Source organism: Carassius auratus, chromosome 23, assembly GCF_003368295.1.
Source record: "Carassius auratus strain Wakin chromosome 23, ASM336829v1, whole genome shotgun sequence".
Classification (NCBI taxonomy): Eukaryota; Metazoa; Chordata; class Actinopteri; order Cypriniformes; family Cyprinidae; genus Carassius; species Carassius auratus.
Genome location: NC_039265.1, coordinates 16,091,073 through 16,379,430, shown reverse-complemented (window position 1 = coordinate 16,379,430; position 288,358 = coordinate 16,091,073). Strand labels below are relative to the sequence as shown.

Genomic DNA, 288,358 nt, shown 5'->3' with positions numbered 1-288,358 from the left:
TATTCACAGCTTTATGTTACTCATTAGCTCCTGCCAGCAGTCAAGGGTAACCACTCGCCGCTATATAAAACCCTGCCTCTCCCAATCTTGGCATGACTACAACAAACAAACAATGGGAAAAAGTGGCTACATCCATAAATTAAAACAACAACAATACTAAATGCCTAGTGGAATGTAAAGAAGTGATTGGCATTTATGTTGCACTGGAGATGTCCATTCACAGAGCACCAAACAGTTGCACACTGAAGTTAATTAATTACAAATCTGCAATTTTTCCCATGGCACTACAGTAATAAACCACCCTATTTAATAGCTTGAAAATATGTTGCTATTTAGAGTCAGAGCTGGAATAAGACATCTCAAATATAGGATATGCATGACATTCCTTTTGCATGGTTAATATTGCTGTATTGTGTATTCCTTAATATCCACACCTGAAAATGTAACTTTATCTATCTATCTATCTATCTATCTATCTATCTATCTATCTATCTATCTATCTATCTATCTATCTATCTATCTATCTATCTATCTATTCTTCTGTACATTCATTCAAACAATCTTCTTTCCATCCTTTCTTCAATCCATACATCCACCCATCTATTCTTCTTTAGATCCATTATTCCATTTATCTATCCATCCATACATCCACTCATCTTTCCAGCTATTTACAATATATACTGTATGGACAAAATGCACTTCCAAAACTGTGGGAACAAAGATGGGAAACATAATTCATTTATTTAAAAATTGTATTTTGGAAGTAAAATGGCTGCACCAATATGTTCAAGTCATTGGTGTTTGGTGATGAGTTACTACAAGTCACAGAAGAGGTGTTCAGCTAATCTATTAATCTATTCCAACATCCATCGATTCATCCATTCTTCTATCTGTCCTTCCCTCCATCTATCTATCCTTTTATCAGTCTTTCTATACATCCTTCCATTCATCTATCCAACTTTTCCTGCATGCATCCATCCATCCATCCATCCATCCTTCCATTCATGCATCCATCTATCCTTCTATAGATCCATCCATTCATTCATTCATCCTTCTATAGATCCATCCATTCATCTATACATATATTCCTGCATGCATGCATCCATCCTTCTATAGATCATCCATTCATTCATCCTTCTATAGATCCATCCATTCATTTATAAATCTATTCCTGAATGCATGCATCCATCCATCCTTCTATAGATCCATCCATCTTTACATCCATTCCTGCATGCATGCATTCATCCATCCATCAAACTATTCATCCATCTATCTATTGCTGCATGCATGCATCCATCCTTCCTTCCTTTTTTCATCCTTTCTTTCTTTCATCCGTTCATCCATCCATCTACTCCTGAATCCATCCAACAAAAACATTTGGTCAATGTTTTGACAACATCAGTGGGTTTCTTCCCAGGATTTTCATTTTAAAAGAGTTTGGTATAAGTGTCTTTAGCTATCAAAAATCTCAATTTAACATATTTTACCTCATCAATAGAATCCCACATCTTTTCTTTCAGAATCAATGCATAAGATGTGTGAAAGTCTGGAGATTCTGAATGGCTGTACTGATGCAGTCACTCTTCATCACGCACCTAAGGTCATATTTTTCAGTCTCCAAAAGGAAGTGTGTGTTTTATGCAAATAACATATTATAAAAGAGAACAAAACATTTGCATTTTCAATGCTATGAAAATGCATAGTGTCTTTTATGCTGGAAAAGAATTCTGTGCTCTGAAAAACCCACAGGGGCTGCATTTACCCAACCCCACTCTTCAACGCTGTGACCTCTCTCACTATTGTCTGTGAGAACAAACAAAAGGCCCGAAGTCCCCTGCACACACTACCCATAAATCACTGAAACATTGAACTCAGACAGAGACCCAGACAGAGCCAAAGAACTACGGATACAAGACTGCCATCTATTGTTAAAGAGGAGAACATTGGCTGAAACTAGGTATGAAGGTTACTTTTCAGTTGCGAAGATAGGAAATGTGCATGAGTTGGCACTTCTACAGTATTTCGGCCTTTATTCTCCAGCTCCACTGAAGCCAGAGAAATTTCTGTGAATTTTGTCAGAGGAAAGCACAGCCAAAACTCACAGAAGAACCGGTTACTTTAATTTAATAGAGCGGAGGTTTGTGAAAGTACGAGAGTGCTGCATTTAACACTGTCACACACTAAACACACACTTACAAACACTAGAACGATTGTGTGCAGAGCTTTGTAAGGTTTTGGCCTTTTACAACTTACATGTGGGGGAAAATACAGAGTGGTAGCACAGCAGCACAATATTTCACAGCATTTGTCTGCAAACACTGCACACTTACTTCAGTCATTTATTTCAATGTAAATTACTTTAAAAACAGAAGATTAATAGCAATTTTTCCCATCCCATCAATGTTTTTGTCATATCCCCCCCAAAAAATAAAATAAAATAAAATAGGGGGAAATGTAGACCATTAAGACTTTTGCACTGTAATATTATTTTAATGGCAATTATGCATATTTATCCCCAAAATTCTCATCACAGTAATTAATAATATTATGTAAAACCTTCCTTAATATTAATACAAATAATAAATAACTAATAATTAAAGTACCGGTGTATTAATATAAAATTATATACTCTCTCACACACACACACACACACACACATATATATTAGTGTACTCAATTTAAGACTAAATCATCACTAATTAATGGAAGCAACAAGCATGATTTATAAATACTGTACTTTAAACTATTTTTTTACATGAAATTTATACATTTGTGTATAAATTTATACAAATAAAAATTTATACATGATCACATTACAATACTGAAAACTTTGAGAAGAAATGTTAATAATTGTCCTTTTTTTCACTCTCATTCTTTATTTTGTGGTGAAATAAGAAACAAAAAACGTTTTGACAGGTTTCAAAGTTGATGATCTGTTAAATGCTACACACACATACTATAAAGCTTGAGCTCGGGTAGCAAACAACTTCCTTTGCGTACATTAGTTTTCTTGTTAAAAAATGAAAAAGAGAGATAGAGAGAGGAAAAGATACCAAAATAAGGACGCAGAATTGAGTAAGATGCATTGTTGCTCAAATCTGGAAGGGCTGGGCCACGCTGGGAAGTTGAACAAAGATTATTGTTTTTATGTAAATATTTCCCATTCGTAAGAGAGCTCTAATTCAAGTTGTTCAGAGCATGACATAATAACACAAAACAAACCATGAATTATTTGTGACTGTGCGCCTGTGTGGGCGAAAAATAGAAATGATGTAACAAACAATGAAGCTCCTGAAAGCTTTTATTTGGGAGGGATGAATCCCTGTCAGCTGTGACAGTACGGAGGAGTGAATCTGTCATTCACCTCAATGACAGCGTTCCCCACACAGCGGCTTTCATCCGTGACGGCATCGCGGCTCAAACTTCCTTCAGGTCTGCTGCACTACACCAGTAAACAGAGCACAAGACCGGGCCATAAGGAGTGATCTAGAAAACCAGGTTACGTGTACGTTTACCTGTAAGAAAGTAAGTCAAGGAAGTTTAGGCGAGCAAATGAGGGACTATCTCTTTAAGCCAATAAACATGGTTTTCTGGGTGCTTCCACAAGAGTCTGTGCATGAGCTCATTGTAAGGAACAGATGCAAGACGTCTTTGATAGGGGCCTGAATCACTGGCCCCCCCACTGGCTGTACAGGAAGTGGCATGATAAAAATAATGAGTCTGGAAGCTGCTAGCGGGGATAATTACGTGGCAAAGAAAGGGAGATGACAATGCAGCTCGCCGCATTAAAGCCGCGATAAGAGGACGGCCTAATCCACAGGACTATGGAGGGATTAAGGTTGTGAGCTCCTCGTCTGGTCTCGAGATGAGAAGGTTAACCGGCCTGTCCTTTCCACAGTTCTCTCTCTTCTCTGTCTCAATGTTCTCCAGCTCTGTAATTCCATTAGAAGGAGGGCAATCTCTTTATCCCGGGGAGCAATGAAGATGGGGAATGCCTCTCGGCTCCTGAAGAGTATCAACGGACGCCGCTTTTGCTGAGTAATGTGATGAAGGAGGTGATAAAACACATTTGAACGGCTGATCGATTTCTCCCAGTGCACCCTGGCTAATGCATGGCAGCAATGGCAGTCCATGTATACAAATTAGATATTAATTCCATTAATTACATATTCAAGAAGACAGAAAACCTGATTCTAGTACACATGATTTAGATGCTTGAAATCGGATAGGAGATTCAACACCTGACGCAGAGGATGACGTGCATTGAAACAAACGGGTTACCGACTGCATTGCAGTTGTTCAACTTGTCAACAAATAAATCTCCAAGCAAACCAACTGCAGTGGATAAATGATGCGATGCTACGCCAGCATTCGTTTTTTTGCCTCTGCACACATTTTCAAAGCAGTTTCTATCATCTTCTGACTACTTATAGTTACCTTTTTAATAACACGTTTACTTAAAGATGAAGGTTTATCATTAACTGTGAGGGTTACCATGTTTGCATGAAGTCATACATATAAATAACTTCATATACTAAAAATCACCGGGTGGTAATGAAATACATTTGAGAATGGCTTAGAAAAGTATTTAAATGTATCTAATTCAATGGCCTTTATTTTTAAATGTAATTGATTCCTGTGATGCTAAGGTAAATTTTCAGTTTCATTACTCCAGTCTTCTGAAATCATTCGAAGATGCTGGTTTTATTTTGTATTATCTCATTCTTATTATGTTGAAAACTGCTTAATATTTTCGTTGAAACCATGATATAGTTTTTCAGGATTCGTTGATGCCATTCAAAAGAACAGCATTTATTTAAAATATATAAATGTCTTCTTCGTCACATTTGATCAATTTAATGATTCCTTGCCGAATAAAAGTATTCATTTCTTTTAAATAATAATAAATCTTACTGACCTGGATAATGTATTCATATATGCCATGTTATGCATGTTATCTATCAAACTGTTTACAGTTGTTCTACATTGCTCATCCAATTTTATTTCTGAAATCTGAGACATGTTTGAGCACATCTTGTTTCAATGTTTAGACATAGACAAGCAAACTCAACAGCCTTTCCCTTCCACTTGAAACACATTCGATATTGAAATCTAATACACATGGACACAATCCCTTGTCTCCTATGACTGAAACAGCTCTCCATATGAAATCCTCGGTGCAATGTTTTCCATTAACTAATTTAATAAGGTCCCTTTAGAGTGTAAAGTACTCTCAATGAAACACATGCTTCCTAGTACAGCTAAAAAGTGTTTTAATAGTCAGAGTGATATTTTTTGGAAATACTAGGGATACATAATCAGGGGGTACATTTCGAAAAACAAATTTTTTTGACAATAAAAGATACAAATTTGCACAGGTCTAAAAAATCCCCATCTGCTACACAGCTATAATGAGAAAGTTCAAGTTTTAGTTCACCTAAAAAAAAATCAAATTTACTCATCCTTAGGCCATACAGATGTAGATAAGTTTGTTTCTTCATTGGAGTAGATGAAGTGGATCCTTTGCAGGAATGGGTGCCGTCAAAATGAGAGTCCAAAAAGCTGCTAAAAACATCACAATAATCCACAAGTAATCCACACGACTCCAGTCCATCAATGAATGTCTTGTGAAGTGAAAATCTGCATGTTTGTAAGAAACAAAATCAATCAGTAAGATCTTTTTCAATTTAAACCATGGCTTCTGCCTAAAATATGAGGCCTGCATCAATAATATCTCTTTCTCCAGTGAAACAGTCAGCTTGATTCAGAAATGTCCACAAATCATGATGATGGATTTTTTTTTCTTGCTAACACGCTGCTTTTCACTTCACAAGATGTTAACTGATGGACTGGAGTCAAGTTGATAACTTGTGGATTTTTGTTTTGCTTTTATCAGTTGTTTGGACTCCCATTTGGCACCCATTCACTGCAGGGGGTTCAATTGGTTAGTGATAAGTGATCTGTTTATATGAAGAAACACTGATTTACATTTTGGATGGCCTTAGAGTGAGATAATCTTTAAGCAAATTGTCCTTTTCGGGTGGACTATTTCTCTAAGCTCCAAAAAGAAAAAGCACCATAAAAGTACTACACATGTATTTTCATGATTTTCTTTTTGTTGGTTTGTTTTTTTGGAGAAAAAAATAATAGTAGAAAACACAAAAATCATACAGATTTGTAATGATATGGGATGAGTAAACTATGTTGACAAGAGTCTGCAATATTCCTTAAGGGTCTCAAATGTATAAGACTGTGGTACTTTATCATGGGGCAGCTTCATAGTTTGGATGACAGCCTTTTAATTTGCACCGCCTGTAATAATAACTGGCTTGAGTTTATCCTAAAGTAATGACCTACACGATGGCCTTGATAGATAATGCGATTCATTCATTCTCTGTTTCCCTCCTCTACTACAGATTAACACAGAGAACAGGCTCAGAGGAGATGAGTATGATGAATAGATGAGATCAGAAAGACAGAATTTGATGGGGTTCTCAGTCCACCGAGAATAGGTGTTACTGGGCATGCGCGTAGCCAGGACTCAGGCAGTGGGCCTGACACACACACACACACACATAAATGACAGAGGTACTTCACATGAGAGCCCACTGCTGTTGAAGTACCAGGTGAAGCATGTGTAACTGAGCTGTACGCCAGAACAGGGAAACAGACTAAAAAAAGAAATCAAGAGAAAGGATGAAGGATATGAAATATCATGGACTGAACAAATCAGCAGAGGAGAATGTGTGTAAACAATGTTACTTTCTTAACATTAGACTGCCTTCTTGTCTGGGTATTTTTCTAACTTCCTTTTCCTTGTAGACAGCTGGAAAATCCATCTTAAGATAGAATATAAAATTTATATTTGATATAAAGTATTTTAATAAAAGTATTTCAAGACAATTTTATTTAAAGTGTCTCACACTGCACATTTAAACTACAGTATTATGTACTAATTTCTGCATGCATCAAATTTATCAAAAGTGACAGTAAAGACATTTACAGCGATACAGAAGAATTCTGTTTCAAATCTCCATATTAGCATGATTTCTGAAGGATCATGTGAAACAGAAGACTGCTGTATATTCAGATCTACATTACTGGAATAAGGTACATTTGAACAAATATTAAAACAGAAAACAATTGTAATATCCAATATTACAGCTTTGCAATCATAGAAATAAATAAAATGCAAAAATAAAAATTGTATTATTAATATATTTCACAAGATCACCGTTTTACTGCATTTTTCATCAAATAAATGTGGCACATCGCGGTTGCACACCTCGTTTTAAAATGTACAGGTATTTAGCTACAATTAACTTAATTATTGCATAAATTACAGAAAAAGATAAATATCTGCGGTTTCCAAACAAGTCACATTTCCTGAATTTGTAAGCATTGCATAAGTCTGTGTGTGCATGTTCCTGAAATCAAATTTCCATATTATGAGAAGTACTTAACCAATCTAATAGCAGCTGTCTGAAAACTGATCTGCCCTTACGTATCTCCTCACTGACCTGCTCACAGCAACAAGCGACCTGTCAGAACATTGCTATTCATTATGCTCCATTTAACCAGAATATCTGGCCCTGAACTAACGGTCCACAGTCCTTTGATTGTGAGCACAATGTCATTAAGAAATGCACAGGAAATGGAAATCACTGAGCCATACATATTGAATCAATAGGTCAAATGTTGTCACAAGAGAAGTGTTTCAGTCTCTTGTGAAATGGCCATGTTTAATTCATTATACATTCAAAACATAAGACAATGAGGTGACTTGCTTGCGATCTGACACATGAGTTGTGGAACTCGTGTGTATGTTACAAGTTTGAGTCTGGCTCGCAACATATTCTATTCTTCAGCTTCAGCAATAAGAAATGCTTTAGAGCAACAAATCAGAATAAGTTGGATTTCTGAAGGATCATGTCGAGTCACTAAAGACTGGAGTAATGATGCTGAAAATTCAGCGTTGCATCATAGAAATAAATTACATTTTAATATACATTAAAAACAGAAAACGGTTATTTTGAATTGTAACATTGCAAATGCCATTCTACTTTGGTCTTACATGACTTCAGAAGGCAACAACACTTTTCTGTCTGCCTTCTGGAATAACATTTCTATGAAGCTGTCTAGGTAGGCAGCTCCTAGGTTTCGGAAAACGTCTGAGTATCTTCCAAAAGCTCTGATTATCTACCCTAGGGAAGAAATTTATTGACTAGAGTTTTCAAAGATATCAAACGAGGGCTGCCACAGGTTCAACATTTCCGTGCATTCGTTACTCAAGCTATCTTTTAAAAGGGCCTTTGAAGTAAACTACATCTGTGGAATGGCATGTTGATGCTGGTTGTCTAGATATCTAGCCTCAAGGCCTTTAGAAAAACCCTAAAGGCGATTTTCTGTCTCTGCACAGCAAGAAGACTCTGACAGATGTTTTCACTCATGTGAAGAGTTAGCAGGAGGTGCCGGGTCATTTTCCAGCGACTCTTGAGTGTTTGAAATGAGCTTTACCAGTGTATAGATACACAGTCTCAAGCTGTTATAATACCAGTGCAAGGAACGCTGGATTTCTAGTTGTCCTGCAGTGAGTTTCCAGATACATCCAGCCTCACTTGCACTCTTGGGTCTGTGTTGATCAGAACAAACCAAGCTGTGCTAATATCTCTCCCTGAATATAACAAGTGTGCGCTTATTCACCTTCGATCCACCAGAATGCAAAAACAAATTTGTCATCGACAAAAGATAATAACAGTAATAAAAAAATCACAAAAATCAAATAACATCTAAGAACAAGCTTCCAACATGTCTAATTAAAGTTTTGATGGTTTCTTCAGAGCTTTGACAGCTTTATTAACAAGGTCTGTGTTCCTCACTCACTCTCTGTCTTTGTGGCAAACCATATTTTTTCTGTGAAAAAGGCTTTAGAAATTCTTCTATTATTTACGATAGATAGCTAGATCGAATTTTTTGTTTAATATCTATTTTAAAATATAAAACACATGCATTTTGGTAATATCCCTGGACTGGACATTTGGCCACCGCCTGAAAACAGGCTTAGATATTTGATATGGTCTGGCAGTAATCATCACATTGTTTATGCAGTGGGGTTTGTGCCTGACCAAACCAACTAAGGTGGCTTTGTGGGTGGGTATTGAGCTGTAGCCCATCTGTCAGACCATTTTGTGAAGTACTTGTAAGGGCTTCGGCAGAGGTTTGGTAATGGTCTAGCTGGCTTCCCTCCCACTCTTTTCATTTAGGATAAGATGTTTGTTTTGTCCAGTTTGATTACAAACTGAGTTTCCAAATCCAGCTGCTTGTTTTGCTCGTGAAATACGGCCTGACAAAATGAATACATACTGCGGGATGGAAATTCAATCTTTTTTCCCCATTTATCAATGATTATTTTACTGCATTTGATTTAGAGAAATGCAAAAGGATAACAAGAATTGTTAGAAAACCAGTGCAGGTTTCAAAAATTTCACAGCATCCAATGCAATCTGACCACCACTCTAAAGCACAAATATTGAATTTAAAGGTCCCCTTCTTCGTGATCCCATGTTTAAAATTTTAATTAGTGTGTAATGTTGTTGTTAGAGTATAAATAATATCTGTAAAATTCTAAAGCTCAAAGCTCAATGTCAAGCGAGATATTTTATTTTTATTTAACAGAATTCCCCTACAAAAAAACGACCCGTTTGGACTACATCCCTCTAGTTCCTGCAGTAATGACGTCACTAAAACAATTTTTTGACTAAGCTCCGCCCACATGAATTCACAAAAAGGGGGCATGGTTTTGTTGCGCTCCGACGGAGAAGAAGGAAGAGCTGCGTTTGTGTTTGTCGCCATGTCGTCGAAACGCTGTTATTTTCATCTCGGAGTCCAATCATCTTTGTTTGGGCTTCCCAGGGACGCTGTACTTGGAGAATAATGGTTACAATTTCTGTTTAACTCGGTTCCCGAAAATTATAATCCACATGTAAAACTATGTGCAGCACATTTTACTGAGGACAGCTTGCCGAGGACAACTTCCTCAATCTCAATCAGATTCGCACTAAGATTATTCCTGAAAGATGGAGCAGTTCCCTCTTTGTCTGGAGAAGGCATTGTTTATGTGTATTTAAGTGTATTTTATTATTTAAGTTGGTGCGTTTAACAGTTTTCTAGCCCAATCACATTACCAGGAGGGCAGCCTGTGCTCAGCTGGTGTCGAATCACAACACAGGAACCGCCGGCACAATCAGAACTCATTATGGATTTTTGAAGGAGGGACTTTATAGAACAAGGAAGTCATCAGCCCGTTTTTTATGACAGTGAAAACAGCGGTATACAGATAGGTGAATTGTGTGAAAAATACTGTTTTATTTTTACACGCGAAACATGAAGACATGTTATATTGCACACTGTTAACACAATCAAAGCTTCAGGACCTTTAAGATTAAACTAATTATGCAAGAGCAAAAAAAAGCATCCGAAAGACCCACCAGGTCGCAATTGCTTCCTGTGATCAAAGGTCTTCCATGAAGCCTTCACGGTTCCACTTGAAATTAGTGAAGTAAGGTGGGTGTGAATGGCACAGGAAGGGAGGCCCGGTTTAATCGGGACACCGTCGAGAAGAATGGGCTCTGTCAGCCCCCAGCATGCTTTAATTAGGGCCTATTGTCGGCTGTGTTCCCCTGGTGAAGAGACTCTGGAACGAAACAAGCAGAAAATGGGTTCGGGCAGTTGAAAGAGGCTGAGTAAAAGAGGAGCTGACTGTGGTGCTCAAACGCATCTCCCCAACGTGCAAGGCCTAAGTACACATTTCAGACAGAATCAAGCACCTCCCTGAGATTTCATGGGTTGTTTCCGTCAGGTCGAAACGTGCACGGCATAGGCATTTGACGTGCGGCCAGAGTTTGCAAAAGCATCAAAGATGTTCTGTAGAGCACTGCTAGAAACAAGTGCATCCATCGGGACAAGACAGTCAACATAAAGTGTAAAAGACTGCAGTGAAACCTCAAGAGAGCTTATGGTATAGGCTATCTTCCACCTTCACTCAGAAGAAAAGACAATATTGATTCCTCACAAGCTTATAAATATAGGCTACCAAATCAGCCATGAAACATGAAAAACTAACCCTCAAAGTGTTGAACTTGGATAAGGAATCAGATCTGGAGGGAGTATTGATCATTTCCCTGACGATGAAAGATAAATACGTTGTATAATTAAAGATTACGCATAGATTTCTCAGTATTGCACGCTGTCAATCACAGCACCGCTTCCGAAATTCCAAGCGAATGCGGCGGCGCTGCGTTTCGTCGCTGAGGTAAACACGAGAAGAGTACGGAAAGGTGGCGAGGAAGCGGGGTGGGGGGCAGGTATTCATTAAATCCACTTCCTGAGATGTCTGAGGAGAAGTGCGACAGCCTGTGGTCGTTTGAGAAGCGCTCTTGTGCTGAATAGCAAACGCCTGTACGACAGCACGCGCTGTAATTGGGTATGACACGGGATCAATGCGGACACGTCAGGATGCAAAGATGTCATTTTCTAACCTGATGCCTTCAAGCTCGCCTCCGCTGTTACTCAGGTGCCAGTTGCTGTGGAAACCCAGTTCTTCTTCTCTGTTTTTTTTTCATATATTTATTAAGATGCAGCAGAGAGCACTGGAGTTTTCTCCCTCACAGCACAGCGGCGGCGGTTTCCTATTAAAAGATACAAGACGTGCAGTCACGCTAATTGAAACCTGCCTGTCAAACATCCTATTACACCTGGTGCCATAGGATGTCAACGTGGGACTGAATTCATAGCTTTTATGAAGTTCAGACTTAAAGTTTCTTTAAGGTGAAACTATCTAAAAGCTGTACAAACCCTATCCACCTTATTTTTTTATAATCTTACATTAAATGTAGCAACTTAACATATATTGATCTTCCACACATTCGTTATGGCAAATTTTGTATAGCCTATGGCCATGACGAACAGTCGCGTTTTGATATTATATCCATATTTTGCCATGATTTCTTCTAACGACAAGCGGTTTTGATGACGCACTCGTGGGATACTAAAAAAGCTGATTGCCTTGAAAGCTTTCAGTATCTCACGAGATTGCAGTGAAACCTCAAGTTCATGATATGATGTTGTTGTGGTCTTTTGAACTCTTTTTGGGGTTTTAGAGCTAATTTCCGTGGCACTCCATTAGGAGTGGAAGCTTTGTTTCATTTAGCCTTGAGAAGATCCTGGTATGGAAAGCTTACTTTTCTCAATCCAACAAACTCCAGATAGAATAAAAACTCCCTTCATTTTTCACCTCAAATAAGCCGTTTCCCTCAGAAATGTCATATTACTGGCATAAAACTGGTTGCGAATGCTATTGTGGATGACTGGTTATGTTCCTGGTCATGATGATGATAATTAAATGACTTCCTGGTTTGAACCCACAACCTTTCAGCTGCCAATGCACTTGGCTCTTCTAAATTATTACAAGCCACCACGATGTATGACCACTGACTCACCTCAGCTCTTCCCAGGAGTCTACAGCACATGGTGAACGATCCTCTGCACCCAAGCTCTGGAGAACCTTCAGTGGTCACAGCAGTTAATAATCAATTCTGCTGCCTTTAAAAGACCATGTGGAAGTTTAGCAGAGCAAATAAAGCCACTGTAGCATGGTGATAAAGGCAATAAGAGGAGCAAAAGCCCACTTAACAGGCCAGTCTGACAGGACTGCGCTGATATCATTGGAACAGGCAGGCACTGAAACTATTAACCCGTGACTTATTGCTCTGGGAACTAAAATGAGGCTCTAAGAGATGTAATCCAAACATATGAGTGTCTCGAATGCTAAGTTAATTTAGAACGAGAGCTGCAGTTGTCAGCGATGCTTTATGGGGTGTTAGTCAATGTGCTGACAACAGTTAATGCCTTTATGGTGAAATAACAACAACTGATCTTGATATACAGTACAACAGTAACACACACACACATATATACACACACATATATATATATATATATATATATATATATATATATATATATATATATATAATTTTTATATTCATTTTATATAACTTTCATTTCAGTGTACAGACTTAATAACTTCATTATTTATAATTTTTCATTCATTTTTGTCATAATTCTTTAAATCCTAAACATTTCTCCATATTTTTAGGTTTAAATTATATTTTGAATCCCACTTTCAATATGGTCTCAGACTTCTGCACCCTGCTGTAGGTTTTATGAGGAAATCCAGCAGCAAAAGTCCAAATGTCTCTTTTTTTTTAGTTCTAAAAAGTGTCATGGCAAAAGTTGCCCTCCACTTGGGTTGAAAATCTAAAAGCCTGGCAATTGTAACCGGTTCACAGTGTGAGACGCATCCCCTCTCTTCCAGTCCCAGCAGTGCTCCTGTGGGGACATTATGGCATCCAATGCCACGAGATCTCTTACTCTCGTAGAAAGGAGACGAGTGAAAAGCAATAAAAAGGGATGGAAGAGAGCGGGGGCTGTTCCTCTCTAATTACTCTCATCTTTGCACAGTGAGGGGATGTAATAAAAGAGGAAGAGTGTCATGGTATTTGAAGATAAATGTCAGCTGTGAGCGCGTGTGCAAACGTGAGAGACAGACGGTGTGTATGGTAATGTGATGTCAGCTAGGTGTGTTTATATAGTTCTTTAAATCAGTGTTGTGTTGTGGCTCTAGTGCAGGGAGCCCATGTGCGTCTGTGCAGGTCGGGCCCTGGAGGAGGGAGAGTGGCGCGGCGACGGTGTGCACAACATGATGGTAATAACAGCGCACTCCACCTCCTCCGCCAGACTCTGTTTGCCCAGTGGGGCCGGCCGTTAGCACAATCCAAATGTCAGGGGCACATGCTCGGGAAGGACAGAGATTGAGCTGGCAGGCTGAGAGAGCGGATCAACAGAGATCAGATGGACACTGAGAGAATCTCAGGACAGAAATGCTATTCTTTTCGCTAGGATTGACAAAGGTAGCATGTTCACTTCTGTGGTTGATTAAACCGGCTCAGTTCTCTTGTGTTTTGTAATGCAGATTCGGTTTTGTGTGATTTCAGAACAGCTTAATTGCCGCAAAGGCCATTTTCAAAGTGCTATTTATCTCAAAAAAAGTATTTAATGCATAGAGATGGTGTAAATATACTTATAAAAATGGCTTGAATACAGAGTCTCATTCACACACAAGAATTTAATGAAATAAAATAAAACTATCATTGTTGCAAAAATAAATAGAAAATGTTATAAAAAAAATAAGACATTTACACTTTAGAAATAATTACCATTATTATTGATGCTCAAAAAGCACACAATATCCACTACAAAAAAATAAATAAATAAAAAAGCCAACATAAACTAAAATAATAACCATTATTACTGACTCAAAGAGAACACAATATTACCTAAAAACTAAAATGTCATTACAGTTGTAGCTTAAATAAACTTGCGTAACCCCTACAAGCAAAAAAAATGTAATTAAAATCTCATGATAACTGCTGCACAAAAGGAATGTTAAAAATAATTAAATAAAATAAAAAAGTAAATAGATACAATATAATTTTAATTATCATTCAAGTGCAAAAGGAATACAATATTTTCTACCTGCAAAAAAAAAGTGAAAAAAAAAGATCAATGACGCTAAAAAGAAAACAATATCCACTAAAAACAAAAATAGCATTTAAAAAAAAAAAAATCTAATTATCAGTGAAGCTCAAAACAAGCAAATAAAAATACTTATCATTGTCAGTGATAAAAGTACAATGTCCCCTACAAGCAAGTAACAGTATTTGAGATCAGAAAGCCAGTGTTAGAGGTGCACAGAAGTAAGCGCAGCTGCTGAGCTGTCACACCTCATTGCTGTATGATAGAGGACTTCTTGTGTTAACCTTTGCCCTTTCCCTCGCTCCTGCTATCGCCTGCCATCTTGTCCTCAGCACACAGCGCAGGGCACTTCTGTGTGACCGCCATCTGAACAACCTGTGCTAGCAGTTTTCACACATTCGAATGCTTTAGCACCCCATCTTATTATATGTGGTTTATTTTTCTAAAGCATTACGGCATGTCGAAGTGTTTCTGTTTATCTCAGTGCTAAAGATAAATGGTGGTGCATTAACCGGCTGTGGGAAGCAACGATGGGCCAGTTGTCGTAAGCAATTTATTTAGAGATTTAAAGCATAAATAAAGCTCCAACACCTTCCTCTAACGGTTAAGAAGAGATGAGTTTGGATTTCAGGTCAACTCTTTAGACTATTGCACAGATTAAAACATGAGTTGCCCCCAAACACCATGTCCTCGTTTGCCCTCCACACCAGCAAAGGCAACCCGCCTCGGCTCGGCTGTATTCTTAACAAGGTAATTCCCAAGTCAATCCTGCTAGCATGGATTGAGAACCTTATTAGTCTTGACAGAGAGGTGTGTATTCTGACATGGAGTGTGTGTGCGCATCTGCCGCGAGTGTGGAGATGCAGTGTGTGTCAGCTGGATAATTGAGGGTTGTTTGTGTGATGCCATCTCACCATAATTGCCTGAGCTCACATGGGAGACCCGACCATGTCAAAAGCAACAAATTGAGCTAGTACGTCTGTGTGTGTGTATGACACCGAAACCGTGTCACTACTCACGGATCAATCACGTCTTCATCCCTCTTCCTGCTACGAATCATTTCATCCTATTTCAAAAATAGGTTACATTCATTCACACCACACTTTGTCAACGTTGGATAAAATTTGATTTCATTAAAGGCATAGTTCATCCATATATGAAGATTTATAATTTTTTTATAATAAAGTGTAATAATATAATATATAATAGTTTTAATATCACATAAAATTAAACTGCATTTAAAATAGAATTACGACATGTATAGTAATACTTATGATTAATAATTATGTTAATATTACATTCATTATATTAAAAATATGAATCATATTACAAACAACAACAATTATTATTATTATTTATTGACAATTATTTATTGCTGATGTCCCCAGTTCTTTCAAGGCTTTCCTCCATTAAAAATGTAACCGCAACAACAAAAATAATAATGATAACAATTATTATTATTATTATCAATGTTATGGTATGATTTAATAATATGATATAATATACTACAATATAATAGCTTTTAGTGGTCGACCGATGTTTTTTTTTTTTTTACAGTCGATGTCGATACTGATATCTTGGAAAACGGGGGGGGGGGCAATAGCCGATAATTTTTTTTTGTATTCATATTTAAGAAATTTGAAATCATTTGACAATGGATTAAAAAAATAATTGTGAAATAAACATACTTATACTTTAGATGACAAAGTATTTTTCACAAATAAATATAATTAAAAAGGAAGTAAACACTATATAAATAATATATATATATATATATATATATATATATATATATATATATATATACAATATATTTTATTGACTATGACTATTGACTCTCTAGTTGTTTCAAGGTTATCCTGTCTTTGCATAACTGTTCCTATTTCCTTGATTAAAAATGTATCAACTACAACAACAACATTACTAATTATAATAATAATAATTGCTTTTATTATTATTATAATCAGTGTTATGGTTCTTTTTTTTTACTTTTTAAAAGCTTTACAACTGTTTTTGTAAAGACAAGAACTGCAAAAGTGACTTTTAATTCTCCTTCTGTTTCCCATAATAATAATAAAAGTACATGGGTTTGAAACAAAACAAGTATGAATACAAATTTAAGAAAGATATTTTTTGCTGAACTATGCCTTTAACTGGCAACATCAGAAAGGTAATGTATAACACACCATGATTTTCTTTACTAACAGACTGATTCAGTTTCAGACACTGTCAGAATGGATCTCAAATATCTGAAAAAGGAAAACAAAAGACACGACCAGCTTTGGGCATTTATCCATTTATGTAGATATGATTTTGCCAAAATACAATGCATAAATAAAATCCTGACAAAATAAAAGTATCAGGATTTCCTGAGTGTACTCTCATAGAAATCAAGCCTTGCATGTCTATGATCCCATTGTCAGCACTGTTACAGATAATGAAATACTCATAGTGGCCTGTAATATGAAGCTTGCTCAGAACACTGGAGAGTGACTCAGAGTCCTGGGATCAGATGTAATTGGATGGAGAGGCTAAAGATGAAGCGGCCCATGAAACCCAACACACAGATGAGCGGCTCTCTATCCGTGATTCACCAACAGATTCTGTTCAGAAAGGATGAGAGTGACAAAAAAGGGAGAGACAAAGAAATGTTAGAATCAAATGTACATTAATAATATCATAATAATATCATACTTTAAAAATGATAATGCACTGTTATAAAATTATGCACATATTTAGAAAGAAAATTACAAATAAATTCATTAATTGTAATTACTGAAGTCCTATATACATTTATTTTTTATTTCTGATGCAGACATGACAGAAATATAATATACACCTGATTATTAAAGGAGTAAACCAAATTCAATTTTATATGTTTTTGAACTGAAATGTTTCTTAGCATTGTGTGTATACAACCACCTGATAACACCGGCGGTGCCAGGGGGGGGTCTTGGGGGGTCTCAAGACCCTGCCAAAAAATGCCTTGACCCCCCATTTGACCCCCCACCCTCTTCCTAATTAAAAAATATATATATTCAGGATAAAGATCCAAAAATGTTTCTTTTCAAACTACACAGAACAATAATAAATAATAATTATTTCAACATTTATTCGTACACTGAACCCGAGAACCATTTCTGTCGGACGCGTCCGAATCGAGAACCGAGGAGCTGATGAGTGCACGTGTGATTCAGTGTGAAGCAGACGACACACAGCTCGTCTGAACCGAACTGATTCTTGTGTTGATTGATTCTGAACTGATTCTGTGCTAATGTTATAAGCGCGGGTAAAACAAAGGCTTGAATGAAGGGCAATCATCGCCAATGACGGCATTACATCGAGCGCAAAACAACCGGTGAACAATTTTTTTTTTCAACTGGTTTATTTGATCGAATTGTCCGAAAGAACCGGTTCACTTGAGCACCTGCTCCTTTGCCCCTTACGTGCCCTTTTGTCAAAGCAAACTTTCCTCTAATTTTTTTTGTAATAATAAACTTTTGTGAATGCCTGCCCACGTCCATTCATAATATTAGTACAATTTATTAATAATAATTTAGCCGTAAATAAAATTACCAACATGATGACCTTTCACCTGACAACGACCTCATCCAACCGTGAAGATTCCTCACGCTGCACGCGCATTTTTAAATTGCTAGAGGATATTTTCAACATCGTGGCAGCTGGTAAGTGGTGTTTCATTCTCAGCGAAGTGATTTTGATGTTTATTTGCTTATTTTTATTTTACAAGAACGATGTGATGTGAGAACATGCAGATATGTTTTTTATACTGCTGTGTGTAGCCTGTAGTGTAGAAGTAACACTAGCGTGCTGTTTGAGGGAGAAAAGTTGCCTGGTCTTTTTTATGTTATTTGACTAAACTTTTATTATATTACAGTACTTATTTATTTTTAACACGTAAAAATTATTATCTCAACACTGGTAAGGCTTATTCAGATTTTCTCATTCTCTGAATTATCATTATAAAAATAAAAACAATTCAGAAATGAATTAAAATATAATTATATTTGAAATGTGATGCAAATATTTTTTCTACAATAGCAACAGTGTTTACAACAGCAAGACCACTTTAGCCTGTAAACTCAATAATATCTATCTGGAAATAAATGTAAAAATATCAATGTCAATAAAAATGCATAATATACCTGACATGAAAGTGCAGTGTGAAGGATATGAATAACAAATGTAGCCTGTCATTTGTTTACATTGCAAAGGTGTTTTTATTGTTTAGTAGCAGTAATATGCAGTTATTAGCCATGTCCACTGTATTTTTTGTTGGTTTTCATGAGACCCCCCTTGAAAAGACCAGGACCCCCCATTGCCCCCCCCCCAAATCAAAATTGTCTGGAACCACCACTGCCTGATAATGGTTAAAACCCACCCAGGTTTTTTTAATTTTTTTAATCCCCATAAATCATAAGCAGTGTCTCAGATCAGGCTGCTCTCAGATTCTGGACAGGGTGATGTAGTTTTAGTATGCCCCTCCCTCAAATATAGAAAGACACTGGCAATTTATCACAGACCTGCTCCGAGTAGGCTGTCATCAGTCCACCATTGTTTTATGGCCGGAGCAGATGTAGACAAGGATGTCTCATATGTCTCAAGCGATTAAGGATTTTTTGTTGCTGGATGTAATAATGAACATAGCAGGTGTCATTTACTCCCAGTATGGATGGTGGTGGAGTATGTTTGTTTTTGAAGGGAATGCGGCCCCTGATCTACTCTCGTCACTCCACGGAGAGAGAGGGGAGGGGATAGCAGAGCTCATTAGCATTTAAAGCGACATTCACCGAAACGGCTTGTAAACAGAGCTGTTTTTGACATTGTAAAAAGGGCGTTTTTTTTTTTAAACTACCATTGAGAAATTTGAACCAAAGTATGTTATAGACTATTCATTAAGACCCTAAAGAATCATATCAACTTGTGAAAAATGGGCATCTGTTGACCCCTTTGAGGTTTGTCAAATTAATAACTTAATTTACTTTTATTTATCTTTTATTTAGCAATTACAATATGACAAGTTTTACTACAATTCTTACTGAATGACACGGCACACATTCAGGAAATAACAGTAATTAAAAATAAATCATTGTAATTACCACCATCCTATAAACATATTTTTAAGTTTGTATGTATTTAAGCATGAGATGTAAAAAGCCATAAAGATTTATACTTGAAAAATGTGAAGAAAATGTGCTTTTAATATATATATATATATATATATATACAGGGTTCGTACAGATACTGTACTTTTCAAGCACTATTTTGGGGATTTTAAAGGACTTATCACTTATCAAACATATACTTTATTTACTTTAAATTCTAAAAAAGGAAAATAGATGAATAAAATTAAACAAGATGGTACAAATAAGGTACAGCACATTAAAGTATTCAATGACTGTGGCAACTCTAAGTATGAGAACATGAAAGTCACGGTACTCTGTGCATTAAAGAGCGCATCCAAAGAGGACATAAACTTCTTATTCAGTGCTATAACAGAAGTAAAGATAAACTTTCTCCAAATTAAACAGGAGTAATTTTACAGAAGTATTCAACAGGGTTTTGTCTTTCAGAACAAATTACATAAAATAATTAACTGTATTTCTCTTTGGCTTGTGTAGAAGCCCTGTCAAAGTGGTCTAGGTTGTGGCAGATTTAACAAATCTGCTTAAGTTCATAATTTATTCAATAGATTGAACTAGGTCTAGGACAACGCGTCGAGGTCATCGATGACGTCGACGCAAAAAATACGTTGACGCAAAATATGAGCATCGATTCGTCGACCTGTTTTTATTTCTCTAAAAAACGTTTTCAAAACGTTTACCTTATGTGCGCTGAATATACGCGATGGCCGGATCAACATTCTGTCCAACGTTATATAACCAATCCAGGGGTGATGCCCGACAGGGCGCGTACGAGAGAGAGCCCCGGCTGCGCGCAGTGTTGCCAACTTAGCGACTTTGTCGCTAGATTTAGCGACTTTTCAGACCCCCATAGCGACTTTTTTCCAAAAAAGCGACTAGCGACAAATCTAGCGACTTTTTTGACAGACCTTATTTAGTCTCGGAGACTCTCCGGTACTGCCGCACGAGCTTTCTCTCGCTTTCTCTCTCTCTCTCTCTCCCAGCGTGCGCACAAGCCTCTCTCTCTCTCTGCATCTGCTATGTTCAACAAGCAGAGATGAGCAGCATTTTCACTTAAAAAATATATTCTGTTGCTTCTAACTCTATTTTACATACAAGTATAGCCGAAATCACAGTACAATCATTATCTTAATCTTATGTGTATGTGATTTCATTAGACAATGTCGTGAATAGGATTTTAGTGCAGAGATTAACATCTTTGAGAGCTGGTTATGTAGTCTTAATAGACGCGTGTCAGTCATTATAATATTTCGTTGTCGGACAACAGAAACATTCAAATATAATAAAAAACTTTTATTGCGAATTTTGACTGCCTTAAAATGCAGTATATGAGCACAGAAAGGGCAAGATAATATGACGCACTTACGTCATGAATATGCTAATTAGCATATGACGTCATCTATCGACATTTAGCGACTTTTCAGGCTGGGTTTAGCTACTTTCCATTGAAAGAAGTTGGCAACACTGGCTGCGCGCGCACACTCAGAGTCTTCAAACAACACGATCGCTTCTTGCTCTTGCTCTCCCTTGTGCATATTAATCAAAATCATTAAACACGATAGAAAAAGGGCGAAACACCAAAGTTTCACAAGCGCTCGCGCACTCACAGCCTTCAAACTACACGAGCGCTGTCTTGCTCTCTCTCTCTCTCTCCCTCGTGCATATTAAACAAAATCATTAGACACGATGGAAAAAGGGCGGAACGCCAAAGTTTCACGTGGAGCATTCGGAGATTTTTTTTTACAAAGCAATTTTGAAGTGTAAATATTGCCTTTAAATAATTCAAGCACTTTTCAATTACCTCGTCATTAATATGACTGTTTTCAAGGGTTTTCCAGGACTTAAATTTCAAAAAGTCAAATTCAAGTACTTCAAGCACTTTAAGCACCTTGTACGAACCCTGTATATATATATATATATATATATATATATATATATATATATATATATATATATATATATATATATATATATATATATATATATATAAAACCACAATGTAGCCTCCACATAGCAAAAGCACAAGGTGATGCAAACTTGGCCAAAAACAATATTTTAGAGAGTTTACATTTAAAATATCAGTAGTCATTGCCATCACTGCCTGTGGGACCATGGCCCACATGAGCGAAGGGGTGGACCACATTGCATGGGTAATCATCACCCACTAAAGGTCAGGTCCTTAATTCCAGTCATTCTGAAGTGCTCCATACATTACAGTGGGTGTGTGCCAGAGAGGAAGGCAGGAGGAGATGGAGGGAGGACAGGGCATGAGAAGAGAAGGGAGATGAAAAGGGAAACAAAGAGAATCAGGCAAAAGGGAGGACGTTGCAATGACATCACTCAGATTCAAAGCAACCCACATAACTATTATTTCTGAATGCTGGCCTTGACCTCCGAAGCTCCTCGCACATACATGTAGACAAAGCAAAGATGCTGCAATCGAAGAGGGTGGAAGTTAATTAACACAACCTGTCAGCAACACCAAGGACCAGTTTAACCTCTGTGGATTTATGTTTTTCAGCCCAGAGGTACAAATGAGCCTGGGTCAGAAAATCTGCAGCATTGATACCAATTACTGTGCATGGTCCTCGAAGAGATTCAAATAAATGTAAAATTGCCTTTCTGGGCAGGTTAAGAAGAGATCATAAAAAAGATGTAGCCTACACAGATGAATGGGTGTTTCTTCAGCTATTGACACTTTTGGCCCTGGATTTGGAAGTTAAGAAAATAAACTCACTTTCACCACAATCAAGTTTAACTTGTCCACTGAAAAGTCCAACAATACACAAACAATACATAATCAAAAGCTCCAAAATATCAAATCTACAAATTATGCATATGAAATTTCAAATATTTTTTAAAATAAAATAGTAATAAAAATATATTAATGTATATTAATCATGGCTTGAAAACTGAAAAAAAAAAAAAAAAATTCAATCGGTTCACTCCGAGCAGAATTGATATGTTAACATTTCTGTTCTGCATTCCTCTAATATTATTACCGTTCCGAAACCGGTTCGGGTGGAAAAAATATTGGTTAATAACGTTATTTTTTAAAAACAATATTCTTTGCCTATAATTTGTCTAATAATAATAATAATAATAATAATAATAATAATATAATAATAAAAAAGTCTAATGACTCCGTCGAGCGGAGCTTCTCAAAGCTGAGAATAATCAAAGGAGAGCTGCAGTCCTCAGTTGGACAGGAAAGTCTAAGCATTCTGGCGCTTGAGTGTCGAATGCACATGCACCAATGGCAAGAGAAAATAGGCCTAAATGGTGCATTACCATTGCGACTTACCTATGATGAGTTCACAGCTGAGCGGACATTTCACTCGTTGGCTTCAGCGTCACATTTGCATATGCCGTACTGCTGGAATTCGTGATTGGTTGACAGCAAATTTCAAATATTAAATGGAATGATAAAATAACCGGTTAATGTCCATTTCAAATTTTCGATTCGGTTTCGGAACTATAAAATTTGATTTTGTTTGTGTTTCTTGTTCTGTTCTGTTCGTTTTCATTTCCTGAACCAGTTCAGAGCCCTAATATAAATACAGTATATATTTATATTTATTATATATTTATTTTATACGTATACAAGTAAAAAAAAAAAAATTAACAATATTTAGGATAAAATAATAAAGTATACACACTTAAGCACATGAAATGTAGGGGGAAAAATTAAGGCATGGTGAAACATTTCCAAGATTTTTTTATATGACCTTCATGTAAAAAAAAAATAAGTTTGGGGGGGGGGGGGGGGGGTCACATCAACCCTCCAAACATAAAAACCCCTCAAATACAGGCTCCATAAAGGAAGAGAGATACTTTAAATTCACTAGAGCACACTCTCTATAAGTAACACAACCTACATAACTGAGTATCACAAAGAAGCTGCACAGCTGTCACCTTACACAGCTTTTGCACAAGGCCACTGTCAGCTCAGCAGGTTGTATAGGTTTCACTCCCTTATCGATTGGACTGTTTTTCCCTGTGGTCAAAAGCAGCCAAAGCCAGTGTTTGTGCAGAGAATCAAATTCTGATAACCCTTCTAAGGACCCTCCTTGAACAAAACAGGGAACTAACTGGTGGTGGAGGGGAGGCTGAACTAAGATTGTGGGATATAGAGATAATATTAATAGGCCCAACACTGAGACCTGAGGAACACCAACTGCACGTGTGCTGTATTAACTTTTGGTTGATGGCAGTGTGGTAAGGAGTGGGTGTCATAAAAAAGGTTGATAGCTGAGAAACGTATAACACAAATAAGACAGCTGATAGATCAATATCACAGCTGTGACAGATTCCTCACAATGTACAATGCATGAAGGACGAATCCTGGCAAGAAAGAAAGAGTCTGAGAGAGTGTATATAAGACAAGAGTGAGACTGATTTTAATTCTGCGTAATAAAAAACTGCAGTATGAGGCCAGAAAGGAAGACTCTCTAATGCGAGTCAAAAAATGTAAGAACAAATCTACAATAGAATGTGTGTGTGTGTGCTCTTGTTTTTATATATATATATATATATATATATATATATATATATATATATATATATAGCAAAATGAAAGCATATTATTATAATTATAAAGCATAAAAGTACAGTACTGAAAATATATGAAAGTATATAATGTTAAGGCATAAACTAAAGCATATGAAATTATAAATGAATTATATATTAATTATACATTGAATTTAAAGCATAATAAAAATATATATTTATATGAAAATATAATAAAAATCACAGATACATTTTTTTAAAGCATAATTAAAAAAAAGTATAATTTAAACCTTTGATTACAGTATGAATGTAGCTCAAGGGTCAACAAACGTGATCCAGCAACACCCAAATGTGAAAGTAGTTGGTGTTTGTTGGGGCATTGTGTACCTTTATAAACCTAAATAGTAAATTGGATGTCCACCAAAGAAAGTGATGTAACCTACAGAAAGAGTCGGGCTGATGTGAGCTGCTGCCAGTGTATAGCTCTCCTCTCTGAGGTGTTGTCTAAACTCCCCTTTTCCCATTAAGGGCAGAGAGAGACAGCTGCTGTCGCTACGATGGCAAACAAGAGAGAAGCAGATGTAGAAGAACGATCAAACAAGACAAACAAACAAGGCCGAGAGGGAGCTCGACTCTGAACTCTGCAATGAGCAGAGCACATGAGGGGGAAAAAAGGGAAAGAAATCGCCAGCAGCGACAGTGAGTTCAATCTAGGAGCAGGTTCTGCTGATTTTAACTTCAACTTCGGATGTGCCGCTCTCTGATCTGCCTGCTCCTTTCATTGTCAGATAAATCACACAGACACGGGCAATCAAATATGCAAGAAGAAGTACTCCACAACACATCTTGCACAAAGCATGTCCTGAATAAGGAATTTAATGAGCCTGATAAGAGCTGATCTACCTCTTTCTCACTTTTCATTAGGCAGGAAGTTCAATTGGAGGTATGTAAATTTTTTTCACACAAAAAAGAGCCAACCTGGAAAAAATACTTTAAAGGCCTATTCAAATCGAATGTGAAACTAAAATTCAAAATGAATAGCCAACAAAAAGGTCTATTCACACCAAAAGAATAACGAATGTTCATCAGGCTACATTAGAAGTAGGTTTAATTAACTCTCGTAAAAAATAGGTGGTGCTAATCAACAAAGAAATGGATCAGTTTCCACAAAAATATTAAGCCGCACAACTGTTTTCTGCATGGATCATAAGAAATGTTTCTTGAACAGCAAATCAATAAATCAGAATGATTTTTGAAGAATAATGTGACACTGATGCCTGAAGTAATAGTCCTGAAAATTCAGCTTTGCGTCACAGGAGTAAATTACACTTTAAATATATTATTATATATTATCATATATTAAAATAGTAAACACATACTGTAAAGTGTAATATTGTTTCACAATAGTACTGCTTCAACTGTATTTTTTATTAGATCTATGCAGTCTTGGAAATTATAAGACTTGTTTAAAAAAAAAGACTTGTTTCTGTTCTAAATCTTGTTCACAACAAACATTTGTTCTGTGCTTAGTGTGAATAGGCCTTAATGGCTGTTCGTACAACTGAAGCTGGCACTGAAGCAGATTGCACTCTCCAGAGCATCAGAACATGTGGAAGCCAGAAACAGACTCACACTTTATCTTTCAAACACAAGCACAATGTCAGTTACTTTCTTTCGCTAAGGTCAGGTGGGTTTCATGACCCCAAGCTCCCCGACCACTACATCATGTCTGGTGTGACAGGACATTGTGAGGAAGAATGAATATATGCATGACCTCTGCCCTTTTCATCTCTGGACATAAAGCTAGAAATGCACTTTGATCTAATGACATCATCATCATCATCAAAAAAAAAAACATCTAAACAGAACAAAACACTTTCAAAATCTTTACAACATAACTATGAGGTACAAGAGGAAACTCAATATTACATTTCCAGCCTGCAGCGCGTATCCAATATCAATTCACTCAGTAAACAAGATGTATGGCACAAGGACTATATGAGTATATATAAAATAATTATTTTTAGATAAGTCAAATCCTTTATTAAATAACAAAGATCCATATTTAGGTGTTTCTTCAACTAGAGCACATATGGACCTGTGAACTTTTAGAAAGTAAACTCTCTGGAAATAGACTTTTTACACATCTACTTTCATTACCAATAATTTCACAGAGGACATATCAATCTAATGGGAATTATTTTATTACCTTTTCAAAACCATTTTCAGCGATCTGAAATTTCCATCACATCTCAAATGATGTATTGTTTCTAAAAACTTTCTGTTGTGCAAATTACACTTTAAACATGTCTGAAATTAAATGAACAACAACTATGTTTTGCTAAGTCTAATGAACATGTGTATCCTAAACTGAGTTGGGGGTAACGTTAAGGATAACGATTGGGGGTATCCCCAACTTACTTATCTGAAAAATTAACTCAGATATTTATTTGTAAATTTATGCGTAAAGAATTTGTAAAGTAATGCGTTACTTTTTTATGGTGTAATGCAATATTGGAATGTAGTGCAGGAAAGTTACTTTTAAAAGTAATGTATTACAATATTGTGCTACTCCCTAAAAAAAGTAACTATTTGCATTACTTATGTTACTTATGTTTTAGTTACTTTTTATGGAAAGTAATGCTTTACATTACTTTTGCTTTACATTTTAAATCTGGGCAGGGCTTGCCTGTATGTTTTTAATATAAAAAAAGCTCTTCTTTTACAAATGTAAAAGCCCTTCCACCCCAAGAGTGAAATGAACACACCTGAGGCTGAAGGGAATGTAAATTCACGCCTGTACTATAGAGGGCGCACCTCATACAAATTGCATGAAGAATATAGTCTCAGCCTCAGACATCACGCCAATGGACTGCTGGCTGAATGTCTTATTTCAAATGTATGAAAAAATGTTAAGTTCGCACAGAACTTAAAGAATCTTTAAAATATGTCAGAGTTTTACACACCAGTCTGTTACTGTGGCAACATTTCCGTGCCCCTAAACATGACGAGATTTCGTCCACATTTTCTGCTTCGCTGAAATCATAGCACTGCATGTGTCAAGAAAAGAACTGGGCTGACCGGGTACTCGGTACCACCGTTACTTAAAGAAACCTGGTACCGTGACATTTTAATTATTTTTGTATTTTTGTACCGACTTGGTACCGAAGTACCGGGTCTTCTCACAACACTATTTACATGTGATATTTAACTTGATTTTTCCCAGGCCTGCTCTTCACTGACACATTTGAAAATAAGCAAAAACCAATTATGAAGGCACGTTAAAAAGGTTTTAATGTGACCATGTAACAAAAAAGTGATATATGTTAGATAAGAAAAACAAAATTATGACAAAATTGCCCATAAATTAAGAAACACCTTTTTTTACGGTTTATGCAGAGGTTGCAAGATAAAATATATATTTTAAAAAAATGTTTTGATTATATGTGCTATTATAATAAAATGAATAAAAAATATGTAAAGAAGTAATTAAGTAAACAAACAAATAAAAAATGCATTATGGGAAAACAATAGTTAAATTTGTATAGTATAGATTTCAGCTCCCCCCCTCTGCATTAGGTCTTTCTAAATCGGAGATCCATCATTTCAGTCACTTGACAGGCACTCAAAGAACAAACTTCTTACCACTGGTTGTAGTAAGTAAGGGGTGAAACAAGATAGAATACCAAAAACAAAATACCCCTGTATTACTTGGATGATGGGAGCATTCACTTTTCACAAAATGCTTTTTCAAACGAGAAGCCATTTCTTCCATACGAATAGTCTGGAACACAATAAGCTTATTCTGAAAACAAAAAAGCAAACAAACCCCTATTTGTTGTAGGTAAAGAAACCCACAATTTAGTTGCTCTCCTTATGATGTCTGATGACAACTGTGAAAAAACAGATGTCTTTGAAGCCAGTCCGTGGAGGTACTTCAAACCTGCCTTTGTGGATGGAGTGATGGCCGGTCCAAACAGTATTTTCCATTCCTCCTGACAGCTTCAATAGAATAAAACAGAGGAAAGAGCTTTTGGAGACCAGACAGACAAAGTGAACCGCCTTGTTCCCCTGCCAAATGGGAAACAGCACACGGATGCTTTTGGGGTAACAAAGCAAGAAAGCCATTTCTAATGCACTTTTATCAAACCTGGAGAGTGTTGAAAAAGAGAGTCGACTGCAGTGTTACTCAGTGAAATCCACACACACAAAAAAGAAGAGATTTTATAGTTCAAGTCTTGAAGCTGCTTTTTAGCAGAACAATGTCTGTCCAGTCGGTGGACTCAGGGTTATCAGAAGGAAGGCACAGTGGTGCAACTGCGGCTCTGCTGCAGAAAGGTCACATGAACCATTGTGTTTCAGGTTCTTGGCCCCAGGTCCCCTGCTGACTGCAGCTTCAGGGCTTTGTGAGGATGTTCATAGGCCATGTGGCACGCCTGAGCCAAAATGAAGCCTTCAGAATAGGTTTGATATGCCGTTTGATAACACAAAGTGCAGACAATAGCGATAGAACGATTGGAGGGGGAAGCACAGAAGCAAGACACAAGAGAAGAAGTACAGATTGAAAGATGAATGGAGAATTACGGCTACAAAGACGGTTGAGCCAAGCATGTAGTCAGCCTTTCTTGATTTGATCTTTTTGTATTACAAGCACCGTGTATTGTCACATTTGGTTCCAATACCCTTCTACAGCAAAAAAAACTGTAGGTGCAAATTGAATCTATTTTCGCAACAATGGCCTAACAACACACAAACTGCTGAAAAGATCTATCTCTAAGATATAAACCCTATCAAAGATTTGGATTTATGCAATTACACTGAATGAGGTCTAAAGCTTTCAAACTTCAAAAAAGACACATAAGTACCGAAAAATATAATAAAAGTGGTCCATACAACTTGCAAGCTACATTCCAAAGTCTTCTAAAGTCATACAATAGCTTTGTGTGGGAACAGACTGAAATTTAGGTTGTCGCCTACTGAAAATCAACTCTTAACTCATTCATAAAAAATAAAAAAAAACCTATGCCATCATTTATTTTAAATACATTTATTTCATACTAAGCATGCTTCTAATCCATTAACATTTATTGACATATCTCTTAAGATTTACTGATATAAAACCATTTCCTTACTGCACAGTGCACATTAATATTATGCCTACAATGTGTTTTAATATCACTGTTAATAAGGATTGTATGATATCTGTGTAATATCAATCTTTAAATGCAAGCTCTTTAAAGTGAACCTGCAATATACTAGTTCCACTTTAGCACAATCAGCTATACTTCAGTTTATCTTAAGTTGGACTTCAGCGCTACTTTCGTACAATTAAAGTGCATTAAGCACAAAAATAGTTATTCCAATTTAGCAAATTTTGTTATACCAGTTTAGTACACCAAAAGTACAGATTCAGGAAATTTATTATTAAGCACATAGATATGTTAATGTATTGTAGTATACGAAGCACAATATAAATGCATTTCAAATACATTTTAGTTTTTTGTGTTTCACTAGGGCAGAATCATGATTCACTTGATCCAGTTAACAAAGTAATCTGAATGATTAGTTCAGACTGAATCAGATTAGACTCAATCAGTTCTTAAATTAAACTCAAACATTTAGTCACAGTGGTTAACAGCTCACAGGATGGTATAATCAGTAAAAACAAACAACAACAACAAAAAAATAATTAAAAAAAAATTTCTAATTTAAAATCTATGATTTTTTTTTGTCCATTTTGAAGTTTCAATGGATAGCTTGGCCAAAAGTGAAAATTTGGCCATGAATCACCCCACTTGATTCATATGGATTTCTTTGAAATGAAATCCAGGAACTGAATAAATGTGTGTAAACAGTTTTCATTTTTAGGTGAATTTGAACTTTATGAAAGTGAACATGGTCAATTTTAAGGGTCATGTTAAAATAAACACAAAGAACATCCACACCTCAGGTTCTACGACAGAAAGAAATGGCAAAACAGACGTTAGATACACCTTTGTGCTTTTGTGAATCCTTGATCATCATGCGTAAGAAGAAGTAATGTAGTCGTAATCCCTTTAGCCAACAGACAGCAGCCAGTAAAGCACGGCAGCTTCTTAAACCCATTTGAGTGTTTCTTCAGCCTAGATCCACATGTTCAGCTAATCAACAACACAGCCACTTATCTTAGTTAGTTTATCCAAAGACGAAAGATTACAATGAATTTTAATGTACTCCTTTCTACAGCTTTGATAAAAGCAGAATGCCTTAAATGAAGGAGAGCTGTTACTCCACGCATATATGTTGCATTTCCAGGGCCGAATACATTAACACGTATAATTGGGTCCCCGTAGCAGTGCACCTTTTTGATGTAAAGGCTTTCAGAAATGGCAAGTCAATGGTCTCTGTCGTATATATTACAACACGGCGCAAATCACAGTTTTCTAGTTCACCAACCCCCACACACACACACACGTTTCTGTAGACGCACAATAAAAATTAAATAAAGAAAAAGCCCCTCCATCCATTTCCCTCAAGGTCTTTCTCAATGTGGCCACGTGAAGCTTTTCGAGCCATTACCGCAAACAAGATAATCCTCGCCATCTATTATATTGTGTAAATGTGCTGCTGGAACAATAAGTTTGTTCTGAACTCAAACCACTTTAGCCTGGCACTTTCGGAAAACTTTTCAAATCTGTGCCGCCAACAAACTCGCCATTATACTTGATGTTGTTTGCCAATGCGAGCTCTATTATTTCAGGACACAAAAGGAGGAGAGAAAGGGAAGCGGCTGCAAAAAAGAAAGATAATGGTGTTCGCTTTGATTGGTTCCTTCTTACACAGGCAGACCGAGGATCAATTCACTTTTTGAAAAGAGGGGAAGGTTGTTTACAACGAAGGACCTGCAGCAATATGAAAATGAAATCAATAATCCCACTGTGAAGAATGGATGGATGCAGGCTCGAGGCGTCTGGTCTTACATGAGAAAGGGCCAAAAAAAATGAAAGGCAGAGATTGGGAATGATAAGCCTTGTGCCTGCCGTCGAGCACCGAGGTATACATTTTTAGCAGGACTGTAAAAGCTGACGTATGTGATTAGTTAAACAGGTTTTATTTTTTATAAAATTTTATTTTGTGATTTCCCCGATTAGAAATTAATTCAAAAATTGTTATATTTTTATGTGCAGCTGTTGTGTAACATGCACAAAAGGAGAAACTCCCAGTCATAGTCGAAGACGGTCACATCTGAGCTACCTGCCTTTAGCTTGAGGGATTTGAATAAGGATATGAGGAGCTCTTCGTGCCATCGGTCGTGCTTTAATAAGCCGCAGCAGAGTTATGGGTGATTAACAGGTTGCTGTGCATGGATTTTCACATTCTGTAACAAGGGCTTTGGATGACGCGACGGTCATAGGGACAACGCCTCACTGCGGACCTTGCAGATTTAACAACAATCAGACTTCATTAAACAACACCAAAATTCATGCTACTTGCTTTCTCGATAAATGTTCACGGTCTCATCATTGGTGCAAGTAATTCCCCCCCAAAAATCTTTACTAAACCCATCATTTATTCATCCTCACATCCTTCAAAATAGGTGAGTTTCCTTCTTCAGTTGGATTATTTCTATGGTACTTTAGGAACTTTTTGGTCCACTTTTTTAGTCCATTACCTTGTCAATTACTGCTCAAACCAGAATCAATCATTGCACTCTAAACACACTGGAAAAGTTGCTCTGCCAATCAAATTCAAGTACTGGAACTGAGTCTGTTGTATAATTAAGGCCCGTTCACACCAAGCACGATAACTATAAAGATAACGATAAAGATATAGTTCTAAAAATCATTCTCAATATTAAAGAATAGCGGCGTCCACACCACAACTATAACGATAAAGGCAAAGAGAAACGATATCGTTGGAATCACTTTCAGAACGATTTTTTTTTTGCTGATGAACGATAAAAACATTGCCAACCAATCAGACTCAATCCTGCTGTAATGAGCTCTAGAATTTAAAGCAGCAGACGCGCAGAGGCGTCTTAGAACACACAGACATCGTTCGCTGGTGTGGACGCTAATATTGTTATCTTTATAGTTATCTTTATAGTTATCATTCTTGGTGTGAACGGGCCTTTACAGTTTTAATCACGACATTCAGAATGTTCAATGTTTTTTGCAGTTAACATTGTAGTTATAAACAGAACAAAAATTCAGTATTTGTTTTTTTAGTACTCAACAAGGGTCAGTGACATTGGACTGTTCAATGATTCGGTACAGAAAACAATACAACTACATTGTCCTAACAAAAAACTATCCTCATCTAAGGTGAAAAATGTTTAGAGCGGCTAACCCTTGACCCAGTCTGTCTCTAGCTCTCAGCTTTTCATTTATCTAGTTCTGTTTTCATGTTTGTTGCATTGAAAAAGCTAAGCAGACAATGTATTGGTCTGGACAGATCACACGCACAATAGAAAGATTAATTTTATTTGAAATGTCTGCTACAGAGTAATTTAATGCTCTATTTATTTGAACACCCTCTTAGGTGATGCTCGATTGATGATTTGTTTATGGACCCTGGAGTCAACGGCAGTCGCTGCATTTGGGTCTTGCTCAACATCCAAATAAATAAACTGCCATGCAATATTCCAGCAGCACTTGATCTGAGAACTCGCATTAACACACACAGCTCTGAATTGGCACAGCTGGGGTCATGGGAAGGCCTCAAAGCACCTGGCAGAAGTTGCTTTCAGCCAATCGAATAAAAGAGGTTCCATCTCTGGGCCTCACTGGAGAAATGCAGCAATACACTCTGTGATCTGACTCAAGTGTGTGGTGATGGACGGCAGAGACAGGATGTGGCGCGGGTTTGATAGGGGCTGAAACTGTATTTATGCATATTTCTAACACAGCTATACCTTTGGGGAAAATCTGCTTAAAAATGCTCCCTGATGTTAGCCAAGCGTCTGACTTTGAGAAAAAAAAAAATCATAAATAAAGCAAGAAGCTACAAGATGTGCTAATCAATGTGCATTACATTGATTTTACCACAATTAAGAGTGTTGTTAGGTACAACACAAAGCAGCCTTGAGTAGCATATTGCTTTAATATAACAGAAGCATATTGCTTTAATATAACAGAAGCAAAAACAATCTAGTAAAACAAACCAATGTTAAAATAATTAAATGCAATAATAATAGCAATAATAATAATAATAATTTAAAATTAAATAATTTACAATTAACTTATTGAACATAGGTTTTTGTGTTTTATCAAAGTATTATAATATTATTAATATTAAATCTAACAAATTACATACATACACATACATATATACAGTACAGACCAAAGGTTTGGACACACCTTCTCATTCAAAGAGTTTTCTTTATTTTCATGACTATGCCAATTGTAGATTCACACTGAAGGCATCAAAACTATGAATTAACACATGTGGAATTATATACATAAAAAAAAAAGTGTGAAACAACTGAAAATATGTCATATTGTAGGTTCTTCAAAGTAGCCACCTTCTGCTTTGATTACTGCTTTGCACACTCTTGGCTTTCTCTTGATGAGCTTCAAGAGGTAGTCACCTGAAATGGTCTTCCAACAGTCTTGAAGGAGTTCCCCGAGAGATGCTTAGCACTCGTTGGCCCTTTTGTCTTCTGTCTGCGGTCCAGCTCACCACTAAACCATCTCGATTGGGTTCAGGTCCGGTGACTGTGGAGGCCAGGTCATCTGGCGCAGCACCCCATCACTCTCCTTCTTGGTCAAATAGCCCTTGATGCCTTCAGTGTGAATCTACAATTTTCATAGTCATGGAAATAAAGAAAACTCTTTGAATGAGAAGGTGTGTCCAAACTTTTGGTATGTATATATATATATATATATATATATATATATATATATATATATATATATATATATATATATATATATATGTTTAGACTTGTTTAGCATCGGTTGAGATGCTAAACAAGTGGCGATAGGAGGGGTAGGAGTTTGTATGAATGTATGTCTGAGGGGAACTTACACTTTAGAAGAGATTAGATGGTATTTTTATTTTCATCTTGCCTCTGTATAATGCATAGTTCATAAGTGCAGTATTGCTTTGTTTACAGCGGAAACCAAGGAAACCCTTTAACCCTCGAGTCAACAAACGGCATTTTCTACTGATAACACCGAAAATACCTTAAATTACACTTTCAGTTTTGATCATACAGATAAAAGCAATACATCAATGGAATCTGTAAAGGGTCTACTTTCATTTGTATATGCACACAATAACAACAAATCTTCGAACAAAACTGCATTTACAAAATAAATGAACAAATCTTCATGATCTTCATTTAGAAACACATGATTAAAATTAACTGTGACTCAGCAAATACTAAAAGAAAAATGAGATATATCTATAGAAAGCTTGACATGTCTACATTTAAACTCAGCAAGTTATTTTCTAAGAAAGTTAATTTCTTATCGAAATCAAATATTCTGTGATAAAGTAATCCATATGAAAACAACGCGATGTCCAGTCTTTCACATCTCCCTTCATTATGTCTAATGCGACCATGTCTCGCACTGAGCGAGCTATTTATAAGACATTAAGCTCGCGGCGTGTAAACACCCACATGACAGCAAACAAAGCAGCGAGATGTTTCAAGTTTTTTTTATTTTACTGTTTGCTTCGCGCTGAGAGGAATAAGACATAATTCACCACAAGACGACACACTGAGAGGAATAAGCTTTGGATTACCTCGGAAAAAAGAATGAAGTGAGTCTTTTTTTATCAACTTGTATATATATTGCATAGGCTTACATACAAAGCATGCTTGTGTAACAAAGCTTCTGCTCATGAATATCTGCTCTGATGTATTTATTGGTGTTTGTGATCGTCTGAGGTATAAATGTATCAGTAACACTTTAGTATAGGGTCCAATTCTCACTTATAACTAGTTGCTTATTAGCATGCCTATTATTAACATATTGGCTGTTAGTGCTTATAAGAGCTTATAAAGTGCGTATAATGCATGGCATCCATAATCCTAACCCAATATCCTAAACTTAACAACTACCTTATAAAATATTAATAAGCAGCAAATTAGAAGTTAATTGAGGCAAAAATCATAGTTAATGGTTTGTTAATAGTGAGAATTGGACCTTAAAATAAAGTGTGACCAATGTATCAAGTAAGCTGTCAGTATCACTGATAAAAAAATATGCTATGTGGTAATTGTGTTCTTTTTTTCTATAAATTACTACTAGTATCAGTGACAATCACAATAATGTTAATAATGTAGTTTAATTTTGTAAACAGCATGCTCACTTTTTTTTTTTCAGATGTGACGGTAACATTGCAAAAGAAACCAGTGCAAATAAGCAGCCCACTCAGGAACCTGGAACACAGCTAAGACCAAGTGAGGCACACACTCCCATGAGACTCTTAAAAAAAAAGTATGTCCTTTAGAGCACATAGACAATATACAATTTGGAAATGCTAGGTATGTGATGTTCATTTGTGTATTTCAACATGACACAATACCAGTCAAAAGCTTCTGAACAGTAGGATTTTTCATGTTTTTGTAAAGAATTGAACTTCTGCTCACCAAACCTACAACTGCACTCGCAAGTGAATCACAAGTTATTTTGTGGGATAATTAAATATATTCTAAATAAACTACAAATATAAAAATATAGACATTTATTTTGTCCTCACATTTCTTCTTGAAACTCTTCCCTCTCAGTCACACACCTGACTGAAAGGCTCATTATGCAGCTCATTATGCGGTTCTTTGTCTTCTCAGGTGTAAATCACAATAATATTCATGGTCAATCGCGCCTACTCACATATGCCCTTTTGAAAGAAAAAGTGTCTTAGAAAATTTAAATCAATGTATTGTTTTCTGTGAGCGGGTAAACAAGATGATTTCACAACATTTTGAAGCAAAAATTCTAGGCTCCAAGCTCCAGGTTTGACAATCTTGTGAACCAATGTCTTTCATGACCTTATTTCAGTGACTTCAAAATTGTAGTTCCCTATCTGTCGGTCACTACGAGTTATGTCGACCGACAAATGGGGTCTCACTTGGGAGGCCAATCATCTCTGATTTTAAGAGAAAACGCCAATGAAATTGGCAAGTGGATTAACACACCTGAGCCACTCCCCGTGTCAGCGGGTATAAATAGGGCGACAGGTGCATCCACTCATTAGATTTTTGCTTCGGAGCCGAGTAGTCGATGAAGAAGATCACTACAAAGCCATTCATCTTTGTTTTTGGTAGAGCTGTTCCTGGTCGGTGTGACAGTGGTGTCCCTGCGAGACGGCGATTCCCCTGGGCGCTTCGGCTAAAAGAGACAGTTCTCTAAAAGAGCAAATCACGGACGATTCGCGTCTTTTTCAAGATGCCGTTTCGTCCGTGTCCTTCTGGATGCGGTCGTTTCCTGTCTTCGGTTGACGGTCACGAGCGTTGTCTGCAGTGTCTGGGCGTCCAACACGCTGAGGCTGCGCTCGTGGATGATTCATGCGTCTACTGTGGGCGTATGAACATGGCAGCGCTGCGATCGCGTCTCTCACTCCTCAAGGGGAGTGCAGCAGACCCCTCTGTCGCCACCCGTCCCGGTCTCTCTGGCTCGAGCAGAGGGCCGCCGGCTGGCGCTCTGGGAGATCTGAGGATCACAGTGAGAGCTTCTCCGCCGGGCCACGCCCCACGGACCTCTCACTCCTCACGCAGCGACTGTCCCGTGCAGCTGCCGATTGATTCTGCTGGGCCGTCTCACAGCGGTCCCAGCGTGTCTTTCGGTGCGCCGCCCGAAGACCAGATGTCGATTGCTGCATCGGGGGATGGGTTATCGACCTCTGAGGATGAAGGTTCGGCGGGGCTGCCCCCCTCGGGTGTTGTCGCTACTGCCGAATCGGACTTGGAGTTGTCGGCCATGCTTGCCCGGGCAGCCGTGAGTATCGGACTGGAGGTGACTACACCGCCCAGTCCCGAGCCCTCACGGCTGGATGATTGGTTTCTCGGCGCGGGACGCGGCTCACAACCTCGTTCTGCTCCGGTGCCTTTCTTCCCGGAGGTGCATGAAGAGGTGACGAAGTCGTGGACGGCCCCTTTCACGGCCAGAAGCCGCTCTTCTCCCTCTTCCATCCTCACCACCCTCGATGGCGGGGCAGCCAGGGGGTACGTAGAGGTTCCCCAGGTGGAGAGGGCGGTTGCGGTGCACTTGTGCCCACAAAACGCCGCCACTTGGAGGAATCGTCCGCGCCTCCCGTCCAAGGCCTGTAAGCTGACGGCCGCACTCGCTGCCAAGGCTTACAGTGCTGCGGGCCAAGCTGCCTCTGCCCTGCATGCCATGGCTATCCTGCAGGTACACCAAGCCAAGGCACTCAAAGCCATGCACGAGGGTGGTACCGACCCGGGGTTGATGCAGGAGCTGCGCACGGCAACTGACTTCGCCTTACGGGCAACGAAGGTCACGGCGCGGTCCCTCGGGAAGGCGATGTCCACGCTGGTGGTCCAGGAGCGGCATCTCTGGCTGAACCTGGCTGAGATGAGGGACATGGACAAAGCGCGCTTTCTCGACGCCCCCATCTCCCAGGCAGGCCTGTTCGGCGACACTGTCGAGGACTTTGCCCAGCAGTTCTCGGCGGTACAGAAGCAGACTGAGGCCATCCAGCACATCCTGCCCCGACGTGTCTCTCCGGCTGCCACCGTTCCGTCGCGGGTAGCGCCTCAGCCTGCTCGTCGCCGTGGGCGCCCCCCTGCGTCCTCTACGCCAGCTCCGCCCCGTGCTGAGAGTTCTTCGAGGCCGGCGCGTCGAGCCCCGCGCAGGAGAGCGGCGCCCCCCGTGTCACTCCCGGCTGCGAAGTCCTCCAGGAAGTCGACCAAGCGGCCCTGACACGGGCAACTCGGAGATGCGGAGAACTGCTCTTCAGGAGATGGCGAAGACAGCGCCACTCCTTCCCCCGGAGGAGGGCCGGGCGGAGAATCTTCAGTTTCTGTTTTGTTCTGTTCCGCCACTGGCCGGACCCACATTTTCAATAAAAGAGCAAATTCTCCTTCCTCCGAGTTGCAAGGCTCGTGGCTTGACAATGAGCGACGCACAGCTTCCTCACTCTCACCCACAACGCCCCCTTTCGCCAGCGGCCAGCAGGTCGCGGTTCGGAGACGCAACGCCTCTCCACGCGTCTCTGGCCAGTTCCTCCGGGAACACGAGGAGTGTGGTTGCGATGACCCAGGACGCAGTGCCTTCTGGGCCTTCCGGCACGACTCCCCATCGCTGCACCACTGCGGGTATGTCGACTGTCCCTTTGGTGCCACTTGTACGGTATCTGGGAGCGTGGCTTGCGCTGCCCAACCCGTCACGCTGGCTCATCCGGACGGTTCGACTCGGCTATGCGATTCAATTCGCCTGGCGACCCCCAAAGTTCAATGGCGTGCTCGAGACTTCGGTGGCAGTCCAGGACGCCCCTGTCTTGCGCGAGGAGATTGCTGTCCTCCTGGCGAAGGATGCAATCGAGCCGGTCCCTCCAGCCGAGATGAGGACGGGGTTTTACAGCCCTTACTTCATCGTGCCCAAGAAGAGCGGTGGCCTTCGACCTATCCTGGATCTGCGAGTCTTGAATCGGGCCCTACACAAGCTCCCGTTCAGGATGTTGACGCAGAAACGCATTATCAAATGCGTTCAGCCCCAGGACTGGTTTGCAGCGATCGACCTGAAAGACGCGTACTTTCATGTCTCTATCCTCCCTCGTCACAGACCGTTCCTGCGCTTTGCTTTCGAGGGTCAGGCATGGCAGTACAAGGTCCTCCCCTTCGGGCTCTCCCTGTCCCCCCGTGTCTTCACGAAGGTCGCGGAGGGCGCCCTTGCCCCACTTTGGGAAGTGGGCATCAGGATCCTCAACTATCTCGACGACTGGCTCATTATGGCCCGGTCCCGAGAAGAGTTGTGCGATCACAGGGACTTCGTGCTTCGGCACCTCAGTCAGTTGGGGCTTCAGGTCAACCGAGAGAAGAGCAAGCTCTCCCCTGTGCAGAGAATCTCTTATCTCGGTATGGAGTTAGACTCGGTGAGTATGACGGCACGTCTCACCAGCGAGCGTGCCCACTCAGTGCTGAACTGCCTGAGTTCCTTCAGAGGCAGGACAGTGGTACCGCTGAAACACTTTCAGAGGCTCCTGGGGCATATGGCATCCGCAGCCGCAGTCACGCCGCTCGGGTTGCTTCATATGAGACCACTTCAGCACTGGTTACACTCCCGAGTCCCGAGATGGGCATGGCGCCGCGGTACACATCGTGTCACCATCACACTGATGTGTCGCCGCCTATTCAGTCCTTGGTCGGACCTTGCCTTTCTACGGGCCGGTGTGCCCTTAGAACAAGTGTCCCGGCACGTTGTTGTCACAACAGATGCCTCCAACTCGGGCTGGGGCGCGACATGCAACGGGCAGGCAGCCTCAGGGTCCTGGACAGGACCTCGACTGCTTTGGCACATCAACTGCCTGGAGTTGCTGGCAGTGCATCTAGCTTTGCGACGGTTTCGTCCGCTAGTGCTGGACAAGCACGTGTTGGTCCGCACGGACAACACTGCGGCTGTTTCGTACATCAACCGACAAGGCGGGTTACGATCACGCCGCATGTCTCAACTCGCCCGTCATCTCCTCCTCTGGAGTCAGACATGGCTCAAGTCGCTGCGCGCTGTCCACATCCCGGGGGAGCTCAATCGTGCAGCCGACGCGCTCTCACGACAGCTCACTTTCCCCGGGGAATGGCGACTCCATCCCCAGACGGTCCAGCTGATTTGGAGTCGATTCGGGGAAGCCCAGGTAGACCTGTTTGCTTCCCACGAGTCCTCCCACTGCCAGCTGTACTATTCCCTGTCCCAGGCCCCCCTGGGCACAGATGCACTGGCACACAGCTGGCCTCGGGCTTTACGCAAGTATGCGTTTCCCCCAGTGAGCCTGCTCGCACAGACACTGTGCAAGGTCAGGGAGGACGAGGAACAGGTCCTGTTGGTTGCGCCTTACTGGCCCACCCGGACCTGGTTTTCGGAACTCATGCTCCTCGTGACAGCCCCTCCCTGGCGCATCCCCCTGAGGAGAGACCTTCTCTCTCAGGGGCTTGGCACCATTTGGCACCCGCGTCCAGATCTCTGGAACCTCCACGTGTGGCTTCTAGACGGGACGCGGCAGACCTCAGTGATCTGCCCCCAGCGGGGGTAGACACTATCACTCAGGCTAGAGCCCCTTCTACGAGGCAGGCCTATGCTCTGAAGTGGAGTCTGTTCACGAATTGGTGTTCTTCTCACCGAGAAGACCCCCGGAGATGCCCGATCAGAGTCATGCTTTCTTTCCTGCAAGGTAGGCTGGAGCGTGGGCTGTCACCCTCCACCCTGAAGGTGTATGTGGCTGCCATTGCAGCACATCACGATGCAGTGGACGGCCGGTCCCTGGGGAGGCATGACCTGATCGTTAGGTTCCTGAGGGGTGCCAGAAGGTTACATCCTTCTAGGACACCCCTGATTCCCTCCTGGGACCTCTCTATTGTCCTGGCGGGACTTCAGAGGGGTCCCTTTGAGCCGCTGGATTCGGTTGAGCTGAAGTTCCTGTCTCTCAAGACAGCGCTCCTGATCGCGCTCACTTCCATCAAGAGGGTCGGGGACCTCCAAGCATTTTCGGTAAGTGAAGAGTGCCTTGTGTTCGGGCCGGCCTACTCTCACGTTGTCCTGAGACCCCGGCCTGGATACGTGCCCAAGGTTCCCACCACTCCCTTCCGAGACCAGGTGGTGAACCTGCAAGCGCTGCCCCTGGAGGAGGCAGATCCAGCCTTGTCGTTGCTGTGTCCCGTAAGAGCGCTTCGCATATACGTGGACCGCACCCAGAGCTTCAGAAGCTCTGAGCAGCTCCTGGTCTGCTTTGGAGGTCAGCAGAAGGGGAAGGCTGTCTCTAAGCAGAGGTTGGCCCACTGGATAGTGGACGCCATCGCCTTGGCTTACCATTCCCAAGGCGAGCCGTGCCCCCTGGGGGTGAGGGCCCACTCCACACGGAGTGTGGCCTCCTCCTATGCGTTGGCGCACGGCGCCTCTCTGGCAGACGTTTGTCGAGCTGCGGGCTGGGCGACACCTAACACCTTTGCGAGGTTTTACAACCTCCGTGTAGAGCCAGTTTCCTCCCGTGTGTTGGGTAACAGGTAATTGGCGGGAAGGGCTGGCTGGGTGTCTCGCTTGCTCCGCCATTCCCCCTAACACGGGGATGTGAGCGCCTTCTTCTCCCAGTAGAGTTCCCCGGTTGGCGTACCCTGGTCGAGCATCCTCCAGCACCCTCGGCGTCAGACTTGGCGGAGCAGTCTGTCGCCAGGCCCAGTACTGGCGTTAGCATGCCCGGAGCCGGTCAGCCCCTGTACTGGGCTAGGTGTCCATATGGCTGGGTTCCCTACGGGTAATCCCATATGTGTTTTCTTCCACGGTAAGGTTTCCCTTTTGGCAAACCCGTGTCTTCCCTTGACAGATCGCTCTGTCAGTCTCTTCTGGCAGCCGTTCCATCCCTGCTCCAAGGTAGGACCTGCCTCAGAGACCCTTTCCATATGTAGTACTGCCCCCTGGGTCAGTCCATATCGGTATATCCACATGTCACCTCCCTACGGGTAGGATGTGGTCTCCGTAGCGGCCTTTCCTAGGCTCGCTTCCCCATTGTCTTGCCAGCTGAAAGAACAAATAGGGAAGATTTGAAGCAATCTTTCACTGAAGGTTAAAATCCCTTCCATTTATTTTATGTGGGCGGAACAGCAGCATGGCCTTCTCCAGCAGCGATGTACTCACCCTTTGGCCCCTTCGGTACCAAGGTCAGTGAATTTGCGCTGGGGCTTTGGGAAGGTTACGACCTTAAGCGTAGCTTTTGTGGCACGCCAAGGCTTGTCAACAATTGCAGCGCCTCAGGGTTGTGACGAGGTTCAGGTTATGGCGTTTTCCATAGGACCCCATTTGTCGGTCGACATAACTCGTAGTGACCGACAGATAGGGAACGTCTCGGTTACGTACGTAACCCTCGTTCCCTGATGGAGGGAACGGAGACGTTATGTCCCCATGCCACAACCTTGAACCATTCGCTGTTGCCGGGACATGTTCTCGGCTCCTCAGCGTAAAACCTAATGAGTGGATGCACCTGTCACCCTATTTATACCCGCTGACACGGGGAGTGGCTCAGGTGTGTTAATCCACTTGCCAATTTCATTGGCGTTTTCTCTTAAAATCAGAGATGATTGGCCTCCCAAGTGAGACCCCATTTGTCGGTCGACATAACGTCTCCGTTCCCTCCATCAGGGAACGAGGGTTACGTACGTAACCGAGACGTTTCTCACTAACCATGCATAAATGTTGTTTTCTCAAAAACATAATCAGGTACATAATTGCTATTTACATATTATTGTAGCCCAGTTTGTACTGAATATAGTGTTTTCAGGCTTTAGCCATGTATATGTTTATAAGCAACTGTAAAAAAAAAAAAAAATAAATAAAAAAAAAATCACAAAAGTCAGGGCATGTCAAAACTTCTCAAGGCCCCCAAGACCCCTTTAGACCCCGTTCAGCTCACCTGCTATTTCTTTTTCATGCAGATATTTTTTATGTATAGTTTTACAAAACTGAAGTCAAATCATTCTGTTTTTGCTTCAAATTTCGAAATTATACAATCTAATTAAAAACTGCTCATGTTGCATGTATGAAGCCTTTTTTTTGGATCATATTTAAAATGCTATTTATTCTTGTTATTAAATTTATGTTTTAATAATATCCATAATAATTATCATAATAATTAATTATTACTATTATTATTACTATTAAGTATAATATTTTATTAACAGCAGCAGTAATAGTAGTAATAATAGTAGAATTAGTAGTAATAATAATAATAATAATAATAATGGTAGCACTTTATTTTACAGTCCTGTTAGTGCAACCATAATAATACATATAATTATCATATAACTGCTGTTTTTACATGTAATTATTTTAGTATAATATTATAACTTAATATAAATATTTTTATTATCAGTCATTTAAATATTAGTGGTTTATATCTTATTATAATTATTATTAAATATTATGAGTTATATAACAACAACAATAATTGAAAAACATAACCTTCAAATTGTATTAAGGCAAGCTGTATTATGGTTTGGGTTAGAGTTAGAGTTGGGTGGGAAGTCGTGGCCTAATGGTTAGAGGGTTGGACTCCCAATCGAAGGGTTGTGGGTTCTAGTCTCGGGCCGGACGGAATTGTGGGTGGGGGGAGTGCATGAACAGCTCTCTCTTCACCTTCAATACCACGACTTAGGTGCCCTTGAGCAAGGCATCGAACCCCCAACTGCTCCCCGGGCGCCGCAGCATAAATGGCTGCCCACTGCTCCGGGTGTGTGTGTTCACTGCTCTGTGTGTGTGCATTTCTGATGGGTTAAATGCAGAGCACAAATTCTGAGTATGGGTCACCATACTTGGCTGAAGTTAGTTAGTTTGTAATAAATTACAATTTGGAAAAAATTATAGAGTTCTAGGGTAGAAGTCTAAAATAATAAGTCTCTAGAAGTCCCGATCAAGAGTTAACTACTCACATTAGAATAATTTAAACTATGCTGCAGCAGCAACAATCATTGAGCAGAGCACCCCGCAGTCTCTCACACTCCTCTACCTATATTCACTGTATTTATAATATCTCAGAGGTCATATGAACATTGATGTAATTCTATATGTGGGCAGGCACTCTGAAACATCTGTTACAAGAGCATGCACTGGCCTGAACTGTCATATACACTTCAACACACACACACACACACACACACATGGGGGCATTAGCCCTTGAGCCTGCAGTGATGCTGATGGCAGAGCTGGGGCTTTGGGGGCAAATTAAGTGCTGGGAGAAACAGCATTAAAAGTTTTGGGCAGCCTCTCAAAAAGTTCAGCCTTGACACAACAGCCCCTGCCGCCCCACAGCATCAATCCAGCACCAGACACGCAGGGCTAACTAGCCTATTCCCTTCTCCCACTCTCCTTCTCTTCCCTTCCATCGTTGTTTTTTTTTTTATCCCTTCTATATCTCCTCCCCTCCATCTCTCCTTCAGCAGTCGTTCACGAGCATCTCTCTCTCTCTCTCTTCTTCCTTTCCTCTGTGCAAGGTAGCTCAAAACAATCAATCACCATCAAAGTCGTGTGTCTAGCCCTGTCCGTAAATGAGCGGAAGATCCCGGAGCAGGCTGGAGCGTGTAGGATGGAGGAATCAGCCAATCTTGGAGTCATTATCCCAGACAATGCCCAGGGAAGCGTAGGTGCCCCCTCAGACGGAGTACACGGGGTTCACTCCCGGCACAAATGGATCGCTCGGCACTCACTCCATTTCTCCGTCTCCCTTCATTCCAGGGCATGCAGCCTTCCCAAAGTGAAGTGTGTCAAGCGCAAGAGAGAGTTTCTCTAATAAGGGCTTCTATAGCTTCAAACAGCTGTATGGGAACTGCTATGATGAGAAGATTTGGCTTTGATCTATGCTTGAACTTGGGATGAGCAAAACTACATACTTACAAAATTGACTAGTTGGTGTGTTGCCTGGAAATCTAGTCGGCTAATCAGTCGTCGCTAATCACATTTGGCATTTTTAAGCACTGGAAAATTAGGCTGGTTCATTACCACTTAATATAGGAAAAACATTATATTTAAATTAAATAAGAAGTAGAAGAACAAAAACAATTAGGTTGAATTTAAAATCACGATTAAAAGTGATAATTGTTTACTTTGAACATTTGGATATATTATACCCAAACATTTTATATTTAGCTATAACTTTTTAAATTATTTTCAAAGAAGTAGTTTTAATCTTGTTGTTAAATTAGTTTTAATAATAATAATAATCATAATAATAATAATAATAAAATCATTATTACTATTAAGTATAATACTTTATTATTATACATTCAATTATTTTTTTTTAATAAATGTTATATAAATATGATTATTATTAGTACTAATTTAAACACTAGCAGTTCATATTTTATTTTAGTTATTATTAAGTCTTAAAGCACTGAAAAAATTAGGCTGATTCATTACCACTAAGTATAAGAAATATATACATTTGAACACATATCTATTTTATACGTAGCTATAACTTGTTTTCTTACATTTAAAACTTAAAAACAGTAGCTCTACGACCAGGGAGATGTCTTAGATCTTCTTTTAATGAATTGCTTAAAAGAGCTAGATATAAAACAAAAGGAGAACATTTGCAGTGAGGGCTCCAAAACTATGGAATAGTTTGCCAGTGGATATTAGTTCAACTCAATGCGTGTCTGGTTTTTTTTTTGTTTAGTTTTTTTATTTAAATTGAAAACATACCTGTATAGATGTGCTTCTAATATTTTGTGATTTGTTTTTTGTTGCGGTGTATTTTGGGTTTGATATTTTTTGCTTTATCATATATTGTGTATAGCTCTTTATAAATGTATCTTTAATGACTGTGTTTTTATATTGTGTTAATCACATTGTGCGTTGTAGCTTTAAAAGTGCCATATAAATAAAATGTTACTTGCGTTCAAAAGATTGGGGTAAGCAATTTCTGTTTTTTATTTTATTATTTACATGTCTTGATCAAAAGTACATTAAAACACTAATAATGTGAAAATAAATAAAAATTACAAAAATGAAAATTGTTTTATGCTTCATATATATTTATTTAATAATTTATTCCTAAAATGACAAAGCCAAATTTTTAGCAGGCACATGATCCTTCAGAAATCATTCTAGAATTATTTAATTCTGAATATATTAATCTACACACACAAATTTATACATGTATTATTCTTATTAATTTTATTACTATTGTACTGCATTTTACAAGAATCTGCATTTTCCAGGATTCTCTGATAAATATGTTCAAAAGAACCGTATTTATTTTGAATCTTTTGTAAAATTCTAAAGTCTATACTGTCAATTTAACCTGTTAACTATCACCTCGTCCCCCTTGTGGGACGCCTACATTTACTTCACTATATTACAATCAAAACTAATCTAATCTTGACAAACTATATATGGTTGGAAAGGTCAAAGACTCCCAAATATATATTTTACCAATGTTTTTTTTAAAAACAAGAGTGCACCCTCAAAAATCTAAATTATAACTGGAGTTTTGACCTTTGTTTAAAAAAAAAAGAGACTGTTGCCTTTTTCTCTATCACATTTTAGAAATCATCAGAAATTATATATCGACTGAAAACTTAAAATCTCAAAATTCATCCTTTAAAACCCATTTTAAAATCAGACATTGTATTACCATGAAAATGGTACATCAATATCATGTTACAAAATATTTTCATTCATGAATTATACAAATTTAAGTTTGGATTGTGCACTACAAAGTCAATGTTCAAAAATGTGAGTGACAGTTAAGGGGTTAAAGAACAAGAATCTCTAAGTCTGACCCCAAGCTCATTAAACTTATATGTAAATAGGTTTCCTTGTACTAAACCCATATTTAGTCAAAATCATTGTTCAATTGCTGGAGTCTAATTAAACGCAGCTCAATTATAACAAGGTTGACTGTGTTATATTTCACACCTCTAGCAAGCAACGTCTGTTCTATAATACTGACAGGTAACAAGTGCTGTGCTAAAAAAATATATTATCTAGAGGTGACTCACCTCAGCAAATGTTACTTATAGTATAATCTGACATTCTGTCATTTAACTCAATTATTCACCCAAAAAAAGAGAAACCTCTCATCACATACTCACCTCATGTTATTAATAACCTGTTGTAGTTTGCATTTTCTGTTAACATAAGATAAGATGATATATTATGTTTTTATACATAGAATGCCATAATAAGATTCCAAAGCTTTTTGTAAGAAAAGACTGAATTTAAGTAATTAAAATCACTGACATTTTTTTTTATAGAAATTAATAAAGTCATGCAGGTAACAGGTTTGAAGCATGAAGGTGAAGAAAATAATTTCCAATTTTGGTCAATGGCTCACTTCCTTAACCTCACACTTTTTTATGGTCAATTTTGAGGTCATGTTCAACCAATTTTTTTTAACACTTTTTTTTTTTTTTTTTTTTTTACACTTGCCTCTGGTCCACAAAGTGAACAAATATCCTGAGGCTTTGTGCACATAAGAGAACGATGTTCGATTAGCCAAACGAATACCATTGATCTGGATTTTGTGTTTACCACCTCCTGCTTTTGTAGTAACAGCTATTCCCTGCTTATGTGAAAAGTTGGACAAAGACGCAGCATGAAACTGCACACACACAAAATTGCTTGATCAAACTGCACTGAAAACCCTTTTATGAACATTCTCAATTCAGAAAGACTCAAGGCGAGAACAAAAACAAAAAACTGGCCAAACATCAAGGACGTTTTCAACTCGTATTGAGTACCAGTGCTGCTAAGTAATAGCAATTAAACAGAGTCGACACTTGCATTCAACAGTTACAATACAGCACGGGTGAGTGGAGGTGAGGGGAATGAGGAAGTGAGAGCGATAACCTGCCGGCAGCAGCACCCCGCACACCAGATCCACATCCTGGTACTGCGAGCCGTTGCCATAGCAGTGATTATCACACACTCCTTGAGTGCAGTGTGTACAAGTGAGCCAGCATCCCATCCACACACACACACACTTTCTTTCTTCCTCTCTCCCTCTTTCCTTGCGACTGTGGGTGTGATGGAGTGGAGCCATTATTCTGCTGTTGCCTGGCTACAACTGAACTTTAAAAGTAAAACTCCAGGAGAATTAACACCTTGTTAAGGACACCTTTACCTACAGCGATGCAGCAAGGGCGCGCAGACCGACAGGAAACAATGCAGTGACTGTAAAGTCTGAGAAAAGACTGATGACGTGAACCCAGGTTTTTATTTTTAATAGTTCACCCATGACATCACTGACTCACCCGGATGCCTTCAGTCCAAACCAGTATGGTTTTATTCTACTGTAGAACACACACAAATGAAGGATGTGAAAATCAAGATACTTTAAAGAATATTTGGGTCCAATGAAAAACAATATTTTCCAAAATATCTTGTGTGTTCCACAGAAGAAAAAACATTACAGTTATTATGATTTTATTATACAGTTATTATGCACATTTTGTTGAACTGTACCTTTAAGTTCCAATATTATGTTAATCAATGTTTCTGTGTCAGTAACAATGAAAATTTTCCAGTCTCTCTTTCTGATCTTTAGGAGGCGTTCACCTGACAGCGATTTTTAACAAAATAACTAGAAAGTGAGTCACTTTCCACGAGGTTTGAGGCGACATGAGCTACAGACCACTGGCGAGAGATTAACTCTATGCAAATGTAGCACAATTCAGTGTGAATGCCAATGGCCATTTACATTTTTATTTATGCATTTGGCAGACGCGTTTATACAAAGTGACTTGCAGTGCATTCAAGGGATAAATTTCATCAGTTTTTGTGTCCCAAATGAATTACATCCATGATCTTGGTGTTTCTAGTACCATGATCTACCAATAGGGCTTCAGGAATGCCTATTACCAATGGAAACTTTTTTATGTTACTGTATAAACCGTAATTAATATTCATTAATAATATTCAAATTCAACTTTTTTTTTCCATTAGAGCACACAAACTCTCAATAGTTTATGTAAACACATCATAGTAATTTTGATGAAATTAACACCAAAAATTTAAAAACTAAACTTAAGGTAAAAGCATTCAAATAATTATGAACATTCATATTTAAAATTGATCTGTTAAGCATACATTTTTAAAAAACACTATAATAGTATTTTTTCCTTATTAGATTTATTTTATTAGTATACTTGCATTATATTTTTTATTTATTAACTTTAAGTTCAACTAAAAATAGACAAACATTATAATACTTAATAGATCATTAGTAAAAATGGATTCAAATAATTGTGAATATAATGAACATTATAAGTAATTATAAAGCATGTTAGTGCTATATTTATATTTTTTATTATTATTTCATATTATACGTTTTTTTATATTTTCTCATTTTAAATCATTTTTCAAGTCTATTTGACAAGTATGTTGAACTGACATTTTGACATTACAGAATGTAAAATTAATTTTGACTGCGCCCCTAAGAGTTTAACTAAGGTTACAAACGCTGCTACACAAAAACATTACTCCTAAATCTCATGGTTTCTTACCTTCTTAGCTGCATTGATGCACTGCATGTACTCTTTGGCCAGATCTGAGCACTGAAGCGTCTGCTCACGGTTCTCTCTATAACAGTTCAGGATCTGAGCTTGCAGGTTTGAACACACCGGCTCCACGTTACGTGGCCTGTGAAAAAGGTCAAAGGTCAGCGAGAGGGAACCATGCAGGCAGTGTTCATCTAAATTCATCTAACTGCAAAAGCAGAGGGATATTGTTGTACACATGCAGTGATAATAAATATTTTATATGAAGTGCAACCAACAGACTCTGTAAAATACATTTCCTTTCCTCCCTCCCTCCCACCCCTCCCCCAATTCCGTTCTTCCTGTGGATAGTTTAGTAGAATGAATGAATACGGGGAGACAGGTTAAACTGAATTACCGGCAGAGTGGATATTCATTAATAACACCAGTGTCAAGAGTGGCAGTGACTAGAACAACTATGATAAATAACCCAGCGAGTGGGAAGGAAGTGGAGGGGGTGAAAAGACCCAACAAACTCCCCGGTACATCTGTACAGTAGACCCTGCAGGCAAAAAAGAGCTGCAAATAACCTGTCATTCATCCTCACTTCAGACAAATACTTCACTCAAACTAATAACGCAAATCCGAATGACCATTGTTGAAATGCCTGTTTAAATGATGGTTATTGACTCAGATAATGAATGTGCTGAGATCTGTGCAAGAAATTTGTACTAAAAGCCAAGAACGAGTGTTTATAGAGCAATATAACAATCATGCTAATCATCTTCAGAGTCAATTTGAAAGCTAAAGAATTGTCAGGTTTTTTTTTCTTTAATGCAAGTTTGGGTTTGGATACTGCACAAAAAGGTTTAATAAAGAGATTTATCCATCTAGCTAATCAAGCTGGTTGTCAAGTTAACAAAATATCGACTAACTAGTTCTCAAATCAAACTTATAATGCACAAAATAAGACTGCAGGACACACTGTATAACTGATTATTACAATTACTGAATCAGATCATGTAATAAAAAATTAATAAAAAGTAATAATTTTTATAATTTATTAAAAAAGTAAAAATGTTAGATTTATATAGTCAAACAGCCAAATTTACAATAGTTTTAACAATGCCACACCAAACTTATAGCATGCAATCATTCTGCTTTTGTTAAATGTTAAATGACTGTCTCTGAAAAAGTATATTCTGTACATATTCTAAACCAATAATACAAAACGATCTACAAAAATATTTTTTTTTAAGTATTTATTTGCACAATTACCTTTACTAAAAAGCATAATCTTAAACAATTAAGCAAACAAACAAACAAAAAACGATTAGCTTTCATTTTCATTATTTCTATTACCCAATCAAGTTATTTATACAACAGGTCAAATACCTCTAATAATATATGTTGCATTCAAATACAAACATACCTAAAGCAATACCAATAAATTTAAAGGTACTTCGGCTTCACACCACAAAAAAAATGTATTGACTACTGATGGCTTGACTAATAAAATGGATAATGTTTGTGGTACTGTGGTACTCAAGTACTGTATCTTTGTTCAAAACATATCCTAAACCAACAAAACGCGGCTTTATAGTGCAATTTATCCAATCAAACTAATAACTTTTGCCGTCAAGCTGGCGAAAGCTTGGCTAGTCAGGTGTCATGTCGAATATCACTGGACTGATTAAGCTAAGTGAATCCATGCATCCACCTCCAGCTTCACCGCAACTGCCGCTTTCAGACGATCGCCTGACATCCTGCTTAATTGAAAGGCGATTTAAAGGCTCAATCTGGCTTAGGTTTCACTTGCAAGTTCAATTAAATCATCAAGAATTGCCATCATTCTGACGCAGAGTACAGATAAGCCAATCCGTCGATCCCTTTTCAAGCAGGGTTGTGCGTCTTATCGTCATTTGGGAAAACCAGACATGGCCGAAAGAGAAGGGCGAAGGAAATAAACCTCCATCAATAGCACATCTGCAACATGTTAGAGGGCCGCCATTTATCAGATCCTGTATTTTTTTTATCACCCGCCTAAACCGTTTTTTTTGTTTTAATTACCCCGTGAAAGGAAGAACAACTACTGTAGTCACATTCTTTGCTCTGGCAGATAAGAAACTCTCCTTTAATTTAAAATAAACTGCCTTCATCAGGAATGGCAAAGGCTTCTGATAGAGCAGAGGGTTTTATTAAAGCAGTCTGAAGCAGAAAATTGGCTTGCTCAAACCCGGGCTGAACTGAATTGTACCAAATTGAAGGTGAGGTCTTTAATAAAAATATTAGCTGAGCTGCTTACGAACTGCTTTGCTTTGAAGAGCACAAGCCGTGCCTGTTTAAGGGACGCTCATTTCCTCATTTCACATCTGTAAATAAATAACACCGTGCTTAAAGATTAAATGCTAATTACCAGAATTTTGTCTATTATTATTAATCTCCTTAACGAAGCAGAGTGCTACAGAACAAAGTGCGACTTCAGAAACCTTTCCGAGGCGGAAACGCACAAAGCGCAATTCAAAAATATGGAAATGAAATGCAAAGAAAAAACCAACTACAAAAGATTAAATTAGCTTAAAACACATTCTGTGTGTAGGAGCATGTGCTCGTAACTTGAAGAGACAAGCTCATTATTCTGATGCTAAGGAGCCACGCTAGCTGAAAATTGGTAGATACCAAGGACTGCGCCGAGGTTTAGCTTCCGCTCGCTCTTTAATTATTTCCAATCAGCTCTCGTTGATAGGAGAAAACAAGACTTTGGAATTACCGCACTATGGAAATCTCTGCAAGCAGCGACTTCAACTCGGATTACCGTCTGAATGCTTGAGAAAGCGAGATAAACAAATAATAGCTAGAATAGAACACAAAATCAAACTTGATATAACACGTAGGTCACGAGGCTTTATCAGCTCAGAGTTCGGCTCGACATGTTTTCTGAACTGAGGGTCTAAAATTAACTAGATTAGACCTCCGTTGCCTTGACCTCGCTCGAGCTCAGCTGGCAGATGAGAACCTCGTCTTATCTCGTCGACTCTCTTTCCAGGGGCTCGCTTGCACTCTGACAGCTTTTCAATTGACTGAGCACGGGCTTCCTCTCCTCCTCAACCACATCCCTCCACTCTCCTGTCCAATCTCACCTGTAGGGGCCGGCATTTTTCTGCAGCGATGGGCCCCATTTAAACTTGACAGGGTGAGAGGAGGATGGGAGAGAGAGAGAGAGAGAGAGAGAGAAAAGAGGAGAGATAGGCTTGGACGGGTTCTGACAAAGCTGATAATTACTTCCATGGCCGGGTCTGCGTTTGCTAGACCGGCGGGCTAGAGTTCTGCACCTCTCTCCGGGGTAACAGTCTCTGAAGTGCTGAGGAGTCACTTCTCTCGCCTCTAGTCAATCAGCGCATGGAGCTCAACAGTCACGCGCACTTCCATAACCTTCGGCCTGCCGCGTGGAGACAGGTGTAGAGAGGAGATGTTACTCTGGTGTGACAAGGTGAGCGGTTGTTGGATGCAGGAGCTGTCTGACACGTCCTCAAGGCAGGAGGTCACAAAGCAACTGTTCAGAACTCTGCTAACATATCCGCACTTTAATTCAACTTTCGGTACAACTGGAATTCCCCATTAACCATATACATTAACCATCCTACTTATATACATACTATGCCGCCCACTAATATTGGCACCCTTGGTAAATATGAGCAAAGGTTGCTGTGAAAATAAATCTGCATTGTTTATCCTTTTGACTTTTCATTCAAAAAATTTACTAAATTCTAACCTTTTATTGAAGTAAAACAATGGAAAGTGGGGGAAACTCCAACTGGCACCTAATTGTCGTAATGACCTTTTTTTTCAAGAGCAGTTCTGAGTTTTCTCTTATAATGTCTGATGAGTTTGGAGAACACCTGATAAGATATCAGAGACCATTCCTTCATTCAGAATCTCTCCAGATCCTTAAGATTCACAGCTCCATGTTGGTGCTTCTTCTCTTTAGTTCACTCCACTTATTTTCTACAGGATTCAGGTCAGGGAACTGAGACAGCCATGGTAAAAGCTATATTTTGTGCTCAGTGACACATTTTTGTGTTGATTTTGCTTTGGGTCATTATCTGATGGAAAATCCAAACATGGTCCATTATAAATTTTCTTGCGTCTTATGTCATGGGGGATTTTCAATGCTTTAGCTATTTTCTTACAGCTACTTTCTATTTTGTGAAGCTCAACAATCTTGTTTTTGAATTAAACATCAAAAAGATAAATTTTGCAGATTTATTTTAACAGGCGCCATTGCTCATATTTACCAAGGGTGCCAATATTAGTTGATGGCACTGTTTATATGTATGTGTGTGTGTGTGTGTTTGTACAAGAAAGGTCAAACGACGACCACTGCATACTTGACTTCATTGCATGATATGCAAATCAAGCAATCTTACTAATTTTTCATCAATATTTGGTAATAAAAGCTCCAAAGGTATAATATTTCAGACGAAAAGTAATAATAAATATTTAATAATAAAATATTGCATTATATAAAATATGCATTGTGAAAAACAAGCAAAAAAATAGGAATGGTAAATAACTAACTAAATAAATACAAAAAGACCAAACATGAAAAAAAATTATGTTTTTTTTTTTTTTTAAGAATTATCTTCTGCTCACCAAGCTTGCATTTATTTGATTCAAAATACAGCAAAAGCAGTAATATTGTGGGAAAAAAAATTATATTTAAAATTACTGCTTTTCTATTTGAATATACAGTATTTTGAAATGTAATTTATTCCTGTGATCAAAGATAAATTTCCAGCATATATATTTTTTAAAGCAGTTTATGTTGGTATCCTAATATTAATCTCCCGTTCCTGTGGAAAAGTGGTAGAGCATTGTGTTAGCAGTACAAAAGGTTGTGGGTTCAGTTCCCAAGGAACACACATACTGTTAAAATTTTATATATATATATATATATATATATATATATATATATATATATATATATATATATATATATATATATATATATATATAATCCTAAATGCACTAAGTTGTTTTGGATAAAAGCGTCTGCTAATAAATGTAATGTTAATTTAAGTCTTTCAAAATAACTGGTTAAACTGACAGTCCTACATCAAGGTGGTTAATTTATGTTTATTTAAATTGGGGAAAATGTATTACAGTTTTTTTTTTTTTTTTTTGGTAATGCCAATCACCACTGAGATTAATGGGAACTGAAAACTAGTCTACATTAAAACGTCTGTACGGCAATAATAATATATTTGTAAACATGGTTACCAAGCTATTTTTATTATGTACATACTATCATAAGCTTTCTTTTTTGGGATGGAACCATTCAGTTAAAGCCCAGATCTTACTAGGCCACATCACCCCCAATTACAGAGGAAAGGGTTAAGATAAAAGTCTAAAATTCCTATGCAAAACTCTCAAAGCAAAGCAACTGCAAGAAGTACATAAATTACCCATGATGACAATGACTCATCATGGTCAAAGAAAGATCTTCATTTATCTGAATAAATGAAGCGAGGAGAGCATGGTGAGAAGAGAATGCCACAAGCCAATTATCATCAAAATTCAAACCAGAAACCTCTGGAACGTGTGAATAAAATAACGTTTGAATAAAATATGGGGGGGGGGGGGGGCTGCTGGATTTTACTTTTATCTGGGTCGCACAAGACTTATAAACAAACTCCGCTGTGGCTGTGCTAAAGCAAGACTCGTGACCCACAGTCTAGTCGTCCCACACTTCCACCCACCCTTCCAGCCAACAGCTCCTCTAATGAGGGCCTTTCCTCTGAGAAACCGCAAACAACATCCATCGCAAAAGAAAAAAAGAACAACAACAAATGCTTGGCTAAGGCTATATAATTGGCTGCCATAGAGCAGGGACGTTTACTGGGAAGGGAGACCAACCATGACGCTGACCAGATGCATTTCCTACTCTTCTTTTTCTTTGCTTCATTCTCTTAAAGAGACAGTTCACCTAAAAATAAAAACTATATTTACTCACCCTAATGAGTAAATCCAAACCTGTATGCCATTTAATTTAAATTTTTTGCTGGAACAAAAATAAACTGAGGAATTTAAGAACATCTCTTGCAGCTAATAATGATTTTGGCTGGTTATCCATTTTACCTCATGTTAAATGAGATTTAAAATAAAGCCACAGCATGATTAACTGTTACATGCCACATGCAGCAGAAGCATTCCTGAATTGATCAACAATATTCAGGTGTTTAAACAATGCAAAGAAAATTTCCCTCATACCATTACACCTCCAGCAGCAGCCTAAAACATTGATACAAGGTAGGATGGACCCCTGCTTTCATGTCGTTTATGTCAAATTCTGACCCTACCATCCAAATGTCCCAGCAGAAATTTAGAGCCATTAGACCAGGCAACTTTTTTTTCCAATCTTAAAAGCAGCCCAATTTCGTTGAAAACAACAACAACAACCCTGCATCAAACACGAGCTGCAGAAGTCAGATTTGACTGATCAAAAGTAAGGCTCAAAAGTAAGGAGAGATAACTGAAAAGATGTTGGAGGGTTTGCTCCTCAACAGATCCTGATCTCATTGACAAATATCTTTGATCGTAAATATCTTTTATCCCTTCAAACAGTGAACATACAAAATCTAAAGTAAAAAGTAAACTGCGAGAGCGAGCGCTCATTCAAAAGGGATTTGAATACTCCACATATTAAGGCGCCCTGATACGTGAACATTATATACAATATTAGAATGTTTCCAAGAGTGGACGGGAGCATGCGGTAATTGTACGAAATTCAGTCAGTGAGCACCGTAACAGATGACATCAAATCTTGCGGGATTTCATAAATAAACTACATAGAATCCCACTGTCAGACAACTATATATTATTAAATAAACTTGATACAAAATGTAATACCTTGGAAATTGGCATTTAAAGGTCCCCTTCTTCGAGATCCCATGTTTTAAACTTTAGCTAGTCTGTAATATTGCTGTTAGGGTATAAATTATATCTGTAAAATTCTAAAGCTCAAAGCTCAATGCCAAGCGAGATATTTTATTTTTATTTAACAGAATTCCCCTACAAAAAAACGACCCGTTTGGACTACATCCCTCTAGTTCCTGCAGTAATGACGTCTCTAAAACAGTTTTTTGACTAACCTCCGCCCACATGAATTCACAAAAAGGGGGGCGTGGTCTTGTTGTGCTCCGACGGAGAAGAAGGAAGAGCTGCGTTTGTGTTTACAATGTCGTTGAAACGCTGTTATTTTCATCTCGCAGTCCAATCATCTTTGTTTGGGCTTCCCAGGGACTCTGTACTTGGAGAATAATGGTTACAATTTCTGTTGAATTCGGTTCCCGAAAATTATAATCCACATGTAAAACTATGTGCAGCACATTTTGCTGAGGACAGCTTGCTGAGGACAATTTCGTCAATCTCAATCAGTTTAATGCCGGATTCACAAAAAGATTATTCTTGAAAGATGGAGCAGTTCCCTCTTTGTCTGGATAAGGCGTTGTTTATGGACCACAAACGGTAAGTGTATTTTATTATTTAAGTTGGTGCGTTTAGAAGTTTCTGTAACTTATTACACCAAGGGCAACGCTGTTTAGCTTTGTTAACTAGATGTTAGGGCTGTGAAAAAAATAAAAAATAAATATCGAACGCGATTTTCATGCGCATCTCGTCAGTAAAAACGTTCCTGTGATTATAAGTACATCTCCAGCACATTCTCCTGCCCACTTGCTTCTCAAAACTAGCCCAATCGCGTTATCAGGAGGTCAGCCTGCTCTAAGCTGGTGTCGAATCACAACACAGGAACCGTTGGCCCAATCAGAACTCGTTACGGAAGTCATCAGCCCGTTTTTGTGACAGTGAAAACAACGGTATACAGATAGGTGAATTGTGTGAAAAATACTGTTTTTTTTTACATGCGAAACATGAACATGTTATATTGCACGCTGTAAACACAATCAAAGCTTCAAAAAAGCGTGAAAAACGGGACCTGTAATACTTTAATACTTTTTAAGATCCCACTAAAACCCTTTAAAAAGTGAAAGGTATGTGGATGTAAGCAAATCAGACAATTATCTTTTTCTTATAAAACGTGGCAACAAGATTGTGAATTTGAAAGTGAAAGCATCCAAAGACCCACTTATAACACGGCAAGAGGAACTCTCATTCACAAAATTCAAATTACAAATAATAACTACTGATGAAAATGAACGGGTTGAATGTTAACCACTTTCGTTTCCATATAGCTATACATTATGATAAAAGTTCATCAGCATGCATTGATTAATCTTTTGATTTTGGACATTTCTTTGTGGGATTCATTCACTTTGAATAACCAACAATTTCATGCTGTGAACCTCAGCATTAGCAAACATCTTGTGGTCCACCCAATCCACCCCTCCTCCTCTACGCTTCCTAGTCTGTATTCCTGACTGACAGGTCCAGCTGAGTTTCTTAACAGCCCTGTAGGTTCGGTAGTTCGCCTGGGCTGGATCGCAGTTCCTCAGCAGGCATTTTCAATTTGAGTTATCAGATCCACCGCACTCCTCACTTGGGAATGGGGCAGGATGGCCGCGGGGCCGTGGCTGTCTCACAGCTCCGTGTGTTGGAGAGGCGAACGACAGAGGGATCCTGAACTGCTCAAAGCTTGTGAGGCGGGTGGGGATTAAACGCTGGCCTTGTCATGCTCCAGGAGTCGGGGGTCTGGAGGCTTCCTTACCCTCAGGGATTAAAACCAGGATTAAAACATCAGCTCCACGCAGGTAGCAAAGAAAAAACACTTGCTAAAGCTCTACGAAATATAACTGCCAACAAGTGGGTTGGATGAACAGAACAAACTGTATGCAAGATATTGCAAAAAACTAGGAAAGAAGGGATTAGCAATTTCGAATCTTTCAAGTTTTAACTCCACTGGAAATCAAAACTGATCCAATTTGTCTTTATTTTTTTTTACTTTCTTTTATCTTACTTTTTGTGTACAATTCATCAGTGCATGTTATTTCAATTGACTGATAATAACTTAGCACCATTCCAGCTATTACAACTATAATCATGGAAAAAAACAAGTAAAAAATAGAAAATGTAATTATTAAGTAATAAAGTAATAAGTAACACGTAATGAATAAGTAACAAGTAATGAATAAATAAACAATATAAAACAACAAATGAAAATGAATCATAAAAAGTTTGTAAAAGTTTGACAAAAACTTTAAAGGAACCAATTTTTCAAGCTTTCTGACCATCAAAAGACAGCAAACGGTCTATGTCATAGATATGGTACTCTTGGTAATAATGTCAATTATATTGATGTATATGCAGGGTTATAAAGCTCTCGGATTTCAACAAAAAATATCTTAATTTGTGTTCCGAAGATGGATGAAGGTCTGGTTGGAACGACATGAGGGTAATAAATTACAGAATTTTCATTTATGGGTGAACTATCACTTTTAAAGCTGGTTTGAAAATCTTTTCATAAAAGTCAAATAATAAGTAAAGTAAAGTTTAAAACATCACAGTGCATCAAAATATGCTTTAGAGATGATGGACTCTGACATAAGGTTCATAAAGCAGGATCTTCACCCATTAACAACAACTTGTGGGCGAGTCTGGAGTGGCCTATTTGACAGCGGGTGAAGATATAAGCTGGTTACAGTGATTTACAAAATGGGAATAACATTTTCCACCAACCTCAGGATTTGATTTGGTTATTTTGAAAAATTCAGACATCTGAATCTTTCATCAAAAAATCTGTAACAACTTTACATTGGACTTTAAGTTTCCTTATTTGTCAACCTTTCAGTTCCAGCCATCTGGCTCTATTCTGTTGTGACACGCCCACTTTTTTCCCCCTCATTTCACTCACATAAAAAAAAAAACTCATTACAAAAGTAGAAAGGGTTGCGTACACCATTTCATGTCGACTTTAAAGAGACGCTTTAGTCTGCTTTAGGATCTGCTGTTTTAGTAAAAGAACAAGGTCATACAGTACCAACAAAGACACACAAAACTCAAGTACTCATGTACAGATGTTCTTCTATGCTCTGATTGGCAGATGAGACGTCCCCAGGGGGAAGCTCATTACCCAGGTGCCAACATCGTTTGTATAACCTCAAAGCACTCGCTTCCTTGCCATCATTGCACCTATGACTGGCACTCACCGACAGCTGGTACAAAACCTGAGAGACTCAAGAGGAACAGAAGAGGAAACTAGCTAACACAAACACTTACACGCGTAAATCACGCACACTCGATCTGACGATCTGAGCTCAATGGCATGTTGCTGCGATACACGATACCTCACACACTGGGACGGCCTTGTGAGATTATCGTTCCAAATCCCTATTTAAATCTAGCACAAAGCATGCTGGGAGAGAATTAGTCACAAGCCATCTGCAGGTTTAACGGTCAAAAGTGTTATTTTTGTATTGTCAAACATAAATGTGTTTTTAAGAGTCGTCTGGTGAATTCAGGATTGTGATGTTTTGAATGATTGCCCTTCTTTCCAAAAAAATTTGCTAATGTACAAAAGTACCCACAGTGCTTTCTTCTGTGGGGGGTTTGAATGAACAGCCAGACATAACAGAAGGGTTCCAAAAGAAAATGGGTTTCAAAAATATCTATAGAGCAAATTATATTTATGTAAAAACCATTTAAAAAGCAGACCAACCACTCGCTCTGACGTTGATCAAAAAAAAAAAAAAAAAAAAAAATATATATATATATATATTTGTGTGTGTGTGTGTGTGTGTGTGTATTTTCTATGATGATGTATTTTCTATAAAACATCTACTAATCAAACACTGCTGTCATCATGAAAACAGCATGAAATCAAACAGAAAAACAGCTGGATTCTTGTTAAATCTGCTAGCCAATGATTCACTAGTTGATTCACTAGTATTAATATATATGATGCACCAACATTTAATTACATTTTTTTATGATTCTGAAACAGTCTCTTGTGGTCACCAAAGCTGCATATATTTGATCAAAAATATAGTATTGTGAATTATTATTAACATTTAAAGCAGCCATTTTTTCAGTCGCTAGTGTCACAAATCATTATAATATGCTGATTTTCTGCTAAAGGAAAATTTATTTGCATCAAGGTTGAAAATGGCTGTGCTGCTATACATTTTTGTTGAAAACTTTTTTTTTCAAGACCCTTTGAGTAGAAAGTTCAAGAGATCAGTATTTCTTTAAAATTAAATACATTTGGAAAGGAAAAATGCTGTAAAGTTTACCAAATATTTACTGTTGCTATGGATCCATTTAATTCATCCTTTCTATGAAGTATTCATTTATTTTAAAAAATCTTATTGACGGTAAACTTTTTAACTATAGTGTATTTTTAGATACTAGCAACACATATCATTAAAAAAGTCAGTTTTCAGGTCAGTGTATCTTAAATAAAAGGCAACAAGAACTATTTTATTTTTATTTTAAGAAACGAAAAACAAAAATGTATCTGGAGTTTTGTCCATGGGTAAAAAAATCGTAATTATGATTTTAATATTTGTTTCGAATGTATGGGCGGTGCTGAAACACCCCTTTCGTCCCTTCTGTACACCACCGATATGCGGCAACCGCTACAGACTATGCATTACCAATTTATTTATTTTTTTAAGATCATTTTCAACTGGAGAGATGTGGCAGGCAAGCCAAGCTTATTAATCCTGCAGATTCTTTGTCGTGCAGGCTGCCAGTGGCGCTTACAAGATAACAATAATTAATTTTAAAAAATCTATATTTTCACGACTGCTGCACAGTATTGACAAAACAGAAACTAAATTTTTTTCGTAAACAGTAAAATGCCATTTGATTTTTACTGTATGTGATCTACAACGACATGGAATAAAATATGATACATTTATGAAAATCTTGCATTGCAGTTCTGTGTACAAGTGCACAGATTATAAATTACAATTAATTTTAATCAAACAAGAGACTACATTAAAAAACGCAGAAGATAATTAATATTTCTGTTCTCCAATACCCAAGTCAATGCATTATTCTTTCCTTTTTGTATTAATGTTTAAAATATTAAAAGTAATTAGTTAAGCACACAAACTTACTGGGGGACCAGGGTAAGCTATGACAGTCATCATACAGCTGAAATGTGAATGGACACTGTTAAGCTACAAATAGAAAAAGTGGCCAGAAAGAGGTAGAGTACTGTTGTGGAGATGGAAGAAAAAGGGGGAAGGAGAGAGATGCGATTTAAAAAATTGTGAAAGATCCTCAGCCTCAGTGAATGGCGAGCAGCTCTGGGCGGCGGTGAGGTCATGGCGAGCTACAAACAATCTGCATTAATTACAGCAGCTGGAGATTCATTCAAACCCAGAGAGAACAAAATGCCTCTGTCTCCTGCATAGGAGAAAAGAAATTGCCTTCTCAAATCTCAAATGCAATTCAACTTCACCAATTCTACGCCCAGCTTAAGAGAGGTGGGGAAAGACAGATAGCAACCACAACATGAAGTTGATAGCAAAGAATAATAATCGACGACTGTGGGGAGGGTTTCTCGGATGTTGCATTTACGTTAATGAGAATCTGGCCGTCCATCCTGGCATGTTCTGTTCCTTTCACATGCACTTACTTTCATTCTACCATTTGCAGAGAAGGGACAGAAATGACCTATCTCCATAGAAACCAGGCCATCTTCCTTTGAAAGCAACGGAGCAAGGCTACGACAGAGCCTCGCTTTTGACCCTATCATCAATTATAGACTATTTTCAGGGAGTAAACTAGAAGAGAGCAGAAAGGCTTACCTTGCCGCCAACATGATCATTAATTTAATGAAACATCTTCAAGGCACTACATTTTTTTGTCTCTATTCAAGAAAGTCAAGGTTATTAGGAGGCTGTTATCAACCAGAAAAAAATAACCACTTTTATTTTCAGGCGTGTTTGTTTAGTAACTGTTCGCATCAAGTTTTTGAACTTGCAACCTGAAACTTCAAGTCTTCAAATTTAGGTGACCAATTTTTATAATTAATAATTAAACGAAAAACACTTGCATGAGAATCTGCTTGTTCTTCTTTAATGCCACACCCTGCCTCGAACACAAGTAGATGTTGCTATTGCTCAATTACAATTCAAATATTTTTGAGATTTAAAATAAGTGACAATTCTGTAATCTCTTCTTACTTTATATTGGCTTCGCTCCTGGTTGCAGCGGTGTGGAACTGTTCAGAGTACATTTTGAAGCGTTCCTCATTCTGAAATAACAAAACAATAACAAAACACTTTCAAAATAATATCTCAATAAACAGACTACTAGAATGTAGATAATTATACAATTACCACAGCACTCTAGAATAGAATATTATTCACAATTATTGGCAACCTCATGTTGTACGCTTTGCATCAACTTCTTTCAGAAATACATAGATTTCAAAAGGAAAAATGCATCATCATGAGAAGACAATTATGGCATTTTTGAAAAACATTTACATATACATTTCTGATTTCCCCTCTTCAAGACAAAAATGAAACCCAAAAGAGCCAAATAATGAATGATAATGTTGAGCTACACTACAACATGATTTAATCCAAACAACCAAGAGACTTTTCATTGTCTGTATAAATGTAAGGTTTCCAATGAGGCGCTAAGCACCAGTATTATGGAGCAAATGTGGGGTACAGCTGTTTTAGATTATGATGCAATGGGTAAACAAAACCATTTACAATACCTGCAAGAAAAAAAACTAAATTACATTGTGATATTTTATTTTTCTGCGCTATATATTGCGATATGAAATCTAATCTAATTTTTTCTTACAAACAAAAATGGGGTGAGCACACTTACATTCTCATTTAAAATGATTTAAACATCGACACCATCGTGTCAATTGATTAATATGCGTGAGGGAGAGAGAGCAAGACAGCGCTCGTGTTGTTTGAAGATGTTGAGCGTGCGGCCGGGGCACGCTCGCTCTCTCTCGCTCTCTCGCTCTCGCGCACTCTCTCTGGCCCATACAGTTAATGAATAACGGATCAACTACGACAGCCTACATCGCACATCCTGCAATGTGACTATCGTGAATTCATACATCGCGATATCGATGCTTAAAAGACACATCGTGCAGCCCTACATGCAACTGATTGGCAAGTAGCTTGATTTGGCTTCATGGCTGTGATATAACTTACAGGAAATAATGTTGTAAATAATCTTTAGTTTTTTTGCACAGACCAATCATTTTGCTTCAGAAGACCTCAATATATCATCAGGAGGGATGGGTATTCATTTGGAGCCACTGACTTGCATTACATGAATCAACAACCACGGTTTCAGCTAAAAATCTTTTTCACTGCTCTATTGTTCTAAAAAATAAAATTAAAAAGTCACCTGCATCTAGGATGGCCTGTGGGTGAGTAAATTTTTTGGCGAACTCTCGCTTTAATTTTAAGAATAAAATCTGTTCAACCCTGACTTCCCATTTCAACAGGAAATACAATAACAAGAGAACTGCATTCGTCAAGCCACCGAATCAATATGGGTGGGCCTACTTTTTTGACATCGAATAGGCATTGTTGATGTGTAAATGTGGGCGGTAATGCAGTAATGTATTCATAAAACTTCTCCATCACCAGCAACATCAAAGTACTGAATCTCATTCTACATGCATCGTGAATCTGTAGAAAATGTAAAACAGCATATGAGCGGGTCCATTAACATTTGCAAAATAAAGAGAGAAAACTGTTCGGAGTATGACGCAGTCTAGCAAGATTATCAACACACAGACCCAAATACATTTCCTGAATCCCTTTATCCTTTCATGAAGCAATCCCTGACAGATCTTCAATTCAGGGTCATTTTAATTCCCCAGCGGGAAACACTTAATGCTATAAAATAAAACTAATCCTCAATTAAACAAGAGCTCTCCTGTCAGGGCAAGTGAGTTTAGGACCTTAATTTTGTAAATGAAAAACACCTACAGACTTGAAATAACTGTTGAGATTTTCATGGGGCCTATGGATACTTTCAAAGCCTTTATGACATTTTCCAAGTCTCCATTGCAAGATAATGATATCTGACCATCATCACAGCCGCTATTCAGCAGTTGACACCAAATGAATTTATGCTAGAAATAAACAAGTGACTCTAAATGAGAGCATAGAGAGGAAAGATAAGGGTTACCAAAATGAAAACCCCCTCTTGCATCCTCGCATGCATTAGAGCCGAGCGTCCCTTCCTGTAGCATCACAGCAGGAAGGGATTTGTTCGCTATAATCACGCAGCTGCCACCTGCTTTGTCATTCTCCTCTTTGCTTGGCACTGCCCATCAGTGACACCCTCGCCTTTCAGTCACAGCCGCTGCATTTCTAACCAAATCAGCATTTTAATCTGTATCAGGCAGCTATGCTTCACTGCAGGGTGCATTTGCTGCAAGACTTCCTCCCAAGGATGAGCACTTCCTGTGACAGACAGGTATCAGCACTGGGGAATGAATGGTCCCAAAGCATTAACCATCCATTATGCTAGACTGTAACCCATGTTACTATACTATCAAAAAGAACCTTCAATTTTAGAGCAGCATATATGAAAATATCACCTTTAAAAATATATAAAATACAAGATAGTGACTTTAAATTGCATGAAGGTGTCTTAAAATAACCGTTTTACCATATTTTTTGGATCAAATAAATGCATCCTTGGTGAGTAAAAGAGACTTATTTTGAAAATATTGATAAATCTTACAAACCCCAAAAGTTTAAATTGGTACAATTACAAACATTTTACTAAGCACCTAGTATAACCATTGTCCTAATTTAAGTAAGGTCTTAATGAACAACAATGCAACCCTGCTTTTATGAATGTGTGCAACTGAATGGTAAGGATTGTGGGTAACAAACAATTTAATACTTCAAACAATAAAAACACTGTCAGAATCTGTTTGCACTTAGCGACAGTCTACTCTTAGAACAGCAAAAAGGACTTTTTCACAACTTTAAAAGCCATGTCCAGGCTTCCTGCCGGCGATTAAATAACCAAATCAAGCAAGAACCATAAATATGAAAATTTGATAAGGCTGAATATGCAGACGTAACATAATCAGACGTTTCTTCAGCGCATCAGCGCTTACTTTGTACATTACCATACCAAGATGCAATACTGCAAAAACGCATGCAAAAAAAGTCCCCGTCTTGATTGTAATGCTGATCCACATCCCTGCTTCTCGCCATTACAGAGTCAACGAGCTATTACACCCCTGCAGCCCCTGACATCAACGCACACCCAACACAGCATGAAAAATCGAAGAAAGAAAAAAAGGAAAGGATAATTCTGCTTTAGAAAAAAAGTGAAATTTTAAATACTTTGAAGTAAATTAATTTCACATTCGCCAGCGCTAGCGCCCAAGGCCAGAGAGGGCAAGATATTTGCCACTCTCCTCGCTGTCCAGGTGAAGCCTGCCACATCCGTTTAGGGAATTTCTAGAGTGAGGGCTCCCGTTGACAGCACGTCAGCCCGGCTGCCAGGTTTTCAGGAGGATTATTATCTCGTACCCATGCTCAAGTGCTTCAAAGTGCTTTGCAACTAGTGACAAGGGAGAAAGAGCGAAGTGGGGGGGGGGGGCTAAAACAGCGGGGCAATAAAAAAAATCTTGTCTAGAGAGTGCGAAGCAGCTAAGAGCGGGACGCAGACATGAGTGGAGAAGATTTAGTGGGATTAGAGAGCGCCAGAGCTAATTCAAAACGGTGGCGGAATGCTGCTGTTTACAGCTTTTGCTTTCACTGGCGCTAACTCAACGTCTTTGGAAGAATTTATGGATGTTAGGCGATTATGTGTGCTACCTTCAAAAAGAAGGGGGGAAAATGCACCGTTTGCTGCGATAAAAGCATTCCCCACTTGCGGCATGGAGAACATTCCTGCGGTGGCTCATCTGCGCTGCCGAGATAGACTTCTTCAGCCACACCTGCCATTGACGGGAAACGGGAGAAGCGGGATGGATATGCCACACCTCTCAGAGGTCTGTCATGAAGATAGCCCCCTTCCGAACCCATTCCAACCCCCCTGCTGGGGTAACAGCAGTCTGAGCAGACATGCCAACTGCCTGCATTATCCCACTCCCTTGGTCTGACTGTGTCACACGGCAAGTAAAGCCTGGCTGCAAACACTCTGTGCGCCTTTTATTGCCAGCTTCTGATCCCTTTGGCAAACGGCGCTTCCTTGTAATGAGGTAAATATAAATACTGGGGCATCTGACACACTGGGTTGATCCTATTTGCTATTAGACAGAAGATAGCTCGTCTGTAACCTCAATGCGTGTGAGATAGCAGTGTGTATGTGTGTGTATAGGTGGGAGGGGGGCTCCCAACGTAGAATGTTTATTTATGATGATCGCACAGTAATTAGCACTGGGTCGCCATTAATCCTCACAGCCTGTGACTGCCCTGAGCCAGCGACGGAGATTGACACAATCCGGACCACCCCCTCATGCCCTGACGGAATACTTTTGTGGCATAAATTTAGTTAACCGCTTCCATACTGCCTGCCTGAGAGCGAATGTTAGACTGTAAATCAGGGCTGTGCGCCATTCATTCTGAATTTGAATTGATTTTGAATTGAAGCAGCAAATGAGCAGCAGGACTGTAATTCAAATTTGAATGAAAAAGCATAAAGGTGTCAGATGATTTTGCTAAAAAGAGCATTATTTGGTGTATTTGGTGTAATGCAATGTGTTTATGCGGTTTAAGTAGGGATGCACCGGTTGACCGGCCATAAATCGGAACCGGCTAGTTTCTGCTTAATATACGCGATTGGCAATCGGCCGTTTTTTTGTCTTTTTCCGGCCGATTTTTCCGGAAGTGCGCTCACGTGCACAGACTACATTGTAATTGTTCGCTATGTCATTTGTGTGGACGTATTTCGAAATCTGTGCGCAGGACACAGGCAGCCGATCAGTACTGGAAATGCAGAGCTACATGTCTGAGCCGGTCTGAGGCACAGATAGCAGGAAGCGATCAGCCGTTGGTGTACTGGCGCATAAATAAGAGTCCCTTTCCTGCGTGCACTGAAGCTGCGTGAGCTTACTGTTACCGGTCCGAGCCCTGAACACGAGTAGACCGTGAAGAGATGTTCAGATCAACTTCTTACGTGTTGGATGAGAAACGAAACGGACTAAACTGTGACAAAACTGATTTTTTTTTTTTAATTAGAACTTGCATACACGTTTGAAAAGCCAGAAATAAACGTCAGTTCTGCATTAGGATGAATAATTTTATTATAACTTAAAATTACATAGACTTTATTTGATTTAAAAATCACCTGCTGTAGCACACTGACAAAAAGTGTTTCATTCATCCAATTAAAACATTTTAGGGTAATGATTCACATCTATATTTTTTTACTTGAGACAAAAAGTTATTTATTTTTCATTGGCTCAAGTAAAAAAAATATAGATGTAAATCATTACCCTAATATTTTATTTTTTTAATTGGATGAATGAAACACTTTGCATCTTTGTTTTATTCGCACAAACTAAAATACTGAATGCTGAATGTGTGTTGATTGTGTTTTTTGGAATATAGAACTATGCAGTTATTGTCTTTAATTTCACATGGTTACAGTTAATCTTTTAATTTAAGGCCAGTTCTGTGTAGTTTCAACCCAATTCAAAAACAAAAGCTAAATGCTGATGTCTATACCATCTATGTTTGTATTGAATATAGGCTACTTATGGTGCAGTTACTGCTGTTAATTTCAGATGGTTACAGTTATTGTTTTCAATAGCCAAAAGCAAGTTTGGTCTATTAAATACCAAATATCTTGTTTATGCACACTTTCCTTCTTTCTTGTTTGTTGCTTAAAAGAAAAAGAAAAAAAAACGGAAATCGGTATCGGAATCGGCCAGTTTGCTTGTAAAAAATCGTTATCGGAATCGGCCATGAAAAATCATGATCGGTGCATCCCTAGGTTTAAGGTTCAAAAAACACATTATGTTCCACACAATGTACATTATGATTTCTTTTCTATGCCCCGCGTTTCAGAAACAAGTAGATTTTTACAAAGCTCATCGTTCTGAAAAGCGAGGTGTGCTTTGATTGACCAGCTATCCAATACATTGTGATTGGCTGAATAACTCAAGCGTGTGACAAATGTTACGCCCCTTACCATACTGTGACACCATGTGTCCAGGCGCAACAAATCAAAACCAATAAAACCCATTACAAACAAGGGATTTGTTACATCCAGTGGGGACATAAATACTGACCATAATGACTTATACTGTCTTTTTATGCATTGCGTATCGCTCTGCATAAACATAAAACCTTGTCTGCATTTGTGATAAGAGAAATGACAAACAACATGCACTACTCTACACTGCTAAAACGGCGTTTGAATCATCAGTGGCAAATCCTTTAAATATGTAAACGTACTTACAGACTGTGAGTCAGAAGGCCCAGACTGTCCTTGCAAAGTCAGAACTGTCCCCCTCATCATCCATAAAATGCATTGAATACATCTAAATATTTGAGTTGAACTGTTCCAGAACAGTGTTGCACATACAACTTAACCACTGATTTCTAGTTGTGCCTCTTTTGGACGGCCAAACAAAATAGCTTCTCTTTCACAACAAAACACACAGCGTCTCCACAACATGGCGCTGGCGGTAACAGCGAGAATAAATGACAGAATGACAGAACAGGAGTGCTCGCTGAAAAGAGCAGATGCAGAGAGAGAGTTGTGTGCACTGGGAAAGCAAGACCTTGCGCTCATGCGGCCGTACCGGAGAGTCTCAGAGACTAAATAAAGTTTGTCCAAGAAAGTTGCTAGATTTGTCGCTAGTCGCTTTTTTGGTAAGGAGTCGCTAAGGGGTCAGAAAAGTCGCTAAGTTGGCAACACGGCGCGCACCCCGTGGTACTGCGCATGTGTCGAACTCATCCGTCCACACGCATCTGTGGATGTATATACTTTTGAAAGATGTGCAGATGCGGCTTATTCAAGTAACGTTGAATGTGAAGCGTATACGTGCCTCAGGTTCCAGGTGCAGCTCCTTAAGTTCGGCGATCCTACACACACGTGACTGACTGCACGCTCGCACAAACAGGAGGAGCAGGGGTCAGTGTTACTCTCTACACTGCACTGAGCCTGAGGGATTCTTACTCTTTCAGACATTGAGGAGACATGGAAAACAGCGCATACTGCAGGAACGGTATAACAAAAAAAATTGTGGTTTTGAAACAATGACATTTTCAAATCGCGGTATACCTTGAAACCGGTAATCGGCCCATGCCTAGACAGAACAACAGAAAGACAGACAGGACGATGGTCAGAAAAACAGAATGATAGACAAAACCACACACAGAGAGAACAAAAGACAAACAGAATAACCACAGACAGATAGAATGATAGACAGGCATAATAGTAGACAGAGTAGGAATGACTGAACAAATAAAGAGACACAGTAATACATAAAACAATGGATAGAAGGATGGACAGACAAAACCCCTTATTTTGCAGTGTGGAAGAAAGCTCTTTTCTGTGAAAACTTCCATTAGCCACTATAGGAAAATAACTAGAAGAATAACAAATAGCAGTAAACCATTGGGTGCTACAAATCAGTCTGTTCATAATTACAGCAATACATTCAAATAGTACAATAAGAAATACTAATTTTCAATATAAAACAGCACAACAAACAGCTAAAAATTAGTGGAGGTGGATTAGACTGGAAGTCTTGACAAATTAAAGTGAAAATGGCCATGCATGCTTCCATGGGAAAAATAAGGTGGATAAAGAACTATCATACAACAGATAGAATGACAGAATAAATGAAAGAATGGATAGAAAAACAGAACGACAGATAATGGATAAAATGACAAAATGATATGGACAGAACGATATTTCCCTTCACTTCCCAGAATGCATTACCTGATAATGTGCTCTAATTGCAACAAAGCTCTGTATTAATTCAAAATGAACAGTTATCACATCACATCTTCCCATACAAGGACTCTGTTAAAGTTCAGTGAAATTAGTAACTTAGATTTAATATCAACGAACAAATGGAAAACGCTGCTTGGAAGTGTATTATAAATCTGTCTTCGGCTTAAAATAAAATATGAATCAAGTCTGAAAGACAGTGGGGTGTAAATCTGCTGCGTGCGAACAACGTTAACTGTACACCGTGGAACAAATCCCCTCTTTTGAGAGACACAAGCGTTAAATTATCAGCCCGGCAAAGCCACCATGGATGCTGTCCCAGAGTTAATATTTCCCTTTGCAATCCTTTGTTTTCGCATCATAATGAAGCATGTACCAAAAACATTCATCTCCATCTCCTTCCCCCGAATCACTGGGCCCAAAGTGAATAAACAAAAAGGCAATTCTTCAAGCCAGTGAGTGAGCAACCCTCTTAGTACAGCTTATATGAACAAAGCAAAAGGAGCTGAACAAAGTGAGAGAGTCAAATAGAGAGGAATTATCTCTCTAAAGCTGTCAAGGTGGCTGGGTTATTCTCTTGTTCTGAAAACAGCGTTTGATAGAGAGAATACAAATATTGCATCTAATGTGACTTTCTTTAGTCACAGAATATAAAAACGACACCTCACATTAATATTAAAGGAGGAAAGGCCTTGTGATACGTTTTGTTCCAAACACTGTATTTAACAAAATTTGTCTGACGTTACTATGTTTCTTTGACTAAGGTGTTTCAAATATCTGCGTTCTGGGAAATAAGGTGACTCAACCAAATTCATTTGGTGTTACTATGCAACTAGGATGGAATGTTTCCTTGAGAGTCATTCTTTAAATATTGCAGTGCATTCTGGGAAATATGGTGACTCAATGCATTATTGTTACATTATAATGTTTCCTAATGAGAGATTCATCCCAGAATGCACACCAGTATATAAAAAATGTCCTACAAAAAAAATTAAATAAAAAGATATTTGGTTTACTTTCCCAAAATACAGAGCAAATTTCAATATTATGGTGACTCAACCACTGTAGTTAATTAAATTCACTTAATATTATTATACAACTAGACCACAATGTTTATTCATCAGATATTCTTCAAATAATGCTTTGCACAATATAACTTAACTACTGTGGACAACCAAATTAATTTAATATTCTTAGCAACTAGGTTTAATGTTTTTTTGAAAGTAGTTCTCCAAGTATTGCTGTGAATTCTGGAAAATAAGGTGGCCAAACAGGGATTTAAAGCATGAGCATTTCACTCATATTTGCGAGTAAAAATAAAAGTTTGTGAATTGTAAAATGTATTTAGGAGCATCTGTGGGAAAAAAGTCCCTTCAGATCCTTAAACGGTCCTAATTATCTAAAACTGTATAACAAATACCTGAATTATCCTTTTAAGACTACTTAAATGTAAGGGATGGAAAATGAAGTGCTGCACATTTCAAAAATGTTTTACAGGTTAGGGGTTTTAGAGCACAGGCAAAGGCAATATTTGGAATACTGGAGTCAACCAAATTCATTTAACGTTACTACACAACTACATCACAGAGTTTCATAATAACATTTTCCTCTTATTGTTTTGCATTCTGAAAAATACACTTACTACTGTAAATAAGCAAATAAAAATTAAATATTTCTTTGGTAGCAGTTCTTCAAATATTGTTGTGCATTCTGGGAAATAAAGGGACTCAAATAGCATAGACTGTCAAATTTGTTTAAAAGATACAACAAAAATCATCTGACGTTACTAAGCAACCAGGTTACAATATTGTTTATTCGGAGATTCTTCAAATATTGCTTTGCATTCTGGGAAATAAGATGACTAGACCAAGTTAACTAAATTTATTTGATATTATTACACTCCTAAGTTATAATGTTTCTTTGTCAGTGGCAGTTCGAATTCTGCTTTGCATTCTGGGATATAAGGTAACTCAACCACCCGAAAACTGCCTTTTTAATGGACACCCACTTCCATACAACACGGCCACTGTTACATGCTGGGCCGCTTTCCTACGGCATGTTGGTAAAGAGGGCAAAGAAGCAAATCTCACTTTTTTGCCGGCTGCATGCAGTTGATAAGACCTCAGAGAGAGTGAGCATAGGAAAAAAAAATGGTAGAGGGAGGGCAAAAGAGAGAAAACGAAGGAGAAGGGGGATTGAGGAAAATCACAAATCTTGGAAAGCAACTCGGATTTCATTTGCCAATAGCTGAATGGTTTTGAGGCTTTGGCTGAAGCACTTTCTGCACCATTGCCCCTCGCCACGCCGAGCAAGCCCTTTCCATTTAATGTAACTTTATTCATTTTTTTTTTTTTTTTACACCAATGGGGGTCAATCAAGGTGTGAACCCAGTGGATAAAGGCACTCGGCATTGCTGCCCTTCCAAATGGAGCCAATGCTCTTCAGAATTCCACTTCAGTGCTGTATGAACCATTATGATCTCTGTCCAGTCATTTACAAAGGATAGATGGCTGAAGGTAAGGCAGTGGAAAATGGCCCGTTTGGGCATTATCTCTCTCTGAAAGTGACTGAATGCAGCAGTAGAGGATAACTGGTGCTTTCATCCTCAAATATTATGGTGTAACGAGAGTTGTGTACAAACAGAGGCGTCTCGTCTTCAACAACTATAGCCTTGCGTGAAGCGGAAAACTGACAACAGCGTGGAAACAAGTTCTTAACCACCCACTGATCTCGAGGCTGCCTTCTGCTTACGCATACCTTTCCTTGATGTTCTGCATCATAACTTTTATTTCTCGAAAATGTCAGGGATCGGCTGTGAAAATTATACGGGAAGAGAGAACTTAAAAGGCAGACATTTCAAAGCTTTTCCGAGAAACGTCACAGAAGCCATACTATGGCATTTGAGCATTTACCCACTAAAAGCATTAGTATCTGTGAGCTATTTCAACCTATCAGCATTTAGCATGTTTAAAAAAAATGTCATGGAATTGGAAAAAATTATCAGATAAACTGGGTTTACCAACCTTCTTCTCTAGTTGTGTGATCTGTTCCTTGTAGAAAGCCTCTAGTGCCTTCAGCTCTGCCTCCTTCTTATCCAGCTGTTTCCCCTGGAATTAAGTAAATGAAGAGTTTTTTGTCATTCAATTGAACATCTTTCTAACACAATTCTAGAGCAGTTGCAAAATTTATTTTTGTAAATAAACACTTTATTACAAAAAAAAAAAAAAAAAAAAAAAAACTATAATTAAAAAGTAATGTGCTTTTAGACTTCTAGCAAATAAAAACTGCTAAAAATAAAATTTTCAGTGGGAGGTCTTTCAATTGATCTTGAATATTGACCAGTTCCAAAAATGAAGCGGCTTAAAAAAAAATTTGTTTTGTAATAATTTAATGAAATGTTTACATTTTATTATTTCTAGAAAAATAAATAAATACATACATAAAAAGAAAAACCAATAAAAATAAAAATAAATCCTTTTTGTGAAGCCAATAAAAAAAGTTGGCAGTGAATATAAAAATCAGAACTACTGGCCTGACTCAACCATCAAAAAAAAAAATATTGTTAGAGCCCAGAAACCATTGATAAACTTCCTTAAAAATAAATGTGTTGCAAACAGAAAACGACTTCCTGCCCAGAATCGAGCCCTGTGATCTAGCTCTTGATATTAAATTTAAAAACATTTTTATACCATAAGGCTTATAAGCTTAGGACATAGAATGTCCAACTGTCATTTTTGGAATTTCACCATTTGTTGGCATTTCCAAAAGATTCGTCAAGGTTTTCAGGATTTTTGGGCAGCGTATTAGCAAATGCTTTCAGCAACATATGTCCCTACTGGTCCAAAACTGTTGACCATACTCAAGAGAGGCCGGACCCAGGACGTTCCACAGCGCAGCTTCGCTCAAACAGCATGAACCAAAAGCTCTTAAAACCGATCTGCCGACTCTGCCAGAGTCTTTAGGAAGAGGACAGCTGGTGTAAGATTTTCAGCCCTCGATTAAAGCATTGAGGAGGATTTACAACACGGAGGGATTCCAAAAGTAAACAGAGAAAGTGAGGACGCAAGATAAAGATGTACACAAGTTTGTAGGTGATTTCATCCATGCATGTGACACTCAAAACAGGTGTGCAATAACTGAACATGATCGGCTCGTTTGGCACCGATTCTGCATGCACAAAGCTGGGGGATTGACTATCTGAGAAGATATGAACTATCTGTGAGCATGCAAACATCTGTGCCATTGAAAAGCAATAGTGGCGATTACTTTACACAGCATTGAGGGATATACAAGTTCAAAGCTGTAAAAAGACCAAGTATTCAAACAATATTCGACAAGGGAACGAAGGAAGCGACATGCTCGCACTCATGCACGCAATCCCCCCTGTAATTAGCTTCCCACATTTTGCCACTCCGTACGAAGGCACAGATACATTAAGCCCAGCGGGGTATCGGCATTCACACAGTGCATTTTGCACATAGACACACGTGCACAAGCGCCGTTTTGGAGAGACGCCCCGTGGCGCTGACCGGGAGAGAGGCGCATGTACTGTAGCAGCCAGACAACAGTGCACAACAAAGCACAACCCCAAATTACAGGCATACATAATCACCCCTTCCCTCTGCCTCCTGTCTCGAGCGAGTAGTAAATCACCTCCATCAGCACGAGCATCATATGCAATTTTCTAGCTGGGTAGCTCCAAAACCGCCACGGCGGCCGATACGGTTTGCATGCTCACAATCAGGCTTAATGTATGAAACACCATGTTTAAACAAGGAGGGAACAAGACACGGAGCAATAGGAAGGACGAACGAGCGAATGAGAGAAATGTAACAATGACTGTGGAATAGGCCATGCTTACCCAGGCATCCAGTTCGGAGGCAGGCTTGAGAAAGAGAGAATGAGAGAGAGAAGTAAGAAGGAAATCATCACTTAACAATTAGCTACAGAAAACATTATGCTGGAAATGGTCCCTCAACATTATTAAGACATGTTTGAAACAATTCACATCCATAAATAACGAAATTGTAATTTGAATTTAGCTGAAAACTACTTATACATCACTGATTCTGTTAATAGTTTTAGCCCTTCAAAACTTTTTCATCCAAAACCGAAAACTAATCTCCGGCAAAAAACGAAAATTAACTTAACCCAAATACAAATTTTATAGGTGATGAATTTCATCTGGTTACATCACCATAAAAGAAAAGACATTTTGAGGCAATGAAAACACTTTTAGAAAAACACGCACTGATGAATCATGCACAATATGCCCAAGGACATCAAGACAGCAAATGGGGTCAGTTTTGATTTAATGTTGACTTTAAGCAATGTTTTTTATAGAAAATTTTGTTAATAGGACCGAATCTTCTCTGACAACTTCAACAAACTGTCTACTGTCTACTTTTTGTGCTTGACCAGTTATATATCAAACATGAAAAGGAGACTGTAAAAGGCCAAGCACAATTCTCCAAGGGATCCTAATTGCAACTGTAAATTGGGTGCTAACAAATGTATTATGTGGTATGGAATTCACTCCTCATTATAGGAGCAGCAGCAGGGCGTTTCACACGTATTTAATGAACATGGAGGAGAGGGTAATCTGGTCTGTTTGCTGAAGCCAAGCGCTCAACACTGCCAGGGCTCTACAGCGATAAGCAAAAGGACAGGCTGAGTTAAAACCAAGAGCTGAGCATCAAAGGAGACCTACAAATAAGGTTCATTTTGCACGTTAACAGAAATCAGCTCAAAATTAATTAATCATTCATTTTCTGTTTTATTTCTTTGTTGCATTCATTAAAATCTATGTTGTTAACTACAATTAAGACTAATAAAAAAACAGTTCCCTTAACTGAAATAAAATAACAAATATAAAAATAAGACTGCTTTAAAAATTAAGATAAAGCTGAAGTACTACAATTGCAAGCTAAAGCTGAAATAAAATTAAAGCCAAACAAAAAGTAGAATAAAAAATATATATATTTAAAAAATGAAATCACAAGCAAGTGAAAAAAAAACAGAAACACTCATTTTAAAATAAAAGCTGACAACATATTTTTCAAAAAAACAAAAAAACAATACAAGACTTTGCAAATACTGTTATGGTAAATAAATAATATTAAATTGACCACTGATGAAAATTAATTGCACATTCAATGAGCCAATCACATCATCACCTATATTCTATCTATATTTACACTAATCTAAGGTTGTTGTATTTAAGGTCAAGGTGACGTGCTGTTTGCATAATATTTTACAGAGGTCTAAAATGCGCATTTAGTGATGTCCTAAAGCAGGATAGCAGTGATATGATAAGAAACCCATGTTTAATACATACTTAAATGCATTCATAACAATAAACACTTATGTAAACACTTTACAGCCTACCTGTTAATATAAATTGGCCCATTAACAGATTTCAGTTTATTTGTGGTCACGGGCGTGAATATACAGGCTATTCTGAAATATGAAATACAAAGTTTAGCTAGAAATAAGCTACTTTTGAATGCTGCTCATTCAGTAAGATTTTAGTGCTGGACATTAACATTTTAGTTTTCGTTTTTTAAATCATCTGCAGGTACCAATTTCTAAAATGCCATTTACAAAGCTACAAAGGTTGAGACTAAAATAGAGTCACTTTAACTTCCTTGAGAGGCTATGACAACTCTTAGCTGAAGAATGAAGAGTTTGCTCCCTGCTGGTCTGATGACGGCAAACTCATCACTCTGTCTCAAAGAACTCTCTGAGCCTGTTGAGAGCCACACACACACAGCTCCTGAATACACACACGCCTTGTCATTTCTTTATTTATCCTCTTTAAATTCTCTGTGGTGACAAAGCCAATCTGATGGGCGTGCTGCACTCATGTAACGCTCTGTTTGGGATCTGGAGCAGGCAGATAATACTCAGGCAAGCATGAATTACACTGATAAGTCTAGAAATGAGCACTGCTCGGAGTTGGTTTACCGTAAACAATGGTGCAAGCGTGTGCGTTAGGCTGTAACTCAGCATCCAGGCCAGGATAGATGCAAAGTGACAGGCCATACAATCAAGAAAAAGTGAGGAGACTGGAGGAATGATGAACTGAAGGCTGCTAAACACATTACGTCAGCTATAATGTGTTATCACAGTTCTCCATCACACCTAAAGTTTCAGCATGTAGTTCCAACGGAGTTGCTCTACAGCTTCAAATAACATAATAAAGTAAATCAATAATATTGCTTACTAAATTGACATTTACATTTTTACAGTTCCTAATATTGTTTTGGGAGTCTCTTACAATAAGATTACATGCATGCAAGGTCAAAAACGCTTTCGTTTGCTCAAAATATGCATTTAATATCACCTCATTTTCCAGCGATTCTCAAATGATTCATGAACCTGCTCTGCTCTGATTGGTCAGATGGCCTAGTCTGTTGTGATTGGTCTAGTGTACAGAGGTGTTGGAAAGGATATGCCCATTTCAATAGGTCTGCATTTTGAACGCTCTATAGAAAATATAAACGTCTATCTTTGACTACTCTTGTGAACATTCAGGGCCTGTGGAGCCAGAAATGTTGAGAATCACTGCATTACAGCATCAAACACTGCCAATTCACAGATACACTGAAAAGTATCAGTAATACGTGTTTCCAGAACAAAAAAGAGATTTTGTTAATTAAAATGTTTCAGTCCAACATCGCATTAGAAAAGATCATTAAATCAGCTCATTTCTATGTATAACTTTACCTCTGGTAATGATAATCCACAATTAAATGCTCTCCTCGTATGAAACGTCCAGATAACGGTCTTACCAGACGGCTATTGATTAACCTGTGTCATTTGAAAAACTGATTCTGGTTCACTTCTTTAATTTAATTTCAAGGCTAAGTTATTGAAACTCGCCGTGAGTAACAGTTGTCGCATATTCTCAGATTTGTCTCCTGCACAAACACACACTCGCTCTGCATCTGTTGTGTCCTGCGGTGTGTGTTTATACTCCGTCATCCCCTCTAGGTTGGATGTGCTGCGTTGCCATCTGATATCTGGGCACAGCTTCCCTCCCGCTTTCCTCGTCTATTTACTCGTCTGCGTTTATTTAACACGTAGCTCCCGGCTACGCAATAAATTAGCACTTAATATTCAAACTGACTACCCAGAGTGCACGCCGATGCGGTCGTCTGGGGAGGAGAAGGAAGGGCCACTTGCTTCTCTAATGCCGTTGCCATGAATAATTTCTCTGCCAGCGTTTCGCATCTTATCTGAGCCCGATCCGACCACCGTGTCAGAGAGCGCTGATGTAATTTTTGAGCAGGGTCTCGAACGTGATATTGATGACATGAGGGAAAAGAGATTGGAGCAACAAGAAAAATCTAGAGGAACTATTTGACAGAGGGTCGGGATTCATTCAGCACCAGAGGGAGAGACACAGGAATCAGCCCGGAACGGTCAAGTGCTCATGAGGTATAAAAATTTAATATGCTCATCTTCCTTTATTGAATGGCAGGTAAAACGTACTGCTAGCACTCATAATCCTGACTGCCTTCAGGGGTCACCTGCCCCTAAATGATACTGTTATCCTTTATCTATCACAGTTGTACTTTTTTGTTCTTGAAATGCCCAAGGAACATTGTTGCCTAGCAAGTTAACACATGTAGGTTTAGTCCCAGTTCAATCTCCTCACTCTCCCAAAATAATTTCCTGCCCCACTTCAAATTTTGAGGTCAATAAAAATAACAAAAAAGTTAATTCTCAAAAGAACTTCCAAAAACAAACTTTATATCTCAAACTAATTTTCTACTTCTCTGCTAGCACATGTTGAGCCTTGGTGCTCAAACAGGAAACACAAGTTTGAATGCATACAAACTTACATGACTTTAGCCAAATAATGCTTTTACATTTCGATGTTCATAAAGGTGTCAATATAAGAACAGACAAACTACAATTTCTAAGGTTGTTGTTTTGGTGCTCATATAGGAAATGAAGGTTCAAATACATTTTCAATCCCTTTTCCTCTCTACTCAAATAATTCCGGTCCTATTCCCTTTCTAACTTTGCAGTCAATAAACACGACAAAAAAAAAAAAAAAACTTCTCTTCCAAACTAATTTTCTAGTACTCCACCTGGCAGCCTGGTTGTGGCCTAGTGGTAAGCACGTTTCGGACATGTTAAGCCTTGGTGCTCATACAGGAAAAACAGGTTTGAATGCAGCTCATCCCAGATTACTTCCTTTAATTTCACTATGAAATTGAAGTATGGAAAACAGTCCGGACAGACAAACTCCTATTTCAAATTCTGAGGTCAATAAAAGTGACAAAAAAAAAATAAAAAAATTCTCCTAAAATGTTCAAAATAACCTTAAAAAAATAAGATGTGTTGGTTAACGGTTATCATATGTGGAAATAAAATTATACGAAATTAAGGTTCAAATCCATTCCAGTAAATGTTTCTCTTCCACACAACATTTTCTATTCTTCTTCAGGCTTGTATGCAGCAAACATCATTTGTACATTATACTGACAGATCATTTCTGGGGCCTGTTTCACAAAGGAGGTTAAGTAAAAACTCTGAGTATGTTAAGCCTGAAATGAGGGAAACTCTAGGTTTTCTGTTTCAGAATGGGAGGTTCGTTAAACCCGATCAAACAGGGTAAGTCAAGCCTGTTTCTGAAAGAGAGGTAACTTACACTCAGAGTCAGTTACCGTAGTAACTTACTCTATGAACCTAACCTGGTCGTGAGCAAGTTTTCTTCTATAAACCCAAAGTTTCTTTCGGTCTCCTCCCCCTTTTTAAACACTTCATTGATGCACGCTGGAAAAATGCTCTTCTTACTAAGCGTTTTTTTTTTTTATATTCAGTGTTGAGTCTAGGAAAAGCAGGTTTGTATCGAGCCTTGTTTTGTTCCATTTGTTTTAACAAATAACTTTGTGGTCAATTAATAAAAGTCACAAAAAGTAAAAAATAAGTAAAAATATATTTATACTTTTGGCATAAACACTGGCATTTTGTGGTTGACAATGAACCTGCGACACACTCAAAAAAAAAAGCCTTTCCGACAGAGTGATAAGTAAACACTTACAAACACAGAGACAACACAAGACCTAATCCTGCACCTAATTCCCTCTTATCCCAGACTCCTGCTCCAACAGCGACGCTAGAACGGAAGAAACAGTACAGGGAGCACCGGATAAAATCTATCCACTCCACCTGCCTGCTGCGGGCCTCGCTGGCAATTACCTGAGCTCTGGCCTGGCTTGAGCTCAGAAAGCGCGGAAGTCTTAATGGCTTTGCATGCAGGAAGATGTCAGGCCTGAGATTACAATTACTGATAGGACTCTGCTACCAGAGCGACTCTCTTCTCTCTCTCCTGCCGCACCGGATTACTCACACTGAGCTTCTCTGATAAACTGCACTGCGGGGGGAGATGAAAGTAGGCAAATAAATAAACGACGAAATGAACTTATTGTTATCTTCTGTTGGAGGCTGAGGGGGAAATGCTGATGTCTGTGATGAGGTGTGTTATGAGGCTGGAGTGATGAAGGGATAAATCTTTCATTTACGACGGAAATCACAACTCATATTTAACACACATAGATGAATACAGTAGTTTTACTAAATCTTCATATTCATATTGGTGCAATAAACATTCCCTATCAATGTTGAAACGGTTGTGTTGCTTCATATTTTTAGGGGAACCTTAATACATGTTTTTCAGGATACTCGGATGATTGGAAAGTTCAAATGAACAGCATTTACTTAAAATATAAATATATTTTTATTAAACCTCTGAACGGTAGCGTATCGAGTTTTCCACAAAAAGATGCATGTATAACATAAGCAGCATAACGGCTTTCAATATTAATAATAAGAAATGTTTCTTGAGCACCAAATCAGCATATTTGAATGATTTCTGAAAAATCACTTGACATTGAAGACTGGAGCAATGGTGCTGAAAATTCAGCTTTGCATCACAGGAATGAACTATATTTTTAAAAAAAATCAAATAGAAAACTTGTATTATACATTTTAAATATAATTTTTATACATCAGACCAGAAAATAAAAATAAAAAATAATGGCAAAAACTGATCCTATGAATCTAGCGCAACTACTCATGTTAACAGAGTCTCAGGCGAACCAAAAGAATCAACACCTGAGAGCTTTAAGTCTGTCTCACTTCAATTTTCCTCCATTTTCTCACTTCAAGATAGACAGTGGTAACAAAAACATTGACTACTACTCCAAATTTAAATACTGTAATAATGTACCAGAAACATTTACAATACCAATTAGCACTGAAGACCTCTTGGTCTTTGTATTGAGATTTGGCAGACATTAAAACACTAACATTGTGTTAAAGAGTTATTCCACCACCTAGTGTCTAACAACAGAATTTACAAAATGTTTTATTATATGAACTGAATTATCTTCAAAGATGCCAAAGAAATACTAGTGTAACACCAAAATACTCATCAGGAGAATGTATAAAATACAGTAATCTACTGTAAAACTGAACTACTGTACAACCTGGTTAGACCGAACAACAGAAATTGAGCCCCACAGCATCCATTCAGACACAAGTGTGAAGCTTTATGCAATGATGTCACTTCATATGCTAAAAAAGCAGATTTAAAAAACATCATCCGTCTGATGCAAAATCAGATACGAGAGGTTGGAAAAGGATCAGAGTCCTTATCACAGAGAGATAAGCCAGGCATAGATGCACTCTGATTATTTTAGCAGTTCTCATGCATAAGCAACAACTGAGCCAGAGGAGCAGGCGGGCAGCTCGGCGGCGAGCGTGAAGCGGTGTTAATGAGACCAGCTTTTTAATGGAACTGTGGAAAGAGAGTGCCAAATGCAAATGCAACTTATCACCTCTCCCCGCCACCAGGCCAGGGAACGGCATTAATGCGTTTAAGAGCAAAGAAATTACCCATAGTTCGCCCCTCTCTCTTCCTTTATCCCCAAACTCTCTATGTTATTTTTTATTAATCTTGTGAAGGCTCGCCATGTACAGTGAGAGCTCATGGAGGGCATCCGCAGAGACCCTGGCAGATGGATGGAGGAAGTAAGAAAGGAGATGAACAGACAGTGAATGGTGCATTTCACAGAAAGAGTGTTCCTGTAGTCCGAGTGCGAGCGCAGGGGCGGAGGTGACACATTACTGCATTTTAATACATTTCTATCGTCCTCTTTCTGGAAGACAATATTGTGGAGAATAGCTATTTTTGATGTGAAGGAGTTATCAAATGTTGAAAGGAAAAACAGAAACGAAAGCACTACAAGTCCTGTTTTATGTAGTGAAATAAATATTCACATGGACTTAAAAAATTGTTAAAGTATTATAAATGCAAAAATAGCCACACTGAGAGGGAAACAAAAAAAAGCTAAACATGCATTAAGATTTTCATAATAGGAGAAAAAAATGTAATGAAAGAACAACATTTATTTTAAAAAAAAATGTAAAAAAAAGGATAATTCACACTAAGAGCAATAAATAAATAAATAAATAAATCGCAAATGTATTCTGACGGAGAACAAAACAAATCAGTGTAATGAAAAGGTCAAATGATAATCCAAATTCAAAGCCCCTTAAAGGTGAAAAAATATGAAAAAATTAAACGATAAGACACTACGAATCACAATTACAAAAAGTGTTCACTGAGAGAAACACATCAGTTAAAAACAAAAAAAAGCAAAACAAACAAAACGTGTGACAGATGCAAAGCTATTCAAACCAAATAAACGCTGAACTGAATATAAACAAAAATGGGAAACTTTCTTTTTTTTTTTTTTTTAGGAATACTGATCCGATATAATTATAATTTGAAAATTATTACATTTAAAGTGATTCACATCAAGAGCAAAACAAATTTGTTGGATTAAACAAAAACAAAATTAGGAGAAAAAATAATCCCCAAGAAAATATTGCCGTAAAATGTTGGTTAATTGTGACATGCATGTTAACGAACATTTCTATTATTTTTAGTAAGTGGTTCATTTTGATTGTTTTTTTATTTGACTTGTTTATTAATTAGTAATGTTTCTTTTAACTTACATACCTCCTACAGTTCAACTGTGAATAGCTTCACAGCTTCACAGTTTACACTTCACAGAAATAAATTTTTCAATTTTTAAGTAAATGTTTTACTTGGTGTAAAACAGGGCTCATCTTCAATTGTTCCTAACCTGAGACTATTACAAAGTGACTTCTTAAATAAACCACTTCAAATCTATACACTATACAGACACTATACAAGAAGCAAGAAGAACAGATGCAGCTCCACCAATAACACACGTAAAAACCCTATTTAAAAGCCTGGTGATCAATCATATACAACACTACAGCAACAAACAAGACAGAAAATACTGTACTCTACTGCCGTAAATGCAGATGCAGTGTCAAAATACCAAATCATGGTGTATTCATGCTGTCATCATGAACTGGAAGACACTTCTAATATTTATTACGATAACACTTTCATATCAATATTTTAACATCCTTTCGCATGAAACCGATAGCAAGGGATCAATTCCTCCTCAGATGTCTGAGCTGATATCTCACCATGACTCATGTTTAACAAGAGAGGTCTCCAGTGATCAGGAAATTATTAATAATCATGAATATTTAGAGGCACAGACCTTGATGTTGCGCTCGGAAACGCACCAGCAGAACAGAGAGAAGCTGCCATGTCACGGCTCATTCTGATTAATGACAGACCATCCACATACAGGGGGTAAAACCATGGTTCTCCACTGATGGGATATAGGTTTGTACTTAAATAATACATTTCAAATAATAAATAAAAAAAACACAGACCATATAACTGTGTATTCAGTAGAATGGATTAAAAAAAAGGGTGATTTTCAATTTTCAAATTGAAGGATGTCACATGATCAGAAATCTTTCAACTTGCTGCTGCAGAAACATTTTTATATATATATATATATATATATATATATATATATATATATATATATATATATATATATATATATATATATATATATATATATATATATATATATTAGGGGTGTAACGATACGCGTATTCGTATTGAACCGTTCGGTACGACGCTTTCGGTTCGGTACGCGGTACGCATTATGTATACCGAACGGTTCGTTGGAGTAATTAATTATATTTGAAAAAAAAAAAAAAAAGAGAGAGAAAGAAATATAATGATATGCGTTCAACAAGGTAGCCCAATAACCCAAACAACGTAACAGGCAACGCCCCTGACACTCCCGAAGAAGAAAAAAACACCATCTTATATGTTTATGTTAGGCTACTCAGCAGGCGCTCGCTCACTCAGTACACGCTGAAGGCTCGTTGCAAAATAGCCAATGCGTTTAACAGACTAGAAATGAGAAGATCCTCCAATAACCAACAGGTCTGGTGTTTGGGTGCACTTTGGATTCCCTTTAAGCTATAATGGTGATGGCAAGAGAGTGGTGGATAAATAAACAACGGTATGTCGCATCTGCAACATGACAGGGTACACCAGCGGGATTACAAAAAAAAAAAAAAAAAAAACCAGCGGGAATATCTGGGATATATGCGTCAGTACTATCTGGGAAAAGACGAAAAAAAGGAGAAACATGCACGCAGCAAACTATCCCTGCAGCATTTAGACACTATAGCTTACAGGGAATCCAACCCAAACACCAGACCTGTTGGTTATTTTAGGATCTTATATTTCTGGTCTGTTAAATGCATTAGACATTTTGCAACGAGCCTTCAGCGCGTGCTGAGTGAGCGAGCGCCTTAGGGGCCGTTCACATATCGTGCCTAAAAACGCATGGAAAACGCTAAGCGCGTCTTTCTCCTGAGGCGTCTGTCTTTGCTAAGCAACAATGACGTGCTCTCTCCATGAGACGCGGAAATTTCAGCGAAGGATAAATGGATTTGCAGCTCTAAAAATCGCTTGCAGTAGCTCTGCTACTGAATTTATTTCAAAATTGCAATCCATATACAACTATGATCAGCTGTTCCTTCATCTTGGCTGAGCTCTCAACGTTGTTACGGGAAAGGATGAAGCTGATTGGTTGGTTCTTGTCACATGACCCGCGGTGCGCTTTCGGCATTCTGAAAAGTTGAGATGTTTTTACATTTTGCTGTATCTAAAACGTATCGAACCGAACCGAACCGAACCGTGACATCAGTGTATCGTATCGAACCGAACCGTGAATTTTGTGAACCGTTACACCCCTAATATATATATATATATATATATATATATATATATATATATATATATATATATATATATATATATATATATATATATATATATATATATATATATATATATATATTATCACTCTTGAAAACAATATTCTTGTGGAACCCACAATATATTTTAAAAGATTTTACTGATGAATACAATGTTCAAAAGAGCACCATTTAAGTTAGACATTATGACACTTTTGATCAAATTAATTTATCATTGGTGAATAACAGTATAAGTGTTATCTTGGCAACTAACTGAAATTAGGTCTTTAGTTTAAATGAAGATTAAGTTGAAACACTTAAGTTACTTAAAAAAAAAAAAAAAAAAAGAAAAGCTAATAAAAATGCAAAACAATCATGTAACAACTACTAAAACCTTAAAATAAATAAAAATAAAAACCAATCCACATATTGATTAATATTTTTCAAGTAAATAAACTAAAATAATACATTTCAAATACATAATTGGTAGTGAAGCACAATCTTCTACTGGTGTAAAATCCATACTAAACTCTTCACAAACACAGAATCACAGCTGAGGCTTGTGGTGACACATCTGGCCATGTTCACACATCTGCTAATAAGACACTGAGGTTGAGAGAGAGAGAGATGTTCAGGGCTAAACAGGAGGATGGAGCCATAATTACCTTCACAACCTACCTCCACACCCACACACACACACACACCGACACACACGTTTACTCTTCAAAGCTTGAGCCCAGGGGAAGCTTTTCTATTAAGTGTCCAGAACATGTCAGAGCTCAGATAAGACACAGCAACAAGACGTACCACAGGATCCTCGGGCACAGACCATCACGTACAACATCACACACACAGTCCTTCATTCCAGTGTCTACAAGATGACGACATATGATGTAAAACTCATATAGACTAGATAAGGTGGCTCCTCCAGGGGCCCAAGAGTGAAGGGACACGATCCCTAAAGGACCTGAATAAGTGGATGAGAGGAAGTGAAAGATGGGACAAAGGAAAAAACTGAATTGGAATTCAAAGAAGCCAATTTCACCCGTGTCAAGAGAGCAGTAGCGTGTTTCTCCGACAGGGACCTGACCAGGGAGAGTGTTCCTTCCCTGCGGGACTTTATTTAAGAGAAAAACTTTCAAACTGGGAAAATAAGGGAGATAAGAATAGAAGCCATTCATTTTTTTCTTCTTTTTTAATTATATTTACTTATTGCGGAATTGTCAACTAGTTTGGCTGTTGGAACACGGACTAATATTTGATAAAACTAAGAAAGCAAGAAGCCACTAAAGGCTATGTGTTAAAATGATTTTAAAAATTCAGTTTAATTATTTTAGTAATATTTTTATTTATTCATACATATGTTGTTGTTGTTTTTTACCAGGGGTCATGAACTGCCTCTGTTTTTTTTCATTTTGTACGGCTCTCTGAGGTCTACTTATAATGTTATTTTTACATCAAAAACATCATAATTTAGAAATAATGTTTTTGAGCCCAATCATTAGAACGCTTCATTTTGTAGACGTATAAATAGATGAAGATGTAGTAAACGCCCGCTGCTTTGATTGGCTAACACTTGTGTATGTTGTATCTACGTCCTTTACAGATTTAGCATAAACAATCTATTTAACAGATATAATAGTGATCACGCAAAAAACAGTTACACTTATTAATACTATATCCAATATAGTTGGCACAGCATCGTCTGTCCAATCTTTCAAAAAATCCTGCGTCAAATTGTGCCTTGTTCGTAAACAAATCCACGGTAAACTTACAAGCTGCCTTCTGCGGAGGCAGTGTTTAGCCACGCTATTACAACACAAGAATGGCCCATTTCACAAGCTATCGTTTTAGTTTGATATGATTAATTCAAACAAACCATTTGAAATTGTTGACAAATTAATCAAACATACAAAATTGAATGCTGTTGCTACTTAAATTAAAATATGCTATTAAAACACCTCCATGTAAGGAAGAATTGCAAAATGATCTTCTCCGTGAACTACGGCTCTATGTAGTAAATGCTGCTCCATCTGAGAGCACACGAAAATACCACATTTAATAACATGTTTTGACTCCAAACTCACTTTATAATGTCAGTCGAGTGTTTGAAATAAATCCTTCTTTGAGATTACAGATTTGGATGAAAATTATAATAATAAGAACTCAGATAAACTATGTATTTCCGTAGTCATGTGTTTATTAGTAACGTTTAATCAATGAAAGCAGTTAAATCTTCTGTTTACTCCGCTGCAGCGGAGGCATATTTGGATTTTCATTGTGAGATCGTCCTCTGGCCTTCGATGGAGCTTTACTACTGATCACAGAACTGTGCTTCACTGAAAGATAAGCATGATAATTGCAGCTTCTTCCTAATTGTGATTTATTGCCTATGCGATTTAATTTTGATTAATTGTGAAGCCCAAGTAAAACAACAATATTGTGAAATACTATTCAAATTTAACAATAAGAGCTTGCTAATTTTATTTATATATTATTTTTTAAATCTTACTGACTTTTGAGTGAACATTATGTACAGTATTTGCATTGCTAGTCTCAGAGAACAGTGCATGTGTCCTTAAACCTCTGTCCTGAAGTATTGTGCTGTGCTGAAGTGTTTGTAGAAGAGTCTCACCAGCTGTTTGGCTTTCTCAGACTCCTGCCGCGACTGTACTCGCTCTCTCTGCACTGCTCGAGTGATGTCCTGCCGGGCTGCCTCTCTCTCTTTGCGTGCGATGCGAGCCAACTCCTCCTGTATAATGGCCTGCTGCTGCTCATACCTGAACAAGCACACACACACACAGCTTTATTTACAAGCCTGTTGCCAACCCATGATTCACTCACTGCAGTTCTCAACCCTACCAGAGAGCGTCAGTGTTTTGTTCCTTGTTCTTAAGCTTGTTTCAAGAGTATGATTCACACTTGAACAGCATCCAGGAAAAAATGAGTCCTGAGATCTTCTCCCTTGTGAGAGCTACAATGTTTAAGTATTCATGTTATATTTTAGCAATACATATAAGCATAATTGTGGAAAATGCAAGATGAATTGGTTGAAAACGTTGAAAATACACCGAGTGATTCAGAAAGAGCTAGAAAGGCACTTCAGAGCGAAAACTAGTGGCGTGTTATGTGGATCTGCGATTAGGAATAATAATGGTGGCATCTAACTGACTGAATCAGTTGACTCAGCTCAAAATGTCCTAAATCCTATTTTAGATTTAAATTAGTACAATAATTCTAGTATTTGGGATATTATTCTGAAAATATTTAGTTTATTATTATTTTGTATTAATTTTATTATTTTATTATATATATATATATATATATATATATATATATATATATATATATATATATATATATATATACACTATTTACTATCTATTTATAATCTTATTGATTTTGTTTGTCTAAACTAATTTGTATATCATTTAATTATTTTAAATGTATTATTGATTCATTTTAATTTCTAATTACATGTGTATTTACTTTAAAACAAGTTTATTATTTTCATATAATTTGAATATAAAAATATATATATTTTTTTATTATATATTAATTTTTACACTTTTCTTTTTTCTCTAAACTCCCTAGCACTCTTTCCAGCCCCCTGAGGATCCCTGGACCCCAGTTTTGGGGCTTTTCCACTGCACGGTAGTGTTGTCACGATAACAAAATTATTGTTTCGATACCAAGTCAAGAATTTAGAAACTTTTTCGATACTTTTTCTGAAAAGGGAATATACACTTTCAAATATCCTTGCTGTGCTTTATTTTAAAACCGGGACAAAATTCTAATCATAACACACTAAAAAAAAACATATTGTGATGAGTCAGCTGCATGGACGTCAGGCCATCGATCCCCGTCAAGCGCTGTGGCTAGCAAGAAGGATGCAGATGTTAGAAGACGCCATAACCGCTCGCGCACCGGACCGAAGGGAGGGGGACGCGTGCAGCTGCCAGACACCGCCCCTTACCTGGACCGTTCCTTCCAGAACACTGCCAGACCCACACGAACCCCGCAACACGACGAGGACACCAGATCCCATTTTTTTGGACACTCTTCCCCTGTGGACATTTTTATTCCCTTTTACTTTAGTTTCTGTTAATAATAGCCTCTCCAAGGCCTGACGCCATGCCAACGGTGTCTGTCGTTTGCTCCCGCTGTAGTGTTTGAAAAAAAAAAAAAAAAAAAACGGACGTACATAGGGAGGCACTGGAAGCGTCCGTTGCACACACCAACATGAAATACATCTCTTACAAATCTGGAACGCGGTCATTCTTTGTAAATTTAGGAATCGTGACTTTTTAATTTCCTAATTTTGCATCGTGCAACCATACTGCACGGTACGGCTCGGTATACTTCACTTTTGGGGGTTTTCCACTGAGTACAGTACCTGGTACTTTTTTGTACCACCTCGGTTGAGGTTCCAATTGAACCGTAATGTTACCATAACGTGATGTGAAAACTCTGCTGATCACAGATTGGCCGGAGAGAATCGTCACTGAACCTGTGACACAAACACAAAAGAACCACTAGATTTAAATCAGCACAGCCAGTGAAGAATCGAACGACACCGTTTTTAACGAGTGCACCTTTATTTAACCAAAAAGTTTTGTTGTCTGTTGCGGAAGTACAGATGTTCCTCTCGTTGATAGCTACGGAGCAGATCCAGCAAGAGCTTGATGGGGCGACGTGGAATGAAAAGTTTTTTTTTTTTTAGGAGACGCAGCAGTAGAGGTGGCACAACTATAATGGCATGTGAATAGTCCCATCCACTCTAAAGCAATACTAAACTGCAGTGGAAACGCAAACCATGCTGAGCCGAGCCGAGCTGTACCACACAGTGGAAAACCGCCATTTAAAACTATTTGGACTTAAAGTACCTCTTCCTGAGCTCTTCTTTAGTGTCAGGAAAAGTCGTCCTGGGCTGTGTTTTTGGAGATTGTGGGTCAGATGTGCTGGATGTTCGAGTCTGCTCGCCTGCAGGATCAGAAAAACTTAAATGATTATCCCTAAGCTGCATTACAAATTAAATCTCACTAAATCGCAACTCAAGCAAACATTTATGAAAATACTGTATCAAACCTAGGTTTTCTTTATTGTTGACAGGCGGTCTTGGATCAGCACTGGCATTCCTCATGCGCTGTAGGACGTCTTCAGACAGCTAAGGACAAAAAAAGTTACACAGACATCCTCAATAAGCTTATAAAGTTTTAAGAGCGCTCATATATTTTATACAATTCTTCCTACCATTAGGAAACAGCAAGTGCATACTCGATATAACAAAAAATATGACACAGAAAGGTTAAAGCTTAATTGTGCTGCCTTGCATATTTGTAAAAATGCAAACTATAATAAAGAAAAATAACTTTTTTACAGACATCGTGTCACTCGAAGAAACATCTCTCCAGTCTGTAATCAACTCTCTTTAAAGAAGAGTAACTTACTACAAGATTACCACGATGAGTGTCCCGACAGGACTATATACACTTGTCCTTGGTTTCAATTACACTTCTGCACACCTTGAGGGACACAGATTAGCAAGGTGCCAAAACGATTTGTCAAACCTCGTGACTCAAATGTCCTTAACCAAAGCACGTCCGTCAATCATGTGTGGACTAAATTAGAGACGAAACAATTCATGTTTTTTGTGAAATGACAGACATCTGAAACAACTTTGTACCCTGTTTTCCCAAACGCGACCCGTTCACTGAAGGACATTCGGGTATCTTGACGGCAGATTCGCGCAACAAAGTCCAACGAAAACAGACATTGCCGTATTGTACAACAGTATGATTGGTAGGTGGTAAATATGGGATGTTGGATTAATGTAAATTACCTTCACTCCACGCAGTATCCTCACCCTGTCATCCTCATCTAGGCCGAAAGAAACTCTCCTGGTCGTGCTTTCTCCGGATCCCATCGCTTTTTTTGTACAGCTCCGCTAATGGATCTTTAATATAAAAAAGAGATGTTTACTCTTTAAATGAACACAAATTATTCCGTAAACAAGCCGATATGTTTGACAGATTTGCATCTCACCGTTGGGAAGTGGCAGTTTGTAAGAGGGCAGTATCCTGAAACATGATTGGCCAACGACAGTGCAATAAGCCAATAGAATTTCAGGATATATCGGCGACTAGAGTAAAGGCTTCTGGGAGTTGTAGTCAATCAGGCTAACGTTTTACTAGCGCGCAAGTTCTTAGTCAACGCTCATTCACTAAAATAACCTACTATATAGAAAAGAAAAGACAAGAGATTGGTTTGAAGTGTACTGTATATTAAAACGTCTTTGTTTATTTGGACTGTTTTAAATTACGAACTGCAAGGTTTGTTATCTCTATCAACAAAAACATTAATTGTGAAAACTATTAAATATTGGTCAAATAAATCTATTAAATATTGAGTTCGAAAACTGAGCCTATGCTTCGGCTGTGAATCAAAATCACTTCCAAAAGCCCAGGTGAGCGTAATGGTTCATGCAAGAGATTAAACACGTTTTAGATATGTATAGATCTTTTTTACCTCCAACTAAGTAGGTTATTGTTTACAAAGTGACGGGATAAACTTGTAATAAACTGGATAAACACAAATATAAAAACATAAAACATAAACAAAACAAAAAAAAACATAAATATATATATATAATTTTTTATTGATTTTTTAAGCTATATAATAAAAACAAAACAGATAGAATAGAAAAAGAATGGAGCAAGTATTTTTTTCTTTTGTTAATTGTATAATAAATAAAAAGAAAAGAAATAGAATACAAAAAGAATAGAGAAGCTAATAAAGAGCAAATCTAAAAGAGGCAAGTTTTTTTAAGAATAGAATTTGAATAGAGAGTGCTAGAGTTAGAGGGTCAAATAAAGATGGAAGAGATGTGTTTTTAGCCGATTCTTGAAGATAGCAAAGGACTCAGCTGCTCGGATTGAGTTGGACAGGTCATTCCACCAGGAGGGAACATTTACTTTGTGCTTCTTTGGGATGGCACAATAAAACAACGTTCACTTGCAGAACACAAGCTTCTAGAGGGCACATAAGTCTGAAGTAATGAATTTATGTAAAGGGGTGCAGAGTCAGTGTTGGTTTTTTAGGCAAACATCAATGTCTTGAATTATATGCAAGCAGCTATTTGGTAGCCAGTGCAAATTAATAAGAGGTGTGACGTGAATTATTTTCAGCTCATTAAAAATGTATCTTGCTGCCACGTTCTGGATTAATTGTAAAGGTTTGATAGAGCTGGCTGAAAGATCTGCCAAGAGAGCACTGCAATAGTCCAGCCTGCACAGAACAAGAGCTTGAATAAGGAGTTGTGCAGCATGTTACGAAAGAAAGGGCCTGATCTTCTTAATGTTGAATAAAGCAAATCTGCTGGACCGGATAATATTAGAAATGTGGTCTGAGAAAGTCAGCTGATCATCAGCCATAACTCCAAGATTCCTGGCTGCTTTTGAAGGAGTTATGGTTGATGTGTCTAAATGGATTGTGAAATTGTGATGAAACGACGGGTTTGCTGGGACCAAAAGCAGTTCTGTATTGGCAAAGTTGAGCTGAAGGTGATGGTCCTTTATCCAGCAAAAATATCTGTTGGACACCTCACCTCACCAAGATACCTTGAAGGATCTATCTGAGGGGTAAGACTCAAACCACTAGAGTGAGGTTCCTGAGATGCTCTTTGCCACTAGGGTTGACAAGAGGATCTGCAGGTTAACCATGTCAGAAGCCGTGGACAGATCCAGCAAGATAAGTACAGAAGATTTGGAATCTGTTCTTGCCAGTCTTCGGGCTTAGCCTGTTTAAATGCTGAGGGGAAAACTCCAGTGTGAAGGGATGTGTTAAAGATGTGAGTAAGTGCAGGTATAAATGCAGGAGAAAAGGCTTGAAAGAGATGAGATGGAATAGGATCAAGTGGATAAGTAGTAGGATGATTAGAAAGGATGAGTTTGAGGACTTCTGCCTCAGAGAGTGAAGAAAAGGATGTGAACGAGTACAGTTTTTAACAAAATATAAACTGCTCAAAACTCAATTTTGTAAGCATATAAAATAAACAAGCTTTCTAAATCACCTGCACAGGATAATTTATATTAAGATTGGCTGCTTGTAATCGGACAGTTAATTTGGTATAATGTTGATTCCTTGTTCTTACATTCCCAATTTTGTCACTTTAAATACATCTACCATAATTACCAGATATGAGATATTAACCTTTTAAATTTAACACCCATAACACAATATTAACACTTTCAACAAATTCATGACACTAAATATAATTCCAGACAATGTTCTCCTTCAGGTATTGATTTATTCTCAAATGCAATCATACTCCCAACAAGGCATCATTATTAGCAAGTACTGTACATATAACAACATTCCCTGTTTTACAGACAAATCACAGATAGTAATGTGTCTATGAATGAAAAGACGGATGTGCATGAGCGGAAGCTGCATTTTTGGCTTCTTTGACATGTAAAAATGTGAATAGTTGGTGTACAGTAATCAGTAATTACCTTTACGTATAGCACAAATATTAATTGTAAGACAGGATATTGAATGAGGTCGGTCTGTTATCAATAACCGATTTCCATTCAGAAAGTCCTAAAACTGATGCAGAATAATCCCAGTACTAACAGTTATGGCCATGCATATTCCCTTTAATTGAACAGCAGAATTATAATTCAAACCCTCAGGTTATCACACTGCCCTAAAGGCATTTCATTCTAATGGCTAAATGTCTATCACCATACCTTTTTTAATTTAAGATTTCGAATATCCCTCTGTAGGATTGGAGAATGACGTCAGATAATATTATTTAACATGACACCATCATTTCCATCGACAACACCATAGTAGGACTGTCCCAGAGGAAATAAACTGTGGCAGGGATATGACGGTGTGACCGTTTCAGTGGACAATGATTTTGAGTAGGGCACACAAAAGAGAGGGGATTGGCTGGGATTGAAGGAGGTCTAGGAGTCATTAACTGACATGTTCTCCACTTTGTTCTCTAGATCAGCATTACCACCATGCTGTTTCTTCTTCTTCCCTCCATCCTGCTGTTTCTTCTGCTTCTTGGTTGCCTCCTGCTCAATGGGGGCTGGCTTCACAAACTTGATCATTTCTGTTAAACCTGAGTAAAGAAATCAAAATATTGAGATAGACAGCTGGTATATTGTATAAGAGAAAACATAGTATTCAAACACTGAATTACCTAAAGGGTCTATTCATAGCTTACGCTACATATCTTGAGATGTATGACAACTACTACTACAGCATGACCAGTGTAGTCTGATGGCAGAACAAATTAATCTTTTGAGCCAAGTGATGACTCTTAAGAATTGGATCTTTATGGTGAATGAAAAACATACAGCATGACCAATGTCATCCAATTCCCAAATTAATGATTCTTATGAGTCGGGTCTTTTGAGTGACCCAAAAATATGCAGTGTAGCGAGTGTGGTCTCATTGCTGAAGGACATATTTCTCTTATGTGTCAGTTCTTTTGAGCAATGAAGAACTTGCAGCGTGAAAAGTGAGGCCTATTTCTGGAACAAATGAACACAAAGCAGTGTTGCCGGATTCCTGAACTAATGATTCTTAGGAATCACTTCTTTATAGCTAATCAAAAACGTACAGCTTCAGCACTAGGAAGCATTCAGTATCAGAACCAGAATTGTTAAATTCCTTGTGATTCTCAATATAATCTAACAAATATGCTACGCCACCCCCCTCTCAAAAAAACAAAAACAAAATTAAAGAGTTTTTTTTTCTCATACATTTATTATTAAGGTTTAGTATTTAAGATTGATTAGATCCGTTTTTAGTGATACTCACCTGGAGGCATGAATGCTTTGAGGGGTTCTGGAATAATGATGCCTTCCTCTGTCTGATAGTTCTCCAGGACAGCACAGATAACACGGGTGGTTGCACACATGGTGGCATTTAGCATGTGCACAAACTCAGCCTTTAACAGAACAGACACAATGACCAATGAAACCAGCTTGATGCAGTTAATACAGATTACCCAGAATCCTTACTCAGAACTGAGGAGTAGCAATGTATCTCAGTGTTTCCCACAGACCTGCACTCTATTTGTGGCGGCATCTATATGCAAATTCATTCACTGCCAAAAGGAGGTGCATTTAAGCCTCGTGCAGAGTGTTAGCCGAATCTGATTTTGTCCATATTCAGATGGAATCTGATTTGAATAATTGACTGTCCATATAGTGTATCGCAATGGTTCATATTCGTTTTGTGTGTCCATGCGTGCTATGTGCATTGGTTTCTATGACAATGCCATTGCATTATGCCTACGCTAAAACAACAATAACAGCAATACAGTTTGCAATACAGATGTTGTCGGTGTGCGAGAACGTGAAAAAGCTATGATAAATCAGATCTGAGCAGTCAGACTGAAAAGGATTTCCAGAAAGGCGATTTGAATAGGATTCCAAACAATCTAAATATAATCAGATTTAAACAACGAGGCTTTAGAGCAGGTAACGGTTGAACACAAAGCAGCGCTCCGCTCACAAACACTGCTTTATCAGACATTAAATGCAAGATGAAGTGAAAATGACATCCAAATTTTCTGTAGACAGTCGGTTTCCTTCAGAAATACAGTGATATGAAAACACATACATCGGGTTTCGATTTTGAAATAAAATCACAAAGTTTATTCAACGAAATCAAAGCCTTCTGGAAAATCTATTTGTGGTGGTCAGTTTTTATATTACGGCAGGTCGCCACAAATAAATCAGTGTATGGGAAACATTGTACCTTGTCCATCATTTTCTTGGTCTGCCCGTAGCGAATTCGTAAGCGGCGAGCCTGGTAGTCTGTGCAGTTTGAGCATGACACAAGTTCTCTATAAGCCTGGGAGCCTGGGAACCAAGCCTCTAAATCCAGCTTTTTACTAGCCGCATGGTTCAAAGCACCTGTGAAATAAAAGCAAACAATATATGTGAAGCTTTGTTATGGGAAGCTGTCAAAAGCTTTTATTGCTTTCCAAAAAATAAAAAAAAGAGCCCAATGGCACTCTCAGTGAAAATAAAGGGTGAAGTGAACCAACCTGATACAATGTTGACAATGCGGTAGGGGATTCCCAGTGACTGATAAAACTCTTCAGCAGTTCCAATCATCTCATCAAACATCTCCCAGGACTTCCCGTCATGAGGAGAGGCGTAGACAAACTGCTCAATCTGGAACGAGATGAAAAGAGGGTGTGATTGAACTGTTATTATACAGTTTGTTCTTCTCATTACTTCCAGAAATGTCTTCAAATTCTTCACTTCATCTGCAAGAGATGCTGATTGGGCTAGTAGTCTTGTTTTTCTTGTAACGAAATCAAATCATCTAAATGTACATTAATATGTCAGTTCATTCATTATTTCACTGATTAAATAGCTCGGACCTTCTCAAACTGATGGACCCTGAAGATCCCGCGTGTGTCTCTGCCGTGAGACCCCACTTCCTGTCTGAAACAGGTTGAGATCCCGGCATAGCGGGTGGGAAGGTCTTCTGGCTTCAGCCACTCATCTCTCAGGAAGGCGGCGATTGGCTGCTCCGATGTGGCAATCAAATACTTTTCATCCACTGTATTGTCATCAGACTTCTCACTCCCCTTCCCGATCACCTGAACAAACACATTACAGGAAACGCTATAATTCTTTGAGGGTTTGAATAAAGACTCTGTAGAGGGTCTTTTAAAGCAGCTGGCCATCTGTCTGATTCATCTCAATGAACACTATTTCAATGCATCAGATACAGGATTCTCACACCTTTATCCAACACACACATACAGCATATAATAATCTACTTTGTAATTGAATTAAAATAATTTGTAAATATTTTATTCATTTTTATTGTAATATAATGGTTCTAGCTTGATGGTGTGAGATTTTGAAATACTCTGCTATTATTTTGGGTCAGATGAATAAATAAATACTCCTCACATCAAAGTTTATTGGATAAAAATGATTAAATAAATAAATCAAAATGTCAAATTAATGGCTAAATAAAGCAGCGGTGGACAGTAACTGAGTAGCTTGACTTCGTTATTGTCCTTAAGTACATTTTCCAAGTATCTGTACTTTACTGGAGTAGTTTTATTTTGATTAACTGAAAATGAAATTGACTTTACTACATTCCAAAGCATAAGATCGTACCTTTTATTTCACTACATTTCATAATGTTACTTTATGTTCGAGTAAAATTGAAAAAGGAGTACTTTTACTGGAGTAATATTTTATTATACGTATCTGTACTTTTACTCAAGTACTTTATCTGTGTACTTCGTCCACCACTGAAATAAAGTAACAGATGTAAGTCAAACCTTGTAGAGCTCCTCGTCAAACTGGCTGAGCTGAGCGACCTCCTGCATGACTTCTTTCCTCATGAAGAAGGGTGTGTACAGAAGGTTATAGTTCTTGCTGTACAGGATCCGCAGTGCATAGTTAATTAAAGCCTGTTCCAAAAAAACTAAAGGCCCCTGAAAAAGAACACATAAGCAATTATATTTACAAAAAGGCTTTTTAGGTAGTTTGTTTCAAAGATCTGGCAGTGGTATGGGTTTAAATATTGTGCAACAAAGCATAATAGGCTCAAGATGTTTAGCAGTGCAGTTTTCCTTTGGTTCACATACTTGCATAGTTTAACAATGCTCAAAAAAAGTCATTTTAATTCAACCCTCTGGTGTAGTTCGGTCATTTTAGACCGGAAAAAAAAAACTTTTTGAAATTTTGAAGGGGTCATATGATGCGATTTCAATTTTTCCTCTCTCTTTGGAGTGTTACAAACTCTTGGTGCATGAAGAAGATCTGTAAAGTTGAAAAAAAAGACTAAAGTCTCAAATCCAAAGAGATATTCTTTATAAGAGTTAAGAGTCAACCACACCCTCCTAAACACCTCATTCAAACACGCCCCCACATCTACATCACGATGTGGGAAGATCTGCATAAAGCAGCCCAAATGTTTACACAAAGAAAGAAGGCATAACTTTTATTCTCGCTGTTGCCGCTGCTGCCATGTTGTGGAACTAATTTAAACGACTTTGTTTGGTCTTCCAAAAGAGGACACAACTAGAAATCAGAGGTTAAGTTATATTTACAACACCGTTATAGAACAGCTACACCCCAAATATACAGATGTGTGCAGCACATTTTACGGAGGACAAGGACTGTTTCCTGAACCATAGCCTACAATGTTTCTGTGCACAAATGCTGTTTCTATAAACTTCCAACTTTGCAAGAAAAAAAAAAAAAAAATCACAATTGTGTTGTTCGTGGTCAAAAATGACTGCCACAGGAAATGTGAAATAGGCATGAATACAAAAATATGCCGATGTTTTTGTATGTACAGACTTAAAAACGGCCTCAATACATTAAAAAAAAGTGTACAGCAATTAAGGGGTGACAAAACTTAAAATCCCCAACTATAATGTTCCCAGGTCAAGAAACATATTAAATAAATCGGTAAAACAGTCCATGTGACATCAGTGGCTCAACTTCAGTTTTGCGATGCTATGAGAATACTTTTTTTTTTTTACACAAAAAAAATAAATAAAATAAAATAACAATTTACTCATTTACTCATTCCATTTTAGAGATTATCACAACGGATATGCATGTTTTTCTCTAGCATAAACAACCCTTATTACGTAGACTGCGTTCATGCACCCGCTTTCCACCGAATGTAAAAAATGCTGATAACATCCAATACATTCTTGATAGCTCTCCAAAATGGCAGAATAGATAACTTGGGGGAGAAGAATGGTTGAGTAAATAGTTCTTTTTTGCATTCTTCGCGCAAGAATAAGTATTTTCGTAGCATCGCAAAACTGAAGTTGAGCCACTGATGTCACATGGACTGTTTTACTGATGTATTTACTAAGTTTCTGGAACTGGGAACATTTCAGTTGCATTGCTGTCTATGGAGGGTCAGATAGCTCTCAGATTTTATCAAAAACATCTTAATTTGTGTTCTGAAGATGAACGACAGTCTTATGGGTTAGAAACGACATGATGGTGCGTCAGTAATGCCAGAATTTTCATTTTGGGGTGAACTAGCCCTTTAAGGTTATCTATAACCCAGTGCGCTCCAAAACAGAAGCAAAATTCACATTAAAAAGATATAAGCATTCAAAGCTTGGGTTCGTTCACTTCCACCAAAATGGATCAAAACATTTAAAACATTAAAGAAAAAACATTACTGACGTTAAATAGAGTATATTCATTTCACAAAAATAAAATAATTACATGATTATGGCCCCCGGTCAGTTTTGACCACTAACCACACAATTGTGATTCCCAAATGAACAATACCACAGGGTTAAACAAACCTTGAGGAAGTATCCTCTGCTTCCAGCCACTATGGCTCCCTTTTCCCCTTCGTATCCATCCACCATGACAACCAGGTCCACATGAGAGTACTTTTTCTGCACCGTACAGTCGCCCCAGGTGCGTTCCACTTTATTATCAGCATCCTGGGTAAGAGAAAGAATGAGTTAAACAACAGTATGGTTAAACAACATAGTATGGTTTATTTGTCTCTTCTAATTCCATGAAGGATTCTTGGCGGTTGCATGTTAACAGGACCTGCCCAATGTACTGCTTATATAAAACACGCTCCATAAGTGATGACTGAAACTCACCTCATCGTTACTGATGGGCACAGAGGGATGCAGGAGGTTGCCAATCTCTCTCAGGTACTCAAAGCGCTCCGCCTCCAGCTTTAACCGATCACTGTCTGTTTTCTGCACAGCCTCGTCCACCAGTAACCTCACCTTCTTTATCTGAGTCACCGTGAGGGGCTGACAGGGACAGGGTGGAGAAATACTGGTCACAGATAGGCCATGATTGTTTGATGAGTTTAACTTAATATGAATGCAATTGAATTAAAGATATTTTTGATTATTTCGAAAAATACATCTCTCTCATGCTTACAAAAGCAGCCATTAATCCAGTCTTCAGTGTCACATGACTTTACTGCCACTTTCGATCATTTTAATTTGTCACTATTGCTTGACTCACTGATAATGTTTCTCCAGTAAGGGCTTCCAGATTCTGAGCTTCTTCTGGAAGAGTGTCATCATCACCAACTGGCTCTTTTTTCTGCAAAAAATCATCATATTACCATCAAGCGGAATATTTTTATTACTCAGTGATAACAGATCAAAACAAACATATGACAGCTGATTTACATACCTTCATCTTTTCCCCAATGGCTTTGCTGCACAGATTCTTGGCCTTGTTTAGATAATCTGCAGTGAAGCGACCTAGAGCCAAAAAAAAAAAAAAGAGAAGTATTTCTAACTTCAATGCATGTAACCGATATACAGGCAAGTGGTCTGGCAAGAGTAATTATACTGTCTGAAGTTTTTCAAGCATGACTCTGGCACCAACTTGTAAAAATCAAACTGTATTATTTTCACTAGTATAATAAGGGACACAATATGATCTATTGGTCAAGGTCAAGTTTATTTATATAGCACCTTAAAAGGTGCTGACCAAGGTGCTGCACAGCCAAAAGATCAGAAATAGCAACCAACAAAAAGCATTAGGACATAAAATTTGAAATCATTAAATACTACAATAAGTAATACACAACATCATCATCATCAAAAAAAAAAACATAACAGAAACTAAACAAAAGGGTTTATATTGTAAATTACAAAACTTTGTAATTATATAAAAATAACTAAATTATAGGGGAAAAAAAACTTGAAATAAATTATTAATATTAAATGAAATCATAGTTTAGTCTTTTCTTCTCTAATGATCTGAGTGTAGCTGCTTCTTGAAAAAGAAATGAGAAAAATATCACCAGATAAGAGGTGTTGTTGAGAGAGGGAGGATTGTTTTTTTTTATTAAATATTACTATTAAATCCTTAATTTAAAATTTCATTCAACTAACATGTTTATTTAAAGATTACGAAGTCACATTAATTACAAAAATTTAAATCAATAAAAAAATCATATCAACAGATAATATATAATAGATGCAATATTCCACAATCAAGGGGGTTTAAGGGGTGACTTAAAATTAATATTAGAAATGTTGTTAAAAAAACTGTTAAAATAAAAGGTTAAAATACTAAAATTAAAAAAAAAAAAAACAATTACAGCTCTTCAAATACTTTAAAATAATTATAATCCATCATAAAACAAAGATGACAATTATGAATTCATAATTTGCAATTTCCAAATATCTCTATATCACAAAAAAAGTGGGATGCATAATTGACATAAAATAATTTCACAAACAATTAACTATAAAGGATTCCTTTAATTTCTTAAAACTATATTTTGGATTTTATCCCGGACACGTTATTGCCACCTTTCAGAAGCATTAAAGCATACCAAGCTCTTTTCAATCACTTACTAGTGAGAATTTTAGATGGAAGTAAATGAAATTGACAACCTGTCATTCTCTAATATTTTGACTTCGGTTGCAGAATCAAGAACACTGACTGAGAGTCAGCAGCTCCTCCCGTTTCACTGACACAGAGATTGCATCAGATCCTGCTGCGACACATTTCATCAATACATACTCATACCTCTCCAAATAACTGATCATATACACATATGTTGGGCTCATTAGCACATACTAGTTTCACTAAATAAAGAAAAAAGGTTAAACACTCTATGACAGCTGTGAGAACTGTTTGCTTCAATGCTACATGCTAATCCAGCACACCGGCATTGCAGTTTCTAAACATTTATACACATTTAATATTAAAAAGATCCATGTGGTATAGTACAATTAGTGTATATTTTATATTGTAAAGGCTTAATGTTTATGAAGCGATATGTTATACGTGTCACAATCTGTTTTCATTCACAGGCTGCCATGTGTTTAAATAGCTTTAGCGTTAGCCGCTACTCACATTTCCTCCATTCCTTGTCCGCCTCGACCAGTTTATCCACCAGAGACACATCTTTGAACCGTTTTCTCTGGGTTTCCCTTACGATTTCAGGATCGCCGCCTTTGTCGGTGCGAAACAGGTCTAAATCGAGCACCATGATGCCAGTGGACGAGATGTGGAGGGCGGATGAATGAAGCAAGGACTTATGGAAAGTGTGAAAGAAAATGTAGAGGAGGCGCTAGAGAGCAGTTGCTAATAAATATTCATCACGCTGCTGCGGCGAAGTTCAGAATCATACTACGCCGAAGGATGAAGGTAATGAAAATTCATTATTTTAAACAAACGTTGCTTGGTAACATTCCTGGAACAGCATACGTAAATTAATTTATATTCATGAGCCAAGGGTTCGCCATAGTGGCGTTCATCAATTTACACTAAAATGACAGTAAAACCATCCTATGAGTCAATATTGATATTTTATTATTTTGTTGTATTTTACTGGATAAAGCTGACAGATTATGATCAATAAAGGCCGCTTTTTATTGCCAGGTTTGGATTGGTTTAGCCTACATAAATATTTCATATGACCAGAGGCTCTTTAAGCAGTGCTGGGTAGATTACTTACACATTGTAGTCACTAAAAATTACATTACAAGAATTGTAATTGTAGTCAACAACTGAAATGGAAAAAAAAAATGAATCAAAGTTGTCCTAAGAAAAGAACGCATTTTGGTTTTAGGTTTTAGGACAACTTTGATGAAAGGTTTTGTCAACTTCAAATGTTGACTAGTGTAGTAATCCATCACATTACACATTTTAGGTAATATAATCTAATATTACTTTTAGGTTACTTTTAACCTTTCACAATGATTTAACTAGGATAATCTTGTACTATATTGATATAAAAAGAAAATATATTCCATTCATTGTTATACAACATAAAGTGCATTAAACATTACATTGTCAAGTTTGTGCGTTGAATAAAAAGCTAAATATCAGTGATCAGTGATCATAAGCTTCTCACTTTTAATTTAAATGTTCCACTTTTAAGTAGTACTCAAACAAGGGTCATTAGTTTTAGAAATGTCAAGAATCTTAACTATGACAATCTCTCCTGCCTGATCTCAGAGCACTCAGCTGTAGAAACTGTTGATCACTATAATTCTATTTTGTCATCTGCTTTGGATGAATTAGCCCCTAGGAGACAACGTGTTGTTTCATTTAGTAAATCTTCTCCTTGGTACACCACTGAGTTAAAGGAACACTCCACCGTTTTTTGAAATAGGGCTTATTCACATTATTTCCAACATTTAGATAGGTGGGCAAATGCATTTTTGTGTCAGTGCATGCATTGTTTTAGTTTGACTGGGTCGGCGTTAGCTTAGCTTAGCACAATGAATGGAATCCTTTGTTGCCAGCTAGCATGGCCTGAGTAAAAGTGATCAAAAAAATAAAAAAAAACACCTAATTACTTCTTGTGGCCTGCGTATTCACAACGAGTACAAATAGCGATCCAGATTAACACTAGGCGATTTCCTAGGCAGATATTGACTTGGGACTATATTATGAGGAAGCACAGGCGAAGCACTGCTGCTTAGGCGAAGCACTGCTACTTCGGCGCAGAGAATCACGCAACACATGAAATCCCACGACTTCCGTCAACATACCGGCGTGAATAGCAGCTGCCTGGCTATTTTCCTTACAGTACACGAATGGCGATGAACATGGCTGATTTTGGGAGAGGCGAAGAGGGTGACTTCTCAGACAGTCAAGAACCAGAACCATACCTATTTGAACCAGAGTTTACAGAAGACGAGCTGCGTGCTTTGGAAATAGAACGACAGGAGGAGGAGGTTGCGTTCGCTCAACAGCCTGAGGACGTGAGGATGAGAGCCAACATGAACTGGTGGTGTGAATGTGGGGGAATATGCCAATCTATGCCGACGGAAATAGAGTGTCTGTGCTGTAGAGAGTGGGACATGTTTTTTGCCATTGATGACCAGGCTCAACACGTCAGATCAAGATGAGCGTGCCCGAAGTTGTGTCACATCTACAGAGGATTTCACGGCGCTGATCCATTCTGCAGTACTCGATTTTTTTTTCCGGTGTGACAAAGTGAACTGGAAAAAACGCCCCACGCCGAATGGACCAAATGGACAGCTGTCCACAGAGTAAGTGATTATTTTAATCATGACGCATGTTTAGATCGACCCATATTATACCTGTATTCACATAGAGTTGATGTTTTCATGTGTTGCGTGATTCTCTGCGCCGAAGTAGCAGTGCTTCGCCTGTGCTTCCCCATAATATAGTCCCAAGTCAATATCTGCCTAGGAAATCGCCTAGTGTTAATCTGGATCGCTATTTGTACTCGTTGTGAATACGCAGGCCACAAGAAGTAATTAGGTGGGTTTTTTTATTTTTTTTTATCACTTTTACTCAGGCCATGCTAGCTGGCAACAAAGGATTCCATTCATTGTGCTAAGCTAAGCTAACGCCGACCCAGTCAAACTAAAACAATGCATGCACTGACACAAAAATGCATTTGCCCACCTATCTAAATGTAGGAAATAATGTGAATAAGCCCTATTTCAAAAAACGGTGGAGTGTTCCTTTAAGGGCTATGAAGATGAAAAGCAGGCAGCTTGAACGTCAATATAAGAAATCGGGTTTGACAGTTCATAAACTTATGTATGACGGTCATTTGAGTCAATACGCTGAAGCACTCAAAGAAGCAAGAACAAAGTACTCATTTATTATTAGTGATGGTGCTGCAAACCCAAATAAGATTTTTAAGACAATCAACAGCCTTCTTGCACCAATCAAGTCACCAATTTGTTCCTCTGTACAGGAGTGTAACAAGTTTCTCAGTTTCTTCATGGAAAAAATTGAAAATATCTATAAGTCTATCAGTTTCGTACCCTGCTCTGCAGTTCCTGTGATCTTTCCACCTAGTTTTCCGGAAAGTGCATTTTCTAGTTTTAGCGTAGTCACTAATGATTGTATTCTGAAATTAGTGATGGCAATGAATACAACTACATGTACTCTTGACCCAATCCCAACATCTGTTCTAAAGGGATGTCTCTCGTCAATTTGCCCCCTCATCTTGAACATTGTGAACACCTCCCTCACTACTGGTTCAGTTCCAAAAGCCCTTAAAGTTGCAGCTATTACACCAGTCCTTAAAAAGCCTGGATGTGATGAGTCAGATCTATCTAATTACAGACCTATCTCAAACTTACCCTTTCTTGCTAAAGTTTTAGAACGTGTTGTTGTGGCACAGCTCCACTCACACTTGTCTTCCAACAAGCTTTTTTTTGGGAAACTGTTTTAGGAAACAACAAATCTGAACTTGGACAGGTCTGTCATGGTGTTCCTCAGGGATCTTCAATGGGTCCTATATTGTTTAGTGTGTATATGCTTCCCTTGGGACAAATTATTAGGAAATATGGTTTGGGGTATCACTTTTATGCAGATGATACGCAAAACATTTTTTTAAACTGAATTCTTCTAAAACAGAGGTTCTACTCATTGGCACACCAGCGGCTATTCATAAGGGTAGCAATCTTAATTTGATTATGGATGACAGTCTGCTCAGGCTCGTAACCTTGGAGTAATTTTTGACACTCATCTGACACATCTGACACTAGACTCTCACATTAAGAGTATTACAAAATCTGCTTTCCATCACCTCAGAAACATTGCAAGAATTAGGCCTTTCCTCACTCCACCTGACGCTGAAAGGCTTATACATGCATTTGTTACTTCCAGGATTGACTACGGCAATGCACTATTCATTGGCTTACCTGCTACATTAATAAAACGCCTGCAGTATATCCAGAATTCAGCTGCTCGTATTCTCACATATACTCCATCACGTCAGCATATCACAGGCGAGCTTTATAGTTTGCATTGGCTTCCTGTACAGTCACGTATTGTTTTTAAAACTCTAACATTAACATACAAAGCTATACATGGAACTGCCCCTTCTTATATTTGTGACTTAGTCACCCGATACATGCCTTCTCGTTCCCTTCGGTCTGCTGATTCCCTTACTCTTCAACAACCTCCCTATAGATTAAAATCTATGGGCGAGAGAGCTTTCTCTGTTGCTGCACCCAGGTTATGGAACGCGCTCCCCACTGCTGTTAGAGAGGCTCACACAATAGCCAGTTTTAAGAAGCTGTTGAAAACTCATCTTTTTAAAATTGCTTTTATGGACTGTCAGTAATATTCTACTGTGTTGTACTGTAATGAATATTTTATGATTTATACTTTTTACTTTGTATTGCATTTATTGTAGTTTTTGAATTGTATTTGTTTGTAGCGCTTTGGGTTCTAGAAAAGCGCATTATAAATAAAATGTATTATTATTATTATTATTATTATTATTAAATACTTAAAGGGCTAGTTCACCCAAAAATGAAAATTATGTCATTAATAACTCACCCTTATGCTGTTCCAAACATGTAAGACCTCCTTTTATCTTCGGAACACAGTTTAAGATATTTTAGATTTAGTCCGAGAGCTCTCAGTCCCTCCATTGAAGCTGTGTGTACGGTATACTTTCCATGTCCAGAAAGGTAAGAAAAACATCATCAAAGTAGTCCATGTGACATCAGAGGGTCAGTTAGAATTTTTTGAAGCATCGAAAAAACATTGCAAACAAGCAAAAACGTTGACTTTATTCAGCATTGTCTTCTCTTCAGTGTCTGTGAGACAGAGAGTTCAAATCAAAGCAGTCTGGATATCCGGTTCGCGAACTAATCATTCAGTTCACCAAATCGAACTGAATCATTTTAAACGGTTCGCATCTCTAATACGCATTAATCCAAATGACTTAAAGCTGCGGTAGGTAACTTTTGATGCTCTAGCGGTTAATAAACAGAACTGCTTGCGTCTTGCGGAAGAACATCGTAGCTGGAACTACTTCTCTCTGTTTATGTCTATGAAGAATCACAAAGGTACTGGGTTACTCCGGCGCGGTACCCCCGAAGCAATCTAAAATAGTCTGAATATAAACACTTATAATAGGTGCACCCTAGTGATTCAGGACAAGCTAAAAACACGGTTTGGAAAATGGATTCATGGTGTACTCGCTTATTATATACATTTTTCTACATTTTGAACACAAACAAAGTTACGGACCGCAGCTCTGATTGGTTGTTTCTTACCGGGAGTGGATGACTTTCTGCAAATGGCAATAGGACCACTGGGAGGAGCCAGAGGAGCTTGATTTTTTCACAGATTATCTGTCAAAAGTTACCTACTGCAGCTTTAAGCTGTTAACTTTTTTAATGTGGCTGACACTCCTTCAAACAAACCAATATCCCAGAGTAATTCATGTACTCAAACAGTACACTGACTGAACTGCTGTGAGTGCTGCGTATTAGAGATGCGAACTGTTTAAAATTATTCAGTTCGATTTGGTGAACTGAATGATTCATTCGCGAACCGGATATCCAGACTGCTTTGATTTGAACTCTCTGTCTCACAGACACTGAAGAGAAGATAATGCTGAATAAAGTCGACGTTTTTGCTATTTTTGGACCAAAATGTATTTTCGATGCTTAAAAAAATTCTAACCGACCCTCTAATGTCACATGGACTACTTTGATGATGTTTTTCTTACCTTTCTGGACATGGAAAGTATACCGTACACACAGCTTCAATGGAGGGACTGAGAGCTCTCGGACTAAATCTAAAATATCTTAAACTGTGTTCCGAAGATAAAAGGAGGTCTTACATGTTTGGAACAGCATAAGGGTGAGTTATTAATGTCATAATTTTCATTTTTGGGCGAACTAACCCTTTAAAGCATAAAAATGTAAAAAAAAAAATGTAATATTAATTTTTTATAACAATCAAAATCAAACACTTACCAAAAAGAATAAATATTTCAAAATATTATATTTTATATAGCAACAATTAAATGGTGAAATAGAAGAATTGGGGAGAATCATTAGATAAATTATGAATATTATTTGCTAATGTGTAAATAGTGCATAATCATATAATCAGTAAAAAATGACTGTAATCTGATAACTAAAACTATTTAGTTTTTGGAATCTGATTACGTAATCCAGATTACATTAAATCAGTTACCTAGCACTGAAAATATTGATATGATAAATATGTGACATGCTCTGTATGAAAAGCTTTATTCCTTCAAAAATGGCTTGACATTCTTCTGGTCAGTAAGCTAATGTCGAAGGTGTTCAGTGTGATTTGTGTAGTTATCAGGAATGTTTTGATCATTTTCCAGTTCCCATTTCTCAAAAATAATTTCCATCTCTACCTTACAAAAACACCTCAAACCAGCCTAAAGTGGTTTGCAGGACTTAGATCATTTGAAAAGCCCCCCCAGCTTGTCCTAGTTTAACTAAATCCAAATTGACAAGGACTGGAGCCCAGATGTTACCAGGAAAGCATCTTAGACTGTGTTTTCTATGTTAATTGTTTCCATATAACCAGTTTAAAATTGATCCAATTCTGCAGTTAAGTTAAGGATATTCTTGTAGAAACAATCTGATTATTGTTCCAATGGGACCCCTGTGATTTTTTTACTGGAATAGTTTAATAGAATACATTTGCGAGAAGAAAGTGCAGCCCAAAGTAAAATATTTCATTTAAAATTCAACTCCAGTATTATTCAACGATACAATTAGGGTGAAAGTTTAAAAAAATAACATCTGCATCCAATTGTGTGTGTATAATGCTAAAACTTTGCTCATCTTTGCTAGTGTTGCCAAGTTTCTGAATAGCTTGGACAAGATATAACAAGATTTAGTGGCAATGGAACTTGGTTTTCAGTATTGTGGAAATAAGTGGTGTTTGAATTCTTTGCCAGTGATCAAATCCAAGAAAAACTATTTTATGCAATAAATTTGATGTTGCGGCTTGCTTAAATCCAGGCTTTCTAAAAGGGGTATTTTGTGTGAAGAGCCAGCCGTTTCAGATTGCATACCGATACAAAAACATCATATATCAGTCGGACAAAATAGCCCTAGTTTTTTTTTTACCTAAGCAAAGAAAGTTTATTTGTAAAACATCATGCGTTCATACAGTTTCATAAACATCTTATGTAACAAATAATGCATTAGCTTATAAACCGGTATGTTACCGCCCTGTACATTTATGAAACATGGGTGTGTTGTTAATTGTGGCTGAATTTCCTTGCATTATTATAGTGTAGGACCATGCACTGTTATTGCTGTTGAGGTATTTTGTCACATTAAAATGTAGTTATTTCCCTTCATGTTGCACAGATTGTTGCAAAACAAACTTATAAGAAACTGACCTTACATACAATATAATAAATGTATAAAAAATAAGACTTCAGGTCAGCAAACTACAGAATTTAAAGTCATTCACAGCAATACATCAAAAGTGTCCTCTTTCAATATGTAGAAGAAAGACTATAATTTGTAGTGGAAGTGCATGCAATTACTAGGAATATTCACTGTAACTTGATGTTTAACATGCATGAACATAAGTAGGGCTGGGCGATATATCTGATGATATGATCATGCGCATCTAATCAGTAAAGTTGCTTCCGTGATCACTGCTAAAATCGCCATCACCTGCTTATAATTGGAGTGGCATTTAATAGACAGAGCCGTAGATCGCTGACAGGCTAGGCAATATCGCGTTCATTATCGAAGGCGATTCATCGGCGATAATGAACGCGATATTGCGTTAGCGTAGCTTGTCAGCGATCTACGGCTCTGTCTATTAAATGCCACTCCAATTATAAGCAGGTGATGGCGATTTTAGCAGTGATATATCGCCCAGCCCTAAACATAAGCAACAGAACAAAAATAAGACAAAATAAATACAGATTTATATGAAAAATAAAAAATTGTTCACAGCATTCGATAAACATAGTATACTTCAACATCCCTCTTATATGCTTTTCACAATAACCTAAAGTCACCCAAGATGTAACTGAGCTACAACTCCATACAAAACGCTTCTCCACTGACTCTCTGTGATTTTCTTGCTCATTTTATGGTCGGGCATTCAAAAGATGTAAATCAGAAATGTTAGATTAGTAGGAGCGACTACCAAGGAAGTCCTGGTGGAATCCATCAGTAAAGGGACTGTTTCGTTAAAATGATGAAGTGAGTCAATTAATTGATTCAGTTTTTGAAGTCCTTATGAAATGATTGGAATTCCTACATGTTCCTCTTCGGTCGGCTCCTCTGAGAACTGCGCCGTGGCCTCCTGGATGGCCAGCTGTAGTGCAGCCCCAGCTGGGAGTTTACAGTACCCACTTTCTGAAATGTTCTCCACCTGTAGGTAAACTCCGGGCTTCTGCAAAGCCACTCCGTGAAGATGAGAGAAGAGCAAGGGTAGGTCTTTAGTCAAGGAGTATCTTGACGCAAGACCAAGTGCCGCGGGGATATCAGACTCTTGTGAGTACTCAAAAATGGCCACCATGTATTTGGAGAGGTCTCGACCTAACGCTTTGGCACGGCACAGCTCCTCTCCGATCATGGAAACCATTGCCAAAGCAGTGTTCTCTAACGGTTCCTCGTCCTCAGACTGCTGCTTCTGATTCTGAAGGAGACCTTGTGAGCAGATGACCAACACAAAGTCACACTCATTCAATCTCCTGCAATGCCACCCCATACTGCCCTCCTCCATAATGCTCAAGGCCTCCCACAAGTCCAAATGTACCTTAAAAAAACAAATAATAATGAATTAACAAATAACCTTGCATAGACACCATTTTTAATGGATTCCATTAGTAAAATGTTTTAATCTGTAAATTATATTTATTTATATTATTTGTAAAACTTTTTGTTAATTGAGGTGCTGATAGACAAAACAACAAAAATGAATTGTAATACTGTTAATAATATTGTAATACCATAGTGTATTCCCTCTCATAAATATTTTTTTTTATTAAAACATTTATTAAAAAAAGTTTTTATTTTTTACAAAACAAAACAGCAACAATATTATTTAAAAGTACAAAACTAATAATATTTATTCATCAATTCATTCTCAAAAACAAAAAGGCACAATATAAATTGTCTCATTTATTCAAAGTAATGCCTATAATGTCTATAAACAAATGTCATTTAGCATTTCATAACCTTAAAATAACTAACGGTGCATTTCATCTGATTTAATCTTGATGCACGTACTTGGGTACCCATGTGCTTTTGCAAAAACGCAGCCAGTTGGAGCACGACTCTGACGTGGGCGGGACCATCATTACTTGAGTAGCAAATCAGGAGGCGAGGGGGACAGGTGGTTCTGTCCAGCAAAACACACTGACCTTCATCCAGTTTCTTGTCATAGTACTGTTCAATGATCTCTGACAAACAGAAAAAACAACCCAATTTATAAATGTACAAATCAACATGGACATTATAGTGGATAAAGATCTCATAAACATTTATAACCCTGCTTTGAAAACAAAATCTGGAAACACTTCAGTATAGGGACCAATCGTCAATAGCTGCTAATTAGCATGCCTATTATTAACATATTGGCTGTTTATTAGTACTTATAAAGCATCCCTATTCCTACCCAATACCTAAACTTAACTTAACAACTTCCTCTTCTAGCTGTTAATAAGCAGCAAATGAAGAGTTTGAGGAAAAAGTCATAGTTAATGGTTTGTTAATAGCGAGAAATGGACCTTAAAATAAAGCGTGAGCCAAAATCTTCAATAAAGGGCAGAAGACACAGTCCTAAAGAACTGGGGCTTGACAGTTTTGAACGGTACAATTATAAAACTCACACCTGGTCTCATTTTGGTATGGACCAATTTCTTTTTGAGTCTGTTCTTGTAGACGATGATGAAGGCGAGCAGAGCGGCAGCAGCAAGCAGGATTCCCACGGACAAGAGCACCATTAGTGAAGAGCTCTCTGTGAAACGTGAAGTTGGCAGCTCTGATCGTGAGAGGGGAAAAATACCAAAACGATGAAGTACCAGTTTCAGTAGGTGTTGTCTCATTAAAAGCTGCCTGACATGTTTCTCCACAAGCAGATATTGTACTTGCTGAAAGCAGTGTATGTAAGAGATTTTTTTCCTCTTTGTCATTGAACATGCCGTTATCAGTTTACACTACACTCTTAAAAATAAAGGTGCTTAAAAGGTTCTTCACAGCAATATAGAAGAACCATTTTTGGTTTCACAAAGAACCATTCATTTAAAGGTTCTTTAAAGAACCATCTCTTTCTTACCTTTTTATAATCTGAAGAACCTTTCGCTACAGAGAACCTTTACTCAAATGTAAATGGTCTTCGGATGTTAAACGGTTCTTTATGAAATCATTTAGACAAAAAGGTTCTTCTATGGCATCATGCAGCACCTTTATTTTTTTGATTGCTGGCTCAACATACCTTCAGAACGGTGTTTTACTACAACAATGAATGTTTTCCTGACTGCATCCACAACATCGGCAGCAATCTGGAGAGAAAAAGTACAGAAACTACTCAACACGAAATAAATAATGCCTTCAATTGCTGGTGTAAAAAAAAAAAAAAAAGTACACAAACTACTCAACACGAAATAAATTTCTTCAATTGCTGGTGTAAAAAAAAAAAAAGTACAGAAACTACTCAACACGAAATAAATGTCTTCAATTGCTGGTGTAAAAAAAAAAAAAACAAGACAGAAACTACTCAACACGAAATAAATAATGTCTTAAATTGCTGGTGTAAAAAAAAAAAGTACAGAAACTACTCAACACGAAATAAATAATGTCTTAGATTGCTGTGGTAAAAAAAAAAAAAAAAGTTGTATATTTAGAAACTGAAAGCAGACACTGCACAACTACTTATTTGCAGAAGCCAACTGGCACAGAGTTTTCTGTTTGTCTGAAAGAGAGATTAAATGACATAACTTACGATTTAATAACAGACGAAACTCACCTCGCAGGTGTAGTTTGTACCCGCTTGGAGATTCTGCAGTCGGAATGTGTGATGTGTCTTATTGAGACTGAAATCCTAGTAGAACATGATTTAATAATTAACGTAAGCATTCATTTTAATCATACATTCATGTTACACTTCAGCAAATAACAATGCATTACACATATTGTACAAACGTATTTATTGTTAACAAAACCTACTGGTTTAATGCTCGTGTAATTCCGCAGGCCGCCTCCAAAACATGATGAAAAATACTGACGGATGTTGAAGTTCTCAGGTGCAAGGTTAAAGGTCACATAAACTTGGTGGTTCTCCTCGTGGACCTCAACGTATCTGGGATACCAGTCTATAATGATTGAGAGAACATACATGAATGCACACACCTGGTGCCAAGAACAAAAAAAACTGGGAGATGTGAGATAACAACAACAACACTGACCTTTCTTACACTCTTCGAGACCATTTTTTTCAGGACATGCTGAACACCCAAAAGAAGAATGTGACAGGTTTATTACAACTCAAGAATTTGATAATTGATTCCCTACACATGCAGTGGCAGGTTGTCAACATTGTTAATAGTTATAAATCTCATCGCAGGGTTTGTTTTTTTTAACTTACTGCGTGTGAAAAACTGTTTCTTCTGATAGAATTGGTCCCACCGCTCGGGAACGGGCAGTGCCATGACAGTCACAGCATACTCGCTATCCAAAAACAGATGCGTGAAGGGATCCGAGTGATAGACCTGTGGAAATATATATTAAGACTTCAGCAATTGGACATTGGGCATATGCAAAAATTATACAAATTTAAAGCACCCCCAGCCCAGATCCATGTTTCAGAAAATCATGTATAAAATCATGAAATTAGAGAAAATTACACAAGTTTGAAGAGGAACAATAGAAGCTACCTAATTTTTTATTTTTTTCACTTACTCTCTGGGCATGTGCAGGTGTGAGTGACAGATTGGTACCCAGGAGAAAGAGTTGACATAAGATCTGAGATCCACCAAGAGCCTGGAGGGTTACTTGGAATCCACGTAAGAACTCGATACCTGTGTATATCAATCAGATAATTAGACGGAGAGATAGATAGAATGATAAATGGACAGCTTGATAGTTGGTGGTGTTTAGATTTATTGTCTATTAATCAGCTATTACATGGCAGATACAAATCAAACATTCAAGAACATGTCATAAATACAATATAAGAAAAAACAAACATTTTATAAAAAGACAAAAAGCCAAGATAAAGAACAATTCTATAAAAGATTCTTCAAATGTACGGATGAAAACTACAAGTTTTTCCTGGGTCCTTAAAAGGGAGTCCTGATTTAAAAAAAAATAGCTGGCTTGTAACATTACAAATTGGACAGACCAAAAGTAAATGTTTTATAGAAAAGTAACGTGACATTCAACCAAGTATGGTGACCCATACCCAGAATTCGTGCTCTGCATTTAACCCATCCAAAGGGAACACACACACACACACACACACACACACACACACACACCATGAACAACACACACCCGGAGCAGTGGGCAGCCATTTCTGCTGTGGCACCTGAGGAGCAGTTGGGGATTGGATGCCTTGCTCAAGGGCACCTAAGTCGTGGTATTGCCGGCCCCGAGATTCGAACCCACAACCCTAGGGTTAGGAGTCAAACTCTCTAACCACTAGGCAACAACTCCCCGTAAAAGGTATAGAATTGAGCTTTTGGTGCTTCTTCACTCTTTAATAAATGTGCATGAGTCAGTGTAAAAAGGCCTAAATTTAAGAGGGTTGATGCGTCTTTTCCAACCACAGGATTTCTCCATTTCTTTTATATATTGTCCGAGGGTGGGATCTGGCATTCATTGATTCATTCTGCAACAACTTTTTTGTGTGGCCAAGTGTGGGAACCAATTCTCAGAATTCGTGTTCTGCATTTAAACCACCCAATTAAAAACACACACACACAAACACACACACACCATGAACACACACCCGGAGTCATTTTGTCATGTTGCTCGAGGAGCAATTTGTTGGGTGCTTTTATGCCTGCTTGTTAATTTCCAATAATACCACTATGTCCTGTTATGATTGCGTTTCTGTAACTGATTTATTTTTATTAATGTAATGACAGAATGATATATATAGACAGACAAAAAGACAGAATGATTGACAGACAGACAGGCAGGCAGATGTTTTGTGTCTTTATTACCGTATTGGCTCGGGTTCCATGACACAGTAATTGCATCATATGTTGGTTCTTCACTGGCTTCAAATTCAATCTGAATATTGTGTGGTGCATGGACATAATGTTGGCAAACCTCTGGGGTTTCTTGACCTAGAAAAGAGTGACAAGGCCAAGGCACGCAACCTGGCCAATGAGAGGAGTTACTAAATGTGCTGTTGAGTTATTTATTTTCACACTTTTTTCACTGTTAAGTGAAAATATCAATCTCTTTTACAACACTATTTGCAGTATAGTAGATTGCTTGTAACACAAATACAACAATTTCAAAGCCACATGTAATTAAGTACAGCTCAACTTGAGGTAGAATGTTGAAAACTAGAAGGCTTTGAGAAGATGTTGTTATAATAAAAAACAGTCAAAAACATCGGAGAGACTCTTCAACGAACATAATAGAGTAAATCATAATGTACTGTTCTTGGAAAGCAGCTGGAAAGAACAATCATACAAAGTATAACCTGGCTTGAGAAAATCTAAATATGAAGTGATTCCCAGAACTGCTGCAAATGATTATATTGGACAACAGCTTGTTTTATTTAGTGAAATTATCGGAACAACTGGAGGTACAAGTCCAACAGAGAGAGTAACGATCCTACATCACGCAACCTGTGTAAGACTGCTTCGTCTTTAGACCACACGTGTGTGCAGTCACAAACAATTCTAAATGAATGGCCAAATACAAGTCACCCTTCTGGTATATTTCAACACTGATTGCTGCATGGAAAAGAAAATGTAAACACGTTTCTCCAAATGTTATCATTTAGTGATGCAGTGTATGTAATTCTTCTGGGCACAAAATGCAAGCAAAGTAAATTAATGCCAGTTTGTTTGGTAAATTTTTGACTGATTTAAAAACAAAAACCTGACTGACTGAAAAACTGTTTATTTCTTGGAGTAAATCTCAAAATTAACCTCAACAGCTGAATCAAATTTAATGTAAAGCTGTAAAAATGTTACTGTCATAGCTATATATCCTGAAACCTGTTGCCCTGAAATTTTTTTAAACTTTAAACCTATAAGCAGCTGTTTAAATAGTTTTACAAACTGATCATTGACAAAGTTTGTCCATATTCAGAGCCAGTTTATCTACAGCATTGTTGTATAAAAACATGATTTCTTACTGGCTTTTTTAAATAATCCTGAAAGTTAAAAAATCATTAAGTCGATTGGCTTGGAAATTCAGAAGTATACATACATTTCAGTAATACTCTTTTAAATTAGTAATAATCACTTACTTCCAAAAGGGCTGTAGGAGGGAATTCTGGGAGATATCTGTACATCGTCTGCTGAGATTCTGCAGTATTCACATCTTGGATCTCCCTTAAAAAATACACATTGTCCAATAAAAAAAAAAAAAGGAAAAATATTAAAATTATTTTTTTATATTTAACAGCACACACACATACAAATTTACATATACATATATATATATACCCACTGAACAAAATTATAAACGCCCCCATTTTTCATGAGCTGAACTCAAAGATCTAAGACTTTTTCTACGTACACAAAAGGCCTATTTCTCTCAAATATTGTTCACAAATCTGTCTAAATCTGTGTTAGTGAGCACTTCTTCTTTGCCGAGATAATTAATCCACCTCACAGGTGTGGTATATCAAGATGCTGATTAGACAGCATGATTATTGCACAGGTGTGCCTTAGGCTGGCCACAATAAAAGGCCACTCTAAAATGTGCAGCTTTACTGTACTGGGAGCTCCACGGGGGTCTGAAAACCAGTCAGTATCTGGTGTGACCATCATTTGCCTCACGCAATGCAACACATCTCCTTCACATAGAGTTGATCAGGTTGTTGATTTTGGCCTGTGGATGTTGGTCCACTCCTCTTCAATGGCTGTGTGAAGTTGCTGGATATTTGCAGGAACTGGAACACGCTATGCCAATCCAGAGCATAGCAAACGTTCTCAATGGGTGATGTCCAAAAAGTATGCTGGCCGTGAAGGAACTGGGATGTTTTCAGCTTCCGGAAATTGTTTACAGATCCTTGCAACATGGGGCCATGCATTATCATGCTGCAACATGAGGTGATGGTCGTGGATGAATGGGCCTCAGGATCTCATCACGGTATCTCTGTGCATTCAAAATGCCATAAATAAACCCATACCATAACCCCACCACCACCATGTGCCTCTTGATCCACAATGTTGACACCAGCAAACCGCTCACCCCAGGGGCATAGATTACGCGGGGGACTTGTTAATGTTTTTTTTAAAGAAGTCTCTTCTGTTCACCAAGCCTGCATTTATTTGATCCAAGTACTGCAAATCAGTGAAATTGTGAAATATTTTTACTAGCCCATTTAAAATAGCTATTTTCTATTTGAATATATTTCAAAATGTAATTTATTGAGATTTCAAAGCTGATTTTTTTTTTTTGCCATCATAACTCCAGTCACACGATCCTTCAGAAATAATTCTGATATACTGATTTTGTTGCTAAAAAAAAGCATTGATCTGCAATAGAAATCTCTCGTATATATCTTTATCTCTCTCTCTCTCTCTCTCTCTCTATATATATATATATATATATATATCTTTATATAGATAGATAGATATAGAGATAGATAGATAGATAGATATACATATATATAGATATCTACATATACATATAGATACATAGATATATATATACTAAGCTTTAGTGTATAATGTGTTGCAAAAGCTTTTTATTTCACATAAATGCTGATCTGTGGATCCTTCTATTCATCAAAAAATGCTGAAAAAAATTTACTCATCTTGTTTCAAATATTGATAATCAGCAAATCGGCATTTTAAGAATGATTTCTAATTAATGTGACACTGAAGACTGGAGGAATGATGCCGAAAATTCACCTTTGCTCACAGGAATACATTACATTTAAAATATATTCAAATGGAAAACAGTTATTTTAAATAGTATAAATATTTCAAAATATTACTGCTTTTGCTGTACTTTGGATCAATTAAATGCAGGCTTGGTGAACAGAAAAGACTTCTTTCAAAACATAAAAAATCTTACTGTTAAAAAACTGATGACTAGTAAGCTATATAGATTGCAGACATGTTATATTGTAATGTTTTACATGTATATAATGAGGACGACGAGCGTGCAGATGAGCTTCCCTGAGATGGTGTCTGACAGTTTGTGCAGACATTCTTTGGTTATGCAAACCGATTGTTGCAGCAGCTGTCCGTCTGGCAGGTCTCAGATGATCTTGGTTTCCATTTCCAAACATTCATTTTGCCATTAATTGTAATAATCCATTCAGATTTTTGTTTGCACAGGGAGTCTGAGAGCAGCCAGAGCTGAGAGCAGATCTGATAATCATCAGTCTGTCTGGAATAACATGAAGAAACAGAACAAACTGAGACAGACTCTATCCAGAAGAACTGTGAGAAACGTCTCCAAGACACTTTAAGTCTTTTGCACAGTACTGTGTATAATCTGCACCATTTTTAGGTCACTAATGACATTAGTAAATGTGTGACATGATCTTTTGAACTGCTTTGTACAAAAGTGCAGATTTCCTGCTTGCAACATTTCTTTTAAATCGTAATGCTGATAATGTAATAGCAATTTAAAAGCCAGAGTGGACAAAGTGCTGTACATCTTTGTATTCATACTATGATTCATGCTATAATCCCCAAACTAAATAAGGCTGAAAGATACTACAAAAAAAACCTAACATGATCTTCATGAGCCGAAGAAACCAGAACAACCAGGTACAGAAGACAGGCTATTAAATCTTCAAAAGCATGACCAATGAGTAAAAGGAACGCTACAGACACAGATAAACATCATGAAATGAGCTCAAATGCTTTTAATCTGGGAGAATGACTGTTAGGAATGAAAGTGGAATTTGCTCAGTCAAAATGAAAAAGTGTGACAAGTACTATATAATATATTTATATGCACAAACAGTAAATTACACACACGCACACCCACACATATTTCTTCTTTTCTATGTAAAAACAAATTCACTTATGAAAAATGTATAAACAAAAACACGTACATACTAAATTTGATTATATTTTAAAAGACTAAAATTTGTGTAAATCCTTTAAGGTTTGAAGTACAGTGGCAAACATTGTTGATTTACAATTATAAGTCTTTTTTTTTAAGTATGAAAAAAGGTGTATTATATTTTCTTTTTGATAATATTTTCATAGAATTGTTTTGTATTTTGTGATATTGCCTTGTGAAGCTTACATTAATGCTTTGCGGAACTGCTAAAAACAGCGCCAAATATTCCTTACATGTCGATACAGTAAGCTGGAAGTCAAAATATGAAGTCTTACCCGTCGGATGCATTCAATCGTGCAGTTCTGAGGTCTGTAAGACATTTGTTCACCACAGGCACCGAGGAACAAACTGACCAGCAGGAGCAGATCCAGGGTCAGTGTGGGTGGCCACATCCCGCTCACTTCGCCTGTCTGAAGAACCCTGAAAACTGTCTTCGATCCCCAGCGTAGCTGCGTCCTCGAAGCAGATAAGCTGTCTCAGGTCTGGTGAAGAACTAAAGATCAGTTGAGTAAAAGCGGAAGGGGTGGAATGGTGGGGGAGGAGGTAGGCAAAGGGTTGGGAGTGAAAACAACAGCAGCTGAGGGAGTGGTGGCCTGGGGGAAAATAGTACAGCTGCAGAGGCTGTCAAAATCCATCAACTGTGCCACCAGGTATGCTTAAACTGATTGACTGTTTTGATACTGCTTTCTTTGGCTCTAAACTCGACAGTGCAGTTGCAATAATTCCCGTAATAACTCCATATTTTCCGGCAGCAAATGGACAAAAATAACATTCCGCATCTGTTTAAATAAGATTGCCATTCCCTAAACAGCGATTGCCCAAAACGCACCATAAAAGATTGATTGTTAGATGTGGCTCTGCAACCACACGTTGGATTTACAAAAGCATTTGTTTTATTCCAGGAAACTGCTAATCTTTCAGTACGTGAACAACAACAATCTTCAGAAAGCGATGGGAGTTGCGATTGAGCAATAATGAAATTAGTCAACAGGAAACCTTGCAAAGGTACATAAACGAGGAATTTATTTTTAATTAGGATTCAAGAAGTGACTAACACTCGTGATGTTATTTACAATCAAGAAGGAAGAAGGTGTCAGGTTAGTTGTGACAGAATGTTCAGAATCGGCCTGGTTTAGGCCTTATCTTCATACAACAAAAATGTGGGTCCAAACATTTATAGATACTCAAAAACGCTAGGCAAGATCAAGCATTTCACTGCCAGGTGTTTATACAACCAACAACACAGAAAGATGGTTCAGGAACTCTGCAAATCTTGTAGATGTGACATCTCACCGAATCTGTAAAGCAATGCAAAATTGTAAGTAAACACATTATGAATCCAACCAATGCATTTTTTTAACCCCAGAAGACCATGATTTATTTGTACTCTGCCGACATCTTTTTTTCATCAATCAAAAACCTTTTTAGCTAGTCCTGGAACACATCAGTGTTTGGTTTTGGTTAGGACCGTGTCAGACCTTGTCACGATCATGCACGTCAAATTCATAAAGCTTCTTTCATTCGGTTCTGCTACTGAACAAAAAGCTCCAGAAAACTTTAGAGACTTGTATTTATACTCACAGTGTATTTGTCCCATTTTTTTTCAGGATCGTAAGGCTCCCAGCGGCTGGCAGGGAAGATGTGTTTGTTTTTTTCATACCAGCTCCTCAGCACCACTTTTCCCGCATGAGACTAGACAAACGAAGAAACAAAGAGCTTGGAAAAATAAGCCAAGAAACATTGTGTTCGAGTCCTCAGGCTGAAACATGTCATGTCGCTGACTGTCCAAGCTTTGTGGCATCAAATCTTTGAAAGACTCGAGTTGTTCAACAAATACTGGTGCATGAATGCTGATTTTCTACAAGAATTCGATCCAATTTCACATTCGCCTGCCCTAAAAACATCACATAAAAACAAACAAGCAGGTCTCTTCCTGTCAATTTGGGTGGTTCTTGTCCAAAATGTGCATCAGACAGGATACTGATAGTCAGAAATCTCCTTACCTCATCCTTCTCAACTGTGGCATCGTTCACTAGCCGAATATCCTCATGCACATCAAAATTGAAAAGGGGCCCTGAGAACCAGGAAAGCCTCATTTCAGTGCCATAAACAGAGATCCAACACAAAAAGTAGCAGGCTTATATTAAATTTAATAACTGTTATCCAAAAAACATCAGAGCAGAGACGTGTAAAAAAAAAAAAAAGCCACATGGGAGCCTGTCAAACTAAATGTGGAGGATAAAGTGGGAACTTACCACTTTTGCCTCTTGCTTTTGTCACAATGAAATCATAGAAACTGTGATGCTGGAAGAAAAGCATTTTTAGTCAATGAGAGTGGTTTTCTATAAACAATAATCTGTGATTTACTACCCCTTGTCTATGTGATCAGTTAAACACTTACTAAAATGCTCTTAAAACGCTGTAAATAAGGTTGCGTCGTAAAAAAATGTGAAGTTGTGCTTGTCACAAATTCTGACAATGTGATGCAATAGTGCCTCTTATTGTAAACAATGATGTATCTTCCAATGATTTAGGAGTGTCTCAATTGGTCTTACATTAGAGAAGATTAGAAGAATAAACACTGAAGCACTTTTTGTGGTGGAAACTTTACTCACATGTGGAATGATCAAATCCTCTTTAATGTACATTAGATGCTCCACTCCTGCTGACCTGAAGGACACAAAAAAGACTGATATTAGCTCATAGTTCAAATCTAAAGGCGCTAAAACGTGCATGTATGACATAAGAAGCATTCATTGCTCAAACAGTGTCTGGATTTTGTCTAGAGTTTTCATTCAACACCAATTATGACACGAACAGCAGGCCTGAAAATGAAATATGACGTGCTTTCTGCACGTGAAATTCAAGGAAGCCAAAGTTGACCGAGCACACATTCAATATTTACTCAGTGTGAGTTACACTACATTTTAACTGGAGCCTGTCCCTCTTTAATGTGTTTACAGAAAGGCAATTTTGTGTATTAAAACTAATAATGTTTTAATAGCAGGGGGAAATGAACGTGTTTACCTCAGCTCACTGAAGTCTTTACGCAAAACTTCCAGGGCTCTTTGGAGAAACTGTTGAATTGTGTTGCCTTTCTTCATCTACAAAAACGCACACAAAAATGTGTATTAAGTGTTGACAACATTTTAACGATACAGAACATGCATTAGAACATGTTTTTCCAAATTGCACACGGAACATAGTAAACAACAATGTAAAACATTTTGGGCGTGGCATGTAGTTACAACATTTGAAAACCTGCATTTACCTTGACAGTTTTTCGATGCCCTGAGCCATCCCAGTAGCTGAAAGTGATTTCAATTTCTTCACCTAAAAAGAGCCAAAGGATAGGTTTGCAGTATGCTTCTTTTGGCTGGTGGTTGCATGAGGAACTAGTCAGGTCAAAATTCAATTAAATTAGGAATAAGTCTATAGATTCAGTTGCACCCTTGGCCAGGTTCAGTGATATCAAACAAAAGATAATATCCATAACGCCACTTTGTGATCTGCATATCTTACTTTTGATCTTCTCCTGTTTTCTTTCCCACTCCTGCCGGAGTTCCTCTCTTAAACGGTTTTCTTCTTCCTGAAACACACACACAAAACATCTTAGAAGCTTTTTGGTATGTTTTCCCCAAAAATCTACTGTATTTTTCAAATGCTTATAACTACTAAATACAACTTTTGCCAATTTTTAGGAGTTCACGAGTCAATATAGTCATGATATAGTCATGGACTGCAAGCACCAAAACTTGTGGGGGATTTAAAACTAAAAACTCTTCAAATCTCTTTAACGAGGAAAAAAAAAAACTCCATTGGCAGCATCTGTGGCATGCTGTGATTATTACAAAATAAACAAATTCAACATTTTTATTTTTGAGGCAGTTGATACACACATACATAGTGTGATCATACATAGTGTGATCATCAAATCACTATTTTGTTTTTTGTTTTTATATTAAGTGTATGTTTAACTTTTGAAAAAAATTTAAAGCTGTGGGTATAAGCTATTTATTAGACTCACTGACCCATAAACGACATACATAGCTCTTATAGCAACAGTACAAATGCAAACAAAAGCTTCTTGACAGATTACAGGTAATCTGTCAGACCTAAGGATCTTGATATTCACTACAACTCAAACTGACTGGAAATGAGCCAAAGTATGCAGACAAACAAACATACCAGCAAAACTATAATTATTGTGGCGGTTAACATTGGCACACAGCTTTGTGATAAAGCTCAGAATGATGTCTGAATGTGCAACGTCTCTGCAAAAACGGCATATTTTATTTGATGTTTAGCCCAGAGGAGGCTCATGTTAAACCAACAGTCTTGTATAACTGCATTCAGATCCTTAATAAGAGGTCTTCAGGACAATCCCTCCACACTAATTGACACAATTATTTTAGACTGTTTATTCTAATCTATTTGTTGAATATAAACTATGTATACATGTGTAGCAGGATATTTACCTCTCTGTCCCTGTCTGGCAGGAAACTGGTGTCAACATCTGGGTTCTTCCCTAGTTTTTTCTTCTTTCCAGGTATGCCTGTTAAACACAAGGGTAAAACGTTCAAAAAGTTATCAGTGTATAAAAATATATAATCAAGAAATCACTTCATATGTGTTGATTCTGCCATCAAATAAGTAATAGAAGCACTTTTATATATTGGCTGCACAACTTTAAAATACTGCTTAGGAATTAAGAATCGAGAGTCATTAACAATGCTGAATATGCCGATCCATTTTTGTGCTGGTTTTAGGGTAAACTAATCAGGATGGGACCATGGACGTCTGCACTCATTGAACTATTTATTAGAAAGTTTAACAGTTTTGCAGACAGCTGTTCCGCTTCCGTGGAAAACGACAAAGTAAAATGTCATACAAAACTCCTCCTCAGTTTCCTCTTCCTCCTCATCTTCCTCCTCCTCCTCCTCTTCCTCTCCTTCATCTGGATTGAAGGATAAACTGGCAATCTTCCTTTTCTGCTCTTCCTTTCTTTTCTTCTCCTTCTGTTTCTCAAGCTTCCTACAAGGACAGACCAAATATGAAGGTATACGATAAAACTTTATACAGATTTTAAAGGAAAAAGAAACAAAAAAGCAGGATGCAGGTAAGATTTCATGCAAGAATATTCAACGATCTAGTCTTAATCTTAAAATGTAGTTAAATTATTTAATCTGACCTGACATAATATTTATCTGGACAGGGCTGAGAATTATATAGAGTTTATAAAGACCAGCAGAGGACTGAGCTAAAACAAACTGAGACATGGCTAAAGGAAAACACAGGCCAGCTGCCTGAACACAGAGAAATCTGATAACAACCCCTGACTTCATTACATTTTGTAGATTCTCACTATGACGATATTGCAAAAAGTAATTTTTAAAAGAGCTTTTTACTTGCTAAATTTGCCACAGGTTTAAATAAGTGCGAAAACTCAACATGCTTAAATTTATATATCAATAAATTAGCAAAGACCATTTTAGCAAAAGGAAAGCTTACAGCTGTAGCTCTTTTGACTGCTCCTTCTTGGCAAGCTGTTTCTCTCGTTCTTTGACCAGAGCTTCCTGCTTCGCTTTCATGTCATTCAGTGTCACCAGACCTGCAGAGAACAACATCATCCTTCACTCACACCTTGATTTAATATAGGGTTAATTAGGCTATTTCTCCCCGCAGTCATCTCAAGGACAAAAAGAGTCTTAATTTACAAGAATTCCCCCTACAAATCAAGCTTATTGGCTTAAATTCAATTATTCCACAGGAGGATGTGCATTATGACTAGGGTTGCCAACTGTAATAAAATTAAAGCACTTTGCAGTGTAATGACAATGTAACGATCATCAAATGACAGCTCTAATCATAACAACAATGTCTAATATTTTCTGATCAACTACAAGCAGCCTCACTGAAACAAAGCCCACAACAGAAGCAGGTCCATAGTAAGATATTGCATTTGTAATATTCACTTACCAACAGTGCTGGACTTGAGCTCCTGCTCCACAGCGTCATAATGAGCTGAGAACTTTTTATCAATGTTGGACTTCACCATATTGTCCTGGAAAGGAAAAGGTTAAGTTCGTTTAGTGACGATGTTATATATAACATAGAAGCTTTTTAGAGTGACTTGGGCTGCATATGAAGATTTCTGTAATGACACTTTATAAAAAATCATCAGAAATCGTTACATAAAAATTCACAGATCAGCAGTTGACATACAGTAGACACCCCCCAAAAAACAACTTTTAATATTGAATAATTTCAAATTTGCTTCAAATGGACATTTAAAATGTGTCTGTATGATTTAATGAATTACTATTGAAATATTTTGGTATATCATTTATTGCTATGATAAATTACTATGTACACTATTTGGGGTCACCATATATACAAATATATATATATTTTTGTTATATATATTTATGAACACATATAACTACAATTTTACAAGCACGTGATTTTACTAAAGCGTTTATTTATTTATTAGAGAAATTTGAGCATATTCATACTCTTTATACACTTTTTTTTTATAAATGCGATTTTACACAAAAATCCATAGTTATATTTACTATAGTAATGAGGGGCCAGTCATTTTTTAACATATACTACCTTAATTTTTTATACTACACTGATGAAGTCACCATAACGCGTGGCATAAAAAAATATAAAATTGAATTCATGCGGTCTAGAATGGGCAAGAGCAATATCGTGTTACAGGTTAAACCATCTATATACTATCATATATAATGGATATCTTGTAATGGAATTACACTTTTGAGGGAAACTTGCAGCTATTTATATCAAGATTGTGGTCAGAACGGGTTGAAAAGCCAGTGTGTTTGTATGTTGTGGTTGTGTTTATTATTCTGGCTCACGTGCCTCTGCTATCTTCTGTTTGAGCTGCTCGAGCTGCTCTCGCTCTCTTTCTCTCTTCTTCATGAGCTGCATCGCTCTCCCTGCTTCACTCGCCGCTCCTTTATACTGCGCCATCGTAGCTCTTTTACAAGATATTTAGAAAAAGAAATGAAAATACTGAAAAACGCGAAATAACTCCGGAGTTCAGCCAGTAAACAACAGAGAAACTTCTCGATTGAAGCAAGCGGTTGTGGGTAATCGCCGCAGTACGGCTTCCGGTTGATGAGCGGAATAACTGCATTCCAAAGTAAAAGTCTTCCCAGTTGCAGGCCTAAAAAAAATATTGCAGTCTTATGGTTTTAAGATTATGGTATTTCAAATATATCTTCATTTTTTATGTGCAAGTCACTAGTAGTAGAAAAAGATTTATTTATTTTACATAGAAAATCAGCATTGCATATACAAAAACAAGAGGTCTATTTCCTGAAATATGGTATGTTATTCTTTGTATTACTAGTTTATTAAATTAAACTGTTTAATTATTGAATTAAGGTTTTTTTTTAAGTATTTGTCATCAGGTAAACTTCCAGAAATTCTACTAGTGCTGAACTTTAGGGGACTTTTACTGAACAAAGGCCCTTTTGTCAGTGAGAATCGAGCAGCTCTGAAATCAATTCGCATCCCTGGATTGACTGAGGGGTGATTTGGATGGAGATGAAGGCGGTGGTGTCCTGTACCGGGCTTATGCTTCTATTTGCGTGGCTTTCTCCAAGCCAAGCCCTTTATTTCCATATCGGAGAGACGGAGAAGAAATGTTTTATTGAAGAAATACCCGACGAAACCATGGTGATAGGTACGTCCATTGTCAAATCGGCTCTCTGCGATCGGTTAGCTTTGTCGGCTAGTTGATTCATCCATCTGGATCATTTACCAGTAGAGCAGTTCACCGTTTGTCTTATTTAAAACACTTAAAATGAAGAAGTCTGATGTAAAATCAGAGTTAAGTATGGAGGTGCTTATCTGTGTCCATCTGTCCAAATAAAGGAGGGCTTTTAGTAGATCAGCACGATCAAGGATGTGGCAGGTGCAGCATCCTGCTTTGGTTCCTGAGATACAGGTGCAACCAGTTCATGCATTTACCGTTTGCTTACAGTGATCAGAAACAAGAGTTATGTTGAAAGGAGACGGTGTGTACTATAATGTTGCAATAATAATAATATTAATGTTATTCTAATAAATATGTTAGCACATTTTTAAAGGAATAATAAACTCACCCACTCACTCACATCACTCCAGTCATCAATTAATGACTTGTGAAGTGAAAAAAAATTAAAATAATTATTTATATATATATATATATATATATATATATATATATATATATATATATATATATATATACCATTCCTTTAATGGTACTGTTGCACATGCTGTAACATAATGTTGGGCTTTATTTGTGTCTTTTTAGGGAGATACAGAACACAGCTGTGGGACAAACAGGCTGGCTCTTTCCTCCCATCCGCCCCTGGTTTAGGCATGCATGTGGAAATCAAAGATCCTGATGCCAAGGTAGCCTTTCTATTTTCTACAAACTTTCTATTACTCTAGAACATGTATTTTGTAGTAAATCAGTTAATAGGGTTATATTTGGCAATAATAACTTTGGATACCAACTTCTGTTTTTCAGATCATCCTGTCCCGTCAGTATGGCTCGGATGGCCGTTTCACCTTCACGTCCCACACACCAGGAGAGCATCAAATCTGCCTCCACTCCAACTCCACCAAGATGGCGCTGTTTGCTGGGGGAAAACTGGTACGACTAAAAACCACGATAGTGCAAATAGATGTAGAGAACTCAATATGTTTCATATTAGTAGTACAAAACATTCATTTTTGTAATAAATTACATCAGATAATATGTCAAATGTGGTGATATTTTAGTTATATATATAATAACAATATATATATATATATATATATATATATATATATATATATGTTTATATTTTATTTTTTTGTGTACATTTTTTAGTTTTTTTTTTTAATATATTTCTATTTGCCGTTTTTTTTTCTATTTTATTTTATTTCAGCTTTAGTTCAATGAAGGTTTGGTTAACAGTCAAATAAATTATTATAAACATTGCTCTTTTTTCTTCTGATTTTTAAGTTTTAGAAATTACTTGTATATCAGTATAGTAATTTTATAGATGTTAAAAAAACAATTCCAATATCTAGTTCAATATAATACAGTAGGCCTGTAAGTGAACATAAACATGCGAGACCTTATATCATCCTGTTCTACAGAGAGTCCACTTGGAAATTCAGGTTGGTGAACACACCAACAACTACCCAGAGATCGCAGCTAAAGACAAACTGACCGAGCTGCAGCTGAGGGTCCGACAGCTCCTGGACCAGGTGGAACAGATCCAGAAAGAGCAGAACTACCAGCGGGTGAGTTTCAGCTCCAGGAACGTGTTTTCGCTTATGGCACAGTGAGGTGGTGTCGGCTGACCCACCAACTTAAGGCATTTAAACATAAATCTGTGCAGTTGCTGAAAGCAGGTACCTGCTCAGGATGTTTCACTTTTCTTATATTCTTTTCAATATTAATACTGTATATAGTTTCTAGGTAACTAAAACTAAGACCATAAACAAACATTTCATTACTTGAAATAGAATATTCTTGAAATAAAAGATAAAAATTCCCAAGGCAACATTTCTTATTTTCATTTTAGTTTAACTTGATGTACTAAAATAATGAAATAAAAATTACTATAAACTATGGGGGATTTATACAAATGTATTTGTTTACAGTAAAAATGTATATAAGAACTAATAATAAAAAAGCAGAATTACTAACTTTACATAATGTTACCATGAAAATGGAAAATATAAACTAAGACCATTTTTTAGGTATTTAAAATAAAACAAAATAAAATATAAATGTACTTTAACCTGATGTACTAAAAAAATTAATAAAAAACTATATAGAAATAAAAAAACAGAAACTAAGAAAAACACAGCAAAATTATTTAAACTTTAAATAAAATTAAAATATAGATAGAAAATATAAACTTTAGCACTATTCGGACGGGACTAGTTTTCTAAACTACGTTTGAGTTTCGATTCTTACCACCGGACGTCTATGATTTTCATGTACCAATTCGGACGGGGCTAGTATCTCCGTGTTTATTACAGAGGTGGGAGGGTCTGATTTGTGCATCTGGGCGTCACAGAGATCACGCGCTCTGAATGCGTGCATTGCATTCATTCAGAATGATTGCCTTAGTATTATTACACAATAAATACTAAATGGCTAGTATAGCAAAACCATGTTAATGTGTGGTTCCTTTAGTTTAATGGGTTTTCCTTTTTTTATTAAATGTAATTAAAAAATTATGTAACTGAGTAGTCTACATTAATGAACGTGAGTAATCTTACCTGATGCTGATATTATAATAGCCGGTATTAACAGTTTACGCGATCTGGCTCTTGATTTTATTATTTGTATTATTTTTTTTATTAATATCTATTTGCCGCTAAGCAAATATATCAAACATCCGCGCGGTAGAGCATCTACGGTAATTCTCGTTGGCCAAAACACACAAGGAAACGCGTTGTGAAATAAAATATCACCGGCAATCACAGACATTCGCATTCGGACGGGATTAGTTTTCTCAGAGGATCACTGAGTTTGCTGAAAAACGGTAGGTAATTTGCTCTGGAATTATCACAGAGGTTGTGTGAGAAAAACACAGACGTGGCAGATTCGGACGGGATTAAAATCACCGAGTAGGCTACGTCTGTGAAACGCAGATTTCTCTAACGACCCCCTGTGAAACCAGTCCCTTCCGAATAGGGCTTAAGACAGTAAAAGATTGTTACTTGAAATATAGTAAATATTAAAGAAAAAAAACATTTTTCATTTAGTTTGACTTTATGAATTAAAACCTGAAATGTTATTAAAAACAAAGACATCATTTACTAAACAGAAACTAATAAAAATGGTAAAAACAGCAAAATTACTAAAATAATGTGAAAATATAAAAACTAGTTACGATTTAACTCCTAGAAGTATTTCAGTGTTACTAAAATAACTGCAATCTAGTTGTCTGTTATATCATCCAGCATCTGTATGGGATGTACTGCACTCACAGTGTTTTTATTCCCACAGTACCGTGAGGAGCGTTTTCGTATGACGAGCGAGAGCACGAACCAGCGCGTTCTGTGGTGGTCTATCGCTCAGACCATCATCCTCATCATCACAGGAATCTGGCAAATGAGACATCTCAAGAGCTTCTTTGAGGCCAAAAAGCTGGTGTGAAGACCAGACGGCATCACAGTAACAATAACTCTAACTCTAAAACTAAGTTCAATTCGGTACAACTTTATCTAAAGCAGATAAATTCAGACACAATAAGCTTAAACAGGCAGAATATTAACGATTCTTAAAGGAATACTCAATTTTTTTTGCCATTAATCATTTACCACCATGTTGTTCCAAACTCATAAAAGCTTCGTTCGTCTTCGGAAAACAATTTAAGATATTTTGGATGAAAACCGGGAGGCTTGTGACTGTCCCATAGACTGCCAAGTAAATAACACTGTCAAGGACCAGAAAAGCATCATCAGAATAGTCCATCTGCCATCAGTGGTTCAACCATAACGTTATGAAGTGACGAGAATAGTTTTTGTAAGTGAATAAATAAAAAATAACGTTGACAGCAGTCTCCTCTTTGTCTCTACATATCACCAGATGCTCTGTTTTCTTTTAAATCAAAGCATAAATACATGTAGAAAGAGCACATCCTTGTGGCATGGCTGAAACAGAAGAGCATTCGCAGCATACAGTGAGAGACACAGAGGATGTCTAGCATCTAGAACATTGTTCATTTTACTAAATTGTATGATAGGAAAATGTTATGCCTTTAAAATGAAGAACTTTAGGGGTGCATGGAAACTACTGTTGACTTCAAGGTTGCATTACTGATAAATGTGAAAATCAAGCCAGCTAATCATTTTAGCATTTTTAATATGTATATATTGAGGTATTTTAAAGATTTTGACCAATCTGTGGCTTTGTTTTCATATTCTGTCTGTCTCGGGCTCTCAAATAGGTTTGATGTTCACGATTTTGAGAGGAATTTATTCAAGCTAATTGACTATAGCTTGCATTTTAGCTGATAAGACCAACACAAATTTTCTTAGTGGTTTACAAAATATGATTTTTGTTGTTGTGTTTCATGCTTTATTTATTAACTGCATTGACCACGTTTAAACATACAGGAATGTCTGTTTCAAGAATATATGTTGTTTATAGGATCTTTGGAAAATTTTGTACTGGCTTGTTACAAGTATACCAATTTCTAAAAATGCTGGTTTGCATGATGCACAAATCCTCCATATAATGTGACGATTTGAAGGTTATTTCTAGGCCATCACAGCTGTATTCTCAAGTGTCATTCCAGCTTTGTAATAAACTGTTCATCAGTGTGCATACAGATACTTAACTGTACACTTGTTGGTACTCAGTCTTTATATTGTTTGTTCTTAGTTTCTGTCTGTTTCAGGTGTTGTTTATTTGAATTAAATGTGTTTTAAATTAACAGATGTTCTCTGTCTTCATGAATGAGCAGCATAATGTATTTAATTTAAAATACAATAAAAAAATATATTTTTATGTATAAATATACTGCCATTGAAAACTTTGGGGACAGTAAGGATTTAAAGATTAAAACAGATTAATACTTTTTTTCACAGAGGATGGTTTTAATTGATTAAAGTGACTGAACATTTTTTCACTGTTCTTTTAAACTCAATTCATGAAAATAAAATAAAAATCTGTTTCTACGAAATTATTGAAGTACCCCAATATGGATTCCTGAAATTTACCTTTCATGCAATGTGTAACACAGCTCTAAATAAATGAAAAAATCCTGCGAAGTTATAAATCTGAAAGTGCACCGTGTATAAAGTTTAATGTCTCTCAACAGAAAGAATCGACTCTGAATTAATGAAACGAGTCGTTTTTAAAACGAATCCTAAGCCGTTTCACGTTGTCGTCAAAATCAAACGCTAGCATATTGCCCCGCCCACTTGTTGGTCTTTTCCTTTTCGCATTGGACTGAATGAAAATGCAAATTAAATTAATTATATATTAATTAAAATATATATGAAATACTAAAGTTGACCACTGCATTTATACATGCCACACAAACCATTTATTTTTCTAGTGTTTTATTGCTCCACTCACCTAAATCAATTAAATATTTATGTACTATCTATATTTATATATCAATAGTTAAATATATCTATATTTATATTTAATTATCTACTGCTAAGTTACAAGATGCTATTTGACACACAGATTGAAAAAAAAAAGATGTTAATTTCAGTTTTGGCTTTTCACAACCTACCACAAACCGTAAACTTATTAGTTTGACACAATACTGTATTAATCAAAATTTTTTAAAATAAAAATATGATGTGATTGCCTCTAAACAAGCTTCCAAGAATCAGGATAATCTCTCTCTCGCATTGTAAAAGGCCTCAGACCCTCAGTGTCTCCAAAATGCCATGTAAATGCTCCTCTCTGTATTAATAGCACCTTTATTTCTGTGTTCTGTACTGAAACCAGTGTGACTGTTGATCAATGCTAAATTCAACGCCAGTGTTTTGGGCGATATGAAATCCTACAGGAATTGATGACAACACCACACACACACACACACACATCAGTCCTGACACAGTTTTCACTGCAACAGGTAGATACTGAAGCAATACTATAAATGTGCTATTTATATCATTTACATTTATGATTGTGAACAAAACACACTATAAACTACACCTACACACTTCTAGAAAGCTAGAAAAAATAATACATCCTATTGTTTTAATTAGATGCTAAAATGGGTTACTAACATCTAATCTAACGGAAAAGACAAATTATACCTCACATCTACCAAACTGAGCATGTGCTGACCCTGTATCTGTTATAAAAATGATCGCAAAACCAAGCTTAAATAATTTACAGATGGCTGGAGGACACTTCTGGAGAGCTTTCGACAATAAAAACACCTTCAGGAAGTAAATGTAGTAATCCAGTTATTAAATCACACTTCTTTCTAGTTCTTTAGCCACAGAAGACCAGGTCAGCAGTGTTAGTTACGACATATTAAAGGCCCTTGACTGGTGAATGGTGAGCCCAGTCATTGGGAAGAAACCCAAGAGGTCCCACATTTAGCTCAGTAACCTTTTCCCCCATCATTCATTGCTTTGTGACCGTGAGCCGGTCCAGTTTTCTGGCTGCTTCCTCACAGACGACCTTTGGCTTTCTCTCCGGACTGGGACTAGGGGTGTTGGGGTATTCTCGGGTGCCGAAAATAGTGCTGCCGACACGCACATTTGTAGAGCCAACCTCGATCTAATTGGGAAAACAACCCAAACTTAACTAAATCGACTTTGCAATGAAATGAAAGTACGATTGAGGAGTATACTGTAATTAAGCCACACTCACCGCATGTTCAAAGTCAGTAGACATGCCCATACTGAGCTCAACCTGCTCTACTGGGATCTGCAGACTTTCACAGACTTCCTCACGACGTTCCACCAGCATCTAGACACCACAAAAATTCATTTACATACTTGCTATGTTAACAGCCTTTTAGCATAAAGTGAGCTTGAATAACAGTTTCTACAAAATTATTAAGCAGCAAAAGTGTTGCCAACTTTGATAATAGCAAGAAATGTATCTTGAAAACCACAAACTGTCATAATAGAATGGTTTCTAGAAGAACATGTGCCACTGAAGACTGGAGTAATGATACTAAAAATCTAGCTTTGCCATCACAGAAATAAATATTACTTACATTTTAATATATTTTACAATATTACTGCATTTAGTCATATAAATGCATTCTTGGTGCACATAAGACACTCCTTATGAAAAAATTCAAATTTTGGTAAATATCTTCAAATATGCAAGGTCGGCTGATCTGATGCACCTGGAAATCGGGGTTGGGGCCTTCGCTGAGGTCGTAACCGTAACGGCCAATCGTCATGAGCCCGGCGAAGTCAAGAGCAGGACACTGAGACACAATGTGTTTTACCAGGTTTACAGTCTCATCGGGAGGCAGGCCATGTTTACCTGATGAAACATGTCCAAGAGAGACGATCGTGCTGAGGTTTCAGAAAAACTGTCATCTGATACACTGATTTCGTAACGCTTAACTGTTTTTGTTAGACATGTGCCCACTGTGACATTCACATCCTGTTGGAAAGCGACTCAAACAACATCTGAACCTTTGATATGGGCTTTTGCAACAAAATGGCATAAAAACCTGAAACCCAGTATGATGTTCCCAACAGTGAATCTTTCCATTTCACAAACATCTGCTAAAATACAAAGCACCGCAAGTGATTTCGTAAAAATTTAAGCATGCAAAGATCCAGCTGTAAGGCATTTAGGGACATTTCATTTGTACAGTACTACTGACTAATGTCTCATTAAGAGTCCAAATTGGTTTTCAACCATTTTAATATTGTGCCAGAAAGTGAGGAAGGTTTTATGTGTCGTGACATGTTGAAAAAAAAAAATTAAAAACAGGCCTGAGCTACAATGAAAGATACAATTTGTAAGGTTTCTTAATTCTCATAAAATAGCAAAACACTGTCAAATTTTCAGAGCTGAAGATTTGGGTGAAGAACACTCACTTTGCTCTCCGCTGGTGTTGATCTGAACCATAATCTTTAACCGCTGTGTGTTTGCGGCTCTCATTTTTTGCCAAGAGCTGTTGACTCTTTCAGCCAGTTTCACAGAGTCTATCGTCTCTACCATATACAGGTTTGGGACACCTATGATTGAATGAAATGAATGTGGTTTCATTCAGAATAAAACAGAAATAAAGGCCTAAACCTATTAATCTAACATTTCCAGTCAATCTAGTATTTAAAAGTCAAGCTAAAAGTGAAAGCGCTTTGCTCACCCAACAGTTTGTTGACATTATTCTTTTGCAGATGACCGATGAAATGCCATTTAATTTCAGGACATGATGAGACAACCTACAAACATGTTTTGCACTGATCAAGACGTTTGATCAAAAACAACTCAAATACATGTCAATTTGTCTGACTTCATCATACCAGGGGATGGGAAGCTTTCTCAACAAGTTCATTTACCTGTGGAGAAAGGGGATATTTAATATGAAATACGTGACCAAGCTTCAAAACATGCATGCTTATTTATATACTCACATAATTCTCTCCAAAGTTTCGTTGTCCATGTTTGTAAGCCTCCACCACCATCTCTGGTGGTTTAGTCTTACTAACCGCTACCAGACGAGGGGCTATACATGGTAACGTCTGCAAGAGAAAAGTAAAATCCTGTCTCTAAGCTTACTGCTTAGTGTATAAGAGCAGCATTGGAAATAAACTTTTTCTTAATACAATATTTGCCCAACTAGAATTAATTATTTTCTGCTAGATCTGATATTTTATGTTAAATATTGTTTCTTAATATACAATATATACAGATTATACAACATATACAGTGGTGGCCAAAATTATTAGAACACTAATATTTTCACCAGCTAAAAATTGTTTTACGTCAGATTTCAGTAGAAAATGTCAGTTTACATTTCCCAAATATTCATTTTGCCATTAATTGTAATAATCCAGTGAGATTTTAGTCTGACAGCAGCCAGTGCTCTCTAAAATGCTTCAAGAAACCTTCCTGCAAAGCTCCCTGAAAAACTATGCACAACTGCACCTCGGTCAAAAGCTGCTATAAATGCAAAGGACGCTCACACCAAATGTTGATGTCAAATGTCATTTAGTTAATATAAGTTAATTGATAAAGAAAATGATTTATTATTTCAGTGCCTAAAACTTTGCACAGTGCTGTAGCTTTGCAGGAAGGTTTCTTGAAGCCGTCTTGGAGACGTTTCTCACAGTTCTGAGTCAGTTGAGTCTGTCTCAGTTTGTTTTGTTTCTGATGATGATCAGATCAGATCAGATCTCTGTGTGGAGCACTGGCTGCTGTCAGACAAAAATCTCACTGGATTATTACAATTAAAGGCTAAATGAATGTTTGAAAATGTAAACTGATATTTCCTACTGACACAATACAGCAAAAGATAGAAATAACCAACTTAAAAAAATACTAGTGTATACTAATTTTGGCCACAACTGTACACACAATAACAAATCAGTGATTAACATATGATTTATTTTAAAAACCATCCAACTTAAAATCTTCGCGTGACAATGCTCCTTGTGTACACAGTAAAATGTAAGGACTCGATGTAATGTCAGAGTTTTAAGTGCATGTAACTGGCTCATGTCGTGCAGATTTCATTTGCAGGAGTGTGACTGCCGAGAATCACATATTCCATTCAACATGCATTCATTCATTATTCAAATGTAATACAGTCATTCATTCTGAATATCTTCCAACACTTTCATAATTTCAAATTAGCTATATTTAACCAGCTGTCAATCATCCCTTGTTACTATATGGAGCTCGCATGTGTGTAAAGGTTGAACAAATTACATAACCCTGCCATTACCACACGATGAGCACGAGTGGATAGTTTGTTTTTATTAGCGTTTCAAGAATATATTGTTAGGGTTCCAATTCAAAAGTAAGCGATGAAAACCGACCTTCGGGCGCCGGGAAACCGCTTGATTCACCCGGTCCACCACCGCCTGCACTTTCCTCCCAACCTCCTCCGACATCACTACTCTCCACTCCGCCTCAGTGCACGCGCACATGCACTAGCAGCGTGACGTCACGGGCGAATCCGGTCTACTCTCCGACAAAATAAAAGTCTCGCATCAGACGATTGATTGCGTTTTACCTACGCTTGGTAAATAAAGCCATCAAACAACACAGCGCTGAAAAGTAAAGTGTACCGTCAGCATTTCGAAAACAACAAACGAATATATTTTTTTTATTTATTGCAGACATTTTTAAACAGAATTTGTTTTTTTGGATCAATACATTTTTTATTATATCCTGTTCTATTACGGGCAACAGAAAAAGATATCTAATACTGCTAGATTAGACAAGGACTACGTGTAGGTTTCAGTTTTCTGGCAAATTTTACAGCTCTTTGAAATCCTAACAAGTCATGATTATTGATTTGTTCAAATGCATACAGCTACCAAGGCAATGAAAATGTTGACACAGTTTGAATATTAAATATTAATGAAAAGTGAATTACAGAAAGAGTTTGGATTAATCACACCATAGTCAATTTATTCACAAAAATGTATGAATTGTGTACACAATTTCTACAGACATAGTAATGTACATAAAAACAAGAAAGTTGTTTATAAAACAATACTTTAACAGAATCAAAGTGTTTGGCTTTAATAAAGTGTTGTGAACATAAATGAGAATTAGTTTTTTTTTCACATTTGCTGTATACAAAAAAAAAATGCAGGAAAAGAAAGAGGGCATCGTCCTCATACTCGTTCAAGAGCCTCCAACATAATAATACTGTTTCCTCTGATCACCTGAAGAGACACAAAAGAACAATCATCACTGCACAGAACAAAACCCATCACATCACAGATCTTTAAATGATATACTGAATATCAAGTCAAGTCTGCTTTATTGTCAATTCTTCCACATGTACAGTAAATACATACAGAGAATTGAAATTGCGTTACTCTCAGACCCTTTGTGCATACAGATAACAATAATACTAGAGCCTAAAAATCTAGATCAAATATAAAATACAGCTATACAATAAAAAAAGACATAATAAAAATAAATATGATATGATAATAATATAAGTTAAATATAACAATAGAACTATTACCTGAACATAATGTCAATCTACATTATATTTGTGCCATTTACTTTTGTTTCACCATAAGTTATGTATTTGGTTTGATAACAGACTATGATCTTAAGTACTGACCACCATCCCAATGGAGTTCATTTGTCCTCCAGGAGCCATTTCTATCGAGTCATCCACGACCAGATTCATGAAGGGATCAAATCCACGCAAGATGCCCTGAACATGACGGCCACCATTGAGCTTCACTGAAAGGGTGCATGGAAACAACATCTTTATAGAAGAAACCCACACACAGTATAGACAGAGATTCAGAACTGAGTTATCATCCGGGTTTATAAGAAGAACATCCATAGACAAGTTACAAATCACATACTGTTGAAGTTAAATATTTCTAGGATATTATTATGGAGATTCACAGATTTCATATACTTTTCTTTTACTGGACAATATTTTGTGAGAAAATCTTGTATATACTCACGTGAAAGCTTCTTGTCCATAAACCTATAAGACAAGAACAACACAGGCACTGGTTTACAGATACTGGACCAAACATTTAAACCTAATTCATACTAAACTGTAACAAAATGAAATAGCAAGTGGGTTTTCCGGGTTAAATTTTAATAATATTATGTAAGTTCGTTGTTCAATAAATGCAGACAAACCGCCTAGTGCGAGCAGAATAACGCTATGCTCACATTCAACGCATTTCTAATAGATTTACAATCACAAACAACAAAAGGCTTGAAATACTTACTTTTTCAACTCGGGTGGGTGTGCTTTGCTCATGTTTATTTCGTTATATCAACACTTTTCCACAAAAACGTTTTAAACACGTTTCAAACTATTTATGAACAGTAGCGGAAGTGGCGTACTAGGTCGCGGGATTTTTTTTAAAACTTGTCATCGTGTGCCATATCGCCCCCTACTGTAGCGGAGGGTGAACTTCAATAACATTGCACAACGTAATTTTGCTTTTTCTTTAGGAAAACCAATATATTCAACCTCAAACTTTAATGCCACATTTGGGCTACTGGTGTGTGTGTTTTTTTTAAAGCTACGAAAATAACAGCAAAAACTAACAAACCTTTTTAAACAATTTATTCAAAAACAATGCCAATGCAACGTGTAACATGAGGTAAGTTTTCTGACAAATATTCTTCCAAAGAAAAAAAAAAATCACATCTTGGGACAAAGCAGGTGATACTGGAGGTAGCCGCAAGTACGGTAAACACACCCAGACAGTAATGTTGAAAACTAAATTTAAAAAGCCTCCAGTATATATTCTTAATAAACTATTAGATTAATGGGGGATATAGTTATATTTGCACTTACACTTTTGCACCACATCATTTAAAATTTGAATCATAAAGTGAAATTTACACAGTGTTCAAAGACAAAAAAAAAAAAGTCAGTGCAAAAAAACAAAGCTGAAAAAAAATGAAAATGTTAGCAATGTTATATAAAACATCAGAAACAAATGAAGATTATTAAAGGTTAAGGACCCCTGATATACAAATTAAACAATAAAATGGACTTGTTAGTCACCTAATCTGAGTTTTCATATTATCACATGATTCACTCATCCAGTCTAGTAAGAAAGTTATGAAATTAAACTAGCAATATTTGGTCTGATAGCATAGAATATAATGCATATAAGGCATGCTACTATCTGTAAAGCTTCTACAACTTTATAAGAATAAGGCTTACTTTGTTTCATTTAGTTTAGGAAACACAAACTTCTCAATGTAAGTAAAATGCTATATAATAAAACAAGCTGAAACACTTCAGTAGCCGAATCTAGCAGATACAAAGATATTATATCCTCCAACTTGAAAGATCACAAGCAGCAGCACATACATAAAGCAGGTTTTGTGTTTCAGCAAGGCACTGGCCATCTCGAAAACACGTATGTTTATGTCAAAATATTAAATTCACCATATTCTCACAGTAACATAATGGATATGACTTCTACACGGGTATAGAGGTACGGAGAACATTGACCTGAAGCAGAAACATGCACTGAGTTGAAGTGGTTTTCATTAGGTACCCGTATCTGGCTTGTCGATCTTATCAAAGGCCTCTATTATTTTTCTGGCAGTTTGGCTCAGATTGGTGGAAGTGAGTATCCCTGTAAACAACATTATACCTCACGAACCACAGAAATCAAGACCTGTAAAAAAGCGTATTAATATTCAGACAGTTTACCAAAACCAAAAATGCCTGATGAATGTATTTCTGATAGCCTGAACATCTGCAGACTGATTTTCCTGCCCTTAAAGGTTCACCCAAAAACATAAACCCTGTCATCATTTACTCGCCCTTATGTCAGCATGTTTATGTGGAACATACAAGATGATAATTTGAAAAATGTCTGTAATAGTTTTAGTTGAAATTGACTTCCATTAAATGGACAAATATATAATGGAAATCAATGGGAATCGAAACGTTTTGGTTACCAATGTTTTTCTTTTGTGTTCCACGACATTAGAGTGAGTAAATGATTCCAAAGATTTCATTCTTAAAGGAATAGTTCACCAAATAATTTCAATTCCATAATTATATGTATATGCATACACAAAAATGCAAAGAATATTCACTTTTTTTCAGAAGCACTTTTAAGGTGGTTTTTGTCTAATGTATGCAATTGTTCTTAAAAAAAAAAACAAGTATGTTTTGTAAAAAAAAAATACTAACAGTTAACATGATTAGAATATGATGGTGAGAAAATTAGATTTTGTTTTTTTTTTGAGTGAACAATTCCTTAAAAAAAAAAAAAGGAAGCTCTTTTAATTATCACTGAATTCATCTTCATGTTCACGTATCAGATGCGTCTGGCAGTGCTCGAGAAAAGCATTCAGGGCTATGAACGCCTCGGCACAAGGCACACAGTGATAGACTTTTTCACAATCTTCAGGAATCTCAGCGAGGGGAATCCCACCTGTACACACACTACAACTCCTGCACGTGTCGGCTGGTGGAGGGCGTTCCTCTGGGACTTCCTCAGGGAACTCCTCATGGACTTTCTCATGCACATGCAGCTTAGCTTTGGAGCTAAAGACCTGGTCGCATGAAGTACAAGGATACTCGGCATCCTCGTCTTCATCACTATCATCCAGCTCATCCGTTTCCTCTTCTTCCGTTTGCTTGGTTTCCATCAAAACCGGTAGATTCTTGGTCCTAGGTCTACCTCTTGGTCTTTTTCCTAGGGTAGGTCTGAGCTCCTTAGCTGCCTTTGGGTGGAACCTGGTTGCGCCAGCGGCGGATGATTTGCTACTCAGCTCGAGGTGGGTCTGATGGTGAGAGCTGTAGTGTCTAAAATGCGCCCGACGCGTCAGATGGTGCAGGAACTCTTTTCCACAATGGAGGCATGGATATGTTTCACCTTTCCGTCTTTGCCTGGTGGTCTTCAAAGAGGTTCGCTGCAGTTTCCTCACCTTTATCTCCCGCCGGTGTTCCTCTTTCCTGTGCTGGTGGAGGAGTGATGTCTTAGGAAATGATTTGTCACAGGAACGGCATGGAAATGATGTACTTGAGATGAGAACTTCGTCTTCCTCCCCCTCGTCCCCCGTATCAGTCTCCTCCTCGTCCTTCTTCTTCTTCTTCCTCTTCTTCCTCAGTGTACTTACAATGCCATCTGTTTTCATCTCTGAGCTGCTTTTCATGTGCGCATCGGAAAAGCGCATGTGGCAACCAAGTCCAGCAGAAGAACGGAACGTTTTGTGGCACAAAGTGCATGTGGTAGGAGATGAGTTAACGCTTGGAGGAGACGGAGGCAAGGAGGCATTTGAAGGTGGAGGAGGTTTGAGAGTCTGGGCGGGCTGACAGCCTCCGGCCTGCTGGTGGTGCAGCAGCTCTTGCTTGTGGCTGAAGGCTTGTCCGCATGGAGCGCACGCATAGGGGCTATTGTCATGATAGAAGGGATCTTCTGAAGATTCTGTCCCGCAGGAAGGGCAAGAAGAACCCCTCTGAGGTTTCCCCATGCATGTCTGGCACATGGATGAGGCGTGAGAGCATTTGTGTAGCTGCAAACTAGAGAGCAAAGCAAATTTTTGGCCACAGTGTTGACAGCCGTGGAGCTTTTGCAGGGCGTGCTCTCTTTTCTGGTGACACTCAAGACTCTTCTGGTCGGAGAATTTGTCGCCGCACTCTTTGCAGATAAAGGAAGACCGCTGTTGTTTTGGTTTGTACTCGATGCAAGTGATCAGTTGGGCCAGTTTAGATAAGGTTTCTGACATGGGTCTAGTCCTAGTGGGTATCTGGTCACCTTTTGCTCCATTCCAGCAATGTACAGAATCCATATTCCTAAAAGGAAATAAAAAAAAATAAGTAAATCAAATTGACTCCATTTAAATTCAATTCTTTTAATTTTCTAATTCATTTTCAATTCAAAAATGGCTTTTAATATAACATTGTATTGCATATATCGATAGATAGATAGATAGATAGATAGATAGATAGAACACACACACACACACACACACACACACACACAACTACAAGGTTTTAATAGAACCAGTTTACATAATTAACCAGGATAAAATAATAAAATTTAAAATAATGAAACAAACTGATGTTCTTGGCTATAAAATGAAGACACCCATCGCAACTCCATGCAGTATCGCTGTAGCACTGAAACAGGAAGAGTTTGCTAGTTGTTTTGCTATGCTGTTTACATGCAACTCACAGACAAACTTACCCGCCCGAGGACTTTGTCTCACACAAAATAGGTTTCTCGCACATCTATGTGGAAATTACAGCAGCTGTTTGCAGGTTCATAAACGCAAAACGCGAGGAATTGTGTGGTTGAACGCACACGGACTTTCACTTCAACTTCCACGCGCTTCTTCTAAGCTTAACGCAAGGCAGTGTGAAGAACTACAATTCCCATCATGCCCTACGCGTTTACTACATAAATAAGCGTGAGTATAAAATTAAATTAAAACCATATTTCCATATAGTCTAATTTATTATCAGCTGATTTATAAAAGGGCACATGAAAGACTGCCTTATAACAATTTAGACGTTTCATTTTCAATTCATCAAGAGCATTTATTAAGTGTTTACATTAAGGGGGCGGTGTTGTTGTAAACTAAAACGAGAACGTATGTTTTTGTTAATCGTAATAAAGCGAAAACAAATAACATAAAATATTAAATAGATGAAAAACCTAAGCACTTAAACGGAAAAAATATATAAATGTACAAACAACACTATTAAAATTACTAAAACTAAAAAACATATACAATATACAAATTACAATATACATAGTATTTATTGACGTTTTAAATTTCTGTCTTTTTTATAATTTATTCAATTTATTCGAGCCTAGACCTTTATTATGAAATGTGCACAAACCCCACAACATCTTCCTCTAGTGAGGTGGAGTGAAATGACACCCCTCTTACTGGGATTATTAATATCTGTTCATTGTTGTCATTGGTTTTATGCACCCATATCATTTATTACCCTGATTCAAATAAAATGCGAATGTTTAGACATGAAATCATCCTGATTGTGTCCCATATGTGTCATTCTGTCCTCCTCCGGTCCTGTTGGCGGCGGCTGCACGCTGCTCCATCAGAACAGTCTGTACCACACACCGGCAGCTTATGAAAGCTTCACCGGTTTAACCCCAATCGGTTTCAGCGCAATCGCAGGCGAAAGGGCTATTGTTTCAGTAGATGATTCTCTAGAAGTCGAAATATGATTTTTGCACTTCCTCGGATTTAACGCATCGCGTGGGTTTGGTCACTGAACAACCGCCTACTCGTTTACTCCTAGAGATGACAGCAAGCGCTGTCTTATTACTGTGTTAATCGTGCTATTCGAGATTAATCGTAATCATTTTACACAGACTGAATAGGTGAAGCTCTGTCTTTGATGGCCGTGTCAGGAAACGCCCGGCGGATCCCGATGGGTGTGCGGACATTCAGTGAGTTTCTGGAAATAGCGACGGTCGGACCGTGTCGCCCCAGCAGCCCGAATAAATACAGAGAGAGAATACAGCACTGGCCCATCAGGTGAAATACCGCTTTCAGTGCAATGTATTGTGTAAACATAAAAATGTCAGACTACTACTGAATGAATGAAGGATGCATCACATCGCTGAACAAATATTGGAAAAAAGCCAGCTGGTAAACCCCCCCCCCCCCCCTCCCCAAAAAAAACCACATAATTACTACGACTATAACTGAAAAATTGTGGGGTGTCATAGCCAAAAGCTTATTAAAATACCTATGTATTTGAATTGTGACATATATACACAATTTTATTTTAATAACGATATAAGTGGGTTAAAATGATATTTGATATTGTTTATTATAATCGAAAATTCTATCACTGTTTATTAAAAAATGCTCGATATAGAACCTAAAATAGACAGGAATGTAAATGAAAAATAAAAGAATACAAATGTAAACAAAAAAAAAATGTTTTAAGATATAGTCAAGATATAGAATCAAGAATGGAAAGGAAGAGACATAAAAACTAGAATACATAAAAAGAATTGAAATGCAAGCAACAATTATTTTAAACAAATATTTCTATGATATTGTAGAATTTTACAATACATTTTGTGTTAACCCCTACAAGAGTTTAGAAATGGATAAAACGCTTGATTATCAGTTTTTCTATGTACATTTAGAAAATGCAGTTTCAGAAATACCAGAATTATTAGAGTTATTGTTACAATAAAACACTGAGAACTTCGCACAGGCACAGCTGTCTGGCAGCTTTTTATTCTTACTCTAGTAGAATTATTAAGATTTTAAAGTAGTAACAAGAAGCAAAGGAGGATTTCATGGTCTCTATGTTAACTGGCTGCAGGGGAAGATTCAAAAAGTGCTTAAAATGACTGTAGATCACATACATCTTGAAGCATGGCTTATGTGGAGATGCATGATACCATGGTAACATCATCTTTTTGGACCTGTACCATGGTCATTTGTTTGAAATTTCACAATATATGAAACACACTCATAATTTAGTACCATAGTATGATGGTACAATAATCGCAGAGCATTCCTGTATGTATTGTGTTGATCAGAATCTTGTGTGTTTTTTGTATGTCAGACACCTGTCCTCCTGCGGGATCTTGATGACCCGTCATCCGCGCGCCCTCTGTCTCTCGGAAGTGGATTTGACTCCCACTCATCACAGGAGATCTTTCATCAGCCTCACCAATAAGAGAAAAGAGTATTCAGAGAGGAGAATACTAGGGTAAGTAGACTACTGTCTGATCCTGAGCAGTGACATCATCTTTTTTTTCTCAAGGAGGATGAGGGCAAGGTTTGTGGTGTTAAGTAAAAAATGAACACAGCTGTATTTATTTCAACTTGATTCTAAAATGATGAAGATGTACCTGTATTTTGGTGTTTAGGTACTCAATGCAAGAGATGTATGATGTGGTAGCCAACGTGGATGACTACAAACACTTTGTACCGTGGTGTAAAAAGTCCCAGACCATCATGAAAAGAGCCGGTCATGCCAAAGCTCAGCTGGAAGTGGGCTTCCCTCCGGTTGTTGAGCGATACACTTCAATGATAAGCCACGTCCGTCCACATCTGGTCAAAGTAAGCCTTCTGTGTGCTCTACATCAGCAATGAAATGCAAGGAAACACCAATTTTGTAAATAATTCTGTTCAACATTTCAGGCGGTGTGTTCGGACGGTAAACTCTTCAACCATTTAGAGACAATTTGGCGGTTTAGTCCCGGTATTCCTGGCTATCCTCGCACATGCACCGTAGACTTCTCTGTGAGTATCATTTACAGACGTTTGCTTCCAGCTGACCCTTCGCTAAGCTCCACCCCCCTTGGTTACTGTTGCTAGGTCTGACAAGCTTGCAGAATGTAAAACAGAGAGTTCTGCACAATTTCAGGGGCTAAAATCAGTATACAGCTCCTCAAACATGCAAGACTTTCATACATTTTAATCAGACAAAACCAAAAACATACATCAGACAGTATTTCAGTTTACCTTAGTGTCCATTCATATTTTTAATTAGTTGTTTTATATTCTTTCATTTTAATTTTAGTATGTTTTAGTAAATTTTGTTGCTTGTTTTTTTTTTGTCAGATATAATTTAAACACGACAGTTTACCTTTTATTTTTATTCCAGTCTTAGTTTCAGAAGTTTAAGAGATCTTTTTTTGTTGTTGTTGCATTTGTTTTGTTTTTTAAAAATGTGTTTAGCTTTTATTTGATTTGTTGCTGTTTAAGTTTTTGTAAATTTTGTTGTATTTTTTCTTTTTGTTTTATCAGTCAATAGATGTTTTTTTTTTTCATGTCTATTTAGCTTCTATTAGTAATTTTAATATTTCACCTTAAACTGAAAATTAGAAACTTGCCAACTAACTGCAATAAATTAAGAAAAAAATTTTTAGTATTTAATTTTATTTCACTTAAGTTTTTTTTTTTCATGTTATTGGTGCTGGTCAACAATTAATTGAGATTACAATATAAGATTACCACAATTAATTGAGATTAATCCCAACCAAAATAAAATGTTTTATGTACATAAGATATGTGTGTGTACTGTGTTTATTTATTATGTAATCTAAATACACATGCATGTATATATTTCAGAAAAACATTTTGTTTACATATTAAATATATTTATATATATATATATATATATATATATATATATATATATATTATAAATTACATGAATATAAATATATACATGTAAATACTTAAAAAATATATACATTATGTGTCTTTTATATATACATAATAAATATACACAGTACACACACATATATAAACAAAAACTTTTATTTTTGATGCGATTAATCACGATTGTTGCCCAGCAAAATATATAAATATGTATATACGTTTTAGTTTGCAATAACACTCAGTGTTTGATAAGAAGTAAACTCACAATATGTATTTTTTCCTCAGGTCTCGTTTGAGTTCCGTTCATTGCTGCATTCACAGTTAGCGACTGTGTTTTTCGATGAGGTGGTGAAGCAGATGGTGGCGGCGTTTGAGCGGCGAGCGGGCAAACTCTACGGACCCGAGACGAGGATACCCCGCGAGCTCATGTTTCACGAGGTCCATCAAACATGAGGTGCACCTTCACACGGGACTCACCTGCATCTGGAACTCCCAAAACTCTTTAGATGGTTATCACATGATAAATCAGATCCACTGGGATGGTACGATAGATACCATTTACTTACCCAAGATTTCAGTTCACCATCAATTTTTTTGTTTGCTTTTTGACCGTGAATGAAGATGAATTGATTATTGCAGCTCTGACAGGTAAGATTTGAAAGTTGAGGTGAAGAACTTGGGCGTTTCATTACGGTTTCATCTTGTTTACTTTATTGAGGCCAAATCTGACTTAGTACTGAAGCTGAAAATAATATTTTAGGTGAAATCTGTCGCACACTGTTGATTGCCACACAAAATGGTTTCGATTGGTACCTCAGCTTTTTAAAACAAACAATAAAACATGTACAGCACAGGCATTGTTTACTTTCCCCTTGCATTTGTGCAGCTGTTTAATTTATGGTTTTAAGTCAGTATTTGTGGTAATCAACAGCATGCAAGGGCACAGAACATCCCAGAATAGTCCTTCTAAAATGAATCTTTATATAACTAGATATGAATTCAAATTGCTTGAATATGATCCTGCTCACAGTGACCTGCTTGACTTCCACACTGCACTGAATTTATAATATTCATCTCAAGAAGTCACACTCAGAGGTGTGTGACTCCAAACACGACTGTAAATATAATAAAAATGAATTATACAGTTAGAGTGACGTCAAATATTTCTCTCGCCAAAATATTTATCCTCACAGATAACAAAAACATTTGTAAAAGTAGTGGATTGTAAAGAAGGAATTGTATTTAGCATGCTTTTGCTTCCTTTGGATGCAAACTCAGGGCTTTAGAGAAATTCGAATGAAAGAAATATACGGATTCGGCCTGTTGTTCACTAATCGTGATCTTAGTGTGTGCCTGTTCATGTAGACTGTGCCATTTCTTATTTGTTGGTACGTTAATGTATAAACACTACTGTATGTTTGTGTATTGTTTGTGATTTCTTGAAAAGCTACAGTATTAGCTGGCTAAGCTTCAGATAAGCTACAGATGCATAGCAGACATTTTTTTGCTTTTTTTCAACATTTTATTTTATGAGATTTTCAGCCATTCCAAAGCCTTATCTTAGTGCTCATGGCATTTTTAAATGACTTTAAGTAACGTGATTTTCAAAAATTGTCCATTGATCATTTATTTGTGCTGTATCAAACGCCTGTCTAAAAGTCTTCCGTGGAAATAGTCACCATTCGTAGATTTCTAGGATCTATCATATAAAGACTTTGTTAGATGTCTGTTAAGTGAGAATGTTTGGTTGAAGAACTGTGAATAGGAACCAAAGAGATGAGAAGTGCTTTATAAGAGCAAGAGCACAATTCTAGGAACAAATTCTCTCTGAAATGAATGTTGTGTGCTTGGTAAACCTTAATTCTCTCTCAACAGGCCTGTCGTTAGTGTTTATAACCTTGCACAAGCATTTCTTTTCATTTTAGAATCTATAAATTTATTTCCAAACTTCTTTCGGTGTGTTTACTTGAACTGCTTGAGATTTATCAGGAGGCTGATTTCCTACTTTGAATATTTAAACTTGATTTGCACACTTTTGTCAATGGTTTCTTAGCTCAAAGTGGTAGTTTTCTGATTGAATTCAGTGTTGAGGAGACACATGAGTGCTTGTGAAAACGTATCGGTGGTGCAGCACCAGGGAACAAAGAACACAAAGTGAAAGCAGTAGTGGAGGAAATCTGAGGAAGGTGGTGGTATGTGGGTCATGTATTTATAACAGGGTGATAGACTATAGTGGAGTTTCTTATTCATGCTTTTCCATGCAGATCTGAACACAAAACTGATCCAATAAAGAATGACCATACATAGATCTTAAGACAATTCATCAGGCCATCATTGGAGTAATAACCATGTTTTTTGTGCACATCGTTTACAGAATAAAAATGTAAATTCTGACATCATTCACTCAACACATTCTTTCCAAACATGTATTTGTTAATATCCTATGTGTAACAAAGATATTTTGATATATTTTTTTAATCCAATGCAGTTTTAAGTACTATTTATACACCATAATAATATTTCTATAACATTTAGATTTTTAAAAATAAAAAAAATATATATATATAGATGTTTTTTTTTCACTTAAAATTTTACATTTATTTCTGTTTCTATATAGAGTTATGTTTAATTCAGTTCGAGTAACTTTAGTATTTCAACTTATGGTAATACTTAATTTTACTGCCCAGGCAATATTTTAAATCTTTATTACAATTACCAAAAACAATTTCATTAGTTTTAGTTCATTACAACACTTTTGTTTTTGTCATTGTTCTTTCAGAAAAAAAGTCAGTTATTTAAAACTATTGCACAGTGCCCAGATTGCTTTAATTTGAATATGGACTTTCCAAATACATACCAATTTGGAATTGTAAAGCAATATACCAAAAGGTTTCATGGATGGTAAAGGAAACCACTTCATTAAACCACAACCAACCTGTATTTCTAAGTGTTCACTCTTATTTGTGTTTCTAATAACCAGAAGTTTGATTTAGATTAACAAGTTTACATTGGCGTTTACATTATGGACAGCTCAATATAAGGATATGACCAAATTTGGTTAATATCAAGAGTAATCTTGTGCAGTCACGGAGTGAAAGAGCAGAAAAAAAAAGAAAATGCCTCAAGGGTTTGTTAAAAACATTTATTGGTTTTCCTTTTTTTGTCACGTTTTCCCAATTTTTCTTTTTGTTCACATAAGCTTCTTTTCCCCAATCAATCCAGACCATACCCCCCCGCACCCACCCCCATTCTCATTCCCCTCCCCATTTCCCCTGGTGGATCCGACTTCAACCAACCATCTCCATATTCACATTCCTCATTATTTAAATTAACCCGACATCGCATAAACCAATCATGTACATTATGATGAAAACAGTCACACTAGTAAAGGGCACAGCAAACCAGACTATTCTTCTCACGCTATTAGATAAGTGGGAAATGATGATTGGGGGGAAAAGTGCCATCGAGTTAATGGAGTGCTTATGGACCGACTAGCTAAAATAGCTGCTAGATTATCCAAAAAAACATCCTGAGAGCAGGCGTGCAAGAGACCAGGACCCGTGTGCGTCACAGCAGTACATGCACAAGTCATGTTTTAAATTATATTAAAGGTACACTTTACTTAAAATAAAGAGTTAAGCGAGTCATTACAGATAAGTAGTTTGACTAACAGGGATGCTGAGAGTGTTTTGATATGTAGTTCATACATTCAAAGCTATATTTACATGAATAAATAAAACCACAACTTATGTATACCTACACAAAATTATAGCTTTTCTCTTTATACATCATTCTTCAAAACACTGGGGGGGTGGGGGGGCACTAAAACTTGAAATAGGTAAAAAGTAGCAGATTGTGAGCACTATTGGATGAATGCACAAATAAAACGCCACAAATTTGACTTGCTCTCAAGTTGGTACACGAATCACCTGCGACTACAATAACTTAACTGTGAATGACACAAACCTTCAACAAATCAAAGCCAATATGTCCGCTGATGAAATAAAGGACTGGGCATTTCAAATAAAGAGGGCACCACACGTGCTTCCAAACAACAGACAGGAAGATGAAGACGATTGGTTGAAGTCAGAGAGCAATGTGAGAGATAACTTAAAGGGGCAGTACCCTTTTAAACAAATGTACAAGCTTCCCAAGTTGAACTGAACTCATAGAATCAATTCTATTGAGAGAGGACCGTATTGCCATCGTGGAGTGCTCTTACAAGGAGAAACTAGTGGAACGCCTAGTCAAACTTTGTCGAATTATCTGACAGGCTCAGAGCAGGGCTTTGACAATTCATTTCCTCACACAAACAGAGGCTCATGTGAACATCTGACCTTAGGAAAGTAAAAATACAAGACTAAAACTGATAATTGGTGTGAGAGCCAAGGTTAAGGGTTTATTTCTATATAAGGTGAACTGACTTTTCTGAACTAGTATTTAATAATCTTTATTGGTTTAAATAAGGAGAGCGGTGATTTCTGGAAAGAAATATCACTCTCGGCTGTGTTCTTGGACGATAACACAGCCTTCTTCATCAAACCACCTCATTACCTCCATAGCTGCGTCATACGGTCGTAAAAATTAGTGGGAAAACTTAAAAGGAGCGTTCGCAAGCAGTGACTGTGTAATGCGTCTACACATTTCTCGTGATAAAGTAGCTTTAAATGTGCATTTTGGGAATGAAAGACTAATAAACATGTAAATGGGACGTGTAATCTTGCTCTTATGTTAATAACAAATGCCCTTTTTAGATGAAACTTAAAAGTGTACTGTCTCTTTAAATCCCTTAGCCCGGGGACTTGTGTCTAATAGATTAAGCTCTTCCCCTTCCTGTCCCCACTCCGCTGGCATGGTCTCTCGCTCTCTAGCCTGATTTGGCCCCAACCAGAGCCATGAGTCCGTCAGTGCTCATGGACTTTGGACGCTCCAGAGGGAAGCCGAGCGCTCTGCTCCACACCAGCTGAGAGAGGACACCCAAAGCTCGGGATACGCCAAACAACACAGTGTAATAGTTCATCTCAGTCATGCCATAATACTGCAAAACACAAGAGTAAAAACAGGAGATGATGAATACAACAAGCTGAAAAAATTTAACTTAATATGTAACTGATTTATACATCTCAATATGAAAATCTGGAATCTGAGGGTGCAAAAAGAATCTAAATACTGAGAAAAATCACCTTTAAAAATGGTCTAAATGAAGTCCTGAGCAATGTATATTACTAATAAAAAATTAAGTTAATACATTTACAGTAGGAAATGTACAAAATATCTTCACGGAACATAATCTTTATTCCATATCCTAATAATTTTTAGACCCATACAATGCATGGTTGGCTTGCTACAAATAATTGAACAAGAAATAATTTAAAGAAAAGTAAGGCACACACACACAAGACATTTTAGTAGCATTTGACAAAAATAGCACAGATCCATGGTAAAACACTTTTAATCACAAATTAATATGTATTATTGGCTGGTTTCTAGTGACTTACTTGCAACAGGACTCCGCTGTGTGCATCTACATTGGGCCAGGGGTTCTTGGCCTTGCCCTGCTCCAGAAGCACATTGGGTACGATCTTGTAGAGTTGAGCTACCAGCTTGAACATGGGGTCATTGGGAAGGTGTTTGAGGGCAAACTCACGCTGACAGGTATAGCGGGGATCCGTCTTCCTCAGAACAGCGTGGCCATAGCCTGGCACCACCTGAATAATGACACAAAAGACAAACAAACATGATCATCCATATTATTTAGATCAATCTGCATTGAGTTTTTTTGTGAGTGGAGATGTATCAAAAGCCCTCACTCTGCCTGATTTGAGTGTGTTCCAAATGTAATCTCTCATTTTCTCATCAGACACCTCGCCACCGAGCTCCTTCTGCAGGGCTGTCAGCCACACCAGCACTTCCTACAGGACAGAGGAGGAAATGTAAGAAATGCAAAGCATATGTCCTGTGCAACACGAAGCACAACAAATCTCAAACCTGATTGGCCAGTCCGTGCAGGGGTCCAGCCAGACCATTCATAGCAGCGCTGAAGGAGAGGTAGGGGTCGGATAGGGCGCTGCCTACCAGGTGGCTAGTGTGCGCGCTGACGTTTCCACCCTCATGGTCACTGAAAAGGAAGAAAAGCCCACAAAAGGATAAGGTTGCGGTCAAAGGACACTAAACTAGATAAGACTAGTAAACTAACACAACCGCAAGAGAGCATACTTTATTCACTAACCTAAAACAGTCATTCCCCTTTCCCTCTTAACAAAAGATGTACACTAACATGTTTTCTTGCTGACTGAACAAAATCTGCATAGTCTAGTCACTGATCAGAGGGAGACAAAAAGACACCAATAAACCATCAAGCACCACACAATCATTTTTCTAAATTAAAGTGCATGATGTTTAAAAATTTAGCATTATTATTGATTAAGGGAGAATTTCTGGTAACCATTTGGGAAACATATTTTGACAATATATTTGTAGAAAATGGTTTAAAGGGGGAAAATATTATATATAAAACTCTTATTCCTATTTAACCCCATATTAAAGTACTTAATTTCATCCATTTAATAGTCGGTAAAAGTGATAACTAGCTTTGATAGCACAGATTGCAGGTCTCATTGGTCCAAAGTCCCATTCCACATAGCTATATATTAAACATTTATCTTGATAAATCTGTCAATTATTTATTTATCCACAGTTTGATCAATGGTAGCTGCAGCCCTAGAAAATTACTAGACACTGCTAACTTGTCAAGGAAGCAGATTGTTTACGCTAATGCTTTTCACTTTCTTTTTTGGTTCAGATAGCAGCAGTTCTTCTACAAATAGCCAATTTGCTGTATTGCACTTGTGGCCTGAAAGATCCCGTTTGAGAACAGACATCAGATGCATTAGCTTCACTAATGTGCTTTTCTCCCTGAGGCTGAGGTAAAAATCTTGACTCTTCATAGAGAAGACAATCACAAAGGTTAAAAGTCCAAGCCGATCTCATTCCCAACGACTGCCTCGAATGAACCAGTGGACTTTGTAAGGCATCACCTGTGGATGGTGAGGTAGAGCCTCATGAGTTCTGTGAACTGTGGATCGCTGTAGCCCAGCATGTTGGTGAAGTTGTGTGACCAGTCCAGGTTGGAGTCGATGGCCCCGATGCTGCTTCCTTCACGGTACAAATTACGGTAGATCTTAGCCGCCACGCAGGGGAGCTTGGCGATCAAGTCCATGGAGTCCTCGTACACAAACTGCACAGAGATGCCATGAATTCTTGTGAATGACTCAATCACATTACATAGCAAATAAACATCTTAGGAGTTGTTTTAGTCAGTCATAGTATTTATCATTACACACTTCACCTTTAAAGTGACTAGCACAGATATTTTCAGTGACTCACCTCCCAGTACTTGGCCTTGTTAACTCCCTCAGAGTACGCCCGGGCGAAACTGCTCTCGCTGTTCAGAGCGGTGACGGCGGCGCTGAACTGAGACATGGGGTGCAGGTTGGTGGGGAAGTTGTCCAGCATGGTGACCACATGAGAGGGAAGGGCCGCTCGCTTAGCCCACTCCTTAGACAACCAATTCACCTGAGAAAACAGCCGACAAAGAGTTAAATAAAAGGCAAAATATTTTTGTGGCATGTAACTATGAATACAGCAACTGAGACAGCCTCAATTACTTAAAAGTTTTCGTTTTATTCAACAAATATTTGAAAAGAGATTATTTATGGTTGCCTGTTCAGGGCCACGATTTGATTAACATCCCAACAAGACAAAGTAACAGTCAATATCAGAGCAATCAATATATGCCTATAACGAGTCACAGATATAAACAGATGACAATCTTGCAAATCACATAAGCTGGTAAAAAAAGATCAAGAATACTAGAATTTACATTGTTTCACTTATATGAGAGGAAGTGCGATATATATACACATGGTTTTAAAACGGGCAAATATGAAAGCATTTTTATTTCTGCCCTTTTGTAACTTTAGCAAAAAACTGGAAAAATAAGGGAAATTGAATCAGAAAATCCAGGTTGCACGCTGGATTCAAACCCACTTTTTTCCACAAGCACCACTGTTCAAATTTTTCAAAGCACTTAAATGCTAGGTTATTAGGACACCTGCATCAGAGCACATTCTCAAACTTCTAGGCACTCACCTGCTCCTCAGTGGGCACCTGTCCTGTGACCAGCAGCCAGAACAGACCCTCTGGCAGTGGCTCCTCGCCACCAGGAGCCTTGGGCAACAGCTGCTGACACTCTGGAATGCTGTAACCACGGAAACGGATGCCCTACGGATGCAATCGATAAACGCAGGGATGGCGTCAGTGTGTTTCACTGAATAAAATAAACACTGCGGCTTCGAACTCTGAGAGGGTTCATGGGTTAGCGGGATAACTACTGACACCGATGTATGTTTATCCAAGGCACGGTCATGCCACTTACTATTTTTAGCTTACAGCAGCAGCATATTATTGTGCAAATGATACCCTTCATGAAACTGTAAACTTTCATCATGCATTCAAGTTTCACAACCTAAAATGTGTATTTGAGATGTCAAGGCTACAATTTGCAGACTGATGGCTCAATTGATATTATGAAAGACAGGACTTTTTAGTTTATTTAGACTTTGTAATTAATTAATTATTACTACCTATAAATAGTATGTATGGCAAATACTAATAAATGAAGTATTAATAAAACATTATTTAACCATTAATGATAATATCATTAATAAAGAAAATGTAAACACCAGCATTTTTATGATTTTGTTACCTATAACATTGTGACAAACCAAAAAAATATATATCTTGGAATTTATTACTGTATTTAATTGCAATCTGGTTTAAGCTACAATTCATGGTATTGTGTGTATGTGCATACTAACCTCATCGGGGTCGAGCACAGAGGTCTCATACACTAAACCCTTCATGCCTCTCATTCCTCCATAAACCTGTCAAAAACAAAAACAGCACTCAAACATTATTAAAAACATTATCTAGTGTCATATATGACAGTAATAATGCTCCTCAGGTGCAGTTTAATCTATAGTATAGAATAACTGGCAGTGAGACAAAGACCAAATGACTCAGCTGAAACAGCGGCCATGAAAGCAGCAGCACTCACACCACTGCCTGAGGGTCCTTGACAAAACCGCCATCCAGTCAGAGGGCAAAAAATATTACTGTGTTTGTGGAGGTTTGCAGCCCTACATCATGTGAGATCGGACTGGTCAGATACGTTAGGCAAGATTGCTTGTGACATCAGTCAAATCACATGCAACCTGGCTGAGATCACTAGTTGGAAATCCTACATTTAAGCCTGTGATTTCCAACATGGAGTACTTAAGAAGGTAGAAAAAATTAATCACATGATAAACACAAATCTTTAAAATAACCCTGCGCCTTATAATTATTACAAATTGACTAATGTAGCCTAACGTGATGACAGATAAAATCAATCCCACAGTGAATGCAGTGATGTCTCTCTCACCATGTCCACTGTGATCTGACCAATTGTGGTTTTGCCATGCTGCTGTTTGAAGTTCTTGATCCTGCTCTGTTCTTTAGGGATGAGGTCTGCCAGGACGTCTTTCAAATTCTGCATAAGATCCAGGGAAAATAGGTCAGCTTTCGGTTACCGGATCAGGCACAAACAGATTTAGCAACTAGTGCTTTTTGAGAAAAATTAGCCCCAGATGTGATTCATGTGACTCAACCTTCCCATTATAAGCAATGCTATGATCGAATCTCTGTAGTGCTATTCAAATCTAAAGCCTGGTTCTGGTTGTGATTGTGGATCTAGGCTTGACAGGATACGTACCGTGGATGCGCTGACATTTCTGGCAGCCACAACGAGACATGCTGCATTCTGGAAGAGAAAGAAATATTATTTTGAAAATTCACTGCAGACTCAGAGGAAGTGGATCATCAAAAAAACCTGGGCCAGAAGTCAGATTTCACTGCAGAAGGCCTGCTGACAGCTGCAAGGCAGGTGACCCAGGTGCACAATGCAAAAATAATCCGTTACCAATGTCTTTGTATTCAAATCACAAGCTACTACTGGATCAAATATTTTCAATGGGCTCTGAAGTCAAAGCCCAGAAAACACGGAGATACAACGAATACTACATGTAGTACAACAAAAACTTTAAGGCATTTTTTGATCATAATGTCTAACAACTTCTTGATTAGCTGCTGTTTTTGTCTAAGAGAGTTACAGCACATTTATTGGACAGAAAAGACTGCCAGAGCAACCAGAGGTGAAGCGTATCTTGAACTATTACCACTGTGCCATTCATCACTGTCTTATTTGGGGTTCAATGCAATTTAATTATAGCGAAGACATACACAATGACAATATTTCACAGTAACAAAAAGGGAGCTCAGGTGCAACAGAACAAAATTAATTCTGCAGAGACAGGTGAACGGATCCAATTGCTAATTCTATTACAGAATTGCTTCAGGAAGAGTTATGAGTTTATCCGCTTGGCCCAGCCCTTTCCTACATCGAGACACATCCTTCACGTCTATATATAGCTTTAGATTAAGAACCATGTCTGATTGACTCACAGCAGGACTGGTTTGAAACTGCCACTGCAGAATGACTCAAGCACGGACGTAAAGCCGGGTCAGATTGGCAAGACATGTCAGGAGATAACAAGGGGGCTTGTTTCTAACATAAAGCTGTAGGTTGTGAAATACCTATATGTTGGTAGTAATTTCATAATTTTATATTTCTATAATGTTTTTTGGAATTTTATAGGTTTTGTATTTTAAGTGTCTTTCATATCCAAAACAAACAAACAAAAATCACAAATGCATTCCAGAATAAATGATTGTTCCTTCCTGTACAAGAGCCAACGCCTCCTACACGATGGGCCCCCTGACCGCCACGTGGGTCAGTGCTCTGACACCAGACACCCGTCACTCTACCCTAGAGCTCAAGATTTCACTGACACACAACAACATACAGTAGCTGTGAGAACAGAAAAACGCTCATTTATAGGGCGGCTTGTGTTGTAGTTGATAAAGTAACTGTTAGTCTCTGACCTTCCTGCAAGTCTACGGCCGTGTAATCTATGGGAAAGGTGAGACTACCGACAGCTGTTAGCTTGAACCCGGTGTGAGCGCAGAGGGGGGCGATTAAATAAGTCTCTGTAGTAGCTGAATACTTTCAGACTTGTCAAAAGTAATACACTTTACATGAACTAGAGGTAAATGTGCAATAGAACATATTATAATAACAGCATTTCTGATTAATTTTCTAGACTTGCATAATTTCTAATATTTTTGTGAATATTTACAACATTTCACTAGCTTTGCAATTTAAAATAAAGGTATGTAATTCTAAACCTGCTATATGATATAATGTAATGTAATATACAGAAAATGTTAACTATTAAAGATCTTGTAATTATGTATTTTAATAAAATCTCTGTATCATTACATTTTCTGAAGAAAATGTGATTGTTCTTTTCCTAGATGCGCATTAAATATTGCATGCGATTTATCGTGCAGCCCTACAATATATGCTTATATAACAGTGACCTTCAAGGTAACAAGACCGTCACAAAGGTTGCAGAGCACAGAGAACGACAGCCTTAGACCGTTCTATGACCTTTGACTCAGTTCTATTATACGGAGCAAGCCTACATGCAGAATAGACGCAAGGACCATGTGTTAGCAGGGGTTACTAGAAAAACCATATGGAGGAATTTCTGGACAGAAAAAGGACTCTTTGTCAGCTTTCTTTAGGCAAGGAAAACATGAAAGACTGACAGGTAATGCTCGAATAACTCCTCTGCACGTTGTTTAGACAAAAACATGTTGTTTTCGATACTCAAAGCAGATGACAGGCGGACAGCGGTGTCAGACAGGTCAGACATGCTTGTCCACCCATCTGAATGCTTGAAGAGGAACAGAACTTTACAGTACCACCACTGCAGAGCAATCCATTCACAAATACAAGCAAATCTCTGCAGTGTCATTTTAACCTATCTGCTTCGAATGTCCACCGTATTTACAATGAAGGTCCAACTCCTAACCAAGAAATAAAGAAAATTAAATAAGGAAGTGCAGTCCATAAATGCACATCCGGCACCCCTATGAACTGTCAATCAGCAAATTACATCAGTGTCATACACAGCAGAAAAAAAGCTGAGAAAGTCTTCATGGTGTACAAAGGTCATCTAGGAGTGTGAATGGAGTATTAACCCTGAATGGCAAGAGCACAGTAACCTGTTTTACTATGAAGTCGTTCAGAAAGCGAGTCATTGGTTTTGTCTCTACAGCAACAACAATGAAAGACAATGTTATTTTATGAGAGCACAACTGACACAGTATAAGGATAGGATTCCGGTTTCTAAAGATCACACATGCCCTTTGACACACCCTCCACTCAATTTTGCGAAACAACATCACAATCAAGTCAGCTGTTAAACGTCATCAGTCACACAGACTGCTCAAGGGCAAGGAAGTTTTTAAAATCAAAGAACAAAACCTCATAGAGGAATAAAATTTGTATGGAAATTGAAAAAGCCAAAACGCAGCACAAAGCCAAACATGTCATCATACAGGAATCTACTCGTGCTCACATTACACAACTTCCATAATCGCACATGATCACAAGAGCTTTTATGAACAAGACCAGGGGTTTTAAGCAGGGCTCTTGGGACCCACAAGGTTCCACGGAGAGAGAGCAAAACAGTAGTGTACAGTGCTATCATGAGAAAGAAAAAAAAAATCGAATGTAATATTGAGAACACTTTGGTGCTAATGTAGAGTAATATAAATTATTTTACATAGATATATCAAATTTGGTCACAGCATATATTGGGACTTTATACATTAAAATTTAGGATGGGAGGTGCTTTAAATTTGAGGATGACCACATTTAAATCCTACTGAAAATGTATGATGTATACTCTGCTCTAACCTTATATAGCTCTATTATGGTGAATTATAGTGATCTAGCATCTTTGCAAACTATTGTCTGGCCATTAGTAAATGAATGACAATTCTGAAGGTCAAATTAGCCACATAAAACAACAAAAATACTGATCTGTCAGGCTAAACAGGTGCAGATCTCACATGTCAAAGTGGCTGGTCAAATTTAGTTACAGTGTAACAAAGGAAAACTGGTTAAAGTGTTACTTAACTTCAGAAAGGACTTCAGATGAAACTCGTATGAAAATAACCACAATATAACGCCTTTCTTAAACAGGTATCTTTGAACTGATCAAAAACACAATTAAAAAAATAAAACATTCCTTTACATTGGCTGTGTCTGAAAAAATGTTTGCAGTGAGTTTCTAAAGTTCAACCCCAAATTTTTACGTTTGACGATATTTTTGGCCGCCTATGTTGCTTGAAATTGCTATACAGGTTGTCAGTTAATTAGGTTTTGAAAACACTTAGGACTTAAGCAGGGAGGGATATAAACATAACGTTTTTCATGCATTTAGTACTTAAAACAGATGTTCGATATGGTTTATTAATACGAAATATGACATACTACTAGCTGTATATCACTGAGGTAATCTATGCTAAGCTAAGCTAACCGGTAGCAGCCTGTGCTTTTTTTCACTCGAGTTAAAATAAAACTTTCCTACCTTTGAACTGAGGAGCCTTGGGGCTAGTCTGCTGATAGAGAGAAAAGACATTGTTCTCGTATGTGTGTATAAATATTACAAGTGCTTCTTTATCGACCCCTACTTGAAGGTGCCCCTCTCGATACCGCGCTCGCAGTGAAGGTTGAAAAAGGAACTCAGGGCAGGCCCTGTTGTAGGCGCGGTTTGAGTCAGATAGGGCCTGGTGAGGATGGAACAGCGTTCGTGCGTTCTGATTGGTTGAATGTGAGAAAACTGATGTTGATTGGTGGAGCGTCTCATCGCGTTTTGATTTGATTGGTTTAGGAATGGCTCGTGCATAAATTATTTAAACGTTTTGGCTGTAGGCTGTTCTCCTTTAAACTGCCTGACTATAAATGGAATGACAGATATGCTCGAGTAAATATTCTTTTTAGGCACCCTGACATTTTTATAAATAAGGAATACATCTCCAAATTATAATTGTATCATAATTTAAAGCTTTTTAATAAAGGTTTGAATTATGCTGCTTCTGGTCGATATCAATTAGTCTGATGTGAATTGTTCCTTTGGCTGTTTAAGTATGCTCAATGTTCTGGAATGACTTGAGACTGCATATACGCAAAGATTTCAGACTTTATTGGAAAAGGGTCATTAAATACAAATATATAGATACAGAGGCTCAAGGACGTTCATTTCAGACTTCATGCTGCCTGTAACAATGTGATGGCTCCGGCAGGAAGGATTTTCTTGGACCTACATCACAACAGGACATTCTGGGATATGGAACTTGCTTAGTTGCATCACAATGTCAACACACAAAACGTACAAGGTTTCTACATACACATTTCGGCAATACATGAAGGTCACAAAAAATAAATAATCATGTGGTTGGTGAATGAGAAAGTTGAAGGCAGGTGGGACGGCTGATATCTTATGTTCTATGATTAGAAACTTTAAACAAGCCTACTTTAATAGTAATTTTGTCCAATTTGTTTTCTCATAAGCTTTATGATGTTTAAAAGATGTCTCTATTTTGTGAGCTGGTGAACTTCTCAATAAAACCTGCATATATTGATCAAAATTATGGGGACAGTAAGAATTTATGCTCGCCAAGGCTGCATTTACTTAGTTAAATATGCAGTAAACACAGTAATATTGTAAAATATTATTGCAATTTAAAAGAACTGTTATTTATTTTAGAAAAATTTTATAATATAATTTATTCCTGTGATGGCAAAGTTAATTTTCATCTGCTTCAGTGTCACATGACAACATTCTACTATCAATAAATAATATTTATTTTTATTATCAATGTTGTATTGTGTTAATATTTTTGTGGAATTACTTTTTTTTTTTTTGATTAACAGAAAGTTTTATTAAAAATATTCTTTTTTATTTTATTTTTGTAAACAAGCCTTTACTGTCACTTTTGTTCACTTTAATATATACTTGCTAAATAAAAGTGTTAATTTCTTTTTAAAAAATATCTAACCGACCACAAGTTTTTGAACAACAGTTTATCTATAAAAGCATATATGCAAAAACATGCTTTTTTGGACTCTGTCTATTAAAGTCCTCTGATTTTATCAACTGATAAACCAAAATTTACCATGGTAACAGACTTTTTTTGTCAAAAATATAAATGAACAAAACCCTGCATGAAGAAGCTTACAGATAAACTTAAAAAAAAAATGTACTTAATGCACAAACTCCCACATTCAAAATTGTAACATAAGTCAATACTTAAAGGTTTGGTCACAGAGTATTTGGCACATTTGATCTTTAAACATGAAATTTGCATATACATGACAATGGCAAGAAAAAATTGTGTTCGCCTGTCAGTTAAAGTAGTTAATCTCTGTGTGAAACTGTGTGCAGCAGGGCTCGACGTTTATAAAGAGATATGATGTATGCTGGAGACCTTATGAAGTGTCTGTAAACAGCAGCATGCAGTGTGAGTCATTGATTTTGTACTCTTACAGCAAGGACAGCCTGTGTACTTACACCGCAATACTTTGGAGATGTTCAAAACTTGCTGTATGTGCACACTTTATGCAAATTCTACTTTTTTTTCCACAAACTACTATTATGTTTGGCACAGAGATTATGAAAGAATCAGAATATACAGTACCATGCAGCCTGTTTGTCATGCATATAAAGAACCAGGTTCAAATGACACTTTGCAGTTTACATTCAATCAAATCTTCCACAGTATAGGCTATTGATAGATCAGATCTCTGGTCTTGTTGAGATTATCAGCCAATAACAATGTCCATAAGGCTGATTAACAGATGTGCTAGTTCAGTTTGCTGTTGATGAATAAGAAACAGTCTCTGTTTCCATTTTTTTGTGAATTTTAAATAAATATTGTGTAAAATAGCCATTCATTTCATGTCAGCAATCTCATTTGTGTTCCATATCCCTGCAGCATTATATTATCCACCCCGCTTTTCCAAATATCAGCATCAGGTGCAGTGTTATTCAGTATTATTAACATAATATTACGGTATTTATTAATATTTTAAATGAGCTTTTAATTTGTATATGTTGTTTTCATTTTCATTTAGTAGTTTTAGTAATTTGATGTGCTTTTTACCTTTTGAAATATTTATATTTAGCTTTAATTTATTTTTTAGTATTAAAAAAAGTTTAATTTGTATTATTAAAATTGTAGTTTTTTATAACTGCAACTTTTATTAGTATTTCCATTAGTAGTCAAGGAAACATTTCTAATTTTCAGTCAAGATTTTACGTTTTTTTATGTAACCTAATATTTATTCTAATAAATAAATAATAGTTTTAGTAAACAACAACAACACTGAATCTGTAAACCATGGTCATTTGTTCTATCTTTGAACACAGGGTGGCGCTGCAATATCAAGGCTGAGCAACATGCATCTTTTACCCATTTTACACATAAACTGACTTGAAATGTTGATTGCATGGGATCCTTTAGACTTAATACCATGCGTGATTTTACTTGAAAACTGTACGCTCAGGAAACATTAACGGTCGCAGTCGGAACAAAAACAAACAAACTAAAAACATCCCCAATTTGAGTTTGTGGTAAATACAGTAGCTGGTGACTTTGGTCCTCTTGATCTCCAATTCACTCATTTTTTCCTTTGGTGAAATAACACATCCTGAAGTTAGACACCAGCATCGGGCACCTCTGAGGACCGAGAGCGTACACAGTGAAAGAGGTCACTCTTCCTCTTCGTCGTCCTCCTCTTCCTCCTCTATGGCGAGGAAGGGGTCGTATTTGAGGCAGTTTTGGAGGTAGTGAAGGAGTGTACGGTGCAGGTGTTGGCTACTCCGCTCTTCTCTTAAGGAATGGCCTTCGTCTGGGTACAGCTGAAGGGTGTAGTTGGCCTCAACCTTCACCAGACGACTCAACAACTCGGCGCTGTGTTGGAAATGTACCCGTGCTAAACACACAAAAGTAAAACATGACTGTAAATCCACAAATGATGTATGTGAAGGATAATAATGAAACTAACCATCTGCAGTCCCGTGTGCGAGGAGGAAGTTTTCATCTTTTAGCTTGTGAATGTCATCCAACAAAGACGCAGCCTGCAAAGAAACAATAACATAATACATAATACAGAAGAGTGTTTCAGAATGTAAAACGTGTTACTTTGTCACAATGTAACTTTAAATTTCACTTTGTTTCTCATAACTTTGTGACAATTTGAGTTTATATTTAATATTGGAACTGTAATACAAAATGTGCATTTGTGTCTTGTACTGAAAAAAAAGAAACTATTCCGTAACTCAATGCTTGATAATGAATTAAAAGGTTGATGCAAAAGGTCTACCATGTACGAATGCTCCTCTTTAGCTGGAAGGCCTAGATATCTCTCTGAGAAAGCCGCACCTGAAAAACAAAGTTGAATCCATTTTTTTTTTTTTACATGTAAATGTGAAAAGAAGCTGTGGTGCACTGTAGATTACACCAATAACATGGATACGCTTACAAATAAAGTAGTACCAGGATACTTTGATATATACCATGGGACTGAATGATTACCATATCACACATCACGGTATTCTGAAGCACTCCAAGGCACTTCAAAGAATGTACTTCAAAGAATGTCCAGAAATATTGTTGTTGCTCCATAGTGTATGGTGCTGGAACTCACTATAGAGCTTGAAGTCTGTGATGGGAGCCATGACAGCGGCACATTTGAACATCTGATCGGTTGCCGTCAACATCTTCAAACCTAAATAGCCACCAAATCCCTGTGAGGACAAAAGAAGGCTGATGTCAGAGCTCTGCAACTGAAGACTCAATTCGAAGTACATATCCTAAGTGAGAATATGATGCAAGTCTACAAAGGGATTCGTTTGCTAAAAAGATGTTTGTAAAAGTGATAGGCCACAAGAGGCAGAGCATTAAATCCATTTGACCACTTTTAAGTTGTTATTTGAAATGATGCAATGCATAAACCCTTGTTAACCACTGTAAAAAATATATTTAATGCAAAACTTTAGGTGGTTTTTAGATGCTATTGTTCAGTAAACAAAGTTCTGAGGTTATTATTTAATGTTACATAATTCATTTTACATTATTTCAATATATTTTTTTAAAGAATTGTGTTTTAACAGTGGAATTACTGATGAAAAACTACATTACCCATGTTGCAGCAAGCAACAAACTGTATTCTCTCCCTCATTAAAGCCATTAAATGCACAGTTTTGTACCTTTGTCATTTTGTCCAATTTTAAATAATCTTCTGCTTCAAATGAAAGTTTGTGATGTTGTGATTCACCCAGAAGCTGGTTGACTTGGTTCATGGCTTATAATGCTTAAATGAAGACTTTTTTAAAAAACAACCCCTGTGGGAAAAAATTAATGAGAAAAAAATACTTCCACAACCAACACATTGGAATAAGTGGGTGGATACAGCTGCACTTATTAGCCTTACTGTAGTTTCCAACTTGCACAAATCAGCTATTTATTCAAATGTGACTCGTCTAATCAGACGTTAGAGCTTGAACACTCCATTTTCAGAATATATTTTTTACCTTTCCGTAAACGGCTATTCTTCTCCCATCAATGTACGGCAACTGCATTAACCATCTGAAATGAAACATGAATTTCACGTGGCATTTAGGAGTTATGATAAATGACTGGTTTTTATAAGCAGCCAACGTATCAACTCCACAGAGACATAAACTTTTTTTTTTTTTTTTTAGCAAGAAGTAGGTTGAATTAAATTTGCCAAGCAAGTGTTCAACAAAAATCTAAAAGAAATCCAAGCGTCTGCTTCAGAGCATAAAACACTTCCTAATCAGATATTTAGCGTGCAAAATGACTTTTCCATTATAGGTATTATTCTTAATAACTGGAATAAGAGAATGACTCACTCCACTACTCCAAGCTTGTCTTTAATGCGTAGGGAACCCAGCTTGCGAGTGTCCAGGGTGCTGCTTTTCTGTCCCTGTGAGACCTGGCTTCTGCTGTCGATCCAGGCCAGTGCCACTCCATGCAGGCTGGACAAAACCTCCGGCCAGCCCAGGGCAAACTCCTCCGTTACCGACTGCCTCCCAGGAATACTGTCACTACAGGTGGAGAGAATGGATAGACGGATGTGTTGACACATAATGTCACATTGTAGATTAAAAAGACATCAGCACGCTGGTCTTCATTCTGTTAATGTGTTGGCACTCGCCGAACACTTCATGCATCTCAATCGAGCTTGTGCATATTGCTTAATAATACTGCAGCATTCATAAATCATGTCGCCTAACCAACTACGGCCAGGGAGAGGAGAGTCTTAACTTGATTTGCATTTCCACAAGGAGATACTGCTGCTTGCAAGGCACTGGTTTGATGTACATGTGAAATGCTGAGCTGATCTGTCACCATCAGGACACTTAACATAGGTTTGCATGTAGGTTTCTTGAAGCGTCTTGGAGATGTTTTCAACATTGTTAAGAAGAAATGTTTCTTGAGCAGCAAATCAGCATATTAGTATGATTTCTACAGGATCATGTGACAATGAAGACTGGAGCAGATTATAGGAATAAACTATATTTTAAAATATATTCAAATAGATATGGTTACATTCGAATAGAACCATTTGAATAACATTTTATGTTTTACTGCATTTTTTGACCAAATAAAAGCGGTGTCTCAGACGATGTGGTCTTTTATATACATTTTATCTCATAATTACCTGTCTCATTTTTACTTTACTTTATGCAGAAATGGGCAATACAATAATAATACAATGTTGCCTTACTAAGAGTATCATAATGTGAGGGGAGACACTTACATGATAATAAGGAGAGAGTGCAGGTTTCCCTCGTACCCAGGAGGCAGGGAAATCTTCATATCTAGGTCTGTAATTATTCGCAAAGGCAGTTAAAACGGAAAAAAAACGCCGTTTCTACTGTATCATACTGCAAGGAAGTCTGGGTACCATCTCATCAATATTCTAACCACTGGCAAATGAGCTCCCATGAGCCTGCTGGTTTTTAACAAACTCTCAATAATACACACACACACACACACACACAAACAAACACAGTCAAGGGACCTGATACAGTACATGTGCAATTTATATAGCTACACAGATGTCCACACATGCTAACCTTCCCTTACACGTCACACACGCTGAAATAGGCTTCCCCTAATGCTACAGCTGTGAGGATCCAATTTACAAAACCGAAAACAAATATCTGATTGATTCTTAAATCTAGTTGGATTGTAAAAGGTGGAACTCAGTTTATGCTGAAAGGAGGAATGTACAGTTACTTAAGAATTCTTTTTACCACTGTTGTCAGAGGAAAGCGTCTGGAAAACCGTCTCTGAGAGCCTCTTGGTTTCAAGAGACACAGCGAGGAGGCTGTTGTCTTCCACCACTGTGTATCCTGCAAGAGCAGAACGCAGACTTAATTCATTTTTGGCATGAAACCAGAACAGTTCACCACCTTGGAGTATTTAAATATTAACACTGTGAAATAATGAATCTAGCAAGATAATAAAATTCAAAAGAATGGCTTGAAGCACTTTTTGATGTTTTAGAGCACACTCTCACTATAAAAGACTCTGAAAATAATCACTGGGGTGCTTTCATTCTAAAATATATTCTATTTTTTTCTCTGAGTCATGTTGCAAGTTAAAGGTAAGTGAATAAAGTAGTGCTTGGGTGTTGCTTTATGATCATTAAGGAGTTCTAGGTAGTTTATAGGTGGTCCTCTATGATATTATAGTCTTTAGATAAGATAAGATAAGATAAAAATAAATTTCTACTGTAACAAGTAGAACAATCTAGGATGAATTACACACTTTTAGGAATTAAAACAATCTCATAATCTTAAGTAAAAACAATAATATAAGTCATATTTGCTTTTATTATTATTATATGCTGCAAGTACTTAATGCAGCAAACTATAACTCTACTAAAAATGTTCTTTGTTGACCCAATTGTATTAGCAATTGAAATCCAACAGTTTGAAATCAGAAACATTTTAATTCTACTTACGGGAAGGGTCACTTGTGCTGTGAATGGTTACCTTTGGGACACCTGGGCCTGCAAAAGTATTTTTTGACAGAGATGAGAATGTCTAAGTGTGTGATCTCATTTGTACATGAGATAGAGTGTGATCTTACCCAAGCAATAGAGGGTAAAATATGTCTGATTGGGACTGAAGTCTACTTTAAAGAAGCTGCATCGCTCGAACAGGTTGCATGTGAGACACTGGCGATGAAACACTCCTCCGAGCTCCACGCTAGGCAACAAGCAAGCATCGCATTATTATTACACAATTCATCATCAAAGCCGATGCAATCAAACTTTAAATCCACCCTTTTTCTTTTTCTTTCCAAACCTCTCTGACTTTCTTTTTTTGACCACACATAGTGATCAGGATTTTCAAAATGAGATTTAACATCTAAGCTTAAAACTAAACTCTTGACAGTCCACTGTCTAGACAGCCCACTGCATCTTTGATGAATAAAAAATTATCTAATTTATATAAATAAACAATAGTATATCATTTGGGCTGAACTGTCCCAACAAATTCCAGTGCATTAATACACTTACACACACACAGACACACACACACACAACGTGCTGATCTTTCGTTAAGCCCGATGCTTGACCTTTGCACTTTCACCATATTGCTCGGATAGTCACAATAAAAAATCTAGTGTCCCACAGAGAGCAAGTGAGAGACTTAAAGCATTAATCAAGGGTTAGAGAACACCCTTTAAATCGTTGTGAGGTGCAGCACCTCCCCCTCTCCCCGTCTCCTTTTCAACCTTCTCTCTCTCTCTCTCTCTCTCTCCTAAGCTGCTGTTCTGTTAAATGAATTAGCTGGGCTTCTTGCCTGGAGCTCACTAGAGGGGAAAAAAAAAGTCTATTGGCTTTTCACAAATGTCCCTGAAACACATCTCAGACGTAGACTGGAAAGATTTAATTGATTACAACACAAGTCATCGATGCACATATGTACTCAGAAACTGGGATGTCAATGCGCGTGCAGAATATTAACATGTAATAATCAACATATGGAGAAAATGAAATAAAACACAACAGGGTGTGCAAATGCTGTCAGACTGATTTAGATGCAAATGCACAGCACGGCATGAGAGGCGTAGAATTCTTAGACTGTGATGATAAAATACTCAATTACAGCTTAAAAGGCGTATCGGTTCAGGACAGAACCCACCTGTATAAGTGTCTGCTCTGCCGCGACTCCTCCGTACTCAGAAAATAGCTACAGGGGAAAGTCACATTAAGAAAATCTGAAAAGGTTTTTGAGTTGCTATTTGTAGACAGTCATTTATCCTCTTATAATAGAGTCTACTTCCACATACGACCTGCATACTAAGTAGGTTTGAAGCGGTTACACATGAAAAGTAGGGAAGTCAGTGACGTGCATTCATTTCTGTCAGTACAAGATTAATTGGAAGTCATTAATTTTCCTAAACTTTGATTTAAGCTATAGAGCTGACTACTTATAAATATATATATATTAAAAATTCTATAAAGCTATGGATTCTGAGATGGGTATCGAAGAGGGTTTGTTTCATGTGGTTGCAATTAGAGAACAAAGCCGGAGAGAAAATGTCAGCATTAAATTACTGTATTCATTTGAATCAAGTGCCATCTTTGTGGATTCGGTGGGTTAAATAGGATCACTAGGCGTAAATAATTCAATAATTACTCATATTCTGTAGTTTGGTTGACTATGAGATGCTTTACGACACAGTCTTGAGGCTTTCGAGGTGAAACGGTTTGTTCATAAAATTGGCTCTGTCATACATTTTATCGTTCTCCTCGTCAAGGGCGCACAGTGAGGTTACATCCCAGTTCCCTGATGTTAGAAAGCGAGGAGAAACCGAAGGAGTGGAAGTCTGAAGAAAAACAAAGAGAAATAGAAAGGCTAGATAAAGAGTTATAATGGAAGAGGAAAGTTATAAAGGAAAGCAGTGGACAGGAAGATAAGAAAACAATACATTTTAGCATCAGATTGCAAATGAACAAAAAAAAGAAAGACACTGCAAATAAAGAATATATATATATATATATATATATATATATATATATATATATATATATATATATATATATATATATATATATATATATATATATATATATATATATATATATATATATATATATATATATATATATATGGGTGTGTGTGTGTGTGTGTACAGTATGTATGTATGTATGTGTGTGTATGTATACATATAGAGTACTAATAAGAAATATTATAAATAGCAAGTAGTGGACAGAAAGATGTGGCAATATTACATTTAAGTCTCAGAGTGTGATACCTGACTTGAAGAAGAAGAAAAAAAGTTGTAAATAAATATTTTAAATATACGGAGCCCCACACATGTCAAGCAATAAAAAATAAATAATTTGTGCGCACGATTTACTAATTTGTTCCCTCACTTGTACTAAAACATGCACACGATTACTATTGCGTTCCCTCAATTTACTCTTGTATTCCCTCGATTTGCTAAATCGTGTGCACGGTTTAGCAAATCGAGGGAACGAATTAGCAAATACATACATTTTTAGCCTACAATTTTTCCTGCATGTTATATTTATATAAAATATTAATATATAATATTATTTATATTATTATAATAAGTAGTAGTATCAGTAGTAACATATATATAATAACATATATATAATATTTGTATCATTTTATTATTACGTGTAAATGACTTTGAATAAAGCAAACAGAAATCTTAAATAAGAGCTAGTGCACCTGAAAACCTAACTATTATTCAAATCGATAGTCTAACATTTCAATAAAGAGAAAGACTTTACAATGCAGTGGAGAGAAACACTTTACAATACAGAGGAGTTCAACATCATCCCACAAGTTCATAAAAATCACATATAAGCTGGGTACCTCAGGTTTCTTATCACAAAGTTTATGAGGGCATCTAATTTCATTGTGCATAACACGAGTGTGAAATTATTCCACCCACAGACCTGAGCGGGGAGGCTGGCAATGTGGTGAAACTCCCCACGGGCTCCTTGCTTGGCAGGCAGGATGAGGTAAAACAGGGAACCATCTGCCGTGAACAACGGCTCCTCCTGTAGGACAAGCCACCATCAATATACTTTCCTCCAGCAGATCAACGAGAGACGACAACATTTTGATGCAATTCATTTCTGGCCAAGGTGGATGCAGCTTTTAGGAACCGAGGAACGCAGCCTGAGAATTGATTACATGCCTCCCTGGAGAGAGTGAAAAAGAGATTGAGAGAGGCTGAACTTACCTGCCGCTGGTTGTTGTGCCAGAAGTCCATCGCCATTTGGTGCCTCTGAAGATTAAAGATGTTTTAAAAGGATTAGACATATCATATATTATAAGTAAAATATGTGCTTAAATCATTTGTTCTCTTCTGCCTGCCAGGGAGAGTTGTACATCATAACAAACTCCACGGCTAATGCAGAGTTTCAGTCAATCCATCATTCTCATTGGCATCGCATTTTATCTGCAGTTTAGATGTGTTGTCAGGAACTTCCCGAGCTCTACATCTATGCCATTAGACTGTTCGAAGTCAAACTTATTTAAGATATAAGCTACATATTTCCTCTAGATGCCTTCTGCCTTCAAATATCAATTATTCAAATTGTGAAATATAATTTTGTTATGCCTCAATTACATTGTAGCAGTTAAAATAGCTGCTTTTTAGTTTTTAGTCTGTTTCGTTTTTGATTATTTAGACTAATAATATAGAATTTGAATATCAACCATTTATCAGCCCACATCTTCAACGGCTAGAGTTCCTGAACTATTTTCACAATCATTTTATCTATAAAGATGTAAAACAAAAATCATAAAAACAAGACAAATCAGTCAGCTTTCAGGTCAATCATAACATTATATCTACACTACCATTCAAAAGAAAGAAAACACTTATCTGACAGTAATGGCATTTATGCTTTTTAACGTTATATTCATAAATGGATCCTAAAAAGTATTCAGAAAAACAGTTTCAATTAATCAATCTAAATAATAAGAAATTGTTTACTGATCACTACGGAGCCCCGCACATGACATGCAGGAAAAAATATTAGGCTAAATTGTGTGCACGATTTACTAATTCATTCCCTCAATGAACTAAAACGTGCACACGATTACTATAGCGTTCCCTCGATTTACTATTGCGTTCACTCGATTTATAAATTGTGTGCACGATTTACTAGTTCATTCCAAATTATCGCGAACATAATAGTAAATCGAGGGAACGCAATAGTAATCGTGTGCACGTTTTAGTAAATTGAGGGGATGAATTAGTAAATCATGTGCATTTTTATATATTTATTTTTTCTTGCATTTCATGTGTGGGGCTCCGTAGATCACCAAATCAGCATATTAAAATGATTTCTGAAGGATAATTTGACACTGAACCCTGGAGTAATAAAACTGAAAATTCAGCTTTGCATCACTGGAATAAATTACATTTTAAAATATATTACATTTTACAATATTACTGCTTACTGTACTTTTGACGAAATAAATGCAGCCTTGGTGAGCATAAGAGACTTTTTCAAAAACCCCAACCCCAAAATTTTCAACAGCATGGTATAATATTTTGTATATAATATTGCATATAAAAAGGCTATTGATTCAAATTTGTATACATTTCAAAGTAGTTTATATGGACTTTTTTTTTTTTTTTTTGATTAAGCTAAAAATCACTTAATAAATGACTTGTGGCATTGACAGAATCATCTATCATCCCTTAACAAACATAAAGCGCATAGTCTTGAGAGGTTTATACATTACTGTTAAAAAATCAATTTCTCGATGGAGAAAATGAATGGGATTTTTACTTTCAGAACCTGACACTTGCGCTCTGTTGTGTATTTCAGCACAGCTCCCAGTGCCTCCAATTATAAAGCACTGCTGACAGATTTGTTGACACACAGAGTGTAGAAATCACACAAGGACAGCAGAGGCTCCTGTCATTCACAAGCACATACATACAAAGGGAGTCATCTTTAGGCATTAAAACAGGCTGCACATTAAAACTGAGGCTTAAGTAAAGCCGAGTTAGGCTGAGCCTACTGAAGACAAGAAAGAAATGAGATCCCAATCGATGCCAACACTTTTCAGGTAAAGATAAGCAGTGGGCTGAAGTGGATGAGCTGGTAACCCCTCACCTCTGAGCAGGCTCCTGTCGTAGCCTCACAAACACACAGCACAGACTGGTTCTGGACACGGTTTAACCAGCGCACAGCCAGACGCGTGCTGCTTATCCAGCTCACCATAGAGATGTAGCTATCTCTAGAGAAAGAGGAGCAAAAAACGACAGACAGAAACAGAATGAGAGAATACTGTGCATTCAGAATCACAACCTTGATTTGTCTTCCACAATATGGAAGTCAATGGGACCCAAAACTATTTGGCTACCAATGTTCTTCAAAATGAAGAGGACCTACAGGTGAATATAAATGACAGAATTTATATTATATGCCTTTAAGGTCAGAGTATTGTGAACATAGCTTAGAAATATGCAAAGTGAAGACGTATTGATATACTATAAATAAGTTTAGAAAACAATTACTAGACTTTCTGAACTGATATCTTGGCCTGTGTGATCACTTTAATGTTTCCCATGTAAATTCCAATTTTTAGGTGGTTAAATTCCTTTTTAGTCACCTAGCAAACACTTTTATCCAAATCAGCTTGCAATGAGGAACATTACAACAAATATTACAGCCTTGCTTTATGTTTGTTAACACATTGTGATATTTAATGCTGCTATTTTGGCCAGGTCTCTGTAGCAAAATGAGACTTTAAGCTCAAGGGGCTAACCTTGTAAAATAAAGGTTTAATTAAATCACGCTCTGGGGACGATTTTTCACCAGGAGGAACTGAAAAGCCGATTACAATCAAGGCCAAAAATCAGCCTGAAAGCTAGGCTTGGAGAGAAGATTCATTTTCCAGCTAGACAAAGACTCAAAGGACACAGCAAAAACAATGAAAAATGGCTTAAATAGAGAAGGTTGGTATTCTGGAGCCGCACAGCCTGAGCCCAGACTTGAATCCAATTGAAAATCAGCAGTAAGACCTGAAATTGCTGTCCACCGGCATTCTCCATCTAATCTGGCAGAGCAGAAGCATATTTGTGCTGAAGAATGGTCAATAATTCTGCAATCTAAACACGGAAAGCTCACGCCGACAAAACCAGGATGATGCAGGCTGTACTTTTTGCTACGGGACTATGTGCAAAGTATTAAAGGGGGCTGGGGAAAACATTAAAAAATCATTATAAAAAAAAATGAACTATTAACTGCAACACTTTATCATTGCAGATGTAATAAAATCTTCAGTGAGTAACACCAAACCCCTCTCAATAATCTATTGCATAATGTTGCCTCAAAGCAGCATTCCCATTTTCTACAGTTTGTAAATGCGTGATGCATTTCAAATCCCAATAAAAGGTTTAATAATGAAGGAATTACTTTGAATAAACTACTTAAATGCTTATTTTTGTCCCAATACATCCATTTTTTTCAAGACTTATTCTGGCATTATGCACAATGTTGAGACAGTTCTCTCTCATAAAAGCATCTGTTCATATTGTTCATCCATTAAAAACATAACTCACATTTGTTAGAGACTAAACTTAATTTTAAAGCATTCAGTCATAAATTATTTGCATATCACGAATTGCGTAAAACGTGTTTGTTGCCTACAACCAACACTGCGACAGTGAAATGAATACAAATCGTTTGCAATGTTTTTAACAATATAAAAAAGTTTTTGTTTAATAATACATGCAATAGACAGTTAAGAGGCATTCCGACCATGTTTTTAGAAGGATATTACAAATGAACACCTCTATATCTACATCTGCGCAATTGTGAACACACAATGATAAAAGATAAACTTCACCTGCTGTTGTGGGAGTCTGGAGGAATCATCTCTAATGTGTGTGCTGGACCATATAAATTCACCACAAACAGACTGACTGATGGGATTCTGGAACCCGCCTGTACACAGCAAATTATTTTAGCTTAGTCTAAATGCTCTTGCGGTCTATAAAGAGTGCATTTATTTGCATTCATATAAACTTTTACTGTGATATTGGTTTCATTTTTAAGTTATTTCATCTTGTAAAACAAAATAGTTGACTGCATGTCCACGGTTCTTACCTTCGGATACGGGTAGAGGACATTAGAAGGGTAGATCCCGCCCAGGAAGTGATGAATCTCCATAAAAGGAGTTGCTGAGTTGTTAATAGACAGATACGCCAGGCGCGCGCCGTCTTTGGCCCACCAGAACGCAGGGTACTTCAGAAGTATCTCTTCTAAATTTTAATAAGGTAAGACAGAAATTAAATTTTGATGAGGCTAATTAACCCATACGTAGACCTACGCTGATTATCATAAATCTCATTTACCTAGCTCATTGTGAATTTATGAGACCAAGAGAGATAATAGTCTCTTCGTGAATACTGCGATGTCTTCAAGGGTTTGTCAAAATTGTCTCAAAGAAACACATGAAATTAAAGCTACTCATTAAAGTGACGGACTGCAGTGAGAGAGTTTTGAAGGGGACGACACGGCCGAGATCACTGACCCTCATAGGTCCAATCAGACAGTCCATTAACCACCATTCCATTCCTGCCCGTGGCTGTCAGACGCATGGCTCTGCTAGAAACATCTGGCTTGTAGTAGATGTCATTTTCAAAGACATAGACCTGGAATCAACAGAGAGACATTATATAGAGAGATGAAGCCCAGTGATATTATATATAATGATTATAATATAATGTTTATAAAGATATTGAGAAATTAAGAAGGCTGAGTGCATATAAACAATTCAGATCACAGCTTGATCATTATTTTAATGCTATGGCCCATATTAAATGTGTATAATATATTGTCTGTAGAAATAAATACAAATAAAAAAACACTAAAACACTCAAATCTGGAAAATCGAAACTTTTAAATGCTACTAGTGAATTTAGCCTTCAAAACATTATATACAATATGGAAATGGATATTCATTTTGAGATTTGTTATGCACAATTTAATTATTTTTAAATAATTAAATATACTGATAATAAAAAATTAAAAAAACTAATATCATCCAATGACCTATGATTTTCAAGTCTGATAAAGTCATTAAAAATGACAAAAATCAAAATAAATGAATTTAAATAATAGATCATATATTTTTATTTAATGTGATTGAACATAATTAAAGAAGCAAATGCTATGAGGTCATGTGACAAATAAGTGAAACAGTTGTCAACATTTACCATTTTTGTTAAGTTTAAGCCATACTACTAAAATACTATATTAAATAGAATATTAACAAAAAATGACAATAGTATATCAATGATACTAAAAAAAGCAGTTTTCACTCAGTTTAAGCTAGTATTCCATTTAAAGGAAGCTCACTATAGAAAAAATGTGAAAAAAAGATGGACGGTGGATTCATCCTCACCAGCTGGTTCCCTTGAGGTCCCCATGCTGCATACTGAAGTACAGATGTATCCTCCTCTGACGGGGTGAGGTCTGTAATCTCCCTAAGATAAGTACACATAAACACACGCACCAAGATTGAACAAGATTGACCTATAACTTCACACGCATTTGAAGCACTATACGGAACAAATTCGCCAGGTTCTGGGTCATTTTTAGAGTGCTTGAAAGGGCTCGTATAAACAGCACGATGCAGATGCAGAGTTAATACAAAATGAAAGTGAAGTATACAGAGAGCCAGGGGTCTGGTCATGCGATGAAACCACAGTTAACGGTAAATGATCTGAGAATTCTGCCAAAACAAGCAAATGGGCTTCAAGACATTTGTTTCACTGCTGTTTCACAACCACAAGCAAAAAATCTCAAGCTTTTATCAACAAACAGAACATAGCAAATCCTCGTCAGGGCATTCAATAAATTGCAAGTTAGTGTAAAAACATTTCATCCAGCAGAGACCTGTCAACTCCAGACCAAATAGCACCTTTCCATACTTTTAAATATTCAATGCCTAATGGATAACATTGGATAAAAGCACAAACGCTGAAGGACCTCTGGACTGGTTTTTGGTTGTGCACATGCCCAGTGCAGGCCATGCAGAGAGGGACCTCCGTCTCTACCTACCCGCTGGCCACTGTGAAGATTGCAAAGGATGCTGTGAAGGACTGTGAGAATACCTGGAAAGGGGCAGAGGACATGGTAGAGCCCTAAATTGTACACGTTTATGTACGGAATTCCATACCACCACAGTACTCTTTCTGTAGTACACTCTTAAAAATAAAGGCTGTTTTTGCAGTAATGTCATAGAAGAACCATTTTTGGTTCCCATGAGAACCTTTCAGTAAACAGTTCCTAAAAGAACCATTTTGAAGAACATTTTAAAAATCGAAAAAGAACCTTTATCAACTATAAAGAACCTTTTCTGCCTTTGAAAAGTTCCGTGGATGATGGAGGTTCTTCATAGAACCATTGATGCCAATAAAGAAACTTTATTTTTAAGAGTGTATGTCTATTGTAGTCGCATTTAATTTACAGCATGCATTTGAAATTTCAGGATTTCTTACTTAACTTGCCGAATTGTGCAGTATGAAAATGCATTGCAACGCGCTCAACTTGATCTTCTATTTCAAGGGTGAAGTTTGCTTGGGGTCGATAAGATTTTGTTGCATTTTCGAAAGAAGCATTTATTTGATCAAAACAACGGTAAATACTGTACAGTAATATTGTAAAATATTATTACAATTATAGAATAACTGCTTTCTGTTTAAATATGTTACCCTAGGCCACAAAACCAGTCATAAGGGTCAGTTTTTTTCAAATTGAGATTTATACATCTAAATATGTATTCAGTTGATATATGGTTTGTTAGGATCGGACAATATTTGGCCGAGATACAACTATTTGAAAATCTATTGGAATCTAAGGGTGCAAAAAAAAAAAAAAAAATACAATATTAAGAAAATCACCTTTAAAGTTGCCTAAATGAAGTCCTTAGCAATGGATATTACTAATAAAAAAATCAGTTTTATATATTTACGGTAGGTAATTTGCAAAATATCTTCATGGAACATGATCTTTACTTAATATCCTAATGATTTTTGACATAAAAGAAAAATGTATAATTTTGACCCATGCAATCTATTGTTGGCCATTGATACAAACATGCTACTTATGACATATATTTAAAATCTTATTTATTAATGTGATGCAAAGACAAATTTTCAGCAGCCATTACTCCATTCTTCATTGTCATATGATCCTTTAGAAATAATTTTAATTTGCTGCTCAAGAAACAATTCTTATTATCAAGGTTAAAACAGCTGGGGTGCTTGATATTTTTGTCAAAACTGAAATGCATTTTTATTTTTCAGGATTTTTTGATCAATAGAATTGATCAATTTAAAAAGAACAAAAACTTAATGCATACTTTCTAAATTAAATTACTTTATTTTCCTTAATTATTGAAAATAAATATTCAAACATTCAATATAGTGAGACCGTGAGAGAATAATGTAGTCCAATGCTATGCATTTATTTTTTATTTGTAAAAAAGGAGCCTGTATAATTTATAATATTTTAAACAATAGTCTATGTATACTGTGTAGTATGCAGTATGCTTGTATTCCATTCTGAACAAAGCACGCGTTCACATTCAGTTTGCAGTGCTCATAATCTCTTTCATTCTCTCACTGCATGACAACACAACTGTGGATTCTGGTTAATGGTTCATTTCAATTTCAATTTCAAGCTTCATTCAGCTGATTCATCTGAGGAGCACCGTGAACAAAAGAAGCAATTCTGTAGAAAACATTAGAATTTATTTCACAATCAGTAGCTGGAAGGGAAACGGGAGGCTTGACTCTTATTAGAACAGTACATCACATGTATGGGGTCATATGACAGAATGATAGCGGCATATGCCCTGCCTCAACCAGTATGATCATTGGGGTCAATACCCTTCAAAATAACCAAAAAACCTCCAATGGATTAGTCCTTTCAGGACACAATTGTGCATTTCGGCAATAAGGCATGATATGATTTTACAATGTATTTGGCTATATGAATGATTAGTGGAAAATTAGATGTATTCATTGCTGCAGCATCAGCACAGAACACAGAGTGTTCCCAAAAGCCTAATAGGATTGAAAGTCATGCCCTGCACTGCATACTAAAAACAGAACAGCTAACTGGCACACTGTCTTATTCTCTTCAGCAGTGATGGTAAACTGTTATTTCATTAGGATGAATGTATGAGGTCAGTAAGAAATTAATACTTTTATTCAGCAAGGATGCATTAAATTGATCAAAAGGATGCATTAAATAGATCACAGTTAAAAACAAATGTTTACTGAGCACCAAATCTGCATATTAGAATGATTTATGAAGATTGTGAGACACTGAAGACTGCTTAAATTGTAATTACATATTAATTAGCAGAAAATAATTTATTTATTTATTTTCATCAGCCATGGTAAGCATAAGAAACTTTTAAATCATTTAAAACATTTAAATCTAAATGATTTAAAACATTTAAATCTTACCGACCCCAAGCTTTCGTACAGTATTGCATCTCAGTATTAAAAGATTGTGTGGCAGGTGAAAGTTGCAATCTTAAAGTGTCTAGTTCTGAGTTTTAGCACATTTTTCTCTGAGCATATAAGACTGTATGTGTGTTGATTATAGGAAAAAAAAGATTGTGGTTTCCTGCTGCGAGCCATAAATCCTCTTTTTGCAAGGATTCACAAAATTAATATCCATACGGTAAACAGCGGAAGAAATATTGCTAACGCTGGAATCTACATCATTGTGACACTGGCATAGTAATCGCACTAATTTGCTCAACAACACTGAGCGTGGTACTGATGCCCACTCAATTCTCAGTGACAAAAGTGCAAGATCTGCCCTAGTTTGCCTTCCCGCCTGTCTTTTTCTCTGTTCTCGCTGACTGTAAAATCTTTTGATTCATGCTCATCACAACACGTCCTCCTCTGCGCTTTCAGTCTCAGGTTGCCCTGGTTCACAAAATGCGTAGCTCTTCATTTCTGAATCTCTGTGGATGCTTTTGCTATATTCCTTTAACTTTGACTTCCTTCCTCCTTGACTGTAACCAAAAAAATGAAATATCTGTCATCATTCACTGCATAATGCGAATGACTTGCTTTTCCCAGTTTTTTCCAGCTGCTTCTTCTATGCAATCACAATAACCCAAGCTTTCAAGATCTGAATAAAGATACACAAAAATCAAAAAGCATTTTAAAGCATTCCCCAAAAAGCATTTTTAACCTAACAAGATCATAGTGACCATTGGTGCCAACCATTGGTGGTTTTGATGATCTACTTTTGGGAAACCCAGCCAAGACCAGTTTAGTGAACCAGATCAACCAATACATCTGACTCAAAAGCCATTCACATATCAGATATTACTATTTCTCTAATGAACTCGAATGTGCCAATATTAGGGGTGGTGTTGGCGCATTGGATAAGACACATGCCTTTGGTGTGAGAGACCCAGGTTTGAATCCACTGTGAAACACCAATGTGTCCCTGAGCAAGACACTTAACCCCTAGTTGCTCCAGAGGTGTGTGACCAATTGTAAGTTGCTTTGGATAAAAGCATCAGCTAAATGAAAAAAAAAAATGAATTCAGGTGTCAAGGTATTAATTTGTTTATTAAATAACGACTTTTGGTCTGTTTCTTACACAAAAGCTAACATAGGATTTCAGATGACTTGAAATAAAGAGTATGAGTCATATGAAATATTTCTGTGATGCTTTTAGAAGTTCAAAAGCCTTCTTTTGTGTTCTACAGAAGAAAGAAAGCCATACAGGTTTGGAATGACATGTGGGCGAGTAAAAGATGACGCTATCTTGTCTTTAGCTGAATTATTTTTTTACATTTCACATTTCCTATATTTCAGTGTCTCGGTATCTTTTGATTTGGCTCAGACGATCCCTCATGCTGTCTCTGGCAATTTCTAATTCACTCTTTCAATACATATTTCACCTTCGTTTCCTTTACAACACTCGCCTTCCTTCCCTTCTTTCCCTTTTCCATTTTCTTTCTTCCCTTGCAATTTCACTATACTATTCTGGTGTCCCCTTCTATATTTTCCTATCTCCCTCTTTCCCTATCTCCCAGTTTCCTTTGCAATCTCTCCGCTTTTCCATTCACACATTCCATTCATCCTGTCTCTATGATTGATTTCGATTGGACAGCGTGATCTAAGGGTGACTGCAGATCATATAATTTTTATTCTCGTCTTCTTCAGTCACCGTAATCCCCCCTCCCCGCCCCGTGTGCTCTCAGTTCAGTTCCTTGAGCCACAAACTGCCTCAGTCAGCACATAATCTCTAGAGATAGAGGAAGAGAGACAGCGACTGTGACTAACAGAGAAATCCTGTGTTTCCCTGCAGATGTGACCACACAGATTGGCATCATTTAGTTTTAGGACCTACAATTTTTTTTGTATTGTGACCATTTTTTCATGACAATTCAGCATTTTCAAGCAAAGCAAAGCCAGAGAAACTGAAATATGTTAAATATCATATTTATTATTTAAATGGTCAATTATTGCTTTGTATGAAATGTTCTTGTAGCATTTGTTGTATTGGATTTAGGGCTGTGCAAAAAATCGAATGCGATTTTCATGCGCATCTCATCAGTAAAGACGCTCCTGTAATTAGAAGTTTATCTCCAGCACATGCGTTCAGATCAGGGTTGCCAGGTTTTCACAACAAATCCTGCCCAGTTGCTTCTCAAAACTAGTCCAAAACTAGCCCAATCGCGTTTCCAGGAGGTTCCCCGATAAAAATTGCTTCCCAGGGTTAAAATATACCTTTTTGGAAGGGTTGCCTTGGTAAAATTCGCATTTTAGGGGCTAAATAACACATTATTGGTATTGGGGTTGCTTCAAACTGCGGACATAAAAAAAACCGCAGACTTGGCAACACTGGTTCAGGTGGAGCGGCAGTTACTACACAGAGCCGTAGTCTACCGACAACTAACACAAAATCGTTTTCAAAATCGACAAAGAATCGCCTTTGATTTTAAAATCGATTTTGTGTAGATTGTCAGTGAATTACGGCTCTGTGTAGTAAATGCCAACCAGTGTTGCCAAGTCTGTGGTTGTTTTTCATGTCTGCGGGTCGAAGCGACCCCAATACCAATAACGTGATATTTAGCCCCTAAAATGCGAATTTTACCAAGGCAACCCTGCTAAAAAACGTATATGTTAACCACGGGAAGCAATTTTTTTTATCCGGGAACCTCATGGAAGTGCGATTGGGCTAGTTTTGGACTAGTTTTGAGAAGCAACTGGACAGGATTTGTTGTGAAAACCTGGCAACCCTGATCCGAACGCACGTGCTGGAGATATACTTCTAATTACAGGAGTGTCTTTACTGATGAGATGTGCATGAAAATCGCATTCGATTTTTTGCACAGCCCTAATTGGATTATACCTTTTCACTGTTATTAGACAATAACAGCACATGAGCAGTTCTAATCAAGCTACAGTTGGGTTTTGCATAGTCAAGCTAAAGTCTACAGAATTAAACTGTTAACATGACATTTTAAAAAGTTGAATTATTGTTTTAGTCCAAATTAAGCTTCAAGGGAACATATACAGTGTCTAAACCACATCACAATTTGCTTCCATTATATGACATGCTACTTCAGTAGCCACTTTTTCCCTCTGACTATCCGAAATAAACTGATTTCATTTAGAAATATCATGTATATGAATTATGAATAATTTTTATGCATTTATTCATTTGCTATTTTAAAATAACCCATGCAACATCAGTTTAATAAAATGTAATAATTATTTACAATTGGAAAATAAGGTAAGATTTTGTTTAATTTAAAATTTGATTTAAAATATGCATTACTTAATATTTTACTTATGCAAAGGAAAAAAACATTTTTTTTTATGATTTTGGGATGAAATGTCATTCACTAGACTGCACCACATTAGATTTCAAGACAAACACACAATACAGAGTCTAATGTAATCAGCAACAAAATACAATATTCACAAGAGAAGTTGAGAGAGAGAGAGAGAGTGCGAATGCAATTCTGGAGAGTGAGAATATGAATTGTACTGTCAGTGTTTTCACTCATTGCCTGTTTTTTTTCTATTACTCATATCTATACCCAGTTTCATCAAGAACACCACTGCAGAGATGATTATTTTCTGAAAAGGAGGTTCGGCAGGGGATAAGAACTACAGGTTTCTGTGTTTGCTCAGACAAATAGCCTACAAGTTGTTTATTTTCCGTCTGTTAGTAAAACCTGCTGTAATCACAAAGGCTTGCACCAGTGTGATGCTCATTACAATTCAGAGCCAAGCAGCTCCTCTCCTCTGTTTCCACCTCTCCCACTGCCTGTCTGTATCCCTCCTTCTTTCTTTCTGTACACCCCAGCTCCTCTGTGTTAGAATATTCTATTCCTTCCACGTTTGCTGTTGATCGTAGCAGCGTTCAGTGTTGAACATGCTGCAGAATTATGGACGATGTAAGCGGTCTCTTCTGCCTGTCTGAATAGATTTTGTCCATTCCACTAGATAAAAGATGTAGTTCACTCTCCTAACAATGGCGTACAAAAACGCACGTACAATCAATATGTGCACATCAAATTTCACAAACAATTACAATGAAATGTCAAGTAATACACTGACTTAAATGTGAAATTGTAGTAGAAAAAACTAGATCTTTTCTATTTACAACTTTGACACTCTTCAAATTGCATAACATTATTGTGATATCTTCCTCTAGATAATAAGATATTAAAAATATTATTTCTGATTATTTTTTAGCATTTCCTGCATACTAATTAAAAGAGCATAGGTTCTTAAATATAATAAGATATGTGACATTTAAAGGGCATGGTATATCATATTTACGTAACACTTTATACATCATTAAGTGATGTTGTCAAAATACCAATTGGGATATGATTCTGCATGGTGATGAAAACAATAAAGCAAATAATAAAGAAATCATTTTTTTCTATAACTGCAGGTAACATGGAAAATGAGACTGGATTTTTTTATATTCACATTACTCACATGTTGGATATTATAAGCCATCAGGATGAACTTCTTATCAGCTGAAACCTGGAACCTCATGGACTTCAGATCCTAAAACGGAATCCAAAAAAGAACACCTTAAAAATAATAATCGAACCACTTTTTTTATAATAATAATTTAACAAATTAAGCTCTATCATACATATTTATAGCATGCAATCAGTTACCACAGACAACTATTTTCCTTGTCCCTCAGTTTGTGAAAAAAACAATCCAAAATTCTTAAATATTTTCATAGACTTATGTCATTAAATTTAAATAAGTTAAATTAAATAATTACACTTTTTGTGACTCATATATTTTTTGTCTATTCACATTTATCTTGGTGCAATGTCTGACTCCCTAGTCTTTCATTATATTATATTATATTATATTATATTATATTATATTATATTATATTATATTATATTATATTATATTATATTATATTATATTATATTATATTATATTATATTATTTGAGGCTTCTATATTTTTGGTTTTTAACATTTATCTAGGTTAAATGCCTCACTCCATAGATTTCCTTTGTAATTGTATTAACACGAATATAATTTAATTTATTTTAGAAGCATTTCTGTGGAAATCAGCACGGCACTGAGCTCAACTTGTATTCTTCCCTCTAAAAACCCATCAGCTCCAAACCATGAAGGCAGTAAGTGCATTGTGGGTAGATTAGGGCATAAAGGCAACGTGACAAGTGTTACAGTGTTGACGGTGTGGGGAGGAGAAGAATCTGCCATCTCAACAACATTTCATTGATCATCTGAGGCAATGACCCATATATGTTTCTCAGTGTCACCCAGCTGCAGCGTTCAAAGGGTGGCCATGCCGAAACAGTCTCTTTGAAGACGCATGCTACGGGATCAACTGGGGAGAAGCGCAAAAAAATGGGAATAAAGGACAGAGCATTAACTGTCCAGCTTCTAAAGCCAAAAAGCTATTTGCTCTTTCTCTTGGCTCATTTTTAAGCTTTCTGATTCTTTCTTCAAAGACGTTCAGCTACTAGTCCATACAGCTCTCGCTTTCTATGGAGTGACCCATTTGTCAGGTTCCATGAGAATGGAGCTAATGGAGTTGTACGTCACATGCCTCAAAGGGATTGTAATTCTCCAGAGAGCGGCTTTACACTGGTGGTTTGGGATGAGGAGAACACTGTATGTGTGTGTTGGCTTTGCCTTTATTTACTATGCTGTTGTCTTTCATGTAAGTGCATGCATGTGTAAGTATCCGCTCACCAGGGTGCTGTTGTCCAATAGCGTGGTGGTTAGATTGGTGCTGAGACTGTGGATTAGAACGTGACCCTCCCGTGTGCAAAGTGACACCTCGTTCTCTGTAAAACACAAAGATCAAAATTCAGTAGCTGAGCTCCGGGCTGACCTGCAGCGAAACTGCATCCTAATTAGCATATGATGAATATGCACCACATACAGTACAGTATGTACTTCCCTAGTGATGGAAAAGTACACTACCGTACAATTCTAATTTTATCCAGCAAGGATGCATTAAACTGAACAAAAGTGAAAGTAAACTCCTTTACACTGATACACAAAATCTATTTCGAATAAACACTGTTCTTTTTAACTTTCTATTGGTCAAAGTAAAACAATATTTTATAGTCGTCAAAAAATATTAAACAGCATAATAAGTATTGTTTCTTAAGGGCCAAATCAGCATATTAAAATGATTCCTGATGGATCATGTGACACTTAAGACTAAAGTAGCGGCTTCTAAAAATTCTGAAAAAAATAAAAAAAGATATGTTATTTTATATTATTATAATAATTTAGAATATAATTATTTTACTGTATTTTTATCAAATAAATGCAGCCTTATATATTAAAGATATTAAATATTACTTTATAAAAACCTTACTTACAATGAGTCAAACTGCATATGAAATGGGGCAGAAGTATGCATTTTACAAATCAAAATATTGCACACTTCATCTTTATATTGAAATACTGCAAAGGCAACTTTGGCATCAAATTCCTTACAATTGTTCAACAAAAAAAAGTCAAAAGAGAACCAACATAAAGACAAACAAAGATTGAAAAAAACATGCAGGGATCCACACTTTAAACTTGAACTGTTCAGTCACTTTAAGAATAATAATGTCAATATATTAGAATTTGGAATGCATTAATCCAAATCTTGCATGCTATATAATAAAAACTGAATGTGAATTGAAATGCAATCTGAATGAATGCCATGAATAAGACATTTTAACCATTAGTAGAAAAACACATTGGTCTCCTGTTGCATTTCAAGACAATGATATGTTGCCGTGCTGGAACCCTAAATGTCCACAAGCATCAAATCAATGAACTTAAACCATTCCATTAAACACTATTCACACAATAGTTTTTACCATTTAGCCACGTCGCACATGGGTCATGAACTCTGAAATCCTCGCTCTCCAGGTTCTCCAGAGTGAGACGAGACAGCAGCAGGAGGTGAGACTCGTCTGAAATACAAGATCAAGCAGTCAGCTAAGGACAACCACAACTACTGAAGAAAAATAGTGTCTGTAACAAGAATGTACAGGATTATTTAACAAAATCTAAATTTTGATGCTAATGATGCAAATGCTGTAGGCTGCAGAAAAAGAGTAACACTTAATTAAAGCCTTTATGTATAATGCATTACAAAGGGTTATTAAATGGTACAATGCATTACAGTTATTTATAATGTGCATTTCAGTACATTATATCTTGTCGTAAACAATTATATAATATAACAGAATTAAAAATGCATAGTGTAACAATGAATTGATATGTGTTATAATATATTAACTGAGGATACAATTATTCATGAGATTGTACAATGCATTATAAGGTGCTTTATAAGGGATACTGCAATTATTGTAATAAAACGACCTTTATAATTATTATATTTATTCAATTTAAATGTAAAATATATATTGCATTTATAAATAAAGTTAGCAGCCAAGTGGTTTTATTTACTGAATATGAAAAGAGAGAAAAAAAACATATTATTGTTTAATGTTCTGTTATGTTGGGATCTAGAATAGCTTCTGTTATATGTTGGACACTCACCAAGTGCCAAAAGCGGGTGAAACTTGGCCTTGGCCACTTTTACCCAACTCACAATATAACAAAAACTCTTTAATATCTCAACATGACAGCACAAACAAGTTTCCCTTTTCTCATCTTGCTCAAAAATGAATAAAATAATGACTTAATTTCAACATTTACTCTCCCTATCCAGTCTCCCCCAAAGCGTACAGGGAAATATAAAGGCTCAGTGAACAAAAACAAACACAAATTGGTAGTCTGTTATAGAAAGACAACAAATATTTATTGCACAAACTCATTTTTAAAGCTAAACTGAGCAAGCAGCAAAAGAAATAAAAAAAGAGTGTTTCTTGCTTTGTTTCTGCTTGTCTTTTTCTTATATATTATATCTTCTGTTGTTTTCCCATTTCTCTTTCTTCACTTATTGTAGCTGATCTCACATTTTGCTTTCTTTTTCTTGGTTTCCATTTGATTCAATTTATATGAATGTACTCTCCGTCTTACCAGGTGTGAGCAGAAAAATTGAGAGGGAGACCAGAGACATGACCCCCAAGATGACCACCATGGCGATCCCAATTCCCTTCCAGTTCCGAGGAGGTCCAACCGTGCTGCCAAGGTCCTGCTCAAAAATCAAAAGTAACTGCATTAACTTTTCCCCTCTCATACACACAGTCCCTGCACCGCTGTGGGAGAATGTATTAGTGCTGCCTCATTTGCACTGCCTCAGAGCGGGGATTTCATGTGAGACTTGTGCATCAGTTTTATTTTCTGCTATGCAGGGGGGCGAGGTTGGTGTTTCAGGGCTTGGAAGCATGCATTCTCGACTGTTTTTTGAAGCTGATTCCACTGCAACAAAGCCGAATGGATGAGAAGAGCGAGATTTCTCTTACGAAACAGTATACTAGATGTGTTTTGTGCTCCCGGAAAGCCTCTCTGACAGCCAAGGCTGAAGAAAAAAGCTATAGTGGTGTATCTGACGGGTTACGAGACCATCAGTCATAATCAGGAACAATAAACAGCCGCTTCAAGGCTAGTGGAAAATCACTACTGGTGGCAGAGAGCGGGAGCCGTGGAGTAAGTGTTTACTCATTGACTGTCTACAAAACTTAATCTTCATTATCTCTGGGTCTTATGTTTGTAGTCTCAAAGGAAGAAGCGAAGCCATCGTTTCTTACCTTCCCTGAGGGGTAAAGGTGAATGAGAGATCTGTGTTAGGGGGGCTGGGGGATAAAACTCATAACTTTACCAGCCAGCATTCTGCAGACTCCTTAACCTCAGATGTTTGAGAACAAAAAGAGCACCACGGGAGCCGACTGCCTGCCATATCTCACCTAAACACCTGGCTGGCTGATAGCTCTGAATACAATAGAAGTAGGTCTAAAAGGATAGGTAAAAGGATATCAAGCCATGACTAAGTTGTATAAGCAGCACACTTTAGTATTGTAGTATGTTTGGAAAACCTGTTTGGTAACAATTATTAGAGGCAAAAATATAGCTTCCACAAACTTCAATATTAAAGTGCTGACGATCATTAATATTTTCAAACATAGACTAAATGAAATTAGCAGGTTTGTTTCGATGGCCTAAATTCACAGCTTCTAAAAGTCTAATTAGAGCCTCTGAGTTCTTGGATTCTGCTCATTGTTGTGAAACAAAAAGATAACTTCAAAAGCTTCAGAGGTTGCCAGCATGGATTCTCGCCAGAGGTTCATTATTAATAGATCTTACTGGCTGCTCTACACAATTAAAACAGCTGCTGATAGTGTCTGATAAATCTATCTGCACTCGTTTGGAACAAAATTGGCCTCTTTTCAGATTCCATGAATCTATAAAACTTGCGCTTCAGAAAGTCATTTGCTTACATCAAGGAGATCCAAGATCAGCTCAAGGCTTACTTACTAATTATGTGAACCAATAATGGTCTTAGATCAGAGTTAAACACTGAAAAAAATATATATTGTTTTCCAATAAAAATGCACCGTTTGAAAGTTTGGAGTCATTGAGCTTTTTTTTTTTTTTTTTTTCAACAAAGATGCATTTGATAAAGAGTGATTGCAAAACCACATTATATTATTTATTTTTTTTATCTTGGATTAAGCCTATTCTTCTTAACTGGAAAATTATCTTAAGCATTGTATTAAGCATAAATGTGACATAATTTAGTGAGGTCAAACATACTTTGCACAGTTGGGTAGGAAAAATAAACTGGAAAACAAGACAAAATACTGATTAAGCTGACACTGATTTTGCTTTATAAGCTTGTGACCCACTCACACTCCCCTATATAGTTATGGTGGCAGCCACAACAACACAATTAATGTAATTTGTTCACACTGTTGAATACAACACTGACACTGTTTTCATTTCAAAGGCGTCTCACTCATTACGGGCTCAGAGCCCAGTACTGTCTATGTTAAAGCTTCATCAGCTCAGTTTCCACAGGTCCCCTGAGCTCTGAAATGATACTGCACTCCCAATTAATGACTGTTTTGGGAAATGGGAGAACCCTGATGAGAGAGTATCATAAGACTTGTATGTTAATGCATGTTATATTGGGAGAGTAATTTCCCCATCTGAGGGATGCAGTTCTGTTTTAACCTCAATAAAGATATTAAAATTCAGTAAAATTTACTACTATTTTTAATTTAATTAAATTTCATGCCACTGCCTTTTTTGGATAATCAAGTGAATGAAATATTGTACAAAGGAATGTGGGGGAAAAAAAGAAAGCATCACAGATGATATGTTTAAGGCTCTGAAAGATAGTCCATGTGACTTCAGTGGTTCAACCATAATTTTATAAAGCTACCATGATACCTTTGTGTGCAAAGAAAACAAAAATAATGACTTTCAGCAGTTTTCTCCTCATCCGTGTCAGTCTATGACGTGCGTTCTCAAACCCAAAGAGATTCTATTTAAAAGTTACGACTTGACCACGCCCTCCTAAAACGGCTTGTTTAAACACGCCCCCACATGTCTACATCACTGAGTGGGAGGATTTGAATAACACTACCCAAGGCGTAACTTTTATTCTCGCTGTAGTATTGTTGTTGCTATGTGAAAATGAAACTACTTTGCTTGGCCTTCCAAAAGAGGACATAACTAGAAATCAGTTGATAAGTTGTATTTACAAAATTGTTCCAGAACAGTTCAAACTCAATTTGACGGAGAACTGATTCTTGAAGTTTGGAGAGTAGCCTACAATCCAGGCTGTTCTGACTCACAGCCTGTAAGTAATGTTTTCGTATTTAAAGAATTTGCCACTGATTATTCAAATGCATTTACATCACACGCTTGAGACATTTGGCCAATCACAATGTACTGGGATAGCTGGCCAATCAGAGCACACTTCGCTTTTCAGAATGATGAGCTTTGTAAAAATCTACGTGTTTCAGAAAGGCAGGGCATAAAGGAGAAACAATAATTTACATTATGTGTAAAATAATGTTTTTTAACCTTAAACTACATAATCGTATTGCATTACACCAAATACACAAAATAATGTTCTTTTTTAGCAATGTCATATGACCCCTTTAATTTGTGTTCCAAAGATGTTACGTAGGTCTTACAAATTTGGAACAACATGAGGGTGAGTAATTAATGGCAGAATTAAACATTTTTGGGTGAATGAACCCTTTAAATCAGATTGCATGATTCATTCTCTATATTATAGACAATGGTCTTTAAACCCACATATTCCAAATCAAGTTTTATGATTCTGAGAGCCAAAGTGAAAAGAGAGGTGACAAATAGAGCCATGAAGAAAAGTGACAGAGGCTGGCACTGGTGTCAATGTGACACATTTTCAGCCGGGCAGAGTCCCAAGCAGACAGATTTCTCATTGTATTCCACTCAAGCGCTCAGTTCACAGACCAGCAGCTCTACAAAGCTGTCAGTCACATATATTGTGCCACTCCTGCAATGCAGAAAGCAAGGCTTTCGCGTGGGCGACAGTCTCATCAGAGATGCTCCCGTGCTATAGGAGAGGGAAAGAAACATGTCTGAAGGTTCGATGATGTACATCACGTTAGGAAAATCTTAATGTACCAAACACTAGCAGAGGAGATCGATACCAAGTGAGAGGAACTCCAGCGGGAAATAATTAACATGAGAGCATGGAGCTAATGTGAGCGTTCTCACCGTTCAGTGTTGTCATGTGTGAAGATTTTCCTAGTAGAAAACCAAACACCTGGGTAGAAGGAAGCGTGACCTTTGATTCTTTGGGATTACAAGAGGGCTTATATTTTCTGTTAGGGTAGTTCACGTCCAGAACAAACATTTACAGATAATTAACTCATTACTCTCATTCCTCTTATTCCTTCAGTTCACTCAAAATACATAAATACACAAATAAAATATGAAGTTACAGCTTCATCTGTTTCTAAATAAATTGCATGTGAAAAAAAACGTTATTAACTTTTAAGTTTTTGTTTTAATAGGCTGACATTTCTTATGATCTGGATTCCATGAGAAAACTATTTTACAAGGCACTGATTGAAGTCCTAATGTGATTCAAGCTAATAGTAAAAGGTATTAGCCAATTCGTCAATGTAAAAATAGTTGCACATTGCCATGAGATTGTGGAATGTCATTGAAAGTGAAAAAAAAGTGGAAGAGAGCGCTGTTCATTCACTCCCTCTCTGCTCCTGCCAGCACTTGACTCCTCCTTGAGACTTGAACCAGTGACCTTCTAGTAACTAGTCCAGCTCTCTAACCATTAGGCCACACCTGCCCCAGAAAAGGGCTCATCTGATATTTTTGAACCCAGGACCTCTCGCACCCTAATCAAGAATCATACCCCTAGACCAAGAACCACATAAATGAGATTGTGGAATGTTCCGAATGAACTGTAAAAATAATAAAAATAATTTAAAATAATAAAAACTGCTTTTGAATGGAACTGTTATTGATCCTTATGTCAATCAGTCAGAAGTACAAACTTAGCAACAATCTGATTTATGAATGCTACTCCTGTCAGAGAATTAGAAGTAAACACATACATCTCACTGATGTCTGAGTGTCTGTCTCACTTCACGGATGTTTGCCATTCCAGCTGAAAAACATACAAATGAAGCAACAGTGCAATTTTTCACTATGCTCTCTAGGGATTCTGACTGCTTCCATTGGGACAGAGTAATTCATAAAAGAGACCCATGGGAACCTCTGAACTACAGTGTTTGTCCATGATGAAAAATTACTTTGAGCCAAATCATAGAACTAAAAAGATCCATCTGAGCTTTGCATAATTCTGGAACATATGGCTGAGTCCTATTAAGCAAACTGGAAGGCAGTCTTTCAAAACCCAGAGGGCAAACAAATGACCTGCAATCCAATAAATATCAGCTATGACTGGTAAATGATGCATATGAAACAAATATTGACAAATTCATTACATTGAAGCCAAGGCATGTCTAATTGTAATGACTGATGCTGACTGAATGGATGGGGCCATGGCCGATATCCATAAAATGTGCCCCTAAATGTGTTATTCTGTCAATGTGTTAGCTAGTGATAAACGAGGGGCATTAGATTGTTGAATGTCCTTAAAATAGTTGGACAGACACCATACTGAATGATAGCAAGCATTGAACACAGATGGTTTGTTTTGCTGTACAAAGCTGTTTCAATTAGAAAACATCTCCAGGGGCAAAGGATAAAAAGTCAATTCACTTTACTGACAGCAACACTTTCTTCTTCTTTAGAAGATTTTTTCAAACAACCCACATTAAGACAGACATAATTTAATCAACTCCAGCACCACACTGATTGCTGCCAGGAAATAATTGCTGTTGTTATGAGTTATGCCTAACATATCACACTCACACACACAATTCAAAAAATACCTTTACCAGGAGTTACAGAAAAGAAAACAGCAACACAGATTTGAAAATGGTTGAGCTTCTATGGACCTTATGTTGCTCCACCCATTTTAAGCACTGCATTGGTTGTCTTCTGGCTTCCGTTTGCATTTCCACAGCGTGAAGGTTTGCCGTACGAATTTGTTATGACATCCGCTTTGAACAATACAATGTGCCTTAACCTTTGTTAACTCTGCAATACACTTCATCAGCTAATACTCTTTCAGAGATAGAGCTACCGCAAAAAATGGAAGTTTAAAGACAAAATTGAAGATGGCTGCACAATTGTTTCTTGCATAAGGTCTTGCAATATCCTCCTGATACAGTATATTCACCTGCATGCAGAAAATGTACAAATTAGTCTAATAAATTAGATTTTATTAACAAAAGATAGACAAGAGTAATCAGCAACAAGCCTACTAAATAAATACCGTAAATTAAATAGGAATGAAGTGGATAAGATTGGGTATTGTCAGAGCTACGTTATCTGGAAAGATAAACTGATACTACTCTGAAAGAAATAAGGTGAAGAACCTTATTATGCAGGAAAGAAATAGGGAAAAGATTATTTGTTATCAATTGAAATCAGCTATATAATATCTAATTTAAAAGAGAAAATCATATACTGATAGTATACAACACTGCCAAGGTTTCTGGAAGTGATGGATAAGTGATTTTATGATAGCTGTGTTTTCTTCCACTGGATTAGCTGGTAACAATGTTCTCGGGAATGGGAATGGAGCAGGAATCTGTTTCGACAGCCTTGAACACGAAGCGCTGGAAGATGCTGATCACCAAAGGGTCCTATAATCTGGAACACGCAGATGTGGCCCTGGAGTAGGTGAAGAAGGTCCTTAGCCTGGCACACGCAAGCAAAGGTACCTTGGAGTAAAGGTTTGCTCGCCAGAGCTTAACCTTGTTGCAGATGTCTGTGTGTCTTCGGCCTCTCCAGGCTAGAGACTCAGAACGGAGGTTGATCTGCTATCGTCTCACTGGAAGCGCCGGAGACTCAGAACTTCTGTGTTTCTGTTAACGTCTTTTCCACTGCAGTACTCAAACTCAGAACTTGCTCTGTTAGTGTCTCGCCGTAACAGGACGGAGACTCAGATCTCAGAACAGTGTAGCTGTTATTGCCTGTTCCCTCACGGGACTCAGACTCAGTACAAGGAGTGTCTTTTGGGAAGGTACCTTTATTCCTTCCAAAGAGGAGGAGATTGCAATTTGGCGCTTCTCCATTTTCAGGTTGTGATCGGCTGTTTCCATCAGACGCTTCTTTCTTCCTGTGGAACTTATTTGCATAGTCCAAACACAAAGTTAGGAAAGTGTCACTAATGTTCTACCAGTGCATTTCTCACTTTCCAAACCACAAGCGGAATACATTTGGCAATGTTACGACCATATTAAGTCCAAACTAGATGAAAAAAGATTGAACTGGCATGCATGCATTCATTTGTCCATTAACAACTGAGTTTGTGTAAGATGTTGCACTACACATCACTGCCACTGAGAATGAATATTTCTCTGAATAAGTATAAGACATGTGTGTTGTAGTTTGCATCAGTTTAAGGTTGGAGAACATAGTTATGAATGGATTTGGATGGAACTCTGTGATCTCTCTTTGAATATTTATGGAATATTTATGGTTGTCACAGGTCAAAACCTGAGGAATCAGTCTGTTAGTGGGTGAAGGCCAGAAATTGGATTTGGACCGATGAGAAGTCCTGTCCTACCTGGGCTTTGTACCAAAGGTTTATTTCCTGCCCTCTAAGATTTGTCTGGCTGTTGTCCAAGCATCTTTATCTGATGGTGCTGGACAGTTTGCTTATGTTAGTCCACCAAGAAGATCCAATCAAAATGTAGCAAACCTTTGTCCACTTTTGTGCTCAGAGAGGGGTCCTGCCATAAACTGAGCCCCCACTACAAAATGATCAATTAAAGGATAATGGGAATAAATAAACAAATAAATACAAAAACAAAAACTTCATAATTAAAGGTTAATAATGATAGTTATAATAATAGTCATACAATGCAATCTAAACAAAGTTAAAAGGACAAAATTAAAAATTAAAAACATAATAGCCCTAGACAGATCTAAAATAAACTAAAAATAACAGTCATACAGTGAAAATTAAATTGCATTGAATATATAAATGAATAAACAAGCAAACAAACATACATGCATATTTAACTTAAAAAATCAAAACTTAACCCTACAGACAGACAGTGTTGTGGGGAGTCAACCATTGTTGTCTTAGCCTTTTTCAAAAAATGACACGCTTCACCTTTAAAAGCATTTAAAAACAAGATCAAACGGAAACATTCTGTCTCTAACAGTGTAACCAACAAAACAAACCAGCTGTATAGTCATAATGACCTGCTCTTGATGCGAGTTCAACACATTGATGCCAAACATATGGTGAACTCCATATGCTCAGCTTCCGTGACATTATCCAACCCGAAAACACTATTCCAGGACAGCCTACAAACTCTAACCCCCTGTGTGCAGCTTCGTGACACCAGCAAATGTGGCGTTACACGATTTCTCCTCTAAATTACATTTTGTGAATACTGAATTCTATCATTTCTTCATATTTTTAATCCCTGTTGTTGATACTGAGTTGCACTATGTTGCTATGGTGCTCTTTCATATTGCTCCCGCAGAAGCTGTCACTGTCTGCATGGGAAGGATGTCATAACACGAGGAGGTGGAGAAAAGGCACCTACGGACCTTTCATTATCCATCCACAGAGTAGCTCTGATCCAGAGTCATGACAGTGTCTGCAGTGCAGCCTCTGTGTGCTTTCGTAGCTCTCGTGAGAAAGTCTTACCGCCCTCCTTCACTTTTCAAACAGCCCACAGGTCCTCAGCTTCACAAAGGACCCTGTGGATGGAGCACAACGGCCCCCACAAACCTGTCTCCTTCATTCTAGCTACAGTCAGGAAAACATCTCAGAGTTGTTGTTCAGCATGCCACAGACTGAATCATAAATGTCAGATATGACTATGAGTAAACAAGGATGACACATTTATGAGCTAATGTGATTTGAAGTCTCTGGAACAGTTTGTTTTTGTGTTGGATTTAATGAAAAGAAATGAAAAACATGATGAAATACATCAATGATATTGTACAAAAAATATATAAAACTCTCTCTCTCTCTCTCTCTCTCTCTCATATATATACATACATATGAACACTTGAAATAATTAGGTTCTTTTTACATATTTCAAAATAAGTGTCTTAGGTTGACCAATGTTGCATTTATTTGATTAAAAATACAGTACAAAATTTTTTTATATTATATTTTCAAATATTTTTGTTTTCTATTGTAAAGTATTATATATATATATATATTCTACCTTTATTTATTTAAGAGTGAAATATTATATCAGGCCTTTTTTTTTTTACCTGAGAAATTGATTGAATGTCAAAAAGTGGTTGTCACTTATAAGTTCAGAGCCAGAGCAAATGCAGATTTGCTAAAATAATAACTATTTCCATACTTAAAGTTTCTACATATTAAGCTAAAAAAAATGAGAATTAGAATTTTAACATTGAATAAAATGACACACTTCACCTTTAAGTAAATGTAATTCATTTTAGCCAGTGATTGCTTATATAAGTACATTTCAACACTATAATGTAAAGTGTGACCCAATCCTCATTAGACAATTAAATGATTTAGAGAAGTCATCCCCGAATACAAGCAAGCGTTGTACTGTGTGACAGGGCTCTACATTCTGCCTTTACTGTGGTAATGAGAGGAAGCTAATTCCCACAATTCATTTTGAAAGATGTCACTGCACGCAAATTGTCTGACTAATCACTGCAATTTAAGCACCAACCACTGAATACAAATATAAATGGGCTTGGGATTTTTTTTTGTTTTTTTTTAATAAAGTCACATTTGTTGATGGACTTCAAGAGTGGACTACTATTGCATTACTAGAATATATATACACACACACACACACACACACACACAAACACACACACACAGCTCCATATGTTTGGACACAGGAACAATTTGTATTACTTAAGCTGCTGACAAAAACATATTTAAATTACAGTTACATAATGAATATGGGCTTAAGGTGCACACTCTGAGCTTTTAGTTTGAGGGTATTCTCATCACAACTGGAGGAAAGGTTAAGGAATAACAGCTCTTTAATATGTACCTCCACCCTTTTTAGAGGGACCATAAGTAATTGGACAATTGACTCAAAAGCTGTTTAATGCAGATTTGAGCTATTCCTGCATTATTTCTACATCATTTAATCAGGTAAAAGGTCTGGAGCTGATTCTATGTGTGCCATTTGCATTTAGAAGCTGTTGCTGTGAAACCACATCGCACAGTCAAAGTATCTCTCCATACAAGTGAAACAGACAATTGTTAAAGTAGTTCACTTCCAGAACAAAAAATTACAGATAACCCCTTTTGTCATGATGTTCATGTTCCTGTTCATGTTTTTTTCAGGATTTCTCTCCATATAATGGACTTCTATGGTGCCCCCGAGTTTGAACTTTGGAAATGCAGTTTCAGTGCAGCTTCAAATGGCTCTATGTGATCCCAGCCGAGGAAGACAGGTCTAATCTAACGAACCGATCGGTTATTTTCTAAATACAAATTACAATTTATATACGTTTTAACCATAAACACTCATCTTGTCTAGCTCTGCATGAACTCAGTTTTTTTTTTGTTTAGTTTTTTTCTCCTCCAACTTCAAAATCATCCTACATCACTGTTTTACCGTTTTTATGTAAAGGACATTTGTGCATGTTCAATTTTTATTGGGTCAGTACTTCTGCAGCGTTGTAGGGCGATTTTATTTTATATTTAACAATATACAGACCAGTTCTGCATATTAGTTAAATAATCTATATCATATAAAATATTTAAAAAAATTTAACTAAACAATATCGGACAATCTCGTGTCTCATGGACATTAATGGGCTACATGTATCTGCACTGAATTGAATATGCTTTAATGAATATAAAGTGCTGCCATCAGCATAGCATAGAATGTTTGGAGCTGAATCATTTACAGCTGTCAGGCAATACTGTCTAAGAAATATGAATTTAATTGGCACCTAGCTGGATTGAATGAGAAGGCACTAAGCCTTACTCACAAAGATATTAGACGCAGAATGCTTTATTAAGGATCTTTCAGGCAAACAGAAAGCCCACTCAATCATGATCAGTCTCGGAGTAACTGTCAGGACGTGCTCAGAGTATCTGACTAAAGCGCATAGCACAAAGTCAGCTGGAATCATGGTTTTCCTCTCACGGTAATGAGATGCATTGGTTTTTACTGAGGTTTAGGATATGAAATATGACCATGATCTGCATTTTGAATAAATAACATCTAACTGGAGGTGTTTGCAGACACATTCTTTCACAGATATACTCTCCGTCTGAGCAAACTTATCACAGTAAATCACACCTTTCGGAAAACTGCCAAAAAAAAAGCGCACTTAAAGAATTATCGCTGACCATTCTCCGGCCAACTCCAGCCATTTGATCCAAAACTCACTGAACAGTGAACGCGTGCTGTGAAACGGCTCCTCGTGAATAGAGCCATAACAAAGGAAAGACTGGAAAGGGTGTTATGCAGCTCAAATCGATGGCACAAAGTAGTTACATAATTAATGAGCTTTTTGTGCGGCTTTGTTCACGTTAACATTTGAAGCAGGTGACAAAGTGGTCGCTGTCTCAGGACACCTTCTACCTGTCAATAATCTGAGAGGAAAAGATTTCTAAATATAATTTTCTCATATGTATCTCTGACGAATAACACTTTCCAAATGGATCAATGCTCCAAATAACATTTTAATGCTTTTAAAATATTAAACATTTTAGTGCTTTTTAAAATATTAACTTCATATCATATTAAATGATATACATATATGTATGTAATATGATGTGACGTGATATAGGAATATATTTTACTTAATATATATATATATATATATATATATATATATATATATATATATATATATATATATATATATATATATATATATATATTTTATACATAGTTTTTATATTATATTTTATGTTATACTTTATTTTATATTGTAGTTTATATTATATATATTTTTTTTATATTTTTATATTCTATTTATTTATATACATTTATATATATATAATCTCTAGAGCTTTTCTTGCTGAGGTAAGCATAAGTTGCTCTGACATGAGAAGAGTAAATTCAAACCTTCCCATCATGGATAGAAAATTTCCTGTCACTGAACATTTAGATGATGAACCATCATTTTAAAAGCGCCCTCAAGGTCCTTTTTTTTCCTTATTAGAAATGTTTTACAATATAAAGGTTTTGTAAGTATGTTTGAAAGCATATCACCAACCTATAAAATTCAAATTATGTGACACCAAACGTTATCACAGTAAAAAGCATAACTTTAACCTGTGAAATAAATTATTTGTGGCTAAGAACATCATTAAGTGAAAACACAAAGGAAAGAAAAAGCAAAATATTTTTATGCTTTCACAAAATAGTTTTATGTTCAATAATATCTGCACACTAATTGCACATTGAATTTCATCAGTGCAGCAGTTATGTAAAAAAACAAATTACAGGAATGGTTCAGAACATTAGTTTTCAGATGAGAAGGGGGAAATAATGCAAAAAAACAACAACAACTAATTACTATGGGTGTTTCTTATCTGTTTGAAACAGAGCTGTATTCACAGTCCCACACACTTGCTATATGAGACAATCATGACTAAATAGAATTTGCACACTGAAATTTTCTATAACATCTTACATCTTACATTTGGCATCATAGTATTGACAATCATACCGCTGTGTTGCTTCTTCTACTGCTTCTTATTCGCAAACACAAATGCAGAATCAACAATAACATTTTGTCACAGTGACATTTCTGACATGTCAGCACTTCTCTGGCCGTTTATCGCCATCGCTCTATGCACGCAGGTGGCTTTTAATGGTCGTGGCACCAGGCAGAATATATGCAAATGAGCTGGATACTACAAAAAGAGGGAGTGATTTGATTATGTTTCAGTTAAAGATGCATCATATGAGTCAGCTGCAACCATAGAGGAGGAACGCTGCTCCTTCACACTCCCTTACACTCTAACAACCTTCTAGAATAAGCCCTTACATAAACATTTCAAAAATAAGTGCCATTCACTTGGTGATCATGCTTATCAGTGCAGCATGAATTCCTGTGCAAACGCTGACCAGGAGCAATGCTATTCTACAGATCGTGTTTCCTGGCAAGGAGTATAATCTGTATTTGAAAGGGATATGGAAATCATGTTTATATGGGAGAGAAATCTATCAAGAACACATGAGCAGTTACAGTGTATTTCACTCCAAATTCAAAGCAAAATGAAGAAAATGTAGCTGGTTTTAGGATCTTTTTTGCATTGTTGGCATTATTTACGCAACAATTAAGCACCATTGTCATTAACATAGTGCAAAAATGCTATATTATTTAAAATATGCTTATATCAACTTTATTGTCCATTTAAGAACAATTATGATGCTAGTGTAATAGTAGCTACTTTCACTGCTTTATTCTTCCTGTTATTTACCCGTAGAGGCTAATAAATCTGAAATCTCACACATTCACAATATGTATTACAGTAATATAATATTTGGCCTTAATTTGGCATGAAAACAATGCCACAACTCACAAACACTCGTGTCACGTCTTAGTCACATGACAACAAAAGGGCTTCTTTTATGTTGGTTTGCTAACACTTTGATTTTGCAGACTAAGATTTTAAATATGCCAAATATTTTTTTAAAGAAAATATAAAACATTAAAAAAAAAAAAAATTATAAGCCTCTGAACAGTTACACCATCTAGACTTGTTTATTATTTTAAAACCAACAAATAATGTTAAAATGAGTTTTAAGTCATTTTGTATAAACTATTTTAAATAACATAAAGATCCGGAGAGTCACATCATTGACTCTTATGCAGATTTTTGTGTAAGATGGATAAAGAGTCTCAGATTCTCGCGTCTTTGAGACAAACGCCCAGAGCTCGTGCCATCTTCACATCACTTCAAGGCAGCTGTCAGCTTCAGTTTCGCGACTGAACGACACAAATATCGAACTCAAATATCAAAACCTTTAAGGAAATTGAAAACGACAGCCTGGCATAAATCTCTTCGGAAAATTTCTACTTCAATTAATCAGCGAGTCACTGGAAAGCACTGCAGTAGTAACCGGTGGAACGGAGCAAAGCAGATGGACGGATACGAACGAACAGCTCCACCGAAAGTATGAATGAAAACCGAGGCGAATCAATACGAGCAACACCTGTGCTGAAAAAGCACGTGTTTAAATCTACTCTGACGGGGACATTAGTGAAAACAAGCTTAGATACAGTTCAAAAACAGGGTATGAAAGAGAACAGTGGTCGCGTGCACGGATTTGTATTCTCTCGCACATGCACGCGCTCCTTTGCTGCGGCTCTTGTTCACACAGATTTGTAAAATACAGCATCAAAACCGTTTTATCATCAGTCTGTATTCAAGCTTTGCGCATGCAAAACATAAAACATGCTGTTAAGCTTTGTTTACCAGCTCCGTTGTCATGTTCTGCTGTGTGGTGGCAATCATGTTTGCAGGCTTCAGCACAGATCCAGCTCCTAATGCAGTTCACTGCTCTTTCAGCACTTCAAAGCCTTGTTTGAGTTCGTGCTGCAAGTTGCTCTACACACCACACTGGCGGATCCCTTTAATAGGATGGTGTAAAGTTGGCCATCTCTCTCTCTCTCTCTCTCTCTTTCTCTATCTCCCCCACTGTTACAGTGTCAGTGCCTATTGACCGACTAGGATATTAATCAAGACAACACGCTGCTTCTGGCTCCTGCCTCTTTTTCTAATTTGTCTGAGGCATCAGTCAGTGAGCTTAGATAGATAGATAGATAGATAGATAGATAGATAGATAGATGATAGAACATAAACATAAATAATCACATGCATCTGCAGAAAGGAAATATTATTTATTTTTATATTATTTAGGTCTAATTAATTTATGTTTATGTTTGGCCCACTTAAATTACCAGCATTAAAAGCAGCTGTAGGAGCAGGTTTCTTAATCTTAGATGCATCACAGATGTATATAAAACCCACTTTATTCTGTGAAAATACTGAGTACAATTTTATTCAGAAAATATTTATTATCATTGAAATTACATTATTACATTTCTTTTTTTTCTAAAACACTTTGTACTATGCATTGTTTATTTATTAATTAAAAATATTTTAACTACTTTTTTTTTTATTCATTTATTTTTGGTCAAATACGTTTATTTAGTTTTAAATCTTATTTTTATTATATATTCATTAGCTATAATTATTTATATTGTTACAATGCTGTTCTCTGATTTTTTATCACAGACCTCTCCCATGTCTTAAATATTTACACTAGGTTTAAATAACGACTAAGTGGAGATTAATTTTACCTTTTTTTTTTAAGAAACTACATTATGCCCAGTGTAAACAGATAAACTTCTTTGGCTCAGATGTTGTCCAGCATGTGTGGCGATGCCCTGGTGAGGAGTACCAAGAAAACTGTGTCTTGCCTAGAGTCGAGCATGGTGGTGGTGGTGACATCATCGGGGGCTGCATGAGTCTGGTTGGTGCTGGGGAGCTGCACGTCATTGAGGCAAACATGGTTTCCAACATGTGCTGTGACATACTGAAGCAGAACATGATGCCCTCCCTTCAGAGACTGGGCCACAGGGAAGTATTCCAACATGACTGAGAAAGCTGAAGGTGATGGAGTTGCCAAGTAACATGAACATGCTGAACAACTCCTTGTTCAAGCTCTTGTTCTGTCCAGGCTGGATTATTACAATGCCCTCTTGGCAGGTCTTCCAGCCAACTCCATCAAACCTTTACAATTAATTCAGAACGCGGCAGCAAGATAAATTTTTAATGAGCCAAAAAGAATACATGTCGCACCTCTGTTTATCAATTTGCACTGGCTACCACTAGCTGCTCGCATAAAATTCAAGGCATTGATGTTTGCCTACAAAACTACCACTGGCTCTTACCCATTGGCACTGGCACCCATATACCTAAATTTGTTACTTCAGACTTATGTGCTCTCTAGAAGCTTGCATTCTGCAAGTGAATGTCACTTGATTGTGCCATCCCAAAGATGCACAAAGTCACTTTTACGGACTTTTAAATTAAATGTTCCCTCCTGGTGGAATGACCTTCCCAACTCAATCCGAGCAGCTGAGTCCTTAGCCATCTTCAAGAATCGCCTTAAAACACATCTCTTCCATATTTATTTGACCCTCTAACTTTAACACTCACTATTCTAATTCTATTCTTAAAAAAATCTAACTACCTTTCTAATCTTTTTGTATTCTATTTTTTTTTCATTTATTATGCAATTATATATGTGTGTGTGTATGTGTAAAGACCTCTAACTAGCTTGGTCTATTCTTTTTTTTTATTCTATCTGTTTCTATTTATTATATTATTTAAAATGCCATGCTACGTGTACTGTGTTATCCTAACTGAGACTTGTTATAGCACTTATATATCATTGCTCTTTTTGTTGTTTTTGATTGCTTCCACTGTCTTCATCTGTAAGTCGCTTTGGATAAAAGCGTCTGCTAAATGAATAAATGTAAATGTAAGTACGTCTCCAGACCTGAACCCTGTTGAGCACCTGTGGGGCATCCTCTAGTGGAAGGTGGAGAAGCGCCATCTGTCTAACATCCAGCTGCTCCGTGATGTCACAATGAAGAAGTGGAAGAGGATCCCAGGAACAACCCGTGCAGCTTTGGCAAATTCCATGCTCAGGAGGTTTAAGGCAGTGCTAGATAACAATGGTGCTCACACAAAATGTTGACACTTTGGAAACAATTTTGACATATTGACTGTAGGGTGTACTCACGTTTGTTGCCAGTTATTTGGACAACAATGACTGTATGTTAAGTTATTTTTAGAGGACAGTAAATCTGTACTGCTGTACAAGCTGCACATTGACTAGTCTAAAGTTGCCTACTGTATATCTAATTTTCATTTATATAGTATTGTCCCTTGATAATAAAGTGGTCGCTGAAATGGGAGAGGGCTTTAGTCACTTTTGTGAGATACTGTACATATTTTGAAAATGTTCAGTGTACTTGTATAACTATTATGCAGACGCCCAAAGACAACAAGCAGTAGAAACTGTACAGCAGACTGTACTGTACAGCCCGTACGTACTGGTACTGCGTTGACGCACATACGTCAACACGCTCGGCCGCCGTTGATTGGCCGGCGGGTACATTTGAAACGCAACTCTTCTAGACGCTAACGTTAACAACATATCCGGGTAAACTAACCTGGTTGAACAAACCGGTGCGGTTCTTTTGTCCCTGGGGGAAAAGAATATATATTTTCAAGTTTGAATTTTGAAACACATCGTTTCATACACAAGGCTGGGGGTCTACACAAATCCGTAAGTTAAAATATCTAGTGACTTAGTGTTTGTTTGTAGCGTTTGTTCCTAATGAGGAGTCGTTTGATCCATGCTAACGTTAGTGTTTTACTGTATTTCCATCTTTCAACTTTGATCCTATCGTGATGATCCTATCGTGATTTATAAGAGGTTATGTTATCTACAATTTTAGTCTCATTTTGTCAGCAAAACGAGCTTGTTACCATATTCATTAGCATTATTGTGTTATCTAGTACACTTTTTCAAAGGTCTTAAAAAAATAAGTTATGAATATTCCACATCGTCAATTTATTATGCACTTTTACTCTTAGAGTTTTACTACTAACTTTACTACTGTTATTTTGTGTATTTTATTCGGATACATATTAATATTAAGTATTTGGCCACGCCCCCAACATTATGTCCAAACAGTGGCATGTATGGTATTAACCATAATCATATGCCAAAGTTGCCAACTTCAAATAATTAGCTGGGTCTCTGTCTCTATCATATAAATTAATTAGAAGCAAAATAAATCTACCTTATGTAAAAAAGTATACACACTTTAAATGTTTTTTTTCTGCAATACAGGAGGACATGGAGACTGCTGTGATCAATCTTCACAGCATTTTTGAAAGCATGCGGGCACAAGTTGATGTTCTCAATGAAAGCATTGAGCCCCGTAAGTACTTGTTGTGGTTTGAAAATGTCAAATAAAATACATGCATGCACTAAATATTCACTGCCATTCTTTTTCTTTGTCAGAGTTCATTCAGATGGCTTTGAATTTTGAGGACAGCCGTCGTAAATGGCTGAGACTCGAGCAGGAGCTGAATGCTTGTAAGGAGGTGCTCACCAAGGCTGAGACAGAGCGAGGAGCTCTAGAGGTCAAGCTCAAACATGCCCGCAACCAAGTAGATGTGGAGATCCGTAGGAGACAGAAAGCTGAGGCTGACTGTGCAAAATTGGTTTGTAGGCATCTTTTTGCATGTTGCTTGTGTTGTGGACTTGTTCTCTGAATTTAGGCTAAAACCAGTTGTTTTCTTGCACCGCAGGACCGTCAGATCCAGCTCATCCGGGAACTGTTGGTGACTGAAGGCTCTAGTAACAGCATCCAGTTAAATGAGGAGCAGCGCTCCGCTCTGGCCTTTCTGAATGTCCGTGTCCAGAATCCTGCAAACCTCAACACTAGCCGACGGTGAGAAAACGAACATGAAACCACATTATCAACCTATTTTACTTCTGTAATATGATGGATTTCTAGGAAAACCTGCTTATTCTGTAAGAAATCTTTCAGGATGATAAGATATTTTAGATGCCATGGATGACTCAAATATGAATGTCCTTTTGTGAGGGGACCCCACTGTAAAATTGAACGGGCATCTCTAGAGTTTATTTTGTGAATACCCCATATATGCTGTGAAAAATTCATGCTATAATTAAAAATAATGCTTTTTTTTTTGCATATTTTTTTCTACTTATTATAGTTGTCTATTGTTTTATTTACTTTTTGATTTGTATTTTTTAAAATCTAATTTAATCTTATTTTCTTATTTGAAAACACTTTCATTAAACTTCCTACGAAACTCCTTGTGGCAAAAGATACATTTATATAATGTTGGTTATTTTTCTTTCTTTCTTTGGACTTTTTAATGGACTATATCTTCTCCATAAGGAGATAATTACATGAATGTCATAAAAGACAAAAGAGCTGGTTTTCACGATTTAATTGTTTCTTATTTCTGTAGGCTGTAACTTGTCTTACCTTCATTTTGTTTTGTTTTTTCACACACTGTGCTAGACTGACCACCATTGATGAATCCGCCTCTATCCTGTCAGATATCAGTTATGATAAAACTGATGATTCTTTGGTATGTCCTTTCCTTGAATATTAAAATCATCATTCGTATATGTAGGCTATTCCTGTCTCAAACCTGACTGAGAAAGTGAAACATGTAATTTAACATTTTAAACTTGTTAGACTGCCTCATCTTTTATTGATTTAGTTTAGTTGTTGCAGTAATTAAAATTTTTTTTAATGAACCTTTCTTTGAAAAAAGGACTGGGACTCTTCTGCAATCAGGGCTGTTCGTCTCAAGAAACGTCAAAAGAGAGTAAGCTTCCCAACAAAGCTGTATTTAATTAAATTACTTCCAAATTTCAATCAATATATATGATTATTTAATCTGTCTCAATGCAGCGCTCCTCCCGAAACCACACAGACGGCCCCCCAGCTGCTGCCAAGAGGTCCCGTTCCACCGGCCGTACCTCTGAGAGAGTAAGATTGGCTTACATTAGCACAAGAATGACTCTTCAGTTTAAAGGCTCCCTGCAGGGCTTTGCTTTAGTCATTACGAGTAAAATGTTTCCATATAGGAGTGTGGATATTGGAAGGTTTTGTCTTCTCTTGACATTGTGAGAGCCAACAAGCTATTCCCTGATTGATTTTGATGTCTGGATGCTGTTAATGTCCAGTTAATACCACCATATTTTAGCTTGATGTATAATTAGTTATTAGTAATTCAAGTCACGTTTTCTCAGGGTAATGAGTCTCTGGTGGCTAAGACCACCGTGACGGTGCCCGCTGATGGCGGACCCATTGAAGCTGTCGCCACAGTGGAGACTGTTCCCTACTGGACCCGGAGCCGCCGAAAAACTAGTAAGCCCACTTCACTAAATGTATTATAGTGATTCGTGAGTGCTCAGTGCAGAGCAAGAGAATATTTGAGTCATTGATTATGCAATTTTCTTATTGGCTGAATAATAATGTACAGGCTGCTGTATTACAAACAAGCTCCACAGTGGGTCATGAGATATGGTTGCAGGATCATAAATTATCAAACGGGGTCAAAGATTAATTTTATTCTAATAATTTAACACTTGATTTGTAGGAGTCTGGGGTGTTTCAAATGAGCCCAATGAGTCTTAAATTTAATCTCTTGTTAAGGTCTCCTGGTATGTAAATATTTATTCTTTATGCAGGGGCTATTTTGTAGGGGATGATTTTCTTGATCATTTCTCACACGCTGAGCCTTAGCATTTCTGTTTAAGTATTCTGCAGTAGTGAGCAGTGCTTCTCTCGGCTTTGTTCTTCAGCTGCTGTGGAGTGGGACACTGCTGACACTGACTCTGTTCAGTCTATGGATGTGTTCAAGCAGCCCGGTCAGCCCAATGGAGAGATCAAGACGGAGCCCAGCACTCCCCAGGGCAACGGAGGTGTCCGCCTGCATGAGTTCGTCTCTAAAACGGTATGATGCGTTGTTGCATACTAATTTTCTTTTAATCTCTCAAATCAATGCAGTGTTGGTTCTATTTATAATTTAATTGTGTAAGGGATTTTAAAATTTGGTTCATGAGGGATATATCGCTGAATGAAAAGCTAATAAATACAAATTAAATGTGAAGTTTTAACCATAATCTGAGCATTAACCGAGAACTGTTAAATCTAAAATCTCTTTTTTAACTTCACAAAAAGGAAGTAGTGACTGATCGTTCTTCAGTATTGTGATGCACACACCAAGTAAAGTTTCAAAGCAATAAAACTGTATCACTCCAATTACAGTCAATGAAATGTTCTACATAGGTCTGTGTTTTTAGCCCTCACAGCTCATATCTTCCTGGCTCTTGTAATTCTTCTTAGGTGATCAAGCCAGAGTCTTGTGTGCCATGTGGTAAGAGGATCAAATTTGGGAAGATCTCCCTGAAATGCAGGGACTGCCGTGTGGTGTCCCACCCTGAGTGCCGTGAGCGCTGCCCTCTGCCCTGCATTCCAACCATGACTGGGACTCCAGTCAAATTTGAGGAGGTGACAAATCCTTATCATACAGCTTGAGGATAAGCATACCTTATTCAATGATTGCTTCTGGTGTGATTTAAAAAAAAATTTCTCCAATAGGGCATCCTAGAAAATTATGTGTCCACCTCCTCTCCCATGATTCCTTCACTAGTGGTGCACTGCGTTAATGAGATTGAGCAGAGAGGCCTGCATGAGGTAAGTCAGTAAAGATGCTGAAATCTTTAATACTAGACAAAACCGGTCCTGCATAAAATCTGCATATTGCTTTGATAGACTGGTCTGTACCGAGTGTCTGGCTCTGATCGAGTGGTCAAGGACCTGAAAGAGAAGTTTCTGCGTGGGAAGACCATTCCCTTGCTCAGCAAGGTGGAAGATATCCATGCCATCACTGGTCTCCTTAAGGACTTCCTGAGGAGCCTCAAAGAACCCCTGCTGACTTTCCGCCTCAACCGTGCCTTCATGGATGCTGCTGGTTAGTGTCTGTCTGAGTGTACACCTCCCTTCAAAACAGGGGTGTGTGACATTGACAAAAAAATAATCAAAGTATTTTCTTGGATTTTACAGAGAACGATATTTAGATGATGATTTGCTGAGTGTGTTATTGTGCTGGTATACTACCATGGGACTACCATGGACAGCTGACTCCTAAATTCATTCAGTGTGGTAGTCAGTTCACACTGATAGAAATTAATCTTTTCCAATATTCTTGAATGTTTTTTTGTTTTTTTTACCTTTTATAAAGCCATTTCTCTAAAAGTCCATTTCTTACATTTAATCTATGAATTAGAATAATAAGAATTTGGGCTGCATTTAATGAATTGAATGCATTGTAATAGACCAATTCATGCATTGAAAGAACTCACTCTTATTTTCGTCTATGCTGCATTTACAGTATTTGATGAAAACTACAGTAATATTGTGGAAAAGCATTACTACGGAGCCCTGCACATGACATGCAAAAAAAAATAAAAAAGTGTGCGCACTATTTAATAATTAGTTCCCTCAATGTACTAAAACATGCACATGATTACTATTGCATTCCCTCGATTTACTATTGCGTTCACTCGATTTGCTAAATCGTGTGCCCAAATAAGGAAATCGAGGGAACGGATTAGTAAATCGTGCGCACAATTTATAAATCGAGTGAACGAAATAGTAAATCGCGGGAACGCTATAGTAATCATGTGCATGTTTTAGTACATTGAGGGAACAAATAGTAAGTCGTGCACACGATTTAGCCTGCTATATTTTCCTGCATCCCATGTGCGGGGCTCCATACATTGCTATTAAAACGAACTAACTATATTTTAATGTTGTTGTTTTTTTTATTGTAATTTATTAATGTGATGGCAAAGCTGAATTTTCAGCACCATTACGCTAGTCTTCAGTGTCACTTGATCCTTCAGAAATTATTCTAATATGCTAATTTTGTGTTCTAGAAACATTTACATTTTAGTAATGTTTTAAACAATTATGCCGTTTAATATTTCTTTGGAAAACATGATAAATTGACATGGGATTCTTTGAAATTGAAAGTTGAACAGAACAGCATTAATTTGAAATGGATGTATTTTGTAACATTCTGAAGTTAATTGTAATTGTTTTTTTTCTTTCTCAGAGCTGTCCGATGATGACAACAGTATCGCCTTGATGTATCAGAACATCAGTGATCTTCCACAGCCCAACAGAGACACTCTGGCCTTCCTCATCATCCATTTGCAGAGGTAAACGGCACACACAGTCTCTGATTCTACTGTCTGCTTTATTGCTGGTGCCACTTGCTAAAACTAATTATGAAACCAAATGCGTTTCTTACCAGATTACACTTACATTTGTGACATTAAAAGTATATTCCAGGTTTAAAGCATCTTGAGAAGTTTGTGTAAAACATCAGTGCCTTAAGGGGTTTTTGTACTGGAGGGTGTAAGAGTCTAAATGTTTATTTTTAAGCATTACCAGAAACTTAGCTTTAAGGATGATCGTTATACTCTTGATGTGGTGTTACAGTTGTGTATTTTTAATTTATTTGTGGTGCTGTAGACATCAGCATCTATTCAACAGTATTTAACAGTATTGAACTCAACAAACAAAACCTCAATAATAATACTGATACATTGTTCTTTCCAGATTTGTATGCTATAAATCTTGGATACTTTTTCTTTCCTCCAAATGTTTCATATTTTCTCCTTTTTTACAGCAATTATATGCAATCTAAGTGACAAAGGAACTAGGTTGCAGACATCTACCCATCGATAAAAGTTATTGTATGGGTTGATGTATTCAGTCCACTTACACTAAATAAAAATAAATGTTATGTCTGGATATTAAATGGGAAAAAAAAATGATTACATCACACATCGTTTTTATGATGGTTTGTGCTGTTAGTTTAGTAACACTGTCTATTTATCTTAATTTGGAGTAAAAATCTTGGATATTAAAACCTGACACTTGTCAGATGTGAGATGGATTATTTCCATATAATGAGACTATTTCCATCATGTTCAGGGTGGCCCAGAGCAAAGATACAAAGATGGACATAAGCAATCTGGCTCGGGTATTCGGGCCCACACTTGTGGGTCATGCCGTGCCTGACCCAGATCCAATGACCATCCTGCAGGACACAAAACGGCAGCCGAAAGTAAGCGACCTTAATTGGGGTCTGGGCTGTGCAAAAGTGTGCATTTTTACATTTTAGTATGTTTGCCCAGTTTTTTTTTACCAAGCTTTTTCCCTCTCTTTCACAGGTGATTGAGCGTCTCTTGCGTCTGCCTGTGGAGTTCTGGAGTCAGTTTATTATCAGCGACAATAACCCGGGTCACAGTGATCACATGATCATCGAGAACGCCAATGTCCATGCAACTCCTGATCACAAATGTATGCATTTCATAGCCAGGCATAAAAATAAAAAATCAAACAATCCCGATATTGAATTTAGTGTTTGTTTTTGTCATGCTTTTTTTTGTTTTGTCCTGTAGCAAGTATGTTCGGGCCCCTTACGACTCCTGACCAGCAGATGAGCAAGACCCCATCATCCAGCTCTCTCTCCCAGCGCATGAAGAATGCAACTCTCAATGCAATCACTCCAAAGTAGGCTATGTTTGAATCCTATTACATTCTACCAGTGTTGTTGGAGTAGAAGTGAACCAACCATCATCCTGTTTTCAGGTTTTCGAGCAGGAGCAGAGCTGCAGTCAGCGTCCCTCGCCAGGGGCACTTCTTCGCCTCTCCTCTCCTGAAGTAGCCCTGAAGCTCCTCAAGGCTGAGTTTTTTTTTTCTTTGGGAAACAGCTGCAATATATTACATTATCCTACTCTCATATTATGTCTGGTTTGTCCGTCAGTTTGAACCATATTAGCACTACTCTTTTTATCTGTCGAGATTACTAGTTACATTTGTATTTTAGTCTCTTTTAAATGTTTTAATGTACTGCTAAGATTCTCGGAACCAAAGCGATGGGCTGATATAAGCACTTCCATCAGTCACTGAATCCTCTATTAGAAACAGAACATGCATCAGGTTGGGAGTTCTTTATCAAGAAACCTGAACTTGGTTGTAGCATCTAGAACAAAAAAAGGTTTTGCTGTATGCAAGATTTGCACGTAGTATAATCTGTATGTTCTGTGTTTTACATGGAAAAACAAGCAAAATCACAATTTCTTAGAGGGTTCGAGGCTGTAGTGACTACCAGGTTTTTCTATGTAGAGTGTAAACTGTGTTTTTAAACATGGACAAGCTTAGATTTTACAGCCAGTAGGTTTAATACAGAATTTAAGATGCTGCTGATGTTAAATTTGTTTAAATTATCCATTTGTTGCTTTGAGATATGCTGTGCTAAGATTTGTGCATAGAGAAGTTTAAGACAAGAAAATTGAGATTCAGTTTGTAAGCAAAAACTCTATTGGTTGTTTTGATTGGGCATTTTGTCTTTCACCTTCATAATTGCTTTTGATCATAAATGAACATGGCCAGAATTCTTTTTCATTTTCACTATGGCATTGATTTATGTCTTTAAGCAGTTTTGGCTCAATTTATTAAATTGTATACCGTATTTAAAGTATAAAACAAAACAAAAAATGCTGCCCTCTGGGAGAGTTGTGTGATTTTGAAGGATCTAGTGTACCTCGTTCAATTCATAAGATTATACTGATTGGACACACTTTACTGTATACACTTAGTGATTTTCCTTTCAGTGGTGCAACGTTTTCTGGACCAGTAGTTGTGCAGCACTGAACTGTCAAACCTCCATCGTTTTAAAAGGGCAATTGTTTTACTGTGTTAAACATTGAAGTTGATTTATCAACTCGGTTGCTTTTCAATTTGAGTGGTGTGATATTTTGTAAGACTTGTGCTGTTTGTAAAATACACTCATTTATTGCAAGTTCTTTGTGTCTGTCTTTCTTAACACATTGGATTGGTGTTTAGAGTTGGACTGAAGTGGCTAGACTTAAATGTTCACATTTAAAATACAATACAAAATCACTGAGGCACAAAGCGTGCCAAGATATAAGATATTAATGGAAAAAGAGAAGTATTCATAGGTTTCTTGAAGAAAGTCCATGCGGGTTAAGATTGCAAAGTAGCTAGGTGTACTGAAATTGTTATAATGAAGAAACTATAACCAGGAACAGGGACATCGCTGTAGATTTTTATTTTTTAAAGGAATAATTTACTTAAATGTAAATTTGTATCAAATTTATGCACCCTCAAGTCAGCCAAGATGTAGATGATGAGAATAAACAGATAAGAATGTTACAATTATCCACATTCCACTCTAGTCCATCAATTAACATTGTAAAGTGAAAAGCTGTGAGTTTGCAATAAAACAATTAAATGAATTTTAACTTCAAACCATTTATTTTGGGTAAAATAAGAGATTTCTCTCCATAATATTGCTTTTTTCCCCGGTGGAAAAAAAGTCCTCCTACCTGAATCAGGAGTGAAATATGCATGCAAAGATCAAGCACTGTTTACAAGCTAAAACCGTTTTAAGTTCATATTTCTAAACAAATAATATGTAGGTGCATTTTGTGACAGGACAAGTGATGAACTTTTTCACTGAAGGAAGCAATATTATAGATTATAGCCAGAAGCGTAACGGTTTTTTTTGCTTCACATGCATTAATTCATTGACTGGAGTAGTGCTGTGGATTATTGTGATGTTTTTATCAGCTGTTTGTGCTCTCATTCTGACGGCACCCATTCAATGCATGGTAAGTTGGTGAGCAAGTGATGTAATGCTACATTTCTCCAAATCGTTTCTGTAGAAGTAAATGCTACATATTGGATGGCCTGAGGATGAGTAAATATTCAGCAAATATTAATTATTGGCTGAACTATTCCATAAACTATTACACTAGCGTGCCCATCTATCCAGACTTTCACATGTTTATTTGTCAGAATGTGCAATTACTAGAAAGTTCTATAAATATGCTTCATTCTCCTTTAAATTTGGGGAAGGGCCATAGGAGTGGAGTGTTCTTGATGTAGTTCTGGAAAGCAGGATCTGAGCCCCACTTCTTCATAGCTTGTTTCTCAAGGATGGGGATCCCACTAACGTGTCTCAGTAAGAACCAGACGAAGACAGGAGAAAGTGCACTGAGATACTGAGGTCCACGCATGACGGAGGAAGCAGACACGAACAGGCCCGACCATTGCAGGATCTCCCCCAGATAGTTTGGGTGTCTGCTGTATGCCCACAGTCCATGATGAATAAACCTTCCCTGCGAATACAAGGCTTGTATGATGAATGCCTTAACATTAAATCAAATGTCATATGCAAATTAAAAAGCACTCAGGTCAGGATTTCTTGAAGCTGAATTCAAAATGTTTAATTAAAGGTGAAGTGTGTAATTTCTGCATCACTTTCCCCGTCTACCATTGGCTCGGCAACAGATAGCCCCGCCCCGCCCCTAATGAACACTTCAGGTTAAACCAAAGTGCCCGTTTCAGGCTGGTTAGGATGTTTAAACAAACCCAAAAAATAGTTCACATATAATTTAGATTTTTGAGTCCATGTGAAAAAATATGCACTTCTTTAGTGTTAATAAAAAGGTATCAAATCAAAAAATATTTTTTTATAAAATGTTCACTAACAACCAGAGGGTTAATAACAGCCAGTTTGATCCAGTGCATTATCTATTAGAGCACAGGCCTTATAAAATTCATGCTATTATGTTAAAATATCTCTTTTATGATATAAGTTATATGACTTAACCGTAGTCTTATCAAGTTACTATTATCAGTGCAAGTTATTACTCACAGCATTATCTGGATCACTCTTAAAATTCCACTTTTGCTGGTCAGCAATGGCCTGTGTAGCAAAACCCAGCCCCCATATTCCCCAGCCGATGTAGTCACGTCGGCCCAGGGGCGCATCCCTTCTCTCACTGTTTAGAATTAGGGTGGGCAACAGGGTAACAAAGACCCACAAAGCTAGAAAAAAAAGAGAAACAAGTTTTATTGTAATCTTGATGATGAGCCTTTTATTCAGGGTTTAATAAAGTTACTTTCCTAGTTGTTCTTGGTGTAGTATACTGGAATATTCCAATATAATAGATTTGAGATATGAAATAAATGCCGTCATTCATTCATTTGTCTGATCATTATGTGACAGAATAGAACAGTATAGAATAATCAGAAAATAATAGATGCTTCTACTTATAAGATTCAGAATATATGATAGAAAATATAATACAATAGCAGGTTTGTTTGCTGTGACGCTATTTTAGAATGATGTATAAAGACTGAACACAAATGGCCCACCACAGCCATCAATTAACCATAACTATGCAAATAATCAATAGCAGTGGTTGAAATACCTTGCATGGTCCAGTACACAAAGAATGTCCCAGGGCTGTCTCTGACATTGTTAAATCTCCGGTCTTGTCCTTCCTTTAGGATTCTAAGAAAGAGAAATGTCCCGAGCCTGCAGGACAAGGCCCAATCTGTTACTTATTGACTTATTAACCAGACCTTAATGGATACATTAATACAACATGAAGCTGGACTGACTTCACTTTTATTAATGCTGTTAAAGCAACAAGATTTCAAAAAATAGGCATGTATTTTAATTTACTGATCACTTTTACTATCTATCTAGCTATCTTACCTCAGACCCCAGGCAGTGACGAGTCCAGTTTGTACGTTCTGTCTAAAGTGGCCATTTCCGCCCCATTGACGACTCAGATGAGCCAGCAATATGAAGGTACCAGATCCTACAAAACAACGAAATTAATTTGTAGTTGAAACTGAAAAGACGTTCAATATCCTGCCAGATAGGGGCAGAGCAAACAGTCACCTGAATCCGTCCGTTTTAAAAGTGAGGCGTGTTCACTGAATATTTCACCAGTGAACCTAAAGACAGCTGATAGCAAAGTTCAAGGATTCTCAAGAGCACACTTCTCGGAGTGAAAGAGAGAGGGAATAGCGTTCAGGGACCAGGGTTTGAAAGACTGAAATGATTGGATAATATTTGTACTCCACTGTACTCCAAGGAATCCAAATTGAATGCTGACAGGTGAGTAGAAGCTATTTTATATCTAGGAATTTAGACTTTAAATTACATGGATAATCCTCAAATCCTCATGGATAATTCTCATAAATCCGCAGGCTTATATATATATATATGCCATGCATAAGCTGCTAATCAATATAGCTGTCAAATTAATATATGCAATCAATCTTAAACTATTTATGTATAACATAATCTTTTGAAATTGTGATACAATTTATTTTAATTCTCTGTACAGAGGTTTCTGTTTAAAAGTCATGTTTCCATTCAAATATGATTTAATGTTGTGTGGTCAGATGCCTCTGTGTTGTATAATATTGGTGTGTAATGTATGTTTTTTTAAAAAAGGTGTACTGCACATTGGTCAACTAACTGTTGTTTTAAATGGTACTTTACAAATAAATTACCTTGCACTGACATCAAGGCTTTTGCTAATCTGATCTAAGATCATTCCCGAGTTTTACAGTTGTTCTTTTATAACACCACTTTTCTGACAAATCCCGCCTCTATCTGCAGGATTTACAGTGACGTCTCCAAAGTTTGTCCAATTATACGAAGGCTACTCTGTAGATAAATTGATCTGATTGGTTGAGAGGGCGGGCTTTCGAAATATATTTCAATAAACGTTTATGATTACGCCTTGTGGGTGGAGACATTTTTATGGTGGTTTCACAACAAGTTATCAAAGTTTTAGATAACCATCGACTCGTAATGCAATTGGATAACAACATATTTTAAACGTAAAAAAAAGGAGTTACATGAGTTGAAACGCAATAAAACAACTGCAATGTTTTTTTAGGCGAAATATAATTTTTATGTGTGCATACTGCATAAACATTAGAAATACGACGAAATATACATTCAAATACTACTATATCAATATCGCGTGACAACGCCTTTTGGATAAATCATTTACCTGCCAAGTCGTAAAACTTTTCCGTTTTGAAAGCAGACGCTACTGCCCAGCCGAGCCACTGAATGGACAGGTCGGTGACTGCACACTTGACCAACGTGCTTCCCATGATCATGTCCAGCAGGTCCTGAAGAAGCAGCATGTTATACACCTGGGTTCAGTCAAAAAAGCAGAGCAAAGTTCATTATATTCACATTTGTGAGGAAGAGGCGTGGCCAATCTGTGGCTTATGGGAAATGTAGTTTGGAAATCTTTGTGATGCTTTTTATGTCTTACTGCTTATACAGAAAAGAAAAAGCATATGTGACTCATAATAGAAAATAAAATAATAGAACAAATGCAAATCTTTACTTCTACTTATTTGATTCAGAATAGAATAGAAAAGAAAAGGGAAATGGAACAGAATATTCATTAGCTATGTGATAGAATAGAAGAATAGAGAACAGGTGCAAAGTTCAGCTTCTATTTCATACAATACATTTAATTATATAGTGCTTTCTTTCAATATATATTGTTTGAAAGCAGCTTCTCAGAAATAAATAGTTATTAATAGTGCTAATGTTGCAAAATTCATAAATTTTTTCAACTTCAGCTGAAGAGCAGCAATATTGTCATTATTAAGCTCAATTCAGTTCAGTGTTGCTTCATAATATAATATAATATAATATAATATAATATAATATAATATAATATAATATAATATAATATAATATAATATAATATAATATAATATGACTCTAGCAACACTGTGACTATAGGATAAATGGTTTGAAAAATGATATATATATACACCTAAAATAATATAATTTCAACGTTCTCCACAAGCGTGTCCTTATATAACCATTCACTATAAAATATGTCTCAGAGGTGGCCACAGTGCTCAAGTCATGACCTGGAAAGATAAGACCTTTATGACTTATGGAAGAAGTCAAGAGAAGGTGTGTTTGGACAGAATACAGACGTATGTAAAGACACCAAGTCCACTGTCGTTTGCTCTAAAAATGTCCTTTTACTTTCCAGGGCTGGCCAAGTAATTTGAGGGTCTAACAAAATATTATTCGAGAAGAAAACAAGTGGAGAACATGGCAGAGAGCAAGGCCAGCATCAGCTCGAAAGGAGGGGCCAATGTGCTAGCTAAACGGGTGCAGAAACAATTGAACAGAGCACAGGAGAAGGTACATGGCTGGAATCATAAAACACAACGTCAAGAGCGCCAATGAGATTTCCAAAGTTTCCTGTTTGAGAGCACAGAAAATTTAGTGTTATTTTCATCCACTGATCAATCCAGTCACATAACATGGGAGTAGCAAGTTGCTTTATCTACTCCATTGACAAGAGCCAATGTAAACAAGCAGCTTCATCCTCTGCTTAACAGTCTCCGTTATTGTATTTTATTTAAATACCAAGGCTTACTAAGTCACCATTTACTTTTCTATCTTCACCTACTGAGACGGTTTAAACCAGGGGTGTCCAGTCCTGTTCCTGGAAACTTCAGCTCCAACCCTGATCAAACACAACTGAACCAGGAGCACTGTAAGTATCTATAGGCAGGGTTAGAGCTGGACTCTGCAGGTAGATCTGAAGATCTCTAGGAACAGGACTACACACCTCTGGTTTAAGCCCTTCATATCTTGTAATCTCAAACTGTCTATTGGAGAAGTCAGCTGAATAGTTCTATACAACCATGTAAGGAAGCTTTTTCTTTGCCAGTGTTCACTTATCAATATTTTAAGGTTCGGGTGGAACATTCATTTGCAGTGCTGTCAGTATAGTTTGAGAATCCCCTTGTCGTGGCTGTCAGGTATGTAATATGTGATGCCTTTGCAGGTATTGCAGAGGCTTGGCAAATCTGAGGAGACCAAAGATGAGCACTTTGAGCAGCGTGTGATGGACCTCCAACGCCAGCAGGTACATCTGCTGTGGTAAACAAAGTAACTGTTTTGAAAGTCAAAAGGTTGCCTAATATGTCTTTGTGATCTCCTTTGCAGAGTGATGGATACAAAATATACAAGGACCTTAAAGCATACCTCAACGCTGTCACAGGTTGACTCTTTACTATCAGACTCATATAGGAGATCAGCTTCTTATGAACAGGATTAATGGCATGCCTTATTATTTTTCTTGTATGTTTATCAGTAATGAGGGATGCCTCAGGTCGACTGTTTCAGTCCTTGTTTGATGCCTACGATGATAAGTGGGACGGCGCGGAGGATCTCCGGGCAGTTGTGGAGGTTAGTCTCAGAACCCACTGCAAGAATACATAGAAAAAAACAGAAAAGGTAATGTTATGCCAGGAAATTATCCGTTAAGTTTACGTTTCATTTAACCCTAAAACACAACACAATGTGTGTAAAACATTTGTAAATATCTTAACAGATTTTCTTTAATGATAAAAGTACATTGGGCCTATTTTAAAGACTTTAGGGTCTAGGGCAGACTGTGATGAAAGATATTTTAAAATCCAAATGCGTGGACATCAGCGAAATTTCACACAAAACTATATGTTCATTGTGCATTTGTCAGTAGATATTTTATATGATATAAATAAATAAATATATAAATTAAATAAATAAATAAATATATATATATATATATATATATATATATATATATATATATATTATTATTATATTTATATATATATATATATATATATATATATAACAGGGCTCTGTGGAATACTTGATTCTGATTGGTAAATCGCGACACTCCAAGATAATAACCGATTAAAATAATAATAAATGTTACATCTGCTTCACGTTGTGGTCCTGATCACTTGTTTCTGTAAATTGTGGGGACTTTCCATAGTCTTATATTACTTTTATACTAATATTTTGAGTCTATCACTAAACCCAACCCTACCCCTAAACCTACCCCTTACAGAAAACATTTACTATTAAATACAAAAATAGTCCCCACAATGTCAGAAATTTCAGGTTTTACTATCTTTGTGGAGACATTTGGTCCCAACAATGTAGCATAAACAAACGCGCACACACACACACTATAATTACCTATATTAATACAAATGTGGCTCTCTGTGTTCCAAAGGGGGAAGAGCATCTGTGGAACGATTATGAGGACAAGCTGCGTAATCAGGCATTAATCACAATGGAGTCTTACATGAGCCAGTTTCCAGATGTCAGGGTAACGACGGCCGCCTCACGTACTGGCAAATGCACCTTGCACAAAGCTTTCAATCATTTTAAAATGCAGTTTGTAAACCATTTTCTTTCATGATTCAGGAAAAGGTGGCCAAGCGAAACAGGAAACTCGTAGACTATGACTCTGCTCGCCATCACCTGACAGGGCTGCAGAATGCCAAAAAGAAGGATGATGTCAAAATTGGAAAGGTATTATTCTGCCTGACATAGAGAAACACTCACTCAGTAAGTTTGTTCATTGGCTTACTGATAAGTCGCATGTTCTTTTCTGCCAAACATGACATTACTAGCAACATATGGGTATGATTCAGATTTAATGAAGACCAAATGTATAGGACTTTGTTTTTATAGGCAGAGGATGAGATGAACGCGGCAAAGGTGATATTTGAGGACATGAACAGGGAGCTGAAGATGGAACTGCCTCTTCTGTTTGACAGGTTATTATTTTTATAGATCTGGTTTAAATCTTAATGTCCATTACCCTTATTAATTTCTGTTTGTTCTGCGTTCTGTAGTCGCATTGGATGCTATGTCACAGTCTTCCAAGCCATCTCCAACCTCAGAGACATCTTCTACAAGGACCTTACCAATGTAAACCAAATGATTTCAAATAAGACACTCGAATCAGACAAAAAAAAAGTGATTGCTCGTGTTCTGCAACTACCTGAGATTTTTTTTTCTTTCTGTTTTGGCCTCAAGAACAATGAGGTTCTACAGACTGTAATGAAAGAGCTGAGCACCCAGCATCCAGACAAGATCTTTGTCGTGAAGAACGTCAACTGGTATAAGGCTTTATAGTCTGTTAGTCTATTTAAATACCAGTAGCATAATACTTTATTTTACCACATTACTCTTTTTGTTTTCCTTTTAAGTGCTGGTTCCTTGAAGAGAAGGTCATTTAGAGACACGTTGTCCCCAAGATCACTTAAAAGCTTTTATGATTTCCACATGAGTTACAACCCCAGGGGATCTCTCAGGTAAAAAGCATCATTTCAGTTTCTCTGGATGCCTTGTAGATTTTAAAGAACTAACGCCATCTGCTGGTGAATGTGCATGATTAATAATAATAATAATAGACATAAAAAAAAGTGTTGCCATTTATGGTTCAAGCAATGATTTACTCTAAAATTCAAAAGTGCTTGTTTACTACTGGTTGTATTTTTATTTATTAATTACAGTCAGTTTTGTCCCATATAAGAATAATGTGGTATCTTTGTTAGGATATTTCTTTCTAACATATTTCTCTGCACACTTTCTGTTACAGGAAAGACAATGCATCCAGTTTTAGGTCTGACAGACCAACATATGGGTCATACAGCCCTAAGCAGACAAGCCCCACCAGCCCTCGACCCCTTTATGACAACGTCTCTGGTGCCAAGGATGCAAAAGGCAGCCCTGCAAGATTAGATTATTCTACAGAGGAAGGTACCTCGTCCCATGAGCCACGACTGGATAACACCAGCTACTCTGAAGATAAAACAGTGGAGGAAGACAAGAAAGCCAAAAAGGAGGAGTCCTCGCAAGCCTCAGATCAAAAGACGCCAAACGAGGAGGAGTCTTCCGAGGAGGACAGTGGTGAGAGAGAACTGAAACCAAACTCAAATATCGTTGAAAGCTCCAAGATCGAAGATCAAAAACCACCTGAGAAGGTGAGGAGTGATGGGCCTTCTGGTGTGGAGAATGGAATAGCTCATGACAATAAATCAGATGTGGAACAAGCTGATGCGTCAAACAATGTGAGTTCTGTAAAGGTGTAAACACATTATTAAAATACATGAGTGCATATTAGAGAGAGAGCGAGAAGGAGAGAGAGAGACTTCTTTTAAAAACATTCACTACTGTTTGTTATTAAACTTTAAAGTTTGGAATAAATATGATTTTTTAATGTTTTGTAGTGTTCTATAAGCAACGAGGTTGCATTTATTTAATGAAAAAAAAAACAGTATTTCATATATTTTAAAATCAAAATTTTTCATGTGATGTAAAGCTGAATTTTCAGCATCATTTGTCCAGTCTTCAGTGTCACGTGATCCTTCGGACATTTTTATAATATGCTGATTTGGTGTTCAAGAAAAATGTCTTATTATAATCAATGTTGAAATCATTTACTGCTTAATATTTGTGAAGAAACAGTATTTCAGAATTTTATTGTTTTAGCATTCTTTGATGAATAGAAAGTAAAAAAAAAAAAACATAATTTATTTGAGATTATTATTATTAACCTTTCATGTGCAGTCCATATGTATTTATAGTCATGCTTTTAACAATTCCAAATAATTCCTTCCATAATTTCTACTTTTATGTACGGTTTGAAAAACATACAGTATACAGTGTACTGCAGTGTTGTATTTCATTCTGAACATAACCATTATGTTTATTCTTAAAGAAACCTAAATATAAATCAGAATGAGGTGTCATTTTGATTTGTTTGACCTGTTTCAAGGCTCTTACCAAGAGTGACCATCCGTCAGGAGAGGTGAAGGAGGGAGCTACAACAGAGACCCCTAAATAGCAGACAAAAGGTCAGCATAATTTGAGAGCACTTCCAGCTCACACTCATGTCGTGCAGATGTGTTTCATTTCATCCACTATGAGCAAATGGCTTAATGTGTTTCTTATTTCAATTTCATATCTGTTTACAGAGAAGGCACACTGAATATTGGCAATACGGAATCGGACCTAGGATGTAAAATGCTGTACTCATTTTTTTTTTTCATCCTTGATCTTTTGAGATATGTATTTTCAGATAAATATTTACATTTTGAGTTATAATTCAAGAACAGCTTCTTTTAGAAAATAATCACTTTCATGGACTGTCTTTTATCCTACTGTATGTGGTGGTCTTCCTTAAGGATTGTAATGTTTTTAGATACATAACTCAATAGCCTATGTGACATGCATGTATCTAATTGATTAAAAGAACAAATGTGTATAACGTAAGCTACTTGACAATCATCCATCATTAAATAAATTAATAAAAATTGTCACTCAGTTGCTTATTGTTTTTGTTCCGTCACGCACTTAAGCAATTCAACTAATGATCCAAATCACCTTTCTTTTTTTAGAGGTTGGTCGAGCATGCTTTTAGGGTGGTGGTTGTTGTTGTTGGTTAATATTAGTCATTTAGTGTAACGCGACCATTGTTTGATTCTTCGTGGGAGCGAGCGGGCAGGAAGAAACGATCGTGAACGCGCCTACACTCCGCAAAGGGAAGTCACTCGTTTCAGAGAATCGACTCTTTCGAACTGTTCTTTGTTCCAAAGAAAGAATAAATGATTCTTTGCGTCATGACGCAAATACGTCACCTGGATGCAATGAGACGTCCTGATAAAAGCAAATGTAGTTTATTCGTTTTTTTCTATTACTTTTTATTGAATTTTTTATTTTATGTGCACCAGTTTAGTTTGTTGCAGCTATGATATAGGTCATAAAAACATAAAATACATTAATAATTAAACTTTTTTTTGTATTTAGGCTAGATTTGGCCTAAACATTACTTATTTAGTCACAAAATGTACATGTTTTAATAAAATAGTACAAGTAAATGAAAACAATTACAGTTATTTTACATTAAGGAACTCTGTGATGTAAGCTATAATACGTGCGTTGATAAAACTGTCATACATTCAAGCTGTAAACCTACTTTTAGGGTTTCTGACTCGAAAACATTCAGTCCTATTCGTGAACGGATCGTTTAGGTTGGAATTGTGAACCAGTTCGTTCAAATGATTCACTTAAAAGATTCAAATCAAGTAAACGATTCCTTTACAAATCGGACATCACGCACTCACACAGTATGTGGATGAGCTTGTGGTGGATTCATACCGTTCTGCGTTGGCGTGCCTTGAACACTGCTTACTTTCCATGATTTCTCAGGCTAAAGTTTAACTCTGATAAAAGTTTTCTGAATCTTCAACTTAAAGCAGTTTATCCCCGCTTTTTGACACTCAAGCAGGTAAGTTTTTTTTGTTCCTGTTGGGCTGGAAGTAACGTTAGATCTGACGGTTTCAAATGGCTGAACGGCTGAAGATGAGTTTTACAGCTCTTTAAAGTGATCGTTCACCGTGTGAGAGGGGATTTCCGACTACTATCGATCAAATCAAAGAAACAGAATCGTGAGGATTACAGCTTTAGGTGGTCTCTACTACAAACAAACAAACAAACAAACCATCTCGCCGGTCGCACCTCTGTCTTTGTGTGTGCTGTACCTGGCTACATCACAATGAGAACCGGTTAAAAATGAGCTTTGTGTTTTAACCCTACGAGATTTTAAAGAAGGAAAATGGATTCAATTTAGGAAGTGAGACTTGTGACTGCTCTCGCAGCATTTTATTTTTAACTTTAAGGTTCAACAGAGTACATTATATTCAAGTGGGTAAATATAGTAAAAAAAAAAATGAAAAGCTAATGCAAACATTTAATTTATATTAATATTGACATTATTCCCCTTAACACAGCAATAAAAAAATAAAATACATTTTTCTCCCTTAAATCATGCCTTATCTGACCTGTCTCCACCCTTGTGTGAATTTCTTCACACTGACTTCTTCTTTAACACTAGCATTTTATCCTATCATATATAGACGTAATTATATAATAATGATATCTTTATATATTTTAAGATTAAATTGATGTATTATTAAAAATATTTAAAGTTGTGTCTCCATGTATTGTAACAGTAATTCAATAAGTAAAATAGTTTGTGATAATGACATTGTAACCTTTCAAGTATATTTCCAAACACAAGTGTGTGTTTTTTTTTTTACGCTTGTCAACCACATTACTCTGATTTTGTGTAATAAGCCAAAATCAGCATTACATTCTTTTTTACTATGAATTTTGTAGTATGATGAATTTGAAGAACATTTTTAAAGTAAATATAAAGCATCAGTGATGTTGGGCACAGAGAACTAGCTCGTTCTTCTCACTTTTCCCATCACATTAGAATTTTATTTTTCAATAAAAATGAAGAAAGTTTTCTAAATGTGGAAGTAAAGTGCCAAACGAGTGTTTAACAATTATAAAAGTATTTATAAATGTAATCATTTACAATCTGTTATTATTGCATCCTGTTAATGTACAACAATACTGAGGTGCAACTAAGTCCTAGTATGCATCTGCCTATGCGATACCATGAAAATTAATAGCCTTTTAGTTCAATAACCTACCATTCTGCCAATTTTCACCTGTGATATTATTAAAGTGATAAGAATTAAACTTGTATTGAGAAGTATGCAGATGTCTTTTTGGTGGGAGCTGTTGCCATGTTGAATCGTAATATTGGGGCTCCATTGATCATGGCTTTTCTTAGTCTTGGTGCGTGAGCTAAACTCACCTACTCAGAGTTGACTGAACTTCCACAATTCAGCTGTTCTGAATCCGACAACTCTTGAGTTTCCCATCTCAGACCAAGTCAACTCAAAGTTCAAGTTTTAACACAAAGTTGGTTGAACCTCCTTATTGAAACAGGCCCCAGGCCATCCAAGATGTTGATGGGGTTGTAGTGAATGGGTGCCGTCAGAATGAGAGTCTAAACAACTGTTAAAAACATCACCATAGTCCACAAGACTCCAATTAAAGTCTTGTAAATAAAAAAAAACTGCTTGTTTGTAAGAAACAAATCCATCAAGATGTTTTTTACGTCAAAAAAACTTGGATGGCCTGAGGGTGAGCAAACTCTCAGGAGAGTGAACCATACCTTTAATTTAGCTGGAAACAGCAATTATGTGCAATTAATATTGTACAATTTATAATTATACAATGTTTAAACTAAAAGAAGCACCCTTATTATAGCATGACCTTATGATGTATAGCTGTAGAATTTTTTTTTTTTTTTTTAAAGCAGGTTTACATGAGTCTTTGAAAAGTACTTCTCTTTCAAAAAGTCATAATGATATTTAAGTCCCTGAACATTTAATACACAATTTCTTATTCCTCCACCCACATATAAATGTCCCTCTCTTCAAAAAATACCAGTAGGCCTTAATGGGACATAAAGTGTACAGGTTGAGTGATGCAGTACATCTGTCTCACATCCCAGTGATGTTTGTCCACTTTTAGTTAATGCTTAAACGGATGTTTACTTAAGTCATCGTCTGTTACAGAATGCATATATGTAAAAAGTAACCGTTGGACTATAATTTTCATGTTGAAACGTCAACACTGTTTATTTTCCTTCATATAGGTGTCCGTTTCAATACAAATATGAATTTCACCGTGACTAGCATTGCACTTACTGGTAAGTTCTGACCTTTGTCTTCTCATATAAAGAGCAAACTGCTTGATGAGCATTAAAGGTTTCCCTCACAGGCTTCGGGTGTGTCACTCATATCAAACAATGAATCTGAACAGTGCAAAAGGCTGGTTTAACAAAAACTTGGCACTAGCACTATTTATTTTACTTAATACTTGTACACTAGTCTAATCTGAACTCATTTGGGTCTAGAAATGTTTCATTGGAGGCGATGCTTAACACCGTGCCATGTTGCATTTCTCCTAATCGGATTACTCTTCAACAATGCTGAGCAGTTCCTCTAGTTGGAAATGGTTGTAATTCCACATTTGGTTCATGTAATGTTGACATACAGGTTTTGTGTGTCATCTTCAGTGTTGTTTTTTTCCTCCTGTATAGATGTTGCATCAACAACTGCAGCTCCTCCGGAAACAGACACGACTGTCATTGGAGGTAATTGATGTCTAGTGTATTACACTAATGACTAGGAATTATATACTGTGTCGGACAATCCTAGAAAGTTCTTTGGGGATAGTAAAGGTACATACAGTATACACAGTGTTTGCCAGGAGGTGTCATGATAATGTTACATGTTAGAGGTTTGCCACCTGACTCCAGCTTCAAGCCTTTGGCTCTGGTTTGGGTCATTCGTCATGTACAACTTCCTGATTGCATGCAGATTTGGGCTTGTGATCAATTTTATATATTAGTAATGTAAGATTTTCTTTTGAAAGATCTCTTATGCTTACCAAGGCTGCATTCATTTGATCAGAAATATAGTCAAAACAGTAATATTGTGAAATATTGTTACCATTATTATTAAAATAACTTTTTTCTATTTTAATATATTTTAAAAAAGTAATTTATTTTTGTCATTACAAAGCTGAATATTCAACACCCATTACTCCAGTCTTCAGTGTCACATAATCCTTCAGAAATCATATAATATATAAAAAGTTTTATTTGAAATAAAAAAGTATTATTTGAAATAAAAATAACATTTGATGTCTTTACTGTTACTTTTGATAAATTTGTTGCATGCTTGTTGAATTAACATTAATTTCCTCAAAAAAGGTAAAAACTTTGTTGTCGTCTATTTATTATATAACAATAATTCAGTCTATTTTGCTGATTTTTATTCTGACTTGTTTTGGCATTATCGGTCAGGTTGGATTGTGTAAATCATACTTTATATTATATAATATATTTGATTTATTGCATATTTCTGGCTGATTTGTCTTTTCTCTTCAGTGGTAATTGCCCTGATCCTGCTGACTCTTGTTGTCTGTGGGATCCTGCTGTACAGATACCTGTGTCACAGTAAGGGTGTTTACAGAACCGCAGGTGAGCCTGCTCCTGGAGTGGACCCTGACCAGGTCTACAATGACACCGTCACTGAAAACAAGAAGGAATACTTCATCTGAACTGCTTGGCATCAGAGGGATTTAACCCATGATGATCAATACGCATGGACTGCTGAAGACATCTGAATAGTCTGTGTAGAGCGGTATATGTGCAAGACATATGGGACATAAACCACTAGTCTGTGCTGTATGAAAGAATGTTTAGTTGAAGGGATACAGGTCGAGTAGAAGTAAAAAGTTGTTTATTCATGAGGTTAATAAGCTCACCATCGGTTTCCGTATGGTAAAGTTACTGAGACGACTATTTTTTGTTACAAACAAACTCTAAACTCACTGCATCCAGCAGAAATTACAAGACTTGGTTATCAACAAATTATTTATCAGTAATTACGGAATTTTTTATCAGCTATTACTAGCGTTCAGGTAGCATAAGTGGCACTGCACCTCACTCAAACTGCAAACATTGGCGGCACTGTATAAATTAGATTTTATTTGGTCATAAGTCAATATAGTGTTAATTTGAGGCTTTTCAATGTGCCTTTCCCTTTGATCATTTTGCATGGCTTTTTATTACTATTTTTATTTTTTTTATTGGCGGAACACTTAGATTATGGATAGTTGGTGGGTCAACTGTTAGAGTGCCTTGTAAAACATTTGCATGTATTTTACTCTTTTTTTTTTTTTTTTTTTTTTTTTTTATATATATATATAATTCAAAGTGTATTTTTGTTACACAGGCATGATGTAACAGTGCCAAATATAATACCTGTCATTATTTGTAAAACAAACACATGCTGATCATAATATCAGATGCATAAATGATACTTGATATTTTTTGTGCAGGGTTACAATCATATGTTACTTTTTATGAAAATGAATGTAATTTATATATCGTATTCGGTGTAATATTTTTTTTAAATGTGCTATCAATATGATACTGCAGATATTGATTATAAAAACAAGTGTCTAGCTAATTTAAAATTGCTAGTAAAACCAAATGAAATTAATTCTGTGCTAATAGTTTTGTCAGTGCAAAAATTGTATATTGAAAGATATTTAACTTCCAAAAATATAAAGTATCCTCTCCAAGATCTAGAGTCATTATTGCATTGAATGTGAATGGGTGACTTTTGACCAATATTTATAATAACCTTGAGATAAATTTCCAAATATACAACTCAGCAGACAAAAATATAAACATGAAACACTGAAAGAAAATTAACACATGAAACATTGAATATTACAACACAGATGTCAAAATTCAAAATAGTTTTTATTCTAAATTTTGTTTTATACTTAAGGTTTAGTATAAAAAAAGTTAAGTGCACCACATTTTCATTGGAGACCATTTTGTCATGTAGCAAACTAAGGACCTCGGTTCCTTGATGCTGCAGTGTGCATCCATTCTAACCCTTCACAATATATATATATATATATATATATATATATATATATATATATATATATCAAAAGGGTTCCCTGAACTGAAGTGCCCACATAGACATATACCATCCATGACTGTCATGGTTTTGAGGCTCAAGATAAGCAGTGTATCCGCTACATTGCATACACAAACACACGGTGCCACATGCCATGATAAAATGCTGTGCTAAGTAGAAATGGATATTGAGTTCTGAAGGCTTTGCCCTCATGTTTTTTTGCCTTCTGTTATTTTCATAGCAAAGTAAGAATAAATGAAATGGGATTAAATAAGGAATGGCATAAAGTCAGTTTAGGAAACTAACAGGTCAGAAGACTACGTCACAGAAAATTATAGAAATGGTGCTAAGGCAATGCCAGCATACTTGGCATGTTTTTATTTTTGTTTTTACATCAGAAACATTTCTTTCCTTTGTTTGCAGAGAGAAAAACTACCTGAATGGTCTTTTTTTATTCAAATGGGCAAAACCTTTAGAACGGTATTATAGTGTCGGATACCCAGTGATGCACCTAATACATGTAAAGCCTAAAAATGAGCCCCATTTGCCAAGCTAGCATAAAATGTCCTATATTTAAAAATTAAATCAGAAAATATATATGGTATAGTGACCAAAAATAATTTGGTATCAGTGAATGTACGGAGAATAAACCTAAGTAAGCATTTATAAGCATTTCACCTCTGTAATATCTAGCAAAATAAGCAGCATTTTAGATTTACAGTCACATCTAAAATTGATAACTGCTGCAGAACCCAAGCATGTAGTGTCGAAGAGGAAACAGCTGCTTTTAAAGACCATTCTATCACTGTTGGGAATAGAAATGAAGATTTAGCAATTAAATAAATTAGAAGAGAAGAAAGCAGTGGAGACAACTGCTGGTGTAACTCAGTGCATTCTGTGAGGTTTTCCTTTTTTGATAGGTATTTTTCTAAATCACTTTAGAGACGAGAGAGAGCAAAACTTGAAAAACATTTACAAATAAACACCACAATTTCTCAGCCATTGTACTTGCTGCTACGTATTACCGCACTGCTTTGAAAATCATCAATGCAGCACCAATTATAACTGACGCTATTCGTATTTAAACGCATATGTACAAAAGAAATCTGCAAAAACATTTCAGAATGGGTTGACCGTGCACATAAATTAATCCTGTAGTACTCCTAAAAAATGTAACAATGTAAAGTCTTTATTAAGAACAAAACTACTGAAAAGTACATGCAGAAACATCAAGATGCAACTAGGAAACATTTATATATTTTTAAAACACAGCCCCTAGAAAATGCAGTCACAGCAGTGGTTTGCTCTGCCCGGAAAGCAATCACCATCATCTAAGTATGATATGTTTATTAATTTCAGTATGAATCTGTGTGCAGATGTACTATGACAGAAGACTTACAAAAAAAGCAAAACGCTTTTAGTGCATTCTAGTCCAGATCTTTGGTACAAGCAGCTTCCCACAAACACACACACAAAAAAGAAAACCCTTGATGTGCCAAATCGTTTAAAATACTGAAATTAAGTTGTCTCTTGATTAAGCCCTGACCTCTGTAAACAACTTCAACTTTGTGGAAAACGCTAAGAGTTTTGCGTAGAAGCACATATAGCTGGAACACACATAACACACGCTAAACTAAGTGAAACTGCTATATGTACAGCTCTGGGTATCCGACATTGGAGGGAAAATATTGGGGGGGGGGTCCTACTTTTCTGAAACGGTTTAGTTAATCTTGTTCTCTCTCTCTCTTTTACTGCATTTAGGTTCATTCATATGTAAATTTTAAATAATGGTGCAGTTTTGGCACCTGATAATATTTATATAAGCTTGCCCAAAGGTACGATACGCCGCCGTTGTTTGACGTTGTAAACACATCTTTCTCTTTGATTAAGAGTGCTTAAATCAGCATTTTACCTATCTGACAAGACCTTAATAATATGAATGAAATGCGTGTAGTTAAGCATACTATTCAAAGAGAAAGTTTCAAGTGCATAGCTACTTTACAAAGATGATCAAACTGACTCTTGGCAGTTCTCTTGGCATGATCTCTGGCTCAAGAAGACAACCAAAAACTAGAAAATGTACTGTAAAAATGAAGTTGTAAGAGTCAGTAAAGGTAAAAATGACCTGGTCTTCACCTTCAAAGTTGTTTACTCTCTAAATTAGCCAACCGATAATTATGGTAGATGACATATGATCACTAGAAGTTCCAACTTACAATTATCATGCGCTTTTTAATTGTGAATACGCAATAATTGTGTTATACATTTTGTAATTGCGATATTACACAATTATTTCAACAGTGGCGTATTGTACCTTGAGTAAGGGGCTCTAAAATATTACATTCCATTAGATTAAATCAGTATTGTGGCTTAGCCAAGCAGCCCCAAAGGAGGCAGGGGTGGGAGAACAGGTAAAGGGAACCAGGGAGAAGGAAGGAGGGCTTCGGTCCAGGCCCAGGGGGGTGCTCACTGTTACCAGATGGTGTAACCGCCACTGGAGCCACCCATGAAAAAGTTGCCCTTTCGTTGTGTCATCATCACATTTGCACCTTGCATGGCTGCCATCTGAGCGGCGTTAGGGAGGTGTCCAGGAGGTGGAGGCTTGAATGTGAAGACAAATATGCAAATCAAATACATATTTCATCAGCTACATTTTCAGGCACATCTATGCCAAGAGAAAATGTGAAGTCATAACTTATATTTCAGAACAGACTGAACCTGAAAGGAGTTTTGTGAACTGACGGTTGAGTTAAGGGACAAAACAGGCCACAATAGCGTCATGAAATCTTTCTCTTTCTTTTTTTTATTTATGTGTAAGCATGTTTAGTGCAACCTTTTCTTAAAATAATTCTTAAAAAATTCTTAGAGGTTGAAAGCGGACTTTGTTGAAAACACTTTTTTTTACATAATTAAAAACACACCATATCACATACTTTTCTAAATTATGAATTATGAAATAATCTAAAAATCCCATTATGATGACATGGTTTAATACATCTAAAATACCTAATAAACATATAAATAAAATATTTGTACCACATCTCAATGAATCAAATCAGAATAGGTCCTGGAACATCCACTGGGTTTTGCTTAAAGGAATAAATTACCCAGAAATTAAAATTTGATGTAAATGTATTAACTATCAGGCAAAGATTTGTAGATAGTTTCTTCATTGAAAAAGCATTGGAGAATGTTCGAATTTCACCAAATCTCGGAATGAGAGTTCAAAATATTGATAAAAGATCCACAGTCTGTCAATTAACATCTTGTGAAAAGCTGCATGTTTGTAAAAACAAATCCATTAAGATGTTTAACTTAACCATTGTGTCTGACAAAAATATGATAATAATATTTCCTCCAGTGAAAAAGTCTTGTTGTCCTATTACTGCAAAATCCACAGAACTATTTTTGCTTGTAAACTGTGCTTGATCTGAGCATATTTCTCTGCTGATTCAGACAAGACAACTTTTTCACTGGAGGCGTTAGTAGTTATGGACTTGTATTTAGCTGAAAGCAAAGATTAGAAGTTAAAATATCTTAATGATGGATTTGTTTCTTACAAACACTTGTTTTCACGTCACAAGATGTTAATTGATGGACTGGAGTCATGTGGATTTTTGTAGTGTTTTTATCACCCTCATTCTGACGGCACCCAATTTTCGGCACTAAATTTACATTTTTAGGTGAACTATTCCCTTAATTGTAGGCTGCTAAATGCATAGTACTTTCTGGATGTTTATCCGTAATACTCACAGGAATGGAAGTACTGGTGCCAGGCCCAAAGCGAGCTCCAGCATCAAATCCACCTTCCACCATGACGGTGGAACCAGTGGGGTAGACGGGCCCCATTGGATAATATGCCATTGGGACACTATGGCCCATGGCCCCCATTGGAACAGTCTGAGCATGCATGGGCATGTACATCTGAGTACCATGGTAAGCTGAGGTCATTTGGGGCATCTGTCCAGGGGCTGGGGGAGGAGCCATATACCTGGCCTGATAAACCTGCAAGAGGGAATATTTCAAAATGTTAAACCATAAATTACTGCAACCATTTTTTGTATGGAATAAATAAAGTTTATAAAGTAAATTTTATTAAAATGATTTATCATTTTGATTTAATTGATTAAAACAAATGATTCATCAAGCACATTTTCCAAAAATGATTAATGTTCTCAAAAGAATCTTTAGCGGGAATCTTTATCATGCACTCTTGAGTAATGAAACATACATTTTTGAAAATCCTTCAGAAGGGCTTCCAAAACAAATTGTATTTTGTTTTGTTTTTTTTGTTTATAGTACTAAATTAAAATGTGACATTGTAAAAAGACCCAATTGAATGCTTTAATGAGATCTTCTACATTGACATAACCAGAGAGAGAGTAAGTTGGTTACCTCAGAGTATGGGGGAGGGGCATCTGGATATGGAGACACCTGAGGAGGGACTTGCATAGCAGGTGGATAGACGGGTGCTGTGCTCTGCTGAGGGTAAACAGATTGTGGATATGAACCTGATGAGAAGGAGAAAAAATTTAAGAAAATGGTTAAAACGATTCATGTTTGGTTAGTGGCTTAAAATGAATCACAACAGAATCTTAAGTTGATTTACTGTAAAGTAGCCAGCAATATTTTGGTTTTTGTACTAAACCATTCAGAGGTCTTCCTTAAACCAGAGTAGCCAGGCTTGAAATGTGGATTAAATTAAAAAAGTTTTTTTTTAAATACATTGCCAAAAGAATAAACATAATTTTGAAGTGACCCAGACATGTTTTTAAAAGGTGTTGTGGTATTGATCAAAACAGAAATTGTTATTGACAAATGAGTTGCAATCAGAAATATGGATGTGGAAACGTATTACATTAAATGACATTAAGCCACAAACAAGAAACAAAATGGCTAGTCTGCACTGACAGCTAAATTACAATAGAAAAATTAAGACAAACGGTTCTTTAATAAATATCAAACAGTATATTGATGAAACACATTTAAATTATATTAATTAACTGATTAAATTGATGGCGTGAGATTTCTTAATGAGGTCACCTTTCCGATCACGTCACCGCACTGTAGCAGCCAAGCTAGTTACCCTTTACCCGTTTTCAATCCAAAACATTACCCAGTCCGCTAAAAAAAGACACCACCGCGTTAAATATTACAGTGTCCGTCAGGAGAACGTCGATGAGAGATGTTTTTGGCACATAATAAATAAGAGTTTAGTACGTGAAGTCGTTTGTTATGTAAGTCGGTTATGCTGGCTAACTCCATTGGTAGTTGCTAGGAAGCGGCTAAGCAGAAGAGCGGAGATGATCGTGTATTTACCTTTGTTGTTCATTGTTCTTCACTGTAGATAATATATTCTAGGGGACGAGAATTTAAACAGACCGAATTCTGCGTTTATATGACTATAAATATAAGGTTTACTCAAAGTTCCTCGTCTTTTTGTACTCGTTACTTCCTTGTTTTCGTCGGGCTACGCTTTAAGTATATTTGTGTTGGACGGAGCTACGTCACGCACGCGTCAGTTTTTGGACGCCACTCCCTGTTAAAGAGAAACTCATGACTCATATGATTGCAAAAACGAAAGTCTCTGTAAGACCACCTTATACTGTGAAAATAAACTTTATTGGATAGATCATAAAATTATAGAATATATATTGATGTGGACGTAGGCCTATTTATGAGTAAAATATTTGTGTTTAGCTACATAGGGCAGGTGTCACAGATGGAATCTGGCACAAAGGCCATAGGCTACTTTATCTCTGTAATTATAGGAGTTTGAGTCAAAAGTCCAGTTACACAATTATGTATTTTCTCAAATGGTTTTTATGTAATTTTCAAATGCCTATAGTTAAAAAAGCTCTTAATATTTCTGTAATAAAACTGCACTAGCAAACATGCAGACAAGGTAGATTTTACCAAACATTTTGGACTGTGATTTCAGGTTAAGAGCAGTTCTAAAAAATGTCAGATCAGTGCAAGGTTTCAAATGCCGTTTCATATATCACAATTTAATATTCCATCAACTGCAGGCAGCTTCATTGAGACATCTTAGCCAAAAAACTGTAGTGTGACAACATGCCCTTGTATTAATTAAAAGTGTTGACAGTTTGGTATGTTGTGTATATGCTGGATTATTTATTGTCTATTGACTTAAATATCTGATGTGAATATTTGTATATTTTACTTTCCCAGTAACATTATTATTGATAACAGCGTGTAATATGAACTCCTTCTAAGGGTTAGATAGTATGGAACGATTATGCTCACTTGATGAACCTAATGTAATACTGTATAATTAGGCCCTGGGAAGTATACCAAGCAGAGCAGAGGTTTCATTAAGATTGTTTAATTTAATTGCGATATTCAACCCAATATATTACGTATCAGATCTTGAATGATGATCCAAATTTTGTTTTGCACCTGTGTGACTAAATTAAATGTAATTTAAGCATTTTAATAGATAGCCCCACAGACTTCTTAGACAGTATAAAGATGCATTTAGTACATCTAAAATAGAACTTCTCTGTATTAGTTGGGGCCTTTATACTGGATGAGAACCTAACAGATTCGTCTGTATTCAGCAATCCCAGTACTCCTTTGAGCTCCATGGCAATATGCTGCTAATGCATGCAAATGGAAGAGTTTGCCAGCTGGCTTGGCTATAGAGGAGAGACACAGAATGTGTATAGAGACACTGTGTCTCTTTCATAAACCAGTTTATTATTATAAAAAAAAAAAGGTCACTATGCCTTGTAAATCACATATAAGAACATGCATCAATATGCATTTCATGAAAAACGACATGAGCAAAGAACATCTTACTTTGAATGCATTTAATGGTGTGCATGACACTTAAAAAAAAAAATTAAAAAAATACATGCAATCATCACAACAGTCAACACATTCAAATAACAATTCAACAGGTGCATTTGTCTGCAATGCCCTAAAATGGTCGTCTCTGAGGAACAATCAGAGGGAAAACTGTGCTTGAAGATTAAACTGCTTGGGCTGTAGCCAAACTCTTTTTTTCTTCTCTATCACTCTATTTTCTCATTTGTCACTTTGGATAAAAAGCACCTGTTATAGGAATACAGTTTTGTAAGTGCTGAGATGACATGTTTTACTAATTACATTTTACATTTTAATTGCCCCTTTTGTTCTGTTTATTAATATTTTACATGGAACCATAATATGCCTGCGTTTCATTTAATGTGTTAGACTTTAAGAGATTCAAGGACAGAGAGGTAGAAGGACATGAATGTCAATATTTTAAATTTTAAAATAAAGAAACACAGCAATAGTAGAATTCATGATTACACTATTTATTGTCATAATTTTTATGAGTGATAATAATAATAAATAGTTGTCATTATTAATATTAGTATTAGTGCATACCTTCACAATGTACAGTACGGTTTGAATAATGCAGTGAAAAACTCAATTGTCTATTTTGTTCTGTTTATCTGTACATTTTGACTTTACATTTTTTTAGCATTGAATATAAATCCTCTAAAAACTGCATTAATAGAATGACATGAATATTAATATTTTAAATACTTATATATATATATATATATATATATATATATATATATATATATATATATATATATATATATATATATATACATACACACACACACACACACACATATATATATATAAGTATTTAAAATATTAATATTCATGTCATTCTATTAATATATATATATTTATTTATTTATTTTACATATTAATATTATTTTCGCTGCCATTATTATATTATATCATTAAAATAATATGTTTTGATAATAACAATTCATAGACATTAAATTGATCTCTTTATTAATATTATTGAAAGTATAACCTCACACTGTAGCTATATTGCACTCCGAATCAAGTGCAGTGAACTGCAGTAACACTGTGTACTGTCCCTTTAAGACAGCCATCGCTCCCGTTCTTTCGAGCCAGCGCCATTTTTTCAATGCAAGACTCGGCCTGCATAAATTATGTTCATGACGTAGTGCAAAAGAGCAAATTTGTGTTAATTTTTCGCCACTTTTCTGCAGATAAGGGTTTACCTTGCCTATTAAGGTGCACTTGCTTCACCAGCACGACAGTTAACGGAGAGACGTCATTAAATATTTAGTTAAAAAGAGGACCAGCGCTTTCCCGAGCCTCCTTATCAATGCAAATAGCTCTTTTGTGTGTATTTGTAGCGCGCGTCGGAAGCAGTGAGATGAATTTTTAATTATGCATATTTAAAACAAACTGTGGCAAAGCTCGCCGAAGGAGGAGAAATAAAGAAAAAATCCCACCTTTCAGCGGGTAAGTCGTGAATATGATCACAGCTTGCACGTTATTTTTGCACAACGCAAAACGAAGTCTAGGACTCGAAATGAGTTTTTGGTTAATATGCAATGGTCTTAATTAGCATAATTTATATATTTATGATAAAGAGAAAGGGAATACATCAAATGCCATCCCGAGTCGTGGCATATTGGCATGCGAGGAGTGTGATCAGTTGATGAAGTGTATGTCCTGTGAGGAGAGTTTTTATTATTTCATTGTGAATGTGTTGTTGGGAGGGCTGCACTTGTTCCTCACAGGCCTGCTTGATGTGGAAATGCGCAAGGCTTACATAATGCTCTATTGTTTTTAGGATAATTACATGCGCAATTTTTTTAATCCAAGGCATGCATCTTAAATTGCACTTGCATAGTGATGTCATTCGAACATGGTCGGTCGAGTTTTATTTAGGAATAATGTAACAAATTCTTAAGAACTGTGATTCCAGTTACTTTGATTCTAATATTTTAAGTTGACAACCTTGAGAGCTGGCGTCATAGGCGTGACGTTACACACTACGTCATGATGACTGCTTAATGCCTTGCAAAGATATACAATGTCAGTCATAGTGTCTGACCAAACACCATAGTATTTACAATACTTGATGTTATTACGGTTAAAGAATAATACATGTAACATGTAATGTTAATGAAACAATGCAGAAATTGTCTTTTTTTATATATCAGAAAGTTTACCATGGTGAAATTTTGTAAGTGTTTGCTGCTAGTCACAATCATATTTTACATTTTCAATAAACGTGAAATTCATTTTGTGATATCCTTGTGAGACGACTAAAGGTGAAGGACTCTACTGTAATGTGTGTTTTTTTTTTTATTTAAATTTTTTTTTTTTTTTTTTTTTTAGAAAACTATAAACCGATCCTTGATTGTAAATTATTTGTTACACTGGGTGCAACTTAATCACATAGCAGTTTCTACCTTAATAACTTAATATTTAAATCAACATCTATCTTCTTTTTTTTTTAAGTGTTTCTGATTAGTGTTAGATATTTGTTAGAATTCGTTGCACTAAATCACAATAACCCATAACCCAATACTGTATTTTAAATCATATTTCTTTCTTCCATATTGTGAAGCATTTCAAATCAAAATGGGATATTTATGTGATTTAGTGCAACAAATTCTGACAAATATCCGGTTAAAACCAGAAATACTTAATTATATGGAAGATAAAAAAAAAGTAATTTAGTGCAACTAAATCAGATTTTTTTTATTTTTGTGACTCAATATTTCATATTGTGAAGTATTTCAGATTAAATGAGATATGTCATAATTAGTTGCACTAAATCACATATTTATTTTTTTACCTTTTAGAACCTAATAATGCTTTTTAAATAATAATTATTCTTCCATATTGTGAAATATTTCTAACTGAAATGAGTTTTTTGTCAAATTTAGCTGCACTAAATTACAAACGTTTTACCTTTAAAATGTAACTTTTGTAAACTTAAAGTATTTCCAATTAAAAAAATATATGCAGTCATTAGCCAACTGGTGTCTGAGGGTATTTTGAGGCCCTGGAGATGTTTTGACATGCAAGTTGCTTTTAAACATTTAAAAAGCTAAGGCCATATAACACTGTAATCAGCACAAACTGGGCTATAGTAATATGTGAGCAGCATGTATGTACATGATTGTGTTTTTGAGAAAGCAATGTTTATGCATGGTTAGAAAAAAAGAAGAAAATCACTTGAATAAGGCCATAAAACACATACAGAACATTTTTGTTTACAATAATTTTGAGAACTGGATTCACAGAAAACAATATATTCATTTTAAATTTAAAAAGTCACTTTTTGTATGGAACAGCTGTGTGCGACAATGATCATGAATCATAGTGTGAGTTACACCTGAGAAGAGAAAGGCCTGCATAATAAGCTGCATAATGAGCCTTTCAGTCAGATATGTGAAAACCGGAGACAGCAGAAACTGCACAAGAAAACAAATGAACGTGAGCAACAAAATGATCAGACAAAGATGGAGCAAACATGGTGACAGTGTGTATATATATATATATATATATATATATATATATATATATATATATATATATATATATATATATATATATATATATATGTGTACACTACCAGTACCACTACCAAGTTTTTAAACAGTAAGATTTGTAATGTTTTTTTTAACGTGTCTTCAGCTCACCAAGCCTGCATTTATTCAATACAAAGTACAGTACAATAAAATGTGAAATATTTGTACTATTCAAAATAACTGCTTTCTATTTGAATATATTATCAAATGTAATTTATTCCTGTGATTTCAATGCTGATTTTTAGCATCATTACTCAAGTCTTCAGTGTCACATGATCCTTCAGATTTGCTGCTCAAAAACATTTATTATTATTAATCACCCCATAGTGGTACAACGATTTGTGATTATTCGCATCCAAAAAAAAGTTCTTGTTTACATAATATATGTATGCGTACTGTGTTTAATATGTATACACACATATACAGTATATTAGTATATATTATATATTTTTTTTATGTAAACAAATTTTTTCTTAAATATATACATGCATTGTTTTTGTATTTATACTAAATACATATAGTTTACACATACACATTATGTAAAGAAAAACTTTTATTTTGGATGCAATTAATCATTTTACAGCACTATCTCCCCCCCCACTTAAATTAAATAAATAAGTGGGTAAGTGAGCATGTTGATAGACCCTATTAGGAGCAACTATATTACATAAGCGATCACTAATATTGGCCACTATATTTTATATCATAGATGCACACATGATCGTATTATGATACAAAACAAAAACATATCTGAGAAGCAAAATTAGTATTGTTAAGCACATTATAGGCCCAAACATGTTTTGAGGAAATATTTGCAGACAGAGTATTTCACAGTAAAGATGGGTCTAAACATTCTTGTACATTACTTTTATATCGTCTAAACATGACTTTTATTTTGTATTGTTTATAGAACATAAAACCATCCTTATGTCACAACAACACATTATCTAATGTCAATAAGAGACATTACTTAATTGGCATAAAATATCTCCTCCGCTGGATCAAGCCACACTCACCATAATAACTTAATATTTAAATCCTAGTGTAATTGAATTTAATTAAATAGGGTCAACTTTTATATTATGGTGGATATAAAAGTATGTAGTGCTGTCAGGAATTTTTATTGACCAGCTTCTTTGTCTCAGGTGTACTGTGGAGCTGTTAACATCCCCTTCAACCACTATGCAGAATCAGTAATCTCCTCAGAGCTTAGACTTCATCATGGACACTGAGGATCTCCCTGCAAACAATGCGCCACTCACCGTCAATGAACAGGTATTCCTGAGGCAAAATCCCCATACGATTCTCACTACTTACATGGAGTGTAACCAAAACACAGATGTACCTTAAAATATCATCACGTCCAGCCTCATGCCCCATATGTGTGAGTGTTCAATCTACGTTCACAGCTCAAGCAATTCTCTTTTGGTGGTGAGGTGTTTGCAAAAAGCATCCTTGTTGTGTTGGTTCTTTGTGTCTTAACGTGTGCTTGGCATCTCTGTCATCTTTAGCCAATCACTGTCTGACTTCAGAAGTGTTTTCTCAGCTTTTAGGTTCCTGCACTTTGAAATTCCCAGCACAAGACAACCAGGTATGCACTTTCTCCTGTGTCTGTACTGCTCTCTGTGCTACGCTGAGCTGAGCTTCCCTCTCTGCCTGAGCCCTGCATTTGCTCCTGTGATGTTTCCCTGATCTTTACTGAAACCTGATAGAGGAATGTTCTTAATAAAAATCAAACATTAAGCTGAGCAAAACCTTTGAAACTGTATCATGCTATATTACAATACACTACCGTTTAAAAGTAACAGTAAAAACAGTAATTTTGTAAATTATGTACAATTTTAAATACAATTTCAGTTTAAAATAGCTGCTTTCTATTTTAACATTTTAAAATGTGTGCTGTCAATAGATAAATTAAATTAAAATAAAAAATAAATTAAATTAAATAATCATACAACATTTTCCTGAAATCATGATTAATCTCACATAACATTTAGTTAATATACCTTTTTATTTGCGATAATTTAACAGTTAATCTTTAAATTAATGTAGAAACAACATAAAGACAGTATTTTTTTATATTTGTTTTACGGTATCTTTTTTTATGGCTGAAGGCGATTATCATTGATACAAATACTACTGAAGTCTCTAAGAAATTGTTATTTTTTCTAATTTAAGTGAACTCAAAACAATCTTGACACGAACCCGTTATAATAAATGTCCTATTTACCTGTGTCCTTCAGCAAGTAGGAAATATACAGACGTTATCAAACACTCAATTTTAAATTAAATATAGATGAATCCAAAAGTTATTGATCTCCTCGTTTTTCTTTTGTTATTTGATTAGCAGACATCACAGCAGTTGGGTTAATAGTTTATTTGGCTGCTATTACTTTAAGAGCTGCTGCTGCTGAACATGACGCAGATCTGACATGCATGCTTGTAGTTTAATTCATGCTTTAATATGAAATGAAACAGGCTACAGCGCGCACTTCCGTATTTGCACATTCAACTGAAGAGCATGCACAATGAGCACAGTACAATGGCTGACAGGACAGGAAAATTAGTTTTTACTGACATATGGCCTGATAACATCTCATTTGACCACCGTTCACTGTTCACTGTCTACTGAAGCTCCTCGTCACCTGTACGGTTTCCACGCTTGTTTAAGTAGCACCTGTCGTTGAGGTGATGCTGGAGTGTGTCTGAAAAGTCTCCCATTTGACGTGGTCGTAAAGGCATTCTGTGTGTAAATAAATGCAATTATCATCAAGAAAGAAAAAGACAGATGCAGCAGTTGTGAGTAGGGTGACCAAAGTTTAGCTCCACCCCTACGTTAACGACATTAAATGTTTTTAACGCTGTTAAACCGGAAAAATGCATTAACGCACTCATTTCGACAGCGCTATTTAATTTATTCCTGTGATGCAAAGCTAAATATTCAGCATCATTACTCCAGTCTTCAGTGTCACATGATCCTTCAGAAATTCTAAAATGCTGATTTGCTGTTTAAGAAACATTTCTTATGATGTTGAAAACCATTGTGCTGCTTTATATTTTTGTGGAAACCATCTGTTGGTGCTTGTTCTTACCTAATTGGCTTTTTTCATACTATTGAGCCTCTTGTACAGCTGTTAAATGCTTATGAAGCATTTGTGCCAAATAGCGCTGGGCGATATTGCAAAAAAATCAGTAAATGTCAAATAATGAAGGTCTGTTTGTAGGCACTAGTAACACAGCATAGTAAAGAAAAGCAATATTAACCAACCTACATGTTCATTTTTTTGTTCCAAAATATTTTAATATGTTAAAATGTGCATGGATGTTCCTCTGTTTTTTGAGTTATGCTGCAAAAAAATTAGTCTCTTGAATTAAAATGGACAGTTTTAAATGAACTACAAAAATGAAAACATCCGCTCAAAGTTTTTAGGCTACTGATGAGACTGGAGTTTTTTTTTTTCTTATGTGAGTGTTTTTATTATTATAAATAGTTTTGAAAAAGTATTTTTCATTTCTTTAATTCTTAAAACATTTATTAATCTGGGTAAAAATGGCTGTGTGCACCTTTAACGACCAAATAAAAACCACAATAAATGAATTGCCTATATTTAATATATCGCCCCACTCTAGTTGTAAAAGTTTCATGCTCTTTTGCTCAGCAAATGTCACCAGTAATTTAATAAAATGTCTGAGAGATCAGAATACACACACAGGTGTAAACTCCATAACAGATCATGGCCCATTTTCATCTTGTCAACACTGCCCCTCATTACCGCTGACAGGAGAGCATGTATAACCAGTTCCTAACACCTTTCTCCCAGGTCATTGTCATGTCAGGACAGGAGACCATCCGTGTGCTGGAGGTGGAGGTGGATACAGCCTTGTCCTCTTCAGGGGCTGATGGGAAGCTGGAGTCAGGGGGCGAGGAGGCTGCTGTTCAGACCCTGGTTGTAGCTGAGGAGGCTCCATTGGACAGTCCAGTAACCACAAGCACTACCACAGCTGGTGAGACTAATGAAATTGACTGATATAAATAGCCCCTTTAGTTTGGTATCATAGCAACCCAGTATTCAAAGCCACCACCATCAAAGAGACATTTAATGTCATAATTATAAAATATGCATGGCTTGATTATGCTTCCTCTGCATGGAAATATCAGGGCAATTTTTTTTAAAGGTTTTCAGCAAATCTACCTCTTTTGCATGTAGTGTCTATGGAGGTCTCAGCACCTGCAGTACAGACCGTGGTCTCCAAAGCCCCCATCAGTGTGCCTTCAGCCCAGCCACAGACCAGCGTGCCCATCACTGTCCAGGCATGCCCACAGGTGATCTCCAATTTCCATTTTTTGTCATTTGAAATATTAGGGGCCACTTTCAGTGTCAGTTTTGCTTGAAATTCTAGATCATTTCTGACTCTGGTCTTCACGAACTCAAGGTTGTTCATATCATGACATTTCTAACTTTCTAAATTAATACAAATATATAAATATATATATAAATTCAGACAAATAAATTCAGATTACGAATACAGACAAAACTAAAATTACGTTTTTAACATCAGCATCTTTTATCTTTTGTAACCATTTACAAAGTTTGTTTGTGTGTGTGATGCCTTGTTTAAAATGTAAATTACAACCTCTAGACTTCTTTGTTTCAGTTATTTGCAATGGTAAAAATAAAATAAATTTCCATCTAATGTTTGGTTAATATTATTTATAAAACTTATATTAACAGAACTGATTTATAAAAGTTGCTTTAACAACATTGGTGCAAAATGTCAGAAAAATACCTATAAGTGTCAAAACATTTGAAAAACCTTTCTCGGAATAATTAAATCTATATGTCATTACTCCGCCAGGTCCTGACTCAGGATGGTTTGGCCTCTCTGATGACTGGCATGCTTGCTCAGCAGGGTTCTCTGGGTCAGCCCCTGCTCATACCTCTGAGTATGGCTGGATCTGTGGGGGGTCAGGGGGGTCTGGCAGTGCTCACCTTACCCACCGCCACTGTCGCCACCCTCCCTGGTCTCGCTGCCGCCAGCCCTGCCGGAGGACTGCTCAAGCTGCCATTTGCAGGACTGCAAGGTACTGATCCTGCACAAAATTCTAATGCCATGCATGGATTGAGGGCAGCTTGAGGGTAGTTCAGAATAATGAACATTTTAATGGCACAAGGTGTTTTACTGAGTAGACAGACTCAGAAAAACGAGTTCTTTTTGACTGTTACAACAGCTTGTTTTTCTTTTCCAGCTGCTACTGTGTTGAACTCAGTCCAGACGCAGCTGCAGTCACCTGCGCAGGCAGTCCTGCAGCCCCAGGTGTCTGCTCTGCAGCCCGTGCAGACCACACCAGCCACCACTGCGTCTGTTGTGTCAGAGCCCAGTGCTTCGGTCGCTACACTTCAGACTGCAGGCCTGTCCATCAACCCAGCTATTGTGAGTAGGGGACACTTCTGTTGTGGATAGAAACATGTAATTAGGTTCAGTTGTATCATATATGTGCAAAATGGGATTTTAAATGGAAATGTGCATATTGGGACAAAATGAGGTGCTAACCAATTTTTAAAATGTTTTGGCTAGTATTGGATATTCAAGAGGTAGTTTCTCGAAGACTGCTTTCATGTCAACAATTCATCTAAAAAATTGTTTTTGATTTTAGCATTTATTTATTTTATTTTTTTTTTTGTGGACGAAATAGTATATATATATTAGGGGTGTAACGGTTCACAAAATTCACGGTTCGGTTCGATACGATACACTGATGTCACGGTTCGGTTCGGTTCGGTTCGGTTCGATACGTTTTAGATACAGCAAAATGTAAAAACATCTCAACTTTTCAGAATGCCGCAAGCGCACCGCGGGTCATGTGACAAGAACCAACCAATCAGCTTCATCCTTTCCCGTAACAACGTTGAGAGCTCAGCCAAGATGAAGGAACAGCTGATCATAGTTGTATATGGATTGCAATTTTGAAATAAATTCAGTAGCAGAGCTACTGCAAGCGATTTTTAGAGCTGCAAATCCATTTATTCTTCGCTGAAATTTCCGCGTCTCATGGAGAGAGCACGTCATTGTTGCTTAGCAAAGACAGACGCCTCAGGAGAAAGACGCGCTTAGTGTTTTCCATGCGTTTTTAGGCACGATATGTGAACGGCCCCTAAGGCGCTCGCTCACTCAGCACGCGCTGAAGGCTCGTTGCAAAATGGCTAATGCATTTAACAGACCAGAAATATAAGATCCTAAAATAACCAACAGGTCTGGTGTTTGGGTTGGATTCCCTGTAAGCTATAGTGTCTAAATGCTGCAGGGATAGTTTGCTGCGTGCATGTTTCTCCTTTTTTTCGTCTTTTCCCAGATAGTACTGACGCATATATCCCAGATATTCCCGCTGGTTTTTTTTTTTTTTTTTTTTTGTAATCCCGCTGGTGTACCCTGTCATGTTGCAGATGCGACATACCGTTGTTTTTTTATCCACCACTCTCTTGCCATCACCATTATAGCTTAAAGGGAATCCAAAGTGCACCCAAACACCAGACCTGTTGGTTATTGGAGGATCTTCTCATTTCTAGTCTGTTAAACGCATTGGCTATTTTGCAACGAGCCTTCAGCGCGTACTGAGTGAGCGAGCGCCTGCTGAGTAGCCTAACATAAACATATAAGATGGTGTTTTTTTCTTCTTCGGGAGTGTCAGGGGCGTTGCCTGTTACGTTGTTTGGGTTATTGGGCTACCTTGTTGAACGCATATCATTATTTCTTTCTCTCTCTTTTTTTTTTTTTTTCAAATATAATTAATTACTCCAACGAACCGTTCGGTATACATAATGCATACCGCGTACCGAACCGAAAGCGTCGTACCGAACGGTTCAATACGAATACGCGTATCGTTACACCCCTAATATATATATATATATATATATATATATATATATATATATATATATATTTTTTTTTTATTACTTTTTATAGATATTAAATAACAAACCCTCACACACCTTAAAGTAATTGATAGGTGCGTTGGAAAAAAGACCAAAAAAGGTCCAACTTCAAAACAAAGCCCTTTGTTTATTTATTTAGTTAGTTCAAAAAAGTTTTCAAAAGTTGAGTAAAGTTTTTTTTTTTAGGGCCAGATTTACAAAAAAAACACTAAAGCGCTGGGAAAATTCTGTGGGTGATTTACTCATAATCCACACATTAAAGAACACAGACGCAACCAGATAATATCCATAATGACCAGCGCAATCTACCAAGAGCAGCACAATCACCACCTTCTTTAGCACATGCTTTTTTGGGCGTTGAATACTTATGCAAATACCACTAATTTGATGAGTGCAAACGTTAGTCTGGAAGGGAAACTCCTACAAATGTACATTTGATTACTTACTAATATGTTTGAATATTTCTGTTAAGATTTGTATGAATCTTATTTCTGAGAAGATATAGTTTCTATAGTCAATAATAATATTAATAATTGTTGTTGTTGTTGTTATTATTAAGTAGTTTTTTTTTTAGATTATATATATTTATATAAGAAGAAGAAAAAAAGAAAATAACAAGGAAAGAGAAATATTTCATAAATCATTTGCACACTAGATAGAAAATTTATGGAAATATTCTAAAATCTTAAACTGAAGCTCATCTAAAACACTCTCTTGCTGCTTTTTAAATAATGGCATTTTCTTTCAGGAAATGCATCTAGTCTTAAATGACTAAAGATGATTCCATAATGAATTCAGTCTAATCTGATCAGTAGTGTTTTTTCCCCTTCAGATAAGTGCAGCTTCTCTGGGAGCTCAGCCTCAGTTCATCAGCTCTCTCACGACAACTCCTATCTTCACCAGTGCCCTGTCTAATGTGGCAGGACTCACAGGTCAACTCATTACCAATGCACAGGGCCAGGTTAGTATTACATTTAAATCTATTTGTTCATTTAAGGTAATAGACACATTTCTCCTAAGGGAAAATTTTCTTACACAATTTTTTCATATCCGTTTCATTATGTTCATACCTGTGTTTCAGGTAATTGGCACACTTCCCCTGCTGGTCAACCCTTCATCCCTGGCTGGAGCTGCAGCAGCCTCTGCGTTACCTGCTCAAGGCCTGCAGCTCCAGACTGTGTCCCCACAGCTGTTCCTCAATGCCCAGGGCCAGATCATTGCTACAATAGGAAACGGTCCAACAGCTGCTGCCCCGTCAGCCGCCTCCATCCTCCCAAAAGCCACTGTGCCCTTGACACTCACCAAGACCAGCACATCGGTACTGAAGTGCTGCCCACTGTGGCTCTTCACTAGTCTGTAAACACTCAATAAACATTTTTGTACTTTTAAGGATAAATATATCTTTCTTGTGTTTGCATAACACCCAGTAAGATCTTAGCAACTGCTTGGCATCCATCTAGTAATGCCAAATAAAATGCCAACGTAGGATCATTGTAAAATGTGTTTCCAAAAATGTATCCATACATACAATTAACGCCAGTTTCTAGCTGAAAGAACACACGTGGCATTAAAATACCAGCAACTTTCAATAATTACAGGGCCATTTTATTGATTAATAAAGCCTACCTTAACCTTTTAACACCACTTAGCAGACGTTTCATTTCTGAACTGGCATGATACATGCAACAAGCGGTGTAGTAAAATGAAAACTGAAAACTGACTAAGCTTTTAATGCCACTATCAGAATGAAATATTTGTGAAATGATTGTCATATTTGGTAATGGAATATGATTCGTTCTCTAGGGTCCTGTTGGGAAAGTGGCGCCATCTAAAGTCATTATTGCTCCCCAGCCGCAAGTGGTTAAATCAGTCACATCCCTCACCGGTGCCATCGCCTGTGGAGACATGCCTACCGTGGGGCAGCTTGTCAGCAGTAGGTTTATGCTTTTCTAGTACTTCACTGTTTATGTAATGTTTGCAGTGCTGCTTTGACAACCTTCTTCAGTCACGTAATTGAATAGGAGCGATTCTGTAAGGTGTGTTTAGATCAGATTTCAGTTTTGAAGATTGATGCTTCAGTGACTCGTGGGTAAATGACTCACGTTGTTTATGATCTGGAGAGAATCCAAAGTCCTAATTCAATTTTTGTTTTCATTAGAACCACAGTCTGCTGTGAACGAAGAAGAGGCCATTAATCTGGAGGAGATCCGAGAGTTTGCCAAGAATTTTAAGATTCGACGGCTCTCTCTGGGGTTGACACAGACTCAAGTGGGTCAGGCTCTCACTGCTGCAGAGGGTCCTGCCTACAGTCAGTCAGCAATCTGCAGGTTATTCTCTTTTCTATCATTTATTTGTGTCTGTCTGTCTTTACTAGTCTTAACAGGACTGATTGGACCACTCCCACTTCATTTAGGTTGTGTAAATTGTGCCATTAAAGATAGAAAAAAGTAACTAGTGACACATGAGGCTCTTCTTTGTATCCAGCATTTTTGTTATGAAGCATTGTTTATACAAATCTTATTTATTAGGGGTGTAACGGTAGGCAAGTATTGATGGTTTACTGCATACTGCGGGTTTCGCACCTTTTCATAGGAACAGAAGTAATTGTGGAACTCCCCACTTTCGGGCTTTTTTGCACCACAGGAACTAGGTGCGATTTTAATACCGGACTGCCTTTTTCGAGGACCAAATTAGCTCCTACTACGGAGCAGGGTCTAACCAGCTCAACTGGTACTAACCATGATGTAAGTAGACATTGATTGGCCAGACGCATTCGAAAACGCGCTCACCCGCCATGAGTTAAAACGCTATGTAACATACTGTAAACATTGTGTCAACATATTTCACAAGTATGATGAACAAGGATAAATATATGGACGCTGAAGTGCAGGCACTTGTAGCAAATGTAGCACTGCCAGTTGTCGTTGGAGATTCTTAAAGCTGCAGTAGGTAACTTTTGTAAAAATATATTTTTTATATATTTGTTAAACCTGTTATTATGTCCTGACACTAGAATATGAGACCGATAATCTGTGAAAAAATCAAGCTCCTCTGGCTCCTCCCAGTGCTCCTATTGCCATTTGCAGAAAGTCATGCGGTCCGTAACTTTGTTTGTGTTCAAAATGTAGAAAAATGTATATAATAAGCGAGTACACCATGAATCCATTTTCCAAACCGTGTTTTTAGCTTGTCCTGAATCACTAGGGTGCACCTATAATAAGTGTTTATATTCGGACTATTTTAGATTGCTTCGGGGGTACCGCGGCGGAGTAACCCAGTTCCTTTGTGATTCTTCATAGACATAAACAGAGAGAAGTAGTTCCGGCTACGATGTTCTTCCGCAAGACACAAGCAGTTCTGTTTATTAACCGTAGAACACAAACCAAAATTTTTAACCCAGTTGCACTCCTATAATCTAAGTGGATGGGAATCACGGCTAAAACATACAATAAAAAAACACAAAAAAACAAGAAAAACCACATTAAACCCTGTGACTTGTGATGATACATTGATGTGTAAAGACACAAAACAATCGTTCTGTGCAAGAAACTGATCAGTATTTATATAGTTTTTTTTGCCTCTGATTCACGCAATATTGGAACTGTTTGAACTTGCCTGAGCGCTTTCTCAAGCAGGTGCGTGAGGAGGCTTCTTCTTTCTTTATGGCAATCTCAGTTAGGAGTGTCATTGGTCCACTTGAGAGATAGGTGGCGGTAATGCGCTTATAAGTTTCCGATCTGCAATAAAGCAAGAAGAAGCCTCCTCAGGCACCTGCTTACATATTCATTATAAGTGTTAAGGTTCTTGTTTATGTGTGTGTGTGTGTGTGTGTGTGTGTGTGTGTGTGTGTGTGTGTGTGTGTGTGTGTGTGTGTACTTGTTTTTCTATTCTGGTGGGGACTTAAACCTGAATACACACAGACTCATGGGGACTCGTGTCATGGTGGGGACCTAAATTGAGGTCCACACGGGTAAACAAGCTAATAAATTACACAGAATGAAGTTTCTTGAAAATCAAAAAATGCACAAAGTTTCCTGTGAGGGTTAGGGTTAGGGGTAGGGTTGGTGTAGGGTGATAGAAAATATGGTCTGTACAGTATAAAAACCATTACGTCTATGGAGAGTCCCCACAAGGATAGCTGACCAGACATTGTGTGTGTGTGTGTGTGTGTATGTATATTTTACAGCATTTGTTAGGAGCTTTTTTTTCTTGAAAATATTTGGCATGTATTATACCTGATATATATCCAAAATAATCGAATCGAATCAAGTGAGACAGAATTTAATTGAATTGTGAAATATGTGAAAACCCAGCCCTAGTTTGAAACTGAGGAGCATATAAAGCAATCTGTCACACCAAATCATAGAGAGTCAAAACAGAATTTATTGTTTGAATTTCCTGTTAAAATAGACAGAATTTGAAACATAAGATTTTGTTTCTTATTGAAAGTAACATAACACAAAGCTTATGTCTATTATAGGACGGGAATGCGCGATATAATGTCTAGTGAAGTTTTATTCGCGCATCAACTGAAACAGCATAGCCTAAAAGATCAATCTTGGGATTGAAGAGTTGATATTGTTTCATCAAAATGGAGGTGTATAAAATGAGGAGTTAAAACAATGTTGTATTTGTGCAGTACACGTGACACAACATCTGTACTGAAAATGTTCAGTATGAATGTGTGTACTGTACCATCACACCCCTTATATATATATATATATACCTCAACCATCCATGTCCATTTAATGTCTTACATGCACCTATTACACTCCATTATCTTGTGTTCCTCTTGTTTCAAGATTTGAGAAGCTTGACATCACTCCTAAAAGTGCCCAGAAGTTGAAACCGGTGCTGGAGCGCTGGCTGGCAGAGGCTGAGCTCTGGAATCAGAAAGGTCAGCAGAACTTGATTGAGTTTGTGGGTGGAGAGCCCTCCAAGAAGCGCAAGCGGAGAACCAGCTTCACACCGCAGGCCATCGAGGTCCTCAACACTTACTTTGAGAAAAACTCCCTTCCCACTGGCCAAGAGATTACAGAGATCGCCAAGGAGCTGAATTACGATCGAGAGGTGGTTCGGGTCTGGTTTTGTAACCGTCGACAGACTCTGAAAAACACTAGCAAGATCAACATGTTTCAGGTCTAGCAGGGCCACGGTACATCTCTTAAGAGTGCAACAGAAAAACTTTTTGGACGTTGATGTAGTGGTGCTAGTTGCGAAATGACTGAAATGACTTACTTGCTGTTGCGATGAAGCCAGCGGCACTCAAATTTTGGACGGTCCTGGAATAGTACCACACATACTCTTTCTATTGTTTTTTTTGTTTCTGTTATGCTGCATGCAGTGTGACTTTTTGCCGTGCCAACACCATTTTCAATGCTAAAAATGGCATCTGAATTACTTAAAATATGGAAGAGGCTATGAAATCCTGTAGTTGCCGTTTTTATAGAAGAAAAGAAGCACTTCATTAACACAAAAAAGAAAATGTCTTTCTTTTTTTTCTTTTTTTTTTTGCACAGCTAAAGTTGACCGTTAAAAATAGCTTTTTGCTGTAGCAATAACAGCTATAGCTTTTTACTACATATAGTACATTTAGAAGGTTTTATAAATTTTTTTTAAGTCAATTTCCATGAGTGAAGTGGTTCCCCGTCTTTGTGTTTAATAGCCTACTGTAGATGTGATTTGATCAATGGACAATCATAGTACTCTGCCCTGCTTTTACGTGGCTAAATACAATTACTCCATTTCGGCTGTCGTCGTTATTTTTATATTCAGAATTGTATGATTTCAACTGTTAGGTCAATCTGTTGATTCAAATAGGAAACTGTAACCGTATCAGAGATAACAATGACTGATGTAGAAGATGTCCTGTGGATTTAACTTACTGTTTTTGCCATAATCAGTCTAGTAAAGCAGATCTTAATATCTGGAGATGCTATTGAAGAGAGACTTACATTTATATCTATATGGGGCACTTAAGAAACATTTCCTGAACGTTTGTTTTAATGTTGATCGATGAGCCGCCAAACAATTGTTAAAGGATATTACTAATATAAAGGCAGTTCTTCATTTATGAATTTGGATTGTGCTCTCGTTTGTATTCCGTCTCAGCAATATTCACGGGTCATATGAACATATCCCTATTTAGTAAAACAGTCCAGACAGAAGTGTGTTTTAACATGTTTCAGATGTTTGTTCTAAGCATAAAGCTATATTGTTCTTATGGACTTTCAATATTTATCTTATGGATTATCTTGATTGGTACAATACCATACATTTACATTTTAATGTTGTGAAGAAGGAACGATATTAGACATAGTGTTTTAACTAATGGCATACATAAACTAAACATGAAAAAGCAGCATCTGTTCAACAGTTTAATCTGCACAGAGCTTGTCGATTTTTTTAAATGGGGCATAAATGCATTTACAGATTATAAACAATTGTATGGTACTCCATTAACTATATTTATTTTGTATCAATTGTAATGTTTGGTATTAACTTGTTATTTGAATAAATGAACACTAAACAGATTTGTTGTATTTGAGTAGAAAATCTTGGGAAGCACCATTTGACATCTTTCCGTTCATGATTTTGTTCATTACACTCGGGCTACTAAGAAAGTTAACAAATTAATTCTCACAACACGAGTAACCTGTAGACATCAAAGTATGTGGCTGAAGTTAATTTTAAATATCTTTTCTGACAACTTGAAGGTAATATGTTGCAAGGAATGTTTTGTAGGCCTTAGGTTTTTGTTTTGGGTCTTTAGTTTTACTATTGTGACACTGTAGCAGGGCATTTACCACCATAATATTACTATCAAAAGAAATCTATGTGGCTTTTTCAAAATCAAATCATGCTAAATGTTTTTTTTTCCTACATGTGTTCAAAATTATTTTTCCTAACATATATCATAGAAAGTATGATGGTAATGAGGAGCAATCCATGGTTTTTCATGGTTTCTGTGGTCTTAAAGTAGCACTGATAAACCTATTGTTACTATGCAAGAAATAAAATTGCCATTGCCATAGTAACTATATTTTTCACCAAATTACCATCACTGCATTTATAGCCTTCTCTGAAATCATAATACATTTGATGTCTTTAAATAGTGTCGTTTTATTTTTTTTTAGTTTATCCATTTGAAAGTGCAGTGACTAATGTCAAGTGACAGTTTTATTGTTGCAACAGCTGTGCTATTTTAGCAGAATTTATAGTGATGCAGAACATTTGGGCACTTTTTTGAGTAGTGAATTTGATTAGTTTAGTAATTTTTTGTGAATGTCTGCATGAAGTCCATCTGGAATTCACACAGGGGGTCCTACCAGAGCAAATATAGTAATGACTATAAAGTGTAATAATAAATCTTTATTTTGAATCTGCATCTATTGTTTTCTCATTTCCCAGCTAAAAAATAAATAAATACAAGAAAATTGCATGGTTTCCACTACAAATACCATTATCAACATCACAAATCATTAATTATTAACTTTCTATCTATCTATCTATCTATCTATCTATCTATCTATCTATCTATCTATCTATCTATCTATCTATCTATCTATCTATCTATCTATCTATCTATCTATCTATATAGATAGATAGATAGATATAGTGTGTATATATTGTTATATCATTTGTTTTTAAATTATTAATTATTTCTTAATTATTTATAAGTTCTTGAAAGTTAAGTTTATAGTTAAAGTTATGGGTTATGCGTAGAAATGCTTTAGCGCCACTGTTCCTTCTCTGGCTGTTTGTTGTGCTGGAGGGGAAGGCAATGCGCCTCCGTGGCGATAGGGGCCGCTAGTACATCTGATCCGCTCACTGTTCCAGCCGTTAGTGAGGAAGGCTACTACGGATATTACGGCAATTTCTACAGAGTAGAAGAGATAAACAAACATGTAATATTATACGTAAGACATTTTTCAATCAAAATCCATCCAATCTTTATCCTATACATTTTCTTCGAATTTTTCTCAGCGTCGTCACTTTTTCACAGCGTCCAGTGAAAGAAATTAATCTTCTTTCGAGCAAAACGAAGTTGTCTTACCAATCCAAAAGAAGGACGATGGCTGGAAAAATGGCGTGAAACGATGAGCTTTACCGCTTTCTTTATCTGACTGCTGTCAGAGGTAATTTACACTCTTAATTATACAGTTTACGATAAAACAAACGCTTTATTTTAAACGAAATCTGTCGTTTTTGCCCCCATTTGACTTATTTAATGTAATAAATGTGTTTGTCATGTGTAGCACTGTATTTTGAGGATTTGTGATGCAGTTTGCTGTTTATAGTAATGGTACTTAAGTAATATATCTTAATAATAATACCTAATAATAGTAATAATACTTAAGGTCTTTCTTAAATTGTAAAACTATTAACATAAGTCCCAGTTCACAATTAATATGGTATGTAACATTGTATGTAACTAATCCATGTTTTTCCCTATTTTGTTTTTTTAGACAAGTGTCTGTGATCATCCCTAAACCCTAAAGGGAGACTGTCTGGACTGTGATTCATTTGCTCCTAAGTTCACTTGAATTAGACGTCTAAAGTCATGGCTTGGGCTCTGAAACTCCCTCTGGCCGATGAGGTGATCGAGTCTGGTCTGGTCCAGGACTTTGATGCCAGTCTGTCAGGGATCGGGCAAGAGCTTGGAGCTGGTGCTTACAGCATGAGGTCAGTCTGTGTACTAACTTAGTCTCTTTTATGTTTAGGGATGTTTAGGTCATTTCAGATTATTGGTGTGTTCTGAGACCAGTGGTGCTGGATAAATGTCATCCTCTGTTGAATTGTAGCTCTTTAAAGTACTGTATGTTCGGTTCATTTGAAATTTTTGCCTTTTTGAGAAGTGTTGTTTAATCTGTTTTACATACTTACTATGTCAAAGCCAACAACTTCTGCTGGGCTGTTTAGAATGTCATGATGAATGTGTTTTGGCACATTTTGTGTCTGATCTTCCAGAGAGGCACACTCTGTGTCTTGTATTCCCTTACATAACTGTTGTGCAGAAAATAACCATTTAGAAAAGTAGAGGTCTGTTTGTGCCGGTGTTATCCTGTGTAGGCTTTGATGGAGTGTTTTATTCCATATTTAGTGTTTCATACATGTTTTAATTTACTGACAAAAAGTTCTGTATGACATGACTGCAGTGCAGTATGCATATAATATTTTATTCTGCTAGTTTATAAGACAAAAAAATATTTTTTATTTTAAATGGTTCAAGTAAAATGCATTCCCTTGTTGATAGACAGAGTCTAGCCTCATTAGTTGGTCTCCGGGTAACAAAATAGTTGTGTGTTATAAACCACATGTTCCAGTCCTGCTTTGCCATCTGTGATGATTTATTCCAAGATGTTTGAGTATCATTAGAAATGTGCCTTTTGAGCTTTTGAAATGTAGCTGTATGGTAAACCAAAAATGGTAAAATGCATAAGTTTTCACTTTTTTTCTTTCTCTTGTTGTTTTTCAGTGATGTGCTAGCGCTTCCCATCTTTAAACAGGAGGAGTCTAATTTACCTCCGGAAAGTGACAATAAGATTCTTCCCTTCCAGTATGTACTGTGTGCCGCCACCTCTCCTGCTGTCAAACTACATGATGAGACGCTCACCTACCTCAATCAAGGTCTGATCAGCAACACTGGCTGAAGAACATCTGAACTTTCCTTAGCTTTTATGTTAGATGTCAATATAAATCTATTACACTGAAAACAAATGGTATAGATACCGTTATTCAGGCAGAAATTGGTTGAAAATAAATAGCAAATTGAATTAAACATCAAATGTTAAAATTATAAAAAGCTGGATTAGGATTTTATTGTAAATCGTGCTCCGATAATCTTTGTTTTATTTATAACTTTGATTTTTTTTTTTTTACAGAAACATACATTTATTCATGTTAATAGTTTATAAAAATGAACAAATTAAGTTTAAAAGGTTTGTGCTTCTGAAGATTTAGAAAATACATCACTGTATAAAATTTAAGGCCAGTGAATTAATTAAATTATTCATTTATCTATTTATTACAAAGAAATTATTTTGTTCAGCAAGGATGCATATTAAATTGACATTTATATGGTTCCAAAAGACTTTAAGTAAATTCATAAAATAATCCTTAAAAAATGTATTAAAAGTTTCCACAAAAATTTTGTGATTACAGGAAAACAATGATTACAGGAATATTTCTTAAGCCGCAAATCAGCATATCAGAATGATTTCTAAAGTATCTTGTGACTCGAGTAATGATGCTAAAACGACGGGAATAAATTGCACTTTCAAATATATTAAAATTGAAACCTTAAATTGCAATATTTTAAAATATTGCTGTATTTACCATATTTCTGTAGAAAAATCGCTGCCTTTTTTTAGCATAAGATACATTTTTCCAATAAAAATCTTGCTGACCCCAAACCTTTGAACAATTGTGTACTTATATATACACTATCATTCAAAAGTTTGGGATCAGAACGATTTTTTTTTTTTTTTTAAGGAGTTTCTTATGCTCATCAAGGCTGCATTTATTTGATCTAAAATAAAGGGGAAAAAAATTATATTGTGAAATATTATTACGATGAAAAATAATGTTTTTCTGTTTTAATATACATTAAAATCTAATTTATTCCTTTTGATGCAAAGCTGAATTGTTTCTGCGTAATATTTTTTCGATTTTTTTTTTATTCTTTGAAGAATAAAAAGTTAAAAATAAATCTTTGCTAACAATATACACTACAGTTCAAAAGTTTCGGGTCAGTAAAATTTTTCTTTCTCTGTTATTCAGCAAGGATGCTTTAAATTGTTAATAAGTGATAGCAAAGAGTTATATTGTTAGAAAATACTTATATTTTGAATAAATGCTGTTCTTTTTTAACTTTTTATTCGTCAAAGAATCCAGTTTCCAAAAAAACATTTGGCAGCACAACTGTTGCCAACATTAATAATTTTGATAATACATCAGCATATTAGAATGATTTCTTAAGGATCATGTGACACTTTATACTGGAGTAATGGCTGGTGGAAATTCAGCTTTGCATCACAGAAATAAATTATATATTTTTTGGTTGAACATAAGACATACATATATACCTTAACAACGTCTGTCCACATTCACTTTCAATGTATGGAATAAATGTTTTTAATGGTATTGCAAAATTATTCCCCCATCGGCTGCAGGACAGTCTTATGAGATTCGAATGCTGGACAATCGGAAAATGGGGGAACTTCCTGAGATCAATGGGAAAATGGTGAAGGTGAGGATTTGCTGGCTGTTCTTTCTAATCCCCCATAATTCATGCTTCCCACATACAGGATTATGCTGGCATCAAGGCTGAATCACTTTAGCTGTTGAGAATCCTTTAAGTGTTCTGCTTAATCTTGCTGTTTATATCTAAAGAGAGCTTGCTGAATCATGTGCTTATCTCTACCACTGTTTTTCTTGTGGTTACTCCCTACAGAGCATCATCCGTGTTGTGTTTCATGATCGCCGCCTTCAGTACACTGAACACCAGCAGCTGGAGGGCTGGCGCTGGAACAGACCGGGAGACCGAATTCTTGATTTAGGTAAATATTGTGACCCTTCTGCTAACACAAAGTGTAAAATCAGTGGTATAATAAGATGACTGTGAATAATAAGCACTTAAAGATACATTTGCTACCAATTTGTCAGTGTTGTGGAACTGCAGGAATTAGACTTTAATAACATGCTTACAACTGAAATCCTCAGATATCCCGATGTCGGTAGGGGTGGTTGATCCCAGGGCAAACCCTACACAGCTCAACACTGTGGAGTTCCTCTGGGACCCCTCGAAAAGGACCTCTGTGTTTATTCAGGTATCATAGACTGCTTTTGCTGACTTCGAGAACAGCTTTCCTAAACACTGTGAGTGGAGCCTTAAAAATCCCAACACAAGGTTTCACGTTTGTGTTTGTGTGTCTTTAATTTATCCACTCATACACACTCAATGTATTTTGTCAATGTCATTAGGAAGGATTTTGACTGTGTTAAAGGGATAGTTCATCCAAAAATGTCATAAATTACAAAACCGTATGACTGACTTTCTGTTTGTGGAACACAGTTAAATTTATTTTTAAATATGATTCACTGATTCTTATTATTGCCTTTTTTGTTTAGGTCCATTGTATAAGCACAGAGTTCACCATGCGTAAGCATGGAGGAGAGAAGGGAGTGCCGTTTCGTATTCAAATTGACACTTTCAAGGAGAATGAGGCCGGGGAGTACACTGAGCATCTGCACTCCGCCAGCTGCCAAATTAAAGTTTTTAAGGTGGGCTGAGGCCTCTGATAAACATTTAGAATGTGATAATGCAAGATTCAATGCAAGTACTGTTCATTAGTGCAGTATCATTTTTGTGTAACCTTGCAACTGAAACCAGATCTTCTTAGAAAATGAGATGCTAGTACAAGGTTTGTTTTATGTTCAGCCTAAAGGTGCGGACAGAAAGCAGAAAACAGACCGAGAAAAAATGGAGAAACGAGCACCGCAGGAAAAGGAAAAATACCAGCCTTCATATGAAACCACCATTCTCACTGAGGTGTGTATCTGCTTCCTTGGAAAACATGAGTTCGTCAGGAATAGTAAAAAAAAATAAGAATAGATTTTGGTTTCAAGTTTTTAATTTAATATTTTTATAATATAAAAAAAAATATATAGCATTATTTTAATATTTGTATTTTTTAAATAGCTTTTTAATATGTGGATTATTATTTGGTGTATTATGTATTTATTCAGTTCTCTTTATTTCTGAAAAACATTGGTTTTACTAATTAATATTAGTCTCTGTTATTAGTTAATCATTGAATGTATTAATGATATTTTTAGGTGTTTTATTTACAATTATTATATTAGTATATTTATAATAACAACTTTTTTTCCCCTCCCATTTGATTTTGATTGTGATATCTGGTGTTTTGTATTTGTCCAGTGCTCTCCGTGGCCTGAGATTACATACGTCAACAATTCCCCATCACCGGGTTTCAACAGCACCCACAACAGCTTTCCTGTGAATGAAGGGTAGGAAACATTCATCAGCGTTGTCTGAGCTTTATATTGCTAAAGCTTAATAGAATATTGAATAGGAAAATAGCAATTTTCGATTAAAAACGATGCAGTCATTTGTCTTCTTTGGAATCACATTTACTTTCATCTAATGGCTTATGGTTTTGCCTTGCAGAAATGGTTCACCCACTCACCAGCCGGAGCCTGTGGCACAGTTAGCAGATGTGAGTGTGTCTGTGTTCGTCTTCTCTCATATTTGAGATTCACTGCTCTCAGTAACATTCATTAAATGTTTCTAGTCACATTCTAGGATCAGCATCACTCTGTCCACATACATACATATACAACCATGAGATATGAAAGGCAAACTACTACAGACTGAGACATGGTCTTGGTTAGATTCATTCCAGTGTTCTCTTGTGTGTTCTCATTTATGCATCCTACATTTTCTCATTTGGACAATGTTTTATGTTTGTACAAGCAAATGTATCTATGTTCCATTTGCATTTGTGTGGGATTTAGTTCATAACTGATCTTAATATCCACTTAACTAGTTAAGTAGTTGAGCTGTGTTGGTCAATAGCTACCATTCAGTATAGTGTGTGTGTGTATGAAGGCATGCTCCATGCTTCCATGTACATTTTTAATGTCAGGAGAACTCCAATCTTATATCAAAGACCCTTTGTTTCCATACTTATTGTTGAAGCTGCTATTATAAAGTTAGTGTTTTGTTGCTTTTGCATGTTCATTAGCACATTTCAGAGTGTATGTTGCCCTTTGTAGGTTTTTGTTTTGTTTTGTTAGAACTAATAGTTTATAATATAGCATAGGGATGTGGGCGGGCAGTATGACCTAGGTATTAGTTGGTTATTTTTTCTGGAAATTCAACCCAAATTGATTATTTTATATTTGTTTTTATATTTGTTTAATATAATTAATTTAATTAAGATGTAAGGTATATATATATACATAAAATGGATAAGTGTAAAATTGGTAAATTAAATCATTTATAATGCTAAGTACTGAATGTAATTTTATTAAAAAATGTAAACGTGCCACAGAAATACTATGACATTACATGATCTACAGTTGGACACATTTCTACTGTTATATTATCATACTGCTCAGCCCTTACATAATTAAAAAAAATAACACATTTACTTCTGTTCAAAAGTTTGGGCTACGTTTTTTTTTTTTTTTTTTTTTTTTCTGAAGGAAATCGGTACATTTATTCAGCAAAGATGCCTTTAATTCATCTTAAAAAGTGACTGGAACAAAATTTGTAATGTTACAAATGATTTTTATTTCAAACAATTGCTTTTCTATTGTTCAAAGAATACTAAAAAAAATATCAGTGACACTGAAGATGAGTAATTTCTACAAAAAAATCAGCTTTGCCATCACGGTAATAAATATATATTTTAAATTATAATAATATAGAAAACAGATATTTTAAATAGGAATATTGTGAAATATAATTACTGCTTGTACTGTATTTTAAATGTATAAATGAAGCCTTTTTTAACTTTAAAAAGCCTTCTGACCCCACACTTTTGAACAGTAGTGTGTAGATACAGGAACCAAATTAAATGTGAGCAGCCTTAAATCAGCTTTTACAGGCTGATCTACAATAATCATTCAGTTTGGCACCTTTTCCTGTAACAAACCTATTTTGATTTCCTCATGCTTTTGTGATTGTATGTTGATAAACTGAATTGAATTGAATAGTCTTTTAAAATGACTCCAATCCTTTATTTTTACATTAGTGTATATGCTGATGTTATGTGAGGTTTTAGCCCATTGTTTGTTTGCTTTTCCGTTTGTAACGTATAAGCCCCGCTAGTCACCACATGCTTCCTCATAACAAGATAATAACACTCGAGACAAATCTGAGATTTTAAAACTGAGAGACGTTCTGCCTTACAGTTGTCGTGCCACCTACTTACAAGAGACAGTGAAAGCAATCAGGTACATGAATTTATTTGCTAATTTGAATATGTTGAAATGTTTATTTGCCAAAGGTAACACTTGGTTGGTGTGCAAAGGTTTTATTAAATCTGTTTATGAACTCGGTTCAACTCAGGCTGGACAGTTTAAGGGGGAGTGTCTGACTTCAGTACAGGGACTGTACAATGGAAAAACAGACTTACTGTGATCAGTTTATGGTCAGTGTGCTAAGGCCTATTTTGTCCTTTCTCTTTGCCCCCGAACAAACAGAATCTGTTGCCAACGGCAACGCCACAGGAAGCACAGCAGTGGCTCCATAGAAACCGTTTTTCACCATTCTGCCGTCTCTTCACAAACTTCTCGGGTAAAGGGACGATCAGGCTTACATAAGTGTGCATCACATTTCATACAGGCTTCTGCTCACTCAGCAACCATTACAATGCCCCACCGTTCCTTACATCACTCTCATTCAGATGACACATGCTCTCCAATCTCATTCACTCTTCATGCTGTTTTTAGAAAAAACCTTTCAGAATAGTATGAAAAACAAATTCTAGTGTGAGTGTGTTAACGGTCCTGTGATGTTACTCAGGGGCTGATCTGTTAAAACTGACCCGAGAGGATGTCATCCAGATCTGTGGACCCGCTGATGGTATTCGGCTATTTAATGCACTCAAAGGACGGTAAGAGTCCGCTGCAGTAGTCAACTAAAATTAAAACTATAAACATATTTGTGATTTTAAATAGTCAAGTCACCATTATTTATGTAGTGCTTTTTACAATGCAGCAACTTTACTTTATTAAACAGGGAAAACGTGTGACGTTCTTCTCTGGCCAGACAAAACCAGCAGTTTAATTCTATGGCTGCGACAAAGTCTGAAAAAAAAAAATCTATAGATGTTTAAAAATAAAAACTAAAAAGAAGACAAAACACCAAAATTTTACTAAAATTAATTACAAAAACAAAAAATATAAAAAATACAAATTAATTAAATTACTAAAAATACTAAATTATTTATGTATGTAACACAGACACATCTCTTATACTCACTAAGGCTGCATTCAGTAGATCAAAAATGCACTAAAAATGGCAATATTGTTAAATATTATTACAATTTAAAATAACTGCTTTCTGTTGTAATACACTTTAAAATGTAATTTATTTCTGTGATATTAAAGATGAATTTTCAGCAGCAATTGCGGCAAGTCTTACTGCTTTGTTTTCTGGAAACCGTGATTCATCACATTTTTGCTTTTATAAATATCCTTTTGTTCAGTTTCCATATTTAGCTTTTTTCTTGGCTGTTGATGTTTACACATACTGTGCATGTTCCTGTATAGGGTGGTCCGTCCAAGGCTCACCATCTATGTGTGCCAGGAGTCCCAACAGGCGCGTGAACAGCACCAGAAGCATGAGAACGGAGACGGCTCTAGCAACACCTTCTTTGGTGAGTTAGACATGAAGTATATTAAGATCAAACGTGATTACATTTGTGCTCAAATTTTACACCGGTTTCACACTGCAAGCGTGAGCAGCGTGTATTTTTTTTCGCCATGCATGTTAAGCAATGAGTGCATTCACACTGGCAGCAGGAGCAGCACGTGAACGTTGACAACAGCTTATAAGAAATGCACAAGAATATTATGGACACACACTGAACTTGGTTAATAACACATCTGGGTAAGAGCCTATGGTTAACATATGTATTATTAAATGTTTTTTTTTATAATAACAGTGTAAACAGCGCATTCTTATATTTGAGTATGACTGAAATGACATGATAGGAGCGATTTTCCCGTGCTATAACTTTCAAGACTTCAAAACATTCAAGTTTATAACTTGACAAACCTCTAAAAACTAATTTATAGCTGTCTTTTCAAAGAAATGTATAGCTTTGGAGCCGCTGTGGTGACGCTGTACAAACGCTTCTAGTGTGAATACTCTGGTGCATCTGCAGTTACGCTCACACGCTGGTCAGGCGCCGCTCACGCTCGAAACAGGTGTAAGGTGGCGATATTATTAGGGAATAATTTTTTTCTGTACCTGCACGGCCTGGTTATGTCAGGCAAAATAGAAAAGCTTAATAGAAAAGAGGCAGTAATGTTTTATTTTCTTTAAAATAATGTGCACTAACAAGAAGACCTAGGACATGTGGTGAATGGTGTCAAATAATCAGGTAAAATAAATATCACGTCTGTATTGATTTCATGTCAGATGTTTTTTTCAATTTTCCAGATTTGTCTCCCTTCTATCCTGTTATTATTTCAATGGCTATCCCTTTTTTCTGCAGTGGTTTGTTGGTTAAGGTCTCCTGTTTCTTTACCCCCATCTTAGTGTATCATGCTATCTATCTGGAGGAGTTAACAGCTGTGGAACTGACTGAAAAGTTGGCTCAGCTCTTCAGCATCTCTCCACGGCAGATCAGTCAGATCTTCAAGCAAGGACCCACTGGTATCCATGTGTTAGTCAGTGATGAGGTGAGGGCTTCCACGGGCTTTCTTTTTCTTCAATGTTTAGTCCAGAGTTTCCCAAATGGGGTTCGTGAAGCCCTAGAGATTTGTAAGGGAACTGCAGGAGTTTTGTGAGCTGATGAGAAGCCAATGATTGAATGGAATGGAAAATTAAAATAAAACACGAGGCTATACAAGTAATGGAAATAAAATAGAAATAACAATTATCAAATCAAAGACTACAATTTAAATAATTAAGCAAAGTCTTTTGCACCATGTGCACCTTGTTGCAAGTTTTGGAGAAACACTGTGCTTTTGGTTCACTTTTTACACATTTGCATGATTTACAACATTTTCCACCAGTATCACCCAAAATAAACATTTTACGATATGAAATGTTAAAAGCTTCAAGAGTTTGAATGTTTGAAAGGTAAAGTGGTAAGAGATTGTTTGCTCATTAATAAAATTTTGTCATTTACTCATCCTAAAGTTGTTCCATTTTCTGTCGAACATAAAAGAAGAATGTGGCGAACTAAACAGTTGATGACTTCCATAGTATAGGAAAAAAATACCTTGGAAGTCAGTGGGGACCAACAACTGTTGGAATTCATTCAGGTTTGGAACAATTTGAGGATGAGTAATTTTCTTTTGGTGATCCATCCCTTAAGATATAAATATTGGTAACTTGTAGTCAAAATTTTTATTATCAAATATATATTTTTTTCTTACAGTACAACTGTAATTTACAACAGTAATAGATTGGTGTCTTTAATATTAGGGTTCAAACTAATAATAGTAATGAGAAAGATCATGAAAGAGGTCTTAGTTGGTTTCAGCAGGAGCAGAGATATTTTCGTATAAGATGAAATCATATAACTGTTAAAATTGCCATACATGATAAAATAATTGCAATGCAGTTTTTTGGCCAAGTTTTGCAGCCCTATTTATGAATAAGTTTTAAATAAACCAAAATAAAGCATTGACTGAAAAAAGTTTATATTAAATATTTAATCTGTTTGCCTTCTTGTCATTTGACCATTGGCCAAGAGAGAACTGTTAAAAACGTTGTTAAATATTTGAAATATTTACTTGAAGGTGCAGTAAATATAAGTTTGTTAACTTAACTTCTTAAATATCTGCAAACATATTATGGTATATTTTAGTAGTCAAAAACGTACATACAGTACCTTTAATCTTTGGTGTTTCTTCAAGTAAATGTTTTACGTACAAGCAGTTCGGTTGACAAAAAAAGTTTAAGAACCCCTGCTATAGGCACTTAACTTGCATTTCTTTAGATTTCTTTGCGCTAACCTGTGTTCACTATAAGAACATTCCCTTCACTTTATAAGTGTGGCAAAGATCACTTTACTGTTGATATTTGCTTTCTTGAACTTTGAAATTCATCCTCTAACAAATCCATGTTAAAGTTGTCCCTTAGGTCTCTGTCCCTAGAAGGCAGTAGTTTATTCAAGGACACATCAATGATGAGGCATGATAGTAATCCCAGGATTGTGACCCCTCCATTTTCCAGTGCAACGTTAACCCTATTGCTACTTAATAGAGGGCAATCTTACTGCTAATGTCACACTTTGTTTTGCTTTGTTTGGTCTGAAGATGCATTGCAAGAAATGCAAGCTACTTACCGAAGGCCATTTCTGCAGAGCTTGCAGAATTTGCTGCTGTGCTTGCAGTACATACATCGCTTGTCGTCAATCCACCATTGATAGCAGTTCATTTTCACAAATCAGAGCAGATTGCTTTCATACCAATTGTACACCATACTGGAGTCCACAAAACCAAGTTTGCAAAACCAAATAGACTGAGTTTGGTACCAAAAGCTCAAGTGTGGAAAATAAGAGACAGCGCTTGATGTTATCCATCAGTAATAGAACTTAGGCTAGACAGCATATTGAATTTATAATGGATGAAAACAAGGCTTTGAGGGATAGATTTACAGTCTTTACAATCGCAGGCACTCTATAAAGGTCCTAGATCACACAATTTTTGACACATCCCAGTTTCCAAAACAGTTTTATAGTTTTTGCCTACTAAACTTTATTTTTAAGAAAGATTTTTCATCCGCTGAACAATTGTATGTTATTAAACAACAGTAGAATCCATTGATACTTATGTCCCTCACAGGTTCATTTTCTCTGGTGATGAATGCCATACTTCGCACAACATTCATTTTTGAGTTCAAAATCTACTTCAAAATCCAATCAACAGCCGATGAACAGAAGTTCAAGTTCAAGTCTTGATACAGAAGAAAAGATCTGATGTTACTTCTGTTTTATCACAACTTTAAGTAATATCTCTTAATCTTTATGTTCTCATTCGAACAGATGATTCAGAACTTTCAAGATGAGATGTGTTTTGTCCTGGACACAATGAAAGGTATGAGCAAGCCAGTTTTTTTAAAAGTATTGACAAGTTGAACCCACATGTCTTTGTTTCTAGGTAACCTGTGTTTTATAACTTGTACTCTTTCGATTGATTTTGCAGCTGAAACAAACGATGGCTATCACATCATTTTGAAGTGAAAACAAAGGATGAGGGGGAGTGAACAGGCCCCTTATGTTTTTCCTAAGATTCAACCCACAGCCCCTTCCCTGCACACTTCCTGGACCTCACTGAAGATCGTTTGGCTTGGAATAATAATGGAAAGGAAAAAAGGCACCTGACCCGTTTTGAAACCTCTGCTGTTTTATCCATGGAGCTTGTGTTGCCTTTTCCCTCCAATTTCCATTTCACTCCCAAAACAAATCGCAGAATTTCTATTTTACTAACTTTCTTTGCGTCAATTTGCTTTACCAGAAAAAAGTTCATAATGTGCTATGTACGGCCTTAGTGGCTCAAACAGAAAATTGGCGGCCGTTGAATACAGTATTATTTAGTGTTGTCTACCTGGATGTCACCCCCTGAGTATTTTGAGCTGCATGTGCTATAATCCCATGTGAAGTGCAGTCCACATGCCTCAGTGAACACATGCTTCATAAACAACATAAGTAGAAGGTTATGTCACAGAGATCCATGGTAGGCCCAGAGATTTCCAGGACACTTATGAAATTGCCTGTGTTTATGATGAACGTTATCGACAGTTCTCTCACCTGTGAGGAACAAGTAGACAGTCCTGTTCTTATGTTGTCCCACTCACTTTTAGCAGAGGGACAGAATCAATTAAATTTGCTCTATACTGCCACTATTATCAAGTTCAGTTTTTATGGCAGGTTCATGGAGGGCGAGCATCTTGACTTAACGCATTGCTGCGCGAATCATTTATGTTTTGTATGAGTTAATTGTTGATTTCTTAAGCCTTGTGGACGCGACTGACTGTTGAGCATGATATTAGGTTCTGTAGCTTTGATTCCAGTCGATTTTTCAGGTTTTGCTGCAAATGCACGTTATTTACTGGTGGGAGATGAATGGCAGCAGTGGGCATTATATACGTGCGTCTTTTTATTCTTATATTTTTATATTGTCCTTAAACCTCTCCCTCTTTTAGTTTTTTCATCGTTGCATATACTAAAATTGTTTTTTCAAGTGTCAGATTTGCAAGAGCACTATTTTATGGTATAAAAGAGAGATCATGTTTTACTTTCTTTTTGTTTCCTTTTGGATATGACCACTGATGTACTAATCTTTCAGGTCGGGGTAAAGGAGAGAAACCTTGCACTGCGTGAGAAATGGTAGCCGTGTTAAGTGCTAGACGCAAATAGACCAAGATGTTAAAGATGTGAGGTATTGTCTGTCGTGACCCTTTACCGTGTCATTGCAATGATTAAAATGACTTACCTTGAAATTATCTGTTTTGTATGATGTTATATTAACTTTCTTCCTCACACAACTCTGTCTAAAACCATTTTAAGAATTTAAAATGACTTAAGATTTATGAGGTGAAAATGCTTCACAAGGAATTTTGAATTTCACAAAAAAAAATCTGGTTAACATTGAACTTCCATCAATATAGAAATATATTTTGCATAAAGGAAATTAAAAACATTTTCAAGACCATCAGTATTTTTTCATTATTATTATGACAAAATAATGAATAACTGTGTGACCCAAGCATGTCCTTTTGTGAAATTTACCCACCTATATATTTATAATTTATTATTGTCAGTCTCTCGCTAATAGTGTTTGACTACAGTTTAAAGTCAACCCGACTTAGTTTCCATGGAAACCAAGCTGTAAAAAAAAAAAGAGGGAGGACTACAAATAGGACCAAATAGCCTAGCGTAAATGTCATAGATGGGACGTTTGTTTAAGGGACAGTTGCCCTTTATTGTTTTACACGCCTTGATCCCAAATATAACCGCTCTGAGAAACAATATCCGTTTTCCTATCCATAAAGACAACGCGTCTCCCAATGCTAACAATAGGCTCTTTAGAACTACATTTCCCGGCAGCCTCTACGCCGGTACTTCGATGACGTCACAACAAGTATATATGTGTCCCGTGCGGCATTCCTTCCTCTATTGTTACATTGTAACAAACCGGGGCAGAAGAGAGGCCCATAGGGTCCTCGGGCCGACAGATACTACACATCATTTTTGTTTTTTACTTTCCTTCGGGGTGGAAATATAACGTTGCGATTTGTCTAAACATAGCGCAGAACACAACCACCTATCAGGAGGGAAAAAAACCCCGAAGGCTCGGCTCTATTTGTTCTTTTTGAATGCAGGCATTTCAAAGGATAACCTAAAGATTTTATCTGCACTTATTGGATGCATCTGCACCGGGATTTGTAATTTTCAATGAATAAGGTCCTTGTCTGCCTTCGTCTGCCCCGTTTTAATTTTTACAGAGCTTGACTGCAACGTTGAACGCTCGCACAGCCTTCTTGATACACAAAACCCCCATTTGTAGTATATGTCAAGACTAATATCCATTGTTTACTATGTTTAAATATTCGAAAATCACTATATCTTCGTGAATAAACTGCTATTTCCTTATTGGTCTGGCCATTTCGATGGGCTGAAGTCGCTTTTGTCTGTCATGTTGTAACCTTGTGGAAGTCTGAAGCTGAAATAGGTTCAAAATCCCCAAAGAACAGAACCATCCAAATAAAGGAAGCACGAATCGAGCGACAGCTTCACCGGTTTAAAGGCTCTCTATTTCTGCCCAAGGTAAGCTTATGAGAAAGCTTTTGTTTCACTTCTGCCTGTCTTTCCCATACAGCCAAGCCTACGAGGAAAAACTAGGAAAAATGGGTTGATCATTGAACCGGTTGCAACACAGCATGCCATTTTCTGCTCTGTCATAAGACCCTCTATCTGTGTTTTCCAGTAAAGAATATAAAACTATAGGACAGACCATATGTGATGTGTCATTCCAATCATATTGGGTCACATTGTGGCAAGCCTTTTTAACATTTAGGCATATTGCTTTAAACCTAACTAGTTTTTATTGTGTTCACCTAGCACTCATTTTGCTAGTACTGTTTCATTACACTCTATTTCTCTGCTACGAGCCATTAATCCATTATTGGTAACAATTTTTGCAGTTGTGTTTTATTGATAAATGTGGTTTAGTGTTGACTATTTTACCCGTGACTAGTATTTAACTAGATTTGTTGCTTGTACTTATTCAGTGCATACTTTATTAGTATTATCTGCACCAGATTTATTAGTACATATTTGTCAGGCATGCTAGTTTGGGACACGTATACAAGAGACATTTCTTTCACCAATCACAATATATTTTTGTGTAATGGCTAGTCAAATTGGCTACTTTTAGTGAATTAGTAAGATACAACTAGTATTAATTGGAATACATACTACATCTCTAAAGAATAGTATCCATTGCATGAAGTACCTAACAATTTGAATAGATAGTTCTATAAATACCATAATACATTACAGTACAATAAAATGAATGTATACCAAAGACTGTTAAAATTCCATTAAACACTAAAAAATAGATAGCTATAGAATTAACTGACATATTTGCAGCTTGTTTCTTCAATGTTAATTTTTAAACAATTAAGTGCTATCAATATTAAATGATATACTAGTTAGTTTAAAGGAATAAAAGATTCCACGGCCCGATGTTTTATAATAGTCGTTATTGCATGCTGTACCTGTTTTATAAATGTATTTCTAGCTAAAAAAAAAGATTTCTAATAACATGGACACTATAGTGTAAAGTGTGATGTCATACTGTAATTAATCTTCCACTTTTTGTATTGCTAGACCTCTTTAAATTCCCAGCTGCTGGTTGTGGATGGACGTGATGCATCTACAGAATGGGAATAATGTTTGCATTTTAAGAAATTGCAGAGTCACCTATGCAGAGTTTGTCGATGCTGGAAAAGAAAGACGTGATGTTTGAGTCATTTGTCTAGGATGGGCTATTTCAGTGCAGACCAGTCAAACAGGCTGATGCATAGTCAGTACTGTAAGGTGATTATTCACGCTTTCTGTCCACCTCATATAGGCCACAGGATGTGTGAGGAGTTCTGCAAACATATTTCAGATTTCCATATGCATCCCTGCTTTTAAATGACCTGTGCTGCATTCATAACCTATTCCTTCAGTTATTGGCATCATTTGCCAATGCTATTGGAGATGGATTTTGTTTTCTGATATTTCATAAAGATGGAGCATCCCTGGATGTATGGCATATAAATATGGTGGTAATACAACTTATCTTCTTGCTGACATATTTGGCATATGCAAACATGCTCCTACCTCTCTGCATGATATTATTTTCTCACTTATTTAATGTGCACTGAGTTACATTTGCTGTTTGAGGCCCATATCTAGTCCTGCCAGTTTTGCACAAAAACAAAAAACTAAATTGAGTGCTTTTAAAACCCTATTACCACTTGCCAACCATCATAACTCACAAATAAAGCAGTAATTACCTCTTTACATCTAAAACAGTGATTTTTGCCAGGAAGTTGCATATCTGACTAGTTTTAAAACTTGATGCATGTAGCATCTATATAGTAAGTCTCAATTTGCAAGATGAATGCTTTTAAAATGAAGATTATGTCTAGTCAAGATTATGCCATCTTGCTCAGTGGTTTTATTAACATTTATTTAGGTTTTATATACATGTAATCTACCCAAACATTTTGGGCTCGGATGAGGTTTGTTTGTCAGCATCCTTTACAAATCTTTGCTGTGTAGGTTTGGTAACATTTCAAAGCTTTCTGTTTTCACTGCATGGACACGCACATATATACACACACACGTTAGAACATATGCTTTTAAGACACTTTGAGTGTACATGATGGTGTCCAATAGTAGTGACACGCTCTGAGGAGAAATCTTGGCATGCTTCACTGAATGCAAAGTAATTGGTAGACGTACTGCATTATTTGCTTGCAGCTTCTTTACATCATTTCTGTGCATTTTACTGCATCACCACGGTAGCATTAATTATAAAAGGAACACATGAAAGTGAGGTCGGTTTCACAGCAAGCAAAAATGGACTCGCTCCTTAGCATTTCTTGTTTCTATGGATACGGTTCATTCAAGAGCGGCACACTGTGTGTCAGACACTGATGCGTAAAGCAGCGTATACTCAACCGGCATCTCTCTCATTCAATCATCCGTTTGTTTTTCGCAGGTGTTTTTGAATGTTTCAAGGTCGTAACGCATTATTTGTTGGCGATAGGTGATTGGCTGGCATGAATGTGGCTTGAATTTGTCACTACCCTGCCGGATTATTGAATGAATGATTATAAAAAAATGAATCAATGAGACATTCATATACTCAAGCGGAGTCAGGCTAATGCTATTTCCTTAGCAATTATAATCAGAGTTCATAAAATTAATCCAGTTTTTATGGATTTCACAAATCTGTGGGATTAATTCCATTATGCCGTGAGTTTAATTGTCAGTCATAATTCATGTCATCTTTTGATCATGCCGACCTTTCCTCAAAGCCACCACTAAACTGTTCTTATTCAAGCCAGCAAAAAGCCACTGACTGTTTAAAAACAGTGTTTAATCATGAAGAAAATCAGAGCCGCTCAAAGCAGTTGTATTACACAGCTCCCTCGGGCTAAAGAGGTGGTCTGATCAAACGTACTGACTCGGCCTTGTGTGACCTGTCTGGTTTGACTGAACTGGTCTCGTCATTGGCTTGGGCTTGCAAAGGCTTGTTGTTTTTAAGGTTTTAATGGGGGGTGAAAGGGACCCAAAATGTGGATGCAGTTTTTCCAAGGCTGTTGCTTTAAACCAGTTACCATGGTGATGTTTGCAGGCTTCATGATTTTTAAACAGGACTTTCAAGCTGGATGAAGAAAGCAAATGTCAAGGATTAGGTAGCAAAATAGACGATATTGCATAATCTTCCAGATTTTTTGGTTGCATTTTTATGTTATATTTGGTCACTCTGACCTTTAGAATTAGGTCTTTTAAGGACTGCAGCTGTTGTTCATTGGCAGTAGATTTTGGAACAAGCTTTATGTGGAATGACAAAAGTACATTTTTCATATCTATCATATCTATTTTTGGTTGTGTTTTAACTTGTATTTTGAAAGTGTATTCAAAATAATTTAAGTAAAAATGCTGCTCTTGGACATATACATATCCTACTTGCCATGTACACTATTTAATCATTATTGTTCATGTTTAAATTTTGCCAGCAATAGTCTGTTGGACAAAGCTTTTACCTATATGTAATACCTCCAGACGCAGTGTTTCCATGGAGACAGTGTCATCTCGTGGCCTGAAGCGCAGATTCGAGGAGGTGGACAGCGGCTCGCCGTGTTCCACACCCAAAGATTCGGATGATGACATCTCTAGCAGTGACAGCGCTGATAGCTGCGACAGTCTCAATGCTCCCTCCAGCTCTCTCACACGTAAGAACACACCATAAGTTAGTATTATAATTGAGTTATTATAACAACTACTATTTGAACAATTTCCCTGCACTTTTTGTTCCTAGCCCCTGAGCTAATTCCACCTATAACATTTGCACTATTGCAACAGTTGCAAATCAGAACATTCCAGTGTTTCTCAATAAATTTGAATGTCGTGGAAAAGTACATTTATTTCAATAATTCAACTCAAATTGTGTATTAAATAAATTCAATGCAAAGATATTGAAGTAGTTTAAGTATTTAGTTCTTTTAATTGTGATGATTTGGGCTCACATTTAACAACAAATTAGAATATGGTGACATGCCAATCAGCTATTTAACTCAAAAACACTGAGCGTTCAAAATGGTCTCTCAGTTTGGTTCACTAAACTACACAATCATGGGGAAGACTGCTGATCTGACAGTTGTCCAGAAGACAATCATTGACACCCTTCACAAGGCCACAAACATTCATTGCCAAATAAGTTGACTGTTCACAGAGTGCTGTATCCAAGCATGTTAACAAAGTTAAGTAGAAGGAAAAAAGTGTGGAAGAAAAACATGCACAACCAACCGAGAGAACCGCAACCTTATGAGTATTGTCAAGCAAAATCAAAGAATTTCAGTGAACTTCACAAGGAATGGACTGAGGCTGGGGTAAAGGCATTAAGAGCCACCACACACAGATGTGTCAAGGAATTTAGCTACAGTTGTCATATTCCTTTTGTTAAGCCACTCCTGAGTGTCACAGTCTTCAGCTGGTGTGCCCAGGATGGCGACCAGATGACACTGTTTTTCTGTGAGCACATGGCTTGTGTTGTGTTTGTTTGGTGCCATGTGCTCTCTCTCCTGTTGTCTGATCCCGCCCATCTTATGTCATTATTGTTTTAGTTGCTCCACCTGTGTCTCCCTCGCTAGGTTCCCTACTTATTCTCCTTGTGTCTGCAGTCCTCTGCTGGTTCGGTCTGTCATGGTTGGGTGCAGGGATGAGGCGAGGACTCAAATGCAGTCCTCTTTTCAGATGAGTGCAATTTTGCATTTCATTTGGAAACCAAGGTCCTAGAGTCTGAAGGAGGGTGGAGAAGCTCTCATGGGGAAGTCTTGGCCTAATAGTTAGAGAGTCAGACTCCCAATTGAAAGGTTGTGAGTTCGAGTCTCGGGCTGGCAGGATTTGTAGGTGGGGGGAGTGCATGTACAGTTCTCTCTCCACCTTCAATAATACGACTTGGGTGCCCTTGAGCAAGGCACTGAACCCCCAACCGCTCCCCGGGCGCCGCAGCATAAATGGCTGCTCACTGCTACGGGTGTGTGTTCACAGTGTGTGTGCACTTTGGATGGGTTAAAAGCAGAGCACAAATTCCGAATATGGGTCACCATACTTGGCTGTATGTCACGTAACTCACTCAGAGCCCAAGTTGCTTGAAATCCAGTGTTAATTTTTCACAGTCTCTGATGATTTGGGATCCAATGTCATCTGATGGTATTGGTCCATTGTGTTTTTCGAAAATCACTGCACCCGTTCACCAAGAAATTTTGCAGCACTTCATGCTTCCTTCTGCTTACCAGCTTTTAGAGGATGCTAATTTCATTTTCCAGCAGGATTTGCCTTTGCCCACACTGCCAAAAGCCCCAAAAGTTGGTTTAATGACCATGGTGTTGGTGTGCTTGACTGGCCAGCAAACTCACCAGGAAAATGAGAAACGAGACCACAAAATGCAGATGAGCTGAAGGCCACTGTCAAAGAAACCTGGGCTTTCATACCACCTCAGCAGTGCCACAAACTGATCACCTCCATGCCATGCCGAATTGAGGCAGTGATTAAAGCAAAAGGAGCCCCTACCAATTATTGTGTACATGTACAGTAAATGAACATATTTTCCAGAAGGCCAACAGTTCACAAAAATTGCTATTGGTGGGTTTTTGTTAAATGTGAGCCAAAATCATCACAATTAAAAGAACAAAAGACTTAAACTACGTCAGTCTGTGTGCATTGAATTTATTTAATACACAAGTTTCACAGTTTGAGTTATATTACTGAAATAAACTTTTTTCACAACATTCTAATTTAAGACCTTTAGTAAGTTGTGCAACCAAGTTGGCAATTTACATTTGTTTGCAATAGCCACAGCACCCTTATCCATAGATGTTTCTGGACCAACATTCTTGTTGAAGCAACATTGCTTTTAAACTATCAGATTTTAAGAGTGGGTTTAAGGTTAGGCTTAGTCTTATAGCTATTTAGATGTTCGTGATTATGGATGGGGGTCAGAGTAAGGTTTAGTTTACCTTTTTAAAAGAATGCTTTTCAAGGACCAACAAAGAAAATTGTTTCAGGAACATGTCCTACTTGGGCATTGTGGCTAATGCAGCAAGACTTGAGATAAAAAAAAAAAAAACTCTTAAACACCAATTTGGGATAAAGGGAGACTTGGTTTGAACCACAGAATTGTCATTTAAGGAGGCATAGGATGAGTACTAATGCAATAGATCAAAACATTATTGTTTATGGTGCCCCTTTATCTTGTTTCTGTAGCCCCCTCGATTCTCAGAAGACACAAAGCATCTTTAGGTCGTAAGCAGGTACGCTTTGATGCGGTGACAGTCTATTACTTCTCCAGAAGGCAGGGCTTCACCAGTGTGCCCAGTCAGGGTGGCAGCTCCCTAGGCATGGCACGCCATCACTGTGCTATACGACATTACACCCTTGGCGAGTTTGCACGAGAACAAGAGAGCAGCCACAAGCATGTGCTGCGTCAACACCTGCGGCAAGAAAAGCTCAACGCTCGCAAGTTGAAGGTCAGTTGTGTTGTTGGTCATTGTTCTGTTGTAGCTTCTGTTCTTCCTACAGGATTCTGCTTTTGTTGTAGAGTAGCCATTTTGTTTTGATTTTAAGACCTCTTTTACCTGACTTTTCCCAGCTGACACGGAATGGAACTGTGGATTGTCCCGAAGCAGAGTTGCTTACTCTAGACGACATATCCGATGAGGATCTGGACGTTGAGAGTGTAGAAGTGGACGAATGCTTTTTCTTGCAGCCTCTTCCGACCAAGAGACGTCGGGCACTACTGAGGGCCTCAGGTATTGCCCGCATAGATGCCAGAGAAAAGGCTGAGCTGCGTGCCATACGTTTGTCCCGGGAGGAGTGTGGTTGTGACTGCCGCTTCTACTGCGACCCTCGGCACTGCGGTTGCTGCCAAGCTGGAATTAAGTGCCAGGTAGGACAATAGTTAAAATTCTTAAAAGACTTAAGATGAGTCCAGTTGGCCCAGGGGTGTCCCATCCTGCTCCTGAAGGGCCACCTAAAATACATGCTCTTTCTCTTTTATCTTGTTCCAAAGGTGGATCGGATGTCTTTCCCATGTGGCTGTACCCGTGATGGTTGTGGTAATACAGCTGGGCGCATTGAGTTCAACCCTCTTCGTGTGCGTACCCACTATCTTCACACGGTCATGAAACTTGACCTTGAAAATAGAAACCTGTTGGGTGTAAGGTCTGGAGAGGTTTGTGGGGAAGAGACAGAATTAGTCTCTTCTTCATCTCTGTCTCTTTCTCCCTTGGACTCGGATGTGGAGGTGGAAAGCCAAAGCATTCAGGAGCTGCAAGAGGAGCAGTGCGATAGCCTGGAGCGTGAGAACGAAACAGCCGTGCTTCATCTACAAAGTGCAGAGGAACGGGAAAGGAGACTGGAACAAGAGGAGCAGCAGGTTGAGGAGGCTCAGACCACTGACCCAACCCTTTGCCTCCTGCAGGGTGCCCTCACCAGCCAAGCTGGGATGGAGGGCATTGAAGGTGTTGAGGGAGTCCTTTTAGAAGGCCCTTTTCCTGAAGGTACCACTCTGCTGTGTATTACAGAGAACCATGCGGATGAACAGACCGAGCAGAGGCTGCTCAAAGAGCCTGCTTCTGTCCTCTATTATCAGGTAGGTCATGTTGAGACAGCAGCCTTTGAGACACTTCCTGCACAAGTAGAGGAGGTGGTGAGTGAAGGTGGGGATCCAGATATGGAGAGCGATAGGCAAAAACAAGAAACCTGCGGGCAGGATTCAGCCAAGAGCTTGTCTGTTGAAGTACCTCCACCTCTCAAGGATGGGGGCGAAGAACATCTTTGTCCAGAACAGGCCTCAAATGAAGGGGAATGCCTCGAGACGTGCCTGGCTCTGGATGAAAAGGCAGTACAACTTCCTCCGGAAGTGTAGCGACCGTCCCCTCTGCAGATGTTTTGCACAAGTTAGTCATTAAATTCAAAGAGAGCCTACTCCACACAGTGCGATATGTTACAACACTGCATAATGTTATTCAATGTTAAAGAAACAAGTTACCTTCATGGGTTTGTATCCAATCTAGCTGGAGATAAGCATGTACTGTGTTTGAAGTAGGTTGTCCGTTGTAAAATAAGTTATATAAAAAAAATACTAATAAAAAAATAGAATAATTTACTTTAAAAAAAAAAATGAAAAAAGAAACTCAAGAAAAGCTGAGGTCCTGATCTGACAAGTGTTTGTTTTTCCAGTATGGTATCAGTTTATTAATTGATACTAGTGGGGAAAAGTGGCCTTTATGTCGAGGAGCAAGCATTTTCAGGATTATCCAGGGCCTTTGTTTCGCCTTTCCAGTTCGTAGAGTTTCCGAAACGGCAGCCCAATAACTAATTGGCACTGTCAGGAGGGTATATGCTAACGCTATGTTCATGTCTTGTCGGAATTATCACAATTATGAGATGACAACTATTAGCTGTTCATATACTCGGTATCGATGACAAAGCTTATAATGTCAAAATGTATCAACGCAAAGCTTTGTTGTTTATTAAAAAAAATAATAATAAAATCACATTAACCTTGGAATGGATCTTCCATAAAATTAAGTTTTTTCCAACTTTGGAATTACAAAAGTTTCCAAAGGCCTTAAATGGTTTTTAATAATCAGAATCCTGTAATTATGATAATTCGTTAAGGGCATGAATGCAACATTAGTAATATGCTTATGGATAATGCTATCTCAGTGCTCACGCTAAGACAAGGGGTTGCTAATTTCAGAAAAGGGTGTTGTTTGTAGCATCCTTCCTGTGAATAGACCCAACGATCCTGGAAATACTTGGTTTTCATGTACTGTACAAGTGTTTTGCTAAGAGCTAGCATGAAGATGAGTGAAAAAGCTGCTTGTTCTTTGTATGCACGTTGAAAACTTGATTATTTTGAACATGCTGAGAGGGGATCAGGAGGATGAATGTGCAAGCCATTTGCACCGCAGTTATTTACTGATTTATTGTAGTCTTGACCTGACACCGTTTGAAGCTGTAGCCTACCGTCCCAGTTTGTGGACGTTTATTTATTTACCACCGCTTTGTATTGTTGGAGCGACGACAATGTGTGTGAGTATCGTCATCTACAATCATTTATCTTTTAATTTTTTGGGGGGGTGTGTTTTAATTTTTCAGTAGTGATTGAGATCATACACATTTATTGCACATCAAAGCCTTTAAAGATTACAGAAGACATTTATGGGTGAATCTCATGAAAACACATACAGGTCACATTTTTTAAAGAATTTTTTTGACTTTATTTTACCACCATCAATGGCATGTTTTTAACATTTTGTGAAATGGAGGCGATTATATATTTTAAGTTTGACTTGCACATAGGCATTTTTTGTTTATCTCATTAGGCCACAGTTTTAACCAGTCCTGATATTTAAGCAACATTACAAGTCAACAATGCACCAAATTTTTTGCGTCCAAACCCTCATTTAAACCCTGTGAAGACCATCTTTCTTGCCTCTGTATCCTTACTGTTCTTCTGTGTTGCATTTTATAGTCCATCCCTCTTTCATCCCTCTTTGTTTTAGAATATGAAAATGTTGAAGAAAATTTAATTTGGATTTGTTTTATTGTTGTTTTATTTCACTTCTGTGTAACGTTAAAGTCAAAGTAAAAATGTAAACGGTTACATTAAAAAAAGGTGTCTTCAAATAGTTAAATGAGTTATGTGATGTTGCTAAATTATTTAAACGTGAGGAACCCAAGAAATTTGTCATTTTGCAGTGTGTGTGTGTGTGTGTGTGTGTGTGTTTGCACGTGTGCCAGAAAGATTCATGCTGCTTTGTCAGATGAACCAATGTTTATGACTGCAGTATGGGGTCATTATATTTCAAAAGGTGCTCTTATTTTAGTTTTTACATATTAATATTAACACTATATGTAGAGTCAATGTAGAGAGAGAGAAAAAAGAAATGTTAAAAATCCACAGTGGTTGTAAATGCAAATGTTGCTGTTATCTCTCTGCTTCAAGTTTACTCATCCTTACTACACCCTTTAGTCTGGAGTAAATGAGATGCTTAATTATGTGATTGCATTAGCTAAAATGCAGCATGTGAGGCTAATCATGAATTTGTTAGCATGGTTGTGCCCTCATATGACTTTGCATTGTAAAGCTCCAAGCATTAAGTTTGATTCAGACCTATATCTGCAATAATTAAGTGTTTTGCAAATGACCAATCAAGAAGGATTTTGTTTTATACTGTTACTGTGTTTAAAAAAATCTTGCTTTATTTTTTGCCTCATTGTATGTTAGCATGTCTCTTTGTCTAAGTTTACTGAATGATCTTGATGTATTGGCTATGTGTGTTTGATGTCTTTTTTGTGTGTGTGTGTGTGTGTGTTGAACACGTGGAGAAATAATATGCCACCTCCACACATTCCTTCAAACTAGTTTGGTCTGTAGCAGTGTCTGAGCTAGAAACTGGTGTGTCCTTAACACGCTGGTATGAGGGCCTGCTATTGTCCAAAACATGAAAAAGAATCAGTCTTGTTTGTTGATCATTATTTTGATGTATGAACATCCACCAGTCCAGTGGTCCTAAAACTACTGGCTTTAAAATGAGGCCTGAATGTCTCACATGCTAATGTACCTAGCTGTAGCTGAAACGCTAAGTATCTTTTAGTCTGACATATTTTTGTTCTTCATGTCACCTCCTTTAAGTACTCAGATTTGAGACCACTACAGTTATTGAAAAACAACTTGCATTATGATTGTATTCGTTTATGTTTGTGTGCGTTAGAGGCGCTTTATTAATAAGGCTGAATGGTGTTGAATTCTACCTGTAAGAGTGACTTATGCTAACTGTTGCCTACAGAGGAGACAAAACATACAAAGTTTTATATGAAAATGTGAGTGAAGTAAAATCTAAAATGAATAAAACAAATGTGTCCATCTTAATGTGAGCTTGTTGAGTTGCATGAAATCAACGTATTAACTGTTATTCATGAAAGAATCAAAATTACCTTGCCGCACAGGAACGGTCCGTTTTCAAGTCAAACTCAACCGACTGTGAAAATCACAGGAAATAAAAATTTAACTTTAAAATACAGATTGTACAGTGTCGAAAGTATGAAATTGTTTATCGCTACTATTCGTGTTAACGTGGTAATATAAAATATTGTAACTAACCAAGTCGTCCGTCAGTCAATTTATTTACAATATCACATGCTATTTTTAACAATTCTGAAGTAATTTAATTGAAATTATTTAGTCAAAATAATCATATTTTGATAGAAAATAGAATTAATCTCTTTTAAGAAGACCAAATTAGTGGAAGTTGACACGTTATGAGAACAAACTGATTGACAACGGGTCACGTGATAAATTACACTTTGCATTTAGCGCAAAGCGTTCCGTTCCACTAGAGGGCGAAACTCTCCTATGAATGGAGCAGATCTAAGCGAATCCTGGCAAATGTTTAGTTCGCTGGTTTCCATCCAGGGAAAACCTGCCGTTTCCCTCTTTTCATCATCAGCCATAAATATTATGCTGCATGAGGGGATGACATTTTCTGTCTTGTTAATTGTTTGCCCTTGTTCTTTTCTATCTATCTATCTATCTATCTATCTATCTATCTATCTATCTATCTATCTATCTATCTATCTATCTATCTATCTATCTATCTCTGTCAAATAATGAGGCCTACTAAGCCATCCCAATATTCTGAACACGTCATTGTTTGCAGTCATCCTGTTTATTTACACCCCAGATGCTGACTGTAAAACCAGCAGAACCAGCCCATCTTTCAGCTCAGCTTTCTCACTTCCAGTCATTTGTCACTTTAATGTTCGCACAAGACTGTTTTTGGTTCCAGAATATGAGTAATGATGATGGCATCACCGACATGCTGTGAACCCATACAGGGCTTTCAATAAACACATGCATGTCTCTAAAATTCCACACAGATATTCAGAATGAAAAAGGAAGGGATGGCCTGAGGAAAGTTGCTGACATCCTGGTGAGGAACTGCTTCTACGGAAATACCAGGCTTATATCAACGTTCAGTTTGCTTTGTTGTGCATTTTTAATTTTAGCATAGGATGGAGGGGGCATTATGCCAGTGTCCATTAAATCATGCAAATTGAAGTTAAATCTGCATTGTATCTGTTCATCTTTTCAACATCACTTTATGCCTTGGCTGGAGAACAAAGAAATGTTCCAGTATCCCCTGAATGGGAGGAAATGGCTTGGTGGGTATAGCGACCAAATGCCTCTGTCTCAGGGGTGTCTGCATTCTCTTCCTGTATGCATTAGCAGCAGAAAACATTGCCTCACACAGCCTTAAATATTGCTGAAATGTTGTGTGGTCCTTTAAGGATATCCCCAGTCATTGCTATTTGCTGTTCACTTATGATTTTGACAAGTTTTTTGCAAAGCATCTGCTTGCTTCACCAAAGGAATGCAGATAGAAAGGACTGTTCAATACAATGGAAATGCCAAAGTGTTAACAAGTATTTGCTGAATAACTAAACAAATGATGCGAATAAGAACACTTGAACATTCAGTTGCAGGTTTGTGTAGATAAGAGGAAGAATGTGTAAGGAACACAAATAATGCTTTCAATGGATTAACATCCTTTAATATGACGAGGCAGAAGCATGGGGAAAAATGATTCTGAGCATCAGCCTTAAAATGTATGACATTTCCAGGAAAAAAAAGTAATTGGCTTTGTGGCCCTTGATATTTTTGAGTTCCTGTCTTTGGGTTTTACCTATTTTTATTTCTTAATTATAATTTTTATTGTTATCTCATTATTGTAATGTGAGTTTTATTTGTTTAAAATGTTAAATACCTTTTAAGTTCCAGTTAATTTGTCGGTCAACTGAGATTCAAGGCAACCTGAAACGAAGACGTCCAATCAGAACACTACTACATTTATCGTTTAGCAGAGCGTTGATTTGGACCAATGAGATTTCTCTGTGGGCGTGGCTTCCCAGGGCACAGCCATAGATATTGAGTAACATGAATCGGTAACAAATCAATCAAACTATTATTCAAATGGCCAGTGTTGGGGAAAGTTACATTGCATGCAATATTTCGGCTCCCTAAATAAGTAACTAATTACATCACTTTTTATGGAAAGTAATGCGTTACATTATTTTTCTGTTACTTATGAGTTAATTTTTAAATATGAACAGGGCTTGATTGTTTTTAATATGAGAAGTTCTATTTATAGCAAATGTAAAGCATTTTCACACCAAAAAGTGTAATGACTAAACCTCAGGCTGAAGGAAAAGTAAATTCACGTCTGTAGGCTACAGTAGAACACAGGATTTTCACTCTTTAGCAATAATAAAAAAACAACAACAAAACAATGAAGCACATTTGTTAGTTTATCTAATGTCATTTTTGCTTATTAGCATGGTTGAACTGGATCATCAAAGGTCCGCAGCAAAGACATTAGTTAATAAAATGGTATTAGATACATTTGTGTTATTTAACATATTTAATTATTGCAAGTTTGCGTCATATTCAATTTTGATGAATACTAAATGTTTTTTTTTTTTTTTGCTAGTGGTATGAATTAATGCACATTCACAATTAGTCTAGAACTTCATCATGTTCACACAGTGCACACATGCCAAAGGTACTTCCGATTTCTCCCAATATGTGGACAGGAGACTTGACAGTCAATAAATGGGAAAACATTTTTTGAACTTTTTTTTGAAAAAGTAACTCAGATATTTTCTTGAAAATTGAAAAGTAATGAGTTACTTTACTAGTTACTTGAAAAAAGTAATTAGATTACGTAACTCGAGTTACTTGTAATGCGTTACCCCCAACTGCAAGTGACTGACTAAAAATGCTAACAAACTTGCCATTAAGTATTTTTTCTTAATGATGAGGAGCGGGACCACAGTTACATCCAAGTGGCAATTAACTAAAGCTAAACTGTATGAACTGTTTAAATAATCTGAATAGACATGTTGGTGTGCCAGTCGCGTCCCACAGTCTCTTCAGTTCACCCCAAACAATAGGCGAGTTTGCTGCATTATTTTATGTTGGTTTTAAAAGCATTCATTAAAAAAAGTTGTGTTGAAAAATAGGTTTCTTGTCTATTTCCAACATTTTCTGCATTATGCGTGGCAAAAATAGGTAGGTTACAATTTACCACAGAGAAGCACGAGCTGCTTAATTTCGCGGGTAATGTGAATGATGTTATCATGGGCACCAAAATGTCAGGAATTATTTATCCATTTGTACACTAGTCAAATTTTCCATGAAAATGTTATGCTACTTTTTGAGTAGTAAGCCCTTGCTATAACCTGGTCAATGAATTGTGCTTCATTGTTGTGAAGCCAAAAGAAAGACGTTTTTAGACTGAAGTGAAAGTTAATTGGCTCAGGCTGTTCTTACAAAGTTTCAAAACAGCTGGTTGTCTCTTACCATTTGGACTTGTTTTTTAAAGATTCAGCGCTACTGTGTATATTTTTGCTATTAGTTTGACTTGACTAAAATGAATTATAGATCACAAGTTCAGTGGTCACCAAAGCACAATGCTATTTAAAGGGTTTCATCAGCATGTAAAGACCCATAAAACAATGCTCTCTGATCACAGCCAGCTCAGCATCATTAGAGCTTCACAAAGCCGTGAGCCACAATGATTTCCTTCATAACCGCAGCTTGAGGGAATTCTGTAATTCTTACAAAGAGAATAAAACAATCTCCCATTGACGCCACTGCACTCCAACATGCACACTCAGAATAGATTTAACACCTCCCTCTGGAACACGCTGAATGGAGGAAAACTTAACGCGAGGAGAGAAGTAAAGCTGTAAAAATGCGACTCAAGAATGATGGAAAGTTATGTTTTGCCATTTTATGCACTTGTAAAATGAATGAGCAAGTTAAGAACTAGCAAAACGAGGCTAGTGATAATTGGAAAATAGTTTCTTGTTGAAATATGTATCTAATAGGCCGAATGTCAATATTGGTGATTTTTCTGTTTAGTTTTAAACTTTTCTAGTGTTATGAATTTGTACACAGAGCTCAAATTCAACAGGAACAAGCCAGTATGACGTAATTATTATTAGTGTTCGATAGAGTGCAATTTTAGCATTATTTATATACTAGGATAGTATTTATTAAGATTTTGAATTGGCTTTTTTAGTTTTCATTATGGTTTGTCTTAGTAATTTTATGTGCTTTTGTAATTTTTTATTAGTTTTAGTTATTATATATATATATATATATATATATATATATATATATAAAGATAAATTTATGAAATATATATATATCACAACAAGTCAACAGTCGCCGGGGCTTCCTTGGGGCCAACGGCCAGGTTTTTTCGGCCCGACGAAATCCTTGGGCCAAAGCGGGCCAGCTGGGGCTAGAGGAGGGGTTACGAACAAAGGCGGAGTTTCTCCGTGTCTGGAGGGCGTCAGCGCGGATCATTTCAGAAAGAAAACAACTTTAACACAAGCATTAAAGACTTTTTAAAATCAGTTGAGCTCAAAACTCACTCTTAGTCAGCAGTGAGTGTTTGAAATAACTTTATCCGATGTGGATTATAATCACTAAACAAGGCAGAAATATTTATAAGCGATGTAAAAGACTATGCACGCTAAACATTAACATTACCATGGTAAATATGACCGCTTGGAGAAATCAGACGTCAGCATCTTATTCTCTATAACAACTGTGTATTTATTAAGTAACATTTTATCTGTCGTCTTGTTTCGTGAGTTTAGCTCCACGTTTCATATCATCAAAATATAATAATGATTTTTGTTCGTGTGCTTTTATAAAAATAGAGAGTATGTGCTGTGGATCATTTCAGAAAGATAGCCGCTATAACGCCAGCATTAAACGCTTTATTTAAATAAGTTGAGCTCAAAACTCACTTTCAGTCAGCAGCGAGTGTTTGAAATAACTTGATCCAATGTGGATTATAATCACCATACAGGGCAGAAATATTTATAAGCGATGTAAAAGACTATGCAAGCTGGGAATTAACATTAAACATGGAAAATATGACCGCTTGAAGAAATCGGACGTCAGCTTCTTATTCTCTATCACAATCGTGTATTTACTAACTTATATTATCTATCACAAGCCTCGTCTCGAGAGTTTAGCTCATGTTGCCTATTATAAAAATATAATAATGTTTTTGTTCGGGATCCTTTATAAAAATAAAGATATCATTCATTCTTAATGTGACGTATAGGCCACTGTGACTACAAATAAACAGAAACAGACTCTACTGTATAAGCAGGCTATTTTCATAAGCGTTAAAACGGCCGCTTTTATCATCTTCGTTTTGTGATCGCGCATGTTCCAGTGACTTATTTCTTATTTTTCTGATAACTTCTCTTTGTTGGTGAAATAATGAGGTTGCATGACGTTGTTCTGAGAGGCGTGTCAAGGGCGTGTTTTAGTGACGAGCAGCGGAGCTTCAAGCTCCCCTGTGGAAACCCTGCGCTATTCTGGCCTCGGTGCTACTGGCCCGAGGCTATGAGCCCCGCCCGGCCCGCTTTAAGCCCTGGCTCGCACTGGCCCGACAGTGGAAATGCGGCTAATGAATCGGTAACAAATCAATCAAACTATTATTCAAATGGCCAGTGTTGGGGAAAGTTACATTGCATGCAATATTTCGGCTCCCTAAATAAGTAACTAATTACATCACTTTTTATGGAAAGTAATGCGTTACATTATTTTTCTGTTACTTATGAGTTAATTTTTAAATATGAACAGGGCTTGATTGTTTTTAATATGAGAAGTTCTATTTATAGCAAATGTAAAGCATTTTCACACCAAAAAGTGTAATGACTAAACCTCAGGCTGAAGGAAAAGTAAATTCACGTCTGTAGGCTACAGTAGAACACAGGATTTTCACTCTTTAGCAATAATAAAAAAACAACAACAAAACAATGAAGCACATTTGTTAGTTTATCTAATGTCATTTTTGCTTATTAGCATGGTTGAACTGGATCATCAAAGGTCCGCAGCAAAGACATTAGTTAATAAAATGGTATTAGATACATTTGTGTTATTTAACATATTTAATTATTGCAAGTTTGCGTCATATTCAATTTTGATGAATACTAAATGTTTTTTTTTTTTTTTGCTAGTGGTATGAATTAATGCACATTCACAATTAGTCTAGAACTTCATCATGTTCACACAGTGCACACATGCCAAAGGTACTTCCGATTTCTCCCAATATGTGGACAGGAGACTTGACAGTCAATAAATGGGAAAACATTTTTTGAACTTTTTTTTGAAAAAGTAACTCAGATATTTTCTTGAAAATTGAAAAGTAATGAGTTACTTTACTAGTTACTTGAAAAAAGTAATTAGATTACGTAACTCGAGTTACTTGTAATGCGTTACCCCCAACTGCAAGTGACTGACTAAAAATGCTAACAAACTTGCCATTAAGTATTTTTTCTTAATGATGAGGAGCGGGACCACAGTTACATCCAAGTGGCAATTAACTAAAGCTAAACTGTATGAACTGTTTAAATAATCTGAATAGACATGTTGGTGTGCCAGTCGCGTCCCACAGTCTCTTCAGTTCACCCCAAACAATAGGCGAGTTTGCTGCATTATTTTATGTTGGTTTTAAAAGCATTCATTAAAAAAAGTTGTGTTGAAAAATAGGTTTCTTGTCTATTTCCAACATTTTCTGCATTATGCGTGGCAAAAATAGGTAGGTTACAATTTACCACAGAGAAGCACGAGCTGCTTAATTTCGCGGGTAATGTGAATGATGTTATCATGGGCACCAAAATGTCAGGAATTATTTATCCATTTGTACACTAGTCAAATTTTCCATGAAAATGTTATGCTACTTTTTGAGTAGTAAGCCCTTGCTATAACCTGGTCAATGAATTGTGCTTCATTGTTGTGAAGCCAAAAGAAAGACGTTTTTAGACTGAAGTGAAAGTTAATTGGCTCAGGCTGTTCTTACAAAGTTTCAAAACAGCTGGTTGTCTCTTACCATTTGGACTTGTTTTTTAAAGATTCAGCGCTACTGTGTATATTTTTGCTATTAGTTTGACTTGACTAAAATGAATTATAGATCACAAGTTCAGTGGTCACCAAAGCACAATGCTATTTAAAGGGTTTCATCAGCATGTAAAGACCCATAAAACAATGCTCTCTGATCACAGCCAGCTCAGCATCATTAGAGCTTCACAAAGCCGTGAGCCACAATGATTTCCTTCATAACCGCAGCTTGAGGGAATTCTGTAATTCTTACAAAGAGAATAAAACAATCTCCCATTGACGCCACTGCACTCCAACATGCACACTCAGAATAGATTTAACACCTCCCTCTGGAACACGCTGAATGGAGGAAAACTTAACGCGAGGAGAGAAGTAAAGCTGTAAAAATGCGACTCAAGAATGATGGAAAGTTATGTTTTGCCATTTTATGCACTTGTAAAATGAATGAGCAAGTTAAGAACTAGCAAAACGAGGCTAGTGATAATTGGAAAATAGTTTCTTGTTGAAATATGTATCTAATAGGCCGAATGTCAATATTGGTGATTTTTCTGTTTAGTTTTAAACTTTTCTAGTGTTATGAATTTGTACACAGAGCTCAAATTCAACAGGAACAAGCCAGTATGACGTAATTATTATTAGTGTTCGATAGAGTGCAATTTTAGCATTATTTATATACTAGGATAGTATTTATTAAGATTTTGAATTGGCTTTTTTAGTTTTCATTATGGTTTGTCTTAGTAATTTTATGTGCTTTTGTAATTTTTTATTAGTTTTAGTTATTATATATATATATATATATATATATAAAGATAAATTTATGAAATATATATATATATATATATATATATATATATATATATATATATATATATATACATATATATAAAGATTAATTTATGCTATATAAATACACACACGCACACGCACACACACACACACACATATATATATATATATATATATATATATAGCATATATTAATCTTTTGCCAAATCAACATTTCTACGTTTAATACGTTTTTAATCCATCAGTTTTTAATCGATTTTATTTATTTTAGCCTTATTTTATTTAACATTATCTTACCTATTTTTAGTATAAGTTAACAATACAACACAAGCAAGAATCACTATTAAAATTGATCTTACATTAGTGTACTAAATATATCTTCACCGCTAACAACCATTTGTTGCTTTGTTTTATTGTTCCTTAGCAACATATTAACTGTTGTTGATTAAAATTTGCTGAATGGCTGTTAGAACTTTCATTTCCTCTTAGCATCTTATTTAGAATATAATTAAGTCACACATAGTGTCAAACCAAAATATTTGTTCAGAAATATTGCCTTAGCAAGCGAAAGCAGCTGTGGATGGAAGGTGTGGTTAGTTACATTTCCTTTTTTCCAAAAAAGATTTCAGTTCTGTGGCAGCAGAAGAGGGGCTAGTAGCAGATATTGTGGTAATGTACTTCCTCATTTTGCAGGCAGAGGGAGATCTATGAATCCCACATTGACGATCCACCCATATGATGTAAATTGTGGTTGATCCGGAGCACTGAACCCTCACATGTCACTATGGGAGTTCCTGTCCCATTACTGACAAAATTATGCACATCAAATCCCAACTTACCATTGATTATGTTACAGTATACATTTTAAAATGGTCTTTGCCCTAGGAGTTGTTTGTGACATGCTGCAGAGGTACTACTAAACCATACAGCAAGAACCATACGAAATCAATTATGTCATACATTTGCAGGCGCACGGCCATCGAGCAGGAAAATAAGAGAGGAACAAAGGCAGAACATGACAACATAGTCAAGCTGTTCCAACAGGACCCAGAA

The 288,358-nt window shown here is 36.9% G+C and overlaps 18 protein-coding genes across 26 annotated transcripts; 7 read left to right on the top strand and 11 right to left on the bottom strand.

The window, feature by feature from the left end:
- Positions 1-16,875: 16,875 nt before the first annotated feature.
- Positions 16,876-91,573, bottom strand: chchd6a (coiled-coil-helix-coiled-coil-helix domain containing 6a). Of its 2 annotated transcripts, XM_026200135.1 has the most exons (10): positions 91,522-91,573; positions 91,319-91,432; positions 90,565-90,643; positions 90,363-90,459; positions 88,112-88,256; positions 75,146-75,169; positions 73,308-73,391; positions 62,544-62,614; positions 49,420-49,555; positions 16,876-17,198 (listed from the first exon to the last, which is right to left on the bottom strand). In XM_026200135.1, the coding sequence occupies exons 2-10, from the start codon at positions 91,400-91,402 to the stop codon at positions 17,175-17,177; spliced, it is 744 nt and encodes a 247-aa protein (XP_026055920.1). In that variant the 5' UTR covers positions 91,403-91,432; positions 91,522-91,573; the 3' UTR covers positions 16,876-17,174. The 2 variants fall into 2 exon arrangements, with proteins under 2 accessions (XP_026055920.1, XP_026055921.1); XM_026200136.1 differs by lacking the exon at positions 75,146-75,169.
- Positions 91,574-93,764: 2,191 nt separating this feature from the next.
- On the bottom strand, positions 93,765-102,581 carry LOC113041539 (serine--tRNA ligase, cytoplasmic-like). The gene is made up of 11 exons (XM_026200134.1): positions 102,366-102,581; positions 100,683-100,753; positions 100,509-100,589; positions 100,130-100,288; positions 99,818-99,961; positions 97,814-97,969; positions 96,893-97,114; positions 96,551-96,680; positions 96,259-96,416; positions 95,314-95,443; positions 93,765-94,609 (listed from the first exon to the last, which is right to left on the bottom strand). The coding sequence occupies exons 1-11, from the start codon at positions 102,499-102,501 to the stop codon at positions 94,449-94,451; spliced, it is 1,548 nt and encodes a 515-aa protein (XP_026055919.1). The 5' UTR covers positions 102,502-102,581; the 3' UTR covers positions 93,765-94,448.
- Positions 102,582-110,338: 7,757 nt separating this feature from the next.
- On the bottom strand, positions 110,339-120,353 carry LOC113041532 (interleukin-17 receptor D). Its single transcript, XM_026200127.1, has 12 exons — positions 119,767-120,353; positions 116,706-116,790; positions 115,438-115,596; positions 114,170-114,288; positions 113,856-113,979; positions 113,677-113,715; positions 113,438-113,583; positions 113,238-113,312; positions 112,707-112,773; positions 112,104-112,253; positions 111,500-111,672; positions 110,339-111,026 (listed from the first exon to the last, which is right to left on the bottom strand). Exons 1-12 carry the CDS (start codon positions 119,881-119,883, stop codon positions 110,502-110,504), a joined length of 1,779 nt encoding a protein of 592 aa, XP_026055912.1. The 5' UTR covers positions 119,884-120,353; the 3' UTR covers positions 110,339-110,501.
- Positions 120,354-120,492: 139 nt separating this feature from the next.
- On the bottom strand, positions 120,493-126,630 carry fam50a (family with sequence similarity 50 member A). The gene is made up of 13 exons (XM_026200129.1): positions 126,377-126,630; positions 125,471-125,555; positions 125,003-125,102; positions 124,383-124,525; positions 123,970-124,046; positions 123,014-123,080; positions 122,763-122,824; positions 122,519-122,595; positions 122,107-122,161; positions 121,747-121,795; positions 121,495-121,565; positions 121,073-121,183; positions 120,493-120,789 (listed from the first exon to the last, which is right to left on the bottom strand). The coding sequence occupies exons 1-13, from the start codon at positions 126,485-126,487 to the stop codon at positions 120,781-120,783; spliced, it is 1,017 nt and encodes a 338-aa protein (XP_026055914.1). The 5' UTR covers positions 126,488-126,630; the 3' UTR covers positions 120,493-120,780.
- Positions 126,631-126,990: 360 nt separating this feature from the next.
- tmed4 (transmembrane p24 trafficking protein 4) lies at positions 126,991-130,940 on the top strand. Its single transcript, XM_026200132.1, has 5 exons — positions 126,991-127,205; positions 127,821-127,921; positions 128,040-128,165; positions 128,657-128,803; positions 130,527-130,940. The coding sequence occupies exons 1-5, from the start codon at positions 127,061-127,063 to the stop codon at positions 130,674-130,676; spliced, it is 669 nt and encodes a 222-aa protein (XP_026055917.1). The 5' UTR covers positions 126,991-127,060; the 3' UTR covers positions 130,677-130,940.
- Positions 130,941-132,156: 1,216 nt separating this feature from the next.
- LOC113041536 (pyridoxal phosphate homeostasis protein-like) lies at positions 132,157-137,140 on the bottom strand. The gene is made up of 8 exons (XM_026200130.1): positions 137,012-137,140; positions 135,605-135,712; positions 135,494-135,529; positions 135,337-135,412; positions 135,065-135,205; positions 134,356-134,498; positions 133,869-133,967; positions 132,157-133,775 (listed from the first exon to the last, which is right to left on the bottom strand). The coding sequence occupies exons 1-8, from the start codon at positions 137,120-137,122 to the stop codon at positions 133,620-133,622; spliced, it is 870 nt and encodes a 289-aa protein (XP_026055915.1). The 5' UTR covers positions 137,123-137,140; the 3' UTR covers positions 132,157-133,619.
- A 447-nt stretch (positions 137,141-137,587) lies between these two features.
- snrpg (small nuclear ribonucleoprotein polypeptide G) lies at positions 137,588-139,064 on the bottom strand. The gene is made up of 4 exons (XM_026200133.1): positions 138,914-139,064; positions 138,638-138,660; positions 138,280-138,404; positions 137,588-137,869 (listed from the first exon to the last, which is right to left on the bottom strand). The coding sequence occupies exons 1-4, from the start codon at positions 138,943-138,945 to the stop codon at positions 137,819-137,821; spliced, it is 231 nt and encodes a 76-aa protein (XP_026055918.1). The 5' UTR covers positions 138,946-139,064; the 3' UTR covers positions 137,588-137,818.
- Positions 139,065-139,242: 178 nt separating this feature from the next.
- Positions 139,243-143,046, bottom strand: si:ch211-148l7.4 (zinc finger protein 329). Its single transcript, XM_026200128.1, has 2 exons — positions 142,856-143,046; positions 139,243-142,461 (listed from the first exon to the last, which is right to left on the bottom strand). The coding sequence occupies exons 1-2, from the start codon at positions 142,897-142,899 to the stop codon at positions 140,946-140,948; spliced, it is 1,560 nt and encodes a 519-aa protein (XP_026055913.1). The 5' UTR covers positions 142,900-143,046; the 3' UTR covers positions 139,243-140,945.
- Positions 143,047-143,731: 685 nt separating this feature from the next.
- coq10a (coenzyme Q10A) lies at positions 143,732-149,176 on the top strand. The gene is made up of 5 exons (XM_026200126.1): positions 143,732-144,179; positions 145,231-145,377; positions 145,538-145,730; positions 145,812-145,913; positions 147,063-149,176. Exons 1-5 carry the CDS (start codon positions 144,040-144,042, stop codon positions 147,228-147,230), a joined length of 750 nt encoding a protein of 249 aa, XP_026055911.1. The 5' UTR covers positions 143,732-144,039; the 3' UTR covers positions 147,231-149,176.
- Positions 149,177-150,501: 1,325 nt separating this feature from the next.
- On the bottom strand, positions 150,502-160,547 carry cs (citrate synthase). The gene is made up of 11 exons (XM_026200125.1): positions 160,382-160,547; positions 156,592-156,639; positions 156,262-156,369; positions 155,657-155,722; positions 154,929-155,060; positions 154,164-154,352; positions 153,815-154,014; positions 152,766-152,895; positions 152,588-152,689; positions 152,276-152,485; positions 150,502-151,815 (listed from the first exon to the last, which is right to left on the bottom strand). The coding sequence occupies exons 1-11, from the start codon at positions 160,430-160,432 to the stop codon at positions 151,645-151,647; spliced, it is 1,407 nt and encodes a 468-aa protein (XP_026055910.1). The 5' UTR covers positions 160,433-160,547; the 3' UTR covers positions 150,502-151,644.
- Positions 160,548-162,940: 2,393 nt separating this feature from the next.
- Positions 162,941-201,644, bottom strand: LOC113041523 (inactive dipeptidyl peptidase 10). Of its 3 annotated transcripts, none has more exons than XM_026200117.1 (25): positions 201,410-201,643; positions 187,477-187,594; positions 186,306-186,401; positions 185,173-185,267; positions 183,918-183,989; positions 176,974-177,026; positions 176,315-176,396; positions 175,442-175,562; positions 175,015-175,169; positions 174,755-174,852; positions 173,017-173,140; positions 171,123-171,167; positions 170,833-170,937; positions 169,639-169,730; positions 169,043-169,090; positions 167,982-168,100; positions 167,854-167,901; positions 167,141-167,239; positions 166,642-166,708; positions 165,731-165,925; positions 165,389-165,443; positions 164,503-164,602; positions 164,179-164,237; positions 163,861-163,933; positions 162,941-163,788 (listed from the first exon to the last, which is right to left on the bottom strand). In XM_026200117.1, the coding sequence occupies exons 1-25, from the start codon at positions 201,446-201,448 to the stop codon at positions 163,565-163,567; spliced, it is 2,382 nt and encodes a 793-aa protein (XP_026055902.1). In that variant the 5' UTR covers positions 201,449-201,643; the 3' UTR covers positions 162,941-163,564. The 3 variants fall into 3 exon arrangements, with proteins under 3 accessions (XP_026055902.1, XP_026055904.1, XP_026055903.1); XM_026200118.1 differs by having other exon boundaries at positions 163,565-163,788; positions 187,477-187,591; positions 201,410-201,644; XM_026200119.1 differs by lacking the exons at positions 176,974-177,026; positions 186,306-186,401; positions 187,477-187,594; positions 201,410-201,643 and having other exon boundaries at positions 185,173-185,207.
- Positions 201,645-204,132: 2,488 nt separating this feature from the next.
- On the top strand, positions 204,133-212,449 carry LOC113041525 (rac GTPase-activating protein 1-like). Its single transcript, XM_026200120.1, has 17 exons — positions 204,133-204,296; positions 204,867-204,957; positions 205,041-205,243; positions 205,331-205,473; positions 206,077-206,146; positions 206,336-206,389; positions 206,476-206,553; positions 206,817-206,934; positions 207,372-207,523; positions 207,916-208,080; positions 208,171-208,266; positions 208,345-208,543; positions 209,690-209,795; positions 210,577-210,709; positions 210,816-210,945; positions 211,047-211,158; positions 211,237-212,449. Exons 2-17 carry the CDS (start codon positions 204,873-204,875, stop codon positions 211,310-211,312), a joined length of 1,920 nt encoding a protein of 639 aa, XP_026055905.1. The 5' UTR covers positions 204,133-204,296; positions 204,867-204,872; the 3' UTR covers positions 211,313-212,449.
- A 245-nt stretch (positions 212,450-212,694) lies between these two features.
- On the bottom strand, positions 212,695-216,709 carry LOC113041528 (uncharacterized). Its single transcript, XM_026200123.1, has 5 exons — positions 216,498-216,709; positions 215,180-215,285; positions 214,890-214,996; positions 214,331-214,503; positions 212,695-213,791 (listed from the first exon to the last, which is right to left on the bottom strand). Exons 1-5 carry the CDS (start codon positions 216,634-216,636, stop codon positions 213,504-213,506), a joined length of 813 nt encoding a protein of 270 aa, XP_026055908.1. The 5' UTR covers positions 216,637-216,709; the 3' UTR covers positions 212,695-213,503.
- Positions 215,345-222,647, top strand: bin2a (bridging integrator 2a). Its single transcript, XM_026200122.1, has 14 exons — positions 215,345-215,587; positions 217,515-217,669; positions 218,322-218,402; positions 218,483-218,537; positions 218,631-218,725; positions 219,546-219,641; positions 219,740-219,847; positions 220,010-220,095; positions 220,174-220,249; positions 220,358-220,440; positions 220,531-220,635; positions 220,923-221,394; positions 222,102-222,180; positions 222,301-222,647. Exons 2-13 carry the CDS (start codon positions 217,577-217,579, stop codon positions 222,168-222,170), a joined length of 1,419 nt encoding a protein of 472 aa, XP_026055907.1. The 5' UTR covers positions 215,345-215,587; positions 217,515-217,576; the 3' UTR covers positions 222,171-222,180; positions 222,301-222,647.
- A 5,861-nt stretch (positions 222,648-228,508) lies between these two features.
- Positions 228,509-234,198, bottom strand: dazap2 (DAZ associated protein 2). Its single transcript, XM_026200124.1, has 4 exons — positions 234,013-234,198; positions 233,089-233,204; positions 232,447-232,698; positions 228,509-231,294 (listed from the first exon to the last, which is right to left on the bottom strand). The coding sequence occupies exons 1-4, from the start codon at positions 234,023-234,025 to the stop codon at positions 231,166-231,168; spliced, it is 510 nt and encodes a 169-aa protein (XP_026055909.1). The 5' UTR covers positions 234,026-234,198; the 3' UTR covers positions 228,509-231,165.
- A 2,434-nt stretch (positions 234,199-236,632) lies between these two features.
- Positions 236,633-252,552, top strand: pou6f1 (POU class 6 homeobox 1). Of its 3 annotated transcripts, none has more exons than XM_026200114.1 (12): positions 236,633-237,000; positions 240,233-240,362; positions 240,634-240,678; positions 242,909-243,092; positions 243,296-243,411; positions 243,945-244,170; positions 244,336-244,520; positions 246,852-246,980; positions 247,101-247,337; positions 247,823-247,952; positions 248,178-248,346; positions 250,822-252,552. In XM_026200114.1, the coding sequence occupies exons 2-12, from the start codon at positions 240,309-240,311 to the stop codon at positions 251,162-251,164; spliced, it is 1,818 nt and encodes a 605-aa protein (XP_026055899.1). In that variant the 5' UTR covers positions 236,633-237,000; positions 240,233-240,308; the 3' UTR covers positions 251,165-252,552. The 3 variants fall into 3 exon arrangements, with proteins under 3 accessions (XP_026055899.1, XP_026055901.1, XP_026055900.1); XM_026200115.1 differs by having other exon boundaries at positions 236,986-237,000; positions 240,233-240,471; XM_026200116.1 differs by lacking the exon at positions 240,634-240,678.
- A 1,312-nt stretch (positions 252,553-253,864) lies between these two features.
- Positions 253,865-267,236, top strand: tfcp2 (transcription factor CP2). Of its 3 annotated transcripts, XM_026200112.1 has the most exons (18): positions 253,877-253,938; positions 254,025-254,157; positions 254,488-254,704; positions 255,498-255,649; positions 257,194-257,270; positions 257,475-257,580; positions 257,744-257,850; positions 258,152-258,304; positions 258,462-258,572; positions 258,963-259,051; positions 259,212-259,260; positions 260,963-261,004; positions 261,254-261,347; positions 261,576-261,666; positions 262,325-262,431; positions 263,319-263,461; positions 265,777-265,828; positions 265,937-267,236. In XM_026200112.1, exons 3-18 carry the CDS (start codon positions 254,583-254,585, stop codon positions 265,972-265,974), a joined length of 1,533 nt encoding a protein of 510 aa, XP_026055897.1. In that variant the 5' UTR covers positions 253,877-253,938; positions 254,025-254,157; positions 254,488-254,582; the 3' UTR covers positions 265,975-267,236. The 3 variants fall into 3 exon arrangements, with proteins under 3 accessions (XP_026055896.1, XP_026055898.1, XP_026055897.1); XM_026200111.1 differs by having other exon boundaries at positions 253,865-254,157; XM_026200113.1 differs by lacking the exon at positions 260,963-261,004 and having other exon boundaries at positions 253,865-254,157.
- Positions 267,237-267,874: 638 nt separating this feature from the next.
- On the top strand, positions 267,875-279,460 carry csrnp2 (cysteine-serine-rich nuclear protein 2). 2 transcript variants are annotated; one of them, XM_026200109.1, is made up of 5 exons: positions 267,875-268,560; positions 272,080-272,249; positions 274,783-275,045; positions 275,168-275,464; positions 275,588-279,460. In XM_026200109.1, exons 2-5 carry the CDS (start codon positions 272,093-272,095, stop codon positions 276,443-276,445), a joined length of 1,575 nt encoding a protein of 524 aa, XP_026055894.1. In that variant the 5' UTR covers positions 267,875-268,560; positions 272,080-272,092; the 3' UTR covers positions 276,446-279,460. The 2 variants fall into 2 exon arrangements, with proteins under 2 accessions (XP_026055894.1, XP_026055895.1); XM_026200110.1 differs by lacking the exon at positions 267,875-268,560 and adding an exon at positions 269,007-269,835.
- The last annotated feature ends 8,898 nt before the right edge of the window (positions 279,461-288,358 follow it).

Excerpts from the sequence above, each read along its gene's own strand:
- chchd6a (XM_026200135.1), bottom strand. The coding sequence starts at position 91,402 with ATGGGATCCGGAGAAAGCACGACCAGGAGAGTTTCTTTCGGCCTAGAT. Across the intron at positions 75,170-88,111 it reads CTGAGAAAGCCAAACAGCTG|CCTGCCTCCGAACTGGATGC; the intron begins GTGAGACTCTTC and ends CTCTTTCTCAAG. Across the intron at positions 73,392-75,145 it reads CCTCCGAACTGGATGCCTGG|GGGAAACAGCTGGATAAGAA; the intron begins GTAAGCATGGCC and ends ACTTAATTCCAG.
- LOC113041539 (XM_026200134.1), bottom strand. The coding sequence starts at position 102,501 with ATGGTGCTCGATTTAGACCTGTTTCGCACCGACAAAGGCGGCGATCCT. Across the intron at positions 97,970-99,817 it reads GCAGAGGATACTTCCTCAAG|GGGCCTTTAGTTTTTTTGGA; the intron begins GTTTGTTTAACC and ends GTTCTTTTTCAG. Across the intron at positions 94,610-95,313 it reads CAAAGCATTCATGCCTCCAG|GTTTAACAGAAATGATCAAG; the intron begins GTGAGTATCACT and ends TTCTTTACTCAG.
- LOC113041532 (XM_026200127.1), bottom strand. The coding sequence starts at position 119,883 with ATGTGGCCACCCACACTGACCCTGGATCTGCTCCTGCTGGTCAGTTTG. Across the intron at positions 116,791-119,766 it reads CGATTGAATGCATCCGACGG|GGAGATCCAAGATGTGAATA; the intron begins GTAAGACTTCAT and ends GTATTTTTTAAG. Across the intron at positions 114,289-115,437 it reads ATGGAACCCGAGCCAATACG|GTATCGAGTTCTTACGTGGA; the intron begins GTAATAAAGACA and ends TGATATACACAG.
- fam50a (XM_026200129.1), bottom strand. The coding sequence starts at position 126,487 with ATGGCGCAGTATAAAGGAGCGGCGAGTGAAGCAGGGAGAGCGATGCAG. Across the intron at positions 125,103-125,470 it reads GCTCAAGTCCAGCACTGTTG|GTCTGGTGACACTGAATGAC; the intron begins GTAAGTGAATAT and ends TGTTCTCTGCAG. Across the intron at positions 124,526-125,002 it reads CAGTCAAAAGAGCTACAGCT|GAAGCTTGAGAAACAGAAGG; the intron begins GTAAGCTTTCCT and ends CTGTCCTTGTAG.
- tmed4 (XM_026200132.1), top strand. The coding sequence starts at position 127,061 with ATGGAGATGAAGGCGGTGGTGTCCTGTACCGGGCTTATGCTTCTATTT. Across the intron at positions 127,206-127,820 it reads CGACGAAACCATGGTGATAG|GGAGATACAGAACACAGCTG; the intron begins GTACGTCCATTG and ends GTGTCTTTTTAG. Across the intron at positions 127,922-128,039 it reads TCAAAGATCCTGATGCCAAG|ATCATCCTGTCCCGTCAGTA; the intron begins GTAGCCTTTCTA and ends TCTGTTTTTCAG.
- LOC113041536 (XM_026200130.1), bottom strand. The coding sequence starts at position 137,122 with ATGTGCGCGTGCACTGAGGCGGAGTGGAGAGTAGTGATGTCGGAGGAG. Across the intron at positions 135,530-135,604 it reads GAAACTTTGGAGAGAATTAT|GTAAATGAACTTGTTGAGAA; the intron begins GTGAGTATATAA and ends CTTTCTCCACAG. Across the intron at positions 135,206-135,336 it reads TAATGTCAACAAACTGTTGG|GTGTCCCAAACCTGTATATG; the intron begins GTGAGCAAAGCG and ends ATTCAATCATAG.
- snrpg (XM_026200133.1), bottom strand. The coding sequence starts at position 138,945 with ATGAGCAAAGCACACCCACCCGAGTTGAAAAA. Across the intron at positions 138,661-138,913 it reads CACCCACCCGAGTTGAAAAA|GTTTATGGACAAGAAGCTTT; the intron begins GTAAGTATTTCA and ends CTTGTCTTATAG. Across the intron at positions 138,405-138,637 it reads TATGGACAAGAAGCTTTCAC|TGAAGCTCAATGGTGGCCGT; the intron begins GTGAGTATATAC and ends GCACCCTTTCAG.
- si:ch211-148l7.4 (XM_026200128.1), bottom strand. The coding sequence starts at position 142,899 with ATGTGCGAGAAACCTATTTTGTGTGAGACAAAGTCCTCGGGCGG. Across the intron at positions 142,462-142,855 it reads GAGACAAAGTCCTCGGGCGG|GAATATGGATTCTGTACATT; the intron begins GTAAGTTTGTCT and ends ATTTCCTTTTAG.
- coq10a (XM_026200126.1), top strand. The coding sequence starts at position 144,040 with ATGGCCGTGTCAGGAAACGCCCGGCGGATCCCGATGGGTGTGCGGACA. Across the intron at positions 144,180-145,230 it reads ATACAGCACTGGCCCATCAG|ACACCTGTCCTCCTGCGGGA; the intron begins GTGAAATACCGC and ends TTTGTATGTCAG. Across the intron at positions 145,731-145,811 it reads TCCGTCCACATCTGGTCAAA|GCGGTGTGTTCGGACGGTAA; the intron begins GTAAGCCTTCTG and ends TCAACATTTCAG.
- cs (XM_026200125.1), bottom strand. The coding sequence starts at position 160,432 with ATGTCTTTTCTCTCTATCAGCAGACTAGCCCCAAGGCTCCTCAGTTCA. Across the intron at positions 155,061-155,656 it reads CTGTGCTCGACCCCGATGAG|GGCATCCGTTTCCGTGGTTA; the intron begins GTTAGTATGCAC and ends TTGCATCCGTAG. Across the intron at positions 152,690-152,765 it reads TGCACGGACTGGCCAATCAG|GAAGTGCTGGTGTGGCTGAC; the intron begins GTTTGAGATTTG and ends TCTGTCCTGTAG.
- LOC113041523 (XM_026200117.1), bottom strand. The coding sequence starts at position 201,448 with ATGATTGCCACCACACAGCAGAACATGACAACGGAGCTG. Across the intron at positions 166,709-167,140 it reads GCTTTCCTCTGACAACAGTG|ACCTAGATATGAAGATTTCC; the intron begins GTAAAAAGAATT and ends GAATAATTACAG. Across the intron at positions 163,934-164,178 it reads AAGAGGAGCATTCGTACATG|GCTGCGTCTTTGTTGGATGA; the intron begins GTAGACCTTTTG and ends GTTTCTTTGCAG.
- LOC113041525 (XM_026200120.1), top strand. The coding sequence starts at position 204,873 with ATGGAGACTGCTGTGATCAATCTTCACAGCATTTTTGAAAGCATGCGG. Across the intron at positions 205,244-205,330 it reads AGGCTGACTGTGCAAAATTG|GACCGTCAGATCCAGCTCAT; the intron begins GTTTGTAGGCAT and ends CTTGCACCGCAG. Across the intron at positions 208,544-209,689 it reads TGCCTTCATGGATGCTGCTG|AGCTGTCCGATGATGACAAC; the intron begins GTTAGTGTCTGT and ends TTTCTTTCTCAG.
- LOC113041528 (XM_026200123.1), bottom strand. The coding sequence starts at position 216,636 with ATGCTGCTTCTTCAGGACCTGCTGGACATGATCATGGGAAGCACGTTG. Across the intron at positions 215,286-216,497 it reads AAAGTTTTACGACTTGGCAG|GATCTGGTACCTTCATATTG; the intron begins GTAAATGATTTA and ends GTTGTTTTGTAG. Across the intron at positions 213,792-214,330 it reads AGAGTGATCCAGATAATGCT|GGAAGGTTTATTCATCATGG; the intron begins GTGAGTAATAAC and ends TTGTATTCGCAG.
- bin2a (XM_026200122.1), top strand. The coding sequence starts at position 217,577 with ATGGCAGAGAGCAAGGCCAGCATCAGCTCGAAAGGAGGGGCCAATGTG. Across the intron at positions 217,670-218,321 it reads TGAACAGAGCACAGGAGAAG|GTATTGCAGAGGCTTGGCAA; the intron begins GTACATGGCTGG and ends ATGCCTTTGCAG. Across the intron at positions 220,636-220,922 it reads AACCCCAGGGGATCTCTCAG|GAAAGACAATGCATCCAGTT; the intron begins GTAAAAAGCATC and ends TTTCTGTTACAG.
- dazap2 (XM_026200124.1), bottom strand. Across the intron at positions 232,699-233,088 it reads CCCCTCCCCCATACTCTGAG|GTTTATCAGGCCAGGTATAT; the intron begins GTAACCAACTTA and ends TCCCTCTTGCAG. Across the intron at positions 231,295-232,446 it reads GCACCAGTACTTCCATTCCT|CCTCCACCTCCTGGACACCT; the intron begins GTGAGTATTACG and ends TTCACATTCAAG.
- pou6f1 (XM_026200114.1), top strand. The coding sequence starts at position 240,309 with ATGGACACTGAGGATCTCCCTGCAAACAATGCGCCACTCACCGTCAAT. Across the intron at positions 247,338-247,822 it reads TCACCAAGACCAGCACATCG|GGTCCTGTTGGGAAAGTGGC; the intron begins GTACTGAAGTGC and ends TTCGTTCTCTAG. Across the intron at positions 247,953-248,177 it reads CGTGGGGCAGCTTGTCAGCA|AACCACAGTCTGCTGTGAAC; the intron begins GTAGGTTTATGC and ends TGTTTTCATTAG.
- tfcp2 (XM_026200111.1), top strand. The coding sequence starts at position 254,583 with ATGGCTTGGGCTCTGAAACTCCCTCTGGCCGATGAGGTGATCGAGTCT. Across the intron at positions 255,650-257,193 it reads GCTCACCTACCTCAATCAAG|GACAGTCTTATGAGATTCGA; the intron begins GTCTGATCAGCA and ends CATCGGCTGCAG. Across the intron at positions 259,052-259,211 it reads AGCTTTCCTGTGAATGAAGG|AAATGGTTCACCCACTCACC; the intron begins GTAGGAAACATT and ends TTTGCCTTGCAG.
- csrnp2 (XM_026200109.1), top strand. The coding sequence starts at position 272,093 with ATGGAGACAGTGTCATCTCGTGGCCTGAAGCGCAGATTCGAGGAGGTG. Across the intron at positions 275,046-275,167 it reads TCAACGCTCGCAAGTTGAAG|CTGACACGGAATGGAACTGT; the intron begins GTCAGTTGTGTT and ends GACTTTTCCCAG. Across the intron at positions 275,465-275,587 it reads AAGCTGGAATTAAGTGCCAG|GTGGATCGGATGTCTTTCCC; the intron begins GTAGGACAATAG and ends CTTGTTCCAAAG.